Source organism: Colius striatus, chromosome 1 (genome assembly GCF_028858725.1).
Source record: "Colius striatus isolate bColStr4 chromosome 1, bColStr4.1.hap1, whole genome shotgun sequence".
In the NCBI taxonomy this organism is placed as follows: domain Eukaryota; kingdom Metazoa; phylum Chordata; class Aves; order Coliiformes; family Coliidae; genus Colius; species Colius striatus.
Window position 1 is genome coordinate 70,491,380 of NC_084759.1, and position 288,358 is coordinate 70,779,737.

General features: G+C 40.3%; 2 protein-coding genes across 5 annotated transcripts; both read right to left on the reverse strand.

Annotated features, from left to right (window-relative positions):
* Window positions 1-17,118: 17,118 nt before the first annotated feature.
* DHRSX (dehydrogenase/reductase X-linked) lies at window positions 17,119-188,822 on the reverse strand. Of its 2 annotated transcripts, XM_061998544.1 has the most exons (8): window positions 188,519-188,822; window positions 187,880-187,938; window positions 152,083-152,190; window positions 138,933-139,001; window positions 82,833-82,934; window positions 68,646-68,853; window positions 49,901-50,108; window positions 17,119-17,574 (listed from the first exon to the last, which is right to left on the reverse strand). In XM_061998544.1, exons 1-8 carry the CDS (start codon window positions 188,623-188,625, stop codon window positions 17,377-17,379), a joined length of 1,059 nt encoding a protein of 352 aa, XP_061854528.1. In that variant the 5' UTR covers window positions 188,626-188,822; the 3' UTR covers window positions 17,119-17,376. The 2 variants fall into 2 exon arrangements, with proteins under 2 accessions (XP_061854528.1, XP_061854520.1); XM_061998536.1 differs by lacking the exon at window positions 187,880-187,938 and having other exon boundaries at window positions 188,514-188,822.
* Window positions 178,917-237,850, reverse strand: ZBED1 (zinc finger BED-type containing 1). 3 transcript variants are annotated; one of them, XM_061998523.1, is made up of 2 exons: window positions 237,772-237,850; window positions 178,917-181,406 (listed from the first exon to the last, which is right to left on the reverse strand). In XM_061998523.1, exon 2 carries the CDS (start codon window positions 181,353-181,355, stop codon window positions 179,268-179,270), a length of 2,088 nt encoding a protein of 695 aa, XP_061854507.1. In that variant the 5' UTR covers window positions 181,356-181,406; window positions 237,772-237,850; the 3' UTR covers window positions 178,917-179,267. The 3 variants fall into 3 exon arrangements, with proteins under 3 accessions (XP_061854507.1, XP_061854491.1, XP_061854499.1); XM_061998507.1 differs by lacking the exon at window positions 237,772-237,850 and adding an exon at window positions 188,514-188,593; XM_061998515.1 differs by lacking the exon at window positions 237,772-237,850 and adding an exon at window positions 187,880-188,051.
* Window positions 237,851-288,358: the final 50,508 nt, after the last annotated feature.

The following is a 288,358-nucleotide window of genomic DNA, read 5'->3' on the forward strand; positions in this document are numbered from 1 at the left end:
GGTACAATTGACACCGAAGTACTTTCCATGAGGAGTGAATTAACAGAAACCTCTGAGGTAGATCTCTGTTTTGAATGCAGAAAATGAAGTCAAGCTCCCAAGCCCAGGTCTGATCAAAGACTCTGGTGCCTCATGATCAATTTTGAGGCCCTTGGTCCTTCAAAGTTGAATCCAGGACTTAAAGTAAGCCTCTGTCATGGGTAAAATTTGTTGCTTCACAAAGGGAACAAAAAAGAACAGTTTGCTTGACCCAGTAACTGTCTAAAAGTTTGTATGAATGAAATGTTGAGGCTTATCTCATAGATGTCTCTATTCCTGATATGCACCCCATAAGACTGTCCTGAAGATTAAATATTGTTACCTTTTACTTCAAAATGCTGAGGCATGTTGCTACATTTCTTTTATGTGGTGGATGCAGTGCAATGCTAATCTTTTCTTTATAGTGCTGGTGTCCTTAGAGCCTTGATGCTTGAATGTCTCACCTAGACTGAAGGTTAGGCAAAAGAGATCTCCTGTTTTATTATTAACACAGAGTTCAAGAACGTTGTGCCAGGTTTTCACTGTTTTTACAGTACTTCTCCCCTCCTTGCTTCAGACTTAATGACCAATTGAGGACAGGGTACAAAAATAATTGTGGCAAGCTAGACTCTGGCTGGGGTTTCTTTTCTTGAATGAGTGGACACCAAGTCATGCTTTCCTTGACCCACAGAAATTTTATTCCAGTTCTGTGTTTTCAGCTGCAAGCTCCGTTCTCCTCTCCTCTCCTCTCCTCTCCTCTCCTCTCCTCTCCTCTCCTCTCCTCTCCTCTCCTCTCCTCTCCTCTGAAGAAACCCTGTGCTCAAAGCAGGGTGAACTAATCAAGACCAAGCTTGGGCTTTGTCCAGACCAGTTTAAAGTAGCTCCAAGCCTCTCTGGGCAGCCTGGTCCCTCTCAGTCACATACTTCTTGGTCCTGTCAAGATACGCTAGGTGTGCTCCGAGACTGCCTGCCTGTCTTCTCAGCAGGAACACCTAGAGTGAGATACATCTTATCTAAAAGCTGGATGCCAAGCTTGACCTCAGAAGCCTTCAATCTATGACAAAGAAGTAGATGCTCTTAAAAGTGAATTATGTGCCACCTCTCTTCCCTGATTATAGAGGTAGCCACCAACAGTATTGCTATTTAACTCTCAGAGAAAATCTCCTTTCCTAGGTTCAGGAGTTTCAACTCAGGCCAAATGAGTGGAAGACAACAAAGATTTTGTCTTCCTTGAGAGTAGAATGTGGTCAGAGACATAGTTCAAGGTGGCTGAGGATCTTTTAAACTATTTTGGTGGAGTAAGGTGGCAGCAAATTGGAGAAGAGTATCTCAGGATCACAGTTTTGAACTAAAACTGAAACTTGAAAAAAGACCCAATAGATGTGGCGCTGAGCCATACTTTACTTCACTATATTTAATTAAGCAACTCTTAGTCACTGAAGCTTCATATTTTCTCTCAGTCTCAGAGGCACAGATCAACAGAGAGTATGTTTGTTTCAGTTCTCTCTTTCAAAGATTATGCTAAGAAGACCAGAGTAGTCATTTACAAATGCATCAAGCTAAGACAGAATGTGAAGAATTTACTTCCAAGAAAAGCAGGATGTCAGGAATAATCAGAACCTCTCACTCTCTTGCATTCAAATAACGATAAGTGAAAGGTGTTACTCTCCAGGCAGCATTGTCTAAAATAGCCTTTCAAAACAAACAGACATTTTCCACTTGTTTACTCCATTTTCATTAAGCTGCTTAGCTAGGATTATATTCTGTTTTCCTTTTCAGCTGCCTTCTCCACTGTCAACCTTCTCCCTGAAGATTTCCTTCCTCCTTCATAGCTTGCATAATTTATATTTCATTATCCCATTGTATGTTAGAAATTGCTCTTCCCTATCTCTTGTTTTCTTCCTTATCCAGCTACATGCTTTTCTGCTTTTGTTTTCTTCTATGCCTTTTCCTACTTTCCTATTGCAGTTTCCCCTGATGAGCTCCTGCCTACCTAGCTACTGCACCTAGACACAGACAAAAAAATCTCCCTCTGGGAAACTGCAAAGACTCCTCTCACTCTCCACCAATTCTATGGTGTGTGATGGAGTTATGGAAGTTCAGAGGATAGTTCCACAAGCACTCTAAAACAAATGGGGTGAGTGGGACTAATGTTTCTTCTCTTATAGATTTTTTTAACGTTTAATCCTTTCATTCTACTCTTTTCAGCTGTACCCTCGGGCTTTCTTTCTCTGGATCCTTAACAGTTTCTCCATCCCTTTAAAGGCTCTGCCTGCACAGGCAGCAAAGCCTCTCTCAAGCTTGGATTGGGTTGAACAACTTATATCCAAACATAACAGCTTCTTTCTTTGAAGCACTTCTATTGCAGCGCTTCATCTCTGGCCCTGCAGCAATGCTGGGATTCTGCAGTATACCAGAGTCTCTGTGCTCTACTTTCCACGATGGAAAGGTAACTGGGATGCAACAACAGCGTTTCTCAGTCATATTGGGTATGTGTAAAAGCCAGGTACAGAAGTGAAACCTTTATGAAAAAAAAATAAACAGCTCCATCATTTTTCCCTCTCTCAAATGCCATCTATTTTCCCCAGTGTTAGGAATGTCCCAAAATCCTATGTCCTCTCCTGAGGTCATTTTTGAGCTGCTGGTCTCTACGTCTACAGACATATTTTCTTGTCATGCATTCACTCAAAGAAACAGTTAAAAAGGCAAAACTACCACAAAAAAAATCCTCTCTGCTGAAGTCATATGATCTGTGCTGATGAGCAGCAGCTCATCACTCACTATGTACATCCTCGCATCCAAACCTGATGAAGGTGAGCAGGGACGCCAGGAGCTCCCTGACAGCCCGACCTTCCCAGAGTCCCTGCTGGCAGCACAAATTGCTCACTGCTATCAGCACCTCATCAGTCATTTCTGAGAATGCAACATCAAGACAACAATATACCACATATCAGGAAGCATAGGAGGGGGAGAGAGATGTTTATGTAAAATTACCAAAAATATATATAAATAATTAAATCCTCAGAACTGCTTCACTGAAGTCAGTGGGAAAACGGAAGGATTTTAACCAGGGGAGGTTTCCCCAGTCCCTGGAAGAGAGAGAAGCAGGCCTGAACAGCATCACATATGGCTGCAGAGAGCTCTTCGCCCTGACAGAATCACCTGTCATGTGGTCAAGACAAATCTATCAAAACCTATGTTGTGTAGATATGGATTTAAAGCGATCAAAACCAGGATGTGAATTCAAGCATTGCTGAACTCAATTGTTCTTACCAGACTCTACTTCCCATCCTCCCTCCCCTCCCCACCCCCTTTTTTTCTGTACTGAGTTGTGCATACTACTAGGAACACTGCAAGGAAGGTTAATCCAGAAACTTCACTGTTTACAGGATGTTTACGAGGAATAAAAAACCACTACAGAGAAAGACTAGATGATCTGTTCCAGAGTAACCTTTCAGCATGTTAGAGGTTGAGTTGTATTGGAAAGAGAGGGATTTCCAAAGCAGCAGTAGAGAATTCCTCTGTTCCTTGTTACACTTAGACACTGAGCTACAGCACAAGCCTCTACTGTGGTTTAAAGCTAGAGTGTCTTTAATTGCTTTCAGAATTACACTTATTATAGTAAACTTGATTAATTTCTCCTTTCTGTTGCAGTTCTAGTCAGTGCAAGAAGTGACAGGCTAGCCTAGGGCTGTCGTTCCTAAATACCTTCAACAGCTTTCATAAGTAACCAGCATTCACCAGAAGACAAATTGCACTCTCTAGAGATGCATGATGTTAAATGTGTCAAGGAATTTACATTTGCAAGAATTCACTCAGTCATCAAGCCCGGGTCCATTGCTGCAGATATACCTGTCCCTGCTCTAAGAGAACTCCAGTTTTAAAAATACTTCTGTTTCTTTAATCCTCCTAGTCTTGTTAAAACTGTTCATGGGATAAAACCCCAGATGGTAAGAAAATTTCTGTTGCTTCTCATCTTAATTAATTTACCACTGAATCATTCCTCTTTGTGCCACCACCACTGTTTTTTGGCTTAAACAGTCCTTTTTCCCCATGACGTTTACAGATAAGAGCTGGTCTCTCTAGAGAGAAAAAGACACTGAGCTGTTTTTAAGAGAGATTTTTGTACTCACTGAACTTGGGATATATTAAAGACTCCTAACATCTGGGTCTCACCTAACACAGGTGTTGTTTGTAATTATGGCTGTTCCATGTTCTGCTGGAGGAAAGAAATGAGGAAAACAGGCGCACACAAGAGTGAAATGGTCCATCCCTTCCAACAGTTTGGCATTCATATTAGTTTCATGTTCATGCTAGAGATATTTCTGGCACTTTTGATAGCTGTTGGTGTCTTCTGGTGTCCCTTTCCATGTTCTGAGTAAGGAGGAATTCTGATGCCCAGGGCTGGCAGGTGCCCTTCAGCCCTCTACCAGCCACTGGCCTGAGCTGCTTTCCCACAGGGGAGTAAAGTACCTCAGATCTATCTGCTCTAGCACTGAGCTCCATCAGGGCAGTCCCAGGTTTTCTCCCTAATGACTATGAATTAACAAGATTCAGATTTGAAAACAAAAACAAACAAACAAAAAATCTAAAATAAGATAGGGATGTACATTGTCATATCAAAATATCCCACCAAAAATACTTCTCCTCAGGACTTGCCTAACTTTAGGAGTGCTTTCACTCACTGGAAGCCTCCCTGTCTCACCTGCAGTTCCCTCAGTCACACAGAAATCTGCTGCTGTGCACAACTGGGTCCTTCTTCATCTTAACAGTTGATGCTTTGTTCATACATGAATTCTTTTACCCAGGAACTAGACAGAGCCATGCTTAAATCTTCTCACAATCTGAACTATATTCTGTACACTGAGTTCTTGTAAGATTGGGTAGGGCTGGGACTCCCACAACAGGCACTTGGACTGTTTTATTCATAAAATACCAAGCTCACTGCCTCTTCAGTGCTTAGGGGAGTGAGTCAGGTCCTCTCATCTATCCTCCCCCAGTTAATCTCCCTCTTTCCAGCAATGAGTGATTAGCTGCTCTGGGCAGGCCATCTCCTCTTTTGCAGCCAGCACTGAAGCTCTGCCAGGCTACAGAGACATGGATGCTGGAGAAAAGCGAAGCAATGAACCTGAGTGTCCGTAGCCTCATGAAAGCACACTCACTTGCAACAAGGAGGTGCCAGCCCTGCTGCCTCTCTCAGTACAGAGCATAATCTCAAGCCAATGTTTAATTTAAGCTTATGCTTACTTGCACTGTTACTAAGAGCACTTGCATGCTACATTACCCACGTCTTGCCCCATCAGCCTCACTGTGTTTTTAGAACATCTCCAGAGCAGGTTTTTAGGTTTTGTTTCATCTCAAGAAACATCCAGGCCACTTAAATCCCATGAAAACAAATCCCACCCCTCAGCTTCCTCTGCACAGCTATCTCCATCCCCTGGGATTAAAAGCTTTTGTTTTCTTTGGCCAAGAAGACTCTCTCAGGCCCATAACTGCAAGTTTACCTTTCTCTTGAGCTGCTTAATTGATTAACATAATGAAGTTAAACTGGAGAGCAATTAGTCTCAAGATCAGTACTCGTATTTTTTTAGACACATGGAAGAGCTTACGAGCACAAGCCTGCCTGTATCTTCCCACAGCTATGCCAGACAGTTTGGAGAATGATGTGAGCCTGTCTCACTCCTGTCTGTGAGCACTTGACAGCTATAGCACAGGCTGATCTCAAACACATAATTGTCAACTGTGTTTCGTAACTTCATGAGCATTTTGGAGAAGGTAGATGGAAGAAATGGCAACAGGAACCTGTTGTTTTACCTAGCAGAGGGGAGGTGAAAGGCAGGCCAACTGTAGGTAATAAGGGTGAAAAGCTGCTGCTGTGCTGGTTTAGAATTTGCAATTTGCAATTGGGAGAGGCATTTTTTTTTTACTCCCTATCCTACCAGCTGGAGGCTCTTGGCAAAGTGGTTATGTTTTTAGGAGCTAAATAAATTAATCTTTCTTATTTTTCCCCCAAGTTTTGGATTTTACCTCAAGAGGTTTGATCTAAAGCTTTTTATTGCATCTGAGTATAAAGAAAAGTCTTATTAAAAATGAAAGAGGATACAGGAAAAACAGGAAGTACAAGTGTTCATCTGTATTCAGCAAATCATCTGCTTTTGAAACGAATGAAATAAGTGGTTTTGAATGTCTTTATTTTTCACTCACAAAAATAAACAATTTTACACTGACATACACTTACCACTAAAGTTTATATTCCTGCAAAAAGTGCAGAGCTTTGAGTCATCTTGTAGCACTATACATAATCAAGTACTTGCAAATAGTAGTTATCATATTTATAATACTCTAACAAAGAGATTGTTCTCCTACATCTTCTCCCAAAACTCTATGCCTCTTATCCTTAGTGAGCTGTATTATATGGTTTGAACTTGTGGCATACGACCATGCAGCAATAAAGGGTTAGTTTTGGTTTTCTATTTAAAATATCTATTTTAATGTCTCTGTTATTTCCCTCTGGAGATTATGGAGACATAATAGTTTTCAGATTAAAATGTGTTAAACTAAAAGGCTTAAATTTTACACATGTCTTTGTGTTAGTGTTGGTGTCCATAACAAACTTTCAAACATGGAGACCATTTGGCTTGGTCTTTATTATAGATAAAAAATTAGCCCTCAAATTTGTGCTGTGTATTACATCTACTGGAGTGAGATTCCAAAATCCTTTTGTCACCTGTCTCACATCTGTAACACAAAACATTGTAGTCCTGAGTCAGCACATGCTGAAATTTGAGCAGATGCTTAAAAGCAATTTATTTATCAGGATATGCTCAAGCACATGCTTTCATACTAATGTTGCTGAACCAACATGATGAATAGTCTAAATGCAGTGTCCCAAAACATCTGCCCTCAGGAGAATTAGGTCATGTAGATTTAGGGAAGGGAAAAAATCACAAATTCAGTTTAACCAGTTACCTAGACTTTTTCATTTATTTTAGAAGAATGCAAGATAGGAAGGTATTTGCAGGATTAAAACATACATCAAACTACTCTGCAGATATTTGAGTTTGAAGCTTGTTGTTCAGATGACCATGGTGCTCCCTCCTGACCTTGGAGTCTTTGAAATAAAATAAAAAAATATTTTGTATGAATTTGCCAATGAATTAAGAGTATGATATTTCAAAAAGAGCAACACCCAGAATCTGACCTTCTCAGCAATACCAAAAAAAGCAGCCACTATTTGTTTCCAGCTATTGTGAAACTAAGGTTAGACAAGCATGAAAACTAAAAGGAGGTAAGTCACATTCCCTAGCAGATGAGACCAAATTTCCAAAGTCCTGTGACATTCAGTGCTATTCTCCAAGGACCCATTCAAAAATTATACGTAGAATCACAGAAACACAGAATCATGTATGTTGGAAAAGACCTTTAAGTTCATTAAGTCCAACAGTTAAGCCAGCACCACCACTTCACCACTAAACCCTGTCCCTTAGCACCTCATCTCCAACTCTTAGTATCTCCAAGGATGGTGGCTCAACCACTTCCTTGGGCACCCTGTTCCAATGCCTGACAATACTTTCCATGAAGACATTTTTCCTAATATCCAACTTAAAAAATCCCAATGAACATATCAGGGATATGAACTGCTTTGGTTGGATTAAGATTTATACAGCTGTTCTTTCACTTTTGCACTTTTCTAATGGAAGCACTTTTCTGCTAATTTCCTCCTTCTGGTTTGCTTTTCTTTTTTTTTCTTTTTTTTTTTTTTTCTCCTGCAGTCTCATATCTGAAAAGAGAGAAAAGATAAAAATTTAAGCATATGTGCTGTACCTTCCTTTCTGGATATTCTCAGGCCCCAGAAGTGTAACATGGAAAGAAGACTTCTTTGCAATTAATACTCCCTGTACTACAGTTCAAGTCATCAACTCACCCTCATTAAAAGAAAAATCTCTAAACAGAGAATTTTATTTTCAGAACAGAATGACAGATGTGTCTTTTACTAAAGACCTCTTACCTGATCTTATTTTAAAAAAACACCTACTTCACTGTAAAATGCTGTACCATCTAAAGTGAAACAATATGAGGAATATAACCACACTGACTGAGATCACTTCAAACTTTTCCTGTTTACAAGGTACTTAAAAATGACAGTTTGCCACTATTTTTCCTGCTTTGGAAAACTGAGCATTTTAGATTTTTAATATTAATATTTCAGTTGCCTTTTTAACATTATACAAGTAAAATCTTTTGATTAGACTATTTTGATTTTCCAGAACAAATACTTCAGAACCTGTGCTCTGCAGGAAATACCTGCATCTTGGGAAGGTATGACAAAGGATGACAGCTGTACTTTGCAGTATTTCCCAGAGAATAAGCTGGCAGTAAAACGCTTTCTGCTCTACAAGAAGATTGGTGACAAATGCAGTAACAGCAATTGTGTATTATGTAAACGTGGTATGAAATGTGGTTTAGAGTCCCATAAAACAGATGGTAATGATTTTCCTCCTAACAAGCAGAGAAGCTGTGAATCTGCTGCTTGAATTCAGTGTCCAGGAATTAGACCCAACAGAACAAGAGGGAGACATGATATTGAAATCATAACTGTCATCTCAAGCAGATGCATGGAACAAAACTCCACCAGATAAGGAAGAAGGGACCTGCACAGAAGGCTGCACTGAGAAGTTGCATATTAGAGGGAAAGATAAGTCTAAAATGCAGATGAAGAATTAGTATTAGATTTTAAAAGAAAAAAGCTCTGAGAGCTTAATCTGCTTTTCTAAATCACTATTAGAGCCAAGTTTGGAGCCAAGTTGCTAAAGCTTCAGCACTGTGCTGAAGTACTGTGTAATTGCCAGAGACCTTTTCACCTCACAGGTGCAGAGCAATATGCATTTATACAGCTAATCCTAGCTGGGATGAGAGAGAAACATCTTCTGGGAGATTCTGTCAGAGTGATAAATAACAGAATTAATTTCTAAAACAAAGGAAATGACTGATTTAGTGAAAGTAGTTATGTTCCAGACAAGGCAGGTCACTGCATGCTATTTTATCTATGGCTTTAATTGCTGAACTATGGCACATTTTCATGATGTCAGCACTCTGACTCTCAGTCCCTGTTGTGCCTTCCAACTGTACAGATCCAAAATCCTCTCAAGCACTCTTTAGTGCAGATTTAGGGCTTTAACAATGGAAATAAATCACTATAAAATAAGTGTTCAGAGTTCTATTAGATCATACATCTTGAAACAAATAAAGTGGTCTGTATTCATGGGACAAGACCTCATGAGTCTGAAAAAGGCTTATAGAGTCTCTGAACCTGAGCTCCAAAATGATGCTTCCAGGAAGAAGGTCCACGTGGCCTTGGGGTGTGGGAATTGAGAAAAAGTAAGCTGACTAGTGAGACTATATTACCTGTTGTCATGGTTTGGGCTGGGATAGTTAATTTTTCCCTACCAGGTGGTATAGTGCTGTGTTTTGGATTTAGTGTGAGAATAAAGTCGGTAACACACTGATTGTTTGGTTATTGCTAAGCAGCACTTATCCTAAGCCAAGGATTTTTCAGTTTCCCATGCTTTGCTAGCAAGCAGGTACACTAGAAACTGGGGTAGGGATGACCAGGGCAGCTGACCCAAACTAGCCAAAGGGCTATTTTTATACCACAGAACATCATAGTATATAAATTGGAGGGAGTTGATGGGGAGGGACTGATCACTGCACGAGAATGGTCTGGGCATCAGTCAACATGTGGTGAGCAATTGCATTGTGTATCATTTGTCATTCTTGGGGATTATGTCTCTCTCTTTTTTCTTTATTTTCCTTTTCATCATCATCATTAAAATTGATAAATATTACTGTTATATCAATTATTAAAAATGTTCTTATCTCAACCCAGGAGTTCTATTTTTTTTCCCTATTTTCCTCCCCATCCCACTAGGGCAGGGAACGGAGTGAGTGTGCAGCTGGGGTTAAACCATGACACCTGTGTATATTAAAATCAGCTGTTGAGACAAAACAGATGATTTTAATTTAAATCATGGATTCAGTTGCAGGCTGAGGTTAAATAATGACACCTATGTATATGCAAATCAGCTGCTGAGATACCAAAAGCAGAAGGGAAGTTGAAAAATTGGAGAAGATTCACAAAGAGACAAGAAAATGATTACAAGGTGTAAAACATGACTACTAATGAAAGATACAAAGAGCTTAATCAAACTAGGTTATCAAAATTATGCCAAGAGATTACTTCTTCCCTGCCTGGCCATCTCTGCTGGGATCAGAACACTGCTTCTTCAGCCCAGCAGATGAAAGTGTAACTAGATGAAATAGCTGGGATCTGAAAAGCTGCTCTGATTCAGATTTGGAAAAAAAGCTCAGTTTTTTGAGCAGAGAGCAATTTATGGCTGGAAAGCACATATTCAAGGTGTTCTGTGTTTCACTGGAAAATTTTAAACCAGAGCTGATGACATCTAGAAAAAGACAATCCACCTCAGTTCAGAATTGGCTGATCTTTGCTGTGCAGAAGATCAAACTGTAAGATTGCTATGAAGATTTATGAGTTAAAAAACTATGAAAAAAATACAGAAAACAAGCTTTCTTCATAGGAAGTTTGATTGCACATAGAGCTCAGAGCCCACAAGAGTTTGACAATATAGAGGCACTGGACATTAACTTTAGACCACTTCTCTATTTTCCCTCTTTAGCGAGTCATAGAGATGGCATGATGACTTATTTCACACTCAAATAGGTCAGAGGAGTTGTCCTGTAGAAGTACTACACTTGCTGACCACAGACGGAGGATAACTGTCTAAAACTACCTATCCTGCTTTTAGATTATTGATTTTAAGCATGATGAATGCTACTCTCTTTTCTCGATATACCATGCCAGAGGAATTTTTAGACTGTACAATTTTTAGATTAATCTCTTTGAGACAGAGAGGGCTTTAATACATCAATAGAAGGATGAAGGCGCTCTCACTCCAGAGATAATGTTCTGAGGCATTATCAAATTTAAATGATACAAGATTTTTATAGCTTCTTCTGCTATTAAGTTACATGTCTTTCTACAGTGGTTCTGGGATGTCTCATTAACTTCAGCAGAGCTGTACGGTGTAGTTAAGGGAAAAGTTCTGTAAAAATATTTCACATTAACTTTCTTGAGCACAGTTTTACTTTTCTTGTAAAGAACCAACATTGCCTTCAGCAGAAGTTTTCCCTGAGAAAAGAATGCAGGATTTGACCCTTAAATAGGCTGTAATTTCTAAAAAGACTTTCATTATTTTCTTTCAGTATTGTTAAAAAAGCCTTGGATACATCACAGATCTTGAATAGATGTAGATTAATATCCACTTAATAATGAATACCATAAATGTGGGCAAGCTATTACATTTTTTTTTACTAGTTTCAGAAGGGGGAAGATAAATAATAGATTCAATGGATCTTCTTGTTTGCAAACTTTGACAATTACATTACTTGAGCACTATTTGGGAGCAATACAAAGATAAAGGGGAAGGCCATGTTTGTTTCTGTTCTCTGGAAAGGATGTGACCTTGCTTACAATCTTAATGTATCTTGCATCCTATCTGTGAAGAGATGAAAATATTTAGTTTCACTCAGAAGTCCAACAGCTATATTTTTTTGCCTTATAAAAGTTATTTTCCTTTTCATCTTTTTGTTTTCTCAGATTAGGAAGTTTTCTACTTTAAAATGATTGGTTCACTCTAGACAGCATTTGTCTAAATAAAAGATGGTCACTGCTACTTTTTGACTCCTTTTGGTTGCCTGTGTGAAACGAATTCTAGTCTCAGGTTTATTTTGAAAGGGACAGAACCTAGCAAGGGTTGATAGGTAGAGGCTGAAAGCCAATAACTACGTGTATCTGGAAAGAACACTCTTGGACACTGGTCTGTTTTCCTCCTAAGAATGCTCACAACATTCTAAATGTTACCACAGTGGATCGATGAAACGCAGTGGTTTTGTTTTAAAAAGGAATAAAAATACTTCAAAAAATTATTCATAATAATGGCTTATCTGGTCTGATATTGTACAATACACTTCACATGTTGCACTGACTTCTTGATCAGTGTCCTCAGCCTTCGTTGTCTTAAAATTGTGTGGTTTTATCTTATCTGTGACAAATTTCGCATTAACTTCGCTGGAATCTGATTTTGTCTTTCCATGGAGGTAGCTGAGGCATAAACCGTATTATATAATGAGCAAGGACAGTCTAACATCAGGACTATACATGAGCCAAAGCTTGCATGTAAATAGCTTATCTAGGATGAGGATGGAAATATCCATCATGTATTAGTATTTTTAGGGCTAACATTATCATGCATTTGGAAAAGGTAGTAGCAAGCCTGATGTAAAACAAAGAAGACCTTTGTTTCTATGTTATATCGCATCTCACTTTGTACTAAAGTAATTGATAGTTGTGCAAAAATTGAACTATAAAGTTTAGCTATAAAATACCATTGTGGAAGTCAGGCTAGAGGTTTCACATTTAGGGCTTAAAATCCATTTTGAACTGGAAGCAAGGATGTAACAACTTTATTATGTGTAAATAACTGTATCGATGTAAATTACAGCACTTACTTTTTTCAATACATAATTAATTTCCCCACAGTTTACAAATAAACTAGTTATGTAAGGAAAAAGTTAACATTTTTTCTAAGAAACTTAGGGCTCCTTGTCAGCACATTACTTATTTCCTGTGTTAATTAATTTATTTCCTGTGTTAATTTCCTGTGTTTCCTGTGTTACAAGTTAATTGGTTAAATAACATTGTTTTATCAAATTCCTAGATAACTGCATTCATTGCAGTAAAATCTATCGTATTTATTTGAACTGTCCTCCAAAACAGTATTCAACTTTTTTTTTCCCTTTTTAAAGATGTGCTAATTTGTCTGGAGTATAGTTAATTTTCTTCACAGTAGCTAGTATGGGGCTAGATTTTGGATTTGTGCTGAAAACAATGTAGCTATTACAGGAATGTGTTCCTCACTGCTGAGCAGTGGTTACACACTTCTCACTTCCACCCCACCAGTGAGTGGGCTGGAGGTGCACAAGGAGTTGGGATAGGACACAGTCGGGACAGCTGACCCCAACCCACCAGAGGAATATCCCACACTATACGGCACAGTGCTCAGCACATAAAGCTTGGGGAAGAAGGAAGATGCAATGACATTTGTTATCAGAGTGATAGTGTTTGTCTTCCCAAGTCACTGTTAGAGGTGATGGAGCCCTGGTTTCCTGGAGATGGCTAAACACCTGTCTGCCCATGGGAAATAGTGAATGAATTCCTTGTTCTACTTTGCTTGTGTATGTGGCTTTTGCCTTAGCTATTAAACTGCCTTTGTCTCAACACACAAGTTTTGTCCTTTTCACTCTTCCAATTCTCTCTCCCAGCCCACCTGAGGGAAGTGAGCAAGAAGCTGAGTGGTGCTTAATTGCTGTCTGTAGTTAAACTGTTACATTTCACAGGAGTTGAAAAAAAAAAAAAAAAAAGGATTTAATTCTTTTTTAAAAAAATATAACAAAATATTGGCTTGAAATGGTTTCTCTCACCAAGGGTGATGGATCAGACCATGCTGGCCCTGAGAATGATTTTGCTGATCTCACACTGCAACTGGACCATAGATTTTGATTGCCTTATTGAGATTAGGTACAGGTGCCTAGATTTTTTTAATTAAACAGTAGCCTGGGTATTGTACTGGCACATAAATCCCTGTTTTAGAAGTTGTGATCAACAGGTCGCTCTCACACTAATCAAAATAAGTGCTGTCACTTTGGACATATGGGAGGATCTAAGTATCACTTCACTGTGACTGATGTACTTTGTTTAGGAGCCCACCTCCTTGACAGATATCTTTTCAAAGACATTTTTTTCATTACATTCAGATATCAGATCTACATGTTCCAATATCTAATGACACTCACAGAGAGAGGATCTGTTTTGATGTTGGGAAGTTAATTTTTCTAACTTAAACTTACAATTATTGGAGCCTGTTTTTTCTTTGCATGATTTAAAAGCTTTCAGGTATTTTTTCTACAGGTATGTACCTACTGCAAGGACTCAAGCCATCTCTCAGCCATATCTTTGGTGATGCAAAACACAGGGTTTCTCAGATCTCCAGAAATTCCATGTCCTTGAAATATGGAAAGTAAATAATCTCTTACCATTTCTCTACGCAGAAGTAAAACCACGGTCCTCTTTCCTATGTATTTCATATATTTTTTTTTCCTAAATAAATATGCTTAGGATTATTTTGGATTTTTGCCACAGTATCATAAGTGAGTAATCCCAGTGGCACACAGCACCTTATGTTGACACTGGGTTTTTCCTCAAGACAAGTTTACATACTCATGTGACATTGTGGAGCTGATAGAGATTTCTGTGTTTAGTTTCTGAGATAACACTTTTGCAACTGTATCTTGCCCCATTCTAGAAATCCTTGGCTTTAGGATACCTTTTTTTCCCCCTCAGGCAGGCACAATCTGTGCTCTTGGTTCTCACAAACCATGTGTTCAGTGTTGTTTAAAACAGATTTCATTGGACTGAGATCACTATGAAAGTGGTTCAGATTACATGGAAAGTGTGACTCTTTTACTGTTTGCTATTTTACCAATCCCTATATGTCACTTGAAACTAGTTGTGCAAATATTGTGGAGAGCTTTGAGAGAGTTAAAACTGAAGGTAACTTGGTCCCATCTAGTTTGAGTTATTCTGGACATAATGCTAGCAGCAATGATGTTCTGTGGGAATGCTATGGCAACATCACAATGTTGGCTGTCTAGCAGGCTGACTGCATCCTGTGCATGATCCGTGAATAAACAGAGGAATTTAGTTCCCAGAGTGTCAGTCTGGCACATTTCACAAGCGCTACATTCACTTACCAGAAAAACAGTCAGCCAGTCATACAGAGAAAGTGCTACAGTGAGTGAGTGATAAATTTCCTGCTGCTAACCCTTGTATATACTAACTCTAGGAAGCTAGAAATAAATCAGGCATGGCTTAATTCAGAGGGGAAATATGCTCTCCTTTAGATTTTTTGTTATTTTTGTTCTCATCTGCTTTTTCTTTGTTCTTGCTAATTTTTTTTTTGCCTTTGCATCTCTTTGCTAGCCTCGACACGTTGGCATGCTTTGCTTGCTTTCAGTTAGATGTGGCCTCAGTCTGAACCAAAGGCTGGAGATATGGTCAGTAAAGTATCAGGTTTGAGTTAAAATCCCAAAAGGGATATTAGTCTGAGGTTCAATGCATAGGAACATATTCATACTGTTTCTGGTCTGCTGCAAATGAGAGTATAATCCTGTGCTTTCATCTATTTCTGTCATGCAGTGATTTCCAGTGTCTCAAAGTAAATATAACCTTTGCATCCTCTTATTAGTCTCTTTTACTGTGTATATCTTAAAAAAGCAAATGCAAGAACTGTTATAAGGTTATGCTGCTTTTTCAGATGACACCTAAAATGAATGAGAGTAGGGTAGAGTTTACTCCATTAACAGCAAGAGTTCAGGACATGCTTTGAAAGTTTCTCTCACTGAGAAGAGACCATAAAATCACAGAAAGCTTTGGGTTGGAAGAGACCTTAAAGATCATCAAGTTCAATCCTCCTGTCATGGGCAGGGACACCTTCCACTAGATCAGGTTGCTCAAAGCCCCATCCAGTCTGGCCTTTCCAAGGATGGAGCATCCACAACTTTGGACAATCTGTTCCTGTGTCTCTCCACTCTCATAGTAAAGTATTTCTTCCTAGTGTCTAAACCTTCCTGCAGTTTCAAACTCTACCCCTTGTCCAATTACTACACTCCCTGCTAAAGGATCCCTTTCTGTCTTTCCTGTAGGTCCTCTAAGTACTGGAAGGCTGCTCCAGAGCCTTCAAGATGTTTTATGGAGACTTCTAATCTTGACTGAAATTTCCAGGGGAAGTTTCCCTGTAAATTATTCTCATTGTTTATCACCTTCCTCATCTATCTTGCATACAGTTTTTGTTTTAGTTATTTGAGCTTGCAGAACTCCAGACTGTGTTGCCATGTCTGTTTTTTTCTTTACTGCATGCCTGTGAACTCGATTCTTGAAACTTCACTTTGCAGAAGTAAAAACAGTACAGTAAAGTTCCCTAAACATACACATTGAAGAATGTTCAAAACTGATGGCATGTAAACTGATCACTGTCCTGCTAAGAAGAGAAATCTTAGGGTTTACCCAAAATAGTTTCATATAAAATACCAGCTCCACACTTAAACAAAATTAAAAATTAAACAGCTAGTTTGAGAATTTTTAGGAAAGAAATACACAACAAATAGGAAAATATTGTTTTTTCTGCTGTATAAGTTAGATGGTTAGGCAGGAGCTACTCAATATGGCAAAGAGAGAGTTTAAGGGAGATGTATTGGAAGTCTCCAAAACATTTGGTAACTCGAGAAAACTGGACTGGCATTAAATGTTTGCTACATCTTCCACACTAAGAAGTCTGGTTTTGAAAATCACATGAACTAGGTTCAGAATCAACAAAAAGAGGCAATTCTTCATGCAATGGGCAATAGATGAGTGAATCTCCTTGCCAAAGACAATGCCAAGGAGTCATGTACACAAGTTTATGCAGGTTCAGGAGGAAAGGTGACAACTAACCTTAACCCGCTGCTGAGACAACAGGCTGAAATCCTCTGCCTAGTCTGCTGTCGCCACTATTACGTTTGATACCTTCCTCCTTCTTATGGCTCACTTTTAAAGGAGAGCTAACTTGAACAGAAAGCAACTGATTTCAGTATCCTGTCTGAAGATCTTATTTATTTACATTTTTTTTGGTTCTGACCATCAGTTAATACCTCTGGATGAAAGCCAACATACAAAAATAATGTTATGATAGAACATAATAGTCCCAAATGCCAAATGTCTGCATTAGAACAAGCTGACATTCACTATAAAGTATCTTGAAGATTATCAAAGCTCAAGGGAAAAAAAAAGCTGCAACTTTTAAAATGGATTAAAAAAGAATAAGTTATATGTACAAAGGTTGCTTAAATTCAACGTGCCACAGACACAACATGCTCACTAGGGAAAGTCTTTTTGTCAAACAAAAAATGAAAACTCAACTCTGCACAAGGTTAAAGATTGTATTTTAATCACAGACTGAAACATCATGATTTACAAAACTGATGGTTAGATTTAAAACCAACCAATACATCTTTCTCTGGGAATATTCCCCCCACACCCTAGCTGACAAGGGGTTCAAGTGAAGAGCAGAGCTGTTCACGTTTGCCTTTGAGACTGAACAGTGATTTCCAAGATGATGGCTGATGCTGCAAGAATTCACCTAAGACGCTTGTCAATGCATTTCATTTACTCGCTGGAAGTGGCTTCTTCTAGGGAACTCTTCTGGATTCATCAGAAATCCCAACCATCTTGCAGCTTTCTGTCCAGAGCCTTCTCTGCAGCTCCTCATCATACGCTACGTCAGCTGATTTTGTCCTTTCCTCATTGTAAAGGTAGCAGCCGCCAGCTCCTTCCATCTCAGGCGATACTGCTGCATAGATGGATGTAGAGGCTCCTTCCTCTGAAGTCTGCAGAAACAAAATAAAAACCCAAAATTCAGGCGAGGCAGGTACAATGAAAGAACTACATTACACCACAGGACCTTATCAAGAACAATCACCCTCCCTAGTTTTGCATCACACTTGTGATCCTTATGCAAACTTCAGGCTTGTGATGCTAAAAAAGACACCTATTCAATCAGCAGACTACTGTCCATTTCTACGGCAGTGCTATTTTGAGATAGCTTAATGCCACAGAACAGATATATGGAAAACTCTGGTCCATTTCTTGCAAGAGCTTGTTAGATGGAACATAGAATCATAGAATGGTAGGGGTTGGAAGGGACCTTTAAAGATCATCTAGTCCAATCTCCCTGCAGACGCAGGTCACTCTAGATCCGGTCGCATAAGAACATGTCCAGGCGGGTCTTGAAGACCTCCAAGGAAGGAGACTCCACAACAACACACAGAACAATTAATTTTGTTTTCACAGTTAGAGCTAATAAACCCAATAGCAAATGCAAATATTATAATCCTACTTTAATTATTATTCACTTGACAAAGATAAAAGGGTCTGTACTCCGTCTTAAAAAGATGAAGGCTATGCTGTATGTGCAATGTGTTCACTGCAATAACATGACACAAGCAAAGGATCGTGGGAATCGGGACAGCAAATTAAGATTCTGCAGTTCAATCCAAGCGGGTGGGTAAACTAGGGAATCATTTTACATACAAGACAGTTAACAGGGTCCTGCCATGTTGTAAAACAAAATAGTGAAAGATCTATAATATTTGATGTACTGCAAGCATTGAATGAAAATTACTAAGTGAATAACTTAGCATGATAACTCCTTTCATTCTGAGGATATGCAAAACATTTCCCTTTCGCATTCAGAAGGAACACAGAGTTATCACTGAAATTATTTCAATGGCTATTTTATTTGTTTGTTTCATTGAAGGACATATTTAAAACACAACACATGATATGTTTTGTCTTTATCAATGATGTAATTAGGATCAATATCTTCTAGAAAATAACGACTCATTTTACAATCCTTGTGGTCATCCTTTCAATTATTAACAGTACCAACATTGCTCACAGCTTTTTCTGCTGCACCTAACAGGATGTCTTTTCTTGAAGAAATCCATGAATGAGACAACATTGAATAGGTTACTCAATGCCTTATTAAAATATATACATCTCAGCAATTTGAAGCTTTTCATGACAAGGCTCTGATATTTTAAATAGAAGCAACTCTTCTATTTTCTAACTGTTCAATAAATACAACACAACTTGTTAGAAATAATTTATCTGATGCATCTGGCATTTGGTCTCATTTATACAGAACCACAGAATCTTAAGGGTTGGAAAGGACCTCGAAAGATCAATTAGTCCAACCCCCCTGCCAGAGCAGGACCACCTAGAGTAGGTCATACAAGAACTCATACAGGTGGGTTTTGAATGTCCGCAGAGAAGGAGACTCAACAACCCATCTGGGCAGCCTGTTCCAGTGCTCCATCACCCTCACAGTGAAGAAATTCTTCCTTGTATTTCTTTGGAACCTCTTATGTTCCAGCTTATACCCATTGCCCCTTGTCCTATCATTGGACATCACTGAGAAGAGCCTGGTTCCATTCTCCTGACACCCATCCTTTATGTATTTGTAAACATTAATGAGGTCACCCCACAGTCTCCTCTTCTCCCAGCTGAAGAGCCTCAGCTCCTTCAGCTTTTCATCATAAGTTAGAGTCATGTCACACAATCATACAATTAAGACAAGGTTACCCAAACCGTGACTTCTCTAGTTGCTGCCTGGGCAGAGCACTCTCAGTATCTGTGAGGGAAACACACTCACTGCATGACCATGGACACTTTTCCTAAAAAGTGGCCTGAAAGTGGAGAAACGTGCCCTATTGAGGTACTTCCATGTACAGAGCTCTGTTGGTTCCAACGTAAATACTCCACTCCATGTCAAGCCCTTGATCAAAGGTGTTTAAGCTGAAAGAAACACTACTGATGCCAACAGGGTGCAAAGAGTGGTAATACCACCATACGTCTTTCAGTGGCCAGCAAATAGCCAGCTTTTACTGTCAGTTACCACACAAAGAGAGTGTGTCCCATTCCAAATACCACAAGATGATAACTCAGCCATCCAACTGGCTGTTCTCTCAGCAGTCAATGCATTAAAAAACAGTTGGTCCAGATCACTGCTGGAATATTTGTTTATATGATTGTACACTACATAGAAACACAGAGTGATTATTTATCTTAGTTTAGTACTGCATTACTACTTATTGAAAATAGTGTTATTCACATTCACATAAAGCTATGTGGATGCATCATTCTTTGCAAGATCAGGATGACTCCACTAGCTCACACAGTGGCTTACTGTCATGACCAGCTATGATGCAATATAAAGTATCTTAAATACTGTAATGTAGCAGAACAATGATGAATACAAGCATTGATATTTTAGACAACCTATTCTGGATAACAGAGAGCAAACAAATGGGTTTTTTTAACATGCTGCTGTGCTTTACTTAAAAAATCTAGTGACACATATAAACCATTACTTCATGCAATGGTTCACTGGACTTATGTTCCTGAGTTCAACAGCTCTCCAGCAAAAACAAGTATAAATGTCAATAGTGATGTCAAAATCTTAATGACGACAGTTCAGAACTAAAATGCTTTAAAAAAAAATTGTCTGTGGGCAGAATTGGTGTGATTATATTCTCTATGTTCCTATGAGGAGGGCTCTCTGCTTTCAAGAGACTTGTTTGTAAGGAACTACAGTATCAGAAATACCACGTACTTTTGCCTATTCAATGTGAAGGATCTCCCAGGATGGGCCAGATTTATCAAGATTTTAATTTTTTGATGATATATTAGGTAAGTTCCCCACCAAAGGGGATCTATACTGAGAGGGTGGTCAAACACTAGAATAGGTTTTCTAGAGAGTTCATTGAAGCGTCAAGCATGTCAGTGTTTAAGAGGCATTTAGACAATGCCCTTAACAGCATTTAACTTTTGGTCAGGCAGTGGACCTGATGATGATTGTAGGTCTGTTTCAACTAAAATAATTTATTCTGTTCCATTCTACTCTATTCCATTTTATTCAAAATAATATCAAATATTTTGTAAAAATTGCTATGCATGTGTTGAAAATCAGTTGTTGGTTTTATCCATGATGCCCTAGCAGATCTTTACAAAACAATTTCATATAGCAAAATGTTTCCTGTTCTTTAATACAAAGAAAATAAGAAGCAGGCTCAGACAACAGTAAATGTGCTGACATGGCCAGATTGTGACCAGTCTGTAAGCACACTCCATTAAGGTCAGTTTGTTTGACTTTTCTTAAGATTTAATTTGTTTTTCATCCTGACCACCATACTTATTATGGTGTGTAGAAGGTCCTATGCAAAATTCCTATTTAGTTTCTCTCACCTGTTGCTAAAAGTGCTTATCTAAAATCATAAGGAAAAATATACTATAATACATTAAACAATTAGTGTATAACAATTTAAGTTAAAGGAAAACATTTTTTCCAGTGCAAGAGGGAGCAGAGTTGCATATGTATGATTAATTAATTGTTTTATGCCATCTTCTGAGTGCTTAATTAATGCTGAAAGCTTTAATGTCCCCTTACTTGAGGATCTCTTCAATGCTTTGGCATGTTTTCTGTTTTAATTAAAGTAAAAAGGGAATCATACACCAGACGTAACCTGGCCTTGCAGTGGGGTAGATGACCTATCTGTTTTGAGAGGTGGGATGAAAAGCACATGTTGTGATTTCACTTCTGTGTCACTCTCACACCTAACTGTGAATGCACTGTACATTCACCTGCCCACATACAACACTCTTCCAAAGTGTTGGATCTACTACACACCCATAGGTCAATTGCAGCACGTACAGATATGCACATGTGCTGCCTTTGTACCAGCACCTGCGGAGCTCTTGTGAAGGAAGAAGCTGGTAGCAGGTTGCAACCACTAGAGCAACTCATGAGTATCTGGATAGGGAGCAGAATTAATTGTTCCATCAGTGTCAGCTTCACTCCTGATTGTCAACATTCCTTGGAGCCCCTTAGATCTTCCTTTACCACTTGATAGACCACCAAAAGACAAGGATGAACCATAAAGCCCTTGGAAAAGAAAACAGTCACAAGCAGGACACAACTGTCAAACCAGAGTGTCTGATCCATCCTTTGATACCAATGGCCTTCTAGGAAAGGGAATACCTGATAACAGGCTAGAGAAAACATCAGCCAGTGGTTGGATACCTTGATCTATAAACACCAGGATGTTTGTCATACGAACAGGAATAAGTTCCCATCTTTGAGACTCTGAAGTGTTATTTCAAAAGCTGTTGATAGACAAGCAGTAATAAATACCATTCAAATCACTGGGGAGGATACTCTACACATTGCCAGAATTTAAAGAAGGTAACTAACTCAAACAGTAACAGAATAATTTACAGACCTATAGGATCCATAACATCTTGTTCACGAATTGGCTGGACCTGTCTTATGACAAGACGGAACCCTATAAATTGTGTGTTGCTTCTTCTTATATTATTGCTTCTTAAATTATTAGTATCCAAGGAACTGTAATGAACTCCTTTGTCATATCCAAGTAGAAGCGATTTCTGCTTAACTTTTTCCTATTAGATTTTGTATCTGCAATTTCTTTTGCTTGTTACAGCATCGATCATGCCTTTTATTTTCTTTTGCAATTAACTATTTCATTTGCAGCATCCCTTCAACAGTAAATAAAGGTCTGATTGAAATTACATGTCTTTGTATTGCTCATGACATGCATATGTCGTGGAAGAAGGCAAGAAAAGATAGCACATGACCACGTTATTTAAGCAAAATGCCATCTATATAAACAAAACAAAAATTACATTGCCATTATCTATTCCCAAAGAAAAAGATGGTTTTCTACAGAAGCTTCATTGTTTCTTCTTTTGAAATATTCATCATTAGTAAGTGATCAATATGGAATAATTTTCCCTCAATGTAAACCAGAATATTCTGTTCTATGAAAAATGGGTCATATACTACAAGGTTTATGGCTTAGTTTTGGGTTTTTTTAAGACTTTCTAATTAAGGCATTTTGATTAATACATGCTTAAGTGCCACAGAATTTTGTCAATACTAAGCATTAATGCTTGCAAAATGTGTTAGCTGATGACAGTCAGTCCCTACAGCCACGTTGCCATGAAATGTCACATCTTTTTCATTTGTCTACAACAGGCACAACAGCTTAACTCTTTAAAAAAACATTTGTCTGCACAAGTTATACATGACAGCTTTGGGATGCTTTCCTTGTTGATCCATGTTGAGACATGATCCAGTTCCACCTTCATATGAATTCATAGCTCAGAGTCCTGGGCAGATAGTAGGGTATATCTATCAGAAAGCCAAGAAAACTGCAGGGGAAACAAAACAAATAAGCTCCTGTACTTCCTATAATTGATTGGATGACATGTATATACTTTAAATTACATTGTTTGGCAGAGTTGGTCATACAACTGAAAGAGCAATGGTGATACAACTCTTGGTATTAGAGGAGTACTGAATCTAGAATAGCTTCCCAGTCAGTTGGCTGACTGCACTTGGTGTGTATTTTATGACTTCAGGATGCTGCCATCTTGAGAGATGGTAGGAGAGAAGGTTGGGCAAAGAAAATGGAGAGCTGGAAGCAGATGGCGAACTCAAAAGACTGACATCACAGTTGCATTTTGAGGGACATTAATAAGAGGCCAAACAGGCAGATGCACACCCAAGACTTCCTGGTATGCTGGCAAATGACTTAATGCTGAGGAAGAATATGTTAAAATATATTTATCTGTAGAATTTGTGATGCAGAACACATTCAGTATCATTGGGATGCCCCTCAGCAGCAATGTTAAGTAGACTGCTGCAGGAACACTCATTGACACTGGTCTTATAATGCTGGCCCTACTTTATGAACTCACATCCACTGTGTCATGTACTTTTCAGTTCATATGGGAAATCTGCTCATGGACTGATGAGCAAAAGGAGCTTTCAGAGTTGGGGTTTTTTTGCACAGGGGTTAAGGCTGTTTACTCTGTGGATTTGCTTTTTTAAATGGATCAGTTTCCATTGGGTCATTCCTGGCGCAGTTAACAAGAAGCCATATCTCTGGCTGGTAGCACATTTCCCAGGTTCCAGATAAGAAGACACAGCAAGCACAGAACAGGCCTTCTTCTGGGCCCAGGTACTCAGGTGTTTTTGCCAGCATTCCTTTTCTTTTATCAACATTCATCACTGTGGTAATGTTTAGAAAATGTTAATATTTTACTAATTTGCTTATGGACTGAAAAGCTCTGTATAAAGAGATCTTTTTGCCTTTTCTGTGTTTTTTTTTTCAGGAAAGACAAGAATCATTTGGGATCCCTGAACAGCACTACTCGTGGGTAGCTACAGTGGAGTTTAGCAACAAGAATGAGAACATTAAATTACTGTTACTTGGTACAGCAAAGTCTTTCAACTGCTTGCTGGTAGCTAATGGAGGGGTGACACTCAGTCACCCTTAACACACTGCATGAGTCCCAAGAACAAAAGCAAACATGAAGCCATTGCAACAGAGAACACACTGAAAACTGTCAGAAATGGAGTAGCTAGGGTTGTGTTCCCATGAATACTAAGGCAAGCAAACTTGTGATGAAAAAATTACCTGTGTTCCAGGGAGCACTGATTGCTGTGATCTGTGAAACACTGAATCCTTTCAAATCAAGGTTACAGGTGCAAGATTGCGAGGTGAAATAACAACTGTTCTAGTGTCACAGACTGCGAGTGAAGGCATCAGCTCCGTGTGCTCAATACCTGTTGTGCAACTTCTGCAGTGTCTAGACCTCCCAACGTGATCATTGCTTTGAAAATTTCAGCCAAAAAGCAATCAGTTGAAAAACTGAGCATGAAAATAAAGGCTAGAAATGAATCCATGACGCAGGTGTAGGGATGTGTTCGTCAGCTTTTCATCAAAGGCTATAGCAGCTGTCTGTATGTCCTGGTGAGACTGGTGGCCAAAACCAACTGTCAGATCCCTCGGAAGTCAAAGCTGACAGACATCTCTGCCTTCACTCAAATGCCATAGTTTCCATCTGCCTTCTCTCTCTCTCCTCCTATTCTTTCCTATGTAGCTCACTATTATTCTCTTTCCGTCCAATTTCTGCCTTGATTATAGACCAGAAAGAGATAGAGATGTCTTATTGAATATACAGTTCTCCCTAGAGACTCAGTCAGCACTATCAAATTAATTTCCCTTCAATCCCCAACTCACAGCAAAGAGAATTCTTTAACAAATTCGCTCCATAATAAAATTCTTTAGATTTCATCTTGAAAAGAGACAGCAGCTACAAGCAGAAATGGCTGAGTTTAAATGTGGAGCTTTCCTCCTGACAATGTTATGGCTAGAGAGAAATAATTTCTGGATCAAAGATATGAATATATAATAAAAGACGAAACATTGATGAATTAAGAACACAAGGCAATTTTCAAACTAAAAAATTCCCCCAAAATCTTGAAGGAAAGGAGCTTTTATAGTATGAATAATTCATGTCTATTTTAGCAAAAAGAACTTTTCCCTGAGCTTCCTAGACAAGACGCTGTAAGGAACAGAAGCAGAGATAGCTGGTAAACAGACGCAGAGAGTATGAAAACCTGAATCTCTCCTTGCATTTCTATTGAAATCAAGTTTTCTGGAAAGATCTTTCCAAAAATTCCAGGTACACAAAGAGTCTGGAAAAAGCCCTAGAGGCTGGGAAGCCTGTAGCCAAAGTCGACCACAGAAGAAAGGAACCATCCCCAAAACACTGCCAGAGTAGAGCTTGTTGCTGAGGGATCTCAAGAAGCAGGCAGGCAGCAGCCTTGAATGCTTGATTTCCCATGAACCTTTTCAGTGCTGCAAGGTTTCACCTTGTTTCCTGTCAGACCAATGCCTTCTGAAGTTTTTTGCTGGAAAATTGCTAAGCAGCTCTGCTCTGAAACCCTGGGAGGGCTCTCTGTCAGACTCAAAATATGAGCAAAAGTTCACTGAGGAAGACTGTGGTCATGGCTCTGACACCACCTCTTCCACAGCTGCTGCTTCAGACATCATGGGTCATCTCAAATAGCATCAGATACCTACATTATCATGTAGCTGAAGGAAGGTCCTGTTGGTTGGCCAGCTTTCTGTGTCAAACTGAAGGGATCTCCATTGACTTCAAATAGCAGCTTCAACAGTTAACTCACTTGCAGATACCACAAAATAAGTTTATGTGTCTTCATTTCAAACTGAATCATTCTCACTTAGAAGTGCAATACAACTTCAGTGATTTGAGCAGGAGTGTTTGTGGATCCATAATTTGCATTTGCTACGCATTTGCATAAGCTATTGAAGTAGAGGCCTGGAAGAAAGATGTTTAGTTTTCAGCAATTTTCAAAATGGAAAGAGGAACCCAGCTTTACATGACTGACAGTAGCTCGAAACTTTGAGTCAAAGTCATTAATCATAACTGAGTCCTTTGTTCATTTTGTCAAGTGCATTGAGGAAGATTACTTTGCCTGAAGGTTGATCCCTAAGCTTGCTTTAGAGCAGACAGTGATGTTTTTAAAGTCAGAACTGAGATATTGTTGCAGCTACTCAAATTACATTACACTTGTAACCTCACTCAGCTAAGTAACAGTATGCAAAATTTGACAGAGAGAAGCCTGCTGCCCCAGACATTGCATAAACATCCAGCCAGAGTCTGTCACTTGCTGGAAGAACATCCAGTCTCTAGGAAATAAGGCAGGCAATAACAGGAGGAGATAGCTGAGACAGTACACATACTTCACAAAACGCTGCAGTCTCTTCTGTGTAAGTGTGGCACGCTGGTTAACCAGCCTTCTGGAAACAAGGTGATGTCCCACAGAGGATGGGATTGCTGAGGATGCCTGACTACAATCATGCGAAATTGTCTTGGGTATCTTCACATAACCTGGGATTTTTTGCAACACCTCTACTCACAGACAAGCAAAGTGGTTTACTGAAGAAAATGTGCAAATCAGGAGAAGAGATGAGGAACGAATGAGCCTCCTAAATCCTCATCCTGATGCCTTGCACACTAGGCTGATACTTCTTTTCCGTGCATGTAAAAGAAAATATAGAATTTGTTTACTAACAGCTCTATGGCCATAATTACAGTATATTGTGAGCAATTCCATCTAATCTTCTTCATTTCAAGATGTAGGCTGATCTATCATTAAGTAAGAATACTTAATTACAGCTTTGTATTCATGCTAGATATACACTAAGGAATCATCCTGTTATTTTTACTAACTACACAGGTTTTAATTTTACTCGGTTCTGAACTATTACTATCTAAGAAATGCGAATAAGCACATAAGACTACTCCTTCCCCCAAAAAAGGTCCTACAGAAGCAACCTGTTTGATAGCTAGTGGCTGGAACATCTGCATGATTTAATAATATAAGCCAAATTTTTTAGTTGAAAACAAAATTTAAATATGATTCAAGATAATGGATCAAAATTAAAGAGAACTTAAACCAACAAACAACCATGAAAGCTTTAGAAGTTTTGTTCTCTAATACATTATTTTATACCAGTACGTGGTCATCTTTAGTTTGCTGAATTCTTTCAAATGATGCCAGATTTTGGTAATCAAAATGAAACAACACAGAAAAGCACACACACAAGTATTTACATTTGAAATGGTAGCTGCATTTTTACTAGCCACAGAATAGGAGACACGGCGAGACTACAAGTGCTAAAGAGGATTTTCCTGATTATGTATACCTCTGAACAATTTATTTTATTACCTGCCTGCTCATGCACAGTAAAATGTCTTTGTCAGCTTTTGCTGAAAACACACCACTTTGGGCATAAGATATATGGCCGCTTCTGACTTGTAGTACCCTACCATCATCTCTACTCTTTTACTTACTGTTTAACACTTGGCAAGTCACTTTGTCCATTTATCTTGCTTTCCCTTCTCAGAAAATGGAAATCGACACTCATATCTCCAACTTCACAGTTTCCTTATGAGTACTGTTATTATTTTTAATGCTTAAATAACCACAGTATAGAAAACTTAAAGACTGCTACGAGATCAAAAAGCATAAAGACTGTACAGAACACAGACAATATTAAATAACCAAAAATTACACAGGCCATCAACTTTCACAGCCTCTGCTCTTTAAATTGCCACAACACTTGTGTTGCATCCCAAACAGCAGCGCAAATATTTACACCCATAGGCTCAGAGGGGTGGTGGGGTTGGGAGAGGCTGGCTGCCAGCCCAACTTTCACACCTGCCCGCTGAAAGCAACTTGCTGAAATCAGACAGCTCAGTCCTGGTTTCAGCTGGGATAGAGTTAATTTTCTTCCTAGCAGCGAGCACAGGGCTGTGTTTTGGATTTAGTGTGAGAATAATGTTGATAACACATTGATGTTTTAGTTGTTGCTAAGTAGCACTTATCCTAAGTAGAGGACTTTTCAGTTTCCCATGCTCTGAAAGAGAGAAGGTGCACAAGAAGCTGGCAGGTAACTTGGCCAGAAGAGATGACTCAAACTAGCCAAAGAGCTGTTCCATACAATCCAGTGTCATCCCCAGTAGGTAAATGGGGGTGAGCTGGCTGGAAGGGGCAGATCACTGCTCAGGCATCGGTCAGAGGGTGGTAATGCATTGGGCATTACTTCTCTTTTTCTTGGGTTTTGTTTCTCTCTTTCTGTTTTCTTCCTTTCCATTACAATTATTGTTATTTTAATTTTATTTCAATCATTAAACTGTTGTTATTTCAACACATGGGTTTTATTTTTAGCCCTTTCCAGTTCTCCTCCCTGTCCCACTGATGGAGGGAGGGGAGGACTGACCAATAAGCTGCATGATATTTATTTGCCAGTGGGATTATGCCACAACAGGTGAGAAGGTGCAAATCCCTTCCTGGATCACCAGGTAAGGCCAGCAAAAGACTTCTTTTCCAGGACTTAGGCAGGCTATGTGCCTGTGCTAGCAATGACAGGGACCAGAAATAATAAAGGACATAAACTAACGTAAAATGACTACAGGGTGCTACATCTGTACATTAATAGACTGAAAGATTAAAATATAAAAGATGAGAGAGACGAAAGCAAAAATACAGTGTTTGACAAATTTGTCATGTATACATTGCAGCAACATGCTATTTGGGCTGCAACACATCCTGCTGATGAATCTGCTCCAAACCAACTCCTACATGGAAAAAGAGACATCACCTCACAGCGCTTATCCTTGCCCAGGCTCCCAGCCTTCATCTTCTTTTCCCTTTCACTGACTCTGAGCCTTTCTGCAGGATTGAAACATGATAGTCCTGCAGAGGCTGTGCTGGCTGGAAGGAAGAAGTTTCAAGATTGCCAGATATACTCAGCACTATCCATGCCCCAACTGGTCTGGGTTTCCGTTGTTTAGTTGTTGTGTTTAAACTGTAGTTTTGCAGTATTCCTCAAGCTGAGAGAAGAAAGCCCAAACTGGAAAACAGATACAAGTAGTGGGGAGATGAGGAATCTTATTCTGCAAATTTATGTTTTCTGTAACTCCATTTTGTGGAAATTTCAGCATCTAATACTGAACAACAAACCAAAAAGATGTAAACAAGGAGGTTAATTGAAGTCTATCCCTAGTGACGTGCTCCAAAGATGGAAAACAAGAAGAGTAGACTAATTTTCTGTAGTTATTTTAGTGAAACAGTAGAAATAGGTGAGTGGCTCAGATTTTCTCATCCTATCTCCCTGACAGATACAGTAAACAGAATTAGTTTAAGTCAGTAATTACAGATTACATGTCCTTGGTTTTCATGAGAAAAATGTGCCCACTAAGTTCAAGGTATTTCTGTTTAAGTAATAAAACTCTTTAAAAAAAAGTCAGTTTTCTTCATTTTAATTACACTCATATTTCATCTGGAAGCAGTTTGTAAAAAAAAAAAATTAGTCATCTTGTAAACAAAACTGCCGTTTCCCATTTTCTGTCACAACAGAATGCTAAAGTCATGAAATCTCAGATAGATTCTGAAGCCATGCAATTATGAAGCTGTCTACATTGCTTATGCTCTTGTTCACTCAAGAGAAGCACTAAATTTAAAGGCAAAGGCTATATTCAGTTGCAAACTGACAAATCTGAATGCTTACTAACCCACCAGAATCAACCTGTTCTTAACAAAACAGCTAAAAATGCAAATGTAAAGTAGACCTGAATCTGATTATTCAAACCAAGCTTTTTGTTGTGTAGAATGAAAGTGAATTTAAGCTCTGTAATTTAAATCTCTTTGTTTAAATCAATCAACCCCAGGGCTCTTTAGTATCCGCCAAGGAAACTATTGATGGCTTTAATTCAGAAGAGCCCCAAAGAACATGTGTAACTTTAGACAGGCAAATAGTGCCATTGATTTCAATGAGATTAGTAGAGTTTCTAAAAATTATGTCAGACAAGATCTCTAGCGTCATATCTTCTACCATAGAGCTCATTAGAGAGAGAGCAAACATGAAAACTCTGACACAAATGCTTTGCAAGGTCTGAAACGGAAGCAAAAAACTTCCATCTTGAAAACAATTACTCATGAGTTTAAACTCATCATATTTAGTCAGCTTAATGGTCTGAAAGAAGGGCAGGTTGTTACTCATAGTGCAGAGAGGGATGTTAGCCTGGGGAGAGCTGATAACGTCATTAATTTCCAAGGAAGCAAAGAGAGAAGAGCAAAGGTGGCAGTTCTTGCCAGTTGAACAAATAAAGGAAAGCTGAGAAACGGCATATACTGAAAATTGCTAAGTTCCAGTAAGTAGTAAGACCAAGATTTACTACTCACTGATAATTTAAATATTCAGACTTATTTCTAAGGTGTTTTGTACATCTTCCTAAAGCAGCAGATATTGCCAATAATTTGTGAAAAATGTCTCCCCTGAAAAGGCCAAGACTGGAATTGCTGATACAAGTGGTCCTTCCCATGTTCCTGTTTCCTTTGCTTGGTGACAGAAGTCATGGCAGAAATGTCATGTTTCTGTATAGGTGATACAGTACACCACAGTCCTGCGTGAATGACTAAACCGACTGTCCTGGCTCATGTCACAGGAAGAATTGGTTCAACTTCCAAAAATCAGATCCATAATGAAAGGTCAAATTGCATTATCTGAAGGACGGTGAAAGAAGACTGGAAAGGAGAAAAACATTTAATCCATTCCACATCTAAAGTTGTTCCCCAATCTGTTATTTCAAAAATAAAAAGAAAGAAAAGAGAAGCTGTGGTACAAGAATGTTAAAAATCCTAAAAATTCTCCTGAACATGTTCATAGTGGTGAAGGGTCTGGAGAACAAGTCTTAATGAGGAGCGGCTGAAGGAACTGGGATTGTTTAGCCTGGAGAAGAGAAGGATCAGAGACCTTATCACTCAGTACAACTACCTGAAAGGAGGTTGTAGGGAAGTGGAGGTAGGTTTCTTTTCCCCAGTAATGAATGACAGGACAAGAGAAAATGGCCCCAAGTTGCACCAGGGGAGGTTATCATGGGTTTGTGAGGAGCTGCATTTGCTTGGTAACAGGGGTAGGGGGCTGCCGTACAGGCCTGGTACAGAGTTCTCGGACTTTCCCCCAGCTCTGAGGTTTGGACTCACTTCCAGCCCAGATGGGCCAATCTGGTACCTTTGTGATCACTATTTAAGGACGGGAATTTGAAGTGTGTAGGAGGAGATGGAAGGGAAGGGCAAGATGGAGGTGACCACACGGACCCCACCATCAGGAAAAGACAGAAGGAGCAATGCTGGACCAGAGACATCAATGAGAAGTGGAGACCCCTTCACAGAGAGGAGTGAGAGTTGGAGACTCCAGGTCAGAGGGAGCGAGCAGTTATGACCCCAACCCAGAGAGGATGAACTGGGATAGGAGCAGCCCATCAGAGAGGCCTGTGGAGGGCTGCCTGGTATGTGGGAGACTCCAAGCTGGAGAAAGGGAGGATCAGTGAGGAGCACTTCTCTTCAGGAGTGCCATAAGCAGCAAGAGACATCAGGAAAGGACTGACTGCACTCCGCATTCCCTGCTCCTGGCACTGCTTATGGGGTGAGGAGGTAGTGACACTGGGCTCAGGGCTCTGAGCTCAGGAAGAAAGAAAGGGTGTGGGAAAAGTGAGCTTAAAGAGCTGGTTGCACTTCTATTGTTCTCCCTACTCTGTATTGGGTTTTTTCCATTGGATATTTTTGTTTGTTATGTTTTGGTTAGAGGTGGATTAAACTAAGTTTCTTTTTCTTCCAGAAGCTCAGTAGACTTGTCTGTTTTGTCCGGGACCGTAAGTGCCAGTTAAGCCCTCCCAGTCCTTGGGAGTTCCAGAGTCTGTGGTGCTTAAGTCTAATCGTGGTCTTTTGTTCCTAGATGGGCCTAAACAATCTAAACCAGACGTTTAGATTGGAAATTAGGAAGAACTTTTTTACTAAGAGGGTTATTAAGCATTGGAATGGGCTGCCCAGGGAGCTGGTGGAGTCACCATCCCTGGAGATATTTAAAAGACATATAGATGAGGTGCTGAGGGATATGGTTTAGTTTAGTGGTGAGCATGGCAGTGTGAGGTTAGTGGTTGGACCTGATAATCTTAAAGGTCTTTTATAGTAAAAACACTTTTATGATTCTATGATAATATTTTTATTTACTTCTCAAATAGCTTCTGTTACTACAGAGAGCATCTAACTGAGGTTTTTATACTGGACTGATTACAGGCACAGGTAGCTACGACCCAGAGACTTAAACTTGCAAAACTACCAATAGCCAAAATAATACAGTGAGAATTAACCTTTTCCTTTTATTAAGTACCCCAGGAGAGTTTTTGTTGCGCCTGTATTCATAGAGCTCTTTGACTAAAAGGTTAGAGCAGTTGTTTAGAATGGGAAACAAATACTGTGAGGTTTCGTCGTTCAATAAATACACGTTATAGCCTCATCTGGTACTGAAATAATTTGCTTTGTTTAGGGAGCTCATATTGAACTATGCTCTTTAGTAATGCCATTTTGCTACACATGTCCATTTGCCTTGAGAGTCCAATCAATGATCCCACCCCACTTGCTGGCTCATGGTGATACACTGCAAACAGCAATGCTCCAGATCATTAAACTTCTGCTTCCCAGGAAAAATTCCAGTTCAATTAATGCAGAACTGTGCTGCAGTTTAGTAACTGTTTTCAACTTGTAAAAATAGAGACTGAGGTCTGAGCTGGTACAGATTGCCTGCCTCAACCCTCCTCACTGCCTCTCCCGCCTGCCCAGCAGCTTGCTTAAAATTCTACTCTTCACCTGCAAGTCTGCACAGCTCTGCAGATGCCTATTGTTGTTTAATGTATACTTCACAGTGGAATTGAATTGTTCCAATCAAGATTAGGACTCTCCTTCTCTAGGTGGTATGCAAAGCATGTCTGCTGTCTAAACTTTCACCCATTTCTCCACCTGCCCTTTATCAGACTCCATGACAATCTCGAACGTATTCACTGTTCTTCTTAATTGTCTTTTCCTCATGAATTCCCACATGCCTCTTGTCAGTCCCTCACTGCAACCTCACTGAGTGTGGTTCCTACACCAACACCCTGATGGATCAGGTCCTTTTTAGCAGCCCACATGCCATGTGGAGGAGGGTGTCCTCAGGGAATCAGGGTTGGAGGGTTCCCAGTGCAGCCCTGAAGCTCACAATTCACTCCTGAGATCACGCATGCATGTCGAGTTCCTTCAGATATCACAAAAGGGTAGACAACAGCCTTCAAAGCATGAGCTATTGGTGCAGATGGCTCTTACCATCTGTGGACCAAAGGAGCAAGCCCTAGCCTTTTGACAGTAGAGAAAGTAGAAGGAAATACTAGGTGAAACTTCCCTCATCAATACTTGACCCAGACAAATCCGAGAACATAGGAGAAACTGTGGGTCCACAAGTAGTGCCAAGTCCTTAGAGTAGGACAGAAAATAAGGCTCTTCTTGCAGCAAAATTGCAAGGGGCATCGAAACAGTGGTACAAGCAGGGCTGGACTCGGGGCACGTAGGCCACCAGCATCAGCCACAATCCTTGCTGCTGCTCAACTCTTCCTGTGGCATGAGCTGCTGCCAAGGCTGGAGGGACAAGCTGCAGCTCTGCAAACGTTTGCTGAGCTGATGTGGCTGGTTTTCAAGTCCCTGAGCTCTGTAAGGGGGCTACAATTGAGAAGCAAGAGCTTCCCAAGCAGCATAGTTTTTATATCAAAATAATCTAAATATTTAGTTTTTACCAATTACATAAACTCCTTCATGACCAAAACCTAAATGACCTTTACTTTTAAATCTGTGTTCAATAAAAGGGGATTACAATTGTTTGTGAACTTTGCAAAGTCTGTAACACAGCTCAGGGGGAAAAACCCTCTAAATCTGTATTTGTCTAATCCCTAATAGCTGCTGACAGCCTGTGAAACAAATAGTTTTAATTATTTTCTCCTTGCTGAATCTCAGGTCTCATCATTTAATGAAAAGATAGCACATTACTGACAATTGGGATTAAAAGGAGAGTCATAGAATAGGAAAATCAGGAAATTACATTACCACCAAAAAGTGACAAACGTGACCTTATTTCAGCCCTGTCCCGAAACAGCAGAACATTCACAATTCCCCCATAAAAAAAGAAAACCACAAAACCCTAAAAAACACGTAAATGACAAAAAAGCCCTTTTTTCCATTTATCTTGAGGCTTAACAGCTATGGAAAATGTCAACATCATCTTGGCAAAAAATAACTCAAACAAACAAAACACCACCTTAATAATAAATAATAATAACGTTAATTAAAAAAAAATAATAATAAGAGTCCTTTTGGTTATTAATCAACAATGTAAAGATCTTATGGGTGTAAAATCAGTGCTACCTATGCTACTTATTTTGTTATCAAAACTAGTGATGCATGAAAATAACTAATCAATACATAATGAATGTATTTCAGGAGTAATGCTCAGCTCAGAGGAAAACAATGGCTGCAATTCACAAACAATTACTGACACCATGAAGCACATGAATCAATGTGCACAAGAGATCTGCACAGTATTTAAAATTTCTTCAGCGATATTTGCCACTATTCCTTTGTCCCAGTGTAATTTTTTTTCCTCTGTGTAATATTGTGAATATATTAAAGGTTAGTGTAACTATATTAAAGACACTAGAACGGAATGCAAAAGCTAGACTTCTGATGCCTAACAGTCAGCAATGATATAACTATCAGCACAGTATATGTAGTCATGGGACCCTGTGCAAAGCTTTCTCACATAAGAGATTGTCAGTCACAAAATGGTCAAGACCTCATCTCACACGGGTCCAGTATAACCCTGCAGGAGGTTCCTTATTTAAAGTCTTCCCAGTTTCTTTTTTGGTGTGCAATAGTTTACTGCTTTGAAGTATATGAGGTGACTTGAGCTGAAGCTGGTGTGCCTCAAGGGATACAAGATTTATCACTGGCTCCTAAAGTGAGCCAGTAAGTTCTCCTTGGCCTAATTCTCTAAATATAGCCCTTTGCCTTGTTTTTATTGCCATCTCTGTGTAGAGCAAGGGAAAACCATGAACTAGTCCAAGGTATAAACCTGAGTCCTCCTCTGTTAACACAAGGGAAAGAAAAACACATTTGTTCGTCACTTTCATAAACAAATACTCCAGACGTACAGGGCAGTGAAGATGCCCATTACCTCTGGCTCTTAACTTTTTTTTTTTGAGTCACATGCGGCTTGAGACGTGGCTGGTTTATGGCCTGAAATGACATAACTTTACTTTAGGTAAATCAGTCTGCTTACCCCAGAATAAACACCTGGTTCTTGCTTAGAAAACAAATAGACAACTTCATGCCCGCACAGCTACTCCAGCACCTGACAACGGGTATCAGCAGCATCTAATAGAAGGGAGAGGTTTTCAAAAGAATAAATACTCATCATCTGTGATGAGAAAGAACCAGATTTGGGTGTCTTACTACCATTCTGCAGAAGAAAAGAGCAGTATTTTTTAATAACTAACATGATAAAATGGAGAAAAGCAGTTTGGTTTCTCAAAAAAATGGGCACATTCCTCTTCTAGTCCAAATTAATACCATGAAGAATTTACAAATAGCTGTAGATAACCACAGCAGAAAAAGAAGAACATAACCACAAAGGGAAATTTTAAGGGAAAATAGCACTGAGGTACATGTTCTTACAGAAAATGTTTCCCTAAGCAAAAATAGGTGCCTGAGCCAAGTATGCTCCTTAACTCTTTCTCTGAAAATGTAAACTCATTTCAAAAAAAGCTCACTCAAGGCTTTTTCCTTTTATTTAGGCAAGTGTGAGAAATAGCAAAATGAGGCTGAAGATTTTCTGAGCCTACACCTCATTTGCAAGTAGCAGACAGTTGTTCACACTGTAGAGTTTGCTTTGGTGCAGAAAAAGAAATAAAATCTAGACAGTCCTCTGTCCTGCATTAACTGTTGCTGCATTAAAGAAGCACAAATATAACTACTTCGAAAGTATAAACTATGAAGGAGGCTCAACAAAATGGACATGAGAACATAGCCCAGAACATATTGGCATAAGTTAGCAGTGAAGAGAAAAATATTTATGAGAAGCAGGAAAGGAAGCTGCTATCCCAAAGCTCATGTGTCTTAGCGCACTGTTCTGCCAGCTCTTGGTTTTCCAGTTTAATCTAGAGAAAAGGTTACTACCATCTATCATGTTCCATGGGTTGTCAGAAAAGCCAGCCCTCTATATTTTATCATTAAGAAGCCCCATTGAAGAGGTGTTTTAAATGCCTGCAATGGAGGTTAGCTGACTGCTTGCCAGCTGCACTATAGCTCTGTCCTTTCTCACAATTCAAAAGTATATTAATTGGAGGATAATTGCAGATGTTCATCCATAATCTACAGTGACAATAACAAACAGTAGATCAAATAAAAAATGATCTTGCAGTCTTGCAAAATATTCAGTGCTTTACATTTTGTTTACCTATCTTTCTATGTTGGTTTAGCTCTGTCTGGGTGCCAGGTGCCCATCAAGTCGCAATATCACTCCCCCTCCTCAACTCGACAGGGGAGACAGAAATATAAAGAGAGGTTTGCAAGTTGAGATAAGAACAGGGAGATCACTCAGCAATTAGTGTCACGGGCAAAACACATTCAACTTGGGGAGAAATAGTTTGATTTATTAATGACCAATTAGAACAAAGCAGGGAAATGAGAAATAAAATCAAATCTTAAAACACTTCCCTCCCACACCCCTCCTTCCTCCAAGGACTCTCTTTCCTTTCCCCGCAGCAGCGCAGGGGATGGGAGATGAGGGTTGCAGTCAGTTCATTACAGATGGACTTTGCTGCTGCTTCTTCTCAGGGAGAGGCCTCATCACACTTCCCACTGCTACACTGTGGGGTCCCTCCCCACGGGAGACAGTCCCTCACAAACTTCTCCAGTGTGGATCCTTCCCATGGGCTACAGTCATGAACTGCTCCAGCATGGGGCCTCCTATGGGGGCAGCTCCTCACACCCTGCCCCAGCGTGGGTCACCCACCAGGAGAACAGTCCTTCAGATACCGACTGCTCCAGCCTGAGTCCCTCACAGGATCACAAGTCCTGACAGCAAACCTGCTCTGGCATGGGCTCCTCTCTCCCCACGGGTTCCCAGGTCCTGCCAGGAACTTGCTCCAGGATGAGCTTCCTACAGAATCACAGCCTCCTTCAGGCATCCACCTACTCTGGTGTGGGGTCCTCCACTGGCTGCGAGTGGATCTCTGCTCCCTGGTGGCTTCCATGGGCTGCAGGGGGACAGATGTCTCAACATGGTCCTCACCACGGTCCTCACCACAGGTCACAAGGGAGTCTCTTTCAGGGCCTCCTCCTCCCCCTCCTTCTCCACTGACCTTGCTTGGTGTCTGCAGAGATGTTTTCACATTCTCATTCCCTTTTTCTGCTGCTGCTGTTTTGCAAATGCACAGCAACTTCTTCCCCTTCTCAAATATTTTAATCACAGAGGTGTTATCTCAATCACTAATTGGCCTGGCCTTGGTCAGCAGTGGGTCCATCTTAGAAATGACTGGCCCTAGCACTATCAGCTACAGAGGAAGCTTGTGGCAGCTCTTTGTTTAAAGAAGCCACCCCTGTAGCCCCCTGCTACCAAAAACCTGGCCCAGGCATAACCAGTACACTTTCCTAAAATATTCTTAGATATTGCAGGTGATTGATATTAAGAGTGAAAGAACATTACTGAAAATTACTTAAGATATATATATAATTGTAAAGCTACACCAGGCTACATTTTCGTTTAGTATATGATTCAAAAGGAAAATATGTTTTTTATTAATATAACGTGGTATATGAGAAAGTTCTATACTTGAATGTAAGTGATATTTTAACATAAAAATTATCTAGCCTTCACATATTTCAGCAAAGAGACTCCAAAACATGAAAGGTATGCCAGGCTCCTGCATTTGAGATACATCTATTTTCCTATGATAAAGGCACTTTGTAATTGTAACAAGAAAACACTTGCAAAAGCTTGTTAATACATACCTACTGTCAACAAAAATTTTACAGAAATACATGTTGACAGTAAATATATGGAAAAAAAACAAGAAATGAAATGATATTCAGCTGCTTAACACAAATACTTTCCACCTACCACACATCAAAATAAGGAACTTTTTATGCAAGGAAGCTGTTTACATGAAGAAACACCTATTGGTAGAAATGATCCAGCAATGTGTTTTACCAGAGAAACTATGAGCTGTTTACTAATCCCTTGAAGTGTCAAAACCACATGCATCTCAGTGACATGATTCATAGAGAAATATTTCCATCACAAATATAAAAGAAACCATAGAGGCTGCTGACAGCAATGAAAGGCGAATGAGAGATTACTGAAATACAGCTAAATTGAGGGCAGCTTAAGAGACTTGTGTTTCAGTTCAACACATCATTTGTTTCTTGACAGTTCAAATTTTTGGTAAAACCCAAAGGATTTATTTTTAAATCTAGCCACCCATTCACAAGTCTAATGAGGATTGGCTGAGAAAACTGAGGTTGCTTAGCCTGGAGAAGAGAAGGCTGAGGGGAGACATGATCACTCTCTACAACTACCTGAAAGCAGGTTGTAGTGATATGGGAGTTGATCTCTTCTCCCAAGTGACAGGGCCAGACGAGATGGTCTCAAATTGTGCCAGGGCAAATTTAGACTGGACATTAGGAAGAAATTCTTCACAGAAAAGGTTGTTAAGCATCTGAATGGGCTGTCCAGAGAGGTAGTGGAGTCATCACCCCTGGAGGTACTTAAAAGACCTGTAGATGTGGCATTTAGGTACATGGTATAGTGGTGCACTTAGCAGTGCTGGCTTCACAGTTGGACTCAATGATCTTAAAGGTCGTTTCCTATCTAAATGGTTCTATGATTATATATCAGAGGGCAAAGGTTTAACTCAGTAATTTGGAGCAACACATCTTAGCTATCATAATGGATCCAAGACGAATACTTTGCAGCAGATCCACTTCTCTGATTTGAAAGATCCACCTAAGAAAGACCAAGAATCCAGCTTTGCCTCGTCTGAAATACCACATTATGGTTTCCATCAAAAAGTCTCTGAAAACAAAAAAAAATGTGCAGTATATTTTCTCTGTAAGAAAAATATGGTAAGTAGCTGTGAAAACACCAATTCAGGTGAAGCAGACCTGCCATCACAAACCAGGAATTTAAGAATATCTTTCTTCCCTTCAGACAAAATCCTGGACCAAACTTTCTGTTCTGAATGTTTTAGGAATGGAAATTCTCATCGTGCAAACCCCTGCTAGTCTACTGCTCTTCATCTGACTTCCAGATGGCCTACAATCCTCTCTAAAGTTAGTAACCAGAAAGGTACTTTAGATGCAAATCAGACAGTCAGGAAGGTCTATGACAACACCCTTGACCTGCTTGTGGAAACACAGGGGAAGCCATAGTCTCTCTTACAAGCACACTCCAACACAGCTCATCGGCAAATAACTGGAAGAACTATTGTCTAGACAGGCAAGCAATCTCATTCCTGTTGATTTTGATTAAAGGCTATTGCTAGACATCATGATATAACTTGATGATAAAGGGAAAAGAGAAAAAAATCCAAAGTTTTTACCTAGAGCTTCTACAATCAAACTGAAATCAGCACACAAAAGATGTGTTGTCTTTACGGTAACAGTGGCAGTACTGTGATGGGACCTGATCACATCTATAAAGTCTGATGATGCTAATGCTGCAAATACTTTCCTTCCATCAGGGAGAGTGTGGGACAGATTGTGCATCACATATATGAATGCTGCCTCTGATCACTGGAGGTGCTTTATAATCCTCTTGGCTCCTTTGAGTAAACTATTGTGTAGTGACCTGGAGATGACAAATCCAGATACCTAAGCACAAACACGTTTTTTATTTTATCACTTTTTCAAAAGGCTAGAAATAGATGACTCACCAGCAATCTGCCTTTAAGCCAGTGCTGTGCAAGGTGGGTTGAAACCCTCACAGGAGAAGCTATACATCCAAGGTACTGGGTGATATATTTTGCAGTGAAAACAGAGTTTCATATGAAATAGACCTGCCCCAAAAAGAGGGGACAAAACCCACCACAGCATCAAAAACAAAACTGAGCAATGAGTATTAATAGCATTAATAAGGCATTTATAATTAGAAAAAAAAACCCCAACTATGTAAAACCCTGTGCTTCCTGCCTTTCAGATCTGCATGTTGAATGGATTTCAAGCAACAGCAGCTGAACCTAGTATAGTAAACATTTGAAGTACTGGAGATCTGCAGGCCCTCTAAAGTGATTAGGGTTTGGTGTATCTGTGGCAGCCTTAATCCATTTCCCCAGATAATTGGCATATAAAGCAGAACATGTGTGCAACAAACTTGAACTGTTATGAACTATAAAAGGCCAGCCCCAGCTCAAGGAGAATCTTTAAGGAGCACGATCAGACACGTAAAATGCTTTCTATAAGGACAATATTCCATGTAAAGGATGTGAAGACAGATCAGCTAATCCTTGCTACAAGAATACACAACAAGTTTGGGACCTGTATGGTTTTAGGTTTCTGTATCATTTACTTCTTTAGCAGGTTCTGATCACTTTCACTTGCAGAAAGCCACCCACAAAATACCCAAACTTCACGATGATGGAAGTTATCATTTCATATGCAAAGGAAAATGGGGACCAAAGTTGTCATTTTCTGGTCATGATGTTTCAAAGTGGTGATAGCTGCTGTCTGAGAAATGATCAAGCTGCATTCACAGCTTGGGCAGTCATAAAAATAACCTTTGTACCTGGACAATGTACAATCCTGACAGAAAAAAACCCAGCATGCTGCCCCATTGTGCCTTTTCTACATTCATTTTTAGAACAGAGCCACCTGTCAAAACATATCCATAGAGTGTAATTTTATTTTCAACACTCTGAGCTCCAAACACAATGTGACAGCTTTTCTCTCTCTACGTTTTTAATCATCTTAGGATAGCATGCGACAAGTGGCAGACGCTGTGGAAGACTGCATTTTGCACTCAAGAGCTTGGCAGGCAAAAATACTGAGTAAGTCAATCGATACCACTTTTCCTGAGCCACATTCAGGCTCAGCACACTGTTGCCTGCTGCAAGGATATGAGGCAGCTGAGGAGCCACTGAAAGCCACTGCACAATGCCGCTCACAACAAAGCTGTGGGGACACAGGGCTGTCAGACACAGGGCACCAACTCTGGCTCTGGTTCTTCACTAAAAAAGTAACATCTATACTAAATTGGATAACATACTAATAAGACATTAAGTTAAGCTTGCAAGTTGTTGGCGGCTAGTTCCAAGACTTTGATGAGTCACTAAGAGACATTGGGAGCATCTAATTTTCTTTCAGACCATGCCTGAGCCTAGGACGAGCAGCAGCACCTCCTCCCTACACCAGTGACAGAAAAGTAGGCTAGGATGACAAGGTCAAACAAATACCACTATAAATTTCATCCCTGATAGGCTGTCCAAATTCATTCTTGTTTTATTGCACATTGCTCAGGTTTCATCCAAACCCTCTTCTGCATATGTTCTGTATTCCACACAGTGCTCTTAGACTGTGGTAACATAACTCCTGTGGTTACTTACCCTTTCCAGCACTGAGATGGTAACAACCAAATGCAGTCATTTGCCCTGAAGAGACTCAAAAACCTAATTTAAAGAGAATGTTCAAACATGCAATAACTAAGAAAAACCACCAACTCTGGACCGATTGTATTACAGAATTGTGTTTGTGTCACATCTAGGATCAAGTTCCTTCTAGAATGCAAATATGAATGTTTGTGGCAGACAATCGTAATTATTATAGTCATTAGTAAAGCCAGAGTTATTCAAGTGACTTGTGAATTTAACCTTTTCAAAAGTCACAAATTGGGTGGTAAGTGATCCCATTCTTTTAAACAATGTATTTGCTGTTTCCATTTTTTTCCCCAAATAGTAGGTGGTGCTTGTTTTCACTCATTAGGTACATGGCACTACTATAAATACATATGAGGAGTACACACATAACTACCACGCAAATGAATGGCAATACCCATGCGATAAACAGTGGAGACACACAATGGATTACAAACCTGTATGAGAAATACATTTCACAAGTAACTGGGACTTCCTCACCTGTCCTGCCCACGAACACATTTTCTACTTAAATGGGAAATGGTCTGATACTTCAAACACCTTAGAGTTGCCATTTGAAAAAACGGCCTAATTACAGACTACTTGTGCTTCAAATATGTGAACAAACCTTTCTAGTTCCTAACCTCCAAAACCATATTATCTTCAGTTCTTTATTAGCATTGCTGTTTTTTAAAGTAACACAAAAAAATTAATATCCAGTCCCTTGGGATGGGATTTATCTTAACTAACTTTATACCTTTCTACAGAGCAGACGTCTATGGCTGAGCTACTCACCAGGGGACCCCTTCATTGTTCATGGGGATAAACTAGTATTTGAAGGACTTGATTCACCTCACCATCTGCAGACATTTATCTTAGGATAAGACAAATCCAGTACCAGCAGTGACCATGAGGAAGTCATTGGATGAACAGTTCTGATGTGGGCATTCTTATTGCAGACTTTTATGAACTAGGAGACCTGTCAGAGGTGGCTACCAGGCATAGCAGCCTTAGACTGCTGGAAAAGGGGACATTTCCAGGTTCTTGGAAGAACTTGACATTTTCTGTCAACCTTTGAAAGCTCAGGATAACCATTAAAAATCCTGTATACGTTGTTCACAAAAGAGTTTCCTTACTTAGCATTGAAAGGTTTTTCAGTCTCCTCGGTCTACTGGTAAATGAAGGACTGCCACATTCACAGAGGTAAAGAGTGTCTGTAGATCTCCAAAACCTCCTAACATTTTTTTCTGGAGTGAGTAGGGGCTTTACGTGATGGGGCTCTGAAATATAAATGGTATCATCATTGTTTCGTTACAGATGCATTACTCACAAGTAGCAAAACAATAAGGAATTTATGTAGGTCATCCCCAGAGAAATATTAATTGATCTATAATACACACCACACCTGGTAGCAAGCTGTCCATGTACATACGTACAAATACATACTCTCACAACCTTCTCCTCTGCATCTCCTTATTTTACTGATCTATTTACAAACTGCTGCTTGCCTTCACAGCAGGATTTTCCTAGGGAAGCTCATGGTCTTCCTCCTTCACTTAGTGTTATGGCTCTTTTACATGGAAGGAAGATAGTGCCTGTAACAGCTGTCCCTACTCTTGCAGAAAGGGTCATTTCACTGGGGTTTGGGTGGTCTCCTCTGTGTCTTGCTCTTTCTCTCACTCAGCTAAGAGAAAGATTAGTGGCTGCTCTGTATTCTGCTGCCATTGGGTTCAAGTTTCCAACAGCATTGTATTACCTGACTGAAATAAAATGGAATTTTACATATATGGTGACGGATGTAGAGCTTCCCAGGTGTGTGAGGGAGAATTACAGTAGTGTGATGCCATAACCTCCAACTGTAGAGATTATGGATTGAAAGTGAAAAGCTTATGGTCTACTTTAAATTTCAAAATTCCCCAACCTTTCAACCTCCTATTGGAGACCTTTACATTAAAAGCATTGTGGTTACCTCCTTTTAAATTGATAGGAATCACCTGTCCTTGGCAGTGTTTGGACCACAGCAAATTACAGAATCACAGAATCTTAAGGGTTGGAAGGGATCTTGAAAGATCATCTAGTCCAACCCCCTACCAGAGCAGGACCACCTAGAGTAGGTCATGCAAGAACTCATCCAGGTGGGTTTTGAATGTCACCAGAGAAGGAGACTTCACATCCCATCTGGGCAGCCCATTCCAGCGCTCCATCAGCCTCACAGTGAAGAAATTCTTCCTTTTTTTTTTTCTTTGGAACCTCTTATCTGACTGGGAATAGATTTACCATAGAAAGCTGGTAACCAAATACATAGAAAAGTACTGCTGATAAATGTTAGCAAGGAATAAATTGATTGATAGAAATTGCCTTTTCCAGCTAACTCTGTGGGTTTTGAATATGAAAATAGTTACAGATTACAAGACAATAGGTGCTGACATGCTAACACTGGTTAGGCTGATATATTTTCATAATTTCTTAACTATTTACTTACATTCTCCTCATTACAGCGATACAGAGTCTGGTTGGGGTTTTTTTTTTGCTCTTTTGGATACAAATTTAATTCCTTTCAGATAGAATGAAAGAATCTGCCTGAGCTGTCAAGTTAATTCAACAATCCTCTACCACACTGGAATTAGGGATAAACCCTTTCTTACATGGTATAAAATCGTGTTTTCAGTGTGCTTACGAGCTGCCAGCAAAACAATATCGTAACATTTCAGTTGCTTGCCAGTCTGAAACTTTTCTTCCAAAAGAATTTGACACCGACCAAGCATAAGTTATTACATCATATATAGCTTAGGTTTAACCTATTTCTTTAGACCATTTTCCGAGCTAAAAAGGGTCAATACTGCAGGCAAAGTTAGACATGGACACTTTTTCTGTCCTATGAACTCTTTTGAAATATGGAAGATAGTCTTGCCATTTCACACTGTCCAGGAAATTTTTTTAAAAAAGGATGCTTTTCTGGTTTTAACCAAACAACTAAAACTGTGGGACAATGCATGAGATGGATCTCCCAACAGTACACACTGCTTCAGTTTTTGCTTGCTCCATGGTTGTGTTTTAGCCTTTTCCAACCATCACCTTCTAAGCCTGGGTGTAGTTTCGGGATGGATCACACCAGCAGCTGCTCCAAGTAACAGTTATAAGCAAGAGCTTCAACAGCCCTGACTCCCTCTGATGCATTCCAACACAATCTCATCCATTTTTTGTGTTGTCCCGTACAGCATCCTTATCCCTTCCTGTGCCATGCAACACAAACCCTTCCCTTTCCTCCCATCAAAACATTTTCCAGCAGTTTGCAACACATCTTTTAAAAGAAACATTTTGTCTACATAGACCTGAGAAAACATGCACAAAAATATGTTATCTTGGGACACAGGGGAACAAAAGGTTCAGTGGAGACCAGGGTCCTGTGCTATTTAGGTTTGCACTGAGAATCAAACTGATTTAGAGGAGTCTGATCATAACTGGGACAGACACAAAAGACTGAGCTCCAAAGCCTTCTTATTCAGCCGTTAGAATAAATAAAGCAGCCAAGCTTCTTCCACATACCCCACAGCAGGCAGGACCTGGATGCCTACCCCAGTCCAGTGACTCACATGCAAGAAAAGATACCCAGATCACCAGCATTTGAGAGCTCAAAGATGGATTGCTTATTAGCTTTTTCCAGAGGGTCCCTCCATCTTTCCCCCTTAGAATCGTTCTATGGCTGTATGGATAGCAAAATACTTAATAGATGGAAAAACAAAGCCCTGTGGCTCTGAAGCTTAAAACCCTTTACCAATGTGTATAAAAATGGGACTTGTTTCAAGACTAGAGTTACTGGAATAAAGCAGGCCATTTTTTCTCTCTGATTTTGACCAGAATCCTACTTTTGATCTGAAAGGCCTTTTCTAAAAATCAGTCACAAATGACATGTTTCTGCGAGGAGTTTTCATTGTGTGAGAAAATTCCAGACTAGCTTTATGTGCCGACCACACGCTCACATGGATGGAAGATGTTGATGCTGATGAATTGCTGCTTTCAGCTGTAGAATTTAATTATTCCCATTCTCTACAGCTGGCGTTATTGTGTGGCGATGTGTTTGTCTTATGACACCTCGAAGGGGGTAGGAGGAAATGAATTTTCTACATTCACAGAGCCAAAAGGACAGTTTGAATAATAAAAGCTGCAATAAGACCTGCATGACTCTGTCCTCTGGCATGAATGATGAATCCAGGTTCTTTAGGTCTTGTTTTCTAGTGGCAGTTACAGACTGGAGCATTTCTTTAAAAACATTATAGGAAAACTACCCTAAAGTTGAGCCTATTTTGACAGATGAAAGAAATTAACTCGTTTATATTGGCTGATTTCTAGCCAGTGTTCCTGAAGCTGTTCCCTTCACTTCTAGAGGCTGTCAGGGTCACTCATCTTACTCATTGCCAGTTTGTCAGTCAATAATCAGTTAGGTGGCACTATGTCATTGGAAATGACAGCTCAGACAAGATCTGATGTGCAGTCTTCCTTCCACAATGCCTTCCTAAATACCAATCTGAGGTGGCTGAAAGGACTGAACACTCTATATCTGATAACGACACGTTCACTAAGCTTGTCATAGAGAAGGTTTTGGGGAAGTTTACAACACTGCTACGCAGGAAATGTCTGTACTTCAGTGGCAGAATGATGTCATACGAAGCAGAACAGTCCCTGTCATTGGACATTAATAACAGTCAACCTTTTTTTGCTCTAAGGTATTTGACATCTGGCTTAAAAATGAATATTCAGTATCAGTAGTAGAAACAGAAATACCTGAGAGGGAAATGATACCTTTCTGAGCTTCTAGTACCCATCATTAAAACCAAAGTGTTGTACAGTTGGCCAAATGTGATGTCCAATCAATGTCTTTTTAGCTTATTTTTATCTTATTAATTAGTTACTGTTTACTAGTTTGGACTTCATGTCTTCAAGAGGAAGATCACTTTATGATAAGAACTCCTAAGGGATAACATGTTTCACCACACTCTGCAGAGGACTGTGACAGCTCGTCAGCTTTTATTTACAGAGAAATCATAGGAGCAGATATTTTTGAGGAATATACAAAATTTCCCTCTTGTGTGTGACAGGAGCAATCCTTGTTTATTAAACATGTAGAGAAAACATTTGCAAAATGGCAATTTAAAGAACAAATATCGAGGCAGACAATAACTTCCCTGAGACAGATCAAGCTGAGAAAGAATGAAACCACCTCTTCTAAAGGGCAGGCATTCGTTTCACAAATTTTATCACTGTCACTGGCTCCCTTACCTCGGCCTATCTTATTTCTACAGGGGTGCCTCTCACTGCAGCTTGTTGAGGGAAAAAAAAAAACAACCCAAAAACCAAGATTTGGCAGAGATTTTTCTGGGCTACATATGGAGATGTTTCAACAGTTATGAGAAATTCAAGCTGTTAATACTTTGAGTAAATTATATGTATGTATTATGGCCTATTTATGAGACTGGAGGTTTACTTAAGTACCTAAATACCTTGAGGAGGCTCTGAGGCGGATGTTGAGCCGACAGCCTTGTCTGCCACACTGAGCTGCCCCAAATACAAGCAGCTCAGTGAAACTAGGGGCCAGGCTGCAACCCCTGGGAGGTGTTTGACTTGAGTGCAACTGGCAGCAGCACTGGCAGAAATGCATTTAAAGGTAGCGGAGACTCTGCCACAATATTTTGGAATTCAATCAAACAACATGTTGATTCTGTGCTGAGGGAACATGATGTGATAAATCCATGATGCGTTTCCTCACCGGAGCTATCTGGGCTGCGTTGGCTCCCATGTGTGCCAGGTTGCAGTGGGTGAAGCAATTTCCTGGATCGGTTTAGAAACTACTTCAGAATACTTCAGGGTGAGAAAAGTTAGTTGAGCCAATATGATTAGAGAGTTATCACCTCATTTTTACAGCATTACTGCCATAATCCTAGAAGAAAGATTCATATACGCACACTTGTGAACGTAATTCCAGGGGAGAAGAAATCCATAATACCACATAATACCCACTATCAGCTAATATTATCAGAAAACTGCATTTTCTTGTACTTGCTTTCTTTCTTTTCTCAGGGGAAATCCACCCTAGTGCAGAAGACCAACATAAGATCCACTCAGGCTTGACCACTGGATACTATGGCCCTTGACATAGTGTTATTAAAATCACCAGACAAGCTTTCAACGTGAGCTTGCTGCAGACTTAAACATCGCCATGTGATGCAGTTCTGCTGGAGGTGAACAGGGTGTACCTATGCAACAAAGTGCTCCTGAATGTGAGAAAGGAAGGTAAAATCAATCCCAAACACACAGACATATCTTAAGCAATAAGCAAAGAGTAGAGCTGTAACTCAGGACTCTAAGGGAGGACAGGAAGAGTGACAGTAAAAGTTTCCTTCTCCTTTGCTTTACAGGAAAAAAATGCCGAGTGTTACATAACAATGAGAACATCTTAACCTCGATAACTGAAGCATTTGGTTATCCAAAACTGAAGTTATTCTGACTGAATAAGCAACTGATGCATTTTCCTTTCAGGCAGCATATGCATTGTGTGTCCATGCACATCAGGATGTCTGCCTGTCACCCGTTGCAAGGCAGAATTTCTTTAGAGTAGTATCTCATCCAAGGAACAGGAAGTGATTGAGGGTTGGACTAGATGATCTCTAAAGGTCCCTCCCAACCCCTACCACTCTGTGATTCTATGATTCTATGATCAGGAACTATCAACAGCATTACTATTACACCTCTGAGACTTCCTCTTGTGATAAATCCTAACTCATTTGATGTGTATTCAGTGGCATCTCATTCAGTGTCTAAATATGGTCAGTCTAATGCAAAAATGTCTCCCTGGACACACCAATAAAACTGGATGGGACCGAGTGCTGTAAACAAGAAGAGACTCAGTTCTCACTCTCAGACAAGGAAATTTTGTCAGAATTTTGTGGCTCTAAGTGAAATGCTGAGCACAACATACATATCTACATGAAACTGTTCTGTTAGCAAGGTGAAGTAAGTCTAATGAAAGAACATCACCATGTGAGACTGATATTTAAAATGGCAATCACAAGAGGGAAAACAAGTTTAATATAAACAGTCTGGCAAGGCTGTGTTCCGCTTCTTTGAGAAAGTATTACATATTCTGAACATTCCTATTACAATTTTATTGCAATATTCAAGGTGTACTAGTAATTTTTTAAAATATGGGTTTATTTGTTTGCATCTTATTTTACAGCCACTCTTCCAGCCTCCAGTTTCATTTCTAAAATTAAAGTTAGTGATATTTCCATATCAAAGTTTAAAATTAATTTGCTTTGTGGGACTTTGTGCTTTGTAATCTGAAATACTTCATTTTAATTAGGACACTTAATTTTCTCAAATGGAATCAGGTTCCAGTCCCTTAATCCAAAACTACTTTCTGAAACAGTTATAAGCAGTACATTTTCTCAGCACAAGTTATCCTCAAGACTTGTCCGCATGAGAGGATTGCACCTACGCAGCTAAACTGATTTCAGTTGATCTACTTATACCACTACGAAATGTTACTCAAGTTACCATAACTGGGTCTGCCCCACTTCTGATTGGTTTCATGAAAAAGCTTGAAGCTTTCCAATGCAGACCAAATAGAAAATCAAGTGCCATTACAACAAGTATGTGTTAGGATGAGAAAAGCTAGAAGAAAATTGTCCCACCTCCCAGAGCACAAGCGTCTGGCTCTCATACAGCCTGGAATACAGCCACTTCCCACCACCACTTTTGTACAGCTTCCTCCTTCTCTTTGCCCTCTTCTCTGTACTGTGTTGCATACACATAGACTGTGCCAGGTCATGTCAGTTTCTCATTAAGAGGACTTGCAAGACATTTCCAATGAACACTTTGCATATTCTGGCTCTGTGTTAAGATGACGTTCTGCCCCCGTGCATTCACAAAGCCATATGGATAAATCAGGGCAGAGATAATCGGTACATGGGCACAGACAGTGAAAGGCATGCCCTCCCTTTACTGTAAGAGCTCACTCCCTCCATTTAAAATAAGTGTTTGTTCTGGGTAAGGCCTGCCTTTATCAGTTTTCTACATCTCATCAGCACAGAGAAATGCAATAAACACCACACATCACGATAAACTACAAAACACCTTCAGCTCTGTGCTGACTACGCCTCTCACAAGGTAGGCACATGGCAACCAAATGATTTGAAAAAAAATGCATACCTTGAAAAATAGCCAGGCTGTCATCCATTTGGCTGCTTTTATAACCCAAAAGACATGCTTGTAGAGATCAGTATTCACTACTCCGGGGTCTACTACATTAGCAGTCACGTGGCTTCCGTTTTCAGTCAGAAGATGCTGTAGTCGATAGGTAAACAACACAAGGGCAAGTTTGCTTTGGGCATAGGCTCCATGGGGTGAATACGAACATCTGTATACAGGAGAGAAAGAGAGTGGGAAACGCACATGAAAATAATCAGAAAGAAAACAGAATTGCACAAACACCACATGTACTGCGTTTTGCAATATCCACCAAACAAACAGCTATACATTGAGTCAATCGTTAGAAGAAACTGGCGGGCTTGTTGTTGGCTGGAGTTCTGGTGATTCTTCCCTCAGATACACAGTCTGATTTATGGTGCAGAAAAAAAAAAAGAATAAAATTACACAGTATCTGCCAGAATCTCTGGGTCAGGCTATTTAAACTAGAAATGTTGAGGCACCAAGCTCCAGGATCTAATCACCTAGAGGCCCTCAAGCTACTCACCCCTTCCTCCCTACCCTCTTCCCACACGTAGATACCCTGTTCCCACCCAGTAAATCCGTGCCTACTGCTGGTTATTGTTATTTGTATTGCAGCAGGACCTACTAGTTTCTGACAAACGCTCTGGCGTTGGGCACAGTACAGATGAGTAAGACAATCATTGCACCTGCCCTAGAGATACACCAGATTATGCACAACTAAAGAGATGGATAAAAAGATGGGGCAAGGAGAGTGGCTGTAAGTGTAACCACAGTTATGCCATACACATATGCTTTAGAGCAAAGGCGGCTGGATGGGTCTGTGCCAAACAGAAGGTGCAACAAAGGGACAAAAATACTGGGAGTTATGGCAAAACACTGTTGAGAGTCCTGAGACCTTTCTAATCTGGTTGCTGAATCTGACTTTCTTTCAAGTCAAACTGTCTAGGAATTGCTGATTAGTTGGGTTTCACTGTATGCAAGCGGCAGTTTGTTTGTTTGGCTTTTTCTTAAATAAGAAGGTTAGTTCCAGGCAAATTAGCAGGTATGTCACTTAAAATGATCCTCCTGACTGGGGCCTCAGCATCACTTCCACAAATTCCTATGCCATGATAATTCATTCTCGTAATTACTACAGCCTCTCATCTAACCTTTCTTGTGCTTAGCAGAACCAAAGGTAATTCCTGGCATTACAGACAGCTCATAGGCAAAATAGGCGGAAGCCTAAAGCAACGGGCTCCTGGCAGCAGCCAAACAGCTCTGGTCCTCATCCCCTTTGCCTCTGTCAGGGCCTGGGGAAGCGGTGCTGCTTGCTGATGCTGCAGATGTGGAGCCAAGGGTTAGGGTCTGCAAGGCAGCAGCTAATGCTGGTGGAGTGAGATAGAAAGGGCACCCACCAAGAAGCAGATGTCTCTTCTGCAGCTCTCTCCTTCCCCCTAGTTGTTGCCCTGCCTCTGTGACAGATGCAGCTACGGCTCCATTCTCTACACTGTCTCCCTCACACCTTCACCCCTTGCACAGAAACCTTCTGGGCTGTGGATGCTCCTACTCTGCTGAAAATCCTGTCTTTGGTTTCCTGTGGCTACTATTACATACAAGGTTTTTATTTTGAATGCATACCAAATATGACTCAAGAGTTCTTTTTGTTATCTCATTCTCATCAAATACCTTATTTATAATATCCTGCACACTTCACCACAGAAAGCCCTGGATGCTAACAAACAGGCTGACTCTGCAGAGGTATAAGGCTACTGAAGCAATTTAACTGTTCATGTTATCTGAATGGACCCAGAAATGTGGAGACACAGCTGCAGGAAGTAAAAGACAACAACATCAAATCTCCAGTGCATCTTTTTTTTTTTTTTTGTCTTTTTTTTTCCCTTCTTCTTTTCTCTGCTTTATTCTTGTTCAAGCAAATCACAAACAGGCTACAAAAGCCGTATATAAATTGAGAAAGAATAAAAAAGGACAGCTGATCATAAACAGCTCTTGCACCAGCTAACAGCCTGAGCTGTAACATGCTGGATAACGTCGCTCCATCATCATAAAGACATCACCTGCACCTCAGGGTAAAATGGGCTATTTTAAGAATAAAGAACAATCACTGCATGAATATAAAAGTGACTTGGCATTAGTCAGGAAATTGCAGTTACATTTCAAATTCAGCAACGTCCGTGCTCTGATCTGAGACATTCAAAATGTCACCTTCTGCCTCATGCATATTTCAACCCTTTTTAACTTGAAGGACCAGATCCTCAGCCGCTCTGAGCTTCCCTTGCGCAGCCGCCCAGGGCAGAGCTCACGCCACCCGTGGGAAGCCGCACTCCTCCAAAGCCACCACCGCTGCTGCCGGCAGCCAGCTGGCAGCCAACTCTGGCAGTTCTCCACCAGTGCCACCGTTTCCCCACCCATGGAGAACATAAGCTAGGTCACGGGACAAGATCCCCAAGAGGAATGAGAGGGATCTTGTCTGGCTAGTGCCTGGCAGGGAAGCAGGGCCAGGGACTACTCTGACTTGTTTTGCCTGGGCCTAGTCTGGCCTTCAGTAACCTCCAGATGTTAGGCAAGAGGACAGTGAGTGCTCCCCATGACTTCCCATTCCCACATTTTGTGCAAGTGCTGCTTTGACTTGTGGCAATGAAGCATGAACTACTGGGCCCAGATTCTCAAAAAGCCTTCTACTTTGCATAAGCTATCTATGTCAGAGAAACACGAGTGCCGAGAAGATATAAAAAGCTATCCAATCAGTGAAGATGCCTGCTATATCATGGTGCAGAGATGCAAATGATTTGCAAGGCAGCAGGGAACCAGACTTCAATAACATACTATAGATACGGAGGATATAAAGTTGGATACGCAGAGCAGATACTTTTGGCAGAGCTCCTGTAATGATTACCTGCTCTCTTCCCATTTTCCCATTTCGCTTTCTAGGAATCTGACATCAACAGACTACATAAGACAGAAGACTTGCAAGGGTTTTTGTTGAACAACTGCTTTGCCTGTGAGACCCTACCTTATCAGAATTACGCTGTTTAAAGTACACATTGGGAAAAGAAAAATCAATGCTGGTTACTTGATTTCAATTAATTCAGTCTTCACTTTATGTATCAGAAAATTAGGAGCACATAGGCTCCTGTACCACAATTGCATCTTTCATGCACATGTGTGTAGAATCAGAGAACGGTTTGGGTTGAAAGGGACCTTAAAGATCATCTAGTTCCAACCTCCCTGCCATGGACAGAGACACTTTCCACTAGATCAGGTTGCTCAAAAGCCTTATCCAATCTTGCCTTGAATACTTCCAGGGACAGGGGAATCCACAACCTCTTTAGGCACCCTCATCTCAAAAAATTTCTTCCTGATGTCTACTCTAAGTCTACCCTCTTTCAGTTTAAAACTGTTAAATGTATTCCTCTTACACATGGAATTATCTTTAGGCTTTAAAGTCTACTCATATAAATCTAGCCCGTATTGGTGCTCTATGCTGTGTATGTACACTTTCTACATTGAATGCAAGCACAGTTGTATACTAAATAAAGTAATACTGACATTATGCATTTCCCCATTCCTTTCATTTTCTGAAGGTGCATACAAGTGGCCAAACAGCCCAAAGCAGAACACAGCTTACCAGCAAACTGCGCTGGCTCACCAGCAGATGCAAAGTGCCTGTGATGCTTGGCCCCCTTGGACCCCTGAGTGCTTCACAGGAAGGTAGGTAGACTCTTAAGCCGAGAAGCTCTACTTCCTAACTAGGAGGTCAGCTAGGCAAAAGACTGGGAGCTCCCAGCTCCCAGTAGTATATATACACACTGGTGTGGCAGTGCAGATTCGACTGGGCCACGTTGCTGTGTTAGAGCCAGCCAACATCACATTCTTGACTTAGTTACCCATGTGTTGAACCAAGACAATCTGGTGTTCTCTCATTTCAGCTACTGGTGCAGTGAGCTGAAACTATCTGATATTCATTGTCCTAGCTGCAAGTACAGTGAGTTAGGACGATTAGGCCCTCCCTAATTGCATCCGAACTTCTGCTCCCTGGGAAATGTACTATTGACTCCAGCTGCCTGGATAATAGCCCATTCTGGGAGATGCAAGAGTTACCTGACAAGCATTGTGACCAAAATGAAGTATTACTGACCAAAGTCAATCATCTCATGATCCTATAAACAGTGATCCTAAAATGAAACCCTCTGAGCTCTCTGGGATTGCAGCAAACTGTGACCCTGATTCTCTCCCTGAACTGAGATGTCTCTCAGAGCTAGAGTTCACAACAATTTCTAAGATCCTTCACTGGATGAGGCTGACAATGGGACAATTGTCTGCTGATGAATGCTGATGACAGAGAATAATGACTAATTCACTACAATTGGGTTTTGCACAGATTCAGGACTAAAGATTCTGGATTAAGGATTCAGAATTAAAGATTCAGAATTTAATGATCATCTGGTACCAATAATTTATTACAATTGGCAAAAAAGGAGAAAAATCTAGGTTAGTTTCTATATCTGTGTGCGTGTGTGATTTGATTTAGAAGCTTTGCTGTAAGTCTTGTGTAAATGCTATTATTTTTTAATCATTAGTTAAGCCATTGCATTGATTACAACAAGTATTATTCAACAACTCTGGTAACTGACTGATGATTAAATAAGGAGGCCTTCTTTACCCTCTATATTAAGTTCATTAGACATAAAACACTGACCAAGTCTGAGACTAAGTCTGGATTCAGTTGCACCCTCTCTGAAAATGTAGAGAAAGCAAGGGAGTCCGTTCTGAACCTCGTGAGCCAACAGGAGGGTCTCCCTTACCCTTTCTGTCTCCAATTTCTGTACAAATCATCCTAAATCAACCCTGACTCAATTTCCCTTTGTGTATTTCTTCCCAGACACTCGTCCTAATCAATATTGTTTACCAGGTTCAAGCACGTGAGGAAAAGCAAAACATGGACTCGGTGGGAAGAAGTCTGGTGGGAAACAGTGGCGTGCCAGCATCAGTAGCTTGAAGGAATTCATGATCTTCCTACCACAAAAAGAGTCTCTCCTGAGGAATGCCCCTCCATAGTATTTTGCTGAGTCAGGGCTGCTAAAATAGGGCAATGCACAACTCACCAAATGGAAACTGCATGAGGATTTAAGGCCGACAGAATTCAATTAGCTGAAATCCGGACAAGACGGCAGCAATATACAAGACCTCCTCCTTCCTTTTACAATAATATTTTATTGATTCTATACTGATGAAAAAAGGATTAGGATAAGGCAGGCTATGCCTTTTTTTGTGTGGCTTTTTTCAATTAACTTTTAGCAGAACTTCTTATTTTTGGCTTAGGATTTTTTGCAACATAGACTGACAAGTTTGAATTGTCATTACAAAAATTAGAGAGGAGGAGAGAAAGGGATTTTTTTGTGGTTTTGCCAAAATAAAATAAGTATTCAGCTGTGGAGTGAGTGGGTGCCTTGTGGTTTGCTGATTTGGGCTTTTTTTTCCCTTTTTCCACCAGAAGCTGATTTTACCACTCATCTCCATGGTGCTGTCTCCAGCAGCAACCTCCCCAGTATGCTGGGGTAGTGTATTTGTAAAAAGTAATGAGAAGTCAAATTTCAAACGGGAGCCTGCAGTGTCTAATTAGCTGTTTAAATATGGACTCAGCTGCCATCCAAGTTTGAAAACTAGATCCCTGTTTAGCACTTCCCTTGACAGCCAGTCTTCTGGTTTCTTTTCTGTTTGGCTTTAGTCAGTCTGTGATCTGCAGAGGTCTCCTGTTTCCATTCAGTGATACTGTGTTCAGTGAAGTGCATTAAGTCAGCTCAGGGTACCCACCGAGCAACAGGGGAAAGAAACTTGCTGCTCGACACAGACCACTTCCTCTACACCTCCTGTGCACAGGCTCCCGCACTGCTCTCAGCTTTTTCTCATTCATTAACGTTTGCTTTTGCACTGTGAGCACATGTGGAGGAAGCAGATGCAAACCAACTGAAAGAAAGGTGCAGAAGCAGCAGCATCCTTTCTCTTCTCCACTACATCTTGCTTCAACAAAAGGCTCAGAGGACTTGCGACCATACTGACACACACAGAGCCACATTTAACGTGGCTGGTGCTAGCAGTCCAGCTTTCCTGACATGAACCTCTTTCACTCCACGCTTGTCTTGTGCATGTCATCCTCCCCTCACCCATCACCAGGTTTCCCAATTTCCAGCGTGTTAGTTTGCCTGGAGGGCTGAGTGCATCAAGATCAAACTGCAGAACAACCCAATTGCTATGTGCTCTAATAAAAACCAAGTGATGCAAAATGTGGGTGACATGCTGGGTTTTTTAATGAAAGGCCACACAAAATCTCAATATACGCCTTAGGATGAATCAGTGAATTAAAGGAAACAAAACACAGACTGCTGTATTAAAATAACTAAAGTTTCCTAATGATTTATGTATTAATCTTGTAATACATCATCACCATTACTTAGTCAGGGACATAAAAGGCTATTATTAAACACTTATGAAGCTTTCACAGTCTTAAATTTTCTTTCTCCAGGGAATGCAGCACCAGATTTGTTGAGATTTTTGATAGATTTGTCAGTTTATTTTGAAGCAGCTGTAGAAATACGTTGCTGAATACAGATATTTGGCTTTTTGGTTCTCATAGGCAGTTTCTTTCTCTTTTACGGCAATAAAACAAAGCCTGAGTCCTAAATATTGCTTATTAGATTTAAGCAGACTTCCTGATAGCGCTGTGTAGATTTATCCAATGAACACACTTGTGGAGCCTCATCAGTTGTAATTTTCCTTCAATACAAATGAAAAAGGAAATACAGAGATGGAGAAAAGAAATAAAGCTGGAGAAATTAGAATACATGTGCTTCTACAGAAAATTAGCATTTTGCCAACTGAAAGAAACAAGACTATACATTAGTCAAACAAAACTAAAATCGTTAAGGGTGTCTACTCATTAAGATAGTGTTACAGTTATGTTTTGTACGGTACCTATCCTGTTACCAACTACTACTATAGACTACTGTATAGTCACCCACTTCATATGCATGGCCCAGGTATTTTTGATGTTCACTGAACAACTACACTTTCTCATGTACATTTCTTTCATATTCTTGATACACAGCCTGTAAAAAAAAATATATAAATACATATTTATAAACAGTCAAGGTGGCCTTAGCATACCCTCATGTATTTGACCTGGAATACAATGGCAGATGCAATGAGTAACTAAGGACTCAGCCTCAGGATTCCTGAAGCACGCTGTGATGGATACATTGTAAATGAAGGCTACAAGACTGACAAATTAAATCAGTGGTTCTACACAAGTTGAAAATCAAATCCTTCATGTCCTACTTGCTTGCATGGGGGTTACTTGGGGATTGACCTGCTGGAGAGTAGCTCTGTGGAGAGAGACCTGTAAGTCCTCATTAACAATAAACTAAGCATAAGCCAGCAATGTGCCCTTGTGGCCAAGAAGGCCAATGGCATCCTGGGATACATCAAGAAGAGTGTGGCCAGCAGGTCAAGGGAGGTTCTGCTCCTTCTCTCCTCTGCCCTGGTGAGGCCTCATCTGGAGTCCTGTGTCCAGTTCTGGGCTCCCGAGCTCAAAAGGGACGGGGAACTGCTGGAGATAGTCCAGCACAGAGCCACCAAGACGATCAGGGTCTGCAAAATCTTCCTTACAAGGAAAGGCTGCAGGAACTGGGGCTGTTTAGTCTAGAGAAGACTGAGGGGAGATCTCATTAATATTTACACTCATATAAATGGTGGATGTCAGGAGGTTGGGGTATCCCTTTTTTCTGTTGTATCTAGCAACAGGACAAGGGGTAATGGGATGAAGCTGGAACACAAAAAGTTCCATTTAAACATAAGAAAAAACTATTTCCCTGTTCAGGTGAGGGAGCCCAGGCACAGGCTGCCCAGAGAGGGTGTGGAGTCTCCTTCTCTTGGAGGTCTTCAAAGCCTAACTGGACGTGTTCCTGTGTGACCTGATCTAAGTGGACTTGCTTCAGCAGGGGGCTTAGACTAGATAATCTCTAAAGGTCTCTCCCATTCTATGATACTTCAGCAGCCAGAGGTAGGTGGTACAGAGCAGCACACTTTGCCTTTTCATTTTGAACCATAGACAAAGTCTGACCATGCCTGAGAGTTTCCCTCTCTCCCTGTCCCTCGGTGAGCCCCTCGGTGCTACATGCTCAAGCCAAAACTAGGCTTTCTATGAAAACTTTCAACAGTGGTAAAATTGTACTTTATTTCTTAAAATTGGAGGATAAGGGTAGAAGCTCAGAACTGGGAGATGTGCTTTCTGAGAGGCAAAATGTTGGTGATGGTCTCAGTAGCTGCTTTCTCTGTGAGTCTGTGACTCCTGCCTTGTGCCTAAACCACAATTCAGTGAGAGTCACAAACTGGAAGGTGGATTGTGTTAGTTTGTTGTTTGTTTTTTTTAAAGCTAAGCTTCCCAGCTTTCAACACTTCACTGTATAAACACTAAACACATAGCATTCAGTGACTAGCCCCTTGTTACAGCTTGTAGGAAGTGCAGGGGGAACAGAAATTAACTTACTGTCTTTGGGAGGACTACATTTAGTGAAGGAACCTGGTATATCTGGATTACAAAAATATTTAAGAAAGGCAAAAGAAGTAGAGACTTGTCATCCTGGGCATTGCTGTCATCCAGATGCAATCAATGCATAATTTTTCATTTGATTGATCTCTCCTCCTAAATGTTAAGAGCACTCCTGCTTTACTGATTGTCTTGCTGTGTGCAGCTCCATTGCTGTGATGGTGGTCAGCACAGTTCACAAAAGGATGAAACACAGACTCAGAGGCTGGTCTTCTCAAAGCCTCACCAGAATCTGTGTCTTAAAAGTCTAATTTATTTGTCTGTGTACAATTGTTGTTAATTTCAAATGGTTTTAATGACGTTAATCTTGATGGCAAGTTCAAGTTGTAATCACTGTAATTCTACTCACCCAGGAAATATATCTCTGTTTAAAGAATGATATAAATTGCTTCTTCTGAAGCATCATTTTTCTACAGTCTGTTTATATGAGACACTGTGAAGTATTTGGTAATATTTGAAGTTGTATTTGAGCATAACAGTATCCCTTCATTCAATTAAAAATCTCCATTAAATAAATGAAAGATTAAATAAATAGAAGCAAGTAAAGTTTTGCATTGCTGCAGACATGAAACAGATAAATGCTCCAAGACCTACATCCTGTGTCCTTGTGACCCCTTTGAAAGATGGCAAAACATCATGCCCACATATCTTTTCATATTACCTCTTGGATAACCTGAATCTCAGATTTCTGAAGATTCTCACACATCTTTTAGGGTTATCTCTTGGATTACAACAAGAAGAGCTCTGAGGCAGTCTCTGCTAACTTGTGGAAGGCTTTCTAACTCTCTTGCAATAGAACTTTTAAGCTGAGAAGCACTAGGTCTTATGGTTTCTTTCCTTCCATGAGAACACACACAGAGCCATTAAATGGCCTAGTAATAACTTCAAGACTCACAAATCTTATTTTTATTTTGACAAAACCAGCTTAAAACTGAAGTAGACAATTGCAGATAAGTTGCCGATTCTGGGGTTTTCATTCTGGGACCGAACAGGAACTGTAGGGTCTGGTTATGCATAATGAAGTCCTGCTATTTCAAATCCAGAGCAGTGCACCAAATGTGGTTAGCAGATTTCCAACAGACTACATAAAACGTGTTAGTGTACCTGTGAAGACAATGTAAGGTTTCATTTTGTGGTGAGATGAACCCGCTGCACCGTCTTGCAGTTGAAGAGGTGCCAAATGTGTTCTGCAAGTGCAAATGTTCACCAGAGTGAAGGACTGGTCTGTCTTACCAGGGGAAAGATGGCTTGAATGTGCACACAGACTGCAAAATCTTTTTCCTCAAAGATCTCTATAAATACTGTGCAGAAAATCCTATGCCGTCACTCTCTGTGTACAGAAGCAACACAAGATTATCAAGCCTAGCTCAATAAAATAATTTTGAACACCTGTCTCTGTATGTTGAAACAATCTAACAACTTCTGGTTTTTCAAAGTTTTCTTATGAACTGAGAATATGACTATCATAGCTTTCAACTGAGAGGTAAAATTGACTAACTCCTAGTGCATGAACTAAGACAAGGTACAAGCTCATGATGTTAAAAACAGTCATGAGAAGTCTTCCCTTCTGCTGGAAGATCTTTTTAGGTTAAAGAAGAAATAAAGATTAAATTCCAACAGGTATAGAAGATCTCACAATGTGGAAATTTTCTGCATCCACAAAATGACTCATAGTCCAGACATGGCAGGAAAGGCTTTTGTTCATGTGAGACCTTACACCATCAGTGGCCCTCAGCTGCTCTCAGAAAAAATATAGGATTTAAATAAGCCTATGAAAGAGGCCTGTGAAGGAAGGGAGCCTTACATAAGGAATATAAACAAGCCCATTTCAGCAAACAAAAAAAAAAGAGCAAGAAAAGAATAACACACAGAGGGTCAAAGTAGTCCACAGCCAGAATTGCAAAGTGGTTATTTCAAAGTACCACAAGGGAGAGTGACAGTAATTCCTCTCTCAGTCTTGTAGACTTAGAGTTGGGTTTGGGTTTTGTTTTATAAATTTCCCAATACCGTGCTACCCTGAAACACTGTAAACAGAAATCAGTAATGGAAAACCAAGGATATCCTAAGAAGTGTCATGGCATGGCCTGGGGCCAGAGCCCATGAGATCTCTTCCACTAGCAAACACCAGAAGCAAGCAAAGTCAGGCAGGTTTGGCTTTCCAGGAAATAGAGAAGTTTCATGTTTAAACTCTGAAAAACACACAGTCACACAGCTGCTGTGCCCCAGTCCTCACTGAAAGAAGAATTAGAAGATATTGCTGCTTTGGCAGACTGATTCAATTTTTTTTAGCAATTGAGATAGTGAATAGCACACACATCCCCCTTCCCCCTCTCCCTCTCCTTTTATCTGAGAATAAAAAAATTTAATGCAAAATTCGTATTTCAATGTGAAGATTTCTGCAGTGTCATAATGTAAAGGGCAGGTATCAGGAGGATGGAACCAGGCTGTTCTCAGTGATATCCGATGATAGGACAAGGGGCAATGAGTATAAACTGGAATATAAGAGATTCCAAAGAAACATAAGGTAAAATTTGTTCACTGTAAGGGTGATGGAGCACTGGAACAGGCTGCCCAGATGGGTTGTTGAGTCTCCTTCTCTGGAGACATTCAAAACCCACCTGGACAAGTTCCTGTGTGACCTACTGTAGATGGTCTTGCTGTGGCAAGGGGGTTGGACTAGATGATCTTTTGAGGTCCCTTCCGACCCTTAAGATGCTGTGATTCTGTCTTTCAGTGATCACTGTTAAAAGCTCTTGAGCAACTCAGAAAGCTACTGTGAGATGCAGTTCTCCTCAGTCTCTGTCCTTCTTGGGAGGCTGACACAGAGCTGTGTACAGCCAATCTCCATCTCCTATGACAAGAAATGAAGGGCAACCACAGCACCTGACATATAATGAGAACAGAAGAAATGGAGCAAGAAAGCTACTACGGTATAAGACATTCAGGCAGTGTTAAAACTCCTGGGGCCTAAAATATTTTATTTTTATGGTGATTTATATTATTCAGAAAGTATACATTTCACAAACCTCACATTTTTACTAGAAAACTTGATTTAATCTAAACACCATTTTTTTCTTCACAGGTTTTTAAGTATTCAGCTGTTTGGTCTGCTTTTGAACAGACAAAGTTCTTTGCTGAAAGAAGAGGTTTAGGATGGGGAGCAGAGAAAAAGTTATCACTTGTAATCACAGAGACAGAAATCTGCCTTTGCCTGCATCCACTACACCCTTCAGTCCTTGATGTGTGTGGCAAGATCATGGACATGCAGTTGTGAAGAACTGGGAAAAATAGCAGGCCTCAACCCAGAGCGGATTTGTGGAAGGTTAGCTGATCATTTTGACTAGTTCTTCATGCATTATGCCAGGGATTTATAGGCATCTATAAAGGCAGCTGGAAGAACAACTCCATTGAAAAGGTGCTGAGGGGATGGTGTCAGTTAAGTCAATTAAAAAGAATGCTAAAACCATTTGAATAATCACCCGGGTCCTGAACTCCAAAGCTTTTAAGGTTCATTCAGCCTTAATATGTCTTTCTGCTCACAGGGAGATGTTAAACTAACCTTCCCCTCTCAAGGGTGAGAGGCTATCTCCACTTTGCATTCTGCACAATTCCCTTTTGCCTTCTCTGTCACACAAGTGCAGTACATTAACTTTCAAATTACTATTGAACCATCCTGCTGTTTTGGAAGACAGCACATCTACAAGATCCACTGTCCCACATGTCAGAGAGAATTGACTTCTCCCACCCAACCAGGGAGAGGCTGAATAGCAGGAACACCCATATATCATATACCTCCCAACGTGTTGCAATTTTGAACTGGTTCAGAAACACTGTGTCCCATTAAATCGTTAACTATTACTAATAATCCCTTGTTAAGACCATTAATTACTTTTACACAAAAGGAATTTAATATTGTGACACACACAGTAGTGACATTTAAGTTCCCTGAATACAATAAAGCCCGGCATTACCTTGTGGCAGTGGTGTTACACTGTGTCATTGTTCCTCAGAAACTAACGAACCCAAAAAGTCTTTTGATTAGACAGAACAAAAATACACCAATACACGTAAAATTAAAACTATCCAAAGTTGGCATCCTGACTTAAATAATTTTCCATTATTTGTTGCAGGAATGGATAGGGATTACCTGTGGCCTGCAACACAACAATTGCTGCAGATGATATAAAACTCTGTCTCTTGGATAGATTAATTGCTCTGTAGATATAACAGCTTTTTTTTAAAAAAAGAAAAGAAAATAGAAGAAAATAGAAAAGAAAAAATTATAGAATTTGAGATCTGTGCCTTTACCAGTACACTCATTTTTCAGGCCAGAAAGTCAATTTTCGCAACGAATGCTAATTGCTGCAAACGTAAGGGATCATTCTGCAAAGCAGCAAATCCTTTTGCTTGTTGCAAAGAAGGACTGAAATACTCTTATGTATGTGCATTAAACATTTGAATACTTATCATCTAACTATTAGGCAGGAAAGCTTGGTAACCTGCTGCAGGAAGGACATATTTAACTGAATGTAGCAGTGTGCTGCAGTTGGTATTTGGTCCTGTCAAGGGAACTTGATTTATCTTGCAAATTGTACCAGAATATGCGATAAAAGTCATTGTGGGTCAGCTGCTTAAATAACCCCTGTATATTCTTCGAGTGAAAAACAAATCTGTAACAACATGTATCTTTTTTACAGTCTAGCAGAATCTTTTATGCTTACCATTTCTGCAGTCCAGTGACACAGCTATTTATAGCTAACAGTGAAAGACTCCTGTACTGACTAAAATGGATTAACAAATAAAACAAATAGAAGTGCAGTATATAAAATATCTCCAACTTCTTTTTACAAATTTTCCTTTATTATTTGAAAATTTGGAAATAAAACAATAGAACTATGCTACATCAGCTACATGTTTGGTTTTTCTTGGATTGAAGATACTGTACATCTCATAATTTCTGCTAGTCAGAGAGAGTTAAGAAACTGTAAGTTACAGGTCAGTTGTGAAAAGGCACTGGAGGAACCAACTTTTTTTTTTTTAAAAAAAAAGCTTCTCATTTAAAAAAAAAGTTGACTCATTAAGTCATTTTTAGTGAAAGAAATGTGTTTTTGAAAAATTACCAGCTTAAAAAAAAAGTAATTTGAAACTTGTAGAGATACCTTCCTTCAACAGGATGAATTAGAAATTAAAGGTTTGCAATTTCAGTTTGATTAACTCTATACTTCAAAATGTGAATGATGATGTGCTCATAAGGACAATTACAGGCCAATTAAAATATTCAGAAATCACTGAAATAAAATGCTTTTGTCTGAAAAAAACGGATTAATATTTTCCAAATTTAATTGACATTTCAGCATTTCATTGCTATTTATGGAATTTTTTTTTCAAAATCTCAGTGGTGCTGATGGGACAAAATCCCGAATGTTCTGCCCAAACTCAATACAACTTAATTTAACAACACACATTACATACACGCATGAAGTGAAGATGAAGGACACCACTCATCCAAGAACAGAGGGTCTCCAGACACTGCTAGACAGCAAAGTCTCACCAGCACATGATGCATCCTGCTATGTCCCTTATGAGTTGCCTAACAGAAGAGATTAATCAGAGCTGCTTGGTCTCCCCAGTATCCTCCCAGGTCCTGGGCAGAGCTGTTTATGCTATTTTACACCAGCTAGGGTGCACATGTAGCAGCTGGGATTTTTGCAATTCCTTTCATTCAATCTCTCTTGTCTCTGACATGACTCATGCACTAGGGCTACAGGGAAAAAAACCCCAGAAATTATTTAGGGGTTGTACTAGTTTGGAGAGTTACCAAAACCGTCATCTCCTTCTCCAGTTGGAGAACTGAGGAGAGAGAGAAAAAATAAGACTAGGTATTCTTGAGTATGCAGGAGATGTGAACTAGAAAAGGAGCTGTGCTACTGTGGCCCTGGAGTTCATAGATCTATGATTCATAGCATTACAAGGCCCATTTGGCATGCAGAAAGAGGAGATGATGAAAGGAACAGTTAGTGACAAAAAACTAGACAGAACATACAAGGATGCTAAACTCTGGGAAAGGGAAACTATTCAGGTGTGACACACAGTCTGAAAAAGAGAATAAGGCCTTTTTTTTCTTTATTCTCCTAAAAATGTTCATACTTTGGTAGGCAGATTACTTGAAGGAGTACCCTCCATCCCAGCCTTGTAAGAGCCCACCATGAACTTCACTGCATGAACTTTCAAGTCTATCTCAACCCAAGAGGATGGCAAAATGTTCTCCAAGCTTTTGCTAACATCAGCTAGCCGTATTCTCTTATGACCATCGTGTTTTCACCTATCACTTTTGAAAGTATTATTTCAGGCAGACAAAATAGGAGAAAAGGCCATCCCAGTCATGCTGTTAGAGTGCACAGTGTACTACTCTCAGCATGCAATTGCTGAAATCACCAACTGTTGAAACGTTTGCAGATAGATAGCGTTTCTGTTAAACTTTCACCTGCTTGAAAATAGTCATATTCAAAGTAGGGATAAAGGAAAATGATTTGCCTTAGGGATCCCCTTGTCGACTCATGTGATTGCTGTTGAAAATGGTCTGGATCTAAAAGACCACAAAGGTGTTTGATGTTCTTCATATATCCTTCAGCAAAAGAACTGGGAGAAGAGTCATTGCTCTCGTATATTTGCATTTTCAATAACACACATAAAACAAGCTATGCCCTGCCAGTTTGGAACAAGCTCTGTCCTGCCTTGATGTACCCATGCTTTGTCTCTTTTACTGTTGTGTATAAAGGGAATGGACAGGAAGGGGGGAAAATGACATTCACGGGGAAGAAATAGGGAAGAAGGTAGGAGGAGAAGATAAGAGAAAGATACACAGAGAGAAGGAAATAAACTGATGAGCAGAAAGAAGACACACAAACACACATATACACACACCCCCCTCCAAAAAAGGATGAAAAAATGATGACAGGGAGGGAAAAGGCAATGGAGACAAAAAAGTTCAAAAGACATGGATGAAGATGATATTATGAACATAAAAATCAAGTAGACAGGCATGAAGAGAGAGATAAGAAAGGAAGAAAAAAAAAGTAAAACGTAAGGAAAATCAAGAAAAAAAAAATAGCCCTCTGGCCAAAAAGGAGCTGAAAAGAGAAACATGGGATAAATGGCAGAAAACAAAACAAAGAGGAAACATAGAAGACTAACACCAGCTGCACTTAATATCATTTATGGGACAGACCTTCTAACAATTATTTGATATGCTGTTGCTCTGTGGTCACTGTGATATGGATGACATCTGGCTTCAGAGCACATCTCTGAGCAGCAAGTACAGGCAACAGAGTGATGGCCACAACTGTGACAGCCAACCTAGAGTCTCCTAAGTGGGAAATGATCCCTTAGAAAAATCTGGGCTAAAGCAGAACGTTGATTTATTGTCTCCTCTATGTCAAGACAGCCTTCCATCTTTCCTTCTTTGCCATGTTTCATAGATAAATACCTCCATCACTATCACTCACCTCCAGTTTGGACTTCAGCTCAAGCAAAATCTAGGAATAATGAGACAAAATAATTCAGTCTGCTGGCACCGGTAATTTTTCCAGCACAGGATATGGCCTCCTGTCTCCATTGTGACTCCAAACTATTTTATTGTTTTACTGCCTTCTTTGTAGTCCTAACTACTAGATAAGCTGAGAACATATACTCAAGTTGTGAAATGAATTATGCCCAACCAGTGCAACTAGAAACCAGGAAAAAGCCAGTATAACATTTTTAGAGAGATTTCCCACTCACACAAACAGCATAAATGAGAGACAGCATCACTGTGAAACTGTGGCAATTCACGGAACAGGATCACACCACAGTACTTGCCATGGGTGGCTTTACTGCAACTGTTAAAGACTTTAAATGCTGCTCTGAATCAGGAGGTGTCTCCAAGGACCCATGGTGGAGGCAATGCCTGTATCTGGATGGTACCCCACACCAGCTCCCCAGGGCTGGTAAACCATTCTCTCACACTGTGGGCACACATTCAAACACACAAGCGACCTCCTGTAGGAGCACTGTTTATACAATAACTATTTACCTGAGTGGAGGCTTATAGGCAGTTAGGCTGAAAAAAAACCAAACCAGGAGTATCTTCTTCCACCCGACCCAAGAAAAAGTTAGGAACTGAATCCACCCCCTTAGGGTCCCACCAGTATGCCTATGTGCTCAGAAAACAGGCACTGCTGTTGCCCCTGAGTGATTCAGAGCAGCCATGTGGGAAAGAGTAGGCAATAACTGCCAGAGTTTGTCCTTTAGGGACATTCTTACAACAATAAAGTTGAAATGTAAAGGGCAGACTTTGGTGCAAAAGCTGCAGGTAAATCTCACCAGTATATTATTATTTTTTACATCAGATTGGTCATGTTCATGCTTAACTGTAATTTTCCTAACTGAAATATTTCTGGTTTCTTTAAAATATGAGTTAATAATAATGAATCTCAGGTAAGGATTATCCAAAATTAAAGAGGCACAGTGCAAGTCTTTCCTATAATCAAGAAACCTACTGTTATCTAGGGACACAGAACAGCCACATTTAATTTTGCATTCTGCACTTTAACCCAAAGAAATACTAATTACAATCCCCTTAGCCCCCTTGTGTGGTGCCATCCAGCACATGCCCACCAGAGACAACAGATACATACATGCAGTGAAGGGTAAGAGTAATTTCTTCCGGTTGTTTTACAAGCAAGAGATTAAACTGCGACTGCCCTACAGAGTTTAAACAATGTGCCTGCAATAAAACTGATAGCATAGTATGTAATCAGAAGTCAAATTGAAAGTTTGACATGCCTAATGCAGCATTCATATGTAAAATGTCTGCATTGGAAATAGCCCAGCCCTTTGATTTCAGTCTTTGTTCCCACCTCTGGCCAGGTGCCTCTGAACAAATGCTGAAGTCCCTGTCAAAGGACTGAGAATTTCTCCATGGAAGGAATGCTCCGGAGCCTATCAGAAGACAGGCTCTGTTTGAGCCTGTTAGTAAGAGCATTATTGCCACACACGAATCCATGGGGAAATTTTGAAATGTATCAGTTACCCTGCCTAGTCCTCAATTAACTAAACAGCTCTACGTGGTTCCCGTATGACACCAGAGATGTTTATCACATCATTTGATGTCTTCCTAACCTGAGAAATATCCCATAGACACTCACCTACAGTCTTCCTAAGTGAAAGTAGTTGGACAGAATGTGGCCATGCATTTTCACACATCTTACTGGGTTAAAAATCCAGGATGGCCATGCAGTTGGATCTTGGTTAGCTCTTAAAGACGCACAGGGGGTGACACAGAGAAGAGCATTTGCAGGGAATTACTGGGCCTGTGTGCGAGAGGTCAAACACCACGGGGATGGGAGGGATAACAGCCCAGGGCTGGGAGGCTGGTGGGGGAAACTCAAGAAGGCCTTCAAGGGAAGCAGAATCAGGGGAACTGGGATGTTGGGAGTGGGGCGAGGCAAGGCGGAGGTCAGGAACGGAGGGAAGAGAGGATGGTGTGGCAGGAGCTGCAGCCCAGCAGGCACAGCTGCTGAAGAGCGAGGAGCAGCTGGCAGCATGTATGCTAGGTAAAGCTGCAAGGCAGCTGGGCAGGTATGGCTAGCTGCACCCCCTCCCCAAGCCAAGTCAGCAGCCTCATGGCATCTGTTTGCGTCCATTACCAGGCAGGATCCGGGCCTTTATGTATACATTCTTTTGCGGACAAAGTCTATTAGCATTTACCCAAGCTGTTTTAAAATATCCCAGTTACTGAGAGTCTCCCTAATTAAGGCAGTGAGGAGTCCAGGCTCTACACTGCAACCATCACCACAGTCTAAGCATTAGAAAGGAAGCAAGGCTTTCAAGGTTCAGAATAAAAGGCTCATTTTATGAGCTTATGAATTATTTGTATCTTTGACTGAAGGCTGAAAGCTTTGTTCAAACCTGAAAGATATTATGCAACTGATTGAGAATCACCAGTAAAAAGGAAAAAAAGAAACAAAAAGCTCCTCACATTCAGTATTTAGTAACAACTCTTTCTTGGACTTTGATATCAGCACACCCTTTCTTACTTACTTACTTACTGCAGAGGAGCAAATACCAAAAACGGATCAGTACCTGCTTTGTAAGTCGTTCAGGTGCAATTTGCCTACATAATGGGTGGCTGATGAGACAGTGATGATCCTAGCGTTGTGACTGTGCGTTCCTGATTGCTTCAGCGTATCCAAGAGGAGGTTAGTCAACAGGAAGTGTCCCAAGTAGTTCAAGCCGAAGTGCTCCTCAAATCCATCCTCTGTCTTCCTTTCAGGGACCAGCATCACCCCAGCTGGAGGAGAAAGTAGAGGCAAAAACCTGTTGATTTATTTCAAAGCGGCAAGCTAAAAGGAGCACATATCTCCTGCTGCAGAGTGTAAACACGGCATTTAGAGCAATGAGTGACTGGTGATGGCATGTGAAGTGTAAAGCCAACACTGATTGACTCCCGCTGAGAAAAATGTCAAAACCTCCACTTCAGTTCCTTTATCCAGAAAGCAGGCAGATTGACACTCTCCCTGTCTCTCTCCCTGCAGGACTTCGAGGATAAAGGAGTTCACTTGTGAAAAGTGTTTTGAAGACATTAGAAGTTGTGTTAACCCATTGCTAGGGCAACAGAATGCAATGCTGCAGATCCCCAACAACAATTAATCTATCTACAATAGGTGAGAGGTGGGTGATCTCAACAAAGATCTTCATCAAAGAGCTCAGAGCAGTGGAGACAAGACCAGGCTAAGCAGCAGACCTGCTCTCCCAGGTGGCTTTCTGCTGAGTCCTGGCTGGAGTTTAAAGATCTGTTGAGCCTTTGTCTCAAATCTGTAATTTCTGTCTCACTGGTGTGGGTGAGAAACGATGTAGTAAATTTACCCAATATATCTTAATTACTGTGTTTACAAGCAGCTGCATATTGAAATGAGTTTCTGAATGCTTATTTTGGCAATATTTTTGCATATATTTCTACAAACCACAATTTTCAAATTCAGTGCCTAAAATAAGTATCTACATCCCTAACATGCAATGTTGAATTCAGCATCTTTCAGAGAATCCTGAGCTCATGTATAAATTATATAATGTACTGAGGCTGTGTGGGGGATAGCTATCCTGCTTAATTATAATGTGGATTTGACTGTTATAAATTATTCTTATTTTATTAAAATTTTATTACTGTACAAGTGGACTCGACCTTTGTAATTTAAATGTAGATGGACGTGGCTTACGGAGCATAATCTTGTAGGCCATTTGTCTTCTCTCTAAAACACATGAAGATGACACAGCAGAAAGACCACCTCTGCTCACAGACATGAGAGTGTCAGCTGAATCCTTGTGCTACTTCATGTATCCATGAAAAAGCCTTCAACATCCCATTTCTTGATATCAGCCTGATGGTGATATATTAAATGACTATTTTAAATTGCCTATGCTGTGCACCCACACCACTCCTTCTTTGGGGGGTTCCCATCACCTGGCAGTCCTGATTCATTAATGCTGCTCAGGCTGAAGAGGAGGTATTTCCAGGATCTTTTTAGCATGGTCAACAGCCAAAGTGATTCACCTGTGGCTGCCTACTGTTTAACGGAGCAACAGGAAAAGCAGTGTGAGGGGAAGAGATGAGAGCAGATCAAACATCCAGAGAACTTAGGAAAGAGCATGAGTGATGCTGACAGTATGATGAAAGAAACACAACACAAATTACATGATGGGGCTTTACAAAAGCTCCGATTGGCATCTCTCTCTGTCATCACAGCCACTTTCCCAGTTGCCTCTGAGTGATGGGAAAACCCAGCTGCCGGGTGTGGTTTCTCTGCATGTCAAATCCCAGCTTTAACAAGGGGAAGATGCAAATTAGAGGGTGTCTGGTCGCCTAGCCCTCTCTATTCTCCTGCCTCAGCAGCACTTACTTCGATACATGGTGCAACTGCTCACCGAGGTGGAAACAGGTTTCCATTTCCTGCACAATCTGCATATGCAGCATGTAGTGACATCCAGTACAGCAGCCAGGACTAAGCACTGGCATAAGGGTTATGGACAGCCATAAATGTGAGACAAGCCCTGCTGTGACTTCGTCTTGTCTTCCGGGAAGAAGAAAATAGTGCGAAGGACAACTAACCCCAATCCTCTAGACCAAGTCTCAGTTTGTTATAGTGCAAGTTTTAGCAGAGACAGAGCTTAGCATCTGTTGGAAGGCAGATGGGAACATTGCTGCATCTCTGGAGATGGTACAAGTAAATGATTAGCATCTCTCTGAGGCCCATCCTGCCCACCAAACCTCTGACACTTGGAGAGTCTAAAATGCAAGCCCAAGAAAACGCAGCTAACACAAAACACCCCTGGCACAGGAAAGCTGATGTGAACACCAAAACTGCTTCTGTATCTGCCAGGGCTGCTGCAGGGCTTGCTATAGGACCCCCTCCATGCACACACACACTTCTGTTGGCTAACTCAGACGGAGGAATGGAAGAATTTGTCTGGAGAGAATTGTGGTAGGTAGCTGCTACAGACAATCAATTTTGCATCACAACCAGCAGGCAAACCCAGAGAGGCTGCCACCACTCACAGGAGCCTCGAGGATGCCTGTGCTACAGCAATGACCCCTCAACCTCCAGAGAGGTGTGGGATTTCAGGTGCACATAGAGGCTTTGCCCTCCACCCCAATTAGTCTCCACCATCTGTGCTCCACGTCCTGGAAGCAAAAACCAGATGGAGGTCAGGAGATGGAAAAAAAATTCAGTCATGCAATGCACAACTGGTAAGACACATATTCCTAAAAATGATATTTTGATCATTCTTCAGGAACTTCATCTGAGTAGAAATCGCACTCAAGTCCCTGAGCAGGCACAATCACCTCTGCTTCCATTTGTTGCTACTAAAATTCCCTCTTTGTCTTCAAGAGATGGTCAAATAATACTAATCCAAAACACCTTTGAAAGACTAATTTTTTTTTTTTTTTCCTAAAGAGTTCTCATCTTTGAGGTGGTTCATATCAAGGCTATAAAAAAATCTTGCCCTGCAATTTGAGGGCAGTTTCTTTTATTTGAGGAGAAGCTATTTTAATTCACTGAGAGCAACTGTACAAAGGAATATCCAACAGGCAATTGAACCTGTCTGCTTCTCTGACAAAAGGAAAAAGCTTGTAAGCGTAGCAGTGAGCTCTCTTTTTTAAATTATTAACTACCTAACATTCAGTAGATACTAAAAGTGGCATGCTATTGATTTTCTTCTCTCCAGAAACATCATCAGCTTTACTCAAGGGCCTCAAATGGTAACAAAGAATGAAAGCTGCTTCTATTTTTAATTCTTTCAATTAATCCAAGACTACGTGAAACATTAAAAAATGATGTCTTTTTTTTTAACCTCTTCATTGTAAACTAAGAATGATTTTGCATATTCTTCTGGAATGGAATTCATGCAACCCAGTATCTTTCTGATTTTAATTATCAATAGTCAGTCTCCTCAGATTTTTGGAGCACATGTGAAATTTGAAGTAGCACCACTGAGACCATTAATATCAAACACCCGAGTTCTGATACAACTTTCTTATGCATTTTTCTTTCTTTAGCTGGATTGTTTTCAGAAAATGCATTTTATGAAATGTCACTGGTATTGGCATGGTATTAAAAAATGAAGTAACAAGCTGAACATGAGCTTTTACTTTGTAATTGATTAGCTGATATTGAAATATTCGGGCAAAAAGCTGACAGTGTGTATGCAGAAAACTACCTAATGACACATTGCTATGTGATTTTGCAAGAGGAGAAATAAATTAGAATAAAGAAAGTATTTTGCTGCATAACTATGCTGAACTGTGCTTATAGATACAGTCATATAATCCTGTGTGCTGCAGTTAGGCAGTTATTGTAATATGTTACGTTTTAAGTAGTTACAATGACTAAAATACTCTATCCTTTTTTACTTTTATGACTAGGCAATCGTCATATTTTTCCCTCAAAGAATGACTACATCTCAAGAGAAATGTCTTTGTAAACAGTCATTTATCATAATTTTCTATACAATTTTCTAATGGAACTTTTGGTTGGGGATCCATCCGTGAATTAGTCTTATGTGATTTTAAGAGCATAATGGATCTGATACTGAATACAGCATAACCAAAAAGTTTATGATAGTTGTAAATATTATAGATATATGGATTATATAGGAGAATTTGTACCATGCCTGTCTGGACTGTAGACGATGAATTACATAGCTATAATTCCTGTACCTCCCACTGCAAAGACATCCTTCACTTACATTACATAATGTATTTTAAGAGCTTTAAAAATGCAGGTGTTTCACTCATCTAGATTTATTTACAGTGAGCTACTTAGAGGTTTTTAAAGGGAGTTCTCTCAAGCTCACTACAAAAGAAGATTTTAAATCTTTTTCATGTACAGAAAAAAATGTCTTCCTTCTCAGCCAGGCTCACAGGAGAGCTTACTTGCAAGTCCTTTTATCCTCTGCAACCCAAGAGCTGGGCAGACAATGCATGAGGTCAGCTGCACAAACTTATATGTAACACCTTCATAGCAGGAGTTGAAACTATATAACCACATTCACCCAATCCTTCCTATTTGCAAGGAAGATACCTACTGCACCAAAGAAGTTCCCAAGGGGAAAAATTAATAGAAGCAGTAACTCCAAGTAAAAGCACAAAGCCTTTTCTCTGTACAGGCTTTGTACTGGTGTAGTTGATTCATTTAGCAGCAGTTTCTATCCCATAAGTGAAGCCACACCTGGTGACCCACCTCATTTAACAGTGTCAAAACTACTGTGCTCTGCACACTAATATATCCAATAACCTGTGGGTGGATCTATAAAACGTATAACATGTGGGTGGACGTACAAAATTGCATAGCTCACTTCTCTCCTGAATAAGGACAGCTATAGCAGACTGAACATCCCAATCATTGTGGAGTAACATCTCCTGTTTAGGTTGCCTATACTAGATTGCTTGTTCTACCTTGTTGAGTTGCGCTATGCTACCTCACAATACATCTGTCCTGTGGGTCTCTCCTGGCTAGGAAGCAAAAAGAAGGTGCAATGCCTTAGAAGAATTGCCCCTAGAAGTGCCTACTGAAGACACAACTGTACCCACATAACTGCTTTACAAGTATGCCTCTTTTGGACTGCAGAGTGGTGAATTTACAGCACTGCTTTCTAAGCTACATCTGTAACCCAGAGCCCAGTGCTACTGGCATGCTGCACACCTACTAGTATCCCAGAAGAGTGTTCTGAATCTAGACAGCACCACACACAGAAGCCAGATTAACAGTATATGAAAGCTGAAAAGGCAAAAGTTCAAACAGTGAAGAAGTAAAACACAAAAATACAAATTAAGCTCGGTACAGCTCCCCAATATTTCCTATCTCCCTTGAAGGAGTTCAGACTCTTGCATTCCCTGATATCTTCTGGATCTCTGTACACACGCATATGCAGTTTTCTAAGCAAACTGGGAGGAAACTGAAGCAAAGCAAGGAATTCTACTTCACAGCATAACAATGACACCTAGATGACACCTAGTCCACACCAATGCATTTTACCCTTGGGGAGATGAAAGGTTATCTGCTGTCAGCCAGTTTGGCATCAGTGGTGAGACAGTGCCCTGTGCACGGATCACCTCCTGAAGGAGACTGGCCACTGTGAAAACTGGTTTGATAAAGTGAAGCACTCGGACTGGACTCAGCCTCAGGCTGTGGCAGAGAACCATCTCCAAGGGGGTTTGATCTCTCCTGCCTTTTTTTCCAGAAAACTCCTTCACAGTAGTCTGCCTGAGCCTCTGCTCCAGCACTGACCAAGTTCCCACTGGTTCCTGCCTCCTGCTTTCTTGCAAGGGGCTCTGCACTGCCCATTGCCATTTCTGCACACTGCCTTCCTGACAACTTCCCCAAGTCCCTGTGCTGGTAAAAATGCATAGCCCTGTTGAAGCAAGGACAATGTGCTGCTTCCCAGCCAAAGCTCTGGGCTGCATTTGCCTCCATCCACTACCCCCAGAACCCGGTGATCCAACACTGATCTTATCAAGGCGCAGCCTGTGTGCAGTAAGGAGGGGAGAGGCTCAGACCCATACATGCTTATCAGCACCATCTGCCTCTCTACTTCCCTGCAAAGAGTAAGTTCATTCTCCCTAATTTTCTTACCCAGCCACTCTAGCTCCTTTATGTGTGAATCTCATAGATCTCTGCATTCTGCAGGCATCTGCCAGTCACATGCTTAGTTTCCCCTTCCCATGCCCCTGAGTCTGATTTCCTTATGGGGCCACAGTTCATGGCTCTGAGTCTCCTACCAGCTTCCCCATTCATTCTTCAGGGTCAACCAGCTGTGACATGGGGTAGATGAGAATTAATTTCTATGTGTTACATTGAAGTCAGTGGCCAAACAGAAGAAACATCATTCTCATCTACATCCGTAAACTCACAAAAAAGTGCTCATGCAAGAACTCTCCCACTGCAGAAAAAGGTTCAATCAGTTTGTGCACAACACTCTAGTCCTTGAGATAAAGACACAATCCTCAGGAATTACATGGCGTCTAAGTACTTGCAAATTCTGACTGAAACCTCTCCTGCACTTCAGACATACCTAAAGCCTCTCTTTGTTCTTATTATTCCCCCTGGCTCCACTCCCCCACCACAATTGCTTTCTTACGAATTTCCTTTTATGAATTTCCTGATATTGAACAATAATATATAGAGTCGTATCATTGTTTTGGTTGGGAAAGACCTTTAAGACCATCAAGTCCAACCACTAACCTAACACTGTCAAACCCAAAAATACTACATTCATAGTTTAATTCTGTTTAAAAGTCTTTCAAACAGAAAACCCAAACGTATTGCCATCAAGTTTTCCCTGCTCAGTCTCAACTCAGGACATGCTTGGTACAGGCAATATTTATAGCGATTAAAACATAAAAGATGATTTTCAAGCCGCAGTGACTAACAGGCTTCTGACTTGACTCATCTGAGAATATGGGTGGTGAAAGGTGCAACTGCCTCTGACACAAAGACAGCATTCAAGTTCCCATTCCAAATCCATCCCTATACCAGAGCCTTCCTAAAGAAATTTGCCATCGTGAAATTAAAACCCTAAGATATTTTTCTTATCATTGTTGGAAAAAAATAAATTCTTTTACCTGCCATTACAAATGATTAAATAAAAATAAATCAGCCTAAAGCAAATACTTGGCATGGAAATTCTTAGTCCAAATATTAAAAGTCTGGGTAACTAGTAAGGAACTGAAAACTGAGTAATGTCTACTGCTAGTGCTCCCAGACTTACCTATAATGCCCACAAGGGAGAAGTGGACTATAATTAACTCTGCCAAAGAAGATAAAGTAATGGACCTTTCCAGTAAAGACAAGCTCTTACTTTATCAATAGGTTACAGAAAAAGAAAAGAAGAAAAAATAACGACAATCCACATTCAAGGACTGTGAGCACAACTAAATCTTGGTAGGTTCAGCACAAAACTGAGCAAGCTGAAGTATCTCCTTAAGAATAGATTCACTTTCTGATTCAATGTCACACTGCTACACAGTGAACACAGAAAGCACAGGCTAGTTCCCTGGAAAAAGGAACAGTTAAAAACCAGAAAACATGGTCCATAACTGAGGTATTGTTCTTACACTGAAATAAATCAGAGCATTCATAATTGGGTCTGGCTAGAAAAAAAAATACTTAGTTTCCATAAAAATATGTTCACTAACCGATTATCTGAGTTAGCATAATGGTGAGTTATCCCACTCATAATCAGAAAATAGGAAAGTCAATCACAGCTCTCTAATTCAAAAGGAGGTTCTCTTAGAAGTAAAATGCCTTGTTTTGAAATCTGTATAAAAATATTTTTTGCCTAAAAGCTATGAAAGGATTAGGTGAGAATAAAACATGGATCACTCCTGCCTCTCAGAAAAGCCAGTGGCAAATGTTCTACACACTTAAGTAGAACCGGTTGGGTTTCCTAATCCATCAACAGATGAATTTTTGTATCTGTCTTCCACTGATAAAACATTCACACTCAAGGCATAAAAGGAAATGGGTCAAGAACCTGCAGCATGTGGAGTCTGAGATATTTCCCTTTTCACAAAGTGTTTGATATCACAAACACAGAAAAAGCTTTGGAAATAATTAGAAAGACAAAGATAGTATCAAACAGAAGTCAGGATTTTACTGAATGAAATCCTTACTGTTTGAAAGTCAGAAGTAGCCTAAAGTTACTCTTCTAACTTAATAGTTCTTTTAATAAAAAATAAACATTTTATAAGGAATCTGATATCTTTATATAGGCTACGTATCACCCTAGCAGAAAATAACACTATTCAAGTATAATAAAAGCTCTAGCTGATGACTGCTGCTAAAAACCTGAGCACTGGGTAAATGTTGGCATCGCAAAACTTGCAGTTGCTCCGAACAAGCTGGGTTGGATACCATTGACAGTATCATGGTGCTCTGACACATGTATCCAGACAAGCTACTTCCAGTAACCAAGGCATTTAATACCTGTAAAGAACAGTGTGTGATGAGCCAGTCTCCCAATACCTTCTAATCACCTCTCTTACAAAGGTGGCCTCTCCTGAAAAATCTTGGCATGGGTCATGCACTGAGCTTCTTTAAAACATACAGCCCTGAGAGTATCTTCTCATTTGAGAACACATTAATACTGCATGTTACTGTCCTTACAAATCTTCTCATTTTGCCCATATTCCATGGAATATCCATTTTAAGTCAGACCCCCCAACACCTCAAGTTACCTTTTCCTGCTCATTAAACATCTCCCAAAGACCCAGCTCTCCTATAATATCTAGTATCCATTACATACTGGTAAAGGCCCTCTTGCCCTCCTCTCTCTCTGTCCCTCTACACCTTTTCCATCTGAGCTTTGCTTATGTATTACTCAGATTTGTCTTTAAGGAAGGATAAAGTTGAAACATGATGCTGTTGGCAAGACACTGGAACAAGTTTCGTGAGATAACAGATCCTGAACTCAGTATAGCTTTCCCACATGGCTGGAGGAGAAATATTATTTTTTATGAAATCCAAGTTCCACTAGAGTCAATAGCAACCCTCCTCACTACTTTCCATCAAAGCCTTCTCCAGTTAATTTCCACTGCTCTGGGGTTTCTCTTTTTGATTTTATCATGTGTGTATCCTGCAGCTGCTAAAGAGAGGGGAGATGGCTCTTAGCTAATCTGGTGGGACAAGATCTTATTGTACTGTGATAATGTAAATAACTATTGTTAAACCTAACTAATACTTGTGAATGAGTAGGTACCTAAAAAATTGTTTGTGTTTGATATATCCATTTGTTCCCCCCTCCCAAATCTCACACGTTTTCTGAAGATCTGATTCTACATGTACTCAAACACAAGAATAATTTAATATGTGACCAACCATGACATCAACTGTGGGGCTACTCAAATAGCTCCATGCAAAGGATTATGACTGGACTGCATATGGCTGAACTCTGTGTAGGTAACTTAACAAAATAAACATATTTCACATACTTACCCACTGATACGTTTTTCTCTGCCCTAGGAACTAAAGAGGGAAGCTTATAGAGATTTATTCATTCTATCAAGAGACTGAGATTTCTCAGATGATCCTCAAAGGATGAAATACAAATGTCTGAATTAGCCGGCCATTCATAAAAATTGATTCTAAATTGTCTTAGATAGGCTTCACCCTGAAATATATTAACTGTAATCTGTCTACAATAGGCTAGTAATATAATGAAATCTCTAAGTTCTTTGTTGGGGGTTTTTTGTGTGTGTGCATGGCACAAAATGTACTAAATGTTCTAGTTGTTTTCTCCCCTTCCTTTCCCAATCTGTTGCCAAAATCACAAACCATTCAACAAACTGCAACAGAGAAGACAGAGAAGGTAGTTGGTATTCCATTGTTAATGAGTTAGACTGTGCATGTTCAGTATCAGTAGGTATTCTGTTACCACTAAAGATGCTGTGATTTTGGTGTTAGCTGTCTTGATCTTAGATCATTAAGTACTCTAAACAATATATAAGCAAAAACATTAACTACAAGGTGCTGAGAAACAATTTCTAGCACACAGAGAAAAAGATTATTTAGAAAAAAACCTCTCTGGCATGCAACAGTGACTACTGCCTATGGAATTTTATGAAGTGTTTTACCAGCTCTCCCTTTTGCAACCACAGGAAGACAGCAGAATTTCTAATGTTTGTAACAGCAATACTATCTTTGTGAATATATTAAATAATTACACTACTGTGCATGCTGCAATTTCCTACATGCTTTTCAATTGTACAAGGATATAGTTCTTTAAAATAGAAAAACAACAAAAAAATTTGCACCCAATTGCAAATTGGTGGACTACAAGTCAGATTCTCTAACCTTCTGTCAGATTAAGTCTTCTAAACTGCTTGTACTGTATCCATCTTCTGTGGCTCACGATTCAGCTATATAGCCCACTTTTTTTTTTCACAGAAAATGAAGTTGTTTTGTGTGTTATGGCATTTTTCCCTTTTCAGCACTAGCACATTGTATTTTTAAAGAAATGTTTATGTAATACTCTATTTGCATCTTTAATATGTTTTGTTTGTTTCAAAACTCAAGAGCTGAGCATGCACATTACTGATGCAGAAAGCATAACAATGGAACAACAGACCTTTATTTGTCAGCTGAAATAACATGTGCATTCAACCTATTTTTTCCTTTAAAATTAGAAAGTTAAGTGTATACGCTACAATCAGCTGTAACAAAAAGAGAGGAGGTGACTCTAGTGTGCTATTCTCCATTTTGAATGCCCTAAAGGTTCATGTAAGATTTCTTGAAGTACCTGAATTAGTTGGATACATAAACCTTACCAAAATTTTTGTGAGATCTGAGTGTCTAGCCATAGGATCATAGTTTGAAATTCAAGAGTTTAGTATTAATTCAATTTCCAAATAGATCCTTGAGCGAGGCAGGTGACGGAGAACAAATGATGGAGATAGAATTTTTTTTAAAAAAGCACTAATGACCTAGAAAACTGTGAATTTCATAATGGTCTTAGGTCAGACATGTAGCATTGATTATTTACCTAATACAGTAATTCATGCCAAATCACTTGTCTTTAATAAAATTTCATCGTTTGTATGACTTTATACGATTGTCCTGGCTTTGGCTGAGTTAGAGTTAACTTCCTTCCTTGTAGCTACTACAGGGTTGTGTTTTGGGTTTATGCTGAAGAGAATGTTGATAACACAGGAATGTTTTGGTTACTGCTGAGCAGTGCTTGCACAGCATTAAGGCCATTTATGTTTCCTCAACCTGCCCTGCCAGTGAGTGGGCTGGAGGTGCACAAGAAGCTGGGAAGGAACATGACCAGAACAGCTGACCCAAACTAGCCAAAAGGGCTATTCCATACCACAGGACGTCATGCCCAGTGTAGAAACTGCGAGGGAGTTGGCATCGCTGCTCAGGTATTAGTCAGCAGGTGGTGAGTAGTTGCATGGATTATCACTTGGTGTTTATTTTTTCCTTCTTTATCTAATTTTTTTAAAAATAATTTAAATTACTACTATTATCATATGTTTTATTATTATTTTTATTATGATATTTTCATTTATTTCTGTTATTAAACTGTCCTTATTTCATCCCACATGTTTTACTCTTGTTTGGATTCTCCCTCATTCCACTGGAGGTGGAGGGTAGGGAGGGATGAGCAAGTAGCTGTGCTCTGCTTAGTTGCCAACTAAAGAATGGATTAAAGAATGACAATAATGTTAGAACTTCCCTGATCTTATCTTGAAATGTTTGGCTTTTTGATAGATTCACACAAGCCCACAACAAATATCAGGTGCCTTCACATACATACAGAATACACAATAACGGAGACAAAATGTATAGAACTGATTCTATCAACCAATGTAAAATATTTTTATTTATGCAATTAAAGAATAGTAATAACAGTGTCAAAAAAACTGCAATGTAACAGTCTGTGACATTTTTACATGAAATGTAATAAAAGGGTACAATCCTTGATAACAAAATGCTTGGTCCTATGAAGATTGAAAAATTCTTACTAGGTTGCTGATGATCTAATTCAGAAGTCATGTGACCCACATACAGTCTGATTTTAAAAACCTAAGGAGACTTCCTACTAACCGCAAAAGACTGGGTAAGACTCTTTAAAGCATATGATTACAAATGCATTATGCAGATGCCTGGTCCAAAGGCTCTTTCTCACATGCTAAAAAATAAAAATACCTCTTCATATCAAGTACGGTGGAGCTTCAAGATTTGTGATAAATATTAGGTGATATTAAGAAACCTACTGTTCTAGATGCATGCACTGAGACATAAGAAAATCAATCATGTCATTATGAGATGTCCTGCAAGACATCTAACAGCCATTTGAAACATCTTCCTATTGACAACAGTTTTGTGACAGAAAGCATATATACTTACTGACAACATGCCCAACAACTCATTTTTATCATATATTTAAATATTGCAAGCATTGTCCTCTTTCAGATACCTAAGTTTGTGTCCAGGGGATCAGCAGAAGAAAAAACGTTAGGAAGGTGAAGACAGTGGAGCTGGCAACTGTGATGAGGCTTTTGAGTGAGCAGTGCCTCCAGCCCTACAGTCCAAAATGGACTGAATCTTTTTCCTCAGTGCATTGAAATACAGTGAAAAAAAAGATGACAAAAAGAGGAAAGAAAAAGGGAAAAGAAAAGCCTAACAATTAGCACATACATCAGAACTTTCTTTTTGGATGTGCTCAACACTGATGGAAGGCCAAGAGAAGTTGTTCAAAGGTTTTTGCATTAGGACATTTCTTCCCCATTAGATTCACTTTCCTCTTGTGTACTCAGAAATCACTTGGGCTTTCACTGCAAAGCTGGTAACAAAACGAAATGCTACAGATCATTTACAAGAGCAAATAAAAAGGACTGGGAAAAATATCACAAAAACCACTCAAGAAAGAGGTTTCAGAAGTGGAGGCTAGTGACTTGCCAGGTAATAGTCGGAGACTAACCAATTAGTTGATTCCAAAACAGGAGTCAACAGCAGCCTTGGATATGGTTACCTCTGTGATTCTGTTAAAGACCCAGCAAGACCATTCATTTCACTGTAGTTTCTAATAGGATTTTCTCAAACAACAGATTTTTCTTGCCAACTGTGTTTGGTAGCCAAGTGTAAGTGAAATCAAATGTCCTTGCAGGTCATGAAAATATAGATTGATTCAGGCAAATATTAGTCTCAAGCTTCTTTCTTAAAAGCAGCTTTGGGCCTACACTCTTTGGTCTTGTATCATGTTAGGTGCATTAACAGATCTACATTCTTATAACTTGAAGCTGCCCTGAAGCCCTCACTGCACAGTTCTGGCTTTGCTCATGCAGAAAGCCAGTGTAGGGCAGGGATGCCTCCCAGCTGCATAGATCTCAAACCCCTTTTTACATAAAATAATGTTTTTTTCAAATAGTGTTCCCATTGTGCAACAGTTTGTACTCTGCATCTTTAAAAACAGGAATATAAAACTGGAAAGATTTTGTAACCAGGATTAAATATCCACTACCTATAATTATTGCACAATTACAATAATAACAGTAGGCTTTTTTGACTAATCAAATAAAAATGAACATTTAATTGAACATTTCATTAATGTTTCATATCAATCAGGAAATAAAATACTCTTGAATTTTTATTGCAACATTTGCTTGTGTTCCTGAGAGCTCTTCAAGGCATCAACGAATGTAACAAACCCATTTATTTACAGCACATTTGCCCTCACTAGGACTGAGGAGTGTGCAGGAAAACAGAAAATGTCCTTTAGGGCATCTTAATAAAAATATATGCAAATAAATGGGAAAATGAGAACAGCAGCATGTAACACCAGTAAATGCATGTGTTCATATAGAGAAAATATAAAGGGAGAGAAATAAATAAAGGTGCAATGACAGGTTTTCTACAGACATAAAGTACAGCTTTCCTTTCCTTTTTTAAAACAAAAATGAATTAGGGATGCTCAGGTCCTTGCACAGTTACATGATTTTTAGTGCTGGAGAACTAAATAAACAGAGCAAAGGAACAGGACTTGCAATCATATCATGAGAAGGGGTGACACTGAAGTGTTCAGTCTGCTCAGATGACAATCTCTCAAAAAAAAAGCACAATTTAAGTCCTAGAGAGACATCCCTGTTAATGCAGTCATATTGTAACCTGCCGTATGGCTCAGATAACCAAATTGAAATGTGAAGTGCCAGGCAAGAGCCCCATTTGCCACATCTTCCCCTATAGATATGTGAAGAAAAAAACCCAAACTCACCATTATTCACTAGGACATGGAGTGGACAACTCTTTGCTTTAAACTGCTGCACAAATTGCCGTATAGACTTCATGGAAGCCAAATCACAGTATAAAAACTCCACTGGGAGAGAAGAGAAGAACAAAAACAGAGTTAAGTCAGTTACAATGATATAAAACCACACTTACAGACATCAAGAAGGACTCCTATGACAATGTCACCAGGAAACTAAAGATTTTAAAAATAAACCATAATTTTTGAAATTATGAGTGAAGCTGATCTCAGAAGGTTCCTTCTTTCTCATTCCTTCCTTCATTTCTATTTTTAAACTATTGATTCCTCACAAGGCAAATATGAGGAGTGTTGCTGCCAGGAGGTGAAGAATGGTATCAAACAGAGCACATATATTCCAGTCCTACTGTTTTTTCTTCTGCTATCATTTAGAAAGAGGGGTCACAGCTCTTCAGTACTAAGATGATCAAGACATGGCAGCTAGAAATTGAATGGGAAGAGAGGAAGCCACATCAGGCACCACATGTTTCCCTGTGTTTCTGATGCCAAATACGCTACCCTATGATTTTTACCAGATTATCTGTTGAGTGTCCATGGCCCAAACAGTGATGGAGTCTGATAACACATTATTAAACAAGACTTTATTGAGGGGGTAGGAAAGATGAACAACAGTGTGCCCACACGGCAACTCAGATAGCAAATCTGGCATCGTTAACTGATGCCACAGCTCCGGTGGTCATCCAGGGACACTTGGTGTCTGGGTCACCACGTAAATGCCTTTCAACTCTGGGTAAGAGTCATGCTGGCCTTTGGCTCTAGCTCTGGCAGTGTGATTGGAGAAGATTATACTTAACATGGATACTTTGGGCAGTATCCTGCCTATGTTGCCAATATCTGTCAAGTGGCAGAGTGGCAGGGGGTAGGGGGTCAGCAGTTTGCCTACTCCAACAAGGTTGGTCAAGAGGCAGGGTGTCAGAGTCTCAAAATATATTTAACACTGGTATGTTTCTATTTCCACACTTCTCTATTAAAAGCTTCCTTTGTCCAAAGCATTTGTCAGCTATTGAGGTTCACTAGAACGCTACAAAAAATATTGATTAAAATAAAAAGGATTACTTAATTCCCCAATAACTTTTAACACATCAGGTATGAAAATTCTCCTCCTGTTACAGTTGTTGAGCTTTCAACCCCTGACTCTTAGAGCAGTTGCCTTGTCTTGCACGACAGCCACAACCAGAGTTATGAAATGAAAACTGTCCCCACACAAACAATTCAAATTCTTTAGAAACTCTGCAATGAGGAAACAGAAATAAAATTGTGACCTCATCCACCTACTTTGGTCTTTTAGAACTTATACATATAGCATGCCAGGCCTTTGGTTTCTTTCACCATGAGCTATATTTTAAGCAAGAAAAATAGCACACTGTGCCAGAGGGGGTGAGTGTTTTGGACATTGACCCAGAGGAAGTGGAGGGGAGCTGCAGCTCTCAAGATGAATGCACATTGGAGCAGCCCATGCAGGACTGCCCAGCCTGTGAGGGATCTGTGCTGGGGCAGGGAGGGCCGGCAAGGAGTTGGCCTGCCTTGAGAAAAGCGGCAGGAGCCATTGAGAAAGGACTGACTGAAACTCCCATTCCCTACCCTCAGCACCACTCACGGCAGGAGGACCAGATACCTAAGCCCAGGAAGAGGGGAGGAGTTGGGGGAAGGGGATCTTAAAGAGGTTGCTTGTACTTTTCCTCATTTGCCCTACTCTGCATTGTTTTCAGTTGGGTATTTTATCTTTGGTTTGGTTTTTTTTATTGATGGCAGATTAAATTAAGTTTTGTTTTCTTCCCCAAGTTGAGTAGTCTTGTCTGTTTTGCCCAGGCCCATAAGTGGTGAGTGAGCTCTCCCTGTCCTTAGGGGGTTCCAAAGGCCCTCGGTACTTTTCTCTTCCCTGTCATGCCCTTTGTTCCTAGATGGGCCTAAAGCAAGACAACCGAGCAACCTCCAGTGACTACTTCCAGCAGAAAGCAAGGTGATGACTGTACAAACCATGCTCCTCTGTGACCCTGCAGGGTGAATCTTTACTGTCTGGTTTGATTTCAACACTCCCAGATTTCCTAAGCTGTGGCAACCTCTGCACAGATGCCTGATCCTCAGTATGGCTTTGGCTACCACAGCTGAGGACTGGGGCTCCAGATCCTCTCAGTGTTCTCCCCACTCCCTTCCACCCTCCCACCTCATGGCCTGAGGGCTGCTCCCCTGTGCTCCACAGGAAGGAACAGCCACCCTCTTCCTTGCACATGGCTTCTCCCATCTTGTCTTATGAAAGGAAAGAAACTTTAAAAGAAGGATAAATGAAAGATACACAGTTCTTTACACACACTAAAGAAAGCCTTTCTGACAGGAACGTTCAACTATTGGGTAGACAGGCTCCAACCCAAGCTGCAGTAAGAAACCTTTCCTCTTATCATTTTCCCTGGCCCACAAATGATGTTCACCAAACTGTTTCAACCTGTCACAACTGAGGCTGTGAGCAGCAATGCCTCTTTATGGTATGTCTGTACAATAAGAATTTAGGAAGGCTTGCAGGCACAAGAGCAAGTTAAACTAAAAAAAAAAAAAAAAGAGAGACAATCATAGCTGTTATTAAAAGCCTTCACAGAACAGTTCACAGAACAGTTCTTTTTGTTTCTAGTTTTACAATATGAGGCTTTAATAAGCCTTACATATTTTGAAAGGATTAGTCTTCTGAAATGGTCTTAGTGAATTTGTATAAATTAGTCAGTGGCCTCTTCCATTTTTTTTTTAAGTTTTAAGATAGTGTAAATACATTTTTTCAAAAGGGCTGTAAAGTCATACCATTTCAACAGCACTGATCCATTAATAACACCGGACAATTTCTTGAGCTCTCTATAGACCTTTAGGAGGTTTGAAAATTAGTTTAATTTCACTGATATCCTGCATCTGAAGGTGGTAATGAAATGCAAAAGTTATTAACTTTTAGTAAAAGAATAGAGTTTTTCAAGTCATTCCTTTTGTGGCCTGGCAGTTATATAAAACCTCATAAACAGCATTGTAATTGTTCAGAGACACAAAACCTGGACACACAAACATATTAGTAACTACACATGGAGTCAAGATCTAGGCAGTGCTTTATGCTCACTCTGTTGTTGCTCTGCTTCTCCAGGCAGCCCATCAAAGACAGAGATTAGGGAAAGCACGATTTTAGGAAACAGCCACTCAGACTGCCAATGTAGTAGTCTCTTTTAATACCAGATGCTCCTCTTGGTAGAGAAGGCATTGGATTTTCATTAGCTGCAGTATCTTGTGGCACAATGCAAGGTCCAACCACTTCTTCACTACCTGTATGTACTGTGGCAATATTACTGACTCCTGGATTTTGTTAATGTCACTATATGTGCAAGAAAAGCAGTCCCTGAGAAAGTTCACTGAGCTAAATTTTAATCTCTCCCCTCATCTGACCTTGAAATTCTCCTTTTCTGAATTGACAACAACAGTAATGGTTAGATAACCAGTGTGACGAGGTGAGTGCTTTTCAGCCCGACTGGTGTAATCTCATCTTTCCAGGGAATTAACTTTTTGGTACATCTGTCTGATCTCCCCTCCCTGAACTTTTTAGTTTGCTGTCCTTCACTATGACTGTGCCCAGAGTAATGGCATACTAGGCCAAGGCTATCATTACTCGGTTTATTTACTTGCTTACCAGGGAAGTGTGTCATCATACTCAGTACTTGTAAAGCACTTGCCATCAAAAGATCAAAATATGCTTTGGAAAGGAAAACAAACAAAAAAATCAACTCCCAAGCATGTATTTGTCCTCACAGGGCAGAAACATCAATGGACAGAGTGTCTGTTGTGCTTATTTGCACATGGCAGCTCTTTGCCAGGGAAGTGGTTTCACTGACATGCACTGACTGAGCTGCTGTTCCACTCAAGAAAGAGTGCCAAAACATATCTTCAGGTTGTGTGCTGGCTCAGTGGCAGGGCCTTGATCAGACACTGAGTTTCTTCATTATTCAATGGTCTCAGCATTTAGGGATTTTTATCAGTGTACTGAAGAATTACAGTTAGACAACAAGGACAATGGTTAGTTTCTTGAATATTTTGAAGTATGCACAGATGCATGCCAATTTATTAAACGTCTTAATGAAGACCAGTGTTTAATAATGTGAGCAAATGACAAAACCTGATCTTAAACTAGCAATGTGACTTGAATCACTTTTCACAATGATGGCCAAAGGGCAGGTATGAGCAAAAAGATGTGCAATACCAGCAAGCAAACAGAAACATGCCAATGTTGATATGTTACTTTTTATCTTTGCCTGACACTAGACTTCAAATTATTCAAGTAGCCTAATAATTGACAATAGTGGTCATTCTGCCTTTGAGTTTAATAATAATAGGTTTTCAAAACTAACTGGTTCCTGATTTCTGTATGCTATTAACAAAAATGGAGAGTAGAATCTACATACAGAATATCTACAGCTAATGCTAATGCAATACTCTAATTTCTAACTCTATTCCATTTTATCTCTCCTTCTCTTATTCTTCTTCCTTTCACATTCCTCTGAAATGACAGCTATGCTTGTATTTCTTTCTTCTACTGAATGTGTCCCTTGTTCTTATCTAAATAATCTTTCCAATGAAAGCATGAGAATACATAATTATCAGACACTGGCTAAAATATACACCGTTAAAAATATTGTACTATTATTTTTATTCTAATTTGATGACTCAGTTGTCAAAAAGTTATTATCTAATAAAATACAAAAGAAGCATAATTTCTCAAAATACAGCTAAGTTACTTATGCCATCATCCACGTCTGTATAGATACATATACAGTGGTGCTACAACTGCTGCTTTGCCTATTTGCTTTCTTTTAAACATGTATCTGTCTAGTGCAGCACCATTTCAGCAACAGAGAAGTTGGGTATCGTGTTCTTCTGGCCACTCCTCAGGAAGGCCACACGTATCACACAAAGCTACACTGGCTGACTGCATGTGACGCTACAGGGCACCTGTACTGTTTGGTGCCTGTTCCTGCACTGTGCACCCTCTGTTCACTTGGTCACAGTAGCTGAAGTCACATGGACAGGCATCTGGTGGCTCCTGGAGAGCTTTCTGACCCCCTGAGCCCCACAGGAGCCAGGAGAAGGTCCAGAGTTTGGACAGCACTTCTCCAAGTCTCACACACAGGGTTGACTTCCCCATTTCTGTCTGTCTGCTTCTTCACACTATTAGCACAACTTTCCTTTCTGACATTTAGAGTTCCCCTTCTTTGCTTTCTACACCAGCACAGTCAACTCCAGTTGCACATTTCTTCTGTGTACCACAGGGCATAAAACGCACAAAACAGGAATCTTGATTTACTATGGAAGAAAAACTTGGAAGCAAGAAGAATGGACAGGTATTGCAGTGAATGATCAGAGACTGTAACTTCTGAGGTATTCACTGATCAGCTGAACCCAGGAAAATGAAATGTCTGGGCTCCTGCAAAGACTATGTCACTTATGTTTGATTTAGATCAGATCAAGGTGATATGGAGGCCGTCTACTAACTAAAACTTTTTTGCATTCAACTCTAACTCATCATCTTGACATTATTATGGACAGCTTCATCTCTACTTCAGCAAAAGTCATAAGTCAGAGTCAACTTGCTATTATTATGTATGCTAATGCATTTTTCTATCACACTTTCACTGTATTTATGTTAAAAACAGAAGCAGGAGATCGATTCTAAGGAAAGCAAGGAGTTGAGAACTCATAAGTCATGATGGAAAGAGCATTATATCAAGAATTGCTTTGCCTATTCCCATTTGCCACCCATCTATCCAGTGTCTTAAGAAACAGCAAGAAGTTATTTCTCCAACAAGACACAAGGAATAGTTCCTAGACAAGATAATAAAAAATGGTTCTCAGCAGTCATATACTCATACACAAAAGCATGTTGCACAAGCTCCACACAGACACACTGTCTGCTGTATCTCCATAGGAGGCACAGAGGAATTTGGCCTTTTGTCTGCTATTCTGCCTCACAGTTACACTTAGCATCTGCACAGAGGCAAGGACAAATGTCCTGCTTGTGAAAGAACTGAACATGCTTCTGAGCACCTGGACAGTTCAATGGAGATGTTGTTTATCAGTAAGTGCTCTTAATGAGGCAAATATCTACCATCTGAGAGATACTGCATTGCAGAGATAGGGAAGCTCTGTCAAAAAGTTGGCAGGTGGAAATGAAGTGGAGCAAACCCCAGGAGACAAAAAGCATGGACTCCTATTTATGTCATGTTCCCGCTTTGTGTATTTGATGAACTCTCTGGCTTCTACACCACAAGCACTCCAGAATTTCCTCTTTCTGCATTAGTAGCCAAGGTTCATAAGAATTTATTTATTTATTTATTTATTTATAGATTTATTAATGCAGAGCAAGTCATAGAATATGCAATCGTGCCTTAGACCCTGGTTGACCCTTAATTCCAGCTGTGGTTATGGTGATGATTTGGAGAACTTTGGCTTCTAATTCTTCAAACTTCTTCAAGTATGTGACTGTGGACCAAAATGTTGGCTGTTGACTGTTGGCCATCCTACAAGTTCCCTCCAATCTTATCCTCTGTCCTGTATTAGCCTGAATAATTTTGTGGCACTTTTTCAGATCACTGATCTTGCACAGTTTACTAATAGAAATAATAAACCATGGCTAACTCTAGCACAGATTTACTGTTCAAGCTGATGCTTGTGATATGCCATTGAAGAAAAAGACAGATGGAACAAATCCATTTGGCAAAGTGTATAAGTGCAGTGCCACAGATCAAAATAGTGAGCATATTTAAAGACATATGGTTTGGGAACGGTCATTAGAAGACACACTCACAACTATAGTTAGCCTAGTTTGTCTGCAGCTTTCCAGCAGGCAAGCAAGAGCACCTAAATTCAGCTGCTCCTTCTCTGAGTCATCCATTCTAGTGCCACTGACTTTAAAGGCAGTGTAAGGAGTTTGGCTTCCTGTGTCAAATGTTAGCCTTTGTGAACAGCGTCCTTGTGTGTCATCCTCCAGACTATTCAGCGAACAGAGCACTCAGCATCGGTGTTGATGACGTAAATGCAAATCTACATTGCACAAATGTTACAAATACATAGGACTTTTCCTCCTCAGGACAGTTGGAACATTGTCTGCTCAAAGAGATAGTGTATAAATGGCCATTTCATGGTGTAATTTCTTAACAGGGTGGTTTTAACCCATTGTGCTAAGAGAAATGGGGTTAAAAAAAAGTCCCAACCTCCTAACATCCACTATTTAGATATTTGTAAATATTAATGAGATCCCTCCCCTCCATCTTCTCTTGACTAAAATCTTCACAAGACAAAAGCTTTCCAAGAGATGCTTTCTCTCTCAGAAGTGGAAGAGTAAAATCTAAAAGAAATTTGCCCTCAGAAACTGAGCAGTCTCGCTTAGTTACTTTCAGTCTTCTACAAGAGAAGTGTGTGGCCTAGATGTTTTAACAAACACCTCCGTAGCTCTTGTGTACTGGTTAATCAAAATAAGTAAAATTCCAGGGTAAGAACAGTGTTTCAGTTCCATCACTACCAGCAGCTCTCACAATAATGACAAAATATCAGTTAATCACAGGACAGCTCCCTGAACAGCTTCCCAGACCATGTTGTCAGAGCACTGGGATGTGATAGCAGTACAAGAGACAGTCCATGTAAAGCAGCAGAAATGCCCATGCACCATCCTGTTAATTGCACCACCAGGTAGGATGTTATTTAAATGTGTCATGGTTGAATCCCAGTCAGCACTGGAGAACAAAGCAACCTCTTGCTCAGTCCCCCCCTCTCCCAGTGAGACTGGGAAGGAGAATCAAAATGAAAAGGTAAAACTTGTGGATTGACATAATCAAAACTAATTTAAAATAATAACATATAATAATATAAACAAAAAAGAGAGAAATAAAACCCATGACAAGTCATGCTTAATGCAATTGGGGCCACTCTAGTTTAACAGAGATTCATAAAATGGTAAGGGATGGAAGGGACCTTTAGAGATCATCTAGACCAACCCCAAATGCTAAAACAGGTCCACCTAGATCAGGTCACATGGGAACATGTCCAGGTGGGTCTTGAAGACCTCCAAGGAAGGAGACTCCACACCCTCCCTGGGCAGCCTGTGCCAGGGCTCCCTCACCTGAACAGTGACGTAGTTTTTTCTTATATTTAAATGGAACTTTTTGTGTTCCAGCTTCATCCCATTACCCCTTGTCCTGTTGCTGGATACCATTGAAAAAAGGGATGTCCCAACCTCCTAACATCCACTATTTAGATATTTGTAAATATTAATGAGATCCCTCCCCTCCGTCTTCTCTTGACTAAAATCTTCACAAGACAAAAATTATCTCCTACTTTGTGTAGCAAATTTGAAGTGTCCTGGGACTGCCCAGGAAAAACTGGGTAGCAGTAAAATGACATTAAATGGAACATCTTTATTAATGATCTGGATGAGGGGATAGAGTGCAGCCTTAATAAGTTTGCAGATGACACAAAGCTGGGTGGAATTGTTGATCTGCTTGAGGGTAGGGAAGCTTTACAGAGAGATCTAGATAGGATGGATGGCTGTGCCAAGGCCAATGTCATGAGTTTCAATAAGGCCAAGTGCTGGGTCCTGCACTTGGGCCACAACAACCCCCAGCAGTGCTACAGGCCTGGGGAGGAGTAGTTGGAAATCTGTGTTATCAATTTTATTCTCATGCTAAGTCCAACGCACAGCACTGTACCAACTTCTAGGAACAAAATTAACTCTATCCCAACAAAAACCAGGGCAATATGCCACCATTTTAGCAAAACTCCTACAGACATAGCACACTCTGAATTTTCCAAACATGCAAGTAGTGCTTTGCAAAAAATATTTTATATTTTCTGTTCATCAGGGACAAGGTTTGAAAAGAAATACGCTGCCATCAACTTGTCAGAAGAGTAAACTTAGGAGGCAGTGTCAGCAGGACAACAGCAGTGGGATCCATAGCCAGCTCTGAGGGTGAGAAAGGTTATCACAGCTTACCATGGGTAAAATTTCCTCCATCATTGACTGAGGAGCCTTTATTTTCTTAGAATATCAAATACAATAACAGATACATACAAAGTTTCCTCATACGCTTGCTGGAAATCAGATGCCACCTACCTCCTTCTTCTCATCAGTTCAGGTGCTCATCACCCAGGTTTCTGACTGCAGAAAGACAAAGTCCACCAATATCCTCCTTTGTTGCTATGGGAAGACTCTGTTTTTACCCCACCAATCAACTGTTTTGGGAACCTCTTCTATTACAATTTCTAGTATCTATGGGTGTGCCTTCACACAGTTTGAAAGGAAACATTATTTTGGCTCTTCCAGAGACCACTCAGAGCCCTCCTGAGAAATGGTGGGAAAATGACATGGCTACATCAGTTTCACTCTGAGGCTGATATTTGGCAAAAAAGCTCCCACAAAACTGTTGCAGTGGAAATGCTTCTCATATCTCTTTTTGAGGACTGAGGAAGGTAGCCTTCATCCTGTTCATGGTTAAGTATATATTTTTGCCAGCACAGGGACAAGAAACGAGAGGACAAATGCAGGTAAATTCCCTCTGCCTCATGGGGACAGAAGAGCTCATAGTGAGCATCTGAAGATTCATCATTTGTGGACAGAAGGGAAGATGGTTTAAAATAACCTCATCACTTTTATTACCCTCATTACTGGGGGGCAGAACTAGATGACTTTTAAAGGTCCCTTCCAATCCAAGTTATTCTGTGATTCTATATACTTTTAGATGCATTTTTCTCTTGCTCCCTGCTGAACAGATTTTTATATGAAATTTCACTGCTAAATTTTGTGAATTGTAGATATGTTTCCTATATTTCTTAGGTGACATTTACTCCTTACAGTGGCTTAGCTCTACACCACGATTTATATCTCATTTAAAACATCAAAATATATATGTCACATATGTGACATACACATTGAAGTGTGTATTGACACCCATATTGACACTTTCCATCTGGAATAAAACTCAAGAAAAAAGCTTTTTGAAAGTCAAGCTATTAAGCTAAACGTCAGCAAGTGTTTTAGAGATGACAGAATGAAAATGTACTTCAGAGTGAGCATGGTGCATGAGTCTTCCTAGAAATGATGCTGAGTCCTCAATTGATTTAAACTGGTGTATTTCTGCAAAGTATATAGAACTATAATTTGTTTCCAGTTTCTCAGCTCTGAACTTGTACATTTCCAGGGCATCTTGGGTTGAATAGCTTAAAAGTTAAGATATCAAATCACTTGTATAATTTGATGATCAAGGACATGCATATGGAAGAGTACCAGTGAGGACAACAAAAAAAAAGCCCAGTGATCTTTTGCTGGCTGCCTTCTCCTTCAGAATATTTCATTAGACATGTACCCTGACTAAAACATGCAACAGCATTCCTCTAGAGTAGTTCTCCTCCTGACTTGCAGAATTTCTTTTCCATATGAACTGCTTACTGCTCAGAAGCAAATGTAATTTATTTACTCAAAACATTTTTTTCCAAGCTAAGCAAACTCTAACAAATTCAATTTAGTTTCAAATTAAATATCTTGCTTATATCTTTACATTCCCAAATCTTGCTTCCCTCAGCCTCCTTAATGTGTTTATTTTTTAATGGGAAAGTCTTTCTTCACCTTATCAAAAAACAAAACCCTCACATTACCAATGTTTTCATTTTGGAGAGAGAATCATCACGAGCTTCAGTGAGAAGAGGCTGTTCAGAGGGTCAGGGGTTTGCTAAAACACGGCTGCCTTAATTACAAGCGTAATATCTGTAGAACAGACATTTTGTTTGAGTACAGTAATGAACCTCTAAATCCAATTAGCCTCCTTTTGAACTGAAATAGCTCAGCGTTGACAATACTGCAGTTTCCATAATGGTCCAGGATTGAGCTGGGCCACTTGGTCATCATTGGTGTGGGTCTGGCTTCTCCTGTTCTCTTGTGGATGGAATTGGCAAGATACCTGAGCTGGCTTGCAACCTTCAATCTTTTAATTTTTACCTGCTATTACTGATTTTTAAAAATACCTTAAGACTTTCTGTGCTGTTTTATGGCAAGTGTCAAAGTTTTCAGTCAAAACTCAGAATGCAATGTGGATGTCCTAGTCTGCTGTGCAGGAACTTCTTCCCGTAAGTCAATATCAAATATATACTTGATGATCTGAAAAAAATCCCTTCAAGTAGGACTGTTTGTCAGTACACTGGCTAGATATTTCGTATAGAAAATCAATGTTCGATTCATGGCCAGACTTTAATATCAGAGAATCATTATGTGATATCTAAACAACTCTCCCATTGGCTACATTTCCTGAAAAGAGCATGCATTTTCTGAGTATAGCTGCTTAACATTTCAAAACCACCAAAACAAAAGCCTCCAGTGTGAAGAAGTATGTTTGTAATAAGCTTTGGTATTACCATGAAAACACTTGAGCAAATATTCTGCTCCACGCCCTCTGAGGTAACACAGAGAGGCTGATAGTGTCTCTGCTTTGTAGTACTTCAAGGACAAAAATCTTACAGAGTCAAAAGAAATAAAACAAAGAAAAAGGGAATAATATTTGCAAGCTCCAGGCAAGAATAAATTTCAGTTGTCCAGAATATATCATCTTTTACTGTAGACATGAGAACTATCCACAACACATACTTCTGCCGACACCACCTTTCTTTTTCCCAGAAGTTTTCTGCTTTTTTCCCCATGTCAGCCCTAGCATGAGGCAAGCTTGAGCAGCTGCAGGCAGCAGCAGCAGAAGAGGAGATGCAAGAGGCAAGGGTTGCCCCAGTATTTCAGCTTTAGGGTCAGGTTAGTTACAGCTAACCTGGTTTCTGAATACCTAGTGGGATGGCTGGTCTCCCCTCACGTTCCTGTCCCTCTTCACTCTACCCACACATCTGCTGGTGTGTGTCTTCCTCCGGCCTCATGCCAATCTATCTCCAGGATATAGTATGGGTTATGGTAAGGGAACATAAATTTAACCATTGGTAGCAATGCCATTGTCCTTTCTCACTCCTCCAAGAATCAGAATGCACAGGCTAACATTTTCATTTTCTCCAGATCTGACACTAGGCTGTTTCTCTTTCATGCTTAAGCAAGCTTTGGTCTGTGGAGAGCTTTTAAGATATGATTCATGCGACTTGTTTCACAAATCTAGTTTAAGATGAGATGAATCATGTCCTACAAGTGTTTATTCCTCTCTATAGACTGCAAAGGGAGCCTGGAGACACTGACTCAGATTTAAACCTCTGCATTACTTCAAAAATTAGGTGATTTGAATCCCAGAGTTCAGTTTCAACTAATAATGAACAAACAGAATGATCAAAAAATCAGAGAACTGGGCATGTGTGCAGATGACTCCACTTTATTCACCACATTGAAGATTAGGGGAAAAAAAAAAAAAAGTGAGAACTTCCAGGAGGATCTTGCCAAAGGCTCATAGATGTGACACAAAGAAAATTCATGCTGGAAAAAGATAAGGAGTCTTCCAGGGAGTGTTTAAATTACTTTTGTGTTGTGAATGCCTCCGAAATAACTGTGACTTCTCAAGAGAAAAATTGAGATATCATTGCACACTCTAATTGATGAACACATCCTTAGAGTCAAAGAAAGTAAAGATAGATTGTTGTGGTTGGATTTGGTATTGCTATGCACATACATGCACATAATTGAGACTAAGCTTAAACAAACTGCAAACTGCATTTCTAAAATAATGACAGTATAACTATGCATTCCAGGTGAGAGCTGAAGTTTTGCTGGTGCTCCATAAATCACACAGCTCTCACGGCTACTAATCTGGTGCAGAGGTTGAATAAGCTAGCAAAGCAATAGGAAAAAGAAGTGCAGAAGAACAAAATGCCAAGAATAGAAGTACAGCCTCTTGACTGCTGCTTCAAAGGTTACCCTGTATGATGAATTCTACCTCCTTTCTCTTTACTTTTAAACAAACAGGTAGTTCTTATTATTTCTTATTATTTTTAGAGATGTATTCAGATAAGAAAGGTGTTTTTTGTATGTTTTGCTTTGGTGTTTTTTTTTTTTTATATTAGAGATGCATTCACTTTTAGGAAACTTTTTTTTTAGATCTCTCCCTTTAACTCCAATCCAGTTTTGTCACTTTGCTAATCTTCTCATCTTACCCCCCTCTCTGGTCCCCGAGAACTTTTAACATGATCACTCTAATGTAGTGTCCCTATTCAGTGACAGGACATTAAAGTAATCACCATCATAGCAGTTCCCTGCTAATGCTGACCTGGAATTTCAGGCAACGTGAGCCAGAGCTGCTGAGCAAGAAGCCACAGGGTTCTTCTCCATCTTAATATTCAGTGCTTTTGGTATTTTTGTTCTCCTTACAAGCAAACTGACTTTTTGACATCTAAGTAATTCTTACTCTTAGGAATGTGCATCCTGTGTATTGACCAGTATCAACACATTCTGATATGCGTTTTCATTAGACTGTAGGAAAAAATATTACTGTGAAGTCTATGTCTCACTGGAAAGGGTATAGTCTCATTTGGGGACTATTTAGGAAAGAAACATGTAGTTTTAACTGCATAAACCACCCTTTTTTCAAGAAAAACAAAACAAAATCACTATTTTTTCTCCCGTTGAGGTAAAGCTTGGGAAAGGCACCAGGTAAACAATAAAATGGATACTGAAGTCTTTTTCCTGTTCAAAAATCTAGTTTGTGCATGACAGTCTTTGCCACTGCTCCTCATGCCAGCTCTACAGAAAAGATCACCTGTACAGATAAGTCTGCATTCCCATTCAGACTTTCTGAGACTTTTTTCCATGAGCTAAACTATTTTTTTTAAGTGTTAGTGAGATACTCCTTCAGGTCTGAATTTCTCACCTGCAGAACAGGCAAAAGGTAGGGAGAAATGCATCACTTATACTACAGTGATGGTAGTCAAGCTTGCTGGATTGGTGAAAAAGAGATGTACAGCATTGTTCAATGCATAACACGTGTATAAATCTATTTCAGTGTATATCTGCTCTCTCCTTAGCAGGGAAGAAACCAGCAGTACGTAGAAAGGTCTGTCTTTTTCGAAGCAATAGTCACAGCTCTGTTTTTTACTTTGCTGCACATGCTTCAGGGACAAGCCTTTAAGAGGGGAGAAGGAGAAAACAGGTACTTGTTAGTCAGCTTAGACCCAAGTATAACTCAAATATAGGTAAAGTGGATTTTTTTCCCATTCTTTTACCTAAGAAAAATAAACTTGCTAAGACATACCTCTTTAAAATTTTGAATTCTCTGTAGAGAATTAATTATGTATGAAATTATTCTTCCAGCACTTTCTGATGTATTGTTGGGGTTTGGTTCATGAAGAAGCTAGGAATTCTCCTCAACATAGATTACTGTTTCTAATTTGCTAACAGCTGTGATCCTGACACCATGAAGAAGGGGAGTAGAGAGTATCCAGCAACTGGCAGGATACTGGATCTGAGGATCCAGATTTTTTATTTCTGCTTAATGCCAAACTAGTGTTTTCAGGAAAGAAAATCCCCTACATATTGGGAAAGAAATCAGATACAAAGTTTTACACAGACTGCATAAACAGAAGGTCTGGATCTGAATGCTACCTTTTGAATCCATTTTGAATTGCTGCAGAGCTCTCAGATCAGCAGTGCTGCAAGATCAAAAGGCTGCAATGCAAAATTTTGGTGCAGCATGCTGCAACATATAAAAAATACACTGCCTGTTTTTAGCATATTCTTACCCACCATAGTGCCTCCTTCAGTCCACATTTAAGACTCAGCTCATCTGGCACCTGTAGAGCTGAATCTGACCTTGGATGCCATGGTGTGCATTGTACAACCCACACAGGCACTGGGCAGGGTGATGGGTCACCTTCCTGCCTCCCCTCCCTCATCTGAGAAAGGGTAGCACAGATGAGCCAGTGCCTGCAAAATCTGTCAGCCTGCCTGAAAGGAGAGAGCAGGCATGCAGCAAGGCCCAGCAACCACCCAGCACACACATCCCGTGCCAGCACAGGGGCCGTGGGCTTCCTTCTGTAACTTCATAGAAGTGACACAGGTCTCCTCAACCACTGTTTTGGGGGCTGAAGTAAGTTTGGTTAGCTGTGCATAAACCTATGGAACAACATGTTTTTTAATGGGCAGGTAGGATGCTCATTTAAGAGTATATCATATGTTGGGTTAGCAGCTTGGCTGCTTTGTCATTTGTTTTTGGGTTTTTTTTCAGACAACTTGGATGGCAGCCATCAACACTCTGTGACTTATCTCTATTTAATTTTTCCACTTTTTCAGACCCTTGGCTGTTGGTAATTCAATTTCTGGCAACTGCAGACCTTCGCTCCCCATTATGTTATACCCCAAGGCAAACATATTGCCATCTGCACAGTAATGGTGGTGGCAGCTAGTAGATATGAAGAGGCAAATGTCCAGATGCCACTAGGGCTCTGAAACAGCATTAATATACAAACAATGTTTGGATTAGAAATTCTCTCTGAATCTGAATATGAGCCTCTCAGAAACATGAGGGTACTCTCACCAGGGACCTCTTCACCCTGTACTCAACTTCTGTGTATTGCTTATCCCAACACCTGTAATGGATGCAGAAAACTAAGTATTTTCCTTTGTCCAGCCTCCCAAATATTCAAAGGAGGAACTAATCCCCATCCAGTCCTCCTTCATACACACCCGCTTCACTTCCCATATCTTCTTTTATCCTCGTCCCTCCATCTCCATGCTTTCCAAGAGAAATCATCTTTTGGGAGGTCTGTGCTTACAGCAAACCATCGACTTCTGCTTTCCTGAGAAATATAACCCATTCTCAGCTGCCAGCAGCTGCTTTCCACAGGCTTCAGGCACAGCACAGTGGCACAAGGCACTGCTGCATGGAAGAGCTGGGAGGCATCATGCCCTCTCCAGCAAGCCTGGAAACGATACAAGTCTTGATCTGAATTAGAGGGATGATTACATTTTAGGCAGAAATTACCCTAAAATCTTTCTAAAAAGCTCAACAAGGACTTAGCCTACAGACAGGGAGGTGAAAAGAACACATGGGAATGGCTGAAGTATGTCAACATTTATAGTGCAGGTCTCCCAGGAAGAAGAGGGAGCCTCGCCTCACACTGGGTGTTGCCTAGATCCATACCGGTATAGACCATCTTTCTGACCTCCTGTGTAACACAGGGCCTGCCCCTACAGTTACTCATTCTTGAGTCAAGCCTATAATTTCTCAATGTGCTATGGCACAGCTTTATGAACTACTACATGAGGGAAGCTAGCAAGAAAGAAAGATGCTACTTCTCCATGAGGCTAGTTATGTTGAGATGTGGAAAGCCTATGTTTACATATTCCTGTCCTCTGATGAGAAAGAAGAACAGTGGTAGTTTTCTTCTGTGATAGACAAAGGGGTGGGGAGTTTTTCACCATACCACTGGAGAATGTCTTTGTTCCCTTCTATGTCTCCTTGCATAAATACTTATAAACTGCAAGTTTAGTGGTATTTCCTAAGCAGAGATCCACCTGATATTTTCCAGGCAGACTTATATCTATCTCTACCCAAACAGTTCAGTATCTGTCTAATATCACTTCTTCAAAGGTTCTGGATTTCATAGTGAGAAAGTTGTAATTTACTCCTTTTTCATAGGCACAGATATCTATAACATATCCAAACACTGAATGGATGACTACCCACACTATTCAGCCTGCATTTCTGTTTTAAAATTACCTTCTCAAAGAGAATGAGATGAAGCAGAAAGACTTCAGGCTGACTAATGCCCATTCTGTATTAAAAGTCATGAAGAAAAAGTTCTGCAAGTCATGAAGAAAAAGTTCTGCAAGTCATGAAGAAAAAGGTAAATCAGTTACAAATCTTTCCTGTTCCTGTTTTGGAAATGGCTGTATTCTTGTTCTCTGAAGACATCATTGCTGTTGCCTCAGCTAAGCCAATAAGGAAGAAAGGGAAGCTTGAGCCAGAGGGAACAGAGAACAATTTAAGACATTTGGGCAACCTTCAATGTAATTTTGCTGGAGGGTCTTATACACTTTCCCCATCATATTGTTTTTGTGGAATAAAAGACTTGTTATAGCTTGGCAATGCTTTTTAAGAGATTTACATTTCTAACAGAAAACAAACCATTTAAGATGCCTGTCTTGTATTATTCCAAAGTGCTACATTCTTTAGCTCTAATCAACCCAGTTTTGATCATTGCTCTTTTAAGACATATTTTCTTAACATAAGCAAAAGTTGCATTGTCTCCACATGAGCTGTGACTCACAGCTATGATTTTATCCTACATTGTAAGACTTTAAAAAACTATCTCAAAAAACCTGTGTATGCAACTAGCATATCATCAAAGATTTAAATTAATTTTTGTTTTTTCAGGATTACCAATGCTGACTCCTATTTTTTCCCTGGCAACTATGGCTACAATATCAGTTGGAGTAAGCAGCAACGATTAAAAGGCAGAAAGTGTTCAATCAATGTGAGTGACCACTGATGACATTTCAAAAGTTACGGGTTATGCTTCACCCATGAATTTGAGCAAAATACATCTGTACTCAATCTTCAAAGCAGGGATTCCTTTCACCTTCCTCTAGACTGACAGGGTTAGTTTGCGCACAATGACAGGAGTTTGTTATTCCCCTTTCCCCTTCCCTGGTTTCCAGACTACTATGCTTTACAGCTGAAGTGAGTCCATTCTTAGGAAGGGACAGTTTATGCTGCTCCTTTTTTTCTGGGGGTAGGGTCGTGGTGATTTTGTGCAGTAACTGGCAGGATGGCTTAGCCTGAAGCAGAAATCTAGGACAATGTTTTTGCTCCTCTGTGTCATTTCTCTATCTCCCTTTATTGCAGTTGCACCCTTGTATTCATGCAGTCATCCAATGTGGAATATCCCTTTGGCCACTTTGGATCATCTGTGTCCCTTACCAACCTCTTGTGCCCCTAAAGTCTTCTCACTGTCAAAGCACAAGAAGCTGAAAAGCTGAAAAGCTCCTTGGCTTAAAAAATGCACTACTTAGCAACAACAAAAAACATCAGTGTGTTATCAACATTACTCTTAAACTAAATCTAAAACAAAGCACTGTGCCATGTACTAGGAAGAAAATTAACTCGATCCCAGGCAAAACCAGAACTTACAAAACAGGGGGATCAATCCTCTTAGTGTGTGGACACACATCTCATGAAAAGTGAGTGTCAAGCATTAGTTCCTAGCAGAAACATCTAATCTGTCACTTTAAACTGTAAGATTTTGTTTTAACTACAAGAGGGAAAATAAGACCAAGTTATTAGTAGGGAACTGGCAGAACTGATGACTGACACAAGACAGGAACTTAGAGCTGGTACTTAAACGATTTAAAGTACATATCTGTACTCTCTCAGAGGTTATCTGAATACTACTTCTGTTATGCTGTGGTCTATTTGTGATAAAGCCAATTCTTCATAACCATCAGGCTTGCAATCCAAGAATGTTTAGAGATATTCCTTGTAAAAATAGTTTTTCTAAAAAAAGAACTACAAGTGGTATTAATTCTGTAATACACTTTGGGTATAAAATCTTGAAAGTTAAAGTGCTCTGCAAAAAACTTTGGAATGAAAATCCAATGTCTTAATACAGAGTTCTACAACAATAGCTCCAAAACCAAACACAGGTCAAACACCACGCCTGGTTTAGTGGAACCTTAAACGTACATATAGATATACTGACTTGATTTCTTTAGCACACAAATCAATAAGAACAAGATTTTTAAAATGTACTTTACTCAATACCACTCGACTTCGTCTAGAAACATCAGGAAAAGATCTAATATTGTCTAAGTGACCAAAAGGCATCACTTTCAAATTTGAGTACATCTTGCTCTTTTCAAAGCCTCAGAAAGAAAAACACAGACTGCAGAGCCTTACAAAACACAACTGTAGATGAGCCACTAGTCATGCAAAACCCTGACCGAAGTATGCAGGTGAGTCAGGAAACATTATCATGCAACATGGGTTGTATATTTAAAACATCACAAGATTAGAAGAGCTATAGAAAAAGGTGTGATTTTTTTTCTAGAAATTGAGAGATTCCTTAGGTCCCTACTGCAGCTATAGTTTAGTGAGATCCCTTTGAAGCAAAAGGATGAGCAAATCATGTGCAAAAACATCAAAGTAGGCAAACAGCGACAAGTTAGTGTCACAAATGCTACTACTTTCAGTTATCTGTTCGCAGCTCTGAATTTCTGCAAGGCAATGGGGAGACTGTACCAGGACGTGCAGGGATGGCCCAATAGATAGGAATACTTGGTCGATGATGATAACAAATAGCAAGACTATCACAATCATAAAAAAGTGTGGGACTGAAAAATTTCTAATTTGGAGTTCATATCATGTTACTCAATCTATGTGGAAAGAATGCAGTAGGAAAAACTGTTATGAATTTTGAAAAAAAAAACATTAAAAAATCATCAGACCATGTAAAAGACAGCTCTGTAACCTATGAGCTATTTCCTGGCCACTTATCACATTTATTCCAGCAGTCTCTGTACCTGATCAGTACCTGATTCAGTGCTATTTGAGTGCTTGGGAGCTGCCTGAACCCAAAGCTTCAAACAGTTTTGTAAGCAAAATTGCCAGGGTTTATCACGAAGGCTAAAATACAGCAAAATAATTATATGCATTTGTAATTAATTCTTTATTGAAATGCAAAAATTTATCTGTGACAATTATTAAGAACTTTTAAGAGTGAAAATACAATGGCAGTTTTCTAAATTAATTTAATGGTTGACTTACTTTAATTAGTGGTAAATTATTTACTGCAAGTTCTTTAATCACCTTCTATTCACACAAGGGAGCCTCAATCTTGGTTCAGCTATAGAAATCACTGCAATAATAAACAATAAAAGCTGTTATCTAATCCTTATGATTTTCTCTGGGTTTGTGGAAGAAAAAGAAAATGGGCTGGAAGACTCTGATTTTTATTTTAGTGTATAAGATTACATACAAGCAACCTATCTGCAGTTGAAGTTAGGAAGCATGGAGTGAGCAGATTATCACAAATCCTAGATATATCCACATACATTATGTCACACTCCTTCATAAACTTAGTGCTTTCTGCTTCAGAAATAGATGTTTCCTCCTGTGGGAAGCTTGATCCATAATCTCACTTTTCCAGCTGGTGGGAAAACTTTTTCCAACTTCTAGCCTAAATCTATTCTTGGCTAGTTTATATGTCACTGTTTTTTGTAAATCATCCTTTAATATATATGTATTTTTACTGGTTTTATTATTTGCCCCATTGACATACACAGGGCAACAAGGTTATCCTCTCTCACACTCAATTATTTTTAGATAATAATCAGCTTCTCTCAGCTGGTATTCAGCATTGTTGAACACACAGAGCATTTAACTTGCATTTTAGATGGAATTGAACATAAGTTGGTACTGATTTTTCCTAATTTCTTTTGGGTATACACCGTAAAATACATCTTGGGATCATTTATCTCTTCCACAGATATAAGAAAGCCTAAGCCACTACAGCTCTGGCTTATCTTTGTCACCTTTATTCATCTTAATAACACTGAATCCACTGATGTCCTCCTTTTCCCCAGTTATTTTTAACAGACAAGCTCCGAGTTTATAGCTGAAAACTTATGTTATATTACAGCTCTGGGAAGCCTTTTGATACCAGACAGACAAAAAGTATTAACAGTTTGCAGCTTATTAGCACAGCATACTGTCGCTGAATTTCACTGCACCACACAGAGCTTCATTTGAGATGATTAAAATTTAATACCAAAGCATTCAACTAAGCCATGCTGGAAAATATGCCATTAAAATTCTTTTAAGTCTCATCGTACCAATCCAGGGAAAAATCAACTATGACAGGCTTGGAAAAGTTCATATTTAAATAATACTCTTTGTCCTCCATACAGCGCTTATAGAAAAAAAACACCACCAAATATCACAGCAACTTTTTAACAGGCTACTCCTTCTTCTTTGCTAGATCTTTGGGAGAATACAAGAAGCTAAGTGGGAGAGCAGAAGAAAGGGCAATATTTTGGGGCAAAGGTTGCTCATCTTATAAAATTGAAAAAAAAAAGATAAAACATGTCAGGAATTAAAAAGAAAATACATGGCAGGCTGTAGTCATGCAAAGACTATAACAGCAACAATTAATTGGACTTGAATTAGTTGGAAGTAAATTAGACAGGAAAGTTTTGAACAACTTTATCTCAGATTATCAGGTCACACAGGAACACATCCAGTTAGGTTTGAAAACCTCCAGAGAAAGAGACTCCATAAACTCTCTGGGCAGCCTGTGTCAGGGCTCCCTCACCCTCACAGGAAAGAAGTTTTTCACTGTGTTCGAGTGGAATTTCTGTGTGCCAGCCTGTGCCTGTTAACCCTTGTCCTGTCATTGGATACTAGAGAAAAAAGACTCGCCCTATTCTCTTGACATCCGCCCTTTAGATATTTCTAAGTGTTGATAAGGTCTCCCCTCAGTCTTCTCTTGGCTGAACAGCCCCAGGTCTCACAGCCTTTCCTTACAAGAGAGATGTTCCAGTCCCCTAAACACCTTTGTAGCCCTCCACTGGATTCCCTGTAGAAGTTCTCTGTCCCTCTTGAGCTATGGAGCCTAGATCTGGACAAAGGACTCCAGATGAGGCCTCACCAGGGCAGAGTAGAAGGGGAGCAGAACCTCCCTCGACCTGCTGGCCACACTCTGCTTGATGCATCCCAGGATGCCATTGGCCTTCTTGGCCACGAGGGCACATTGCTGGCTCATGCTTAGTTTATTATCAACCAGGACTCCTAGGTCTCTCTCCACAGAGCTGCTCTCCAGCAGGTCAATCCCCAGCCTGTGCTGATGCATGGGGTTGTTCCTTCCCAGGTTCAGGACTTTGTATTTGCCCATGTTGAATCTCATGAGGTTCACATATGTTCTATCACAATTTCCACCAATACACTGTATGTCACTTGAGATTTTTTTTTCTAGTGTTCTGTTGCACCCTCCTCTACCACACTGTCAGTTACAATGGGAGAGTGAATTGATAATTCATATTTTGCACTTACCACTGACAGTAACATTTTTTCCTGGTTTTCCTCCACTGACGCTCTGTGCAAGATTGCTTGACTTCACACACAGTGGTAATTCAAATACACCTGCTCATGACTGATGGCTACATCTGCTTCAACCACTTGCTGGTGTATTTCCTACTTCCTTCAGTTACCCATGGAGTCAGATGATCCTCTTTTGGCCCTTATCTCTGTCTTATTATTTAAACAGACATCTTGCTGTACATTCCATCTCCAGGATCTGCCAGACCTCAGTGATCTCACAGTAATCAGTGGAACAGTACAGAGGTAATTTCCAAACTACTAGACTTGTGAGTGGTGGCCTGGATAGACATGCTTGCTTTGACTCTCCCTACTGAAAGCTTATGAACCCAATTGAGATGTCCTGCAGGATTCACTACATACCAGTGCTGTCACTTGCGAACATGTTCTTAACTCCAGCATAATGCTTAGGCATTTGAAATCAAAAGGCATGTTTAAATAGAGGAACAGCGAGAATGTCGTGTGTGATTTTTGTTTTCTGTTGTTCCCTAAATGAAATTCTGCTATGTTGGAAAGCATTTTAATGAAATGTATACAGGAAACAAGCAGAAGTTGCTTGAAAATTAGAGTTAATTACACATTAACTGCAAGTCTTGTATGCAATGGTCTGAACACAGTACTCAACACGTTCATCATCAGAAATTTAATGATAAAAACAAAATGCCTTTGGTCTTTCATACAGTTGTATAGAAGCATGAATCGATTGGCTTATTAATAGGTCAGTCAGATATCAGCATTTGGGTATTCTTTCTGTCTCCCACTCAAATTCATTTGGAGCGCTTTCCCAGCACACACAGTGTTGGCATAGCTCAGTTCCTACTGAAATGAATAGATATTTTACCCTTGATAGAGACAGGATAAGTAAAATAACAAGGGAATCTGAGAAAAAAAAACCCACTTATTTTGTTCTCTAAAGAGAAGACCATGGTGCAAACCCTACACATCCAACTTCAGTGTTTCAGAGAGGCACTTTGGTTTTGCGGTGGACAGGAGAAGATGGTGGGGCTTTCAAAGGAAGCTCTGCAAGGTGACCTTCCTTCACTGACTATATCAGAAATACAGGAATCTGAATATTTGTCTAGATAATTAGAATAAACAAGTATGGCAAGAAAATAGAAACAATTCTATTCCCACTTTTTTTTTTTTCCATCATAATTTCTAGCAGTTTTATGGAATTTATGAGTACGAAGAAAGCAAACAAGTTACCCGGTTTCACATTTGTCAGGGGTATCTTCAAGAGTACTAGCTAGTGGTGTTATTGTTTCCTGTAAAAGTGGGTGTACGGATATAATGAAAATTATCTACAAGAGAATGCAATCTACTTCTACTATGATGCTGAAAAATGAAACTGATCTACCTGCTTATCTATCCCAGCTTGTCTTCTTTTCCTAAGAACCTACTGACCTATCTAACTATCCTGGTCTATATCTTTTCTTACTCACATGATAACAGTTTTCTCAGAGACTCAGATGAGCTCATTACTTTATGTTTCAGAACTAGAAACCCTTATTTCAGAAAGGTAGGCTATTTTGATCTAAGCCTAGAAAAGACAAAACATCCATGGAATGTGAATTTTTTTATTCTATGTATATTATTTTATATTATATTTTATCACTCTTGTTATTAAAACTGTTTTCTCATTTGTCTGCCTTCAACTAAGGGACATAGGTCAGATAATACCCTTCCCACCCTGAATCTCCCAATCTAGCTCTAGTCTTCACAACAGACCACACATCATTCCATCACCTTTATAACCATTATAAATGTTTTATTAAGACTAGTTAAGGTTTCAGCTCTCCCCAACATGTTCACAATTGCTTTTGTTATGCCTTTTTTTCTTTCCCACTGCTGCTAACAGCTCTTTAGTTTTAGTACCTTCTGCATTTTTTTCCTCTTAACATTTATGACAACTGACTGTGCTATTCCAGGAAAAATCCACAGGGTCAGACAGAAACTGAACACAGATTTTTTGCCTGGGGTGTAAACTGGCAGGATGCAAGCTGGCTCTGGTCTGGAATTTGATGTAGAGCCATGCATAAGCAAATACACTTGGCATGTACTTGGGTAACACCTAAGTTTCCCTCTAAGGCACTTTATCCAGTTGTTCAGTCATTTCCTTGATCCACCCTTACACTTTCCCTAGTTTCTTCAATATCTTATGTGTGTGTGTACATATATGTACGTAGACACATACATATTTTGTTGCGTCAAGTCTGATTTTCTGAGTATCACTAAAGAGGTATGTATATTTGCAGTTAAGGATGCTAATGTGCTGCTCATTCTCTTGATTTTTCCATATCATTGCAAAAAGTATGCATTCTTGATTTCCTTAACCTTAAGGTCATTTTTTTGACCTAATTTTGTTTTAGTGCTACGCTTTTTTTTTTTTAGGGAAAAAAGGATTGATGCATACAATTAATGGAAGAACATAGAGAAAGAGTTAAGGCAAGTCCTTGACTTGTCTGCCTACTTTTGGGCGGCCTATGGGCTATCTCAATTTATTAACAGTGAAATTATTCTAATGCAAAGTAAGCAATTTAACAGGTATGTAATTGGGGGGTAACGTTTTTTTTCTTTCTTTCTTTTCCAGGCCAAACTGTAACTCTGCCAACTGGAGCCACCCTTCTCTCCCCACAGAAGCCAAATACTTCCAATGAAACATCAGAAGAGACCATTTTCTAGCCAGCACTTTGCATCAAGACCATTCATGCAGCTCAGAAGCAGTTGCCCATATTTTTATTGAGCTTTTCCAAGTAACGGACCTTGGCATAGGATCAAGCACGAAGAATCATAGAATGGTAAGGGTTGGAAGGGACCTTTAGAGATCATCTTGTCCAACTCCTCTGCAGAAGCTGGTCAACCTAGATCAGGTCACACAGGAACGTGTCTAGGTGGGTTTTCAAGACCTCTAGAGAAGGAGACTCCATACCCTCCCTGGGCAGCCTTTGCCAGGGCTCTGTCTCCCTCACAGGGAAATAATTTTTCCTTATGTTTAAATGGAACATTTTGTGTTCCAGCTTCATCCCATTACCCCTTGTCCTGTTGCTGGATATCATTGAAAAAAGGGATGTCCCAACCTCCTGACATCCACTATTTAGATATTGGTAAATATTAATGAAATCTCCCCTCAGGTCTCCTCTTCTCTAGACTAAACAACCCCAGTTCCTGCACCCTTTCCTCACAACGAAGACGCTCCAGTCCCCTGATCATCTTGGTGGCCCTGTGCTGCACTCTCCAGAAGTTCCCCGTCCCTCTTGAGCTGGGGAGCCCAGAACTGGACACAGGACCCCAGATGAGGCCTCACCAGGGCAGCGTAGAGGGGCAGCAGAACCTCTCTCAACATGAAGCAACTGAAAAGAAGAGGAGGTGACAAGGATTCGAGTGACAAACAAACCAGCATTAGCTCCTTCAGGGAGGTATCTCTCAGAGCTGCAGCAAATTTCAGTTTGGAGTGCTTGGATGATGCCTCTTTCCACACCTGGCCCAGTGAGGTTACAGATATTATTTATTGTATGTTCTCTCCCTGGGTTGCTTTCTGTGATAGTACTGATAGTACCCACAGATGCTCGAGTGCCAATGGGCACTGCACTGCCCGTTGTCCACCACCTTGCTGAGCGTTGCATGGGCCAAGCACTCTGCTGCTTCTGCAAAGGAGCCTTTGCTCCTTGTGTCAGCAGGTATCAAACACATCAACAACCTCTTTTGCCCTTAAGACACCCAAACTGCAGCAGGCCAATGGAGGCTTGTAGTGCAAGGCAAATCAAAGGTTTTTGCAAACACTGTGCAGAGTGTTGGAAACAAAGCATAGCGAGAAACTCATTTTCTAGGAATACGAATCCTTGTTAGATGAAAATTAACACAGGAAATATCTATGAAAAATGTCAGAGCTGTGCTGCAGAGATTTAGTGGCGTTTTCCTCATCCTCATTACTGAAATTAATTCACAAGACTTGCCACAATATGCTGATAGGATATAGCTGTAATACTTCAAGCTGTTGTTAACAATTCAAAACATGACAATCAAAACAGTTCTCTTTATATGCGATTAGAACATTTATTTGCTTGTTTGACGCAAAGTTAGGTAGTAAAAGCAACAAGGAGCTGGGAAGGCAGCCGAGCAATAAAATTGATTGATTACCCAAATACATAAAAATTGCATGCACAGCTTTCAAACATTCTCTCAAAAGGACAACATAATCTCTTCAAGGTTACCAAAGAACCTGGTTAGACAGGATGGTGAACCTGCTGCTAAGAGAAGGCAAAGTTTGTCTGTGAGGTGTTGCTAATACAATTACTGGTTGCTCAAAATAGCATGCACCTCCATAAATATGTCTCTAATTTAAGCTATTTACCAGAAATTATTGAGTAATGTCATTTGTCCTGATTCTTAATTAAATCAGATAAAAAGTTGTGTGTTGAGGAAAAACATACCAATCATATAACTTGTATGTTTTCCAGAAAAGATGTATTCTCAAACTTTGTTTTGTTTGTCAACTGCTTCTTTCATAAGACTACAGATGACCACAGCATGTCGATTTTCTTTCGTTCATACATTACAATCAACCACAAAAAGATCCAGCTTTCAAATGACATCCATTTCTCCTGCACTGTCATCACTCTCTCAAAGTCAATACTGTCCAAAACAAGTACTAAACACAAATTTATAGTAAGAGCAAAGTATAAAAGGCAGAAATGGAATCAAGTGTGGTACACTCACAGGCAGAATTTCCAGAGAAAGACTGGTGTTTTCCACCTCTAGCTGTCACCAGAGGAATAAGAGCTACTATTTAAAAAGTGGGAAAATAATATCTTACAAACAAAAATACTTAAATTAAGTAAATTAACTACTTTTCCATTGAGAGAAATCACAGCTAAAAAATCTGGACTCAGCCTCAGAGAAGGTGCTGAATACAACATTCTGCTTTCCATCCAGAGATGGGTCAAAAACTGTTTCTTATCCTCACTGACTAAGTCAAGGCCACAGTTGCACATCCCAAATTCACATTTCTCTATGTTATTATTACATGTTACAGCTTTAGTCAATGTGAAGGATCAGAATTCACGGCACATAGCATTTCGGGGATTCAATGTCTCGCTCTGGCAGGAGCTATTGAAAATCCAAGCTATAAATCTGCCTTTGTAGGCTCTGATAAAGAGAAAAGTACTGCTAATAGATCCAAAAAGTTGTTGAAATACTTTTCATGGGAGAAGTTGCTTATCAGACAAAAGGATGTCATCCTCAACCCATATGAATGAAATCTAACAAATATATGGCAATAAATATCTTCAAAGCCTTTTGTAAGTATTAACTAGCCAAAATTAATTTCACTAAAACTCCTGCTTGACTCTTAAGTAGTTGGTTAAACAAAACAGCCAAATAAACCTGATACCTGCATGCTTAAACTAGAGAGTGGCTTCTGAAATAGATTTGATCCACATTAATTACTGTAAAATAATAAAGCATCATGAATTTTTAGCTACATATACTGAATGGACATTACTCAGCAATCTCTGAACTGTAAGAATTGCAATAGTCCTTTTGGTTTTCAAATTGTGGTTCGGTTTTCCATATCATTGTAATTACTGCAGTTACACTACTGCCAACAAAATTCTAGACTCAAAGCTCTTGGCTATGACAGCACATCTAAGTAATCACCATGGGATACTGGGCTAAACTCAAACAGGTTTCTTTTTTATGAGCTATATACATGAGCAAAAGCTAGAGCATGTTTAAACAAAGCAAATCAATTCAAGTCAAGCCTCCCTACTTCATAGATTCACACAGCTTATTAAGATGAACAAACATGCCTCAATGAAGAACACCCATCTTCTAAATGAGAGAAATAAGGTCCTGGTTGGGCTATTTAGGCAGGGCAGGGCATAGCCCCAGTTTCAGGCTGTCTCAAGGCTCAGAGGAGCCACTACAAAATTAGTTCACTGGCCTTTTCAATCCTTTGCTCATTACTTTTAGTCCTATTTTTCTACCTAGTAGAGTTGTTGTGGTTGTCTGACGACTTCCCAATAGGCACATCACCCTTCTCAGGACAGCAGGAGTCATAGTGACTTCATGTTCAGATAGGCTTTTCATATGACAGGAAAACTTCTTGCAGGTCTCCTATGCAATCAACCAGTACTTCATAAACTCCTATGTTGTAAACAAATACTAGCTCTAAAGGAAGACTTAGAGTACAATCATGAGTTGGTGGAAACTACCACAATCATTTCCTATAATGAAAACTTCCCTTCATGTATTGTCTTCCCACTCTAGTACAACTTGGAGAAGTTGTCCATATCAGTTGGTCAACAATTCTGTCATCCTTGGACTGTGCTGTCTCAGACAGCACAGTTTTTTTTCCACTGACTTGCCAGTTTAGGAAACAACTGTGATGGTTCTAATTTGTCTGTGAGGCAACCATTGCTACACTATGGCTTGTGAGTTGTGATTGCCACTTAATGCTATAAAAGTTTAAAACACAAATGTACTCAGATGCACAGATTTGGAGGCAACAGATCCAAACCAAGAAATAATACTTTTCTTAGATTACATCATACTTGTGTATGAGTGTAGTCAGGGTGTTTCACATTACATCTTTGACAAGACACGGTTGGTCTGGTTTTCCTCACATTTTTACCTCAGTAGTTTTGAGTATGGAGAGTACAGGCAACAGAAGCGTAAAAACAATACCATTTTAATTTGGAGCACTTAGCAACCTCTTAACGATGGTAAATTTGTCTAGATGATTGACTACAGCTAACTAGAAGGCTCAAAGGCAGCAGAATAAGAATTGATTTGCCGATAATTTCTTATCATGGGCACTGGGCATGGGTCTGTGGTTCATATACACAGACACACATTCAAAAATGAACTACTTAATTCATTATGTAAATTTTTACAGTTGATTACAAAATATATGCTAAGGAGTGCTTCAAATTCCAAGAGATTTAGGTCTCTATGAAAATTAGTAAATTCAGAATTGGTAACTAAATTGATCACTTACTGAAAAATTAAAAAGGAAAATATAGGAAAATAACACCAATTCCTATACAACAGCACAGCTTCACGCAGAATCTACTCAGAATTTCAAAGTAGAAAAACCAGTTTGTCTAGAGGTTTTCCTGCTTATCAGCTTTTAAAAAATGGCTACCTGACATAACCATATACCGTGCACAGTATATCTTGGTGTCACTCATATTCCTTCTCTGGTTGTGTCACCTCCCTGACCAAACAACCTGAAAATATATAATTAAGTACAAAGAGAATTCAAATGGAGTAAATGCTAATGTAAAGTGGTATTGAATGACATTAGAATGCTCTCCAACATTACCGAACAGATTAAATTAGCATTTTTCCACAACATTAAGACTGTCACAGAATGCAGCTCACAATACTTGCCTTTCTCTATCTTTTATTCAAATTAACTCCAGGCTTTTCCTTGCTTTGCGGCTTTATCCTAATGGAGAATTACAGTGGAACAGTCAGTTGTTGCCCAGGTAATATCACTCACAGGAGTACTGAATCCCACTAGGCAATCAAAATATACATTACATAAATAATATGGTATCTGCCACATGAATGACTGGTTCTGTCATGCACAGAAATATTTTCATTCTTTATTTCCCTTTCCCTTCATCAGCCAAAAGATACTTTCTTGAGCTGCAGATACTTGTGGTTTTGTGGTTACGGCAGTATTTCATCATGATCTCTACACATAATACATCCATAGGCCATGGAAAGAGAACTCTTCAGGTACACACAGGCTGAATTTTGAAAAAAAGCTGCAGAGGTGCTATGTACTATCTAAGGCACAAACCCAGGTTCAATCTATTTTACTGAAACAGAGACATGCCACACCATGGCACTGCAGTATCTTCCAATTCAAGCATTTTAATACAGTGTTTAAACACAGTTGTTGCCACTTGAATAGAAGTGCCATGTTTTCACCTGATATATGTTTTCCTTTAGGCTTCCACCTTCAAGAAGATTTGAAGGGAAAAGTAGCTTTATTCTCAGTGAGAGAAGTGTAGATCAGTAAGCTCAATATCACCATACTAACATGTTTCTTCTTGGCTGGATTTTTTTCATATTGTGAGTTATATTTCCTCTTCAGAAAGGAAATTCTATGCAATTTCCTTTATGATTTTGTGCAATATTACCATCATTAAAAAAATACAGGTTCACAGGCAGAAGAACTGGCTTGTCTGTTTCAAGACATTTCATGCAAAACATCATCTTCCTTCCCATGAAAACACAAAAGCTGGGATACCAGCTTATCTTACACGTTCCCCAGATCAGATATCCACATTTCTATCTGTAGTGATGGAGAAGAATCTTTCAGAAGAATTATTTCAGCATGATTCAGCTAATGTATCATATCCAAACCAGAAATCCTGCATCTGTCAGATTGAAATTTCTTTAATAAAAGAAAATAAAATTCAAGCTCTCATTAATATTTCACAGTGTTATGATTATGCTCTATGGTGGGAAAGAATACCCCATCTAAATTAACAGCTCTACATTATAAATTTTCATTCTTTTACAAATTTTCACTGACATCAGCTGATTTACCCTTTTGGTGCTGAGTTTCCATGAGTAAGCTCAGGAGAGAAGTTGCCTACATAATCAGAAGTACTTACAAAGCAAAGCACACACTAGTTTAGTACCACATATGTCACAGTCCTGCAGTGATGCATATGAGGCTTGATATTCTTTGTGCTGAAGACATGAATTAAAAGTACATTTGCTTCAGTGGGAGGCTTTGGAGAAAAAAAAAATTAAAAGGAAGGATAATTATCAAGACTGTTGAAATCACAGGGGAAGTTGTGCATATTGACCTAGACTAAGGCTAGGTAATGTGATATTAAGAAGCTAGGGCTTAAGGAGAGAGGGAGATGTATAGGAGTAGAAGATCAGCAGGTAGATAGCAGAAGAGATCATAAAAGGGAATTAATTTCTATCATAAAAGCTTAAAGTAGAGGCAAATAAGATTAGAAACTTAGGAAACAGAAAAGGTGATGGTCAGCAATTTAGACAAGCTTAAAGCAAGACAAAACATAAGACTTGGAAATGGAATTATTGATATATGAAGTAGGTAAAAAAAATATGGGAAAAAAACCTCAAAAGAGGTTTCCTGTATCACCCAATTTCTACACAGAATATTTCTGACACTCTCTGAGGTATCACAAAGTATTGAATGAAGTTTCCAAAATATCTATAAAACTTTTAGATGCAACCGCACCTCCTGAATGTTGCCAAATCAGAAAGAAACTGATAAAGAAATACAAAAATAAGAGAAAAAAAGAGATAACTTGGAAGAGCTTTTGGAACAAATCCTCTTGCTGAAAGACAAGAAACAGAGCGTGGAGAAACATTTAGCAGATAATGTTTCTGCAGGTTTCCAATAGACTGCTTCAGAGCAGTCAAGATGTTTTGCCACTCTCTCTCCTCATTCAGCCATGTGAAACTGAGAATGAGGAATCCGACCAACTGGAAACACAACAAAGGACCAGCAGGAACTTTACTGACAGTAACAAAAAATGAGATTAAAGGAGCTGGACAATTACATCATAGTATCATAAAATCATAGAATCGTTTAGGTTGGAAAAGACCTTTAAGATCATGGAGTCCAACCATTAACTCTGCACTGCCAAGTCCACCATGAAACAATGTCCCTAAGCACTACATCTACACGTCTTTTAAATATCTCCAGGGATGGTGACTCAACCACTTCTCTGAGTAGCCTATGCCAGTCCTTGATAACCCTTTCAGTGAAGAAATTTCTCCTAATATCCAATCTAAACCTTCCCTGGTGCAACTCAAGGCCATTTCAACCTCCTTTCAGGTATTGGTAGAGAGCAATAAGGTCTCCCTTCAGCCTCCTCTACTCCAGGCTAAACTTCCCCAGTTTTCCAAACCACTTTGCTGAAGACTTCTTCTCCAGGTCCTTCACCAGCTTCATTGCCTGTCTCTGGGCACACTCTAGCACTTCAATGTAATTCTTGTAGTGAGAAGCCCAAAACTGAACACAGTATTCAAGGCGCAGCCTCACCAGCACCAAGTACGGGGGCATAATCACTGCCCTGCTCCTGCAGGTCACACTGTTCCTGATACAGGCCAGAATGCCATTGGCCTTCTTGGCCACCTAGACACACTGCTGGCTCATTTTCAGATGGCTATTGATCAAAATCTTCGTTTCCTTTTCCTCTGGGCAGCTTTCCAACCACTCTACTCCAAGCCTGTATTGTTGCATGGGGTTGTTGTGACCCAAGCGTAGGACTGGCACTTAGCCTTGAGTGCCTCCTTCAGAATTGTAAAAGGCAAAGAATTGCTGCTGGGAAGACAAGAGAAAAAGAGGTTTCTCTTCTGGAGTACCAAGAAGAGACAAATCAAGAAAGCACTGAGGCTAGTCTCCTATTAGGAAGTACCACAGCAGGACTACTGTGCATTGTTTCATCGAGAGGAAGCATCAACTTTGACCAATACATAGCATTGCCTTTAGGAAGAGATATCTTTATGTTAGGGAGAGAAACATTAGTAATTTCAGTGAGAATGGAAGATATTGACATCAGCCTTGCAATGTCATTTGGAGAGCTGAAAAGATGAAGTGTCTCTAGAAAGCTGAAAGTTTGGAATAGGAAGAAACAAGATTAACTAAGAGTTATGCAGAAGCAGCTAGAGGAAGCCACGCAAGTGAACGCTCTGTGACTGCCCCACTCAGAGATAACGTACAAGACAAAATTCAGTGACCCTAAAGCAGAAACATGTCCTGGTTCCAGCAGGGATAATTTGCTTCCTAGCAGCTGCTACAGGCCTACATTTGGGGTCTATGCGGAAGAGAATGTTAACACAGGGATGTTTTGATTATTGCTGAGCAGTGTTTGCACAGCATCAAGGTCATTTATGCTTCTCACCCTTCCCTGCTAGTGAGTGGGCTGGGGGATGGAACAGTGTGTGCACAAGAAGCTGGGAGGAAGCATAGCCAGGACAGCTAACCCAAGCTATCCAAAGGGCTATGCTATACCACAGAGTGTCATGCCCAGTATAGAAACTGAGAGGAGTTGGTGGACAGGGGACGATCACTGCTCCGGCATCAGTCAGCAGGTGGTGAGCAATAGAATTGAGGATCACTTGTCTTTCTTGGGTTTTGTTTCTCTTAATTGCTATTATTATACTTTATTTTTCTTACTGTTATTACATTTTAGTTTAGTTTAGTTTTATGATTGTTCTTACCTTAAGCCACAAGTTTTGATTTTCTTTTCCAATTCCCCTCCCCATCCTACAGGAGGTATGGGGAGAGTGAGTGAGTGAACAGCTTCATGGGGCTTTGTTGCTGACTCATCTTGAACCATGACACATGTACATGGCTTCAGATTTAAAATAAATGACAGTGTATTTGCCTTTATTGGCACTCAAAATTCTGTAGGCCTGTAGCTACTTTTCATAGTTCTTCTTCAGTTTCCCAGTGCTCTGAGTTGGATTCTGCACTCTGTCTGCAAGCACAATCAATAATTCTTGACAGGTGCAATAGGAATAGGACTCAAATACCTACAACAATCGCCTCCATTTTAGCTGCAGGTAATATTTCAAGAAAATAAAAGTGAGATAGAGCACAAGAATGATTAGATCATTTAGAGAAAGCGTACTTGCTTCACCAAATGTACTTGGAACCTTATTTTCTTGATGTTCCCCAAAAGGGAAAGAAGGAGGTTGAGTCAATGAGCAATTATGTTTCTAGAACAAACTGTTTCAAGTTGGTTTATATGCTTGACAGTACTGGAGAGGTAAATTATTAGTAAATGATATTTTAAAACATTAGCTTGATGCTTTAAGCATGTGCCCTAATAATCTGAAATTAAATCATTCAGCCATCAAGGTCTTATTGATCCTGAGTAAGGACACTGAAGTTTAATTAGAATACCTAAATTATACTTTCTGTTATGAATTCATTAATGTTAGTGGTAATTTTGGCAGTGCTACAACACATTACTAAAAGGATTTGGTTAAATGAAATATACAGCACAACTAGTAAAAAAAATTCACCAGCACAGGTGCTCCTAAAAATATATTCAGAGAAGGAAATAAGAGATGGTAATTTGCTTTTAACTTTCCTTTGTAGGTAATACAGCATCGTGCAAGCATGCTTCCTCTGAAAATTTACTCTTATTTCAGCTTGTCGCTTTTGTTGAAATCTGAAGCTCTTTTCTGTCATTCACATTCAATCAGTCTACTCACATCGACTTTATGAAAAGTATCCATTCAAGCAGTGTGAACACTGAGTACATAATTTTAAAGAAAGAGATCAGACTTTCTGAATTAGTATTTCTTTTTTTGTCTTCATACAAGACTGCTATTGTCATAGATACAGGGTATTCAAGGATAGAGTAATTCCTAATCTAAAAGTGTTTGGGGAATATTTAGTATTATTTATTAATTGAAGCATTGAGTTATATAAAAAGAATAATGCACACATAGGTCATCCTTTTGATCCACAGGCCTTGTACACAATACATGAGAGACTTGTTTAAAGCTGAATTTTCAGGCTCCATGTATTGCCAGAATAAGAGAAATACCAGAAAGAAAGAAGCTAGAGGCATTTGAAGAGCATGACAGCTCAGAGAAATAATCTCCAGACCATCTATGTGACACAGCTAGAATACGTCCAGGAGTGCTCACCCAGCTGCACCCTAAGGGATCTGCCATGCAGCCAGCTGCTGCTGCTATTTGACATCTGGGACCTGTAACTGGCATTGAAAACAACAGCAAAAAAAAAAAAGAAAATAAAAGAGGAGGAAAAGAATTTAAGAGTTATGTGAGGTTAACAACAACAACAAAACTATCTCTGTCCCCCAACACTAGAAGTGTTTCTAAAGAAAGAAATTTTGTTGCAGGGAAAAAATGAAGATGAAGCCTATGTGCACCACACAGACACAGTGCACAAATGAAAGGTGAAATAAGCAAATAACACAATGAAACTACTAGGGAAACACACTAATATTGCCAAAAGTAGCACTGTATGCCCAGATCTGACCATCAGTTTTGTTATTTACTGCTCCACTTGCAAAGATTACTATGGCTAATTCATGCTGTGGGGATGAGAGTGGCTGGTTGTTAAGACTGAGTCTGTGGTCTCAAGCATTATGCCAATGTAATGCAATTTTCTACCTGTGAAAACCTCTGCCTGATTTCTCCTGCCCACTCACCAGTGTTTGCTGGGCATGAAGAGAAGTGCAAGCATATTCTCAAGCCTGAGAATATGCAATGTGCTATCAACAGAGCTTAGGGAAGACGAAACCAGCCTGCCAAGGAAATGCCCCTTGCACAAAAGCCCGGATCCTCCTATCACATCAAGTGTTTGGCATCTATGTAATAACGCACACTTGTGTTTTCTGGGTTTCATTGTTAGGGAAATCTCTATGAAATACAATAAAACTCAGTATTCCTAGATTACTGCACAGAGCTGCTGACTGCCTTGTGCTCTTCAGCAAAGGTTACTCTGTATATCTAGACAGCTTCTCATCCTCATATGACCCCCTCTTTCTCTCATAACTGAGAGCATTTGAGATTTGAGTGATTCAGATATGTCTGACATAAAAAAAGGTTTACTAAGTGTAATTTTTATAGAAGTAAATTGTCTCTTTTTCTAAGCTGGATCAGCAATGTTTCCCCTTGTCAACCCACAATGCTAGTGAAGCTTTGAACTACCACAGTAACTATCTGAGAGAGAGACCTCACTGGGGAAGATCATGAGTGGAAAAACATACTTCTATGCCTGTGCACATGTTTCTGTGGCAGTTTCTATATTTACATTTTTGGGGAACTAACTCTGGGCCAGATTTTGTCACTCCAATTCACAGTGAAGAGTATCTCACTGCACAAATAGTCCTAAGGGTCTACACTGGGGCAATCTGGATCATGTTGAAGAGCCGTTTCCACTGTCAGCAATTTATTTTTCTGTCTGGCTTAAAGATGGCTTCAGATGAACTATTCGCAGATGAAGGCAATGTTCATGTTGGTGACAGATTGTGACCTTTTTACAAGAAGGAACATTTCTGCAAGGGGTCTTTTACTCGTGGAAGGTGCAGATGGTACTGCTGTAAGCCTAGAGCATCTGCATGAAATAGTAGTGAGAAAGGTGAGGCACATCTGCGTTACTCTGGTGCTGTTCATAGCCTCCTCATCAGAAAGTACAGACACATGTAGCACTGTGCAAACCTCTGCAGAAGAGACAAAACTTACATTTCAGGCAATGAAGACTTGGCTTTTGCTCATGGCATCAGATAATTTACAGGGAATTCCAATTCTGCAAGTTACAGAACTGACAGCGGTACCTAACTCATACAGATGTTGATACAGAATGTATGTATTGAAGATGTGTTTCTGCATGCAGCTTTGATGCCTGAGCCATGGCCACCACCCCAGCAATCTTAAACAGAGGCCAGAGTTTCTTCCTGAGGCGGTAAGGAAAATCCTACTGCACAAAGCAACACACAATCATAGAATGGGAGGGGTTGAAAGGGAACTTTAGAGCTCATCCAGTCCAATCCCCTTGCTCAAGCAGGTTCACCTTGATCAGCTCACACAGGAATGTGTCCGGGTGGGTTTGGAAAGACCTCCAGAGAAGGGAGACTCCACACCCTCCCTGGAAAATGGAACTTTTTGTGTTCCAGGTTATGCACAATATATTAATATATGCAAGGATGTATTGAGAGAGAGAGAGAGAGAGAGAGAGTAAAATATATTTTATATATACTAATGGATATATAATATATTGATACATATAAGGTATGACTAGGCATATTTATAGATAACAGTAGACAAACAGAAAAACCACAAAGTTGAAATTTTTGCCTTTCTTCTTCGGTTTACCTATAAGCACTTCTCCAAACTCCTACATAGAAAAGTACCTCATTGATGAATAGCTACTATTTGGCACAATTAGAAGGCAGTTTGAGAACCCCAAGCTTTTACTATGTCCCTAGCTTAAATTACAATACACATGCAGAGGAACTGAAAAGAGGAAAATCATCAGTTGTTAATGCTTGGCCTTGAGACACAACCATCAAATGTAGAATTTCAGAGTTCCAATGCAGGTCTTAACTCCCAGATCATGTGTTATGGCACATTTACACTAACCAACACCACAGAGAAAATAAAAAGTTCTCTACTGTCTCATTTCAGAAATCTCACAGGGAAGTAAAAGTGTCCACCAGAAACACAGAGAAGTTTAAAATGCGTTGCTGTAATTCCAGTACATTCAGGGGGAAAATAAATCCCAGAACTCATTGTTGTGTTCCTGTTAGAAAGATTTAAAATTGGACAAGCTATAGAAAAATTCTTACCTAAACCACTTACTCCATTAATACCATAAGTTATTTCATGCCCTTTACTGTTTCTGATTCAAGTTCCCCTCATTGCTGAAGTAAAACCAAACATCTCAGCATCTGTGCCTGTGATGAATAATGCTCACACTCTGGAGGACCCCACAGTGTTACCACCAGAGAAACTTACTATCTCTTTTCTTGTGAATGAAGACTGTGTTCATTTTGGGCTTGAATCCTGGCTGACGTGTCTGAGTCTCCACAAATTTTTCTCAGGCACAAAAGATAAACTACTGGATGAGGGCTGGAATGTAACACACAGAAACTGTAGAATAGGAAAATTCTTTGGATTTGGGATGGGAAAAAAAGTTTGCCTGGCTGTTCTTGGGTTGAGGGAGAGGGCTGGTAAACATAACCTTGAACCAGATTGTGGTCTTTCCTTTGTGGATTCTCCAATACTCCAGCCCAATGGTCTAAATAGATCAACACAAAAGATTAATGCCTTAAAAACCATAAGGATGAAGAGTAAAGCAGATTTCTTTTTTTCAGAGTTACCCGTGACTAATGGCATTGCTAGACTGAAGCCAGCTACCACAACATACATATCTCTTGAGTTTGTCTAGTAGTGGTAGGTGTATTATTTGTTAAATTACTCTTTTCTCTTATGTCATGTGGGAAAAAAAAAATGAAGACTACAAATTTCCTTTTACTACAAACAGACACAAATTGTTTTAGAGCAGGTTGAAATGCTTCAATACCTGTCTTCCTGGGAGCCTTTAAACTTGTTTTGCTAATTCCAGTAAACACTTGTCTTCCCTGTAAAAGGATGGATTATGCACAGCAGCAGAGAAACAGAAAGAAGGAGGTGATCTCAGTTAACTGCTGTCTAGATGTTGCCTGTCTAGCTTCAGCTAGTCATTTATTCTGCGCTCCTTAAAACAGGTGTCTGAGGTGGAGAGAATTGCCTTTTAGATGTGCCAGTCTCTCTATCCTGTCACTAGTGAAGGTGTTTGGTTGAAGAGCTTGGAGGACCCAACCAACATTCATATGGCTGTGGTGAGTTACATAGTGCAAGGTAACAGCAGACAGGAGCAAAAGACCCCAAGTCTGAGCCCCTAACCTCACCCTCACCAGCAGCACAAATTGCTGGTTTCCTTATTTCCAGGAAATATCGACTTCCCCAGGACCAGGTCTGCAGAAGCTCATCTAACAGTAACCTGTAGTACAAGCATGCAAGACCCAGCCACACAGAGAAGCTGCTTTCGGCATGGTAGATCACTGCCCAAAAGGAGGACTCATGTCGCTCATCAGTTATTGCTGCCTCCCACAGCATTTCCCATCAGTTCCCAGCCACCAGCAGGTTAGAGATGCTAACTGTCAAGCTATGCCTCAGAGCCATTTCAGCAATTAAGAGGACCACAAGTTGCTCAACACAATCCACACAGGCTTTCTCAGTCGCTGAGTTTCAGCAATAGTGTAAATGAGGTTAGATCGACTGAACCACAGCATGCATAGCATTAGCTGTCCCAAAGGACTGTTTCCCATAAAAGAGATACCACACTGAGTAATGAAAGGCCTCGCTTCTTTCAAGGAATAAATATTGCATGAAGTATGCTTGAGTGAGTTCCTCACAAAAGGATCTGTTGCTAAGTGAATGGGGTAGAGTCTGCAGAGATCCATGCTGTCTGTCTCCTGATGTCTTGGGAACAAAAACACCTAAAAGCCATAACTGGAAGATCTTGTTTATAGTCTTTACAGCAGATGAGACTGAGGTTTTGATGCAGAAGGGTGGATGAGATGCCTTGTACAAACCTTTAGAATATATCTGTCTCTCTAGAACCACCACCCTAACTCTAGAAATCTACAACTCTCGTAACACTGAAATTATTTTTCCCCCCTTGAGTACCAACTTAAAAATTCAGAAAATTAAAGATCTCAATGATATTTCATGCAACATATATTAACTAGATTTTATAACAGCCCGTTCCCCGTGGAATAATTAGAAAAATATGTATGTTCCTAAAGGGTTGGATTTGATGACACCTTCCAGAATACTCAAGAGTTCCTCCCTGTCAAAACAAAGGTTATGGTGAGCATTAATGTATATGTCTGTCTCACCTTGTTAAGGGGTGAGAATGCCACCAGTCACGAGCACATTATATTTCTCAGCCTGAAAAGACCATGTGGATATATCAACCAAAGTCATGACACGGACAGGTACTAAGTAACAGGCACCTTAGCTGAGTCTTATACAGTCTAAATATTTCTAAATAGGTCCAAGGCTCTTTGATCTGGGAGCTAAAAAACCAACATGATTCAAAAATGGAAGTACTTGAAAAAACTGAAGCTAGACCTGGCAACAGCAGGCAAATGTTTTAATAGTGCTAACAAATCACCACTTAACAATGCACATGACAGATTCTTCCCAAATTGCATCAGATATAGTTTTGCAGCTTCTTTCTATCTTCCCATAAACATCTGCTGAAAGGTCTGCTGACCACCTTATTTTATATCCCATTGCTTAAATGCCCTTAAAAATCTATTTGCTTGTAATGTATGTGAAAGCTGAAAGAAACAGCTCAAATAATGCATTTATTATGAAACTATTTCACTGACATGACTGCATTATTTTCCTACCCTTTGCTGGTGCCCATTTTTTTCCCTCTCCTACACAACTGTACCCATCAGTCTCTTATGTCACTTGTTCTAACATTGCTCAATGTCCTGTCAGAATTTACCCCTACTCATTAGGTATTGATGAATGGGAAAGCAGCAAAAAACATAGCTAATTCCCCACTTACATATTTTAACGCCTCACAGCTTACATCTAATGTATTAGTACTGCACGGCTGGAAAGACTCTACTGCATTTGAGTTAAAAATCAAATCATTACTTAGGTAAGTATCCATACTTTTTCCCCTCAGTGTATGGCATTGAAGGAAGTATACGTAAGGGCAGAGAAACTCTAAAGCATGCTAAAGCCTCTTATTTTCCATTTCCTCCAGACTCTGTCCTTCAATGTCTTTCTGCAAATCTGAAGGAAACAAGGCAGGGAAGAACATGTTTTCTGGGGCACAGGAACTGCATCGAAACATTGAGGCTTTGTTCTGAAGCTACAGCACGAAAATTGGGCATTGTTCAAGCATGGCAAAGACAATTAATGTGCTGCAACGTCTTGGGCAGGAGAGCTTATCCTACAGGTGGATCAAGGAGTCCAGGTGTTTGGAAAGCTGTCCGCTGCCTGCTCCAAGAATTCCAAACCGCATACTACTTTTGGAGCTTTTCCAAACCACTGTGTTAAAACACCTGGGCTCTGTCAGCTCCTTCTGCTACATATTTACCATGGGGGAGTATTACATATTCCTTATGTGTGTCTTGATATAACTCACAAAAATAAGTGATCAATGACAATGCAAGAGCCAGGCATTCTCAATTAAGATCATATCAGCTCAGAAAGAAGTAATTTTTTTTCTTTTATTCCTGCCAATTCTTAATTAAAACAGGTAAGTAAATATATAAGACTGCTGAAATGGAATTTGGAAAGGCTGAAAATCCCAAGGACAAACTATTGTTGACATGTTACTGAAGAAACAAAATATTATTCACTTTATTAATCTTTACTTTCATCTTACATAAGATTAATGTCTAGCCAAAATAAATCCCGATTTATAGTTCTCCCCGAGTCACTTAGTGAAATGAAGCTTTTAGAGCTTTACTGTAACAAAAAACAGTACATTTAATTAAAAAAAAAAATTTCCAAAGCACAAAGCATAGTCATGAATTCGGAGGCTGAACTGACTGTAATTAAAAAGTCCGGCCTTTGTTCATCTTTGCTCATCCATCCTTCTCCTCTGCTTTCTGAGTCTGAAGTGACCTTTTAGTCAACAATTCAAATCATTCTTGAAACTGAATAGGAAGATTCAATACAAACTATTGTTTATTTATCATTCTAAACAAAAGGTGAAGGATCAATATTTATACAGTTATTGTGTTCAAGACAGCCAGTAGCACTCCACTCACTCTCATGCATTGCTAACTCTTCCACCGTTACTGCTTCTCAAGGCTTGGATCTGTTTCTCAAAACTCTCCCTTGTGAGACAAAAATCACATGTCCCATGAAACAGCAACTTAAAAATCTGGCATTTCTCTAGCATCCCATGTTTATGCTAAGATCTGCATTCCCTTCAGTTCAGTACATCTAGGTTAAAGGCATATGTCACAATATTCACAAGTGCCTTTAAAAAGCCTTTCAGATATTCTTGCTGGCAGCTCATGTTTCCTTCACACCTTCCTTTACTCCAACAACAACAAAATCCTAATTTATCCAATGTTTTGCTATATATTTCCTTACCACATTCACTTAAAATTATAAGTCCAAACACTTGCTCTTCCCTCTTCTCTGTGGACTTCAAACACACACACACATTGAGGTAGGTAACACACAGGTGAGCTCCTGACTAAAATATCCTCTGTCCAAAGATGCTACACAGCAGCAGCTTGCATCCTAGTGTACTGCCTTCTCGGTGCCTTCAGCACCTTGCTTTTGCAATCTATGTATCAGTTCCACCAAGTTCAGTACAACCATTATTGTAAGATGGTGCTGATTTGAGGCAAAGGCACCAGCCTTTTTCAGATCATGCTTCTTCATTTTATTTGAGCATTTGCTGTTCTGCACACGCATCACTGCAAAACAAAAGAACTGGAAATAGCCCAGGTTTTTCAGTGTCCAGGTTGCTTGAACCCCCAAGGAAAACCATTTCCTATGCACCTGAATCTGAGGACTGGCTAATACTCTGTTCTTCTGGCAGTTCTGAGCTCTCTCAAGAAAAATACAGTGGTTCATTTGCTTTGTACCCAAACAAGTGGTAGGTGCCAGGTGTTATGAATTTTCTGTAAAACAGGCTGAATAGCCAGGTGGTGAAAGTTGCTGACAACACAGAAACAATTTAGCTTAACCAAGGCTTGGGAGGATCATTAGGAACTTCCTGAACGACTAAGCAAACATACACAATTAGGCAACACTTAACAGAGGAATGATTGCAGATAAGTGTAAGGTGTTGCACAGCAGCAGAGGAAAAATAAAAGTTCCACGTGAGTTTAACTTCTTTGAAATTAGAAGCTCATTAAAGGAAGGACTACAAAATGCCTGCAACTGGTAGGGGGATATAATATAAAGCAACTCGAATCGTTGAGTTGTTGTCTGTAAGTACCAACCATGAAAGATAACAGCAGTTATAGAGGCTATTTTTGGGTTGAATTCATCCTTAATACAGAAAAGCCTAGTTCATACTCAGTGCACTGGGAATGCAAGAATACAGAGATTCCAGCTCTTTGTCAGAAATCATGTAGATGAAAGGTGATTGAATTCAACTAATGGCCCACCTTTACAGGCAAATTGGAACCCAATGCTCTGCAGTGTTTACTAAGCAGTCAGACTGATTAGTATGTATGCATTCTAGCATAGACAGAAATCACACCACTATTCAGCACTATACAGGCTAAATACTGGTTTAGAAGCCTTAAAAAAATCCTTGCAATTAATGGTAAATTCATTGAAAACAAAAATATTACAAGGCACATATTTACAAAGCATAGCTAAATTACAGTTCTCACTGACTGAAGAAACAGAGAAACTTGGTTTGTGAGGTTTTCAGTACTAAGTGTGTGGAGGGGAACAGCACCTGCATGCATGTGGCTCAGACTTGAAAGGTCATGAAACTCCATGCCTCCTAGCACAAACTGAAGGCCAACTATGACTGAAATTCTGTCCTTGCTGAGCTACCTTAGAGTAATTGCCACTTCGCTGACAAATTTGGAGCAAGCCTCTAGTTAAGGCAGTACACTGAAAAAAACACAAATACACTGTACTGTTGAAAATTATGAGGTAGAATCCCTGACTGCATTCAAGTCAATGGAAAGTTTACCATTGTTTTCAAGGGGAGATAGAATTACAGTCTTAAACCCCATTATTTAGAACTCTATAATATAAATACCAAGTTCTGCTCCAGCCATATTATTGTATTTATCTTCCTTTAATGTTTGCTTTTTAAGTAGGTTGTCATGGTTCAGGCCCAGCTGGCAACAAAGCACTCTTGCTCCGTGCCCCCATCCACCCCCACCCTCGTTAGGATGGTGGAGGCCCCAGTGAGATGGGAGGAGAAACGATAACCAAAGTCTTTGTGGACCGAGACAAGGGCAGGGAGAGCTCACTGCCAATTACGGTTCTGGGCAAAACAGACTCCACTACTTGCCTTAGAGAAGAAAGTAAGAAAGCTACCTGCACTTGATGTCTCCACAGCCTCCACATTAGCAGTGCAGAGGAGCAAGGAATAGGGGATGTGGTCAGTCTCTCACAGATGGTCTCTGCCACTTCCTTCTTCTCAGAGGAGGAGGATTACTCACATTCTTCTCCTGCTCCAACAAGGGGTCCCTCTGACATGATACAGTCCTTAGCAAACCTCTCTAATGAGAGTCTTTCCCAAGTGCTATATCTTCTTCTCATAAACTCTTCCTCGAGTTCCAGTGTGGTTTCATAGATTTTCACCTGCTTGCTGTTCATGTTCAGCATGAACATAATACAACCAAAATTTCCAAGATTTTAATAATGCTTGAGAATTTGGTCAATAAATGCTGATACAAGCACTTCAGATGCATACGCCAGCACCTGACACAGAAGAGCAAGGGGAAGAATGAACAGGGCTTCAAAACTTCAGTAGTGGTGATCTATAAATGCCTTTACCACTTCTGATCTTTCAAAATACATTGAATAGTGTGAGCAGGCAGACACTTTGTATCTCCCTGCCATGGTGTGGAGCCATGACAGCCTGTAGAGGTCCTTCTCTCTTGAGCAAGGCCTACGGTCTTTCCTGCCAATCCTCTGCTCTTTTAAGATGCTTCAGCCTTTCTGAGAGCTGGGAAACCCTCTTCCTAAACCATCATCTATTAACACAGTCACCCTGCTGCACTTGGAGCAGTCAGTGCTGTCCATCAGTGTTTTCCCAGCAGCTGGCAGAGTGCAGGTGCACACTCTCACACAGCAATTTTGGTGTAGTTCTGCTCCTCTGAGCACAGTCAGCACATGCAGGCCTCGGGGGCTTCAAAATGCAAGGCTCTCCAGCCAAGCTGTGTTCTTGTAGCATTACTCAAGGGCTCTCTCCTTGCTAACCTGGAGAAGGAGACAATGCCTGACTGTATTGGCGTCAGTCCAGGTGAACAGCAAAGGACAAGCAAAGCACTCTTGTATCAGAGGCAAAATAGATCCACACTGCCAAGGAACTGGTTGCAGACAGTGATGAAGACACAAATGGGTAATTTGAGGTTATATTCGTACCTTTAAAATGCTGTGCCTGCTCACTGACACCTATTTTCACCTTGACTTTGGCAGTAAAAATCAGAATTTGCAGTTCTGAGCTGTCAAAAAAGGAAGCCAGAAACAGTTAGAAACATGCACAATCGGGATGTGAGAAGAAAGGTTTGGGGAAAGGACAGAGGGATTGTTCAGTGGGAATGAAGAAGCCAGGATGACACGGTGACAAAGAGGGCAGGAAGAGAGAAAAACCCATCAAGAGTTATTTCATTCAATTCAGAGAAAATTAGCTTAATGATTCGGTCATTCTTTTTCTGGTTTTCAGTTAAATAATAATGGAGGTTGTCTTTTAGGCTTTTCCCAAGGCTAGGATGATACCTAGGACACAAACACCCACTGGACATAACATGTCACTTTTACTTTGTGTTCTTTAATTCGACAGCTTTGAAGCTCATTTAACAGAAGAGCTGCTACAGAAAAGTTATCATACAATCCAGATCATCTATGTATGTTTTTCCAATCTTATATAAAATCAATGAAAGAGCGTGTTTTTCCTGGTTGGGCAGTAGGTTTACTTCTCTGTCCCAGAAGACAAATGACGAGAAAATAAATAAAACCTAGCACACTGGATGAAATGTGCAGAATACCAGATCACACTGTTCCTTTAAAAAATGTACAATTTTTCTGACTATGCAAGCACCATTAACCTGGGATTATTTTTAAAACTGAAAATGAAAAGGTACAATAAAAGTACAGGCTGTTCCCATTGATACTTGCTACTTGCCACTTGCCTGCAGTACACAAACCAGACAATGCAAAGCAACTCTTATGAGAACATGAACACCATCTGAAACAGAATATGGAACAGCAAGATGTGTGTTACCAAACTGTACTTCGTATTCCTTAAAAAAATGAAAAAGAGACAGACAGACAGGGATGGAGAAGGAGAGAGAAGGAAGGGAGGGAAAAGCACGGCTCTATCTTGAAATGTTATCTTCAAAAGAGAAGGTAAAATTACATTTAAGAGACTAAGGATAGAGGTGCTAGATTTTCACACAGCCTAAGAATGGTCTTTTCATGCTACACTCCAGAAGTTAGCTTTGGCACAAGGGATTTACATCACTCAATGTGCTTTTCTTCATCTAAACAGAAAAATGTTCAGGTAAAACCTCGATCACAGACATCCACTAAAAGTTGAGTATTGACAAGCACTCAGCTGAGACTCAAGACTCTGCACCAGCCAGCCTACAAGGAGGGGATGAAAGACCTCTCAGTACAGCTCCAGCCATCTCCCCAAAGCTGCTGCAGCTTTGTTGGCCTGCCCATCTCCATAGACATAGCCTGTCAGAATAACCAGACAGAGCCAATGGAGTTACTGAGTCCCTAATGTACCTTGGGCCTTGAATTCCCACCAGTAAATGCAAACGTGGGCCTAAATTCTCTACTTTTGACTGCACTGAGATGAACAAAAAGCTCACACAGCTCTGCCCTGCTGCACAGAGCAAATGCCCTTCCTCTGGTACCATGCAGTATACACTATATGATCTGCTCACCCGTGCCACTTGAGGAGTAGATAGAAGGAATTATACCCTTGATATTGTCATTTTCATTACTTGAAACTCAAGATTTGTTCAGGCTTAATCTCTACATATACCCAGGTTGGTTGACACAAATATACCAACGTGAACTTCAGATTTATAAAAATATCTTACTGTTTGGCAGTTAATTGGATAATATGTGAATACTGCCACAAATTGTTCTTTTTTGCTAGCAAAGGCAAATATACTACTTTACCCTGCTGGGAAGACACACAGAGAAGGATGCTGCTTTCTGAGTAGCATGTTTCCAGAGATACAATTCAAGCAAATAAAAAAGTAAAATCTATATTCTGTCTGTAGGACCAGCTGAAAGGGAATCTGGAGAGGCAAACACAATGTAGTTATATATCACGAGTAGTTGTCAAGGAAACTACAAGATTATGACTCCACACTAAAAAATCATTTCATATATTTTCTAAGGTAGCAGTCTTCAGCCAGCCATCTGAGATCATCTTAGCTGAAGGAAGAGCCTGAGTGAGATTCTAAGGAGAACTGATTACTCCATCATCCTTCTAAGACATGTACCAAATAAGCACATTTTTTTTGACATCTCTCTCTATTTTCTACGGCGTATGGTTTCAAAGCATAGAGACTTCATGGCACTGGAGATGTGCTTTGCCTTCTGCACTCAGAAACAAAGTCTTGAAGGAAATTCTACCTGAAGACTTCACTTAGCCTGTGACTGAACAATTAATTTTTCATCACTTCAAAGCAAAAAAAAAAAACACTCCAGGTTGATGGAAAGTAGGCTCAGACTCACCTGAAAGAAGTCATTTACACAGGACATTCCCATTTTGTGGCAATTTAAAAAAAAAATCTTGTTTTAAACAAAATCTTTGTAAAATTCTCTTTAAACAAAAATTCCTTTATAGCTTCCACATGCAAATCAATAAAAAGCATTGATAATAAGCAGCTCATTAATTCAGGAAGATTTTAAGGTCTATATTCTAGAACAAGGATTCTTAGTACAGTACAGTAGTCTGAAACATAAGACACCAGAATGAGTTGCGATGAAAAGCCTTGATTGACTTGAACACAAACTACCACATTTCGAGTTTATCCCTCCTGCAGTCAGGGGCACTTCCCCTGCTTTATTTTGCAGATACAAGTGCAAAAATCGATCTCTCTTTCACCAGTAAATAGTCCCATCAAAACAGACATATATCTAGAAAATATTCTCTCTTTATGAGAAATTGTTCCAATTAGGGTCATAGGATTTTTTGTATATACTGACTTCCAAGTGTAAAATACAAGCTTGGAGAAAGGAAAGGGAAAAGGAAAGGCTGGAAGATGAACTTTTCACAAACCTTCAGTTCAGCAGCTCCCAACTGCCATGATAAAGTTTTGAACAGGAGAAATTGTGTTTGTCCTTATATTATTTTTTCCTTTCCTTTCCTCCCCTCCAATATATACATTTTATTTTTTTCCCCCCGAATATGCCATCAAATTCCTAGAAGTACAGACACTGTATCATTTAAATGAGACCCACATGCTACGAAGTTTAGTAGCTGTAAATGGTTCAAAAACAGTGCAAGTGTGTGAGCATAAGTGAGACTGGAGTAAAATAAGAGGAAACACTGAACAACAGCAAATCTTGCCCAGAGCCAGGGAGATCTCTCTCCCACCACAGGCCCACAAGTTTTTCATGCTTTGGAAGTAAAACACTGTCAAGGATTATTTTTCAACTAGATCAAACTAAATGCTGGAAAGATGATTTGATTTATTTTGTGTCTTCAAGTCACATCAGTTGTGAAAAGCTATTCCTTCCAAGCAGCATAAAGTCAACAATAATCTTGGTAAGAGAAGACAGTGGCAAACATTCTCTTAAAGACTAAATAAGGACAGAGAAACAGATGACCATTACCTTAGGGAAATTAATCACGTGCTGGCTAACAATTCACATTACATTGTCCAGAAACATTACCTCAATATATAAGGAAAAACTCAAATTCAGACATGATTATTAGACATCTGATGATCCTCACGTCAGACCTGTTGCTTAATTCACGAGTTTATCAGTCTCCTCAGGAGTACTTCTTTTTCCTCTTACAAGCAGGATTTTCTAGCACCAAGTACCAGAAAAGACTGTAAAAAATGTTCTGACATTACATGTTTCCTGTAAGCCTTTAAATAGGCGGAGAGGGTTTCGAAGTGCCCATGAGCATGCTAATTTCCATTCAGGTTGTGGAAAATGCGTCATGCAAACTTGAACACTTTTATTTTTTGAAACTTAGATTTTCAAATTTAAATCTTAAAATAAAAGATATGTGTCTATGTCCTGCATTTAAAAAAAAAAACCCCTAAACAAGAAGGGCAAGCTGTTCCAGAGTCGTGGGCAATATTTTCCAGCCTTTTCACATAGATTATTGCTCTCAGCATCACTGTCCCTACACTCCTTCTCTCTGTTTCCACAGAATGGGTTTTTAATCTGCACAGATGTTGGTTTGTTTTTTTTTTTTTCACACTGCTCCAAAGCTCTTCTCAAATATCCATTTCCTAAGACTGCATAAGGGTCAAATTAATGCTATTCTTACCACTGTCTGCACCCAAGAGTCATATTATGAGCATTGTTACAATTCCTTGAAGAACCTACAGTCCAGGAATCTGTGTATGTTGCTGTATTGGTAGTCAGGGCTGGACAAATAAAGTAGATAGGATTTCATGTGGTTTTTGCTGCTGACCTTTCATAGAGTCACAGAGTTATGGGATGGCTGAGGCTGGAAGGCAGCTCTGGAGACTGTCCAGTTCATGCCTCTGCTCAAGCAGAGCCACCTGGAGCTGACTGCCAAGGACCACATCCAGATGGCTTTTGAATATCTCCCAGGATGGAGACTCCACAAAGTCTCTGAGCAACCTTTGCCAATATCCTCTTATGCTAAAAAAGAAGAGTTTTCCTATTTTTAAATGGTATTTTTAAATGGCATTTCAGTTTCTACCTATTGCCTCTGGTCCTTTCACTAGGCACCACTGGGAAAAGCACAGCTCATAACTCATTAAAGAACTAGGACATCTATTCAGAGGTTTGATTCTTTGCCATTGAAAAATTGCCCTTAAAACACAAGTTAGGCATGGACACACTAGTGTTGGCCCTTTGTAAGGGCAGAGGTTCCTCTCTGGCTGTGTTTCCTCTGGAGTCTCACCGTACTGCCACAAGGATGGAGCTGACAAGGAAAGACTAGCACTGCCCACATGCTCAGATAGTCTGTTCATTTGTAGCTGGCACCTGGAAGGTTACATACACAGATCCTAAGAGCTTCAAATATAGGCTCTGCTTTACCCATGTTTACTTTAGGCTGTAAGTTCTCCACACTCCTGGCAGCTGGATCGCTAGTGCAGAAGCTGATGGCATTTCCACAGAAGATATTGTACTTGTTATAAGCAAATTAACATCCAAAACCCTACATGTAACCACAGAAGCTAGGACTATATAAAGTAGATCTCGGAAGGAAAGATATACCAGCATTCCAGAGAGCAAACAAATTGCCTTCTTTTTTTTTTCATCTTTGTCTTTCAGTATTTGCTGGCAATTTTCTTGAGAACAGACAAGGTCTGGAAATAGCTCGCACAACCTGCCTGCAAAATAATGGCATTCTGCAGGAGGTGTCAAACCCAGGAGCACCTAGATCCGGCTACTGCTTGACACCGTGGCTCTACAGGTACATGAAAGAGGATCAAAATCCTGTAAAAGGGTGAAATGAAAGCTTTTTCAGGCCTTGCAGAGGCAATTTCATTTTGAAATTTGCTTTCTCCAGATTGCCTTCAGTAGGGCAGCACAATCAGCAAAAATCGTAACCTCAGAGCTCTGGTCCCATTAGTCACACAAAGCTTCGGTGATTTACAGTCAGAAAATCATTTCAAGACATCTGAGAGGACTTTGTTATTCTGCCTACAGCTACACCTGTGCACTTCTTTGTCTCTAAGTTTCAATTAGAAATAATTTAAATAAGAGAAAATCATGTTTCTTAGTGGCAGAGCCTGTTAATGAAATGTTTCACATTTCCAATGGAAATGGGAATTTAGGAAGTAGCTGGCAGAGCTTGTGCCTGCATTATGAATACGTTTTATATTTGAAAGACGTTATCTCCATCTTACTATCCAGATCTGCAGCTTATCTTTAGCTCTATGAATCATATTCATATTGCTCTTAATGTCTGAATTGCCACCCTGTTAACATGACAACTCAATCTCCAACGTATCTTTAAAAACACACAAAAAAATAGGGGATTGTCTATTGTTTTAAATGTTTGTAAGCACTGAGGGGGAAAAATTTTGTACCATATTACACTGAAAGCCAAAAGGAAAATAAAAACAACATGAGAAAGTAGGCTTAATGAATTTAACCATGTTTTTTTGCATCAAAGTATTATGTAAAACAAAGAGAAAAACAGGACAATTGATTTGCAAACTATTTACCTAAATGATTTTATCAGAGGGCTCCGGAGCTACTTTTCTGTGCATTAAAATCTACCCTGCTTAATACAAAGCATAAAGTCGCCAACTTTACTGCGTATGTGATGTAAGTGCTATGAGCACAGAGAAACTATGTTAGCTGTTGTATTACTTTCTTGAACTCTGGAAAGGGGTTTTCCTTCCCTCAAGCACATGGAGGATACACTCCTTACAGACTTAAGTTTAACATATCAAGATTCAAATATTGTGATATGGCTTGAATATACTTGATACAACTTCAGATGAGCCTATCAAAAGATATCCTATTAGACAAAGTTCTTATACCTGTCACAGAATCATAAGAGTTGGAAAAGGTCTTTAAGATCAAGTCCAACCACTAAGTGATAAAGCAGAAGAGTTCCACAGTTCCACGCTAATCCAGTGACTAATCAAGACTTTACTCATTGCTCATATCACCATCCCATCTTTCAAGATGTCTTCATGAGCCTGATGTTCATTTGTACATCTCTAACAGAGAGAAGTCCTTGACCTGCCAAAGCCTAGTACTGGAGATAATGCACCAGGCATGAAAAGGGAAACCACACAGATGGAAACAGTAGTGTTATTGCTAGGAAACTATTTAAACCAAGCCTACAAGTTTTTCAGCATCAGCAGTGGTAGAGAAAGGTTATCCCAATGGTAGGATGTGCTAGAAAGGACAAAATAGCCACAATAAATCTTGCCACAAATTCAAGATGTTACACTTTTACACCTCAGAATTACACCAGGAGAAACAAATCTGACACAAGCAAGCATAAACTCACATATGCTTACAGAAATACTTACAGAAAATACATCTCAGCAATACTTTCAACTATTTTTGACTGGCTGGATGATCACTTTCATAATGATATCTTTGACATACCAAGTCAAAGAAAAAGTCCTGGATGACATTTTTGCACATTTTAACAAAGCTTCAGCCTTTGCTCAACCAGCTTTCATATACCTTTGGCCAGTGTGCTGGGAACACTACCATTGACTCTTGGGCAAAGACAAATCAAAAAGTTTGGGAATTTGGGAACTCTCAGCAGCTGACTTCCTCTAGCCTGCAGGGAAAGCCAACAACAAACAGTCTGGTATAGAGCTGAAAAGTGTGAACTGCTTTGTAAGAAACAGTTGGTGCCTGACATACAAGTGTCAGTGGAGTAACCACCCATGAGTTATTCAGCAATTATGGTTGGCACCTATCGGCTAGATTACCCCTTCTTCTTCGTTCTCAGATGTCTAATAGCAAAGAAAATCTCCTTGATCATTAGCAAGTTATACTGTAAAAGAGGGCAAGAAACCTTGCTATCTCCTTATTCCCTGGCTGAGCTGTATGTAGCACAAACATCCCAAGAGAAAGCTCTGACAAAAAGCCAGGCCTGTTGGATGCGCACGAGCTGCAGCATTTTTCAGGTGATATCATTCCTCCTACTGCTTGGCCCGTGCTGTCTTGATGTGGGTTAGTCTGCAAATGTCATGATTTGGTCACCACCATACTAACTTCTACATTCTTCTGACTTCAAGGGAGAAAGTCTCTTCTGCCTTTCTCACCTGGCTTCAAATGGAAGTCTCATGAATGCTGCGGATTTAGTGCGTAGTTTTGTAATTGTGGTTTTATTTAAATTGCCACAAAAATGTTGGGTGAGATTAAACACAGCTTTCTCCTTTTGAAGAGGTCTGTGCTTAATATGACTTTTACACCTTGCTTTCTCACTAACTTTGAATTATTTTCTGCTTTGAGTCTAGTTGCACCTCCAGCTCCTACGCTGCAGTTGTGAGAGCCGTTCCTTGGTACTGTTCTAAGTGATATTTATGCATAAACTTTTGCTAATTGCTGATTCCATTGGCATTCCTGAACTTATGAATGAAGTTTTCATTCATGTTTATATATTACTTTCCAGCATTTGTATGTTTGTAATCATCAGGCTAAAAACAGCTTTGATTTACAGAGATGTAAACTGAAGGTAATTGAGTCAGGAAATATACTCTGTCATGTACGTGGAAAGTTGTTTTGTCTAGTATCATTGAGACTTGAGTTTATCAGAGAAACTTCTCAATTCCATAACTCAAAACAGTTTGTTCAGGATTGGTAACTATGGTTATGGCTACAATAATAAATGGTTTGGATCAACTGAAGTCAATCTCTAGAGCTTGTTTTTCCTGGGGGCTTGACATAGGTACTTCTACAGGTCACTGGGACTCTTAGTTCAGATAAACCCCAAGCTGGCTCCCACTCAGTGATACTCTGTGATTGCTGCAGCTCACCTCCCAGGCTAGTTCTGTCCGTGCAGAACCCAGGTCAGGCCCTGCAGTGCCCTTCCTGATGCCAACCCCCACTCAGTATGCAGGCAGCAGTTCAGCAGTTGCCTGAAAAGCTAGCTCTCTCTCCTGATCCGAGGAACACACGAACACAGACACACCCTCTGCAGAAATTACAGAGACTCACACAATTAGAATATCTCTGCGGCAATCCCTAGCCACCAACGATTTTCCCAGCCATACAATTGCTACTATTAGCAACACAAGTTCCCAATTTAACAAGTGGAAGCAAGATAAATGCCCACATCGTTCTGGCTTCTACCAGCTTTGTGATTCAGAGCACAGCAATCTGTTGCCCTTGGTCTCTTGGAAATAGTGCCCATTTGATAATTTCAATGACAATGCAGCACTTCTGGTCTGGTCTGGATATCTGAGGGCTTTGATTGCTTTGTCAAGGGAGGAGGTTCTGATAGTCAGGTTAATTGGGTCTATCATGCCCCCAGGACCTGCATCTTCTTTTCTTCCACTCAGCTGCCCATGTCCTTCCTCACTCTTTAAACTCAGCAATAGGTAACTCAACATAGAGACCCAAAACCAGGGAAGACAACTGAACAGTCTGGAATCAGCAGGGAGAGGAACTAAGGAAGCACCATGGGAGACGATGAGTGGTAGTAAGAGGTGATGTGATACACTACTTAGATCTTCTGTGTCCTTTTGCATTGCTGCCTTGTAGGTGAACGGCCATAACTGTTTCCTCTCCAATACTCTACTAACTTTTGGAATTGGCTCTGGTTTGGATGCCTTCAGCATGGGAAACTAGGCTTCCTGCCTCTCTATATCAAAAAATTTTGTCAGTCCTTTCCTCATGTATTGCCATGCTGCTGCATGACCTGTGTGCATAGCCCTTCTATTATTATCCTTTAACCTCCTCTGAAACTGTTAACATGTTATTGCTCAACATCTGCATCACTGGAATCACTTGTGTACATGCTTTGAATCTCATTTGTCCCTGAAGTAAGTGTTGATTATGTCAAGTATAACTACCTAGCCTTAGATAGTAGACAGAGCCCCAGACAGACAATGGGCCAACACACAGAAGGATTATATAGTCTTTAAAACACTGTAATTACATGCATTCAACAAGCCTGGCCTTTTCCCAGGGCTATCTCTGGGGATATTAGTGTTATCTATGGCTCAGGCAGGCAACAAGGTGATGACAGGGTCTCTTGCCCCCTTTTCATGTCTAACTTGCTAACAAGCAAGAAGATTTTCTTTGTTTATTAGATATTTGATATCTAGAAAGCAAACTGATGGCACTAGCTCAAATAGTTTGTCCACAGTAAAAGAGTAACAGCTATATTGTCCCAGTCCTTGGTCATGCTGGCTGCCTAGCAGTACTGCTTTGAGCAGTTCTCCTTCAAGAGTCCAATATTCCAGATGGGAACAGTTTCTGCAAGCATTCCTTTCACATAGGCCATGAAAAATGCTCAAACAAGGGTGAAGGGGGAAAAAGGTCAATGCAGTGAATAAACAGATACGGAACTGTAGCTTTTTAAAAGATGTCAAGTTCATGCAGCCTGGTCTTGGTGATAGTATCTGCACATACATCCCATTACAAAGCAAAGTGCCAATTCATCGATAAGCTGTAACACAGGAGTGTTGCTCAGACCTACTCAAGTCCTTCATATGGGATGATGCACTTGTTAGTACAAATATCCCTAAACCGGTGAGAAATTCTCAAAAGGCAGTACTCTTCCAGTTTGTTTTTAAGCCAAACCTATCATGACCAAAGCCTCAGTCATTAGAATGAGGAACAACTTCAGGCAATTTTAAATACACTTGCAGCTTCCTCAAACTGCCAGCTGTATCTTGATGCAGTGTACAACTGAAGGTTAGAACCTACTTCATTCAAAAAAATCAAGAAAGACCGGGCCTAGCAAAGCACGGATCACACATGTATGAGAAAACAAAACAGACCCTGGTTTATTTAGCTTCATGCAGGTCATGTGATGTAACTAATTCCAAATGGTTTTGGTCTCCGTACAGAAACTTCCAGTAGAAGATTTAAAACATGTAATAATTACCTTCTTCCTTTCATGATCCTTCTGACAAGGCCTTAATTTATGATGCTTTTAACTAGCATACATGTATCCTAAGGCTATGATGGGTGCACATTTATTTAAGTCAAAAGATAAATCTTAATGAAAGGGTTTTTTAACACAATAATTAACGTATTTTGATCATCATAACAGTAATTATTAGAGGCACAAAAACAGAATCAGATCTCAGGAGAAGCCATGACAATCCTAAATAGGGTGGAGTAGCAGCAATGCCCTATTATTTTGCTAAGAAATGATACATCAAAGTGGCAGCAGTGAATCATCATACACTACTAGGAACTGCATCTAGTGAATCCGAGAGACAGAAATATTAGATGCACTAACCTCTATCAAAAATTGCAAATTATAATCTCAAAGCAGATAGTGTGCAATATGCTCTCCTCATGCCTCCCCCAATATGATCACTCATCAGATTAAAAGAAAAGAAAATGGAAGAACTGCTAAAACATAGCAATTTTGGCTTGCTATGAAAGGTCTACCTATTTTTAGGAAAACAGTTTAATTCTGTGAAGAATTATAAATTCTCAACACATGTCAAATAACCTGAGCAGGCAGCCTTGTTATTTTAAAAACCTCTTACCTCAAAAAAACTCCACTTTTTCAGTGGGATTATACATATGATGGGAGGCAAAACCAGCAATGAAAAAAAGCACACCCACTCTTACATGCTGTCATCCGCCTCTTAGCAGAAATGACTAGTATTGTGATGTTTTGCCCAGCTGTTAAACCACAGTACCCTTTTGCAATGACACACAGCAAAGAAGTCAAACAAACTTAATACACTTGTTATAAAAAAAATCCTACTTATTTTAGCCCTGCGTCAGATTTACTTTAAAAATTAGTTTCTCCAGACTAGAATAAGTTTAACAATACACAAAGGAATCTCATGTAAAAAAATATACTAGCAAAAAGAGAAGAATAAAGAGTGCCTTAAAAAACCCCGATATAATACGGTACCTTTTCCAGTCAAAGATTCCTCTTGTATTTTCCTCACTGCCTCTTGGCCCTCACTCTCACTGTTTCCAGCTGTTACAATATAGAAAATGGAAAATTATTGATGCAATCAGCTTCAGGATAGTGAATACAAACATGCCACTATGAAGTGCCAACCATAGTGTAAAACCTATATGGTGTTTTAGGTGAAAAGGCATGATTTGTTACTGCCAGGCAGCAGAGGTTTTTGAAGAGGGCCATACAAATGCACTGCTGTTCATGGGAGTTCTGCCTGTTTATCTCATTTATTCGTACAAGATAGGACCATCTGCTGGCTGGACCAGCAGGACTGAGACATTAATCTGTGAGCCAAGTGAATTATATCACATTCAGATTCTACAAAAGCTTCGCTATAGATTAGAGCAGACCTCCGCTTGCTCTTTTTCCAAAATGAACACATCCACAGTTGGAGGAAAAGCCCCACTAGCCTGGCCCAAATTTTCAGGAAAAGTATTACTAGCGCTAGCACAAAATGTGATTGATCATCAAATAAATGCTTTTTGTGCCATTTAGCTTAAGTAGGCAGTTAATAAAGGCCTGACATTTATAAGGTAATTTTTTGATAACTTGTATCAAAAGGAAAAAACAAGCACAAACCAAATAGTGCACATGGAAGTACAAGCTAGAATTTTCAGGTTAAGTTTAACATTCCATTTATCCATCCACAAATTATTTCCACAGCATGACACATCAAAAGACCAATTGTTTATTACTTAATCTGGACATAAATACTGATGTCTCTTAGAAACTTCATGAAGTTGCCTCCTCCTTTTCCTAATTATATAAACCTCTGCCTTGGTTTCTATACAGGCTTTATCTCACAGCACTTTACAAGTGTCCTATCTTCTCATTCCTTTGGTAGGTATAAAGCAAAAGTTTCAGGTTTTCTACCTTTTTTCCACTTTTTTTTTAGTAATAGTGAATCAGCTCTACAAAAGACAAGGAAAGAGTCACAGCGTCACAGAATAACTTGAAGTTGCAAGGGACTGCGGGAGGTCACTTGGTTCAACCTCCTTCTCATGTTAGTACGTATATGCTTGGTTTTACTTTAAGATGTTAGAACATGCTTTATAGTGTTATTACACTGGATTCGTTTCATCTCACAGAGAATGTGTTAAAAAATTGAGTAATATCTTTGAGACAGATCATGTGTCATCCACTGGTTGCAGGAGCTGAAGGCTTAGAGCACCAAACAGAGATTTTGGGGCCAACCTGAACACTTTGAGAAGGTAGACTAATGCATTATTTTGAGGATGGAGTTTTTGCTGTGCCTCTGCAGTAAAAAACAATGATTTGCAACACATCTTTGTTTTCATTACATTCAAGAAGAGTCAATATTTACATAAATGTAGCCAAAATAAAGACATTTAGCATTCCAGATACTGAAAATAACCTTCACATAAAACCTAGGTCTGTAATAGTTCACTAACTATGGAGTTATATTGCTCAGATTGATCAAGAAAAGAAGAAAGCAGAAGAAAAAAGAAGAGTATTTTCTTTTTGCTGTTGTTTTCTTCCCCTCTTAAAACCATCTAGCCTTGTACAGAACAGAAACATTCAGCTTGATGCTAATTTCCAGATATAGATGCAGCATCAACAAACAAACCCTGCAGTGAAACTGCCATTCCTGGGGAAATCTGTGCACAGGGGTAATGGGCAAGAGATCAATTTCCCTCACTGTGTCACCTCAAGTGTTGTACTAGAGTAAGATTTCAAACTCAGCATGTTAGTACACCACAGAGAGGCTAGAAATAAAAATACTTTCTTGCCAATTCTGTGAAGATCTTATTTGATTACTCTTTCATTCAGCACTCCTCACACAGAGAACAATCTTATTAAAGCCTCCAGTGTCTTGATTTAACCCTCTGTATGTTCACTTAATTCTTTTAAAACAGGTTGTGTTCACAACAAATTTTAATTTGCTTTATTTTGCTGCTTTATAAATGGTTATTCATTAAAACTCAGTGCCTTCCAAATGGGCTTGTTTTATTCAAATTTGCATATTTTTCCACTCTAGACCAACATGAAAAAAAAAATTCTTTTCCTGAACAGTCACTTCAGATATCTGTTCCTAGCCTGAATCAACAGAGAGTTTGAAAACCAGGTACTGGAGGATGTAGTATGGCAAAATTGAAATTGCCTCAGTGAGGGCTGCTACTGTAACAGAGGCTTGTGAAATACTTTCAAACAGAATCATGTGAGAAAGAATAAAGACACAAAACAAATGACCAAAATCCTTACTAAAAATTAAAAGGCCCATATACCAGAAGGAAACCATAAGATTGGAAAAGTAATCTATGCTTCTGAGTTAGCTTTAGGAGATCAGAATCCCATTGCTGAGGATGAGGGAGAAAAAAGGGCCGTTGCACTGCTGTATTGCTTCACTTCTAGTACATCCTTCTGGGATCCTCTAAGCAAAGGCATGAAAAAGAACCTCCTCCTTTTAAGTGCTACATTAATAATTTTAAAAATACTTTTAAAGTCATCAAGCTAACACATAAGTTTTAGGTTGGGAAAAAGAAAAAAATTGTATCTTCTTGATGAAGATGAGTCACAGAATCAAAGAATGGTAGGAATTGGAAGTGAATCCTAGAGAATTTATCCACTCTAAGCACCATAGCATCTGTGAGGCATAAGACTGCTCTGGATTTGAGTGGTTTGGAGGGAAGAATAAGAAAGGGAAGCCAGACAATGACTTTTAAAACAGTGAGAGAATCTGAAGAAAAGCTCTGAGAAAAAGGGATTCAATACCATGAGAGCTTAGATCATCAAAGTACCCAAAACCCTAATAATCTTGCCTTTCACACTAATTTAATGTGTTTATTGGGAACTCAAAATAGATACAGTTGTCTCAAGAACTGTTTATGCAACCTGTTGAGTGCCCTGTCTGATGTTTTTCTTCTACTTAGTCCCCACAGTGAAAAATTCAGGTGAGACTGATTCAATAACAATGCTGACTAGACATAATTCTGAAAATAAAACTAATAACATAAAAATGAATTCAAGTCTGAATGGATGGACCTGTTTAAAATGTCATTTTAATGGCATGAAAAATTCTAATTATTTGTAAAATACTGAAACTAATTTTGAAAAAAAAATGATGGGAAATAGATTTAACCACAAGACTAAGTACTATGATCTAAAGTTCAAACAGAAGCACACAGAAAAATTCTTGTCAGCAGCAATAGGCTTTGGATCTTATCCTAAAGCTCAGGCTCTGACACCTGACTCAGCTAAGCAGATCCTAACTTTAAAAGTTCTTTCAGGGATTTCAATAGAATTATCACAGAAGATTGCTCAGTCTGAATAAGGATGACAAAAACAGAGCCCATAGAAACTCAGCATGGTTCAGAAACATTTACACTACTGCTAGTTAAGGGGTCCTGATACACCTATATGTGTTCTTTATACAATATTTTTAATTTCTTTGAATGTAAAAATCTCTCCACAAGAACAGTTTCTACTTACGCTCTTGATTTTTGTACAAAATTGATCCTGATAAAAAAGAAAGATCTTTTCCAATTCGTGTTTCACAAAAGGAGAAATTGCCCATCTTGACATTTCAAGGGCATTATAAAGGAATTTAGTCTAGGAACAACAATACAGCCTGTAAAGCTGAAGGTGATTTGGGGAGAGTGAACTCCCAAATCCAAAGTTAGCAGGGAGAAAATTTCCTGACTTTCAGTAGAATAACTCAAGTAAGAACTTTTTTAGATGAACACCAAGAAGATGCAAACCACTCAGGATGCAGTAGTCCAGAGTAAGACCTGACACTGAAAGCCTGGAGCCCAAAAGCCACCCTGTGCACCACAGCACCCCTCAGCCTACCATAAACCCCAGTGCCCAGGGCAACCATGTTGGCACATTGCCTCTCTGCCCTCCTCACACACCTCAGCCTCTGGCAAGTGTGATCCCCTCATTCATCGGTGTCTGGGGAACCTGTCTGCTAGAAGTGAACACTCATCCCCTGACTCATTTAGATGTAATTAAGTGTGAGTTAATCCCCAAAAGGATATATGACTTTCCAGGGATTGCAGCCTGCCCCATGGCCCTACCCTCTTCCCCCTGATCACTTCAAGTAATCCAAGTTTAGAAGTGGTGCCCATAAACTCTAATGCATATGTGCATTACCAGGAGAAGCTTGTTGTATGGTAATAAATTCTGTATAAAAGTACATCATCTGATTAAGGAGTTGCAGAGGGTGATGGTTAGGTTTCTTTGTGCAACAGAATTTAAAAAAGATTTCAACTGGAAATTTGAATTAAGGTGCCTCCTCATAGTAGCATAATCCTCGTTATGATTGAAGTGGAACTGATTTCATTGCAGTGCCAGCCTGAAAACAGGGCTTGCAAGGGCAATCAAAGCTTCAAGAGGTAAAGAAGTCCAATCAGATGGTGTTATGGGGATTAGGATTTTGTTAGCATACATGGCACTGCACACAAATAGCATATGCCCAAAAGAGAAGAGTGACTGTCCCAAAAAATCTCTGAAGGTGAGAAATTTGAACTCAGTAGGAGTATTTCTTAAAAGAATCTATAATGTCTTTAATTTTAAAATAATCTTGACTAGAAAAAGGAATATAGAACTTTGGTCTCACTCATAAAACTTTCAAGTCATGAATTTGTTATGCAACAATGCTAACTATAGCAATGTGACCTTAAATAAATAGAAAAAAAAACTTTCAGAGAGTGATACAAAGCTTCTTTATGTCTAGAGATAAACAGTTCTTTTGTCTTTCAGTTCATTGAATAACAGTTACAATTAAATATGTGCCTTTTTTATATGAAAGGATAAAATACCATTGTAAGTGTTCCTTTTAAGAAAAGAAGCAAAACTGCATAAGAAGGAGGATGTTAGTTTGCAAAGAGAAAAGCAATAGTCATTCTTGCCCTCGGTTTCAGGAACCCAAGGTGTTCCAAGAAGTTAAGAACAACCCTGTTTATCAAACTAGACAAGTGCCGTGTTTCCAACAACAACCTGTGGCAAGTGCTTAAGGAAAAGGTATAAATGACAACATTAAGCCTAGGAGTGCTATTTTCCAACACACTCTCCCAGTAGCAAGAAGTTTCCCAGATTTCCTGAATCTTATCTAGCCTCTCAATGAACCTATTTTACACTACTTCATCTAATGGCACTTTCAATTCATTCAAGCATTTGGCCATGAAAGGATTCTGCGACAACAGGCTCTGTGATTTAACAACATACTTAATTGCATTTTAAAAGTTGTACTTCAGTAGTTTGTTAAGGTTTTTTTTTCTTCTTCTTTTGTATGTTCTCTACTCTGTGTAGAGTAAGACAGGGAACAGCCACTTCTCATTCACTTTCTCTATACCATTCATAATTGTATGATATCACACCTCAGCCATCTCCAGAAGAACTTTTGTTTATTGGCTCCACCTTGCACAGAGCCATCCTATCCTGCTCACTATCCCTCTCCCATTTTTAGAGCTCAACCAGACTCATTTTCAAGTGTTCACAAAGAATGAACCAATGATTTCTAACCAAGAAGAGAAACACTTCCTGTCCTGCTTTCATCTTCTTTCCTGCTAACTAATAAGATTTTATTTTTATGGCCAGCAGTAAATACTGAAGACATCGTCCAGCTTTCAACAGTAAACACAATTTTAATTTTTTTTCAAGTGGTAGTATTTAATTTAGATCCTATTCCTGTAAATAGATATAACAAGCTCGCCACTAGCCACTTCAAAATCTTTTGGCATGGATCTTGCCAAAGGCTTTTAAATATCAAGTCTAAATTAATTCACACAGTTGTTGAAATCTTCAAAGCATTTAATAAATGCTTAATGAATAAGTTAAATAAATGACTGGGAAAACCACACTAACTTTTCCAAAATTTATAATCACATATTCAACTCTGTATTTTATATAATGTCTGACATTTTTGTCAATATAAAAATCACACTCACTGGGCTATACACAATGTCCCTCCCAAAATTTGCCCTAAAGACATATTTACCCATTTTACACTTCTCCTATATTAAAGATGTTTTAACGTCCTATCCAGAGGATAATAGTCCAGAAATGTTTTATGATAGTGAGGGATTTTAGTTTTAATCACACTGGTTTGTTTTAGACTATTTTAATCTCTTTTCTGATGGGTGGTACTGTATTTATACTGAGTTTGTAATAATCTCCACATTAATCACAAGCACTGTGCATTTTACATGCTTCTTTCAAAAGAGATAGTAAATAGTGGTTGTCTGTACAGAATATATGTTTAGATTGAAGACTTCAAGCTCATTCAGTTGTTCTTCATAAGGATGCTTCTCCATGCCCTTGAAAAGCTTGTTTTCCTCTAAACCCTTTAAATTTTTATGCTATCCATTTTGAAATAGGCAGAAATAGAGCTCAACACAACACAGAAGGTGCTGGCACACAAAGGATTAATGCAGTTGAATCAACTAAAGTTGTCAATTTTGTTTTGCTCCTTTTCTAACAATTTCTAATATTTGTTTGGCATTTTGCAAGCTACTGAGTACAGAATTTTCCTAGAATGATCTATTTTGACCCCAAGATCTTCCTCCAAAGTGATGATGATCAACACAGAACTCATCATTTCCTTTCCTGGAATTCAGATTTTTCCCCATGTCCATCGCTTCACACTGATTTACATTGAATTGCGTGTGCCTTTTAACATTCAGCTTCTTATAGTCTTCCTGCAGCTCTTCACACCAGTCCCTGGTCTTTATTACCCTGAATAATTTAATACAATTTGAAAGACTTGTCACTTCACTATTTGCTTCTTCTCTAAAATAATATGTTGAAAAAGTGTTCCAACACATATCATTGTTGAATTCCAGTGGTAACACCCTTTCTACTGAGAAAATAAACATGTCTCTGGTCTCTCATAACCTGCAAAGGTACTGTATGAATGTAATAGCATATGCACTTGTCCTTTGGGCTATATAGCGTTCTTAATAGCCTTAAGAATTTGGCTTTACAATTTCTAGAAATCCAAACAAACCATACCAACCCAAATCTCTCATATCTACATGACGGTTGTGCTCAGTTATCAAAATATTTCACTATGCAACACACCTGCACAGTTGACTGAGTTACATTTCTACTTGAGATTACTGCCCAAAAGAGAATTCTATTGCTCTTAAATTTCTTTTCAGATGATTGACATTATCTTAATAATAGTTTCAAATGTCCCAAGGAATGCTTTAATGTTCATAAACAAGTCTTAAAACACTACCAATGATAAAAGAAATCTATACATTTTACAGCTGTAATGTTCAAAATGAATAAATATAAACAAATACATTTTTAAAAAAATACGACATCTATTTAAAGCAAGGACAGTGACAGTCTTCAACAGAAATTAAGGACTAAAGTGTTTGACAAAATTCTTATGGATTTTGAAGGTTGTGTGTGTCTGTGTGCACATGCCTAGTATATAAATAACAAAGAGCATTTTAAGTAGAGTTTTTCATAAACCTGATTATAGTGTACTAATATGTTAAAAACTTAATTGAATGACAATTAAAAGGCAACCTGTGTGCATTTTCTGAATATTCATATCAGAAAAAGGGAACCATCACCCTCTTTTAAAAGGCTGGTAACATTTTGACACTTCCTGGCTAACTCTACAACTCATTCAGGCCTAACAAAACCTGGCTAAAATTAGGAAGATAAATACTTTTCTAGAAAAAAAAAAAAACCCAAAAAAAACCACCTCACACATCTAATATATCTATGTGAGAAAAAACTATAAAGTATCTCATATAAACTTTCAGTAATTGAAATAATATCAGACTGTCTTTGAAAATGAACAATTGCACCATCATGATAGAGTTTAATTATCCTTCTAAAGTCACTTCTAAAGAATTTTCTGATTTATAGTGCAGAGAACCCAGCTTTACAATTAGAAACTACCGTGAATGAAAGAGATGACAAAAATACCTCTTTCTTGATCTTTTACAAGGCTTACAGAGGTCACACAGAAGTCCTCAGTCTGGTGACAGAACTACATTTATTTATGCCAAAATTGCATGGCTCAAAAAAGTCACTTGAATATATATACACATATAGAAATATAATGGGACTGTTTCCATCAGAATGTTAGCCCATCTTAGAAAATCTTAACACTGACATACTCAGACACTAAAGATTGTCCTGTCCTGAACCTGGTGTTTTATGCAAAGCAGCATATGTCTTACTTTCTCAACCTGAAAATCTTTTGATTTCCATTCACCATTATCAGGCAAGATTATCAAGGCTTCTTTATTACATGGTAACACACTTTTTTTTCCCCAGCCTTCCCTTCTAGACTCATAGAATCATACTGATTGGGAAAGACCTTTAAGATCATGTAGTCCAACCACTAATCTAACACTGTCCAACACTAAACCATGTCTCTCAGCATCTCATTTACACATTTTTTTTAAATATCTCTAGGGATGGTGACTCCACCACCTCCCTGGGAAGCCTGGTCCCAATGCTTAATAATCCTCTTAGTGAAAAAGTTCTTCCTTATATCCAATCTAAACCTCCTCTGGTGCAACTTGAGTCCATTTCCTCTTGTTCTATCACTTGTTACTTGGGAGATAAAACCAACCCTGACCTCATTTCAACCGTCTTTCAAGACATTCTAGAGAGTGATAAGGTCTCTCCTCAGCCTCCTTTTCTGCAGACTAAACAACCGCAGCTCCCTCAGCTGCTCCTTGTAACACTTGTTCTCCAGACCTTTCACCAGCTTCAATGACCATCTCTGGACACACTCCAGCACCTCAATGTCCTTCTTGAGTGAGAGGCCCAAAACTGAACACAGTATCTCGGCTGCGGCCTCACCAGTGCCCAGTACAGAGGGACAATCACTTCCATGGTCCTGCTGGTCACACTATTTGTCATACAGGCCAGGATGTCATTTGCCTTTCTGACCACCTGGGCACTCTGCTGTCTTATATTCACCTGTCTGTCAATTAATATCCCTAGGTCCTTTACCTGCAGAAGCCTTTCCAGCCATTCTGCCCCAAGCCTGTATCGTTGAACGAAGCTGTTGTGGCCTGTTGCAGGACCTGGCACTTGGCCTCATTAAACCTCATTTATGCACATGCACACAAAACACCATCTTCAATATCAGCCATTGGTCAGTAGGCACCAAAAGTGGTATGTCATTTACTTTTTCTCTCTGAAAATGAAATTGCAAGCTTATTTATCCCAGTGTGCCTTGACTGTGAATAGTCACCACTGGCAGCAGATTTCCCTAGCAAGGGTCTGCTGTCTGTCATGAGATTTTCCTGAAGAAGGGCTTTTGCCATGCTGACTGCGAGTAATACTATTTACAGACTGGCAAAAAGTCTCAATGAAACCAACTCAAAGAAAATTATTTTCATCATTTCAGCATTCACACCAACTTTTTTCCCAGTGAAAATCTGAGGGCAGAGTGAGCAGCAGCCACAGAGAAAGACCATCAGTGAAAGAAAGGAGTCTCATGTACCAGTGCTGAGACTGGGAAGGAAGAATCTGTAAAAGCACTGTGCAGCTGTTTACTGAAAATGCTCTGAGTGAGCCTTTTCATACACTGCCTGTTCATGTTCCATAAGGTAACATGCTTTCTACTTGTTTTCCACATTCCATTGGTAAACTGGATTTAAATTAAGTTACTTCAAACATTTCCTCCTCTAAAATGCCCAATCGAGTCAAAATCACATCCGTCACAAATGGTGAATCATCTTCACATCAGACATTCAGGTTTGACTCATTTGCCTGCTGCAGGGACGTCAGTCTATTGCTAAATATTCCCATTACTGAGTCCCTGTAATGGGAAAGAAGTATTCAGTGAATGAGCAAGACTGACTATGAGCTACACATAAGTCTCTTTTGCAAGCCCAAATTCACCTAAAATCCACACTTTTTTCACATAAGCTCACGCCTACATACAAACATAGGGTGAAAACATTTCTGAAGTAGAAAGCCTGAGCACACATGCTGTCTTATTTGAGGCTTACATCTTTGCTTGCATGGCCTGAAGCTGAATGCCAATGTGCCAGTGGGTATTTTAAGCATTCTCTGGACACTTGGGGCCAACAATTAGCAACAAGGATGGAAGGTCATTGCCTTTAACATGCCTCTGAGGCTGTTTTAATCTTGCAGCTGGAACAAAGCCTGAGACTATCCATTCTACTGACAAGGCTTTTTGTTCTGAAGAGTTTTGAAGGCAAAGAGGGCTGTGACTCACCAGGCTCGGTGTTTAGGTCAGAGTTTGCCTGAAAGAATTGAATCGGTTGAAAGTCTTACTCATGAAATGCTTCCTATAATTAATTTAATTAATTTACAGTTGTAGAGATTTGTAATGCAAATATTAATGTTGGTACAACTGAAGAATGAACGGAAGTATGTGTCTCTAAGCTTCAGAAGAAAAAGCAGAGCAAAGAGTTAAAAGAATGTCCCTTAAAGGACATGTTTCCAGGACACTCAACCTGTGTTGTTTATATCAATGCCACTGCACATGGGAATTGCTGGCAGACCATGCACTCTGCCACCAGAAAGGTAACATCCGGGTTGCAGCATTATCACCTACACCATTACTTTTCCTCTTGTCTCACCCAAAAAATAGGCTTATGCACATAGCCTATATTCCAGACATGGAAAAATGTGCTAAGAATTGATGTCTCCTAAAGGGTATAAAAGCCTCCATAAACTAGCCTGTCATTTCAGATCAAGAAGAACCAAAGAGACAGGAGGAGGACTCAGTAGCTGGTGTATCTTTTCCCCTGCTGCACACAAGTGATACACGCCTGACCACATAAGCACACACATCTTGGTGTGTGTGAGAGTAAGGGTGTGAGTGAACGAGATCTATGAGAGGGTGATTGTGAGTTGAAAAAAATTAGCTTATTTAGAGATCTTGTAATTAAATGTTACTTTTTCTTCCCCAAACATCTCACACCGAATTTTGTTACACAAAATACCCAAAACAATAAATGGTATAAAATAGGTCTTAAAAAAGAACTAATGCTCTGTGTTTCCATGACTGTAAGCAAAGAGAAAGATTTTTTTGTTTTCCCCATGACTACATTTTTGCAGTCTGCCTTAAACATGAAAAACATCTTCATTAGTGAAATATTAATGCTGACATCATTAGCTATCATCTAGCTACATATAGCAGCATCTGCCCAAATGTCACAGATGCTTGGTTTTGAAGCATCTATTAAATCATGTTTGAGAAAGTCATATCCCACAGTACACCTGTACACTTCCAATGTTAAGTCCATCAGTGTTACTGCCTGCACTAGACTAAAAATACATGGCTAATGTATTCTTTTATTGTTTACTGTGGAGTTGTTGGGGGAGGTTTAAGATGCCTACACAAAACCTTAGAGAAAGCATATTCTGTATAAAAGCTAAATAAAACGGCATCACCAACTATTATGAAATACCAGCCTCCAGTGACTTATAGTGTAAGTTATAGTTTAGGTAAAAATCTAGTTAAAGAAAGAAAAAGGAAGCAAAATGTAACATCTTAAACATAGGAGTATTCATGACATTACGCACAGATTTAGTAGATATAGTAGTGCATGTATACGGTATAAAACCTTAACAAAATAGAGAAAAAAAGTCTCACAATATTTTATGTAGCAGAGAGAAGAAATTGTGCCCTTAGGACATTTTTAAAGTTCTACAGAAATTCATCTATCCTAATATCAGATGTCTCAGTCTAACACAGTCACCTTATAAACTCTTTATAATCAATGAAGAGAAATGCGCAGCTCCATAGAGTAAGTTGCCCAGCTCACCTCAGATTGACATGAAAAGTTCAATTTTTACCATGGATGAAGTTAGAACGGCTTCCTCTGCCCTTATAACACAGATCATCCCCCACTACAGACTGAAATATTCATTGAATCATAGAATGGTAGGGCTTGGAAGGGATCTTTAGAGATCATCTAGTCCAACCCCCCTGCAGAAGCAGGGTCACCTAGATCAGGTCATATAGGAACATGTCCAGGCAGGTCTTGAAGTCCTCCAAGAAAAGAGACTCCACAACCCCTCTGGGCAGCCTGTGCCAGGGCTCCCTCACTTGAACAGTGAAATAGTTTTTTCTTATATTTATGTGGGACTTTTTATGTTCCAGCTTCATCCCATTACCCCTTGTCCTGTTGCTAGCTACTATAGAAAAAAGGGATGTCCCAACCTCCTGACATCCATCCTTTAGATATTTATAAATATTAATAAGATCTCCTCTCAGTCTCCTCTTCTCCAGACTAAACAGACCCAGTTCCCACAGTTCTCTGTCCCTCTTCAGCTGAGGAGCCCAAAACTGGACACAGGACTCCAGATGAGGCCTCACCAGGGCAGAGTAGAGGGGGAGAAGAACCTCCCTTAACCTGCTGACCACACTCTTCTTGATGCATCCCAGGATGCCATTGGCCTTCTTGGCCACGAGGGCACATTGCTGGCTGATGTTCAGTTATTATCAATCAGGACTCCTAGGTCTCTCTCTGCAGAGCTGCTCTTCAGCAGTTCATTCCCCAGCCTGTACTGGTGCATGGGGTTGTTCCTTCCCAGATGCAGGACTCTGCACTTGCCCTTGTTGAACCTCATGAGGTTCCTCTCTGCCCAACTCTCAAGCTGGTCGAGATCCCGCTGAGTGGCAGCACAGCCTGCTGGGGAATCAGCCAGTCCTCCCAGTTTGGTGTCATCAGACAACTTGCTGAGGGTACACTCTGTCCCCTCATCCAGGTCGCTGATGAAGATGTTGACTAAACGTTCCTTCAAAGCTTTCACCAGATTTCCTCTTAATGAACATACACACCCTAACTTTGAAGTATAGCCTATCCTTAGTAGCAAGATAATAAAATATTTTTGTAATATCCATAGTTTTGAGGTTTTTATATGACCTTATTCTTTACTTCTTTTTTAAGGTAGCTCAACTCTTTTAAGTTTTGCAGAAAAAAAAGTCTCTTCTCCTTTTCTTTAAGATCTTCCAATGTGAAACATAAATTAAATCTTTATTTGTTCTAAATACTAGTAAAACTTTCTATCTTCCCCTGACATATCTTTACTTATACTGGAAAGAAAATACTCCTCAAAAGAAAAAAATGGCTTTCTGATATAAAAAATATATTAATTTTAGGAAAACAATTACCTATTATAACGTGCATGCCAAGTCTTGCCAAATGCTTCACAGTTTGGTAACCAATTCCTTTAGCACCTCCAGTCACTATAGCAACCTTTCCATTTTGTGTAGGGAAAACTATGAAGGAAAAGAAATAACACAAGTTTAGTTCACAATAGTAACATGATTAAGAACTTAAGTTATATTTTTGAGGTGTACACTTAACAGGCTATTCAAGACAGTACAATAAACAACCTCAAAAGAAAACTATATGGGAAAAAACCACCCCAAACTATTGAGCATCCACCATTATTTACTGCTCTGTAATTTTCCAGTATTAACAGTTCACAAAAGACTGAGATTGACGACACAAAATGCAAACAGCCAGTTCAGAAAGTTTCTCATTTCAATTTGCATACATTTTGTCATCCTGCAGTAATCCGCCCTTTAAAATTTTCACCTCGTTACAGAACAAAGTGGCAACTGTTACAAGTAAGCTCAGGGATGGTTTATTCCTTGTGTACAGGGGGAAAAAAAACCAGTTGGCAGCATGAAAACCTGAAAAGTTTAGGACTGACGAAAGGTAAGTCTCTACCAGTAACATGAGGGAAACAGCAAACAGCTCAATCAAAGATGACATGTCTAGAGGGCGGGACCCAGCTGATCTCATTTACTGGTGTAATTGAGCACTCTCCCTGTTGAAAATCACCCCAGCTCTCGCCTCAGAAGGAGGGGACAATTTATTGCATGAAACCCCTCACCTGCTTCTCCTACTTAGCCCAGCCCTCTCTTGCAGAAGCCATTGTCCCTGATGCCCACAGACAGCTCCACATCACCTCCACCCCAACAGGCACTCTTTAACCCAGGGCAAGTGGCAGCCCAGCAGGCAGGGCACACACACAAAGCAAGCCAAAAAACAGCTGGGATGGCCCTGGCAGGACGGCCACCATCCTGACTATGAGCATTCATGGTGGCCATGGGTTGCCCAATGTATCCCTCCAAGACTGAGGAAGCCCCTCGGCCAAAGGATAGCAAAGGTATGCTAATTTAACTGCTTGAAGAAGTCATGAATTAGGTCAAATATCAAATACAATTGTTTTTTATGAGGTGGCAAATCTTTCACTGTGTGGTCTTCAGACAACCAAGGTGAATTTCTGCTTGCAATTAATAAAAAGCTGATAGGTATTTGTACACAGAAAACGTTGCTGAATATTTCATTTTGCCACAGTACAGTGTCCGTAGGCAATGTTATAGATAGCAAATGTTAAAAAATTCTGACTTCCATCTATCAAAGGACTTTCTGGTTTGATTTCTAGGTTTTTAGTGGATTGCTTTGTTGTGCAACACAAGGTCACATTTTATATGGACTTAAAACATAGAACTAGCACTGATATAAGTCTCTTTCTTCACAGCAACTTCAAAAAAGACCCAGATTTCACCTCTTCTGAAATACATAGTTCTTTCCAACATGATTAAACATGAACTTCTGTTCTCTTCAGGTAACAATATAATTCTTCCCATCCATGCTGAGTGAGAATTGTCTGGAAGTGTTTGAAAGCTAATTCCTATTACAGTGATATCCATGCATATAGGTGCCCCAATATATACAACTTGAGCTAAATAAAACTTTGCCAAGAGCTTTCCTAAAGGGTTTCGGTTATAAGCAGTCCTGCAGCTTCCAACAAAAATATTTTTCATAATACACTCTTAGTAGAATACCCACATTTTTTTTCAACAGTTAAATCTAGAACGTAAAGCTAGGCCTTACATTAAATACTTGGGTAAACTGTCCACTCTGGTTATTTTTGTATTACTTAATACTTTTCCAGACTTGGCCATTTTAGACTACATTTTCCTGATCTGTTCTCTGTCAGTAAAGCAGGGAAAAAAAAAAAGGAATAATGAAGTGTTTTTGCAGGTTTTCAAAATACAGACAGGAAGTAAAGATTTTAAAGAGGAAGAAAAATAAATGCTCTTAGTGTGAAACAAACTGTTGTCACCTTTCTGTGAACAGACCTTGTGCTTCAGAGTGACCGGATATGCTTAAAAATTGCCAAGGAGACCTATTCTCTTTTCACCCATGGAGTGAACAATCCCTGCCTGAATGATCTGTGTTCGTAAAAGGAAGAACCATAAATGCCAGCTGTTCAAGATTGTGGACCACATAAAAGCACAAACACACTGCCTTGTACCAAAGGCATGCTGAGAGGAGACAAGTCTTTTAACCAGAAACGGGGCAATAGTCTTTGGAAGATGGCAGACCAATCTGAAACAAAGTTTTTTTCAGCTTTTGTGAGCTCAAAAAGTTCAAGACTCTGAAAAATAAACTCTTGCAAATGAAATACCTCTTTGTTCACTCAAGTCCATGTGGCAAGATCCATTCTGAGGCCTTTCCTGAGAGGTTGAACAGTTTTAAATCCATACAGGGAGCACTGGTATTGCCTTGGTGTTAAAGCAGGAAAGGCCATTTCTGGCCATAGTAGATCAATACACATTGTATTGATCTGTTGTATTGATGAACTGCATATGTACTTGTACAGAAAATGTTGTCCAGAAGGCAAAAACATGGGCTGAAATTCACTGAATAATTTTCTTTTAAAGTTTTGTTAATTCAATCATAAACTACATTGAAAACTGTGTGGAAATGTGAAAAAGTAAGTTGCACAAATGTGAGGTTTGCTTCCTCCCCAGAGTTCTCCCTTCCCATTTATCTTTCATACCACTTCATCTGTGCATTTGGGTATAGAATCCAGAGAACAAAAGAGAATTAAATCATTCCAAATTTTGTTTAATTTCACTATAGCTAACAAAAACCAATATTGTAGCAACAACAAAAGGAATTTCCTCAAGAGAAATTGCTTTCCTTTGGGCCTGAGTATCTTCTCTTTCTATTCTGTGGCCCGTGCCTCCACCTGCTTCCTCCACTCTTACAACATTGCCAGCCTGACATTTGCATTTTGCATGTTGCGTACAGGTGCTGTCACTCATTTCCATCACTGCATCACTATATCCAACTACTGAAGAGGTGAAATTTTCATGCTAAATTAATTCACTATAGAGGAAAAGAAGTCAGGGCTGGAGAAAGGGCAATAATATCAAAGAAAAATGGTAAGTCAGAAGAGCAAAATAATAACGGGTGTCACTGTGATGAAATGCTCCTCAGGAGAGAAAAATGAAGGAAAATACCTGGTCTTATCCTGACATAAGGACTACAAGGAAAAGGACAACTTTTTAATATACTTGCTAAGCTGCTCTCCATCATTTTTGAACAATCGTGGAGGACAGGCGAGGTGCCTGAGGACTGGAGAAAGGCCAGTGTCACGTCAGTCTTCAAAAAGGGCAGGAAGGACGACCCAGGAAACTACAGGCCGGTCAGCCTCACATCCATCCCTGGAAAGGTGATGGAACAACTCATCCTGAATGTTATCACTGGACATATGAAGGAAAAGATGGTTATCAAGGGGAGTCCATATGGATTTACCAAGGGGAAATCCTGTTTGACCAACCTGATAGCCTTCTATGAGGGCATAATCGGCTGGCTAGATGAGGGGAAAGCAGCAGATGTCATCTACCTTGACTTCAGCAAGGCTTTTGACACTGTCTCCCATAACATCCTCATCAGAAAGCTCAAGCAGTGTGGCTTGGATAAGCGGATGGTGAGGTGGATCAAGAGCTGGCTGAGTGACAGAGCCCAGAGGGTGGTGATCAATGGCACAGAATTGAGTTGGAGGCCTGTGGCCAGTGGAGTTCCACAGGGATCGGTTCTGGGGCCAGTCTTGAGTGTATCCTCAGCAAGTTGGCTGATGACACCAAACTGGGAGGACTGGCTGATTCACCAGAAGGCTGTGCTGCCATTCAGCGGGATCTCGACCAGCTTGAGAGTTGGGCAGAGAAGAACCTCATGAGGTTCAACAAGGACAAGTGCAGAGTCCTGCATCTGGGGAGGAACAACCCCATGCATCAGCACAGGCTGGGGAATGAACTGCTGGAGAGCAGCTCTGCGGAGAGAGACCTGGTAGTGCTGGTTGATAATAAACTGAACATCAGCCAGCAATGTGCCCTCGTGGCCAAGAAGGCCAATGGCATCCCAGGATGCATCAAGAAGAGTGTGGCCAGCAGGTCGAGGGAGGTTCTGCTCCCCCTCTACTCTGCCCTGGTGAGGCCTCATCTGGAGTCCTGTGTCCAGTTCTGGGCTCCTCAGCTCAAGCGGGACAGCGAACTTCTGGAGAGTCCAGCGCAGGGCCACCAAGATGATCAGGGAACTGGAACATCTTTCATATGAGGAAAGGCCGCGGGAACTGGGGCTGTTTAGTCTGGAGGAGACTGAGGGGGGATCTCATTAATATTTACAAATATCTAAATGGTGGGTATCAGGAGATTGGGACATCCCTTTTTTCTGTTGTATCTAGCAATAAGGGGTAAAGGGATGAAGCTGAAACACAAAAAGTTCCATTTAAACAAAAGAAAAAACTATTTCACTGCGAGAGTGATGGAGCCCTGGCACAGACTGCCCAAGGAGCATGTGGAGTCTCCTTCTCTGGAGGTCTTCAAGACCTGCCTGGATGTGTTCCTATGCAACCTGATCTAAGTGGACCTGCTTCTGCAAGTAGTTGGAGTAGATGATCTCTAAAAGTCCCTTCCAACCCCTACCATTCTATGTTTCTATGATACATGAACTTTTGGTCACAACAGCCACTCAAAACAGGTACATTACCAACCTGCAATGAGAGCATGACAGACTCCACTGCACAAAAGCGTCCAGTGAGATCCTACATTACAGAGAGCTTTAAAATAGGCCTGCTTGTAGCAGTAGCTCCAAGGACATAAGGAAGCACCCAGGGAGAAATGAAGGCTGCAGACACATGGAATAATGGCCAGTATCTGTTTATTTACAGCAGGCATAGAATACAACTTCAACACAGAACGATTTTGAACAGACACAACACTGCATGTCACATCTCAGTTTAGTGGCTCACTTCTGCCAAAATGGGAAACAAAGAGAAAAAATGAAACACATTTTTGCAGGTGGGATGCAGGGGGACAACGATGACATAAGAACAACCAAAAAATCCAAACAAATAAAACAATCCACCAACAAAATAATCTCTCAATTCTTAATTTTTATTAATCTTAAATTAATTTGAATCTGTAAAAAAGGTGTACTGTTTCCATTGAGACAGATACTTTAATGTAAATTGAATCTCCATGAAAATGAGACACTGCTAGTTCTTACATCAAAAAAAAGTGCTCAAGATCAAATCCAGGCTGTATGTGTATGCCAGTGGCTGCTACAGTGAAAGGCGGTTTGTTGATGCCCTGTTCCCACTAGGACTCCACTGTTGGGAATTTTGAGAAATATCCACCTTTTCATCACCTCTTCCTAGATGAAACCCATCAGCAAACTTTCAAAGCAGAGCTGGGCTCAGCCTGGTTTTCCAGTAGATCTTGGTTTATCTTGTGAGAGAGGTTGAGCTGAGCATGGCTGGAGGCTAGGAGCCTTCTGTGACAGGAGGCAGTGGAGATCCAACACCTTTGTGACTCTGGGAGAGATTCCCTCGGGTGTTTCTTGCACCTCATTTGAAACAACCCAGCTTGTTCTGCCTCTTCTCCTGGTAAGCAGGTAGATACTGATGTCAATTAGATAGGCGTAATGCTGGGGATCTCACTATGGGATATGAGAACCGTACAGCCCAGGTGCTAATGAAATCTCCTGGCCAAGCACTAGCTGTTACAGTCCCTTTGTGTTTGAAGAAACCAGCCTGCAGTCCTTCAGTGCTGCTTTATCATGACAAAGTCTGAGAAAGGCTCCTTCCAGGCTGAAGGTTCTGCCTGCATCCCAACATATTTGGAAGAAATAAGCCTGTCTTTTTGCAAGTGGACCAAGCTCAAGCAGAAAAATAAGGCAGATTAATTCTGTAATAAATATGTCCAGCCATAAAGCTATTTTAAAATAATTATTGTCTTTTAAAATATACTTCTCCTTAATCTGAAATAACTTTCATGTACAGAGAAATCTTCACACAAAGCTCATAATACAAAGAATTTAAGGCAACTCTGTAATTTTTTAAAAAATACTAATTTTCAAGGAACTCTTAAAGAAGGCTGTCAAGACGTTTCTGCAACTGCCAAGACCACAGAAAGAAAACAGACTGCAGCCCCCTATCAGTGACAACTTCCATATCAATGATCAGCTCCTGTGAGCAAAATTTCAGCTCTGGGGTACCGATGGGGATAGCCGAAGTAGCCAAATCAAAACAAAAGCATTAAATGTTTGTCTTTGCAGAAACATACTGTATGAACACAGACAATGCAAACCTCAGGGAAAAAAAAGGGAGAAAGAAAGAAAGAAGTATTAAAAGTTTATTAAAAGCAAATTGCATCAAATTTATACAAAGTTCCATCTCATCCACTGTGAAATATTATGAATCATGTGGACAGTAAAATATAATATCTTTACATTCATCACATCATTAAACACTCTTTTTAAGATATCGAAGGCCAAAGGCAAAATTTAGATTATCTGAATCAGTCTCCAGTCCTTATCAGGCAAAAAAGACCACTACCCCCAAAGGCATCTGAAAAGCTGGTCAGAGGTACCACCCTGCCTGTACTTCCTGAACTGGGCACTCAACACAGGGACTTCAGTGGCATTTATACTGAAGAGACCCCCCCCTAGACAAATCCTAACAGTTGGATTTTTTTCTTTCTCTTATAACTGAATGATTTACATGCAGATATTTTGCCTGAAGGTAACTAGCAGAACCACAAATGGAAAAATTAAGAAAAAATAAAAAGGAAAAAAAGATAAAAGAAGCCACAATGACTATTTAGTTTGATGGCAGAATAACAAGAGTCAAGTTTGGAGCTGTTTCTGTACAGCAACACCAAGTGAGAAAAAGAAGGCAAACAGTAATTGCCAGTCCTCATCTAATGCCACAGAACAAAGCACAGTCGAGTTCTTCTAGTTGGCTAAAGAATTCATACAGTTCAGTCTACCACCGAATTACTGAGTAGTTTTTCCTAACCCAACATCCGACTCTTTTTCCCTGATCTACACTGCAGTAGTGCTGATATTATGGCCATTAAGATCCCTTTCAGAGAAGATGTAAAAAAACAATTTATTTGCTACTCCAAGAGGCAATCAATAGGCTGCTGGGGAATCCATGCAGCTTTCAGTAATTGACTTTTGTGTAAGCCTTACAGTAACATCTCTGTAAACTTCTGTTCTGGAGAAACCAAGTAAACAGAGTCCAGACTCAAAAAAAAAGTCATTCCTGGACTATTGTAACAGAAGACAACTTCAGGTGCTCAAGTCCTTGAGGAATAAAAAACTGAGAATCTTAGGGTATTTTTCTTGTATGACAACAGCATTCACCAATAGAAATGTTGCATATCCTAAACCTGTGCAGATGATCTTTCAAATGCAAATGGTCTTCCCAAATTTGCACACCAAAACATCTTCTACCTCTCTTGCTCCCTATCACTTTCCTAAGGAACATCAATATGCAATCAAGATTGAAGGCTTTTAATGCTGTAAACCAGGTAGGTGGCAACCAGCCTGACTAGTCCTTCTGTGAAAAGGTATCCTGCTGGTTTCAGCAGTTGAGGCTATCAGTCCTTCTGCTGATGAACAACTGTCATGCGCACATGCGCACTGGTACATGACCAACAGGTCCAATGTACCCTGAAGTGATGGGATGCACTGTGTAAGGGTGACTTACTTGCCCACAAAGAGTATCTGTTCTCAAAACAACTGGAATTTTGCACCAGGTAAGTGACAAGACTCCTAGCTTTTGTCTTACTTTATTTCTGCAGAAGTCAACCCAATCATGAGGAAAAGGAGGTAACAGAGACAGGCTGGCCCGGGAGTTACTCATGGGAAGGGAAAGGTGTTGAAGAACCAGAACAGCAGGAGAAACCAAACCATGGAAATGTGTCCCTTACCCTACAAACGCATAGTATCTCAAGGTGCTATTAATGGAACAGCAGCAGCCAGATGGCTATAAGAACTTCAGCAGCTAGAGGAAGATCTAATTTAAGAAGCCTCCCACACAGCCAATGATAGGGGAAATGGATTGTTAATAACCGCTCGCAAAACCACAGCAAAGCCCCTGGCATCTGTAAGACCAAGTTTCTTGTTTAACCTTTGCACAAGGAGCACACGGGTCCTAAGACACTGTGTGCCAACAAACAGTAGCTCACACTTACCATTGCTGGAAATTCATGGAAGCTCCATTCCCTGTATTTCAGGCTGGGATATCCAACACAGGAGCACACGTGCAGCCCATGTCCTGTGACACGGACATTTCCATAACACAGCCGAGCTCCTGCACACATGCAACGTGGGCAGTGGCAGTAACCCGTCTGGGCTGCCTGGAGTCCTGGGAAACCAATCAGTGCCATAACTCAAGCTAAGGCAACACCATGTCCAGCAAGCCTGGACAAATGGATGAGGTGAAGCACAGCAGCAAATGCCACAAAAGCAGGGGACTCGGCAGCTACGCCAGCTAGAAAAGCAGCCTCCTCACCCAGCTAAGGAGCTAATATGTATTCCCATCTCTTCCCAACCTTGTCAACACAGAAACAAGTTACCAGTAAACATCTGCTGAGCCAGACTAATGATCTTTTTTTAATTGTCAATGAAAACAACTGAAAAAAAGAAGTCAAATTTAATCCTGCTGTAGGTTTATAGCATTTGTTTAGCTTTTTGACAAGCATGAGAGCTTGCTTATAGGGACCAAGTGATAACATTTTCAGGCAAGGTGACAAGCCCTTCACAGAAGCCAGAGGTACAGGTTCCCAAAATCAATTCCAGGACTTGTCCGCAGATATCTTATTTACCACATGAGAAAGTTGGGCTATGAAAAATTAATATGCAGAATAGCTTCTCCTCCTCTTATTTTTCATCTCATGAACATACTGGGGAGTCTTGGGAGATACTGGGTAGCAACAGACATTTATTAGTTCAAGATCACAAGATTGGAGTACCAGTGTCCACAGCAAGACCTAACTATAGTAAAAGAAATCCACATATCAGAAAAGATGCAAGATAAACTGGTGCAGTAGTAAGAAGTTATAAAGCCAGTATTACAGTAATGAAAGAAATATTGTTTTGCTAAAGAAAAATAATACCCTAAATGAGGCATCTTTTCAGAGCAAAAGTTTTTGGCACTTGGAAGTCCAAGTCCTGTGATAAGAGATCTCCCTAGCTAGCAATAATGGGAAAGGGGGTGGAAAGCTGCACTAAAATTTTCATTTGCATGACACACCTATCTGTATTTCTTCTAGTGATTCTTGGAAAGAGGATAAATGCAAAGGGAGAAGTGTGCGTGGAAGGTATGTGAGAATGGAGATGCAGAAGGGAGTGTTAGACCCTCAAAGAGACAGGAAAGAAGTTTTTTTGGTCAAAAGAAGGTTGTTCTCTAGTGCTTCAACCCCTTTTCCCCTCTTTTCACCTCCCCACCTACTTCCAAGTATTTAACTGAAAGAGACACATCTCTAAGAAATTTAATACATGTGAATCATAAATCTCTGCATGACGGTATTCTCAAGGCGAAAAAAGGTCCAGGGAGGAGACCTGCACAGACAGCTTGGCCTTCTGCTCTTACGGAGCAGCAAATCAACTGTGGTTTGGTGGGGGTATGGGAAATGGGAAATAGTCTAAGTTAAGGCACTGTAATCAAAGACTGGTAGAAAAGTCAGCTACTGTCAAAGTCATATGAAAAATATTTCCTCAGCACTTGCACATATATTTTCCGCACCCTCTTTTCTAGAGTGTATTACTGGAGTGTTTGCAAGTGAGGAAAGAAGTCCTGCCTGGTTATGAGAGCCAATGGAAGCTGCATTTTCACACATCTTTCAACTGAAGCCTGAGTAGTTTTGGTTTATTTGTCATATAGGATGCTCAGTAATATTGATCCTGGACTTTGTGATGCTGCTAGACTTGGCAGAAGGGCTGTATAGAGAAAAAAAAAATGCAGTTTTCAAAACCAATGTAAGTGGTAATTTTCCAAACTGATTTATGTTGTCTTCACTCTGGCTGTGAAGAATCTCCTCATGCAATGAACTCTATGCAGACCTTCTGCATCAGGCTTATTGATCACACAAAAAAAACTCCGAATGTTGCCCCCAAAGAAGGAAGAGGCTGAGAAAGGAGAAAACTAAAGAGGATGGTTAATCTGCAAAGTTTTCTTGCCACTTCTGAATTGGCTTTCTCTAAGACAATGGGAAACATGGCTGCATTGAAAAACAGTTTGATGAAGCATACATCTGAGGTTTTTACAATACAAGTTCAGGCTGATTTTGACAGAGAGATGTTAGGAAATTTGATCCCAACAAATATGGAGCTGCCCTAAGGTAAAAGAAAGCAAAAGTATAAGGGAGAGTGCAGTTCCCGAGTCCCAAATCTCACTTCTGGCCATGTTTGCTTTTCTCAGGTACTTTGTTCCTTTAGCCAAAACTCATCTAAAGATAAGAGATTTGAATCTAATTTTTATGAGTGCCAAACAGATAGATTGAACACACCATTATACAAATCAGACAGTTGGGAAATACCACAGCGCACTATTAAAATCTGCCAAAGGTTCATCAGGAATCCAGATTTGCCCACAATCTGCTCTGGGAGTGAAGTTCCCAACCAAATATGTAGGAATAGGAGAACACTTGATCCCTGGGAGGGGACTGAAGTGGAAAAGGGAGAGAGAAAGAGAAAAAAAGAAGAGATAGAAACATTGCCTTAGATCTACAAGTACAAATTATGTTAGTGAAATCACGACTCTGCAAGTTCCAAACAGTCATCGAACAACTTCTACCATCTCACGCTATTCCTTATCTTAAATATCCTTGTTATTCCTGGCTTGAGACAGATTTTTTTGCTGGAGAAACACTAGTCTCAAGGAACAAGGATATTTCAGATAAAAGCTGATACCACATATTGACAAACTTGTGCAAGAACATTTGGCACCAGTCTACCCACTGGCGTTACACCACACATGGCATATTTGGCCCCACTACGCAATCATTTTGTCTTGGGGAGACGCCAGCTAGGGACTCGGATGAGGCCACAAAACACTGTCTGTGCTTCCAAGACAGGGCCTTGCTGCCGTCCAGGCAGATAGGAGATGCGTGTGGGGCACCAGAATGTTCTAACAGGAGCAGCTGCTGAAGGGTACCCCACTAATGGCTTAACTGAGACAATCCATATGTGTGCAGTCCCGGTGTCACTCATAAAAGGCACTTCACAAAAATCTAATGCAGGGTTTCGTGAAATAAGGGAAAGACTGTTGATGCAGTAATATTAAGAAATCCGGTAATTCCTTACAGTAAACTGGACAGCCACAACCTGCATGTGAAGAAAGATTACTAGATTTGTTAAAAATACCAGGAGAAGAAACTAGACACTTCCTCCAAGAAGAAAGAAATCATTCCCTACATATGCATATATTTAAAGGATCCATTTACCCATATCATTTCTTACATGGGAAAATACTATCACAAGAATAGAGAAGGGCATTATTTCCATTTGCTATGTATTCTCTGCCCTGCTTATCTTTCATTCCGTTTATATATTTACCTATTAAATCTTACTCATTGGCTTTCTTCTCTTTCACTCCAGTCACACTAAAGATAGGGAAGTTATATACAGGTTATCTTTAAATCTCGAAAAAGCATCTGGTTATCTTTTGAACAGATTTACTGATACTTACTCCCATACTCTGTCCCTCTGGGCAAATGTAACTGTGCAATACCTTGGGCAATGTCATTTTATGTAAAACTTCTCAACGCTCTTCAAGTCGGGTCATCTTGTAATTATATATTTTTCCTGTTGTGAAGTAAGAGATAAAAAGAGGAGCTCATCCCAGGAGATGTAAATAGGGGTAATGGAAATAGCTCTGCATAGTCTAGTAGATGAAGAAAGAATTTTCCCATCCTACAAAAGTTAGAGACATTAGAAATTTTTTTTTCTCTCTGTGACAGAAACCAAAGATTGCAAAGACGCTGTGAAGAAGCTTTTATGAACAGCTAACAAGTGGATGCAGCTCCATCTCAGATGATTTACATGCCTCAGGATGTAAGAAACCATTTTGAGACCTTGCTCTCAGTCATACCCCAAGCATACAAAAGCCTTCCCAATGTAACTCCCAATCTAACAGTGTAAAGTTTCAGTTTCACCAAAAATTTGTTGTTTAAACCTGTGTTTTCCTCCTGCAAAAGTCCCCACCAAATGTAGTATTTCTCCATCACATGCTTATGGTCAAACTGGAAACACAAAAGCAAAATACTGCTACCTGCTAAAATTTTTAGCACGTCACCAAAGAAATAAAAAAGTCAACAGAAAATTATTTATAGCTTGCACTACAATCTATACTTTTTAAAGGACCAAATATTTCATTTCACATTTTCAAGTCAGTACTGGCAGTATTATCGTATTACTAGACAGTACAGGATATTGTATCACAACCCCCAACAGCATTTTTACAGCTTCTACTTTCACTGCTTGTGAATTACAACACCTTTTATTCTGACCACATGCTATTAAAAGATTGAATTAATCATTCCATCACTTCTTGCTCAGAGCACATATGAAGAAATTCAGCTGGGCAACCACTACATCGGAAAAGTCAATTCTTTAAATATCCTCTTACTATATTAGATTCGGGGGAGGGGGAATTGACAAGATCATTAAGAGTAGTTTAAACTGCATCTCCTCTCTTCCCAGACACAGAGAATGTAATTTGCATATCCCAATCAAGCTTAAGAGCATCCAGCTGAAGGTCACATTCAGATCTGCCTCTTCCAGCCGACAAAATGCTCTGCTGTCACTTAAATGGTCCCTTTTGCTTCCCGTGGTTTCAGCGTGACAGTATTTCCATCAAATGTAAATAAGTAAGCAGAAGTCACGAGTTGGTATACAGAACTTAAAAGGTAATTGAAAGTTTCTGAAGTACTTCAGAAAACTGTGCAATCACTTGTGAACTGAAGTGCCTGTTAACATATACAAAGCTCCAATAATTAGAATCAGGAAGAGAGAGATATAATGTGATGAGAGATTATTGGGAGAAATCTAGTTAACAGGAAGTGTAGCACATAAACTGATTCATACTGAAAGACACCTTGAGGTATCTGCAATTAATGAAAACATAAAAAGAAGATTTCCACATTACTAAAATCTTCAGAAGCAACTCATGATCAGAAGCCATTACAGTATCAATGTGAGATAACTCTCAGCTGCTACTGGCTTAATAAAACAGATGGAAAATAGCCTCAGCATCCCTTCCTCTCCCTTTCTGCCCTACTTCCACACCCTCTAAATCAGCCCCTGGCTAATATATTTATTTTTTTGCCTAGCTGTTGTCTAGCAACGAGCATGGAGAGCAGCTCTCCAGATATCATCAGTCATATGGGTGCCCAATTTGCCCCCCAGTGTATGTGTCCAAAGCAGCTGCTCCAAGAAAAAAACAAGCCTCACCTTGCTTCTGTGGGACAAGAGCAAGTCAACAGCAGCTAACGCTTATGGGGCTGCATGGTCCCCAGAGGGAGCTGCCCTGTGCGAGGTGGTGCCTGAGTTTGATGCCCTGGCTGCCCAGGGCTCTGGGATGCTTAACCCTCAGCTACTACATGGCACTTCCCAGGGCCACCACTTTGCCTCCAGAAGCACAAATTCATGATGAAACACAGCTTTGTGGGGATTTTCAATTTATTGTTTTTAAAGATGAGCCCCCTGAATCTCTGTATAGAGCTGTTTTCTGTATGTAAAATTGCTTAAAAATAATTTCTAATTTGGAGTTCTGAGAAAGTACAAAGAGTATGCACATGTTTTCTCTTCAAGACAGCTACAAAATTTGTTTTCCAAAGATGGAATTTTGTTAATCTTTCTTTTCTTTGGTAAAATGAGCAGATCAGGGAGTTCAAATGAAAAGTACGAGAACAAAAAGGTTTCAATTGTATTATATATAATTTCCTAATTCTCTCTTGACACTCCTTTTCTAGGAAAGGATTAATTTTTTTTTTTTTTTTTGCCTGACCCTTCTTTCTTAACACATGTTGAGGTGATCTCATACTCAAATATTGTCTTTCAATGTTCACTTTTCTTGTTCCTTATAAAGTCTGCACCGAAGTTTTCACAAGTCTTTACAACAGAGACACTGAATTGTTTAGAAATTTTTTTTTAGAAAAAAATTAGACAGTTTTATTCCTCAGTGAAAAGGTTATTTTTGGAAATTTTATCTAATGCAGATTCACAGGACTCAGGGAATTAGTTAACTTAAAAGAGCAGCTACCATGCATGATCCTTAATTGGTCTTCATCAAAATTGTCAAAGATTTTTAATATGCAGAGTTACCATACAGATTAAAAGCTCTCAAAGTATGTCTCCATATAAGAGGCCATTATTCCTCAGTGTCATTATCTGCTATTAATACTTCAATTAGAGAGTATCACACGCTCCTCTGAAGAAACGCAACCTCTCAGAAAACAAGTCCCATTATTGATAATGCTTCAGGAGTATGACACAAACTGCTTATTTTTGTTCCTTTACTTAATTAGATCCTATAAACAGCTTTGTAAATTTTTAAGGAAAAAGCTCATTTCATAGAGAAACATGCATTTTTGTTGACTGACACCTCCTAGGCATCACTTTTATACGAAGGGAGATGAAGGCCGCAAGGACCACATCAACCCTCCCGCATGGCCAGGCTGTTGCTCCGCTGCTATCAGATCTCACCAGCAGTTCCAACAGGCCAGTACATAGCAGTGCACTCTCACATTCCTTCTAAGGACAGCACAGAGAAATACCAGCACTTTTCAGGCCTGTTTTTTCTTCATCTAGCTCAAATTGCATGCAACAGCCCATTTGGACTGAAATATTCTTTCAGGGCACAATTCCTTTTTCTTTTTTTGAGAAAAAGACACTTTATTATGACAGGTCTTATAGTTCAATTTTCATCATCATAAGCCAATAATCAACTTCCAGTGCAGGTGATATACCTGGAGCCACCTCTCAAAGAAGAAACCTTGCCGAACTGATGGCCTGCAGTTACCTTTCTACAGCACTCATATTAAACAGCAAAAAGTTACACCTATGTCTTTTTGCTGCTAATTAATTAAAATAATTTGAATAAAGCTTTTTTATTTTTTTTCAAGAAGCATGAAGGAATTTAGCAACTTAAGCATATCAAGGGAAAGAAAAAAGAGCTTGAGGAACAAAACACAAGAGCTTGCACTGGCTTGTTCAGCACCTCTCTACCGTTTCAAATATGCAAGGTCTGCATTTCAAATACACACCTTATGCTGTGCGCTGGCTTTTTGGGGATCTGAAAGATTTACCCCTAAAATGCAGTTGCTACTCCAGATTCTAGATATTGCCATCAGCCTCTCATGACACGTGAACGGCCAGTGGGCCTTTGCCACTAGTTAGGACCTCTCTCAGAAAAAACTGTGGTGACATAGGAGGCAAAAGGTGTGTAGCTCCTTGCAGGGAGAGCAAAGCAAGCCCCTCCCATCTCTACAAGCTGTACCAGCAGCTACTAGCATCCTTACATAAGCATTTATTTTATTGTATTGCATGTGAAGCTTTGCAAATTTCCATACAGAAAAATCCAGCGGTGCTGAGGGTTACACCACCTTCATTTTGACCACAATACCACCTCCCTCCCAGGGTACACTACGACATCTGCCTGACATGTCTGTGTCCTAGTGCAGTCTGTCACCAGCACTGCTGTACCAGCAAAAGCCCACGGTCTGCTCCAGACACAGTTACTAGCATTCCCTAATTTTGCCTGGGGAAGCAGAAAAATATTGTTTTACTGAACAAGCTGTTCTTCTGCAAGTGCTGCCCTGCTGGAGTGCTTCGCCCAGCATTATGCAGCAGTACACTGGCAAAGCCAGACCTGAGCAGGTTTCACCTGGATAAGACAAGTGTTCAGGTAGAAAAGCAGTAGTTACAGTCAAGGCAGAAAGGAGTGGTGTCAGTACAAAGAGGGATACCCAGAACGACTCGCCAGAATCACACCACCTACACTCCCACGACAGCAGTGATGTTTCTCCAGGAAATGTGGGTGTTCTGACAGCTCAGCGTTTCCCCTGTCCTTTTGCTGTTGCACACACCAGAGACCAGCAGCAGGAAGAACAGGTCATAACATCTCTCCCTCCAAACTGCCCCAGCCAAGCCAGAGGAGCATGCTGAAAACCTATTTTGACACAGTACCTAATGCACTTGGAAGCAATAGTCCATGGCCATGCCAGCCACACACTGCCCACTAAGCCCCCATAGTGGCTCCCACAGCTCCAGGCCTCAGCCCACACCACTGCAGCCCTCAGCAAAAACACATGCCAGCTGTCAGATGGACCACACTTGTAAAGATTACTTTATTCTTTACAACCAAGGGTAGCAGCCTGGAAGAATCTGAACCAAACATCTGAACTAAAATCTGAACGTCTGGCTTCTCAGCTCAAGAGGGACTGGGAACTTCTAGAGAAAGTCCAGCAGACGGCTAACAAGACGATCAGGGGACTGAAACATCTTAATTATGAGGAAAGCCTGCGGGATCTGGGGCTGTTTAGCCTAGTAAAAAACAACACTGAAGGGGGACCTCATCAGCACTTATAAGTACCTAAAGAGAAGATGTCAGGAGGAAGGGACGACACTTTTTTCAGTAGTGTCCAGCAACAGGAGCAGTGCTAACGGACAAAAGCTAGAACACAAAAAAGGTTCCCCTTAAACACGAAGAAAAATTTCTTTCCTGTGAGAGTGATGGAGCCCTGGCATAGGCTTCCCACGCAGGTTGTGGAGTCTCCTCTGGAAGTTTGCAATACCTTTCTGGACACCTTCTTTCGTGACCCAATCAAGATGAACTTGCTTTAGCAGGGAGGCTGGACTAGATGATCTCTAGAGGACCCTTCCAACCTCTATCATTCTATGATAAATAAACTGGATCTCATTGCTGAATTACAATCATTTTCTGTATATGTATGTGGGTATGTATATGCTTTTGTTTTAAGGAAGGAAAAGAATACTTTGAAAATTGGATTAGAAGATTAGGGAAAAAAATCACATTTTTCACTTGTGCCACACCAGAATATTTTATAACTGGTTTTAATAAGTAAATATTGAGAACAAAAAAAAAAAAAGGTTTTTAAAATGGAGGTGGAAGAGACAAAAAAAGATACACCAAACTTAACAGCAAAAATCCCAATGAAGGTCACTAAATTGGTGCATTAATAAGTAAGACCATATGCCACTGTAGTATAACTCTAATAGCCATGCTCGTGCTGAAATGCAGGCTATTGCCTGTCTGTTTTGTTGTTTTACACTCTCTTCCCTGTATCTTCAAATATCCCTTTTATCCCTGCAGTGCTGTATGATTACACATAACAACTTTTAAAGATCAAGTGCAAAAATGAACCCATGAGAAACTACAGGAGGAATAAAGTTACATGCATACCAGCAAGCACAAAGAACTATGGTATCACCTAACAGGCACTACTGATGGCAGCATCTGAAACTCTTGAAACTTGCTTTTGACTTGAGTTAACTGCTCTTTAAATAGCTGTACCATACAATTAGGAAGTACAGAATCATCAAGAGAACATGGATTTTGCATTTCTTGACCTTTTTCCTCCTAATTTTCAGCAGACTATCTAATGTTAAAACTGTAAACCGTGCAATGCAGCAACTCCAGTTATGAATGCACAAGTAAGACTGGCATATAGGTGGTGGCATTAATTAGCATAAAAGCAATCCAACAGGCAGATTAGATGAGATCTGTATTCATACTGGATGGTTTTACTCATTAACAAGACATTATTTTGGACAAATACGTCCAAGAAGCCCTTGTATATCTGCTGTAAGAATCATTTCATAGCACAAATGTTTACTTTCCAATTATTCAGGTTATAGTCAATTGCCAAAAAGACGACACTTAATGCTCTGCAGGCACTCCGTTCACTGAGATACATTCAGTAAAAAATTACAAGCTCATCTCTTCACTGTGTCTGCCCTGGTGTGCCAGAAGCGTAGCACCAGTAATGTTCTATTTATAAAGTCACTTTAATTCTATGTAATATGGACTGCTGCGTGCTTTTTAAGCCATTTGCAACAGTACTACTAAACTTTTTTAAAAGAACAAGGTCTGACACCAACTCATCTGCAACTTCCTTAGCCAGGTCAGGTTGACATGTTTGTTAAAATACTGTTACATAGGACTACCTACCCATCTCTGTTTTAAAAATAACCTACCTAGGGCAGGGAGCATCTTGGCTTTGTAAAGCACTCAGCATACAGGCCCTAGTATCAACCAAATAGTCTCTTACTATGGCACACCGTGCCCGGGCAGCTGCAGGTGGCAATCAAACCCTTGCCTGCAGAATGGCAGATTAAGAACTTAATCCTAAATTCACTGAACATTCATAAGGCTCATTAGTTTCAATCCCTGCTTCATGTGTGGCGTGAGATACAAGGTCAGGAGATGATAGAGCTTTGCTTTCATTTGGCGTGACTTCTTTTTCTCGGGCCAGGGAAGCTCACTTCACACAGCATAACTCAGTGTAGAGCTTATAGGAGATGAATATTTCCTCATAAAGTTGGAAAGTAGTTATATCACCCTGTTACCAACGTGTCAACAAGAAAAAAAGGAGGAAAAAGCTTTTAGCTTTTCCCTCAAGGTCCTCCTTCAGAAACAAGTTCAGTGCATTTCTTAGATCCAACTTTCCCTTTTTTTTTTTCTTCAGGCTAATTTAAAATATTGAGCAATATTAGAAATCAGGGTTAGACATTCCCTCAGACAGCGAAATGTCCGTGTCTCGGAAAGCATACTCTGGTAGCAAACAGTCATGCTACAAAAATCAGCAGCATATCAGAGCCAAGAGGTCTTACTCAGCCTTACACAACTCAGAGGGTGTTTTGGGTAGCATGGGGGATGTAGTTTTCCTGCTCAATGGATTTTCTGTGAAATGGCAAATCTCTCCTAGCAGAGCACAAAAACAGTGAAAGGAAAGCAAACTTCATAATCTTATTACGGAACTATGGCATCTTCTTTTTTTCTTAAAAGCAATCTTGACAAGATGTGAAATACCACTGCCTTTTTGGTCATTTCCTTTAGGAATAGTAGCTGTCAAATATTTTATTTCCTTGCTAGTGACAAACCCATTTAAACCTTGCTATATTCCACCATATTTGCAGCTTTCATGCAGTAACTCATACTCGATGATAAAGCCATGAACCCCAAATCACTGTGTCTGTAATGACATCTGTACTTCAGAAACTGCGAGGAAGCTCAGAACTAGCATGCAACAGTTTCTGAAAGCACCAAGAGAGGGCTGCATGTGTACATATAATTACGAGATTTTTACTCCATAATTGCCCAAATCTTGAACCTTGACCTGTCTACAAGGCAAGGCATGTAATCTTAGTGACACAGATATCAAAATATTTTGCAAGACTTTAGTTATTCAATGCACTAAAAGCTTTATCGTAACTGAGTTGAATCAAGAATTACACGTCAGTGCTCATGCAACTTCAACACTCCTCCAGCACTGAGCAAGAGAGACCCAGGGTAAAGTGTTTGTGGTGGGACAGTATCTGCATGGCCTAAGCAAACTGACATATTCCGAATCTAATACAAAAATATCTCTAAAAATAACTTCACGGGGTGCATGGCTACTTCCTCCTGCCTTCCGGCCTTGCAAAACTTTACAAGGCTGCTTCAGCACTTACATCTAAGCCAAATAAGATTTTTTGTTGTGCAACTTGTCCCACGCAGGCAGCCTTATTTATGGCAGAGTCCACATGAAAGCTTGTGTGACTGAAGCCTTCCACCCACCCAACATAAAGCAATACTGTCCCAGCAGTATAGCTTTATGTTCCTCTGCTGTATTTCTACAACCTCTGATGCCTTCAACTGAAGCGTGACTGAGTGGAATTTGGTTTAAGAACTCTTGCTATGATGTAAAAGAACAATTACATTTTATAGCTCATTTTCTTGAGTTGCAGCATCTCTAATGTTAACAGTTCGCTCTATCATCTAAACGAGCAGATCCTACTCCAAACAGACCCAAAAAAAGCAGAGACAAGGAACGACAGCAGGAGTTACTACAATCAGCTAATGCTTGGGGTGAAGTATCACTGGCACAGGGCTGACTTGATAGCAAAGGCTATATATTCTTTATAAGATACTATCTGCCCATCTTTAGACCCAAATGTCATACTGGCACACACACAGTCCCATCATCCAACTCTGAAATCCACATCAGTGCTTCAGCTACGTTAACACTAAGAAAACACCCATCCTTCTACCTACAATACTGAACTCATATTTACCTTCACTTCCTCTGCCCCACATTAACAAGGAGCAAAAGTTCCTGTTTATCAAGGAAGGAAGGACCAAGCAATGGAAATGCCTGTTCACATCTGCTGAAACTGTTGATTTTATGTTTGTTAAGAGTAATTCCTCTAAACTGAAATCTTCTCACAAACAGAACAGTGACTAATTAAAAGAAGGTTGGAACTTGTACACTCCAGTTCCATATTGCTACGATGCAGACAGCAGGGCAGAAAACGAGGTGCTCACACTTAAGCCTTTTACTTTCAGAATTTTACCTTAAAAATTTTTATTATTTACATTCTCCCATATTTTGGTAAAACACATTTGCAGTTGCCTCTCTCAGCAAGAGAATAATTGACTTGCAGCTTATGAGCTGTGGGGGGAAATATTTGTTACTTCTGAAGCCCATCTACATTTGGGACCTGGAGTGTTGGACTAGCTCACTTCAGACAGAACAACCCTTTGGATACTAACCTTTGACGCACAACAGAAGACAACATGGATACATGGTAAATGAAAACTTTTCCAGTGATTCTGAAGGCAGAGCATGTCAGGTTACAGGAAGTCATTTAGTATTTTTAAATGCTGTCAAGAATTCAGACACAAATTGCAAGCTCCTGTTGGAATTTCAGTATTTTTCCTAGATAGATCTACTTCCTATTTGTTCTCATCAATGAAGCAGAGTTTTGCAGATTTCATTCTTGTTGAATTCCCTCTGTTCAAATAAGTTCTGTTGTGTGCTCAAGAAACTTACATCTGTTGCCAAACCACTGAGTGCATCCCAGAGCACAATATCACAGCAAACTGGACTATCACCCATAAAACAAGTGTGGTTTGCAAAAGCATTTTTTTTTTCCTCACACACAAGCCAGAAAGGCATGTTTGAGAAGATGAAGGTTGCCCTTGGAGCACAGCATTCATGACACAGGATGGGATATTTCTGGCATGAGTTTTCCTAATGCTGACTTGACATTGTTCTTGTTATGACTCTGAATTCCCATCACTGTAAACCTCACTGAAGACACAAGAGGAAAAAAAGCACAAAAGAGGAGAGAATGAAACTCTTTCAACTGTAGTGTCTATAGAGACAGTGATGCACAGAAACACAGTATGTCTCTGCTTTAAAAGCAAAGCAGCATCTATCAGAGAAAGAAAGGATTAATTTCTCATTCCTGACTAATGACATATTCAGAAAATTGTACGTAATCAAAGAAAATGCCTTTTTAAAAATAACATTCTGCGTTGTTTGGGGAATCGTTGCCCAACGTTAATTATTATACTATCACAAACATTTATGGGTGTATGTTAGTCTTCTACCTAAGAGCATTAAAATAAAGACAACATTTCTTACTTGATCTCATTTTGAATGGAAGTATTCCCTTTGTGTCTCTTCCATACTTATAAACAAGACTACCCGACCGCTTTTGACAGCTGAATGTGTGTGCACCTCTGGCCATGGTATTTATACCAGTTAAACCACTGTGAACGTTATCCTCAAAATATCTATCAAATAAGAACTGTAGCTTTACCCTCTGTTATTTGAATGACACAAAACACTGTCTTCTGTGTTGGCATTAAATGCACAACTATTTGAGTAATCACCAAATTTCCAAGGCACAGCTTCCAGGTAGAGCAACTAGTGTCATGCCAAGATGTTTACCTTAAAAATCCAAACCAGAGCAACAGAGATTCTGTTTCTACCCCAACATGCAATGAGGACTACTATTACGCCTTTGATTGTGTGCATATTTTCCTAGCTGTGTTGAGCCCAATTCTGCTGCCTCACATAGGCAATTTGGGTACAACCAAGAAATGTGTTCAAGCATACATCGCTCCAGGGGAAGAATCTCCGGCTCTGCCTTTTCACAGCATGGCACAGGCAATGAAGCCTCGACAGACAGGAATAAAGATCTCATTTAAACTCATTTTAAACCAAGTTTACCTGCTCTCAAAGAACAGTCTCTTTGTAAGAGATGAAAAACACAACGGGGAGCAGTTCTCCTCCCTGCTGCTCTGACCCAGGCAGGGCCAGGGAGAGGAGACAGGATAGAGGAGGAGGATTTTTCAAATTCAGGTCTCTGGAAATAAGCATGGATTGTAATGCATGGAAACCAGCACATGCGTGCAGGCAGGTTAACAGTCTTTTCACCGTCTCTGAAAAATTATATATCTGATCCCCACTTCAAAGCACTGCAGACGGCAGCATCACTTTTGTGAACACAAACTTTTTCTTCCGGCAGCAATGGAAATCAATATCACGCTGCGTGGAAATGTCAATATAAATGCTCGAAAATCGTAGTGTTTACATTTTAGAGTCTGAGGGGCTCTCATTTGAAAATAGTTTCTGCAACAGTCTTTGCATTTTTAAAAAGATATAAATCAAATTTTATCACTACAAAAGATTTTTTTAAACACAAACTAAGATGAAAGATAGTGTTTCAGGGGGGGTTTTTTTGATAGCAAACTCAATTCCCTTGTGGCATTTTAACCCAACAGCACGGGCACTGAAAATGACTATAGAAGCAGTGAAAATCTATTTCATTGATTTTTATTGTTCAACCTAAAGAAAATGCTTTTGTATGTAAAAATGAAAGCACTATACAGCAACTGCAGGGATCATCTGAAATTCCAGTTTAAATAATATCATCTCATTAGACATGCTTTACTGATGTTTTTTAAGGCAGATGTAAAATTCAGCCATACCTTTCTCTCTCTACAGCACCAAACAATGTTATTAATAAAAACAAAAGCACTTTCTGTAATTTCCCTAAATTCTCTACAAATGAAACACATCTTGGTTTTAGTGAAAGACTAGTCATTTGGAGGAAATGTGGTGAGCCAGACCATATCGTCTCGGCCTGGAGAAAAAAAAACATAATAGACCAGAAGCCAAAGCAAAAGTCTTCTCAGCATAGCCAGAAAGCCAGCCTAGACTAGATAGCACTGCATCACCAAAACCAGGGCCACCAGATCTTCACACTCAGAAATGGAGATCACTGAAAGGAGTATAGTGTGCAGAGACAAAAATGCAGGTTTTCCAGCAAACAAGTTTTCTTTACCCAGTTGTCAAACAATATGCAAAATACACTACTTCTGTGTTCAAATCCATATGCTTCCTCTCTCATAAAAATGACGTCCTCAGGCAGCCCCTTCTTCTTAAGGTATCACAGGAAGAGGACAAGATCATGACCACATGTCACTCTCAAGTTTTCAGGAGTCCTACAGAATATTACAAATAACCAATTAGTGCTTCTTTTGCTTTTAATATTCCTCCCTGCATAGAAATGCTGCTCTAAAGCCAACTAGACCACTGTGACGTTAATTAAAGAAACCCCCACAAATTAATCTAATACAGTGTTGTGATAGAAACTAAATTTGTCCTTTTCACAAGTGAGATAGAAATTTATTTCTGTCATTTAAAACGAGGTATCTCTGATATGTTTTGCTGGGGAAAAAAAAAAAAAAAAATCACATTTTTAACTTCAGTCTTGTTCAGGGGTTTTCCTTGTGTCTTCACAGTAATCCCCCACAGCAGAGAGGTAAAATGAGCGCAAAGGTTGGTCAGTCAGACAAAACTCCCTTTAGTTACTAAGAAGCCTTGCCCAGCCCACCAAATTTTACTCATGAATTGGAAACACTTGGCTAGTGGCAAAAGGCAATTCTTCTTCTTTTGACATAACGTATGTACTTCGGGAGCCCGTTTAAAAAGTCAGTTTTCAGCACGAGAGCACTCAAAAGCTGAAGTTTCACTATTGCCTCTCCAAAAAGATATCTCAGCTGTACCAAAGAGAAAAGGAAACATTAGGCTGTGGATTCAAATTAGCTGTCAAGAAACACAGACATAAATCTGACTTATTAGAGTAATTTGGAAATGTGTTGCGGGCCCACCCTTGGCAGTAACATCAGGGTTTAACTCATGTTGTAGCAATATTTAAAACAGCTCTGCAACTTCAGTTCTCCACCCAACTAAACAACAGAAAATTATGTTGGTAAATGAAAAACACCACACATATTTAAGTGAGAGAAACCATCTAAACTTCTGACATTTTTCATCTTAATTTTTTTTTTAATCCAAAAGATTTGTACAGCAATTTTTGTTTCAAATAATTTACAGGATTAAAAGGAAAATAAATGCATAGCTTCAAAACCTTAAGAATATAACTTCCCCTTGTTGTGGAAGAGTTCAAAGTCATAAAGTGCTGCAGATATGAACACACATCAGACAAATAATCTAGTAACTAACTTAATTTTTTTCTGGTTTATTTAACAATATTCCAGGCTGAGAACATTAAATAAAAATCTCACAGACAATGAGTAGGACTAACAATGGCTTCGTTTGGTTGGGTTTTTTTTTTCTTCTCCTTTTTTTATAAAGAATGCTGAGACACATCAATTGAACCGACTACAGTTTTGGATACCAAAAAATAAAAAAGCAGCTGGAAAGGAGGGAGTAGTGCACTGCACTGCACCGACCTCAGCAATTAAGTGTCACTGCGTACGTTTGGCCCTAAGAGGAGGAGGATGGAAATAGGAGCTGGATGGATAGTTCCAAGTGCTCTGGGCTCTGCCTTAGTTGGGAGGCCACGGCTCTGAGTTACGGTTGCTCAGGTAAGAGAGGATCCGCCTGGCGCTGGCATTGGCATAGCTATTGCAGGGCGACTGGCGGCCGGGACTCAGTGGGTGTGAAAACCAAGTGGTCTTCCTGGCAGGCTGCAGGGGTGTCATGGGAGCTCGGGCAGCAGTAAAAAGGGATGTGCTGCACCTCGCTCCCTTCCATCATTTGATTTCGCTACCCTTACAGACAGCCTAAATACCTGCGGGAGTTTAGGCCAAGCCTATGTTTTGTACCTTGGGCAATCACATACACCTCTTCAGTGGATGTGGAAAGCAGCAACAATCAATGGGATGCACTGTGCACATACTTCTTACAAGTGTAAATTCATTTTCAGGGTGATGGAGGGTGAAAACCTTGGCTTACTTACAGCCAAACACAGGCCACACCACCTGTTACAGGCATTTTCCTTGGGCTTAAACACACCAGGTAGTTCACTACTATTTACTTTACTGTTACCCCTCTCCAGACACCAGCTCCTTCCCATCACCTACCAAGAAAACAGAGGCCTCAAACTTCCAAAAACTATTAAACCAAAACATAAATAAGCAGTCTGGTAATAGGTTCAATTCCATCCCAGTTCTCATTTTTCTGTGTTGCTTCTGGCTGGGCCCTTTCTACAACCAAACACCCACAGGTACCACCGTGATGAAAGAGTCCCTACTTTCTTCCTCCAGAACAGTAATGACCAGTGTTCAACTACTTCTTTTCAGAAAGATTGTGCTTGACAGTCACAGACTAAAGCCAAGGTGAGGGGTGAGATAACAGGAACAAAAATGAAATCCCAAGGAAACCTTGACCTTAACCAGACAGTGCCAAAAGTCCTCCTCTGCATGTCAGGGAAAAATGCCAGCTGCCATCCCCACTGTGCCAAGCATGAACTCGCATCTTGTTTATGACATTCAGTATTTCATAAGAGATGGGGGCGTTGGGGTTGGTTTTCTTTCTTTTCTCTTGTTTGCCAAGTTTAAAACACTCTAGGCATCGAGACACGAAGGGAACAATTACAATACACAACAACTAATCAAAAACAGTACTCAAACATTAGACTGGAGGGCACTGAAGTCCACTCCACAAACTGAATCAAAAAAAAAGACAAGAGAAAAAAAAAAGTTTTTAAGTGCTAACATAATAAGAAACAATCTTAAAGACTCACTAAACACATGTGGGGAAATGGAAGGGTCCCCTTTAAATATATTTACATAATATTAAAGCTTTTTGCTTTTCTTGCCAACAAAATGTCTTAGCTACCCTGGGCAAAGTCCCCATTTAAATTAAGAGGTTAAGGACATTATAACATAGACTGTTAGACTCATGGCACCTACACATCTCCTTCCCTCCCTCCCTCTTTTTGCTGCCGAGGGGCCTGATGCCTTCCCTGCTTCCCACTGCATGGCATCAGCTGTAACATCAGCACAAAGCGCAGGTCACACAACTCCACCTTGACCCTGCATACTTAATTATCGCTTTGTAAAAGCACAAGAGGCTACAGTCAGGGCTTGCCTAGACACAAAACAAAACCAAAAAAAAAAACCGCCAACAAAAAAGTTTTTGCCATTTAGCTGCTGCAGTTAAATGGCAAAACCAGACTAATGTTGACACAGCAATACCAGTTTAGAAGTGTTTATACTGTTTACACTGCACTGGAAAGCAAAATAACTTATCCCAGTAGAAGTGCATCCACACTACAGCCTATGCCAGCACAGTATCAGATAAAATAATAACACATCAGTCCCATAATTGATAGATTTACACCAGCTGAACTTTTCTAGCATAGACCAGGCCTAAGACATGAGGTAGTGAAAAAGAAAATCAGGCTCAAGATCTTTTTTTCATTCCATAGCATCGATATACTCTAAAAATATTCACTGCTCAGATTTCTGGACTTTAGAAAAAATGTTTTAAAATCCAAAATTTAAAGCTAACACCCTGACTCACACAGGAATTACCATTTTTTTACTCATAGAAAGCACATTAAGCACATGCTTGTCTCCCACTGAAGCCTGTGGAAAGGAAGCACATGGATAAGGGCTTTCTGAAGCCTGGGCCACAGTCAGAAATCACGGGCTTTGTAGAATTTATTTCCTCATTCGTTTCAGTGCTGTTTAATTGCAATTCATTCATGTTTTAAGACAGTGGGGAAAAAACATAGACAATGAAAGCTAAATCAAGTTTGTTACAACTGTTCATTATTTACAGCATTCATAGCATAAAACAGAAGTATTTTTGGTAAGTTAAGACAAATACCTTTTTTGTTTGTTATTAAATGTACCCCAGCAGTCCTGTTAAACAAACCCACTGTCTCGGATATTAAAGAAATTGTTGTTTACGTTCACCGAGTCATTTAAATTAAAAATCTGCTCCTGTTCCAAACCCCACTCTCCTTCGTCTTCATCCTCCGGCTCTGCCTCAGACCCGTTCCGACTGTTTTCGTACAAAAAGATCTGCTCATCCACGTGAGCTGGGGCTAACCGGTTTCTCTTTGCACTTACAACATTAGCAGAAGAACCGAAAAGGCGTTCGGGGAAGACCCGTGTGGCCAGAATACACCAGTATTTTTGAAGAACCTTTGGTAAAACTGGAAACAGCGCTAGTCTGTCGGACCACCACTTCAGTGGGTCTTCGTTCAAACCGAGGACCTTTTGCGACTTAAAGTTGCTCAGTTCCTCAACAATTTGAGCGTGCCATTCCTCCTGGTCTTCCACACCTCCTGCCTGGCAAAAGATCTCTGCGAGCATGTTGTTGATGACGCTGGTAGGAGGAGGAGTGGAGGAGATAATGATTTTTTTCACAGGGGGCTCTTCAGAAACGGTGAAGAATTTCTCTTCAGTCCTAAAGGTGTTTTCTTTCACTTTCTCCAGCAGGCTTTTTGCTTCTTCCACCACTCTGTTTTCAACCTGCTGTCGCTCAAAGGCTGAAAGAAAAGGCAGTTTTTTGTAGCGAGGATCCAAGAAAGTTGCAACGTTGAGAAACATGTCTATCTCAGGCGTGTGCTGGTATGTGGTTGACAGTTCTTTAGCAATCACCTCCTTTGCCATGCTGATTTCTTTCAAATCGTTCTCTTTGATGTTCAGGGTAGTATTCAGAAGCATGTGGAGAAGTGGCTTCACCATACTTATCGTCGGGTACTTTGAAGCAGACATCATCTCCGCAACCTGCTTGAAAGGCTGCAGCAGCTCCACCAGCCCTTCGATTGTATTCCACTCGCTGGCTTCCAGCATGAGGTGGTGGTTGTTGCTGTCCTCCACGAGAACAGCCGCAATGACAAACTGCTGCTCCTTGAGGCGCTGCAGCATCGCGAGTGTGCTTCCCCACCAGGAAACACGGTCGCTTACCAGCATGCAGTGGAGGATGTTTTGCTGCTTCTGCTTCTCGCTCAGCATGTACATCGCGACCGTAGACTGCTGAAAGTACTCCACCAGTTTTCGGCACCTGGCAAGAAGGCTGCAGAGTTTCGGGAGCTGAAAAGCCTGTTGTATTCCTGCGTTAAAAGTGTGCCCCAAGCAAGGCATCTGTACGGGGATATCGAGGAGAGAGCAAGCTTTCACAATGTCTTTACTGTAGTCTGTTGTAGCACCGAAGACTTTTGTGTTGATCCCCCACTCAATGAACGTTTCATAAAGGACTCGTGTAATAGTCTCTGCAGTGTTGTCCTCCGGTACTTCAAATGTTTTCAAGCACCGCGAGTTCACGGTCAGGCAGTTGGCAGCACTGCTGCTGAGAAAGTGAACCGCCACGGTGACGTACGACCTGTTCTGGTTCTCGCTCCTCCACATGTCCGTGGATATGCCACACCACAGAACCTCTGTGAGCTCTTTCAGCACGATTTCTCTAATGGCGTTGTACTTTTCGGGGATAGCTTTTGTGCAGAAGTACTTCCGGCTCGGAAGTTCATACCTAGGGTCCGCTGTTCTCAAGAGAGCCTTGAAGGTGGGCTCATCCACGATAGAAGCTGGATACATGCCCTCACAAATTAAGCTGATGACCGCAGACGTCAACTCCTGATGCTTTTTGTTTTCGTAGTTCTGGTAGGTCTTCATGATGAGGCTATCCTGAACAACCTGCTGCGACGACTCCGGCTTGATTTTGGAAAAGGCAGTGGCAAAGGCTTCCCTCATTTGCTCTGTGTTGCTTTTCACAAACTCGCAGAATTCGTCTGGGTGATTCTTCTCAAGGTGGTAGGAAAGGTTGGACGTGTTTCCTGAATAGGCGATCTGTGCCATGCAAATACGGCAGTAGATCTTCTTCCACTGCAATATGCATCCTTCTGCATTGGTATCAAACCCAAAGTACTTCCACACTTTACTCTTTGCTCTCGGGTGAGCCACTAACTTTAGGTCTGATGGGGAACCTTCTAAACTTTTATTCTCCATTGCTTCTTGGCCACCGTCCCACCTTTTGATCCTTCACTCATTAATGAGTACCTGATAAAGGCAGTAAGATAAAGATACAATGAGAAAGCACAAGTTTGACCACACTTAACTATGTGAAATCAGTGTTTTTGCAAACGTTATCAAGAAACCTACCTTACTAATTACATTTGCAAATTTAAAGATGAAATTTGCAGGAAGTGAGACCTGCAAGAAGCCCATCGGAATGGCAAAAAAACTGGAAAGAGTTTTTATCACATTCTGAGGTGAAACTGAGCTAGAAGACCTGAGTAAATCTTATTTCTAGAATTCTGTAATCCCAGGTAAAAAAAGTATAACCACCACCACCACCGAGCTGACACATTACTGTGACACGAACTGGTCATCTGCTACAGCACTTTCCTGACTATTAAGTTATAGTTAGTTAGGGCTAGACCAACATCCTCTTGCCTAAGAGCTACTGAGCTTCACTGCTAACATCTACTTCAGTTGAAACCTGATACTGAGGGAGCAAAGGTTTTGTTGTTTGTTTATTATGAAAGAAGTTTTGTTAGCTCCATTCTAACTGTTCCAGTGTTTTCTTTGAAGAAAAAAATAAAACTAAAAATCTGCGATGTAAATTCTGGCATTGATCTGCTCCTCTGAAATGTAAAGCTGTTTTCTGACTGAAATAAAAGGAAAATGAGTTTGAGCCTACATACAGATCAACAATACACGTCTGACACCTTTCCTGTCCTTCTCTTTCTGAAATCAAAGCCATCTCCTGAACTACCACTTCACAGTCATGGTTCCTGGAATAACAGTGAGCAATAATTACAGGAAAAGCAGACAGGGAAGCACTAATAAATGTTATTATGCACATCAGCTGGAAAATAATTTTGCTGTATTTTCTTCAAAAGGCTACAGAAGTCAGAAGGGGGGTGACTCTCTAGAGATGAGCATGGTGATAAGGCAAGAGCTGGCAATCCGTACCTCAGTATCTGCACAGGAAAATGCTGCTTGTGCAAAGAGTAACATGCAAGTACTACTTGAGGCCTATAGCGTCTCTGTGCACAGTGCTGGCAGCTAGTACCTGCCAGAGCTGATTTCACTACACCGAAAAGCCAAGCCACAGCATGACTGCACACTGACGCTTCTCCGTTTCTTTGACACCCACCAGCCGAGCTGCTGTAACAGCAATGAGTCCTCTGTCAGGAGCCTGGCCAGGACTGGGAAGGAGAAAGGAGCCATCAGTTAAACACATATGCAACCTTCTCCACAAAAATCGAGGGAAAAGAGCAGGAGAAAAACACCAGGAGCATTCCTGCAGCCAGCCAGAAGGCAACGGCATTGCTCCTACTCAGCTTGTCAACAGCTGCACCTGCACCCAAGCCCAGAAATCCCCAGGTGGTAAGACTGGCTAGTTGAAGGAGGAAGAACCCATCTGACTTTTTCATATTGCTGCAAGGGAATATAAAAGAAAAATGTATGTGTGCAAGCTTCTCTGGTCTGCTTTCTGCTTGTTGATGAACATTCCCAAGAAAAGCCATTTTCTCACTAAACTATAGCTGATATTTTGCAGCACTTTCTGAATTACTTGAATGAAAGAACAAAGACAGGTTCACCAAGGCTACACAGGTTTATTTAAGCACAGCTGTTGGTTTAGAAGCAGAGATTCAAGACCAGCATTTTACTGGACTTTCTCAGAAGACTTACTTTTGAGTGAGTCATTCCAAAGATGGGCATATCAACAGCAGCAAGGTATGAAATCCCACCAAAAAAAAAGTTAAGTTTGAAAGACAAAGTGGTGTAATGTATAACGATGTAATCCTGCCAGAGCATCAGATCATGCATTGACAAGACACATCATATCAGTATATGTTATTATTGCTCTTAGATACCTCCACTTCAATCCATGACATGGTGCCTTGAGAAAGTATAGAGGCTCTCAGTATTTCATTAACTGTTACAGTTTCCTTTGCAGCTATGTGGCTGTTCCTGAAAGCAAGGAGGAAGGCAATGTAATAAATGAGTTGATGCATCTTTGGTATTTAAAATTAGTGTGGCACACCTTAGATCATAAAAAGTTCATCTCAGACTGATAAAATACAGGTTATTTTAGAGCAAGGGAGTGTGACAGACTCACTCCACCCTTCATTCTTATGTATGTTACAGCTTTGCCATCGTTTTCAGACAGACCTGGCACTTGGCAGCGGTGGCACGGAACAGCAGTGCCACAGTTAAGGACATGCCAGCATAATACAGCCTTTATTATAATGTTGTAAACCACATTTCAGCTGTCATTATAGCTTGAATGTAAACTGTTAATCATCCCTTCCTCTCTTCAAGTGTTATACAATGTAACTGGTACTATGAAGAAAACAAAAACCTGCAAAAATCCAAATCAACTTACACCGCCCATTTTTATAAAAGAAGAGGTAAATTTTTCCCCTTCAGTGAAACAAGTGTTCATAGCCTAGGCTTGGCAAAAACTAGAGTAGCTTCAACTTCAAGCCAAACTGAAGACACCAGCACCTTGCAGAATGAAGTATCCATTGGGAATGAAGCACCTCACTGCTTTTGAGACGTGCTGCAGTTTCTCAGAAGGGGAGCTGATGGAAATGTTTTCTTTTAGCTTGCTAAACTTTCCCTGATAAAAAAGCTAGAGCCACTTTGGTTTGCTGAAAACTCTTCAGCACACAGAAACCTTCAGGATACAAACATGCCTCTTCCTTTCTCCCTTGAATTCACACCCACACTGAAACACAGCACACCTTGGGAGAAGCTGCTGTCTCCCTCGTCTTCTCCATGCAGAGGGCAGAGGTTTCTAAGAGCACGTAGACAGGGTTATTGCCTGGCCTTGCAGCGGGCTCAGCTGCCACAGGTGGAGGAAGAGGAGGAAGGGTCCAGATTTCCTGGTCCATGCACCTCATTCCCGCTCTCCCTGTAATAGGCTGTGCTGCCTCCTCATGCCTCTCAGACCCCTAACACACTTTCCTAACACAAATCCACAACTCTTCTCTCCATGGCAGGGCTTGGGACAAAATATTGAAATGCCAGCAACAACGCATGTTGCGGAGGGCAGCAGTACTACTCTTGCACCAGGCAAAGGGTAGTACCAGGCAGTACTACTCCTTTTCCCGGTGGCAAAGCAAATAGGTTCAAAATCTATAGAAGAGCCCCTCAGACTGTGAAATCAAGTACAGAGATGTGAGGAAATGTGGAGTGTGCAGCCACTCTGCGACCTTACCTCTGCCCCCTTGCACACACACAGCGATGGTATCCTCTCCAGTTACACAGCAGGTATCATTGTCACACAGCCCCAGGCCCACTCAACACAAGGGCAACCATAAAAAAAGTGCTCCCTCAGTTCTGAAACTACCTAAATAACTCTCTCAGGTGCGTGCATGGGGGAGAGGGATTACTAGATGCAATTTAATTTTGCCTGCCATCAGTCCTTCCTACCTGGTCGCTTCTCTGCCCACCTCTGGATGTTTTACAACCTGGAGCTCGTACAGCTTTGAGCAGGAAGCACTCAGTCTATCATTATGCCTTACTCACGTAAGGTAAAAGCCCTCACTGCATGAATCAAAATTAAGCAATGTTTGTTCCCAAATTAGTATTTCACGATTCATTGTCAAGAAGCTTAGTACAAATGATGATCCTGAACAAAAAGTGGGGCAGATTAAAAATATATATGAAATTTCAATCACTTTTATGAACAGGAGTTGTCTTTAAGATCTTCTGAACTTCAGCCATGTCAGCACCTTCTGAGCAAGTCTTCAACATATCACAGGTACCAAATTTAAATAGAGAATTTAAAACTACAAAACATTCAGTGTTTACTTTTCCCCTACCAAGTTTCAGTGAAACGGGTACAGTAGAAGAGAAAATGCATGAGGAAGATGCCAAATAAATTTCTTGAGAAGCTTTTAAAATACTGAAAGACTTGTTATATGAACCATTTTTGTAAGCAGTGGGATGACTTTCAGTGACCACAACTTTCAGTGTTAATATCCTGGTGTCACAATTAATTTGTCTTTTATCAATCCACTGATTAGATTTCTGTTTTTAAAAAGCTATTTATTTCAAGATCTTTAGTCAAGCAGCACTTTTTTGGAGTTTCTTTTTTTTTTTTTTATTTAAGACTAAACACTGCAAAAAAACAAACCAAGCAGAAACTATTAATTGTTTAGACCACTGAAGACTAACACAGTTTACATTACGTATGTTTAGTTATACCGTTTATGTTATTAGTACTTGCAAAAATGTTTTAGCGTAAGTTAAACGTAAGTTTCCTTTTACTTCTGCACTCTTAGTCAGCAAAGCAATCACTGACTGCACCCCACTTATTTTCCCACCTCTGTATCTCCCTTCCCTAAGCTTCAAGATCAAAATTTCAGACCAACTTCTCTACTCTGCATTGGAGTAATGGGGGAGAGGCTCACTTCAATAGCAAGCATTAATGTCTTTTCAGTTTGCAACTCAAAACAATTACCAAGTTTTTGCACTGAATCTAGACTTCAGAGCTCAAACTGCCCTCTTTCCCAAAAAAAACTGTCTCAAATCCCATCTATAAAATATCAGACAAACTCCAGCAGGATGTGATTGAAGACCACTTTTAAAGGGCATGTCAAAGCACGTTGACTAGAGCATGCAACTCTAAGTTAAAGAAAAAGACAAGAAAAAAAAATGAAACTAATTTGCTTTACTTGAGTTGAAATCCTGAACACTTCTTCCCAGTAAGTGCAAGAAAACAAGCTTTTCTCAGAAAATTCAGAGACAGAAGGGTTGCACTGACACCAGACCCTTTCACTCACCCACTGAACTCAAAGATAAGTCACAGGGCATACCTCTCTTTAACCTTCCATGGGAGACCTGCGCTGCTTGCTGCACGAGGAGTGGAAACTCCAATGGGGGAACTGGGGTCAAGGAGAGGGGTGGGAGTTACATCTGACTCTGTTGCCCTGCCCTGTCCTTCCAGCCCCGCTTCTCCTTTCCAGGCTCTCCCACAGAAGCCCCCCGACAATAACATTACTTTACTTATGAGTTACGCACATCCCCTGGAAAAAGACACAGGAACCTTTAAATATACGCACCTGTCTGGACTATAGACTGGAAAAGTCACTTGTCATTTTCTTACAGCAGGTGTAGATTACTAATTGAAGCTTAATTAAGCATGAACCAATACTTTTGATTTTTGTTGCATTGCTGTTGCTATTTTGAAGGTATTATGGAAACATAGTTAATCTGGGTAAAAAGTTCCGATGAGCTGATTCACTTTTTAAAGGCAGTGGCTGGACACAGCAAGTCCAAGCAGGGCAGCAGGTAACTGCCAAGAGACAACTGCATGCAAAAAGACTAATCTGAGGAGAAAACTCCTTGTCCTTGGAAGAAACCACCCCGAGTCGAGGCTGAAAGAAAACTTTCCACATTTGTCAAATCTGCCCTGGTCCTACTCAGGCAGCTGACGTTTCCCAGGTTGGATCTTCACTGTCTTTTTCAAAAATTTCCAAATTAAACACTTTTTTTTTTTTTTAAATAGCAGCTAAGAACAGACTGCAACAAAACACTCGGGTTACATTTTTGTCATGCTGTTTCTCTTCGGTTCAAAAAAAGATTTGGAAAGTGTTACACACCCTAGGCACAATACCCAGCTGCGCTATGCCAAGAAAAACTAATGCTACAAAAATGCTCAGATGACTTCAAACTGTATCCACATCTGCCCTTATGGTCACCAAGGTTCTCTCATTTGTTTGCTAGTTTTATCTCTGTGTTTTGAGAATAAGAAAGGAGAATCCCAGTCCATCAAAGAAGTATCAGGAATGAATAAAAAGTGGATAAAATGCTACCCAAGGAAGCCATGGGTGATGAAACGCACAAGTACGCTCTTACTGTGTGGTATACTTGTCCCATCTCCTCCCCAATGCTTCAGATATTCTTTAAAACTATTTCCTCATCTGCCTCATCTCCTAACTGAAACTATGCTCAAAACTTTTTTTTTTTGTTTTACTGTTCCTCTGGTTAAAACTCTGCTAAGCAGTGCAAAGTTAAAGGTACTGACTTGCATGCAGTCATACACTCAGCTGTAATGATACCCTACGTGTCTGTCTAGGCTCGTAGTTTGCTCTAAGTTTAAAAACTCCAAACCATTTTAAATTCCTCACGAGTAGTGTGAAGAAAGAGGAAATTCAGATCTTTGCCTTCTGTCAAAATTTCCTCAAGTCACTACTAAACACGCTGTTGACCCCAATAGGAAAAGCTCAAAAATGTAATTTCTCCAACAAATAACTCCTCTGTAGTCCCTTGGAGAAAACTCCAAGCGTCGCTCACTTGTCAGCTTCAAGTCTGCCAAGAACTGACAGCCGGTATCAAAGTTGAAGCTTTCAGAGAGTGGGCTCCCGTCCCGGGGTGGCCGAGGCGGTCGGGCAGGCAAGCTGAAGCCGGCGGACCCGGTGGCGGGGCGGGGGCGCGGCGGGAGGATCGCCCGGCGCCGCGGCCCGGCCGGCGGGTGGCTGCCCGCCTCTACCCGCCTTCCAAGCACCTACCTGGGCTGAGGGAGGCTGAGCCTGCGCGGCTCTGGGCCGAAGTCTGAGGCGAAACCGTCAGAAAGCAACAAATAAGAAGAGGAGGAGTGGGGACCCCCGGCCCGCCGAGCCCCCACGCCGTCTCCCGAGGCCGCAGTCAGGCCGGCATGCAGCCAGCCGCCCGTTCCGGGCCCGGCCCCCCGCCCCGCCTCTCCCCGCGTCCGGGGCGGCCGCGGACCGGGGGCTGGATGGAGCGGTAGGGGCCGGGGCCCGCCGGCGGCAGCGAGGGCGGAGCTCGGTGGGGCGGGGGCAGGGAGGGCGCCCCGCCAGCCGCAGCACACATCCCCCTTCCCCCCACCGCCACCGGGCCGCTGTTCTCGGGCGGCGCGGCGGGCCCGGCCCGGCCGTTGGGGAAGTGGCGTGGCTCGGACTCCCCACCGCTGCTGCCAAGGTTGCGGCTGCCCTGTCCTGCCCTTCCCTGTCCGGGTTGGCCCCGGGCTTGGGCCCCCAGGTCTTGGCCCCGCGCTTCCCGGGCCAACATTGCTGCCGCCCGGGAAGGGGGAGGCGCGGCAAACTTTCCCCCCTCTATGCGGCGGGGACTGCCGCCCCCGGGCCCGCTGCTGCCCCGCCCCGCGGCGCCGGCTTCGGTGCTCACCTGGGGCCGGGGGGCAGCGCAAGCGGAGGCGGCGGCGCAGCTGATGCAGGATGACGAGGAGGCCGATGCGGTACACCCGGAGCAAGGGCACCAGCGCAGACAATAGCGACATGGCCGCCTCCCGCCCCGCAACGGCGGGCTCGAGGCTCGGCGGGCAGGGAGCTGGAAGAGTGGCCGGCCTGCGCCTGGCACAGTATCTCGCCGCCGGGCCGGGCTGGGCCGGGAGGGGCGCAGCGCGGCGTGGTCCCCACCAGGCGGAAGGGAAAGCGCCGCCGCTGTCACAGCAGCGCCCGGACGCGCTGCGGCTCCCGTCCTTCTGGGCATGTGCGGCGGGGGAAGGGCCGCGCCGTGGCCGACGCGGGAAGGGAGGGAGGTGGGGGCGGTGGCGGCGGACGGACAGGCTGCCGACAGCGACAGAGTGGCGGCTTGGCCCCCGCCGAGGCGCCCAGGGAGCTGGGGAGGGGGCGAGGGGAGCGGCGCTGCGGTGCGCTTGGCGGCGGCGTGACTCAGCAGCAGCGGGGGAGGCGGTGCGGTGAGCCGCCCGTTGAGGCCGCCGGGGTTTGGGTGCAAGTGACTCTCGCTGTTAGGACTGTTACAGCTACGCTCGCTCAGAAGCGTCAAGGCGGGGATGAGACAGACGGCTGTGTCTCAGAATCCCGTGGCCGAAAGCGTTCAGTGAGTGGCCTCAGGATTTCCATTCTCTTTGGCACAGATGTGGGGCGGCTCCTGCTGCTGAATCCTGCGTGGGTATCGCTGGGTCTGGGCACGACCTCTGTCACCTCGGACATCCTTCATGCTTATTCCTCTCGCAGCCGTGGTTCCGGCCAGCTGCAGGTACCAATGCAACGACCAAATGCAGCTTTATGCACAAAGCCTTCCTACATCAGCTGCCTAAATTTTATACCAGCCTGACAAATGCATTCTGTACAGCCATACCTTAGCATATCACATGGCTTATCTCCAAAGTTTTGTGTTGTCAGTTTTAAACCCTCAGCCTTATTTTAAAGATGCCAAGTGCTTAGAACAGAAGAGCATGTTCTACTTATCAGTCTGCTGGTAGAAGGCTTGTTTCGGCTACCGGAAATACAGTGCCTGGCCTTGGCATCGTGGTTTTCATAACTGGCGGTGTTTCATAAATACAGATAAGCCTCAATATCAATACAAAACAAATACCAACAGTGGTTTCACAAGTGGAAGCGTTGACCTTTATATTCAGTTTTAAATCCTTTGGTAACATTTTGTCTTTGAGGATGATGGGGAGCCATCCAGAGTTCTGGAGGTACATTTGAAATGTAATCTCCTCCCACTTAATAAACATATCTTCTAGAAAAAATACAATTAACAGTATCGTTTTTTCTAAGTCAAATCAAATTGCTTAGCAGAACTGACTTTTTGTTATTTCATTAGAAATATTCATAAAGGGAAAGCACAGTATGTAGTTGCTCCAGGACAAAACCAACCATTTAATTTTATGTTATCTCTGGTGAATTATTTCTTTTTATTATCACATGGAATTACGCAGACATAAATAAGAAACAGAACATCACGAAGTCATGTCAAGGAGAGAGTCGTTCTTAATGTATATTGTTCTCAACTATGTATCAAGTAATAGAGCACCACATAAAAAGACATGAAAGAAGAAACACTGACATTTACTAAAGGTGAATTATTCTTTCAACTTATCTCAGTAAAAATCAAAACTCTACTCCTTTATGTTGCATTTATTTTGCTTAGAACTACAGCATTCATGAAAGCCTTTTGCATCATTTACCTGTGAAACTTGCCTACAGTATATTTAACCAATCCCTATACAAATATACCACGGTTTCTCAGGTTTTCTAGTACAATAAGATCAGTCAATGCATATTCAAGCTACAGAGATAAATACTTCTCTTTTTTTCAGTCCAAAGAATTAAACTAAGCAGAGAGCAACTTGATGGGTTAACATTATGGTCTTATTGGTTCCACTACTTTTTCTCAAGGGTTACTTATTTTGGTTTTAAATACTTACATATTTTTAAAAAATAAAATTCTTTTTAACTCTCCATGGTTCACAAGTATTGCTTCACAGGAAGGAGATGAAGGCAGGAAGGGAGGATTTTTTTTTTCAGCACTGTTATTACATTATTTTTTTGTCATGGCTGAGGGGTATGGGGGAGAAATGAAAATATTAGCAAAAGGCTGTAGGTCTTTAATTATTTTCAAATAGTGTGTTATTATACATTGTAATTTTAACTGATACTTCCTTTTCCTTCCTTTCAATACTTGTTACTGATACTTTGTTTTGTTCCTTGCAATCATTAACTGCAAAGCCAGCAGTTGGAATCTCTTCCATCTACTTCTAAATACCTCACTGAGACATTATTAACTCAATGAAATGTTAACGTGTCTGAGCCCTGGAAGGGACGAAAGGAGCAATCTAGTTTTCTCAGCTTTGCTGTACAGGCAGGAGACAGAGTGGCACTTCTGAAGACGTGCAGAAGATGATTGCTTCCCTCTTTGCACTGATGACTGCAAGTGAGCTCACAGTGCCCGGGGTTAGAGCACAAATATCCCCTTGGAAAGATATTGGAAACATTAGTAACGCCCCATCCACACACACTGCAGCCTATCTGTTCCTCCTGCAGGACTGGCACTAATGAAGCCGTATGTGATCACAGTGCTTCCACCCACATTTTGCATAAAGATGCGTAAAGCTGTAAGAAAGGAAGTGGGTGATGTTTCTAGACTGTAATTAAGCCCTGAGCTCAAACTTCTCAGCAGAATGGCATAATCAGCAACCATCGGGTAGTGCGAATGGTAGGTATCCAAGCCGAGAGCCTGTGCAGCCAGGAACAGGCAAAGCATCACAGCAGACAGATGCAAACCCAAGGTTAGCCTGGCAGTACAGACGCTCTCTGACACTGGGTGGAGGATTAGAAGGTTGTGCCCTATTTTTCTCGTTTCTTCCATGACAATCTCCTGTACAACACCTCTTTTCCAGGCAGGTGAATTCGCTCCCCTTGAGATTAGAACTGGAGTCAACAGCTCCTTGTAACCACCATGTGATGGTTCAAATTTGGTAGGAGATGCTGATGTTGATACTTTTTGCCCAAGCATGGTGTAATAGTTGGGGCAGTCTCGTAAGATTTTGACAGTTGTCACATCAATCCCTCTCAAACAGTAAAATGTGCACTCCCATGCTTAGCTCGAGACATGCTCTCTGTGTTTTGCACGTATGTCAAAGCTGATGGCCCATGCCGGAAGAAGCCAGACATAATTCTGGCTGCTGCTAATTTTTCAGGCTTCAAAAAGGGATTTAAATGCCTGTCTTCCTAAGCTGGATTGCAGTGGGACTACAGGCTAGAGATAAGTGCCTATCTTCCCAAAACAGGATCTCCTTAACATGTGTGGGTGAATAAAGTTAAATGCCTGAGGAGCTTTTAGGTTCAGTAGGGAGGTGCTCACAAGATTAGGCAGTGCTGGGAAACAGTCAATTGGAATTGCATCTGAAATTCATCTGGGGCTTTGAGCACCTGCAGACAATTTTGATAGGCTGTATTTGGTCTTTGTTCTCTCTCTAGGGAAAAAAAAAAAAAGAAGAATCATTTTAGGTACCTCCAAACTATGCATCATCTTTCCTAATATTGGACACTTGAGCTGTAAGCTCTTAGACACCCTCTGTAGTAGTTTGAGGAGAGTCAGTTACCTGGAAGGGGAAAGAAACTGCCAAGGGGAGATATGTCTGCAAGCTATAAAGCAGGAAGTCCTGGGGACTGTAAGCAGGCTTCCTCTGCTGCAGGCAATCATCTGATGAGACATATTTGAGGTTTTTTTGAGTAATGCTAGAGGTGATAGTAGATGGATGTATGACTGACCTTCTGTGTAGCAGAACCAGTGCTACAGTATTTGCCCATGAAGTAGGACAGTTTTTGATCACTCTCAGTCTTTTTCAGATATTTCACTTTTCAAGAGAACAGACTCACTGGCAAAAACTAACCAGTGTGGCTACAGTCATAAGGATGTGAAACCCAGAAACACAGCAAAGAAAAGAAATCTAGGGTTTATTTTTTTTTTTTATCTCAGCATTTAAATTCATGGGAATGAAGGGACAGAGTACCAGCCCATATTCCCTGAAGAGATACAGTTTTATTCTAGAGAACAGGTCAAAATATGGACTAGTCCAAACAGAGTCCCAGAACAGACACAACTTCCCCTCTTCAATCCAGTGCTCAAACCGCTCAGCTATTATGCAAGGAGCATGGTGTGCTTATTGCTGCCTCTGACCATCCCTGCAGCAACTATTGTATCTGTGCATCTAAGGATTCAGTGTATGTCACACTTTTAGGATGTACTTGGCTGGAGCACTAGGTGCTGGGTTTGCATCCCTCCCTGGTATACTCCCGCTCCTTATCAAGTAAGATCTGAGCATTCTCCCTGCATTTAGTCGAGACTCAGAGACCAAAGAGTCAGAAGGCAGTTTGCAGAAAAAGGCAATAACAAAAATAATACAATAAAGAATTAAAACACAATCCCCAAACACATGGGTCTACATACAAAACTTATGCGGGAACATAAGTACAAAGCAGGTGAGATGCTTGCAAAAATACACAAGCTTTTGTTAAAACCAACTTCTCTCATAAACCACTTAAAAATAGTAAATCTATTGCAAATAAAGTAGGGATGTTAGCAGCCTAGAAAGTGTACTCAGCAGCTTGACTTTTTAAATTGACAGAAGGATAATAAAATATCTGGAAATTCTAGATGTAGCAAGGACTAACCATTTTTTTGGGAAATATTGGGAAATGAGTTCTCACATAGTTCCAGGACTTTATTTGAAAATGTCTTTAGAGACAAAATGATTAACATACATGAAGTTTCAAAAGTCCTTTGGCAAGATCCTTCACCTGCAAGACCCAGCATATTTACAAAACATAAGAAACAAAACCCCACACTAAAAGGACAGCAAAACAAAGTGATTGACTTTCATCGGGAAATTAGAGCAAAATAAGAGCAGGGTGTCAAACTTCTGTATCACATCCAACCCTGGCTAATATGTTCCTTACTGTCTTGGATGGAGTAAGGGAAAAGCTGTTGCACTAAAAAAGCATGATGTTATTTCTATTAGTCAAGCTGAGGGATGAGGGAAATTTCAGATTTAAACAAGCGAGGTGAACTGGCAATATTCCAACACCAATAAAATAATGCTATTGAAAAAAAAAGATTAATTATGCCCACTGTAGAACTGGATTTGTTGACAGATCATTTGTGCTAAAAAATATCTACTGTCAATAATTGCCCTGTGGTTATTTCCATGTTTGTACAGCGATGTCTGCAACCACATGTGGCATACCCTGTGCAACACTGCCTAACTCATTGTTAAGAAGATTTTGTTAAGGTTCAGCAAACAGCGAAGAAGATGATTATGGTCTAAAGTAAGAATTTTCCATGACACCACGTCCTCCATGTGTCTTTGGTGTCTTTGATCTCTTCCTTAGCAATACTGTAAGATTAACATGTCTTTCATCAACAACTTGGTTAGCACCATTCTAATGCAAAGGAAACAAGAAAGCAAAATCACCCTTCAATAACTGAATATCACAAGTTGATCTGCACCTGATTTTTGTTGCATCTGCTTGCAGTAATTCTTGAGTATGACGTACGCCAATATTAAGCATGGCAAGGTTTGTGTGGAGAACACAGAAGACAAGTTTTCAGGCACATGTAACTGCTTGTCCGCTTAGCCAAATGGGGCTATGCCAACATGGCTACTCTTAGTATTCAAGGTTCAGTAGCAGAGTTCACTGGTCTCATCTAAGCCGTCTGTGGGCGCTTTCCTGAAGACTGCACTCACCTATGTTGCAGCCAGCTGGCTGGCCTTGGGAAGCAGCAGGGTTGAATCTTGCGAAGACGTGGGAGTCTTGGTTTTGGACATGCTGGCTGCTTTAGGTATAGTGAAGCAGGTGACTCCACACTGTAAACAGTGTCCTCACACTGGTGATAGATGGGATGGCCAGGTCAAGAAAGCAGGGAGATGGAGTTTGGATGTCAAGACAAAATGGCAAGGACTTTGCAACACAGCATGTTTTAGACAATCAGGGCAGGTGGCTTCTTCTGCCTGAAGAGGGCAATTCTTACCTATTGTGAACTTTTCATACAGCTTGAAGTGACCTGGCTTCATGCCCTGGTCTGTGTGCCTCATACTGACGTGAAGATACTTTTCCTCATGTTTTCCTCTTTTGCCAATTGACTTCTTAGATTGAAGCTCTATGCTGCTTTTGTACTGAACTACACAGATTTCCCAGGCTTCTTGTGCACAGGTCCTGCCTGTGCACTGCAATTACGACATGGAAGAGCATACCTGTTGTTTGTATGAGGTTTGTGTGATGGGATTTTGGTAGCCAGGGACAGCTACCGAGGGAGCTCCTATGAGCTAGAAGCTTCCCTCACTCCAACTCTGACCCAGCTCTGGCCAAGGCTGAGCCCATCAGTGATGGTGGCAGCGTCTCTGTGATAATATATTTAAGAAGAGAAAACCTGCACCAGGGAAAAGAGTGGGCTGTGAAACAACTATGCAAACACCAAGGTCAGCAAGGAAGGAGGAGAGGAGGTGCTCCAGGCACTTTAGCAGAGATTCCCTTGCAGCCTGTGGCGCAGCCCATGGTGAGGCAGACCCTGTTCCTGCAGCCATGAGGCCACTGCGGAACAGAGATCCACCTTGTCATAGAAGACGATCAGGTCGGTCAAATAGCATCTGCTTCTCATAAAGCCATGCTTTCTGAGCCTGAATCCTTGGTTGTCCTATATGTGGCTTACAATGGCACTCAGGATGACCTTTCCTGGCACCAAGGTCAGGCTGACAGGCCTGTCATTCCCAGGATCCTCCTTCTGACCTTTCTTGTAGATGAGTGTCACAATTTCCATCCTCCAGTCCACTACGACCTCCGCAGTGAGCCAGGACAGCTGGTAGATGATGGAGAGTGGCTCAGTGAGCACTTCCAACAGCTCCCTCAGCACCTTCGGGAAGATCTCACTTGGCCCCATCAACTTGTGTGAGTCAAGGTGGAGCAGCAGGTCACACACCATTTCCCCTTGGACTAAGGGACTCTATTCCCTGCCCCTGCCTTCCAGCACAAGGGGCTGGGTACCTAGAGAAAAGCTGGTTTTACTATTGAAGACTGAGTCAAAGAAGACATTAAGTACCTCAGCCTTTTCCTCGTCCTTGGTCACTAAGCTTCCCCCTGTGTCCATTAAAGAATGAAGATTCCCTTTAGTCTCTTTTTGTTGCTGATATATTTATAGAAATTTTTCTTATTGTCTTTTGTAGCAGTGGCCAGCTTAAGTTTTAGTTATGCCTTGGCCCTTCAATTTTCTCCCTACATGACCTCACAACATCCTTGTAGTACTGTTTTTTTCACTTTCAGCTGCATCTTGAGGGACTCTAGTCATACGTACCTTTGTTATAAGGGGTGTGAAATTTCCTTGTTTTGCTTTTAAAGGTGCAGACTAGAAGGAATTCCGAGTGCATGCTCAGGGATGGGTGGTCATACTGAGAAGGCAGGTAGCTTTTGGAATGGAGGTGTGTTTGCAATAGTAATGACATTAAAATGAGAAAAGTTCAATCAAAGGACATGATTTCAACAAAAAAATAAGAAATTGTTGGCTCAGGGTAGCAATTAGGCCGCTTATCAGTTCCATGGTACCATCAAGTTCCCATCTCTGCAGCGACATCACAGAGCCTGGCTGCATTGCCTCTGCTCTGCTCCACTCTCTGTGCTGTTTCTCTTAGGGTCAGCATACCAAACTCCCCTGGTGTTGCTAACATCTAAGGTTGCAGATTATGTTGCCTAGAGAACTATTGTGGAATAGAACAGTCTCTTTGCATATTGTCCATGTTCCACGCTTAAAGCTTCCTTAAGGCTATACCTTCTCTTAACATGTGCATATAACTTTAGTTTCACTAAGTCTCAGTAAGTCACCTCCAGTAACTATTCCACACATCTCTGTTCTTGTCTCAACCCATGATCCCTTTGCTATATTTTTCTCCTCTTCATCCCACAGGGTGGTAGGAGTGAGCAAGTGGGTGTGTGATGCTTTGTTGCCAGCTGAGCTTAAACCACAACATTGCTGAAGCCTGGCTGGGATGCTTCCAACTGCTTGTGTCTAGGCTGTGGGATATGAGAGAGCAAATGCAGCCATGGGTAAAGAGATGCAAAGAGAAAGATGGAGGGAAAACTATCAGGCCAAAACAAAATGCAAATGCTAAACAAAAGCAAGCCATGAAGATTGCAGAAAATAGTGGTTCTGAGAAAGGCTAGGGGTGGGTTGGCTTTGGTTCTGATCACAGCATGCAGTGGGAAGGATGAGGAATTTTCTGGTCCATAGGGCCAGAAAGTTTGAAATCAAGTGGGGCTGAACAGTCTACTAAAGTAAAACCATCCGTCCTGACACGGGACTAGGACTGGGGCCAGCAGCCCTACCCTGATCCCAGGCAGAAGTGTGCTTGGGGGGTGTGCAAGGAGGTGTACCATGAACAGGAGGGATGCATACAGTAATTTGAGCTGGGAGGTGCCTGAAGCCTGCTGTTACCTTTCTCAATCAAATATACTAGGAGATTACTGAGAATTAGAGAGGGACTGGCACTTTATTCTATCACTTTTCTGGCACAGATGTTTTGCGGTCCACTTTGTCAACAGGTCCTGGCTTCTGAATCTTCCTAGGCACTTACTACTGCTTCAGCTGGTTCCTCTAAATCTCTTAGCAGTCTCTGCACTGTTACTTCTCCTTTTACTGGGACAGATGACTGTCTCTCGTTTCTCCCAATTTCATCTCACTTTACTTTCTCATCACCCAGACAAACCTGTCTCTCTATCTCACTACAATCACTGTATTCCCCATTCTCTTGATCACACCTGCCTGTCAGTTGTCCAAAAAGATTACGTACACTTTGAATTTTCCACTTACTTTAACAAATGAATGATTGCGGCATTATATAACTTGTTTATGTTTGGCTTGTGCACTACGATGGTTTGGATTTTGGCTATTCTATAGCATTACATTCATTTACTAAGCACAAAGTAATTGTGTCAAAATCTAACAAGGCCAAGAAGTGAAAAGACTCCACATTTTAAATTTAAAAGGAAAAGTTAAACAAAAGAATAAAAAGTCCTGCTATTCTTGAAGGCAAATTCACACATGACATAAACGAGATAAGAGGAGATATCTGAAAAAACATTTCTCATTTGTTGTCCTTTGGGTGATCTAAGTACCTGTAAAAATTGAGCTCTATTTTTTTATTCTTCATCTCATTTTTGTTAGTATAAAAGCAAATCATAGTACGATCAGTGCTAAATTGCCTTAGAAACAACTGCAGAGAAGATTCAGCCAGGCTCAGACCTTACACTTTCTCCTCTAACACTCATCTGTGAGGAACCATAAAATTTTCCGTAATTGTGGTTTAACCCCACAGAATATATGCACTAGAAATTATCAAAGACAATTCATTCTGCTGATAAAAAGAATTTAAATGCTGGAGAAAGCCAAGGGCTCATCCTGACAGCTGTTAAGAATACACTTTCAGAATTATCTAAAGATGTCCGATTCCGATTACACATATGATATTAGCCTTCATATTTTTCTGAGGTAATAAACTACTTCAATTATACACACTATGTTACTTACGATAGTTTAATTTCCGGGTCTATTAAGACAGCAGTTTCATTTAACATCATCATCACAATGCAGTCTGCTGAGACAGTGCAGAATGAAGGATCAGCCGTTTTTTTAAATCTTTCACTAGAGACCCAAATATGTAACAAAGTGGTTATTTCTCAGTCCTCCTGCTACCCTGAAAGCTGAGATTGCTCAAACCCGATAGATAACATTCAGATTCCCAGTGGTTAGAAAGAGCAGTGGTTAGAAATGATACTTTTCAGATTCCAGATTAGTCTTGATTTTGTATTGTTTTCCTATCTGCTGCTGCTGTTTCAGTAACATCAGTCATTTGCACTCAGTATTTAATGACGACAAGCCTAACATAAAGCAGCCATCACTACCTGTATGTAAGTTAGATATCTTTCTAGTTTCTAGGCTTGAGGCTGGGGTTTCTTTTGGTGTTAAGAATATGCTTTGAAGTATCAGCATGACATTATAAAATGACATAGGTAGTCAATTTGCTTAAGAAGCTTTTAAAAATTCATATTTAAGTCTGTTTTATAACAAATATTTTTTTAATCTAGTAAAAGGCCTTATTGAAAACCAACCTATAACTCAAGTGAAGACTAATGATCTTTAAAGTTACTTCTTAAAATTAGATTGTTTATTTTTTTTTCCTAGAAACTTGCAAAAGCCCACCACCCAATGATCCACTATATGTCAGCCTGACTGTTACTTGGTAAGCTTAGAATAAACTGCTTTAACACTGAAGAACATTTCACTCAGCAGTCCTAGCTAGACGATGTTTTCCTACTCATTGACTTCACTTCCAAGCAGATTTATCTAAGGTCCAGATTACTAAAGTGAGTTAGACGACTTCTTGTAAGAAAAACAGAATATACAAGTATATTGTAAACATATACACAAGTTTATGTAGAGAGACAGATAAAATAACATTCTAAAATTTCATTAAGCCTGTGAAGGGAGAATGGCATTTCCTGCATCCAGGACTTAATAGGGAAGCATTTAAAGGGGTTGGTTTATGTTATTACTTCTTTCCTCAGAGCAGGGATCTTTTTCTATATAAATCATGTTACAGCATCATCACCACTTTGAATAAAAAAGTTATATTGGCTATAACATTCACTTGTTACACAAAGAAAATACAGGTGAAAGCAAATTCTCCTAGTAACTACATGTTCAAGTTGCAAGCCTTAGCAAACAATTTTTTATCTATCAAAAGGGTAAAGCCAGGAGCCTTTACTACTGTTCCAGATTAAAGAAAAGAAAGCAACCCAAACCATACATTACACACAGGATGAGTAGCTTAATGCTCGTGATTTCACTGGCTGGGTTTGTAATTGCAAAACAAGGGGGTTTCCTGCATCTTGCATGTTTGGTCTCACACCCATCTCACCCATGGCCAGCCTTTCCTTTATTGGGGTTTTGCTTCCTAATAATGAGAAGATTAACAGCCAATTCACCGTGTTTAATTTCCTTTTTTCCAAGGACTATTCAAGGTAAAAGACACATTTTGTATCTGGCCTTCCTTGTTTTTTATCTGTCACAGTATCAGTTATGCCTGTGTATTGTATCGTCTTGCAACCAACTGTTTACAATAAGTCAGCAATAACAATCAAGGATCTGATTCTGTCTCTCTTGCTGTTGTTGATTCAATAGAGAACTTAACTGCTTAATCCAAATATAGTTTATTTACAGAAAAGGGCATAGATCTGCCCACCCTCAAGCCAAAAGCTTTTTTTTTACCTACAGGTTTCGTTTTCCTTTTTATTTAACTACTAACTGTCCCTGCTCTAATCAAAAGTTAAATTTAAATCATGATGATGTGAAAGAAAATGTGCGACCTGTGGTTTCAGGATTAAGCACTAAACAGCCATACTGGATGAGACTGGAGATCAGCACAGATTTGTATGTATCTGTTAGAACGACAAGGACCAGATATTTCAAAAGGGAAGTTTAAAATCTTCTTAGCAGACAACCTCTTCCATGGTAATCTTCACTTTCTTTCTCATCTCTACCTATTAAACTGATATTTAGTAATGGCTGTTAGGCTAAAATTCTGAAGATTTCATATCCATTTTTTTGTCTCGCTGATGTTGTCTCTTTAGGTATGTTTGATAGGTAGATGATTCTCCAAATTATTTTTTAATTTGATGAAGTCTCTTCTAGTTGTGCTGCATTTCATGTATATGATTATACTCACTATGTCACAAAATATGTTAATGTTTTATAATTTACCACCTTCTAATTTCACTGCATAGCTCTTTATTTTTGCACTATGAGGCAGGAAAGAAAGATTCCCAGTCTATCTTTAAACTTCTTTTTATTTTATACACTGCTTTTTTGTCTTACTCATTTCCTGTTTACTGAGCGAGATCTTTTATGTCTCTTCAGAGGGAGTTCACAATACAACACAATCTGTTAACTTTTACTTAGACACCTCCTGTTCAAAGTGTACTATGGATTGTCTATTAATGTAACTGAGAGTGAGATACTGGAAGAGGTGTCGGTGTAAAGAAGATTTAATGTATTTACAGTGCAAAACTGCATATATGAACTAGGCAGAAATTAAAATACGAGCATGAAGTGAACCACAGACAAGAGATGTTCTTGTTAAGGCCTGTACAGAATTGGCTAGTCATACTGTGCCATTCTCTTCCCTATTTTTATCTGCAAGATCATATTAAAATACAGATGACAACTGCTCTGGATGTTTTCCTAAAATTCTGCTCCCAGACTCTCCTGGCTGTCTCCAGCACTGGCACACCTCACTACAGCCATCCAGCCATGGCTTTAGAGGGTTGAAATCTCTTCACATGCTGAAAGTAAGATTGGTACTGCCGATGGGGACAAGCTTTATCTAATGCCACAAAATGCATTCAATAGCATCTGGTCTCTCATCAGCAAACAACAGTTCTCCATCTGTGCCATTCTCCAGCCATACTCCAAGACCACATCGTCCCTCCACCAGTTAGGCCACTACACTGCCAAGAACAATTTGTAAGTAATATGTTTTCTAGACTTGAGAGAGGGAGTGAGACAGGAAGGAAAAAAAAGGAAAGGAAATAAAGGTATTTGTAATGAGTTCTTTAAACATTTTAAATACATGGCACAGTCTCAACTTTTCCTCTTTAATTATCTGCTGCTGCTACTTGGAATTTTCAGGGCTGTTTTGATCGCTGTAATAACTTGCTTGATTTATAGTGATAATGATTTATTCCTGCTGGGGAGGTGGGGGGAAACCATGCAGATTACTACTCTCTTGATTTTTCTGTGTAATTTTCTGCACTCATAGTATGTATTGCAACATTTTTTTTTAAAAAAAGATAAAAAACAGATCAATACAATTTTATAAAAGCAAACACTTGTTGTACACATTGATACACAATCTGCAAACTATATCATATGTGAAAATAAACACACCTGTTCAGTGTACAGATGCTGCAGATTTTTTCCCAGAAAAATACATTTTTTCATAAACCAAGAATCAGATGTACTCTCTAATAGAGTACATCTTGCTTACATATACAGCAATATATTGTCTTGTTTGGGTTTTTTGCTATGCACCAGGCTGATAGTTCCAATGATTTTCCCTTAATGGCCTCAAGCCATTTCTCTGATCATTGTAACGCATTATGGTCCTACTTAGCATATACACTTTAGCTTGTTTGTCTTTTTTTTTGCTCCCAGTTTCAATTGATACATACTACAATGATTCCTGTAGAAAAGTCAACTAACTGGATGTTTTTTTGTGTACTTGATTTGTGTCCTTTGATTGAAATTCCTTCACTCTGTTAAGAGAGAGCCAAGAAGAACATCATTTTGAGTGCTCGGGAGGTTATTTTATTTTTTCTGCATCCAGGCTTCCTGCACAAAGGGGAACTTTGCTCTTCTTTCAGTATTAGCATTGTGCCTGCAAATAGAAATCATTTTACCTTCAATTAAGCTTGCTACACATCAGTGGCACACTACTGACTTCAAGTTTACTGAATATTTACAAAAGAGAGGAGAATAGATTTCACTACCCTGAAGATAACTTAGTAACTTGTATCCACTAATGAAAACCTAATCCAGATTATTAGTGGTTACAAACCACATGTATCTGAAGTCTGGAGTGATTTAATCACCACCTCCGTCTAGCATCTCCAGAAATTATCATTAACGATGACAGGAAATAATTGTGTTGGGGTAAAACAAGTGAGCAGGTATTGATGGCACGCACAGCCTCCTTCCATCAACTCCACTCTGCTGCACAGTAACTCATTTGCTGGTCTAGGAATCACTCCATGGACTGTCTTGTTTTATTTAATGGCCTTCCTAGGCAGAGCTTGGAAATGAGAAAAAAACATGCACCTCATCAGCCTAGTAATTTATTTATTTCATTGCTTCCTTGCTTCAGTTCACTCTCTGCAAAGCTTTTGTTTCTCTTTCTTTTTTTTTGCCTTATACCCGCACTTCAAGTGTAAGGCTGCTGGCTCTGACATCTAAACCTAAACCCATGGCCCCATGTCTCCATGCAAGGACTCTTCCATGGAGCTCGCTGAGGAGGCTAACAGAATACCAGGCACTCTAAATTACCAGCCAGCTCTGGAAACAGTGCTAGCAATCTGGAAAGCAGAAGAAATCCTCCCATAGTAATTTTGTGATATTTGGTGGATTTGCAAAATTTTAGGCTTTGCCTATTTTCCAGTGTCCTTTTTTATTTGCTTATAGAATACACTTATTGGAAAATACTCAAATCTAAGAAATAAGCCCGTGTATGAATCTAGAAAGAAATTTACCTGTTACTATAAGTGACAATTAAATGACAAAACCCCTATGGGCTAGTAGAGTCAGCAAACAAATGTTGATTTCCTAACAGATTTATTTCCTGATTTTTTTTCCTCTGATAATGTGCCAGTTCCTCAAGCATATTTCTTCACCTAATATTCCAGAAGGCACCTTGCATCTTTAGCACCCACCGATTCCAATCAAAACAGCAGCAATGAAGACGAATAGCCTTGCCTCCTAGCAGAGCAAGAAGGGCAAAGCCAGCATGATAAACACTTTCTTTAGAGGGCATAGTCAAGCGACACAAGAATGTAAAGGATTAGAATGAAGTTTCAACTTCACCTGCCATTTTCTTTGTCACATCAGTGGACACAGTCCAGCTCAAGGGAGGTGAGAATGGCTCCACAGCCTAACGGCTCCTGCTGGCAATTACTTCCACAGAAGTCCTTGTGCTATGGCCAGACTGCAAACCTTCTGTCAAAAGCTAATTTGCTGTTAGTATCTTTACAAGAAGTACATAAAATGCTCAATCTGAGATTTTTCTCTGGTAACCCATACAGCCCAGCAAGTTTGTGAAACATATCTCAGTAGGCTTTGGTTCTCTCTGGACACAACATCCAACTGCAAAATGAAAAGAAAGGGCAGAGCTCAGCAGAATATTTCAGAATAATGGAGAAGGGAAGCTGCGAAGGAAGAGCTGCTTGGAAACACCCTGCACCCCTTCAGGTCTGTAGTAACAGATGGCAAACAAAACAAAACAGCTGCCAAAATCACCTTCCAACATAAGAAACTTTCTCTTCATTGATCATAATTCTATCATTCTCTCCAGCAGTGTCTTTCAGCAACCTGGAGCCAATCCTCCATCTTCTAAAATACTTGGATTTTTCAGTCCTGAGAGTGCCCAACCTGCTTTTGGGGCAGGTTTCCCAGGAAGAATTTTTAAAAAGTGATAACTAAAATGTAAATGCTGTAGAGGATCTCTCCTCCAAACTGGGATTCTTCTGCTTTACCACTAATCTCCATGACCCCACCTTTTCAGTCTTAGATTTATTTACTGACCATAGCATTCCTGTAATTAAGCCATAGTTTTGCTCTAGAAAGTGACCCCATGGGAAAACCAAAAAAGAAATAAAAACATCATGTGATTCCACATAACTGAAGGCCAAATGATATCCTCAATTACCCTTGTGCAACGCCATTAATTGTCGGAGGGCTTGCAGAGCTATAACTGGAAGGTAGATTTGGCCTGCAGAACCATAAACCTCATGGAACAGCAACTAGAAAAATGCCAGTCCTCTTGCACAGCCCAAGCCAAGCTGTGGAGCTGGCAGGTATGGCTAAATCACATTGTAAAAGCATGAACTGAAATAAATGTTCCAGATGGTGTGTTCTTCCTCTTAAATTCTCTCAGTTGTCACCTGGGGATGTGAATATCTCTAGACATGGTCATATAAAGAGATACAATACTGAAGAACAAGAAGTCAAAAAAGGAGGGGGGGAAACCTCACACTTGAACAGTTTACTGGAAAAATCTTAAGCTTTCCATGCATATTTTCCTTTAATAATAGTCTGTTTTTCTCTACTCTCATAACGTAAACAAGAAGGCAACAGGTTGAACAAATGTAAGCTTATAAAATTATCTGATGCCAGACAAAGGAGCAAAAGACTTAAATGACTGAAAGCTACTTTAGGATAAATGTATCTTGATTAAGTCATATACACAAGAAGAAAATAAGAATTAAGGGAATTCACTCTAATGGAAAGCATAAGCCATGAATATCAATAGACTACAATATATAGGCTTGCATATTCTAGCTGCCATTGCTCTATTTTGAGTCAGAAACAAAATTATTTAGGATAACTATAATTACAGCTGGTAAGAATTTCCATGTTCAGGGAAACACTAACATTTCAACAGTCATTTTCATGCTGAAACTGAGCAAAAGTATCCAAATTCCTCTCAGAGAAAAATGCTGGAAAAACAGCATCCTATATGTATAAATACCTGCAGCATCTAGTAGGGACATATTGTCGTATTTATTTTGGTATTCCAATATGATTACAAAGCCAACATAAAAGAAATAAGAAAATTAAACACTTCCAATTCAGAATGAAGAATATTTTGCTGTTTTGAGATGAGATTTTCAGCACCATGGAAATGTTTGCATTTTGAAAAATGAAAATTATTTGCCAACAGTAAACTTTCTAATCCACTATTGTTTTACTAGCAACGTTTCTAAACCTTTCAGCACTTCTATCCTGATCATTCAATTTGTCTTTTCTTCTCTCTTCCTTCCTTTCTTTACATTTATATGATGGCAAAGCAGCTTATTACTGTATTTGGGTTATTTTTTTTTATAGTGTTATACAGTGTTATATAGAGGTTCCTTGTTACATGGAAACATTCGCACTCTGGACTAATGTGCAAAATTGAATCCTCATAAAATCCAAGTGAAGCAAGTAAGCAGATAAAATGATGAACAAAGAGAGATATGCATTTAAGAGGAGAGCTAGAATTAGAAGTAGCATAGCACTGGGTCTTACACTGTGCTTCAGACTGTTGTGCCTCTTGAAAAAAATGGCCCAGTGCATCAGCTCACACAAGAGACGGGCCAGCTGAAGCGCCACATGTAAAACCAGATTTTCAGTGTATTTCTGACCACACAAAATCCATGCATGCAGGAGTACAGGATGCACCTTCACGAGTCTTTCAGTTCAGACCAAGGAGCACTTTCTTGAGGCAGAGCTCTTGCCTGTCCTAGCAACCTGCCTGCCTTGCACCCGAAGACACCTGGGCTACAGCAGAAGAGGTCCTTCACAAGAGATTTGTAGAGTGTGCAGGTATTCAGGCCATGCCACCAAACTGGACCTGGTCTAAGGTAAAACCTTCCTAGAGTACCAGTTCTTTTTTTCCACAGTCTGCTTCTACCGAGCTAGTGAGCCATAAAAATCCACATGCCACCCACTGTATTTGGACTATTCCTGCAACTATTAGTTAAGACTGGACCTTTTCGAAAGTCTCTGTGAAGCATAATCCTTAAGAAATATGGTTAAGATGCTATGGAAACATACAAGCCCTATGGCACAGCACAGAGTAGGGTAACTAAGGTGCACTCATGTTATCTACCCATAAAGGAAATGCTTATGATGGGGGATAGAGAAGTGCTCTTACGCTCCCTGACCCATCTCTGCAACCCCTTCATCTGCCTGTCCACGGCTGGAACCTGGGTACTCGGGCAGCATGTCTCTGTGATACACTCACAGGAGATGCCTCAGCTGGACAAGGAGATGACCAGCTGTCTTACATGCACTCACAAATGCACTGAAAGCTCATCCCGTTGTTCTCCTTCTGACAGGGAAGTGCATCAAAAGGTTTGACAGAAGGAGGAAAAAATAGTGTTCGGTAATTACATGTCTCTTGCCAAACAGTGAACTCTGCAGTTCCCCAGGCCAGTGCTTGCCCCGTTCCTCACGTGAGCAGACTGAACTTCCCAGCCTTGACCCACACAGACCCTGGAGTGACCTGCGCTTCGTGCCGAAAGACAGGCACTGCAGGAATTTGCTCTTCACTTTTCCTTTCAATAAACTGTCTCCAATAATTGGAGTCGAAGGCCTCTGGAGTAATGAACAACTGTTATTTCTAGTACAATGTGATCGTTGTCTATAATGGTATTCCTTAATTGCTACTGCAGTGCAAATTATGAAAAGCAAGAATATCCGAATACAGAGACACTTGGCCCTTGTGACAGGAAATTAAGGTCTGTTCTCTAACACTGCTTCACTCCCCGAACTCCAGCTCACATCAAAATTAATTACGTACATTCAATACTTTGGAAAGCAAGTTCTTAACCTTTACAAACAAAAGCCTGTAGAGTGCACACTGTCCGTGTCCTGGCTATCCCTATAAATGTCCAGTGCTTTTTCAGATCCTACTAATCTCCTGGGCATCCTGGCCACATCAGAGTTAATAGAAAAACTTGCCTAAAAAGGTTGAAGTACATTAAAAAAAAGAATAAATCTGTGGGTGTATTATCTTTTGAAGTTTTAGTGGGTTTGATTGCTTAATTGGCTGTTATTTTTTTACTGTAAGAAAAAGCAAGTGAACATTTCTATGTTATCCACAATATAAAATCTTTCATCTTCCTTCCTGTTTTTCATGCCTTGAAAGTCTATTGTTTTCAGCCTTTTGGACAAAATCTTTTTCATACCTGTTCATGCCTTGCTCCTTGGAACCAACAACGTCCAGAACAAACTCAGGTTTCCAAGACAGAGCGTGTTATCTCTACAGTGCCATTTTAATAGTCCAAGAATTAAGAGTCTGTGAACTGTCTGAAAAGCGTCGTGCTGTCAAACAATAGTGGTTAACAGCTGAGGAAAGGTCTAATCCTTCTCTTACTGATGTCAGTAGGAATTTTGCCAGGAAGCTCAGCATGAGCAGGGTATAGCCCAAAGTAATCAGTTCTACAGATGATTACATGAAAAGCCCTTAATTATAGCATGATGATTGAGTATTATTACAGTCATGAGACAGAGGCATCTTCTGGTACCAAAACCAAGGAAAAGAAGATATTGAAGCTATTCCTCCTCTGAGTTGTACCTTTGACGGCAGCCTTTTATCAGATGACTTTTCACATGTCAGCACAGCTACTCTGGTTTTGGCCACAGCCTGACATGCACAGTGAAATGAGATTTCCTGTTCCACAGTTCCTCTCTGCTAAAGGTCTCTCAGCCTGCCAAGGCTGTGCCATTCAGTAAGTAAAATGTTTTCAGCAAAGCCAGGAATGCTGCACTTTGTTGTCTGTCTTCTCACTTCAGTTCAAAGGCAAATCTTGCTCCATAGGTGTCTTTTCCGGACTGGGATAGAGCAGGTAGTTAATGACCTTGTACCATGGCCGATGTCTCGATGAATGCAGGGAAGAGTGAGTGCAGACCCCCCAGAGCCAGACACCTGCGTCTGCAGCCTCAACCAACCTGCGTGATGCTTGAGCTGAGAGCAGGAGGAGGCAGGTTATGACCGTTAACTGGGCACTGAGGGCACAGATGAAATGTGCAAGTGAACAGGGGACGCTCATGCACACACAGTCGAGGTCTTCACGGTTCTTCAGGGAGCATTTGCTGTTAGGCAGATACACTGATGCGGTTTGGCACAGTTCATCTGAGAATGTGAAGATTGCACAGTACCCTGCAAAAGCAAAGTCTGTATGAAGATGGGAATATGATTACACTTTGTATGAACTTTGGATTAAAATGTTTTATTGTTACTTGTAGGTAAGGAAGTTCATGTTCTCCCTGTTACTTAGGGGTCAAAAGGAAGCCTGCTCTCCCCATTGAAATAAATTATTTTGGCAGCTTAGCAAAATCTGTCTTAATAAAGACAAAAGGCAAATATTTATAAGACATGCACAGTCACTTCACTCAGCATTACCAAATGATTAACAGCATTTGGTTCTGGTTTTGTTTTCAGAGTCACAGGAAGCTGCAGTGATGACAGCAGGAAAACACACATCCACAGTAAGTTTTAGGTACATTTTGTGGGGGATTTTCTTCACTATCTCACTTAGGAGAGAAGTATTTATAATGCATCTTAATTTATTTTCCACATTTGTATGTTGCTTACATTCCTTATCTGAAAAGAACTGTGAAACTCTCCCAGTGCTTCCTGACTGAAATTGCTCTCTCTGGATGCAGCTCTGATTCCCCTGTCATGATATGTGTTGTCAGGCTTTGTCTCCTCTCAAAATTATCATTTAAATAGTACACTGGCAAGCAGTCACAATTGTAACGGTGGGGGACTCTGAAATATTTTCAGTCATTTTCGTAAGAGCAGTTGGTAATTTCCTGAAGCTACCTGTTCTCTTTTTTTTTCCTGCAATCCTCTCAAGCAGTGGTAAAAAAATCACTGCCATTTCTTTTTAACCTCTCAAGAGATGAGCAAAAATCAGTTGCCTAGCAAGCAGAAGTACTGTCACCTGTGTTAAAAGATCAAGACAAAATCGTGCTGAAAACTTTTTGGATACTTATATAAAGAGATGATTCATGACTTGGGAGCTAGCTGTTCATTGCACAAAGGGGTCTGTATTTGACCCTGTGTGTCCTGCTCTCACATACTTAATGCCACTTAAAGAAGAGGAGTATCTGTATTCCTCAGACAGGCATTCTGACATTTCAGCAAGATAACAGCTACCTCTCAGTTTAAATAAACTCAGATATGTGCCTGGAAAATCATTTGTCATCGACTATAGAAATGTCAGAGTTCCAGATTAAGTGATAAAGGTATTAAATGCTTTTCACTGTTTGACCATGTCCTAAAATAACCAGCAAAGACTGTTATACTTACTAAACTATTATTTTCTAAGGGCAATTACTACATTTGGCAATACCTTCCATGGAAATCCATCACACAACATACCTATTACAGTCCTGAATATTCCACCTGCTCTAACCTGGGCTACCCTTCAGTTCTCAAAATTGTATGCAGCATCTCATGTGTCACACGTAGCAGACATGCAGCACCCCTCTGTTGGGTGGATGTATTTCTGGGGTATTACAAGCTCAACTTCTTACACTACAACATCAATTCCATAAAGAAACCTTTGGATGCAAGAGCTCAGCTGGGCTTTGGTCTTTGTGCAGACTGAAGTGGGAGGGAGTACAGGGAATGTGTGTGTTTTACACAAAGAGGCTTGGCACACGTATAACCCCTGCACTCTGAAAGCACAGTAACTGCATGGCTACCAGTGTTTTTAATGGGTGGGGAGGAGATGGAACTACAGTTACCCTTCTTACGATTTGAAGGAGACAGGAACAACCTCCAGGAAAAGCAAAAGAGAACACCTCTATCACATACAGTAGAAAGATTCCTGTCAGCCACACAGTACACCAGAAGGCATCACCACATCCTGTGTTTTCTACAGCATAACCAGAAAAGTTTGACAAAGCTTTCACATTACTGCTCGTATTCAGTAAGAGATCTGCCAGGACTAAGCAACCAGTGTCATGTAAACTGCCTTCCCAAACCTCATCTGCTGCTACAGATCAGGAAAAGCAGATCATACATCAAAATTCAAGGAGGGAGAAAGAAGCTTCTTATCTCCATCAAACCCTCAACCTCTGCCACTAATTTTCCAAACTCAAAACCCTCCCTTTTCATCATCATGTGCTGGTGCAACAGCTCTCCAATGATCTGAACCAGGGACTGTGTGAGCAGGGACTGACTCATCTTAACCCAGACCAATGGGTCCTGTAGTGAGCTCACCGTGTGCTGGCACGGCCTCTGACAGGAGGCAGGTTTAGCATCCCACCTGCAGGGACACTGTGGCAGGATCACAACACTGGCAACCAAAGTTGTCACAAAATAACATTCACTTTATCTTACTATTTTTTCCCTTTAAACATAATGGTTATTATCAACCGTTTGTTAAATTAGTGTTCTGGAAGCAAATGCACTTGTGTTCCCACAGAATTTTCCCTGAACTGATGATCTGTTTCAAAATGCTTGTCACTTGTTAAAAAAGAAAAAGAAAAAAAGGAAGATGAGGGGGTTATGAGCTAATATCCTTACTAATAACCACAGAAACCAGAATCTTCTGTAGAAAATTAGCATTTCTCTATTCCCTGGCGTAAATCACTCTAACCCACTTTCCCAATTTGCCTGATGGTGAGGGATTGCTAGGCAACACCACACTTGCAGGTCAGCTGTCACTTCATAACTATGCCAATGTCAATTTTTTTGAGGCCCACACTAAATTTTTTTCAAAGATTCTGTCACCATTTAAGATTAAGAGCATTTAAAAAAACTCAGCTGATCTTCGTAATGTAATACCAGCTCTCGCTTAGTCTAAAGCTGTGTTGCTACAGCTGAACACTGCTTGGAGTTTCTAAATATTTGGAAGTAAAAACTGTCATTTTATTCACTGGTATAATGAAGTAAGGTATGAGAACAAGCCTGATTTTAATTACTAGGCAACCTTTCTCTTATTCTGCCAGCCTTCCGTGTTTTACGTGTCAAGAGCAACTGTTTGATTTGACTTGAAGGAGAACTGAATGGCTAGCCTGAAGGAGTAGATGAATCACTCTGATATCTGATAACTTTCACAAATAAGGGCTGCTTTCTCCAGGAGCAAATGTCAGTCTCCATCGCTTAACAAGCTTATCTAAGCCAGTGTGGTCAGCAGGGACACGCTCACTGAGAAGCCGATTGCCAGTGGTAGGATGTTCAGTGTGTTGCCAGACTGCCTAGTTAGATAGCGATGTTCCTGTTTCCAGCTAAACTTCAGCACACAGCCTGTGCCTGAGCAAATACTGAAGGGTAACAGATACATGCCCTATTGCAAAAGTTCCCAACCATATAATCTCAAAAAGTGAAAGGTCCTCCTCAGTGGGCCACCACTGGTACTGGGGCATCTCCTGCTGTCGTTCTGCTCAGGTGCTGCAGAGCTGCCCTTCCTTCCCTTCCCAGCCCAGGCATTAACCTGAGAGTATCATCCAGACACTCAGCTACTTCAAAGAAGTGCCAACTAAAGACAGGTTTTTATAAAAATAAGCACTTGAAGACAGTGCAGAAACCTTTTTAATGAGGAGTATCTCATTAATTTGTCAACATCCTTGCAAACAGCACTCAGAGGAGTGAGAAAGCAAGCAGAGGATGAACTTTACCAGCGATGTATGCTGGTAAACTGGGACTGCCAAAGCCAAGTGCTCAGGGCCACAAGTGAAAGCAGCACTTGGCTTGCACCCAAACCCCAGAAGCCAGGTGAAGCCATTTTCCTAAGGCCAACAATAAGTGCAAGGAGGGGCAAGTGGGGACTGTAGGGCATCCAGAGCACCCTTCCCTCTGCCAAGGCAGTGAGTTGGCTGGGAAGCATCTCACTCTGGAGCCTCTCCCCACATCCTGCCTCTCGCTTCCAGCCCTGCCTGGGCAGGACAGTCCACCACAAAACATCACCTGAACTGAGTCAGCCTTGGGTGAGCTAAATTTACTTCAGCATATTTTAGCAAGCATCTGTCTCAAAGTAGCATATGTTTGGCCTAAAAAACACAATAGCATTCTTAAAATTTAGCATTCAAGGGGATTTTTTAGAAAAACTGCCACTTCACCTGTGAAACTTTCAGTGCAGTAAGATGCCACTTTTTTTTTCCCCTACAATCCTGACTACTAGACACATGCTCTTCCTAAAAGTCTGTGGAGGCTAATGTAATCAGATGTAATTAGAAAGTCAAAGTTGAGGATCTTAACAACAACAGAATCTAATCAAATGCAATCACGACAGCTGTCATCATTGTCACACTATTTACAGTAAGTTCCCTTTCAAATTTTCCACGTCTTTTCACCAACATGAGGGCTGGTCATTTAAGCCATTTTAATAATTTTTTTAACTTGTTGGGGTTTCTTCTTTTTACCAGATCTTGTTGTTTGATAGGATCCACACAGGCCAAGGTTTCTCACGCTGCTCTGAAGCTACAATTGGATTATCACGGCTTTTAGAAACTTGCAGACAATCCAAACAAAACAGAAAAGATAGAACCAGAGTATTCATAGAGTTCCAGTAACTTCAGGAACACCCTACAGAGCCCCAGGGTCTTCCTCATCACAGGGGAAGAAACACACCACCTCCATTTTTTTTTTATGAAAACCATGGGGTGCTCGCATGCATTCAACATGACAGAAGATCCAGAGTGAAAAATTTCTAGACAGTCTCTAAAATGTCAGGTGAAATGTCAGCCAGCACTGTAATAAAAATGAAAACCTAACATAAACCAAGAGTACTCTGATTAGCATGTTGCTTTTTGATGACTGTTACACATTCATCTAAACCACTGGGCTTTACAAATGACAAAGTACTGACAGGGTGAAAACAAATCACTGCAGTTCACTAGGAACTCTTGTAAAAACTCCTTTATGAACAGAATCTTTCTTTGGAAAGGACTTTTGGAATAGGGCTTTTACACATCTCAGAAGAAAACTTGGCATTCATTGGTGTTCCTCTAGGGAGAAGTGAGAGTAAGGAAAAAATGAAGGATTTTTAATTAATGTTGTAAAAAAAAAATTGATAATACAATTTGTGAAATAAACAGATAAAACCATATGATTATAAAAATGGATTGCTTGACAACATATGTCTCTTAGCACTACGGTCTTTTACCAGACTTATTTTATTTTAGTTTATCCTCCATTATGTTCATATTGCAAGCTTTTACAGAAGTTGATCTCTAATTTATTTACTAAAACACCTTTTATTTACTATTTCTCTTTGCAGAAAAATAAGTTTGAAAATTCTTTTCCCTGAAGACTATTAAAGAAAACAGTACTTCTAGAATTACTGAATCTTTAGTTGTTAGAATCAGAAATCACAAGTCATACTAGTCATATAAATCCAGTAACAAGTAAATCTTTATTTCAATGGGTAAAAAAAAAAAAAAGGTCAGAAAGACCAGCTACACTATAAGTCAAAGAACAATATGAAAAACAAAAACAATTCAGCTACTGACTTGCTTAGTCTATCCCAAGTGAAAGCATAATTATCTTCTGTATCCTTATTTCAAATATAATTAGATTCAGGGCCAAAAGAAGAATTTGTCATAGACTCACAGCCAGCTCCTGACAGCCTTCTACTCACTCTGCTCAGACTATATGCCATGCAACTCAGTGCTTGTTCCACTGCCCTTTATGGACGCTCACCATGGTTTTTCAGTTGCTAAATGTAGACCTTTGAAGAGGAAACAGTCTGGAAAACCTTGTCTCCCTCACTGTTCCTTGTGCCTTTCAAGGCAGACAACTTGTTCAACATTTTTTTACTTTCTTGTCAATTATTTTGACTACAGAATTAATATGTAAATTTATGTGGTTGAACCTTCTATAGGTTTTTATTATTACACACACAAATCTGATGGAACGTACTTGGCATAGACACTCAGATGACACTCAGACCCTCAGGTATGCAGACATCATCATGGTGTCCGCATCATTAAGAAACAGCCTTCTGCAGACTCTGGAGATGAGGTAGGATGCCCAGGCCATGGAGATATTGGCCTTTGGTTTTTTAATGTGCCAGATGACGACCTTATCAGCAAGTAGCATTTATGATTGTGACTTTTGTGGGGCTGATATTAAAGCCTTTTGAACCAAAGAGCTCTTTGACAATCATTTTAGTTTGCCAAATCACATGGTGATGTTAGGTCATTATCATTTTCTGCCCCAAGCCAGTTTTGTGATTTTCTCACAATCCATTGGGAGATGCTGCCGTTGACACATCCCAGGTGGAAGGCAGCAGCCACTTGGTTCAGCTGGCGTTTGGAGTTCATTTAGCCACCAAGGAACCACTGACAACGCACCACTGCCCTGCAGTCACAGCTCAAGCATGGTATCTTTCACCCTAGGATTTTTCCTTGGAGCCAAAGGATGGAAACTGAACTAGACAGTGGGAACAGCCTGGCTTTCTAACTGCTGTACTAAGTGCTTTTCAGAGGAGAGTTTTCACTTCTCCTGGCGTTCAGTCTGCTCTATCAGCTTGAGATATTGATTGCCTCGAAACACTTACTTCCATTCTGGTTCAGTTTCAGGAGTTGATAAACTTCACATTTTAAGGAAGCTTAAATTTTCCCGTCAGTGTTGCTAACAGAGGTAGCTGGTGACAAATAATAACGGCAAACTCCCTCCTCTGACGTTAAATTCAGACAACTCAGTCCCTGTTAGTTACCTCAACAGTGCAGTACTGTGACATACTTGCCCAAACTTCTTCCAGATATAATTTGAGAAGGTTTGAACTGATTTCGTCATGACTCATGTATTTGTCTTTGATTAGCTTAAAGAAAAAGGCCTCCAAGCTTCCTATTCAGCTGATAGTGACAGACCTTTCTAGATGGTGACCCAAAGTAATTAAATTAGATACTGGAGGCCTCTCCTGTTGCCATTCAAAAGAGAAAACTCAAGAAAGAGTAGTCATCCTAAACATCAGACTTTATGAATCCCACATAATAGATCCAGTGGAACAATCCCAGGAACACTATCAAGAGATGAAACGAAACTAAACCCTGCAGAGCAAAATTTGTTTTGCAAATGGAGAAAATTAAATTAGCAAAATATATACTTATTCAATTTTTTGATCAATTATTATTACTGCTCTGTACCAAACGGAAGCCTACTAGGGACCAGGGAAACACAAAACCAAGGATGTTCCTGACCAAAGGAATCTGTAGTCAAAGCAGACCACTCACAAGATGTTAAATAAAGGGTGCCCTGTAATTTCTTTTCAGATATCTCACTGAAACGTTCTTGTCTAATTCCTAACACCTGCCAACTTTCATTCAGTCCTTCAGTAAGCTATTTGTCAATGTTGGTACAAGTGTTCACTGTACCGAAACCAATCTTCTTTTTCAACACAGTGCTTTGTGAGACACAATATCAAATGTTTTATTACACTCTAGACATAGTACAATCTCCAGTAATTCTTATTTTCTTTATTTCCTCAGAAAAATGTGACACTATGTGATATGATTTTATCTTTGGAAATTCCAATGCGGGCTGTTCACCATTCTCTTATATTTTAGAAATTCAAAGGTATCCTATACTGATTTTTTAAAGAATTACATCTTTTCTCTTCTACACGTCTCATCTATTTGAAGATTTACTTTTTCTTAGCTAGCTACACTGATGTTTGTCTACAGCTATTCCCCAGCTGATCACAACTTTTCAAAATTCATTGTATAGGATCAGACCATTACTCTGACATGCAGACTATTTGGGCCTAAAGATCATGTCTTTTTTACTTTTTTTAAAAAAATAATTAGATGACTCCACTTCTTTATTCTCTTTGACAGACCCTATAAACATCCTATTTGAATTCTCAATAATTTGGTGCTTATTGCTGTTCTTTTACTGTCTAGTATACTGGAATGCCTGCAGTATTTTGATGGGTATTTTTTGGTATCAGTTTCGTTTGAAGTTCAATGAGACATGCATGACTACTGTCCTTTGCATTTTTTCACAGCTGCACCCACAAAATACTGTGCATTTGCAATATAAAAATAATCCTTTGGTGGAATAATGGCAATCCTGAGTATTACTTCTCTTTAATTCTTGGCTACATTGTGTGAAAATTTTGATCGCTGAAATATTGCATTAGATCACTGAAACAGAAAAATAGTGCACAATATAATGGAAAATATGCAAAGTGAAATCTCAGACTAATCTGAATTGATGCAGATAGCCAACTGCTTCATAGATTCGAGTTCATACATTCTTCATAAAGAAGAGAATGGCAGAATTATGTAGATCTATAATGACACAGATTTCCAAATTATAAGAACAAAAATATGAAATTTTAGTATTTTCCAGATACTAAACTTAATTAAATTAGATTTTTACAGCTACTGCTATACACTTTTAGAGATAAAAATGTTATCAAGTACAAGATGTTGCTAGATAAGAACAGTCATTAACGATATCATAAAACACCCATGATGGGGAGCTTCAGTTGCTGGTACACAGGCTGCCCAAATGAGAGAGTTTGTAGGTGAGGTTTCTGGAGACTGACAATGATTGCTTCATACAGCTAAAAATTGTACAGAACACGGGGAAAAAAAATCACTTCTGTGCATTCAATCCTATGCAGCATCTTGGAGTCAGTTCAGAGCTATGTAGAGCCTGAAGCACTTACAGTTTAAGCTTTTGGAAAATTCTGCTAACTTCTGAAAGATAGCCACATTTTTCTGACATCTGTGTGTGACAGGTATCACTGGTACATGATAGCTGAAGCACATCAGGAGGGCTTCTCGACTGTATCCTGGGCTACCCAAATAGAAGCACTCTCACACTCGCTGGTAGAGCTCTCTGATATGAATCAAAGTTCTGAGAAGTGGCAACAACCAGTAGTAGTCTCATTTCAAAAGCACATTCTCAAACCATACCAAAACACAAATATAGATGCTTTCCATTAATCCCGTGGGGCGGTAGTTAAGTCCTACTGTTAAGAGGTTTCTGATGCTGGTGCGTCGTGGTGCTCCAGTTCCTGACACATTTTATCTTCAGCAAGCAAATTAAGACTTAAAAAAAATGTTGCTTGAAAGTAGGAAACAGATTTTTGAGCACCCTGAAAGTGTGATTTAGCTTTCTGTGCTTTTGGTTTGAAAGAATTTTTGGTTTGTTTTGTGGGGGTTTTTTTCCTAAAATTAACAAGAAAAAAACAAACCACACCTTTGCAACTGAAAAGTATTTCACAGACCTTGAGAAGGACTGCACCAGTTAGGATTTGCCAACTGTAGATAAGTAGAGATGGGGAGCGGAGGGGAAAGGGAAAGAAGGGAAAGTATATTATAGATTATTTTCTGTGAATTCCATGATGGCTGTTACCTCAACACCTATGGTATCACAAAGCTGTCAAGTGTGTCAGTATTTTATATATTCATTGGAAATGGGCCAAATGTGTATCTAAACAAAGCGGCTGAATAGTATTGATTCCCTTATGTCCTAACAGTCTTGCACACTCTTACGGTCCACCCTGAATTTCCATGGCCTCAATGCCTCCTCAAAATAAGCTCTCCCAAGCTGTGCAGTATATTTTTGCCTCCCCAACAGTCATCTCCATGTCTTCTATCCAATTCCCCTGCTCCCAAACTTTAATGTAGCAATGGATACACTACTGTATCAACTCCTCAATGTCTAGTATTAGCTAGCTTGTGGAAATATCCACTGAAAATGTTTCGGTGGATATTTTCAACAGCAATAAGTAAGCTGTCGTTAACAAGAGCAGAAATAAAAGTTAAATATCCTTTGATTATTACCTCTTCATGTTAAAAGCAAACCTTGGCCAGATGTTATAAACCTGGATAAATCTGCTTAAATTGGCATTCTAATACATTTCCAACAAAATGGTGCAGTAGGATATATGTAACACATAAGCATAACAAATTTAGAATATCAATATAAATATAATTAATATAAAATGTATATGCTATATGTTTCTACCTATATTTTTGTACAAATAATTAATACATAAAATGTTCAATCCCCCATAAAATACGGAAACAAAACCCCCAAGTGCTAGCTGTAAAAATGCAGGCAGATAAGTTTACCCAGGAGGTAACTCTGCTTCGGATGGATTAATTTGTTCATGATGCAGTATTATTTTTTATTAACTGTGCAGGAACCCTAACAAATAAAAAAACTGTTCCAAGAGCTGTATTTTCACCGCACAAGCATCATGCTTGTGCAAAAGCAAAAAAAAAAATATCTTGGCAAGCCAGTAAGACACTGACATAAGCCCAAGGCTATTCTTTTCCTACATAAATTCCAGTGTCAAAATGATAGGAAAACCAAAATAATTTTCAAGCTGTTACAGGGTACTGACAACTGTGAAAAATAGAAAGATAACTATGAATATAATTATTCAAGTGTGCCCTGTTAGCTAACAGGGAGATTTTGAAGGGCTAGCACAGAATTTTCTAAGCATATTTTTTCCCGATAAGCAAGGCAGACAGATAATAAACAATTAAGGTGATTTTCTCCTTTGCAAAATAGCTCACAGAGTCAATATTAACCAGGCTGAATCGGTTCCCAGCAGAACGCATGTGGAGGGCAAGCCCTGATGTAGTTTTTAATTCCATTTCTTCAGAACCTCTATTAGATTTTTTTTTGTAGCAATACCTTCTGAACAAATCCACTTGGGATCAAATTGTAATTATCACTTAAGAATTCAGTGGAAAATCTGCAGGACTGAAGGAAGAACATTTGGTCCTTAAATATGTAAAAGAAGACATCATATTTGCAGTATTTTTCCTTTTGTAGCAAGAACGAAAAGATTCCCAAAAGATCACTCGTATGCTGTCACTGGTCTGCAAGCCACTTCAAAAGGTATATGCCTTGGAAGAGAAAGGTGCCCATTGCTGTGATGGCACCTGTTACTGTGACTGCTGCTCTTCCAGGTACATGGCAAAAGAGGGCAGTGGAGCACTGTACATTTCAATAGATTAAACTAATGAGCCCTGCAAATCTTTTATCTGCATTTCTTTGCTGCAAAAATTATTACAATACCTAAAAAAAGCAATCACGTTGTATTAATAATATCCAGTTTAAACAGAACATCTCTTAAGCTTTCTCTGGAAATGGCATTCCTATCCTGGTAAACCTTGTAATTGACTGATTGAAACCTCCTCAAATTGCTTATTACCTTCCAAATCTCCTGTCACAGGAGCTATTGTTATTTTCACTCGCTAATAGAATTCTCCATATTGGTTTCGTTTGCATTACCTCCTTCACATGCACACCAGGGACACTGGCATTCCTGCCTGTGACGCAAGTCTCCAAGTTCAAAAAGGCCAACAGTATTTTAAGTGTCCTCACACAGAACTAGTTTTGTTTCCTTTCCCATGTCACTAATAACAAACTGTGTTGGTTTTTGCCACTGTGCTACAGCCAGCCATTGCTTATGTTGCACGCTTTCTTAATTTTATTGGGCAGTCCTGCCTTCTGAATCCTTCCCAAGTGTTTCTAAACTCATCTGCACCATGTCCATCTCTGTGTTTGTTCATGCAACTTTAAACAGTCAGCAACACCATCTGTTGTTCCCATAGTTAAGAAAAGAGCTTGAAGGTCAAAGATATCTTCAAACATGTCTAGTTCTGCATTTTAATAAAATGAAATCTGAAGTTTGGGTTTGCTTTGCTTTTCAGTTGGAGTCTGGGATGATGTTTCTTTTTGCTGAAAGCAATGGTTACCAATTCTGCATAAGTTGACATGGATAATACGTTATTAAAAATAATGACATGTTATTTAAGAGGAACGGTCACAGCGAAGGACCCTGGCCTCTCTCCCCAACAACCTTCTTTCATCTTGTCAACAACAGCCTCTAGTCTTTCTTTAGTGACAAAGGTTTCCAGTGTCAATAGACTCCTCTGACTGCCCTCGAGATGGCAGCACTCTAACCAGATTTATTAGCAAAGCTCTTACTTTCCCATTATAAGCCAAAGTCTGGTGCTCAAATGTCATTCACTTCAAAATTCTGCATTTTATTTAATGGCTATTACATGTCAGCTCTGTCTCCAGTGCTCTTTTGATGTAAAAAGACAAGGGGATGTGACACAATACCTTTGATATGCCACATCCAACCGAAAGTTTGAATTATTTATAAATGTTTGGCAAATTACATAAAATGATAGTGTAGCTATATGTAACCTGTAACCACTACATTCTCAGATCAAAATGCACTAATCACCAACATCATTATCTTATTCCAGAGCAGTTTCAAGTGTACCACACTGGGTGCTTAGAGTCAGTTTATCAGGCTGGTTCTTCCACAGTCCTGGAAGTACATTCAGGGGAGTGACCTCAGCCTCCTTGACTTCAGTTTCCTCTCCTTTAAAGCAGTGGGGCTAATACCCATCTTTTCTGTTAAAGTGTCTGGACATCATAGTGCTACATAGTTTTTATATTTACAGTGTAGAGGCTAGATATGACTCCTGTTATTACAGGTTTTGTTCTATTTTTACAGTGATATTATACATACTGCTACTATGGTATTCTGCCTCCAGGGTGCTGGGTCCTGAGCAAACACAAACACAGGCTGGTTACAGCCCACCAAATGTTTACATTTGAAAAATAGAAGTGTGAGACCATCCTTTCCACAGCAGTGCACTTAAACTTATGGTAAAATCAATAATTTTCTGTACAAATTGACTAGGCCTTTTCCAGTAGATCTTGCTCTGGGTAAAAAGGCACAAACTGTCTTCAAATATAAATAGAAAAACCTTGCAATAGTGTTAAACGTACGGATGCTACTAGTATTTCCAGAAACATCACAAAAACTCTGAGTGGTTAACTCTCTGAGACAGTGAAGAGCAGCTTTCTTAATGAAATAAATATTTCCTCTGTACTTTTACTTACTCATATAGCAATGTAGTATTTCAACGATGTACTGAATAAGCTGTCTGAAATGAATTAACTATTCCCTTCTCCTTAATTAGTTTCTCATTTCCTGATTTATGTTCCTGTACAGAAACACCATTGTCCACAACGGGTGTCAGGGGGACAGCTGCCCTTTCACTATGGGGTGCAAGGGAGTATCTGCTCCAGCACACCTCCTCTCTTTTCCCTCACTTTCCCTCACTTTCCCTCATCCCACTACCACCTCCAAACTCCCTTCTTCTGGCTTCTCCTTAAGAAGTGATCACAGAGGTGCCCAACTGGCTTAGCCCAAGAGGCTGGTCTGACTTAGAGCTGGAGAAGTTTTGATCAATTTCTTACAGGGGCCACTACTGCAAACCCTCCTCCCTTACCAGAAATAACTCCACGCAAACTCAAACCAGTATGTATGTACATATGCATGGCATCTCTCACTCACAATAACAACTCTTCTTGGTGCAAACATTAATGTAATAGATATCACACAATGTTTCTAAAACCAGAAATATTACGATTAGTAAAAACAAAAACCAAACAACAAAATGTAGGTAAAGAGTAAGACTTGCTTGTTCTTTTAAATTTAAAAAATTGACTTTTTACACATCTAAAAAGCAAAATCAAGCTTTCCTCAGCAAGGTCCATTATTCAAAGGACAAAGTATTCTGGGCCACCAGTGCCATCTGCTACTATTACAGCAAGAGATGGAAAAATGTAGTCACTTTCTGCATTGAAAGCATTTCTTTTCCTATCTCATGATGCTCAAAGGCAATGATAACTTGGCATTTTTCAGACTGTCCTCTATCAGGGCACAAAACCCACTACCTATGTGTTGACAGTGAAACCCAGCAGAGGTTTCCAGCAGAACAGCTCTAGTGGGAGGAGGATGAAGCTGGTAGGTGGCTGTAGGGCTGAATGTTATAATAAAGAAGCATGAAGATACTGTGTCAGAACTGAAATGAAGCAGCAGACACTAGCCAGCTGAGTACAGAAGCAACATCTACACTCTTACAACACTGAAATATTAAGAGAAAAATAAATGGATTTTACAGTTCAAGAATCTATTCTACTCAAAAAATTGTGGTTTAAAGAGAAATGAAGTTCCAGGACTAGGCCAGGTATCACAGGAATATAAGAGAAAGGTTATTCACAGGCTTAAGTCCACCAACCTTAAAAATTATATATAAATTATACCTTAAAAATTGCAAATTAAGAAATGCATCTTAGTACCCAGATTAAAATGATATTTAATAAAATATTAATTAAACACATTGATGGACGCCCACATATCAGGATGTTAAGGCACATCCGTATAAATACAGTATCATGCATTTGAGCTTGTTTTCAAGCCTGCACCAAAGGGTGACTGCCAAATGCCGTAGTCTAGCTCTACACTTCCTCCCCTCGCCAGACACTGGATAGTCCATCAGGGTACACTCTTCCCTCTGTCTTCTTCAAAGTGTCTCTATCTGAGAAATATATTGCAAGGCCTGGCATTCCAAGACTTACCAGGGGTTCTCAAGCTTCCAAAGGATTTCACTGCATCCATCCATCCATCCACTCATGCTATACTACAATTTTTCATTCCAGCTATTAGGAAAGTGTCCTGCAAAACATTTCTCACCCCTCAAAGCACAGCTACCACCAGTACACCCCATCCGGGATGCTGTCTTTCAGTTAGCCCTCTCCTTGCTGAATCTCAAGAAGCTTTTAGCTATTTTTATACAAGAACAACTTGATTTCTCTAATCATCTAAAGGGCCAAACTATACATAATATGTTTAGTTTGCCTAGCTGATATTTACAAAAAAAGCAGCAGCATACCCACAAGCTTTTGCAGGAATGACTCCTTTTTGTTTGTACAGAGGTGCTGCATCTTTCACAGTCTTTCAGGAAATCTGCTGAACCAAAGGCATGCATTACATAGCCATATTTTTCAACCATATACCATGAACATTTTTATCTCGTGAGGTAACAGTTTGCCTTTTAATTTAGCAACATTTTATATAGAACACTCATTATATATTATTAACAAATATTTTTAAGATCTGTATGTCACATCAATCATTGCCAAATCAGCTTAAAAAAACAAAGGGTGCATGGGCTGAAAAGTGACAAAGGTGGCTGGATGTCATCGTAGCTACATCATCTACTTGTCTGCTACTGTCCACAGCCTAAAGAAGGACTTCAACTATTTATTAATGCATATATGTATCCACCAAACCAAAGCCTTTGCTAACAGAAATTGGCACCATTCCACTGAAGTCAGCTGAATGTTTACAACAAATGAACAGCTCCTCCACAGCAAGCAAAATTTTGCCTTCCTTTATGTATCATCCCACATGCCCATAGGATTTTGCCTACATGACTAAAAGAGAATGACTCACAATAGCAACTGCAGCAGTGTCTTCCAAGACTGCCCCAACCTCCTCTGTTGTGCTCTACCTTCCATCCGACGTTATTTGTGAAGCCAAAAGTCAGAAAATAAACCCTTGGCTGATAATAAAGGTAATAATATTTCTTAATACTGTCACACAATTGTCCATGGAATCCACAACACCTCCAATATACAGAGGCAAATGAATTTTATATCCATGCCCTGTTCCCGGACAGAAACAGTCAAATACTTAACTCCTAAAGACAGTAGGTTCCTAAAGCTCTGGAATAAATACATTAGATGTACCTTCTATATCCAGTTAATTCACCCGAGTGCTCTCTAAAATTGTAAAAAGGAAAACATATGAATTTAATACACAATACTGGATCTTGCTGCTTCATAAATAATTTAGTTTTAGAACTAAGAGAGCTTTCATAAACGCTCCTAAAAATTCAAGTTTTCTCTTCTACCTTTAATTTAAAATCTCTCCAGGCTTACAAACCCACATGAGAGAAAAAAATTAAAGTCATCTCAGAAATCTCAAAAATGGCATTTTATGCACTCAAACAGCCTGGGTTTTGGTTTTTTCTAGGCTGAAAATGTTTTTCATCGTGATTTGACACATTTTCAAATAAAAAAAATCAACTGAGGTATACAAATGTGGCTTTCCATGAGTTTAATAAGGGAGGTGACAGTGAGTCTGTGTACTAATATGAGAGAACTGAAGTTTGAAACCCTGACAACAGATGCACTGCAGCTCTCGCTTCTTTTGGATTTGCACTGAAAATAATTACTCTTGCTAGCTTAGTCTTGTAATTTAGGAATGAATTGGGGTGTATAACAAAATGTCTGAATAAAGTGGTATCACTATCACCTGTGAAACTTCCCTGCCCTCACCAGCACCTGCCCACTGTCCCACACATCTGGGAGGTGTCACAGCACAACTCCCACTTCTGAAAAGCCTTTTGCTACCTGGGGAAAAAAAATACCTACAGTGGCCTTTTGCATTAAGTGCCTTTTTCTCCAATTAGTATCCTGTTCTCCACCTAAATATAAACTGTGAGATGGCAGGCTTGATGCTGAAGCATGCAATTCCCATGCAGTTATTTTTCTCTTCAAAGCAGTTCATCTTCAAGCCAGGCAGTACCTGAAAATCCTACTGGACCAACTACCTGTATGGACATTATAGTTAACATAACAGGCTTTGTAGAGTTGAAGACAAAGATAAAAATTGGACAACATTATGGAAAATATTACACTGCACAAGAGCACATCAAGCATGATTATACTATAGTCAGAGGAAGGTAACTGAATTAATTTTCATTTCCTAGAAACATGCCAGAGTCCCCACAGAGGTGTAAGAATTAAACGGGCTGTAAGTACATTGTGATTTTTGTCTTCAACCTTCAAGCTACTATTATCTGTGATGGATTCATTCTTCATGCACATATAAGAATCTCAAGAGTAGATAGTTCATAAGATCATAGAATTCTAGGATTGGCAGTTGGAAGGGACCTCAAGAGGTCTATATAGTCCACTCTACTGCTGAAGGCATGGCCAGCTTTGAGGTCTGCCCAGGTTGCTTGACAGGTCTTGAAAACATTCAAGGATGGAGACTACATAACTTCTCTGGGCAACCTGCCTAACTGTACACATAGGGAAAAAGGTTTTCCTTACATCCAGTCCAAACCTTTCCTCCTTTAGTTTATGACCACTGTCTCTCATCCTTTCCCACTGCACCATTGTACTTGCTTCCTGAAGTCACATGTTTGTTCTCTAGCAGGGGTTAACAGCACTCACAGGAATTTACAGGGATACTGAGATATGTAGAGTGAAGATGTTAAGGAAGGATGTAAAGATGGTTAGGAAGGTCTTTCTTTGTCTCATTTCACATATTGGAGTGCTTAGACTCCTGCAAATGTTACAGTCTTTTGTGCCAGAATCTTCAAATTGAGGTGAACACACAGGCAGCAGTGGCCTGCAGGCAGAGTTTGATAGGTGCAGTAATGTGCCATCTCTTTGCTTCATTGCATCAATGAATAAATGTATATTCCTTAGCTCAACTCACATCACAGTTCAATTATGCTATTCTCTTGGTCTAGGCTTAGCCCTAAGCATCACCACCAGTGAGGCAGCTCCCTCATTCATTTCCCCCCACTCCCATCCTCCCACCTGAAGGATGAGAAGGAAAACCAGAAGAAAAAAGGTGAGATCTTCTGGGCTGAGATAAGGAGAGTTTAACAGAACATAAAGAGAGAAAAAAATAATAATATCACCACCCACAACCCAATGCCCAGCTGAACTCAGGACATTATACACCCCTTACTCTATATCATCTGTCATGCTGAGATCCTACACTTTCCAATTAATCACCACTTTAACTGTCTTTTATATATGTATGCATATATACATATATATATATATACATATACACACCCCCACAAAAATATCATTTGCTTTGTCTATAGGCCATCCCTCTAACATGTCTGTTGAGTTCATTTAATCCATGACTTTGGGGCTCCATCTATCACAACAGCCTTTCTGGGCAGAAGAGATAATGTACCGTTTTTGATTGTTGCATGCTGCATCCAGAGCTCACAGTTAGTGCATTTGATGCAGCCCTTGCTCATAGTCTGAGGGTTGAAAACGTCCATCTTGGGGAAGTTGCAGGACATCAGCTGCTGAAGCCAGTTCAAGTTTCACCACCACTGCACTTAGCTCAGTTTCATCAAAGTCCACCCTTCAATGACTTGGGTGATTCTTATTCTAATAACACTGATATGGCACACAGCAACTGTAGCAGTGATGGCATACAACTGCAGGGTTATTTGGCAATTAAAATCATACCATTTAACTCACTGGCTATTCTCACCCAAAATCAAATCCCTTTGAGAAACAGATTGTCCGCATTATCCACTAAATGCACCCAGGTCTTTGAAAAAAAGCAATTGTGTGGATGGCTTTGCCTTTGCCCAAAGCAGAACTAATCCAGACCATCTTCACTAGCAAGTTCTTAATGTACACTATGGGAACTTTTATCTCCTTCTACAGTACATGGAAGTTTGGATTGGGCAGGGCCAGCTCAATTGCTAGATCCTCTGGTGTTAACTAACAAGGTGGTTTTTGCTAAATATGTATACCAGTGTTTGAAGGTCTCACCCCTCATTGCTCTCAGTGTAGTTTTTAGCAGTCCCTTGCACGGTTTGACGTTCCCAGAGGCTGATGTCTGATAGGGGATGAGATTCACCTACTCAACACCATGCTCTTTGGCCCAGGAGTCTATAAGGTTGTTTTGGAAATGAGTCCTGTTGTCTGACTCAATCCTTTCTGGGATGTTATGTTGACATAAGATTTCTTTTCTGAGGATCAGAATAGTGTCCTGGGTGGTTGCATGGGGCAGAGAATATCTCCAGCCATCCAGTGGTTGCTTTCACCATTGTAAGCACATGGCACTTGTCTTGGTGCATTTATGGCAGAGTGATATAGTCAATCTGACAGGCTTCCCCATATTTATAATTCAGCCATTGTCTTTCACACTACAGAGGCTTCAACCACTTGGCTAGTTTGATTGCAGCACACCTCACATTCATGGATAACCTGTGTGATAGCATTCAAGGCCAAGTCCACACTTCGATCACAAGCCCATCTGTATGTTCTGTCTCTTCCTTGGTGGCTTGAGGTGTCATGGGACCACTGAGCATCTTTACATTGCCAGTCCAGGTCCACCTGAGGTACTTAAATCTTGGCAGCGTGGTACACCTCCTCGTTGTGCTGATGTTCTTCAGTGGCCTGACTCCTGGGTACATAAACATCTACATTACATACTTTTACAAACAGCTTCTCTACCTGGGCAGCAATATCTTGCTATAATGTGGCAGCCCAGATGAGTTTATCTCAGCAACGTCCATTGCTCTGCTTCCACTGCTGCAACCAACTCCACAGGGCATTTGCCCCCATCCATGAGTCAATATTGAGATAGAGCAATGTCTAAAGCCAGTTGGATAGCTTCCATTTCCACCGGCTGAGTTGACTTAGCTTTTCCTTCAGTAGTTTCAGTGACTTGTATAGGACTCCATACAGCAACCTTCTGCCTCCAATGCTTTCCCAACAACAGACCCATCAGTAAACAGGTCACATTGCCTCTCCTTTACTGCTGGTTTATTATACAGTGGACCCTCTTCAGCACACATTACCTCCTCTGATGATGATATTCCCAAACCTCCAAAATCCCTGTCTGACTGGGAACTTGAGCCCACTGTGTGATCAATGTGACCCACTTAATCCATGTAGCATCAGTTGCATCATGTGTGGAGGAGACTCTTCTCTTGAAAATCCCAGCACTGGCAGCTCAGGCGCTAAGAGCTGCATTTCAGTACCAACCATTTCTGAGACATCTCAAACCCATTCATATGCTGCCAGTATCTCCTTCTCAGTTGGAGTATAGCAGGCCTTTGATCCTCTGTATCCCCAAATCTAAAACCCTAAGGGATTGCCTTGTGTCTCCCCAGCTGCTTTTTGCCAGAGGCTCCAGGTAGGGCCACTCTCCCTGTCTGTGCTGTAGTGAACATTTTTGCCCTTGTCCTTCCTGTACTGTCCCGAAGGCTACTGTCTGAAGGATCTCTTGTTTAGTTTGTTCAAAGGCTTGTCATTGCTCAGAGTCCCATTTGAAACCATTCTTCTTCTAGGTTATTTGATAGAGAGGGTTTAAAATTAGACTGTAGTATGGGATATGCATCCTCTAAAAACCCACAGTGCCTAAGAAAGCTTGTGTTTGCCAGTCAGTGGAGCAATAGCTGAAATGTTGTTGATCACATCCATTGGGATCTGATGATACCTGTCTTGCTATTTTATTCCTAAAAAATGGATCTCCTGTGCAGGCCCTCTGACTTTACTTTGTTTCAGAGCCTCACTTTGTTCCAGTGCAGCTGGATCAGTCTATGACAAATGGTGGGGCTGTGTTTCCACTCCTGGGGCAGGCAATTCTAAATGTACTTCACTCCCCTCCAAGTGAAAGCAAACTGAGGCTTGCACTCTGCTGCCAAAGGGATCGAGAAGAATGTGTTGGAGATGTTGATGGTAGCATACGATTTAGCTGCGTTGGACTCCAGTTCATATTGGATTTCCAGCATGTCCGGCACGGCAGTGCTCAGTGGCAGCTTGACTTCATTCAGGCCACGATAGTCCATTGTCAGTATCCACTCTCCACTAGACTTTTGCACTGGCCATATGGGACTGTTAAAGGGTGAGCAAGTCCTGCTGATCACCCCTTAGCTCTTCAGTCAATGAATCAGCTCATGGATAAGAATCAGGGAGTCTTGGTTTGTGCAATATCACCACTGGTGCATCATTGCAATAGCAGCTGTTATTATTGAATCCTCATCAACCTCACAGCATAAGGGTCTTCTGAAAGACCTGGCACGGTAGACAGCTGTTCAGTTTCCTTTGTCTCCAAGACAGCTACACCAAAGGCCCATCAATATCTTTTTGAGTCCTTGAAATACTCTTTCCTGAGGAAGACTGTGCTAAGGACGCACAGGGCCTCCAGGCAAGTCACAATGGGGTTTTTATGCCACTCATTCCTCATTAGAGTCATCTGAGCTTTCCACACAGCTGTTGTGATTCTCCTGTCACTTCAGAAATACAGATTAATCCTGTCCCTTTACAGCTTGATGGCATCAGGGTACATTGTGTACCAGTATCCTCTAGAGCCTTGTACTCCTGTGGGTCTGATGCGCCAGGCCATCGGATCCACACAATCCAATAAACCCAGTTGTCCCTTTCCTCCATCTGGCTGGAGGCAGGGCCACTCTAGTACCAGTCACAGCATTCATCAGTCACTTTTTGTAAACACGAACCAGAAGTCCCTGTAAGAGGATCAGCCTACCTACACTCTCTGGGGAATTGCCTGCTGGAAACTAGAATGGTACTTTTTCCAGGAAAAAAAATCCCCTTTTGTGCTTGTTTTTCCTTGCAACTCATATATCCCATGCCTCTAGGGTTTAGGAAGGTTTTCCATCCCACTCCCTCACATCCTCTACATAGTCATGAAAGTAAAACTACAGGGCACCCTGTGGCATATACCTTACACACCCTCTTTCTTGATCAGAGGAATTCTTACTTCTAATAGGTGAGATATGGGCCTGTACAGGTGGGAGGCAGGAATTATCCTTGAATCGCTGCACCTCTCATGACAGTTTCTTGGCTAGAATGTCAAGCACTTTCTCCACTGATGAGACACAGGCCCACAGGGAAGAAGAAGATTTCCTTCATATTTCCAGAGTTTGCCAGCCAATTCATCCATTATTTGTCCCTCTCCTTTCCAGTATACTATTGCCAATGAGCTGGCATACGACAGTGGTCCACTTTTGTAGGTCACACACCACGTGAGGGGTGTGCATTGGACTTGACCTGGATCTGTGGGTAATTGCACATTATCTGGATCATTATAAATCGCCTCAAGCATGGCTAATTCCCTCAGGTACTGGATACCTCTCTCCATGGTGATCCATTTGCCTGAATGGTATGTAACATCTTCCTTAAAGAGGTACCTTTCCCTCACTGGTACCTCCAGCAACTGAGTGCTTATGTCTTTTTTTTTTCTAATCACCTTACCAATGGCTCTGTCCCTGGACAGAGAGCCCAGCAGCTTGGCTTCCTGATCCTCTAATTCCAAATTGCTGGCCCCATGATCCCAGCAACAGAGCAGCCAAGTGACAGTGTGCTTCTCTGGATGACAGAAATCCTTTCACATACCTCACAGCTCCCTCAGGGAGAGTGATTGGGTGGTTATCTCTGGTTCTGGTTCTGCCTCTTCCTCCTCTTCTCATGATGATTCTGGTTCACCTTCATCCCTCACTAAGCAATCTGATTTTTTTGTGTATTTCTTCTTCTGATACTGGGCCAACTGACACTGGCACAGGTTGGTTCTCTGAGCTGCAATGCCAGTTGCTGGGGTCTGAGTAGCCATGTGGAATGTTGTTGGGGTTTAGCATAGCTGCAGTGTTCATCACAAGGGCTGGAGTGCCCACAGTACCTGTCAGTCTGTTTTCCTTCCCTCCTCCCTGACAATACTGTTCAATATCAAGCAGTGTTTGGTAGATATTGGCCAGGGCCCAGCATAGTGCAGCAAGTTGTGCCTCCTTGAAACAGCCACAGCATTTTTCTTTCAAATATTCTGTCACTTCATCAGGATTGTGTGGCTGTTCAGCAATAAAGTTCCAAACTGCTGGAGGCGAGAAGTTCTCTAGATACTTGCCCATGTTCTCCCACGTGCCATACCACCATGACTACCCAGCCCTGGGGCAGATCTCTGACTGGCACTCTTAAAAAAATTTTTGGTAACCCTAAACAAGACCTGAAATACACTCAGGAGACAAAGCCATAAGAGCATGCTGGTTTGACCACCCCAAGGATATTAAAAATTCTCAACAGCCACTGTAGTTAGCCTGAAGGAGAAAGGGGAATTAAAACTGCATAAGAAAGCATCTCCCCACTATTCCCCATAGATCATCTGTGATGACTAACAAACTCCGAGAGAAGGCACTCAGTGTATGGGCATGGCAACAGTGCCACATACAAATATCAGCTTAAACTCATGACAAGTCATGTATCCTAAGTTGACATTACCCAATCCAGCAAAATTATAGTCCCGATTCTTCTCCCAGAGGTGATAAACGTCATAGGGAATATATAGCGCATGTAAGAATTCATATAACACCACCATGTGAACAAATAAATCAACATTGTAAACAGTAACTTTTTAACTAATATAACAAATGGATATAACAAATTTATTTTAACATGCTCTGGTCAGATCTGTCATTATCTTGAAGTCTTCAAGCCCCATGTGCCAAAAAGGTTTAGCTGACAACTAAGCATCATGCAGCCACTCGCTCACTCCTGCTCGCTCCAGGTGGGATTGGAAGGAGAACCAGAAGTAAAAGGTAAAAGATGAGATAAAGATAGTTCAGTAGGACAACACAAGCAGAGAAGAAATAATAACAATAATACTCATAAAAGAATACATGAAGTGAATGATGCACAATGCAATTGTCCACCACTCTGATGCCCAACCCACAACCTCTCTTGCTCCCACCGTCATTGACAGCTCCTCCAGTTATATACTGAACATAACATCATATGATATGGAATATTCCCTTGGCTAGGTCAGGTCAGATATCTTGGCTGTGTGTCCTCCTAGCTTCTTGTGAAAATTAACCCAATCCCAACTGAACCCAGAAGAGCTATGCCAGTCACTAGAAACATATAGTTACAATTGTCTCTCTATGAGCTCACGTCTTCCTTCTGTCTTCACCGATACAACACTTCATTAAAGTCCCACTTAGTTGTAGTCCCTATTAAGCCTGTCAGAATAGTACCACAGTAGAAAAAAAACCCCAATATATTAGAACGGAGTTTGACTGTAAACTTAAGTCCATTTATATATACATATCTCTGAAGGGTGGTGATAAGAGTATGTTCGTAAGCATATTAATTGAAAGATTTATATAAGAAACACGTCCTGCAAATTAGCTATCTATATCACATTCTATTTTGCACGAAAACCACAATTTAATGAAGACTTTGTTTAATTTTTGCTGTTTGCAGTTTTTTGGGTATTCATTTAATAGCGTTTACAGCACGTGCAACTCACCACTGAAATGGATACTGAAGAGCGAAGAAAACTGTCTTCATGTGTCTAGGTTTAACCCCATATGCAATAAATATGTAAGAGGCTTTTCACACAAAAGGGTTTTTTTTACATACATTCCCCTGTACACACAAACCTGAGTGTTCTTTCAGGCAGACTTTATACACAACACCATAATACCCAAAATGCATTGTTAACATGTAACCGGTTTCACTGTACCTAAGTTTTAGCACTCATAACTTCAAGGGTTCTTTTGCTTTCTTTGCACTTAAAGACGCAAGTACAAAAGATGTATTACATGAAAGATTTGTAGTTTTGTAAGAAAGTGTTGGTTTTATCCAAAATATTACAATTTTGCTGTCTTCTGAGATGCTCTTCTCTCACGTATGTTTCTTGGTCATAATAGGTGAATTATCTAACAGGCTTTCTTCCCTAGTATGAGGGTTTTGCCTTTTTGAGATCAGTAGAAAAAACAAGACACAAACCTATTTGTTGTTGATTTTTTTCTTCTAGCCCATAAAGTCCAAACTACTTTTTTCCTTCAAAGCGAATAGAGTGTTACCATTTCCTTTATCATTTATAATTTCGGTGTACAATGTCACTCGTGTTTGATCACAAAGTCCTCATGTTTTCATCTGCAACACTATCTGGTTTTAAACCAAATGCATTTTAAAATAAAAGCAATAACAGAGATGGGTTTCAGGGGTAAAGGAGTAAAATCACCCATGTAAAGATTCTCAGCTCAGTCTAGAGATGCCTTCTCATTCATCACATAGACTGTACATGTGTATGTGCACATAGATACATGTGTATACATGTGTGAGTATATATATGTACATACTTTCTGTATTTATGTACTTTCTGTAAAGAGAAGTGACAATTTTTGTCCTGTGAGCTTTGCATTTTACTACATACTAGCTGCACTTTTAAAAATTCAAATGCTCTCGAGTCCTTTTTTCCATCTTGATGTAACATTCTTCCTTCTTTCTCTTCCCGTTACTTTCTCTTTTTGAATCAAGCACAATATTTTTTTTCTCAAATCCTTTTTCTCAAACACAATCTACATTCATAATATGTTCTGTGAAGAAACTCTGAATGTCACCTTATTAGTATCCTTCACATATGATGTAATTTAATGGTGACTCGTGAAAACACCAGCCTTTTGTATTCCAAAGTAGTATATCATAAGGATGTGATTCTCAACAGCAACCTGCATCATGAGCCCCTCCAAGCTGAAGCTCAAATTTCCTCATTAGGGTAAAATTTTGAGAGCTATCAGTGTGCCTCTAACAAGAGCAGGTGCTGCAGCGCAACTCTATGAACCACATTAGCTATGCATATTAAAAGCAGCACGCTAAAACAAAAAACACAAAAAAAGGCTATCTTAAAGGATATTTACTTGAAAAAACTTAGCTTAATATGGAACAACAAATAAGCAAGTGTGTGCTGTTTTCCAATAAACTCATCATTTTGTCAGCTCTCTTCAGGAAAATCAATTCATGCAGTTTGAGTACAGACCGCGTTATGCACTAGTCACAGTTCGGAGGACGGCCGCTTAGAAGGAAAAGGAGAAAACACTCATACATCAAAGAAAAACTCAGGGAAGAAAAGTCATCTGTGGAGGAATGGCAGTGGAACTTTTCCCTACATTTAATGTCCAATTCCAGCCCTGAATTGGACATTAGTGCCATGCAGAAGAGAGGCAGGGAAGGAACATGCCAGGCTAGCGTCTGATGGCACTTACCTACCCAACGTGTGTGCAGAGCCTGCTCTTGAGGTGAAGGGCAAATACTCTTGTTCTTTATAACTTCATTACAATGCCACCAGAGTTTGTATTAACATGATCAATCCAAGATTGTTATTCCAGCACGGACAGAAGAAAAGTTATGGCCTGGTCATGCTGCAGTTTTAATACACTCCTTATGGTGACACTGTATTCGCTAACACTGCCCCAAAATTTGTCATTTCAAGGGCCCTGTCGGTTTCATGCATTATAATCATACAATTAATGCCCTCAACTCCATCTCCAAGCTATTTATAAACATATATGTTATACCGAGGGGTTGTCATATTGCCAGTAATCAAAGGGTCACAGATTTTAAGGCCACACGGAATGACTACAAAATTGTCATTGTCTGACCTCTTCCACAAAACAGACAATAGAAAACCACTCCTACATTGAGCCCTCCACTAAATGGGGCCCGAGCTGCACAGGGCAGATCTACACATCCAGCCTGATGGCAACCTGAAGGTCTCTCTACTTTGCACTCACCTGGACGGAAGAAAGTACAGCTGAGCCCTCATATGACACAAGGAAATGTCAAGGATGCAGTACTGGCCATCTTTTGACCTTGGCTAACCTTCTATCTCTGCAGAGACTCTCCTACACTGGAATGATCTTCAATGCTCATTTTAAGCCTGTTTTAGGGAAATGGTATAAGATGCACAGACGACATACCATGAAGATGGTGACTATTACTAACCCATTTTGTGATGAAGAAACTAGAAAATAAGCACACTTGTGACATTTGTTGTCCAGTTACGTTTATGTGCCACTTCCAGAAAATATTTAACAAATCTTCAGTGAATTTGCCTGAATAGGGATTGAGCAAAGAATGACTTATTCAGAAACATATTCCATGTTCAAGTCAGATGCGACAGGGTTCCTGGGACCATGCCATAGCATGCTGCCTTGCAGTAGGAATTAATCCATAAAATTCATTACACCTCTCCTGATGAAACAGTGGTAACTTTTCCACAGTCTTTTTCCACACAAAAAGGCAAAGCTTTAAAATATCCTTTAACACAATGTTTGAATAGCCTATTAAATTGCTTTTGAACTAATAACACACTTTCAGACTATGACATTACCAGTTTTTGCAAGACAGTAAAGACTTTCTTGGTTTAAATAGGAACATGGTAACAAGTTGTCTTTGCCTCGAAAAAGGTACTACTTAAGATGTTACAACACATTTTATGGCAAAAAGTACTGACAGGTCATCTGTATGTACCTGATGCTTTTATACTCTGTATCTAAGTCACGGATGATATTTCGGATATCACCTTTGAAACACTACCATTGAGAGAGAGCAAGATGGTAAGAATTGTTGAGTTGGGGCAGGAGCAACTAGTAACATGAACTAAAAATAAAATCATCACCAAACATCCAAATAAGCAGGTAAATAAATATAAAAATAAGGTTTGTAAGCACTCCACTGTAACTAATTTGCCCTTGTTTACTGTTTTAGTAGCTCTTTCAGGATCAGGTGTTTCCAATACACATGTAAGTCTGTCACTATTTTTCTGACTCCACCAAAATCAACTGCAAAATTCTACACCGACCTCATCAAGGCCAGAACTTCTTCAGGCATTGCAGCAATAGGAATGGTGGTTTTCACATCTTTAGGGTTTTGCCTTTGATAAAACATACAATAATGAACATACATAGTATCGATCCAAAGCCAATGAATCTGTGACTTAACTGTAAATTAAACACAATATTGCTAATCATTGCTCCAAGTATTTTTCAGTTACACTAGGCTGGAAATTACCCATCAGTGTTGATACAAGAGCGTATATGCATATTTACATATAAACTCATGTGTATTTACCTTACATAGAACAAAAGCTGTAGAAAAAAACCTGTTTTCTACATCTTGTCTCCTAGAAACTATATGCTTAAAATAATAATGAGACAGCTGGAAACAGTAATGATCAGACAACGACTGATTGGACTGGTTCACAGTTTCTGCAAATATTAAGCTGATTAACATTAGTTTTGATGAGTACTATAAAATACTCTTGGTCATATCAACACTTCAGGCATTTAATCTCACACAAACACACACATATGTATCTGTCGATACTTAAAGTTTCATTAAAACCATTTTGATTTGTCACATTCCATCCAGTTCTGTAACTTACAGTTTGAAATACTGGTTTACTGTGCAATAATAAGCACTAAATGGCAAAGCCTCTGTAACCGTATTGCCTGCTAGCTCCTGCCAGCAAGGAGAGGGGCAGAAGGTGCACACTGCTGCTAATTCCGAAGGGAACATGTGACACAACCTGACATATCAAAGCGTGAAGAGGTTTTTGACACTTGAGGAAGTGTACTGACTGGTGAGACTGGAAAAAAAAAAGGAAATGAAGAAGAGGACTTGGGGGTTATTTTATTTCTACATAAGCACACGCAAAAGGAAAACAGAGCTATGGCCATTTTAACTGCCTTTAAGAGCTTTACCCCTCCTCCTCCCTTCTTCCTTTGCTGTTCAGAGCTGTTGAGTAACAGACATTTCACAGTGTGCATAGGGGAAGTAAACAAATGCATTGCTACTGTAGTTGCAGGGCAAGGAAACATTGATGTCACTGCTGTTATAATCACATTAGTAGGGTGCGTTAACAGTAATGTCATGTTTGATCAACGAGTCGGGTCAAAAGCCCTTTGAAATACAATCTGAACAGAAGCACAAACCAAAATGGCACAAGAATCGACTTCGTAACAGTTTCCTTCCAAACACAGACCCCTGTTGCAATGGTGAGCTTTTGGTCACCAAGACTCAATGTCAAATCATTCTGAATCACATGATTTACACTTCAGACATGGCCAGGTCCCCATTCTTCCCTTTAAACCCGACTGTTATTTTTCCTCGTGTTCCCCATTGTGTACACGCACCCGCACCCTGCGGCATCTGAATCCATTCCCGCCAGATATAAGGCACACAAGCTAGAGTTTGATCCACTTCATGAAAGCTTGTCTGTCAAGGACAGAAACACTTCCAGACCAAGTATTTAGGGCCAGGTTTTTTTTTTTTCTCCCAGTAGGTTTTTTTTTTCACTTTTAAACACAATGTATGTTGCTGTCTCTCCACTTTGTCACACAGCATTCAATACAACCAAAAGATAAGAGCAGAAATAGCCAATGACAAATACTTTCAGGTGGGAAATCGTTTGGGCAGGATATGTCGTCCCCTGTAGTGTCCCAGTGCGCTCAGCATGTAGATGTTCTTCAGCTTCGTACTTTTTAATCAACATTTTCTGACATTGCCTGCCTCAAGCATGTGTGTAACCCTTCAGCATTAACCATTTCGCAGAGATTAACACATAGCAAATGCAGTGTGGGTGAGAGCAGACAAGGACCGCTGCCATCCAGAACTTCCCATGCATATTTTTTTATCATCTCCTCCCAGCTCCTTCAACCAACCTGCCCCTGGGAAGGAGAAACTCATCCCACTCTGCATCCCTTTCCCGAAGTCTGCCCGCCGGATACTCGACATCTTCCCCCTTCATTTTCTGTTACTTCTCCGATTTCCCCCCCCCGCCAACTGATAAAGCATTGGCTTCCCTCGCCTCGCCTCACATCCCCTGGGCTCACCTTTTCGGTCTGCCTGGCGGCGCAGCCACCGCCTGCATACCAATGTGGGGCCGCAAAGGCAGAGCGGCGGAGCCCGCCGCTCCGGCCCCGGCCCCGGCTCCGGCCCCGGCCCCGGCTCTGGTCCTGGCCCCTGCCTCGGCCCCGGCCCGGCGGTTCCCGCGGGCGCGCTGCGCTACCTTTCGCGCGTTGTCACCCCGATAAATGCGAAGCTGAGGGGGAAAGGGGGCCGGGCAGGATTGACCCGGGCGGCAGGACGGGTCCTGGTGGCCCCTGGGGACACACGTGCACGTGCGCAGCTGGCACTCGGGCACGCACATCCACCGGGGTCTGTGTATGTGGTGAGCGTGTGTGTATGTGCGCGGAGCGGAGCGCCTTGTGCCACATCCGTGTTTGCGTGTATGAAAGTGTGTGTGTGAGAGTGTGCGTGTGTGTGAGAGGTGTGTGTGCGTGCGAAGGGAGCGGAGGGGAAAGCGGCCGGAGAGAGGGAGGGAGGCAGCCCCACCGCACCCGCGCATTCCCCGCGCCACGGAAAGCGGAGACTCACCGGGTCACCCTGGTCTCTGAAGGTCAAGCTCAGATTGGTTTCTTGATTGCAGTTCTCCTGCGGGCTCTTTCGGCTCGGCTCTTCCCTCCTTTTTTTTTTTCTCTTTTTTTTTCTTTCCTTTTTTTTTTCCTTTTTTCTTTTTTTTCCCCCCTTCCCTTCCCCCTTCACCGCTCCGGCCGCGGTGGAGGCTGCCGCTGCCGCTCCCGGCCCCGCGGGGTGAATCCCGGCTCCTAAGCCCTGGCCCCGCGGCGCCGCTCAGATCCCATGGTCGCAATCCACATCGCGGCAGATGTACCACAGAATCACGTAGAGGATCAGCAGGATGGCGAAGATGAACAAAGCCACCAGGATAGCCTTGGTCACCGGAGAGATGAGGGACTGCATGTCACCCGCGGGCCACCGCCGAGGACAGACAGACGACTCGGCAACTACACGGGGGCAGCGAAGGCGGACGGATCCCACGGCCCCGCCGCCGCCCCAGCCGCCAGCGACCCGGCGGGCAAGGGCGGCTGGCGCCGAGCCGGAGCCGGTGGCGGTGCCGGAGCGCCGGGGGCCGCCTCACTCAGCGCCCCCGCTGCGGCGCTCGGGCGGGAGCGGCGGCTGCCCGGCAGGCGGGACGGGGCGGCGCGCACGGAGCCCTCGGCGCCGCGGGGCTCCCGGCCATGGGCTCCGCGGCCCCAGCCGCGGCTTCACGCCCGCCCTGCGGCGGCGGAGGCGGGCCGGGCGCCGGCAAACTTAGGCGCGGGGGCGGCCCATGCGAGGGGACAGGTGTCAAGCGCCCGGCTGCCCTGCAGGTCTCCGACGAAAGCCATCCACGGCGAGGGTGAAAGTTGCGGGTGGGACGCGGTGGGCGCCGCCACCCCCAGCCCCGGCGGGGAGCGGGCAGGGGGAGCCGCCGGCAGCGCGGGCAGCCCGGCCGCCGCAGACTGGGACCGCGCCGGCCGCCGTGTTCCGCCCAGACGAGGTTTTCCCTCCCCTCTTCGCCGCTCGCCCCCACCTCCCTCCTCCTCCCCCGCCGCCGCCTCCTGCGCTCCCGCCCGCCGCCGCGCCGCGGGGAAGCCCCGCCGCCCGGTGCGTGCAGCGCCTGCAGCTGTATAGTGGTGCGAGGCACCGGGACTGGCTCTCCCCGTCCACAATTGGCACCTCCGCCATCCTCACTGCCCACTGGAGACTCGGTGCTGAGGAGAACGGGTGAGCCTCGGCCCTGTTTCTGAAGCGGAAAGGTCACCCCTTCCCAAACCCGATAAGGCTCTGTGGCCTTTGACGTGCACCAAAGGCACTGCAGAACTGCGCAAAAACAGGACAGGATGATGGAATCCAGATGAAAGACCATCACCCACCCCCAACAGCAGATGCAGTGCAGCTTTCAATTCACCCCAGAGCTCTGTAGCACCAGAGATGCCCATAAGCATCACATCACTGCACGTCAGCTTTGGCACTTGCCACTTGAAGTGTCTCCCAATACTTGCATACCAGCCTGGGACAGCAGGCCAGGGCCAGACTCCTTGGCCAAGAAACAAGGTGCCCCCAGGCCATCCCTATGCTGAGAGGCAACCAGAGATGCAGACACTCATGCCTCCGGTCATCCATGCCGGTGCCTGGCAAGAGCACACTCTGTGGCACATAGGCTGCTGTAGCAGCTTCTGGTGCAATTCGAGGAGCTGTCACCTTAGATCTCAAGTGGGCACAGAACTGGATGCCTCTTCACAGAAGGTGCTTACTGGATTTTGATTCCCAGTGCAACCATATTGAAAACACAGAAACCCTGAAGAAAGTCATGGAATCATGTCAGAGCTGAAAAAAACCTTGAGGCATCATCCTCTCAAGAAGGATAAGAGCAACTTTATCAAGAGGGAGAAAGAAAGATTAAAACTCCAATACATATAATCTGGATAAATGAAGTTTGAGAGAAAGAAGGTAAGATAATGATATATAGGTATTCCATCCTAGAGGAAATTTTTGATAGTGGGGGTTTGACAAAGGGCAATGGAAAGAAAATATGAAAGAGAAATTACAGGATGTTAAATAAGTAGACCAGACACAGCAAAAAATTCTAAAGGGTATGGGATAACATCCAAGAGCATGTGTTGCAGGACACAGATTTGACTTTTTGAAAATATGATCAGCTCTTTGGGGATACCCACCGTCCTGCCTCTCTCTGCAGAGTTTTAGTTCCTTGTCTGCAATATGCAGATGGACATATTCCTTTTCCTTTTGATGTGACCGCCTTACACGGGAAGATTTTTGCTGAAGGATTTTTGTCTTTTGAAATAATTACTTCTTATCTGGAGCAGTAATGCTACCAGAGTGCAAGTACCAAGTTTATAAAGTGCAGCTTGGAGTCTAAAGAGCAGCTTTGCTTGTTTATCCTCCCTATTTCAAAGGACTGCTAGATTCTGGTGGCAGGCAGTTAGGTGCTTATGTTAGATTATTTGAGACATCAAAAATGTCATATTTTTTCTAATCCTCTAGCTGGATATTAGTATTTCCTTTGTAGGAAGGCATCATGTAGACTAGTTTTTCAGCTGACTCTCACACTCGAACATTCGTGCATTGCCATCAGCTTTCCTTGGCTCATCAGCTATCAAGGAAGTGGTAGCAAGCCCAGCAGTGTCAGACACAGCAGTAGCAATGGCATGATTCTGTACCGAGCGATGGCTGGTTCCTCCGTACTTGTCAGCATGAGAAGCAAAACAGTGCACCACCGTTTCTGAGCCCAAAATGTGACTGATTGTGTAACGTGGGCAATCTGTTTCGAACAAGTTTTGAATTCTGCTTGTTTAATTTGCATGTGCTTATGCACAAGGGCATCCCTGAGTAATTAAAAATATATAGCCTCTCCGTGTTTGATGTTCTGTCACTGGTAGAGTCTGAGCCAACACAGAAATCACAAGTTAAAAAGCAAATGTATTGCCAAAGCTGTCCTTAGTTGAGAAAGCTGATTTAAACAAGGAAGTAAACATTAAAAAAAATCTGAGTTTTCAGATGTCTTATTAGTAAGCAGAGAGGAAGAAGGAAATCAATCTTTGCCAAGTGAAGAGAGATAACAGTGACAGAAAAAATAATTTTAATTTCCCCCTTGTAAGCTGATATTAAATTAAACAAGAATACTAATATGTGTAGCTTTTGGTTGTCTCTTTCCTGATTCCCTTTGAAAATGGGAATCAGTGCTGCAGCAAATACACATTTGCAATAAAGAACACATACAAAAGACGGGGGAAAAGACACACAGTCACAAGCTAATGTAGGCAGCTTTAAATGCCCAAATTAAATCTTTTGCTAAGGTACCAAATGCTTATGTGACATAGAGGGCACAAGGAGACCAGGCTGTCGCTTATTAAATTCACAGACAGCCTCAGCCAGTGTGAAGTTACCAGTGCTCCCCATCAGTCTTGTTGTCAGGGTGTTTATTTAGAACACCTAGAACTTATTGGAAAGGCAGGGTCAGTTTTATATTCCCAGGCTTTGCCAGTTTATGTCACCAGACATTCCACTAATGGGGACAAACTCTACTGACTCACAGCCTGTCTCTGGTCTGGGAGGGGATCCAGAACCATTGAAATTCCAGGAGTGGGCTGTGGTGTTTGAGGAGGGAACAAGCAGTAGTGAGTGGTCATGGATATGGCTTGTGCTGACAATTGGCTGCTAAGAGAGGTCATACGCATCCTCTTTCACTATAAACCTGACACCAGCAGCAATATTTCCTTCTTGCAGAGAAGACAGGGGCAGATCCAGCAAAAGACTGATGACTTCTCGTTGAAATATATAACATTTTTTTAAATTCCTTTACCAATGAAAACATCCAGACAGCCTAATCCCTTTCTTTTTTAGGGCAGCTGCTTTTGCTCTTGCTGTGAAAGGCTTGTGATTTAGACTGGTGGTAGCCAGAGGCAATTCTGGTCCCAGAGAGTCAAACATAGACTGATCATTTCTAAATATGATCTTTCATTGCATGTTCAATGATTCCACAGGAATTTTAGATGTAACAAAAATTATAAGTAGATATATTCTGGTTTACTAGAACGATTTTGAGTCTCACAATTCAATTCCTTGGAGAACAAGTGTCGGAACCATGTCTAAGATGTCCAGTGAATGTACATGGCCAATTGTTCCTGGAATGTGTGCGTGCTAATGAATGCCACACAGCAGAAATACTGAAGGCAATTGTCAACAAGTGAGCTCAGGTATGGCAATTTGTCTGGCATTGCTGCATGGTGCTGAGTGCATATCAATTTAGCCCAACTCTCAATCTAGTGTCTTAAAAATATATATATGCAGTGGTTTTTGCTGTGGAAGTTTTATCCCCAACTTCAACAAAACCAGAATTTTACTTTAATTGCAAGAAAGTACAATGAATTGAGAGAAAATTGGAGTCTAATAAAAGAGTACTTGGCTATGAATGGAGTCAGGAAAATATATTGTTAAGGAACTGGTGGTGTGTTTCAGAGTCTTCCACCTCTATAGCATCTTTCAAATAATTTCCAAGCCAGAAGTGACCATGAATTGATGGAATGACTACCTGGCAGCTGACTCTGTAGCTTTAGTGATTTTCTGAGTGGATATATATGTCTATGTCATAAAAACACTGATGCAAGTGGCACTAATTAGACTGGACAAATCCATAGATTACATGTCAGGCCTCAAATACTGGATTTTTGGGCCAAAATGTGCTGCTGCTGAGACAGTATTTGTTCTGTGAATTAGAAGAGAGTTATCAGTCATCTCACGTTTCACTAATGGGCACGGCATAAAAGCCTGGTCAGACTTGAACATGCAGCATGAAGAGCAATCAAACAAACGAACAAACAAACAAACCTCCTTCTCAAAAGAAGGAGCCAGAAAACAAGCTCTGGTCTCCCTCTGGTAAGCTGTTTGGATGAACCAAAGTCATGAGAAAACTCAAAATATTAGAGTTTGTAATCCATCTGCATTATTCAGAAGATGTAGCTTAATGTAAAAAGGTGTAAAACTTCACAGTTTGGAAAGACTCACAGCAAGGAGAGGTATCCAGTAATAGTCACTTATGGGGGAAAAAAAAAAAGGCAGTATTGGCCACAGTAAAGAACAGATTAAATGAGTCCTCAGCACAAAACAGCTTTGAAAAAAAGATGTTCTTTATAGAATACTTGAGAGTAGAAATGCAGGAAGGAGACGGGAGTTAACATATTGTCATCCTGCATCACATCAGTAATACCCTCCTGGGCTACTGGAGTTCCACTTTCTAGATTAGAGCATTTGGGAAAGAAAAAGCAACTAAGACAACTTAAGGCTGCAAGAACGGACAGAAAATCAGGTAACTCTACTTTCTCATGTTCTTGAAGCTACAGACATAAGCTGTCCTGCCTCTCCATGGGAGATGACAAAGACAGTGGCCAGTTCTGTTTGTGTTTGGGTTTACTCAAGCCCCCCTCCCCAGGCCTTTTGCAAAGCATCTGGCTTATGGCACAGGCTATGTTCAGGACTCAGTTCATGCTGTTTCCTCACACATTTACTGCTGGGGCTGCCCATGTGTTGTTCCTGATCCAAACCTGATACTCCATCCCAGAGGAAAAGAGGGAAGACGGTTTGTATGGTGATGCAGGAACTGGTGTGGCCTGGCCAAAGGGATCACATTCACTCTTTTCTCCAGGTTGAATTTTATCCTGTATCTAGACAAAGCTGTGGCTGATGCCAGCTGGATTTATTCTAGATGTCATTGTCCACCAGAGTAGCTTATGCCATTACAAACAGGCTATGAGAGCAAGTTATATAGCCTTGGGATTACATAGTGTGCTTGTGACAGGAAAGATCAGTTCTGCTCCTGACTGTAGCACTGATTTGCATGATTTACGTGATTTACTTAATTCTTCTGTCCCAGAGGAGCAGAAAGTGGATACAATTGTATTGCTGAATTGTTGTGAATGTAACTTTGCTGAATATACTGCCTGTTCTTGAATATCATCCCTTTTCAGATTTCTGCCACCTGTTATTGGAGCTCAGGGAGGAGGAACATGTGGTTTGACAGATATGCTTCCCTGATGAGAAAAGTCAAGCTGTTTATTGAATGAAGGTACTCTTCAAATTGCCACTTGCGCAAACCCCAGCTGCACTTTTGTTCTTCAATTGTATCTACAGGAATTTGAAAACATGGAATAAACTCGGCAAGCGAGTTAAGGAAACAGAGGGGCATAGGCGATATCTCTGACCTAATTGTCCATCAACACTTTTGATACTTGTCTTTCAGACCAGGGGACAGAGGACAGTTTATTTTAGACACGTCTCCATTCAAAGAAGTAGTTAATATGGCTCAGCCGTGTCTCCATTAGTTTTCAAAAAAGAATTCTTTTCACACCTTCTCCTTCCTACCTGCTACAATGGTGCAGATGTTTATTTATAAAGACTTTTCTGTTTGACTCTTTTTAGATATGCTAAACCAGTCTTTCATCCTTTAGTGCAGGAAGAGAGGACTAAGTCAACTAATTAGACCTCACCTTTCTTTTCCCAACATCAGTCATTCAACACTCTCCTACATGAGCTTTCTACCAAGACCCTGCGTTATGGATTTTTTATTTGCACTAAAGTATAAACTGTCCTTTCATACCACACATTTGGAATCAAAAATCTCTACTGGGAAGCAAAAGCAGAAGCAGGCTATTTGCAAAACATCTAGGAATTGCCCAACATTATACTGAGGAGGTCAGTGGAAGAGCTCTGGGGGCAAAACTTCTGTCCTTGTCTGCACCTTTAAAGAACCACTTCTGAGGTGAATATTTGAATACTGGACATCAAAACAGAATCTCTTCAACTTGGAACTATTTTCTCATCCTGCAGCCACACAGCAGGACTTCAGAACTGATAGCTCCACTCACCCATATCACTAGATAAACAGCTTTGCTGTGATGGAGATTGACTCCAACAATCAAGCTGTCATTTAAAAAGCAGAAAGATGTCCTGAAAAAAAATGATAGCTCGCATGCAATGTGAAAGGGATCGATATGACCAACAAAGGGTTCTATTGTGGGTCTATTTAAAAGATGAAGAAAGACACATTCTGCAGGAAATTAACTAGATTTATCTTCCATCTCTGGCTTGCTAATAATAAAGAGCAGTTAGAATTGGTAAGAGTTAGACACAGTTACCCTCTAATTGCACTCAGTTTCTTCTACGGCATTCTTCATTTTGCAAGTGTCACCTGTTTATGTTTGACTTGCTCTTCTATTTCTTTGCAATAAAGAATCAAACTGGCCAGCTAAGGGAAATTAATCTCAAGCTCACTCAAGGATCAGGTAAGTACCTCTGGTTTTGCCAGGTACTGGCAATACATTGTACTTCCTGCTCTGTGTTACAGAGTGGTGGTAGTGTTCCCTCATCAAGGCCTTCCTTGTTGTGAGCGTGTTGTTAAAAGAAAGCAAGAGGCAATCTCTGAAGTATAGTCAGAGAAAAGCTGAAACACGTGTGTAGCAAATAAGGCATTGGGGAAAGTAGGTCAGGGCTGTTCATGACAGAACCACTTGTTTAAACAAATGTTCGCGATTACCAGGTTTTGAATAGACCAGTTCTGAGCGAAGCATCTAACTCAGCTGGGAAGCTTTGTTTTTCACAGCATCTCAGAACCCTCACAAAGCACCTATGTTTAAATAGGAGACATGCAGCTATTGTAAAAGTGAGGTCTTAGTGAAGCTTAACAGGAGGAGACTACTGCTAAACAGGGGACTACATTTATTCAGAGCAAATAAAAGTTTGGATTTAGGAAGTATACTGAACCCAGCTAACTGAATTTCTTCCCACATAATTACTAGCAGAAATTTCTAACATCCTGTAACCTATTATGGGAGTAGAATTTTTTATATGTATATTTTTTATTGATACGTAGAAGCCCTTCAGATTGACATTTGACCTAAGTATAGCATTTTAAATGCCTGACCTGTCTTGAAGGATTTTGTTATTATTCCTCTTCATTGCTATAGGCTGCACTGTGCTGCAGTAGGGGTGTGTTTTCTGAAACAGATATTCAAAAAGAAACCATTTTGGGATGCACAGTACAAGCACTGAGCACTTTTCCAAAGGGTAGACATAGAAGTCAGGAGAAATGTATTTATGTTCTCTTCAAAGCACCATGCCCAAATCAGGTGAATGAAAAAAAAAAAAAAGGTGGTGCAGAAGGATCAGTAAGAGATTGGGATTTTGGCTATGTGAATGTTATTATTTTTCTTGTCAGGATCACAGTTTTTTCCTTCTGAGCTGTGAGCACCAACACTAGCTGTCTTCTCAGGCTCGCCCTTTCCCAGAGGCAACCCTGCTCTGGGCATGTGGGTCAGATGCAAGCTGAGGAGATAGATCCAGAAGGTTTGCATGCCTGCAGCAGCCTGAGAAACAGCATCCAGAGGTTCCTAACCAGTGCTTTGTGAAACAAGCACATTTTGCTGCACAGCAGAGCTTGTCACCCACATTTTGACAAATCTAGTCACAATAGCTTGACACTTTTAATTGAACTTTATGGAAATCTCAGTAGTTAAGATTGATTTTCTGTCTTTTAGCCACACTGTACTTCAGCAAATCGCTGAATCATATATAAGAGAACATTTTCATGCATTCAGGGGCAGGGATACTGGGAAGCTGGTGAGGAATTAGGAGGGCACAGTGGACAGTTGAGAATTTTCTGCTGGAAAAAATTTCCAGTGAAAAACATTCATCTCAAAAACAAGTTGTTGATGGAGAAAATTCAGAGTTGGAGAGAGCTTTTTGTTTTACACTGGGAAAATTGGCATGATGCTTTTATGATACGTAACTAGATGAACTTTGCCAGCTGTGTTCTCTGCCTACAAGACTTTTATCAGAGGCTCACCCTGTGGCACCAAATGCTTGAGTGCTCTGCCGTCTTGACCCTTGTCCTGCTTGCTTCTCTCATGTACCTTGGCAAACAGGGTAAGGTTGTCATAACCTTTGTTATGCCTCTTGAAGCTTAGATCAGACCTACGCTCATCTCTATGTGTTATGTCACCTTGCAGTATAATCACTAGGCAGAGCTAGGATGCCCCAGAATCAAGTTCAGTCCCTACTCTGCTACAAGGTCTGTGGATAGAGCTAAAGAAGCCACTTAGCCTGCAGACATAAAATAGGGATAATAATAACTCCTTCCATTAGAGCCAGGGGTCTTAGAATGACAACAATAGAGGCAATGAGTAGACATATGTGACAGAGAATGGAGCGTATCCATACCATAGATATATATTATCATCTGAAAGAGAGTCACAGAGCAGAACTCAGAACACTGCATATGCATGTTGGAGTCATCAAGGTCACCCTGAAGGCAGGTGAGGGGAAGTTAAAAATTAGATGTGCTCATAAATCTCCGGCTTTTTATGCCCTTTGCATCTGAAATAGGTAATGGAAGCTACAGCTTGCAACCTCTACAAGCTACAGCAACCAATACATATTGCCCAGTATGACCAGAACAATCCTGGTGTCAGTGTTAAGAAAGAAAGGTCAGATTCTGACATGACACCTTTTTTATGTCAGCAGCAGATTTGAAACATTTTCCTTGTGAAAGAAAAAGCTCATCCTGATCACGAAACATTTTGCTGGAAAAATATGCAGAACAGAAGGATATGGAAGCGAAGGAGAGACTTTCAATGCTGAGGAGAGAATCTTCTTACATTGCCGCATTGCCTACTAGTAGAAGTTTTCTTTTTATGTTGGTGAAGCAGTTCTAGAGTACTCTATAAAATTAAAGCCCATGAAGTGGTGAAGCTAATTTCAAACACAGAAACAAAGATGATTGTTCTGGTGTCTCACAGGCGTTGCACATTATTTATTTTAGCACAAGTGCTAAATGGTCTTTACTTCCGGCACAAAAGAATATGGGTTTTTAAAAGCCTGAAAATTGAATTGACTTTCAGATTGCTTAAGTTTTTTTTGCAGAACTTTTAACTAGATGAACGATATTTCTAAATCACTAAACACTAAACACACACTAAATCCGGCATCATACCTTCATGGTCATGTTTTGTATCAAGGATGAACCTAGGAGATAGGCTAAGCTTTACCAAAATGGTCAGTTATGAAATTGTCATGTTTACCTTTGTAGAAGGTAGAACTAGCAAGTTTTAATCAGAGTTGAATTGATTAAATTAAATCAATTGTATATTTTAAATAAGATGTAGAGTATAAAAGTATATGTTAAATAAAGTGCAGAGTCCTGCACCTCTGGAGAAACAACCCTACTAGAGAGCACCTCTGTGGAGAGAGACCTGGGAGACCTGGTTGATAATAAACTAACCATGAGCCCATGAGCCAGCAATGTGCCCATGTGGCCAAGAAGGCCAGTGGCATCCTGGAATGCATCAAGAAGAGCATGTCCAACAGGTCAAGGGATCTGGGACTGTTCAGCTTAGAGAGGAGGACACTGAGGAGGGAACCTTGTGACCACTTAGAAATATTTAAAAGGTGTATGTCAAGGGGATGAGGCAACTGATTTTTTCTGTAGTGTGCAATGATAGGGGTAATGGACAAAAGCTGGAACACAAGAAGTTCCACTTAAGGAAAAACTTTTTTACTGTGAGGGTGAGTGAGCCCTGGCACAGGCTGCCCAGGGAGGGTGTGGGGTCTCCTTCTCTGGAGATATTCAAAACCCACCTGGAAACATTCCTGTGTGACCTGATCTAGGTGAACCTGCTTGAACAAGGAGGTTGGATTAGATGATCTTTAGAGGTCTCTTCCAAATCCTACCATTCTATGATTCTGTGATTCTATATCAGGAACCAGTTCAGACTCTCCTTCAATATATATCTGGACAATCTCTGTGAATTTCTGTTACTTCAGATAATTGACTAGGTAGTGTTCTTCTCTTTCCCATTTTGCCAACCACAGACATTTGTTTGGCAAATATTGATGTTGCTGAGTTTACTGTGCATAGTGAACAATTGAAATAACAGCCAATAGCCTTGAAGATAGGTACTCACCTCTCTGTCCTTTGCTTGCACAGTACCTTACATACAGTTGTCTTCATCCTTCCCCATGTGTAGGAATCAGGAGTGTTACCCCAAAAGGTTGTAAGAATATATATGTTAAGTATAAAATCAAAACAAGTAAGAACTAGAAGTGGAAAACAGCAGAAAATCAGATTACAAACATTCAAGATCTGCCTGGATGCCTTCCTGTGTGACTTGATTTAGATGGACCTGCTTCTGCAGGGAGGTCCCTTCCAACTCTACCATTCTATGATTTCTGTTATGCCTTTGTGCTTCATGGCCAGTTTTTCAGGTGAATCCTGTGCCATTAACGTTAATGGGCTTTTATCATGAATGGAAGCAATGTCATGCACTTAACTGAATTTTTCTGATCCTTAGGTACTACTCCTAAATTCTTTGTCCGCTTTGCTTCTCTATTTCCATAGCTGTCAATATTGCTGTCACTCGGTTATTTAGCCATCAGTAGGTCAGTTAGCTGTCAGTTAGCTAGCTGTTCGTTAGTTAGCCGTTGGTTAGTCAGTTGTCAGTTGGATATTTATACTGACCGAGTGATGTAGCATTCAGTGATCTCCAAGGTTTGCAGCTTGATCTCATTAATGTGTTAAGCTAATGAAGACCTAGCTGTGCAGGCAGGTTGCTGAGTAGTAGTAGTTTTGAATGAAGGTAATAAGCTTTCTAGTTGGGTATAAATGAACTCTTATGAAAAAAAGAGAGAGAGAGCTCTCGGCATGGAAAAATACCTGCATAATACAGTACTAACAATTCCACAGAGTGCCTGCTGGGTTGTTTTTTTCATTCATTTCTTCTTGTCTGAGAGCTCCACCTACTGGGACTGAAAGGAAGGTATCGACCTTTCAGATTTTCCCTTAAAATCGCTCTTCATTTCTATGCTGGTGTTTGTGTGTCTTCTTTTTGCACTCAATTTGCTTAGCTGAAAGATACATTACTTTACACAGATAGGAATTCTTACCTGTGCATACCACTACCTGCATATCACTGCAGTGCTTTTTATGGTACAAAATACAGCTTGCAAGATCAGGATCCAAACCAGCAGAGAATAAATTAGACTGTAGAAGTACTCTTATTCATGCAAACTAATGAGAGAGTGGTGTTATTACCACTCTGAGAATACTGGTGACAAAGCATTCCCAAAGATGAAATTTTCACAGTCAGTATTGCCACCTGCAAACATCCAGGAATAATGAATGGAGGTCCTTTCCTCCCTACCACCACCAAAGTAATGTAAAAACATAAAAGTAATGAGCCTGGTTTTTTATATTAAATTGATTCTGGAATTTCAGTCTTTCATTTTTGCCAAAATAATATTTTCAAGCTTTTCTTTGCAACAGCAGAAGGGGGTGAAATTCCTCCTTTTTGCAGTGAAGGCTGAGATACTTGAAGATGTAGAACACATTAGACTAACAACCTAAAACAAACAAGGCAATTGTGTATTATTTTGCCTCCATACAGTTAAATCAAATGGAAGATGTAATAGAGCCAACAAGAAGAGCAAAGCAACATGAATCCTTGAAAATTCAGTAAGGGGGATATACCCTTTCTCGTACATGTCAGACTATGAACAATTTAGTCTTCAAAGTCTAAATATAAGGCAAAGGAGGATGTTAAGCTGGAAAGAGGGCTGTGGGCACTGACAGGTAACTGAGGAAACAGAGAAAAAATGCTATCAGCAGGCAGTTTCTCCCAGTGCAGAGAGCGAGCAGCTGATTCAGATGCTCTGTATTCAAGGTTATAATGAATGTCTGGAGGTCAGGTAAAGGGAAATGTATCTAGATACTCTGTTATTTTAAACATGATATATATTCCAAGACTCATACAGTAGTAGTATTGTTGTATTGATAGCTACAAATACCGTATTAGAAGCCCTGATAAACTGCCTCAATTCAACAAGAAAACAAAACAAGGACTCCAGTAAAATCCTTACATGTCTTGGTAGAAAAGGTAACGAGTCCACGCTAAGGAAAATTCCAGCTTTTGGGTGAATTTATTCAGTTCTAGGGATGTCTGAGGCTGCAGAAAATGGTACTTGCCCTAAATAATATATCCTGCTGTCACTGATGGAGTCAGAATGCTGATTGGAGGGGCCACTGGAGTGATCCAGTAGAGTATTTGTTACATTCCTGTTAAATCTTGTGGGTTTTACCCAAGGATAAGTGGATAAATAAGGCTTTAATCTGAAGGTGTTCCTTATGTGTCTCTGCAAATTGGTACTGTTTTGGGAAACTCAAAAATGACACATACAGTGATGCCTGTAGTGAAGAAAAAGAGGGTGTGAGTCTCCCAGAATACCACTGCCCATGACTGCTTCTCCTCTCAGGCTGGGGCTAGGAGCGTTTCCTTGGTTCAGCCTTCCCAGGCAGAAAACCTGTGAAGATACAAAAGGCTACAAGGACTATGAGCTTTCTGCTTGGCATGGGGGCATAACTGATTGCTAGAAATGAGTAAGATGACACTTACTTCTAGCAATAGGCAAATTTTGAACAATTCTGTACCTTCTGTCCAGCAGAACCAAACAAGCTAGATGGGGCGTTTGTCTGGAAGGAGTCTTAGTGACTCTTATCCCACAAATGCTACTCTTCTTTCAGATCTGTAACTTCCATCACCCAGGTATCTTGCTATTAAGTCTGTAAGTACTAAGATAGTAGTCTGAGTGATATATATCACAAACAAATATAAAGCTGATTATAAATCATGGAATCATAGAATAGTAGAGTTTGGAAGAGACTTCTAAAGATCATCTCGTCTGACACCCCTGCTCACGCAGGTCCACCTAGATCTGGTCACACAGGAAGACATCCAGGTGGGTTTTGAAAACCTCCAGAGAAGGAGACTCCATAACCTGTCTGGGCAGCCTGTGCTAGGGCACCCTCACCCTCACAGTAAAGAAGTTTTTTCTTAAGTTTAAGTGGAACTTTTTCTGTTCCAGCTTTTTTCCATTACCCCTAGTCTTATCACTGGACACTACAGAAAAAATGTATTGCCCAATCCCCTTGACATACACCATTTAAATACTTGTAAGTATTAATGAGGTTCCCCCTCTGTCTCCTCCAGGCTGAACAGTCCCAGTTCCTGCAGCATTTCCTCATAAGAAAGATGCTCCAATCCTCTGATCATCTTGGTGGCCCTGCGCTGGACTCTCTCCAGAAATTCTCTGTCCTTCTTGAGCTGGTTAGCCCAGAACTGGACACAGGACTCCAGATGAGGCCTCACCAGGGCAGAGTAGAGGGGGAGTAGAACCTCCCTTGACCTGCTGGCCACATTCTTCTTGATGCATCCCAGGATGCCATTGGCCTTCTTGGCCATGAAGGCACATTGCTGGCTCATGGTTAGTTTATTATCAATCAGGACTCCTAGGTCTCTCTCCAGGTCCCATTAGGTTAAATTGCAAAGTAATTACAGAAAGTCTATGTAACATTTCATGCTCTGGTTGTATATGTCCACTCCTGGTCTGGTGAATCATACTCCTGATGCATGCACTAGGCTGCCACTTAGAGGAACAGCATGACCATTTCAGGTGGCCAACTTCCAGTGGCTATAACTGAAGAACCAAGGGATAAAGCAATCTCTGCTTCGGACTGAAAAGGCCATGAAATGTCTGGAGAGAAAGGATGGTGAATAAAATTTGCTGAAATTTACTTCTCAGATGGTCCACCTCCCATCCCCATGAATCCTACTTTCAGTGACAGCTAGTCCATGAGGGACCTGTGGTCAGGCTGATCCCCAAGTTCCCCAACACCCAGTAGAGCTCTCATCCTGACTCTTCTGTGGGGTTTCTCCTCAAGTGGAAGGTGGAGAAAAGTTTTTGTGGGAAACAGTGTGGTTGACTACAGTGAGATCCTGATTCAGTGCTCCAGCTGGAGTCCCATGGGGCATACGATAGAAGTGGCAGATGATGCAGAACTTTTGTGTGATTCCTGTCACTCCTCATACTTCAGTGTAGCTGATTTGCACTGTATTGTACACCTTGCTTTTCATGCATTTTCCTGCTGCCCTCCTCTTTCTTGGCTCAGCTTCTCCTTGGCTCGGTATTTGTTTTTCTCCATGTAATGTATTGCTGCCTGGTCCATGTATTATTTATGTGGTAGCAGTCTTTTGGAGTTGTGCTGAGAGAGATAGCAACTGAAAAATGGGAATCAGCAGCAAGTCAATGGGTACACTTATCTTTTTACCTGATTTTGTGCTACCAAGTAGCTAAAAATCAGTAAATGCTGTAATTGTTACTTAAGAAAGAGGAAAATTATACCAGTGTGAAAACAACTGAGTTGTAAAGATTAGACTCATTCTTTCATCTCCATATAAATCATTCATCCACTGTTGTCTGACATAAAAGTTAGTTGAGCTGTACTGCTGTCCATAAAGCTTTCGTCTGTGCTAATAAATTGAATATGCAGAGGATTATTCCCTGGCAGAGGCCCTCTGGCACTGAATACCTGCACCCATTTTGCTTGCAGGCACTGATAGTAGGGTGGTTACATGCACCTGGCCTGTGTGAACCAATCTGTGACCAGTTCTGATCCCTGAACCATTCCTTGAGATTCTTTGGGCACCTGGAAGGGCTAAAACCATTCCTTGAAACATTTTAAAAACTGAACAACCCAAATAATGCCTCAAAACATTCTGAAGGCGTGTTTAACGTGAACAGCCCAGACGTGGCCTCAGTGTCCAGCCCAGTATGATAATTACCCAAGCACCCTACCACAGGGTCAGACAGTAAAGGGCTGCTTGGCAGTAAACAATCATGGGGAAAATAAAACTGTGTGGAAACTGCTGAATCCTGATATCAATTGCTATTGTTACTTTCTTAACCTTGGTGTTCAGCGCATAAATTATTATGAATTCAAAATTGCTGAAGGTTGAATGTTTATAAACAAGCAACACTTTAAACTGAGGAATAAATTTTGAACATTTATTTTATACTAATCAATTTTATAAAATCACCCAATTGTTTAATAAAATTTATAAGCATTGAGGAATGTCTGCAAACACTCCATGAACAACTGGTAGATTCTACCAATTACTTATGGAACGGGTGGATGTTTGGAATTGTGTATCTGCTCAGAAGAATATTATATATTTTTTACATAAACCTAGGATTGGAAGAATTTTGTGATTAAGTTGATTAAAAGTAACATTACAGCAATACACTTCCATTTATTTATTTCCTATTTCTTTTAAGCCAATAGGTTTTCAGGCTGATCTTTTTAATTATTTAGGGAAGATCAACCATGCCGAAGACAAAAATTGTCTGCTCTGAAAAGTTATTTCATCATTTCATAGTTATTTCAAGATAATTTCTCTATCTTAAGTCCAGAGACAGTATTGTAAGTTTTAAATATGCAGAAGAGTTGATGAGATCTATGCACCATCCCTGTTTAATTTCACTTTGTGAATGTCTCTAGAGAGAACTCCAAGGGCTTTTGTATGTCATAGCAAGGGGAAGATAGTCTTACATACTATCCCATGAGGAACAAAAACAGGATTTCGGAGCTATATGCTGTGTCTAGCTGCCAAAATGGACATATTTCAGAAGGGTACCTAGGAGCTTTGCTTAGCATGAAATAGTTCAAAGTAGGAAAATGCAAAGAAATCACAGGGGAAAATGAAATAGTTCTGGATAAAAGTGAGGATTCTCCTGATTCCTGACAAATTAAGAGTTAAAAGGAATATTGCTACCTGGTCAAACGCGGCGTCTTTCACTTAGATCAAAGGGTTTCATTAGCTTTGAGGACATTTCTGGGGAAGACAAAGGGAGTTTTATTAAAAAGTATAATTAAAGTATAAGTAAAATTCAACATCAGTAATTTAAGGTGCTACATTGCATATGTATTGATATTAACTGGAAAACTGAAGTCATTGAATGAACCAGGTGATTTTTCTTCATTGGGATTATTAAAATGCATAAGGTCTAACATTCTTCGCATGCTGTAGTGTGGGTTACTTTGAAGTTTCTTAAATTTCATGCCCAGTTCCATATATTTCTCTAACAGAATCAAATCTACTCTTTAATGCAAACCTTAATTCCCGACAATCAACCTGTCAGTGTAGCACATAACTGAAGCGCTACCAAAGATCTCATTTTACTACCATTACCTTCAGAAGCAAGTCTCCCACTGACTTTACTAATAGCAAGATGAGATGTTGCTACAGCATAGAAAATTTTCATATGAAAGCAAGATCTGTGCTGACTTCAACGGAAAGTTTCCCTGCTAACAGAGCATAGATTGAGCCCAATAAGATGATTGCAAGAATGTGGTTTTCACCTTGATGAAAACAGAAATGGTGGACTAGCCTTCCTTAGCTCTTCTTTCGTAATTTCCCATACTGCAATTATATTTACTTTGGGAATATATTTCAGCAAGCTAGAAATTGTGAAATGGACGTTTTAGAAGCTAACAGTCTGATGTACTTTGAAAGTATGAGAGCAATCACCTAAGCTCATCCAACCTCCTAGACACATTGGGAGTGCTCTTAGACTTAGTCCTTAAATAAACAAGTCTGTCTAGTTTTATAGAGATATCATTTCAGTAGCTAAGATAATTCTTATCTTAGGGATAAAGTCTTAGGTTCATAATCTGTAGTTACGCTTGATAGCTACTTGCTAATGCCACTGTTAACAATTACCAGTAAGAGATGCTGCACTGGGCAATAATTGTATGGTATTCTTAGAAGAGGATTCTGAATAGAGACATATTGTCTTGTTCCTGCCTGAACATTAACAAAAACAGCAGAATTTGGAGAAAAAGAAAGACTGAGAATGGATAGATCCTGGATGGTGTACATTTCTCTGCTTTAGGAGCCTGCAAGGGGAGAATTTCCTAAGGAAACTAATGGCATTTTACTCATGGCTTTAACAGATTTAGAGAAAAAACAACAGTGAATATGACAGGAAGAGACAGACAGGGAAGCCGAGGCCGTTTTGGCTGATCCTGCTGTCATGTCTCTCCCTCAACAGAGCACTCACCTAGTTGATTTCTGAGTTATCTTCCCCAAACCCATTCGACGCAGCTCTCAGCAGTTTTCTTTCCTGCTCCATGGCTTGATGCATTTGCTGGAGGTGGATCTTCTTCTGATCTGTTTGCAGAGTGAAGGTAGCACTCCAGAGCCAAGCTTCCTGCTTCTGGACCTGCCCCAGGTGTCCCATTCCCCAGCCCCAGCAGAGCACCCTTCTCCCTTGCAGGAGCACATGATGCAACAGGAGCAGCTCCTGCAGCAGTGCCACCCTTCTTGGAGAGGAGAGTTCCTCAGACTGCAGCAGCTTCAGTTCATGGAGCACCTACTTTATATATTGGTGGTAATTCAGTTCTGTAGAAGGCTTTGGTCTTTACTGAACTATTTTTACAATCTAGGCCCTACATTGAAACAGAAGATGGCTGTGGCTTTAGTGCAATAGATGACAATTGTCAACACAGAAGAGGGCTCTTGTCTCTGGGACTGTGTTTCATGGTCACAAGTTTTCAGATTCAGCCCAGCTGGGCACTCTAGTTTTAATGCAACAGCACTTAGATTCAATTAGGCCAAACTATAGGAAATCATTAAGATTTCTAAATTAGATCTAGCTGAAGGGTGAAATGTACATTTTCACATAACAGGCACAGCAGCTGCCAGGGGAGATCTGGTGGGGCTGTTTCAGCTCCCTAATACTAACTCACTTCTGACAGGGAGTTTAGAAAAGTTTAGCTGGCTTGAGGCATAATATAAGATCAAAAATAAGGTTAGAATGAAATTAAAATTATAAAATATTAATTGAAGCACAGGCACAGTGAGTACTAGAACTAATTAGAAAGGGACAGGATGCCTGTGTACCAGTCTCTCACACAGGATGGGATTTGCCCCAGTTCAGGTTCTTCACATCATTTGATTTCCACTCAGAGCAGCTGCTTGTAGGTGCAGAGGGGTTTGGCTAGTATAATTTGCTGTCTTGGCATTTGAACTTAGAATACTTAAGGGAGAAGTGGGCTTACCAATATGCAGTATTCTTCCATGATAGATTATTCAGATTAAAACACTGATTTTTTGGAATACAGTGTCAGGTGAGTGAGAAATGCACATGGGTGCATCTGAGCTTTACTGCTACACAGACAAACAAAACCTAAAGAAAAAGGTTGTTGGCCAGGCAACAATTAAAGAACAAATAAAGAACAGTGTAATTAAATAATTATTTCAGCTGTATCCAGTATGGACAATTAAGCTTCTCTTCTTTTTTATATACTTCTTGTAGACATTAGTTTTGTTCTATATAGTGTAATATACTTTGAACAACAAAGTAAAAAGCACTGCAAAAGTCATTGTTACCTTTCTAAAGCTCTTTATGCTTTTATTTCTCTTATAACATGGATACTATAAGAGATAATCTTATGCTGTTATGTACAATTTATTCATATTTGTACAGTTCCTTAAAAAGACAGGGAATAGCTGTGCTTTCATTGCAATTTTTGGACATTTTTACTCTTCTACATTTGTCTGTTAAGCACAAAGTAGAACAGACAATGCCACTTTAAATAGCAACATTCCCCTCTACTAAAAATGGGAAATGGGAGGAAGGAAAGCTTGCATTAGGGGGCTAGCTACTGAGTTGAAAATAAACCCCAGCAAGCACAACTTAATCCACTATTTATCAAGTCTGAAGGAAAATGAAAATCCTTTACCGTTTCTGAGCTCCAGTAACATGTACACTTCTGGAAGTACTCGGTACACTTTGGTATGCACAAAACTGGAGCATGCTGCTGCCTAAGAATGAGACCTATAAAAAACAATACATATTGACACTGACTTGGAAGGAGGTGAAAGTGGGAGGAATCTCACCTTCTGGTGTCATTAAGTCTTTGAGTTTTCTAGTTCAGCAACATGAAAACTGCTACACAGAACAGGATCACGCTAAATGCTTTTGAACTATTTACACAATTTCTACCAGATTGTTTTCTTCTGGTTATCACAGGTCTGTCATTGTTTTTAGCAGGTGACCCACAATCATAGTTGATTACCAGGCCCTCTTTTATAGGTCATGCTTACAGAATTACAGAATGGTAGGGGACGGACCTCTAGACATCATCAAGTCCAAACCCCTGCTAAAGTGGGTTCACCTAGATCAGGTCGAGTAGGAATATGTTCAGGTGGGTTTGGAAACTTCCAGGTAAAAAGACTCTACATTCTCCCTGGGCAGCCTGTGCCAGGGCTCCCTCACCCTCACAGGAAAGAAGTTTTTATGTTTAAGTGGAACTTTTTGTGTTCCAGCTTTTGTCCATTACCCCCTGTCCTATCACTTGAGACAACGGAGAAATAATACAATAATAAGAAACTGACTGTTACTCTCTTGTTAAAAATATGTGATTTAGAGTGTGGAGATTGCTTGTAAAAGAGTATGAGGAATATGTGAAAGAAACGACTGGATGACAAAATGACATTGATACGTTTGCCAATGTAGTTTTTATTTCCATTGGTACTTGCAAATGTCAAATATATATATAAAGTATTAATATGGTAAAGGAAAAACACCATGCAGTTCAAGGAAAAAGGAGAACAGATTCTTTTGTCAGAGGCTGATTTAACATAGCACCAGTCTATTGCAGCTCTCCCCAGGAAAGGAGTTGAACATAATGATGTAACAATAACAATAACAACAGAGAAATGAGCAGAATGAAATTTTCTAGATATGTCTCTAACAGCACCTAGGAGCCCAAGCCATAGACCAAACTGTGAATAGATTAGGAGCTGTATAGTTTGAATTGTTCCTCATAAAAAAAAAATAGGAAATTTATATGCTAGAGAGGATACATGAAAGCTATTAGACTTGAATAGACCTTATTGTGGAATGCCTTGTAAGACAAACATGTGTAAGACACAAGTTTTTGACTGTGTTAGGCCAAAAGGAGGTAATCAAGGTACAGGCAAGAGAGGAATGGTGGAAGGAACCAGTGTTGCTTCTTCAGAGGAAAGAGACCTTGCCTACCTGTGGCTTCAAGCCTGAGAACAGGCATTGGTCCTAAGGGCACAGTCCTTCTGAGCATTTCTTCAAACTTCAAAGAGCTTTAGGAGTCTGTCTGAAACAATGAAAGGAAAGAAAGAAACTTTTTCTTTAGTGAGTTTCTTTAAGGAAATTAAATAATGGTAGAAATTCAAGAAACATCAGATTATCTCAGCATAATCAGATGCCTTGAGACCTTCAGAATTTATTTTGTTGCCTATCATAATTTCCAGAAAGATAAGAGAAAAAACAGACTTCCTTAAGCCAACTCAAGCGATGCCAGGCAAAGGAAATGTTAGGCAAAAGTGTAATTATGAGCATGATCTAAGTATACCATGAGTAAAAATATATAAAGTTAGAACAGGGGATCAAACCAGGCCAACACAATAAAACAAAAATAAAGATAAAGATGGTTGCTAATGTTCTCACATGTTTGTGAGAATTACAGATTTCTTTTTTGTCCTATCAGAGAAATAAACAAAGAAAACTAATTGCCTTTATAAATTTAATCACCACATTTACAAGTTAGGATTTTAAAGCTAATAGTTTTCCTCACAAGTTGAACAATAAGTAGAATTATGAATGCTAGCCACTTGGATGGCACAGGAGGATTTGTCTGTAAACACCACGCAGTTTGTAGAGGTGAGGGAGTGATGATTTTCTGAATCTAGTTCCTTTGCATCCGGTAGTAAGCTCTTACCACTCTCTTTTCCTGTAGTTTTAATGCTACTTTTTGTACTCCAAATACTGTGCTCAGTATCTGTAGCAAGATCTTGGAACGTCATACAGGTGAAACATTTTCTGGTTTGATTTTTAATGAGTGTCAGTCTTTGATGAGGTTCCAATGAGTTACCCCTAGATGGCACTCTGTACGGCTGCAACTAAAAACATCGACCTGCATCTTCCTCCAACTCGGCTTTATGCCTTTTGATAACCCATTACTCCAAACCTGTGATAAAATTGTGACAAAGCTACAATTTTCCTCTTTGGCAGCAATAAGAGATTAAGACAGGGGAGAAAAAATAAAATGGTTTTCCCAGTGCTTTGCACACCAAACTGAGTTGGAATGTGCTGCTTCCAAGGTCAGTTGGAAGTAACCTTTGCTCATCATCACATGCTCACTGATCACTCCTTTGTTTTTTTAATCTGTGTTTATTTACAGATGACCTCTTCCAATAACATCTTGCTGCTCACATAACTGCTACATGTATTGTTGAGCAATGTTTTTGCTACTGAAATCACATCACCTGGAAGGAAAGGAATTCACTAACAAAAGCTTCCTGCCACTGTTACATGTCTTCTTCTCTTTGGAAAAACAGTATTAATAGAGAAGGGTGCTTGATTTCTTGTTTCTGACACTTCACTAGCCCCAGGAGGTTTCTTTTTCCCAGTGGTGAATATGTTGTGTTTCTACAAATCCCCTCTCCTTCATTTTTCTACAATCTTCTGAGTGCCTAGCTCTTGAGCAGCACGCCGAGCCAATGTATGCTTCCAGCGTGGAAGATTAAAAGAGGATGTGTATTTTTTTCTGTTCAGGCTGAATTTCAAGCATAACCTCAAGGACTATGTGTGGGACTGCAAGTGTATGCTCATGCATGCTTGGCTTGTGCCCAAACACATGCCCTGAGAGCACTGACTGTGGGGGACAGGAGGGCTGCAGTGCTGCGACAGCTCACTCACCACTGCTCCCAAACTCCTCCCTCAGAAAAGCATAATCTACAAGATCCCTTCATAGCTCATCAAGTGCAGTTCACTCATCATTAAAGGTCTGTAGCCAGATGCGGCATGAAGATAGGAAGATCTCCAGAAATCAAGACTTTCTAGGCTTATTTTCATCAGAAGGTTCTGTAAAAACAGAAATGAATGGTTATTTCTAGTAGCTGCTCTATATTCTAGGCAATACAGGACACAGCAACTAAGATGAAAATAAAGGAAAAACAGCCTACTATTTCTAGGAAAACTCTAAACAAATCCTTATTTGCAAATAGCTTCATCTAAGGTATTCAGGGGGCTAGAAAGGAACATGACAGAACAGAAAGCAACAATTGTGACTTTTTTTTTGCCATAATCTTGCAATAAAAGGTGTTAGAAGGAGAATCCCATTATAAAAGGGTAAAAGGTGGACATGAGATTGAGGTTTTTTTGAGTTCAGCTCACTGTCGACACAGCATGGTATTTCCCCTTCCCACCCCTAAAAAAAAAACAAACAAGGAAAAAAATTCTGTCTCAAGGCCTGGGCAGCATCTCTAGGACTTCAGAAAGCTGACCCATGTGTCTGCAATCGAGTTCATGAGAGTGAACTGCCTCACTCCTGGCCCTCTGACCAGAAATCAACATTGTGCAGAGGACTGAAGGCTGTTGTGAGCTACTCTGGGATGGATTTTTCAAAGCTGTTTGCACCTGATAAAGACAAGTCTTTCTAATTTCTAAAGGAATTGCTAAATATATCTTAAAAACTTTTCTATTAGCAGCTCCTGACCCTGGGAACCACTGGGAATCATCAAAGGTTTTTGTCAAAATATAGAAGGTGCAGGACAACATAAGAAAATGGAGTTAAAGGTATACACAGTTATACAAGTAAGGCCTTTGAAATCAAACAAATAGGAAAAAAACCCCACATAAACAATACTGTTATTCTATATTGAGCATGAGGTTCAAAAAGGTTCAGTTCATGAGTCCTGCATCTGGGAAGGAACAACCCCACGCACCAGTACAAGCTGAGGGTTGAACTGCAGAAGAACAGCTCTGCAGAGAGAGACCTGGGAGTCCTGATTGATAATAAGCTAAATATGAGCCAGCAATGTGTCCCCGTGGCCAAGAAGGCCAATGGCATCCTGGGATGCATCAAGAAGAGTGTGGCCAGCAGGTCGAGGGAGGTTCTTCTCCCTCTCTGCTCTGCCCTGGTGAGGCCTCATCTGGAGTCCTGTGTCCAGTTCTGGGCTCCTCAGCTCAAGAGGGACAGGGAAGTGCTGGAGAGAGTCCAGGGCAGGGCCACCAAGATGATCAGGGGACTGGAACATCTTTCATAGGAGGAAAGGCTGCGGGAACTGGGGCTGTTTAGTCTAGAGAAGAGGATACTGAGGCAAGATCTTATTAACATTTACAAATATCTAAAGGGTGAGTGTCAGGAGGTTGGGACATCCCTTTTTTAGATAGTAGATAGCAGCAGGACAAGGGGTAATGGGATGAAGCTTCAACACAAAAAGTTCCACTTAAATATAAGAAAAAACAATTTACTGTTCAGGTGAGGGAGCCCTGGCACAGGCTGCCCAGAGGGGTTGTGGAGGCTCCTTCCTTGGAGGTCTTCAAGACCCGCCTGGACATGTTCCTATGTGACCTGATCTAGGTGACCCTGATTCTGCAGGGGGGTTGGACTAGATGATCTCTAAAGGTTCCTTCCAACCCCTACCATTCTATGATTCTATGATACTATGATTCTATGATTCTATGATTCTATGATTCTATGATTCTAATCCCTCTCAGAAGCAAAGGTTTTCCCTCAGCTATTAAGTCAGTAAAGAGCCTCTCAAGATCAAGCCACTGAAAGCAAAGACTAGTGTGCAGTGATGTGTTTAAAAGAATTGAAATACGCTTAAATAATGGATGTTCCAGATCATGTATTGCACTTAATCAGCATATTTTTCCTCTTTATCACTTGCAGAAGGCCTGACTGCTGTCTCTTGAGAGGCAAATAATTTAGACTGTGTCTAGGAGAGCTGAGATCTAAGATAAATAGCTATCATCAGTGTGATGGAGCTTGAAGACAGCATGGCACATAAGAGTTGGTGAGCTTCATAATCTCAGTCTGATTATTAGTTTTCAGACATATTCTATCTGTGCTAGCATAAGAACAAATCGCTATAAATATGTGGTTAGAAAGGATATAATTTGTTCTTCAGATAATACCTGTTTTATGCTCTAGTGGAGCCAACTGAGTCACTAAAGTATCAGTGCACTGTTACAGTGCCGTTTTCAAAAGCATTTCCAAGGAATCTGAAATTGTGTATGCATGTAATTATTTTATCATCAACATTTGTAAGTGAATATTAATACTCTGCTTCTTGCAAACTGCATCTGAAAACCATGAGCTATTCTTTGAATTGCTAATGTAAGGTGCTAAAAAAAATCAGGCTGCAGAGGTTTCAGGCTGGACTTCCCAAAACTGGATTTTCCCAGAGTTCCTCTTCATCTCGGTGGCTTCTCAGTCAAATGGGAAAGACACAATCTCTTGCTCCAAAAGGAACGAAGTGATAGTGAATTGATTCAATCTCCTCAAGCATCTATATCAAGGAACGTAGGAGTCATGAAGAACGTGTACATCATGTGAGCTAAGCTGGGATAAGGACCAGTAAACAAGGCAACAGAACAGCGCAACAACAAAGAAGGAAATAGCGGTTCAGGAAGTAAGTCAGCCTTCCCTGGGCACAGAGTGGTACACCCAGACCAGCTGGAAAAAAATCAGTCTTTTTAAGACTTTCATCATGCTGCAGATTCACAAAGGGCACAAGCCAATGCTTAATAAATGCAAAAATATGCTCCCTTAATATATCTTTACTTGTGAGACAGTAATTTTGTAACCTTACTAAACTACCATTAACAGTTAATATTACTGAAATTCTTTGTCTTATTGACACAGATGAGAAAAAAAACCCCAAACCCTGCAGTCATCTTAAATTACAATTAGCCTGATTAAAACAAACTTTTACCTTTTCATCTATGTTTATCCTGCAAGTCCAAAAATTAGCTCATCTTAGAAAGATGCTCACAGCTTTGCAGTGAAAAAGTTGTGCACCATCTTACACTGCTCTGTCAGAATTCATGTAGTTGTATTGAAGGCTTTGGGTACTTCTAAAGGAAAATGCAATAAACACATTGAAAAATTATTTAGTCCTTATCTATATGCTTTCCCATGGTGAGTGCCTAAGGATCCCTTTTCTGTCTTGCATCAAAGGCCAATGGAAATCACATTTTCAAAGAAGAAGAGAAGGAAAACAGCAACTCTGAGCAGCACCACAACAAGAGAAATCTATTATATATAGCTCTGCCCCATTATTTGTGACATTAGAGAATCTGACTGCCATTAGGGAACACCTCGTTTTCATTGCCAAGTGCCTCAGTACTAAAAACACACAAAACACACCATTTCCTTTAATGGTTTTGCTGATTAATGGCATGCAAAGGAGTATCCCTATTAGATGATCTTACAAATGGCTGTATTGAACTGTAGGGAGGGAAGTGCTCATGCAGAGAACTTAGCTAAATGCTCTGTGCTGCCTCTACTCTTCCAATGAGCTTCAGAGAGAATAAGGAACTTTGGTGCCACAGATGTTAATATTCAAAGGATAAACATAAAATCAGTTTTGTCTACAGGGAGATGCAAGTTGCAAATTCTACATGGAATCTGCAGATTTATTTTTTGTTTTACTTTTTTCTTTACCTAGAAAGGCTTTTACTGCATATTCAAAGGAGAAAAGCAAGTGTAAGGTAGCACCCTATCTTCTCGGAGTTACTTACTTGATTAACTCAAGTTCAAGTGTCCTCCTTATAACACTCATATCCCAGGAATGCATCCTGGCTAGTAAAATATGTTCATGTGAGGTTCTCAAACTCTTTTGCTAAAGCTCATTTAAAAATTCACTGGATAAGACAGAGAAACAGAGCTAGAGTGACACAGAAGCTTGTACCCTGCATCTGCAGTAGGTATGTGGGCTCTCTTTTCTGAAGACAAGAAACTTTAAGTGTTCCATATGAAGTAAAGAAACACCAAACTTCAAAAGTTGGCAATCAGAGTGGTATCACGAAAGTATAGCCTTATGCATACTGGTGAGAGTTTTGCAATATGGGTTTCTTTCATAGAATCATAGAATCATTTTGGTTGGAAAAGACCTTTAAGATCAGTAAGTCCAACCACTCACCTCACACTGCCAAGCCTACCACTAAACCACGTCCCTCAGCACCTCACATGTCTTTTGAATATCTCCAGGGATGATGACTCCACCACCTCCCTGGACAGCCTCATAAAGGAAGTCAGAGAAGAGATCAATCAGCAGAGCTTTTTCTTCTCATGTTTCCAGCATATGAAAAAGCCAGTATGACAAACGTATAAAGCATTTTTTCTTTTCCTTTTGTTGGCCCACATTTCCTTTGCTTTCCTGGCATATATTGAAAGGTCAGGACTGCCCTTCCACTTCAATTCCTGTATCTCTCCCTGATTTAATCTAACATCTTCAAAAATTCCATGCCTCAGTTTCTCCATGTAAAATGCTGTCTTGAGCTATCAGTAGTTGCAAAATGCGAAGAAAAGAAGGAAGATACAGGAAGGTCTGAGAGTTAGCAGGGCTTTATTTATGGAAAATTTATTTCAAAACATTATTAAAAAACTTGGCAGTCTGTCCAATTCATTGGTAGACCAAAGGAATACTCTGAATAAGAGAGGTATTTTATACACAGAATATAAATTATGAGGTGAGTTAAGAGGAGCTATTATTGCGTATTCTTAGCTAAAGACAAAGAAGAGAGAGAGAAAGAAAACACTCTGGGTAGACTTAGCAAACAATTAGCTATAATGACACAGAGTATTAAGTTATATTATTTGTAGTGACCTAAATACACATTTTTTCACTGTAACTAGAACTATGGTTTCTTTCAAATTCCCTGTTACTGAAGTCAGAAGAAGGTAGGGTTTCTAAGACTTGGTAAGCTAATTTTGGAAGAAAGGACTATGAGTCTTTGGCATGAAGCCAATTAAAGTTTGGAAAGCAGAGGTTGAATTATGGAGGAAGTGAGTTTTTCTGCTGTTATTGTTTTTTTTTTCATTTAATCTCCAGTGCATAGAGGTGGATGAGGGCAGCTACCACCCAAAAATATCCCTGAAAAGATGAACAGGATTGCTTGTAAATGCCAGCTTCCCCTGCTAAGTTTCTGCTCTGCAGTTTCATCATAAAATTTCACGCTGGGTTAAATTTTGACGTGATTCAGAAGATGAGCCAGCAACTGATGAAGAGGAAAGTTCAGCAACATGATAATGGGAAGCTAATGCTGCTGCTCTTTGAAAACTGGGGTAGGGGAAAGAAGAGGAAAGGAAATGCTATCAGCAAAAGACATTTGCTGTTCTTAATTTTTTCATAGACCTATTCCTTGGAACTGCAGTTCCCCAAAGAGATTAGTTAATCCCTCCTTATTGTTGACAGCAACATCAGTTGCTTCAGTCATTTCCTTACAGTCTAGATACCAAAAAACTTGTGAAGTTGCTGAATACCAATTGCTGTCTGGAACCAAATTTTGCTTATAAAGTGAATTAAATAATAATGCCAGTGATAATGCCAGATTCAGAAGCTGAATATAAAAAAATGTGTAAGCTTGGCCTATCCATAACAAATGTTAGTAGAGCAGATCTCATTTTCCCAACCAACAGATGCTTTCACCTCTGTTAAACTCAGCCTAGCTACACCTCTGCTACAGCTGGACAGTGTGGAAAAAAAGCTCTAATAAAAAAACCCCAACAATGCTTCACTTGGCAATATACATTCATTCCGGTGCTTGCATAGGACTCAGGCTGTGTGTCCTTTTGCTCTGTACTTGTTCTCCAAGGAGTTAGGATTAGCGTTAACATGATATCTCAGCTAGCTCAGCTGCTAGTCCCTTTATTACAAGATCTATGCTGCAGCTTAGATGGAACTGCATGTCTTACTAAGCACTGGCCTTGTGATGCATGCTAGGAAAGTCATACCTTTTGTTTTTATGAAACAGAGAACAATATCATTATCTTGTCCTGGAGTTCTCTCATGCTGTACAAAATTTTGTTGTTTCCTCCCTCCATCACTCTTCCAAAGTTTTACCTGTCAAGCTATTAAAGGGATTTGCATAAAGACTTGTAAATAGCTGACCCCTTGCATGATTCTCCCTTCAGGTCTGTGGAGCATGATGACTTTCTGTACAAGAAAAGCAAATTAATCATGATTATTTTTCAATGTATCCTCATTCCTCAAACAAGCCATCATTAATTATTTCTCATGTAGGCCTTACGATTGCCAATGGTAACAAATGCAAAGACCTAGTATTGCGGCCTGTTTACCTCCTTCCGCTCAAGGAAAAATTACCTGGCTAAATAGAAGTTTTTTCATTTTATGCGTAGGACAGGCATATGTAGCTGAATTACAATGAAGCCTCAGGAAGCATACTAGGTTAGACACAAGAATGGGCCATTTGTTCCCCTAATGATGTTCTAACACCTAATGTATACAGTACTTTAAGTTAACAAGTGAACATTTGAGCATACCAAGTGCTGAAGCAAGAGTGTATACACAGCTAGTGGTTTTCATGGCAGTCTTAAATGCTCAGGTTCTGCTTGTTCAGGTTCTTACAAACTACTCTGTACATCATCACAATATGTGACCTCTGTACAATGACTGTTCATTTGGGGTTTTTTCCCCAGCAGACAATCTGTTTTATCTTCAGTATTCTTAGAGGTGTGTACTGATTAGGAATTTAATATCACCAGCTGTGGCTTCTTGATAACCTCAGTGTACTCCAGGGTCACTGAACAGGTCACACATATTTTTACATAGTCACAGTTCACTATCAAAAGTCATTATTTTAATGCTTTCTGCAGCAGCTTTTATTATTATAGATTTAATTACAGCAATGCTAATGGCAATCTCTCCAAGTTACAGAGTGCAGAGGCAGCCGTAAGTACATGATGTGAGTAAAAATGTAGAGGCCCTCTGTCCCGTAAAGAGATGTAGGAGAGAGAAGGAAGGAGTTAGTCTGGAGAGGAAACTGGAGAGACACTTCTTGTGTCATGGACTTGCCATGTCTCACCGCTACATCACAAGTCACCATCTGCAGCTCCACCTCTAGCTCTGCCACATCACGTGTCTCCACAAATGCCTGCCTCTATCATGTGACCAGAGGCTTCTTCCTTCTTCAGCAGAGACCCAGTACGGTGTTGAATTCACCTAAGAGAGATCTACAATTGGTTTGTACACAGATGGCTCTCATGTGAGTGTGGCTCATCATGGGGCAAGGTGTTGTGCCATAGCTAACTGTCTTTCCTCTCTACAACAGAGATCTGAAATGCTTGTGAGTCAGCTCCCAGACAGCTGCAATTTGCAGCACAGATTTCTGTGTTTGATAACTAAGATCTGTCACAGTTTTTAGGTCTTTAAAGGGCAAAACAGGTTCAACGTACCCACTGCATCCAACTGCAAGGAATCAAATGAGAGATAGATACACTAATCCTCTTTCTCTCAGGCTCCTGCTTCCAGTTTGATCATTTCTTCCAGTCAGGTAGAAGCAAGGTGAAACTTTGGAAGACTCCAGTGGTGTTAAACAGAGAAGTGGGGCAGGAGCACTGCCCAGAGGAGACACCGGGGGAGATGCCCTGGAATGGGAAGATGAAGAAAAAGAGCTTTGCACATCTTCCTTTCTCCTTTCCGTAAGGCTTCATGAATCTTGCTCAAGATTTACCTCTAGTTAACAGGAAAAGTGAAGGACTCACTCCAGGAATTAGGTCACATACACCAGTTTCCTGTCAACAAATAAGGATCTGAATGAAAGTATCCATAGACAATTGGATGTATTTTATTCCTTCAGGAAGTCCAAAGCTGCTTTTTTTTTTCCTCTTGATCATTCAACTCTGATACAGCTCTGTCTTTTGATCAATGTCCCCTTTCTAGTAGTTAATCAACTTTTAAAGTTCAGATTTTATCAAGACTGGCTTTACAATGGCTATTTTCAGGGGGAAAAAATGGTGTAAACTTTTCAACAAATATTTATACACTAAAACCAAACACTCTAAAATAAAATCCAAATTAATCTCAGCCATCCTGGGCACAATGAATAATAATTACTTGGTGTCCATTAGTCTCATTTTCTTCTGGACTGTGCACCTCTGCCCTATGGATATTTTACTCAGCCTAGAAGGCTGCTTGAAGCTATATAGCTTTACAGTACAGTCATGGATGGCAAGGCTGAAAGTACCAATGCAAACACAACACTCAGTGGTTCACTGGTCCTGTAATAGAGCTACAGAGAAAACAAGAGTACTTGTAGACCTTTCACTTACACCTCTCCTCTCAGTATTGTGGAGTTTTGAGTTAGAGAATCTGGATGGGTTCTGTTTGAAGAAACTTAACTGAAGTCAGAAGAAAACACACAAAATCATATTTTAAAAGAGGAAACTTCTGGAAGAAGAGATAGTCCTCTAAACAAAGGCCAAGATAAGATGTATATCTGCAAATAAATAAGAGTAGAAAATAATCAAACAGAAGTAAACTTGTTCTTAATTAAAAACCATCCCTAGGTAAACTTATAAAGTCAAATCAGGCTTAGTTTAATTGGGCATAAAAAGTCTTTTTCAAAGTCAATATCATCTGTTGAATAGGATCTAAATATGAGCTATATGAGGATCTAAATATGCATATATAGGGATCTAAATATGCTATATAGGATCTAAATATAAGCATCCTAAATAGGATGCTAAATATGAGCCAGCAATGTGCCCTCGTGACCAAGAAGGTCAATGGCATCCTGCGACGCATCAGGAAGAGTGTGGCCAGCACGTCGAGGGAGGTTCTTCTCCTCCTCTACTCTGCCCTGGTGAGGCATCATCTGGAATACTGTGACCAATTCTGGGCTCCTCAGCTCAAGAGGGACAGAGAAGTGCTGGAGAGAGTCCAGCACAGGGCCACCAAGATGATCAGGGGAATGGAACATCTTTCATCCGAGGAAAGGCTGTGGGAACTGGGGCTGTTTAGTCTGGAGGAGACTCAGGGGAGATCTTATTAACATATAAATATCTAAAGGGTGGGTGTCAGGAGTTTGGGACATCCCTTTTTTCTATTGTAGCTAGCAACAGGACAAGGGGTAATGTGATGAAGCTGGAACACAGAAAGTTCCATTTAAACATAAGAAAAAACTATTTCACTGTGAGTGTGAGGGAGCCCTGGCACAGGCTGCCCAGAGGGGTTGTGGAGTCTCCTTCCTCGGAGGTCTTCAAGACCCACCTAGACATGTTCCTATGCGACCTGATCTAGGTGAACCTGCTTCTGCAGGGGGGTTGGACTAGATGATCTCTAAAAGTTCCTTCCAACCCCTACCATTCTATGATTCTATGAGTCTATGATCTGCTAGGAGCCTTCATTGATGCATACCAGCAGCTGGCAATATGGTGTGAGATGAAGGAATTCATAGTAACCATGGGACCATGTTGGCTTTTTCAGAAATGACAAGGTATGCTTGTAGAAAAATTAGAGGAATAACCCTCTAATTGAATCATCCTTTCTGATCCCTGCAGTCCCAAAAAAACAGTCAGTCTTGGGGCCTTATCTGTTCATGTAAGATTTTGATCCTTTGGAAAACCTAGATGCATTAGGATTACAACATCATTCACATGGGGAGGAAAATGTTTCCTATCTTTAGGGTTTATGGAATACTTAAATGAGTAAGAACAAACGTTATTTCAAAAGACAGACAAGCAATTTCAGAGTGTGGCACATGGAAACAAGGGGGGGGGGAAATGACAATTATGACAAACAGGACATGGATATCCTGTCTTTGAGATTCTGTGATTCTATGTGATTCTGTGACATGAATCACTGACAGTTAAGGGATGGAAATGCATATGGCATATGAAAGAATTCGAAGCTTCTGGAAGAGGGATATTAAGAATAATTATCAACATTGTAAGATTTCAAAGTAATTCATAAACATTTATCTCTCCTTTACTGTTTTTGAGGCAATCAAACCATATAAAGAACAAGTGGAGCGACCTTCTCCTTTGAAAGTCATGATGGTAGCTGAGATAGGCTGCAGCTTCTTCCTGAAATAGTTGCTAAGCAAAGCCTGAGGAAATCCTTGATTCTGAGATTCATTATCTTCACAGTCCAAGTAGCTAATTTGTAACCACTGCTCTGCTCAAGGGCAGACTGTTAGCTCTACTCCACAAGACTTTTTGTGGAGTCTAGAGTAGATGTGACACAGTGTTTGCATAATTCAAAAATCTCTGTATATTATGTTTTACTTAGACTTCAGGTCTTGGAATCATCTGATTAAAGGAGAATTTATAGTGTATTTTTTTTCATAATTACAATTCTTCAATGCCATAGTAGAAACATAATTGGACCATGAATGCTAAGTACAGATCCCCATAAGACAAACCTTGGAGTTCGGAATCCATACGTATCACACTCAATGACAAGTGCCAAAGCAATGTTTTGAGACCATATAATACATTAATCAAAGTCGTTTGCACTTTCTTTTTATAGAAATTCTAGGCTACTTGTCTGGTATGGAGGCACTTTGTATTCATAAAACAGCTGAGTGCTAATGAACAATTGCTCTGCCAGAACCACAAGCCTCAGGAATGAATGGCTTGCAGGCAGGAGTTAGCAGTAGTTTTGAAGCTGTGAGGAATATTTTGCATTTACTGATCATCTTTAATGAATGTATTTTACCACTTCTCCCATTCAAAGCCAAGGACACAATTTCAAATTCTCAAATCCAACTAAATAATACACAGAAGGAAAGGTCACAACCTGAGACTAAATGTCAGCATCTTTCAGCAATTTCACTAGTAATTGTCTCTATCTGAAAAGCTACTCAAGCTGTTTAACACAGCTGCTTGCATTAACATTACTTATTTCTTTGCTCTGTAAACTTAAATGCTCATGGAATTTGAGCCATAAAGAAAAAATGTTCATGGCTAAGGGAAACAGTCATGGGTTTATGGACTGAATATTGGCAAATGAATGTGTATCTGAGACACCAAGTTTAACATTTCCCTGATGGATTATGCTGTGCATTGCAGTGCTTCAACAATGAAGCTACACAAAACCCACTTAGCTGGTACTTCAGCAGCAAGTCTGTGTCTGTAAATGCTACATTTGTTGAGCCTTCCAATAAACTTTTCATATTTAGCATCTGGAACTGCATCAACTTCATCTGGCTCTTCCAATAACAACCAAGCAATGTGAATGCAGTAATCTTTTTGTAAACAATCATCTGTCAAATGGTAGGTTGTTTTACTTGACACATTCAATATATCCATATAGAAAGTCTTAATGACATCTTCTTAATCTGCCACTCATCTAGTGACAGTGTTCGTATGTTAGCATTAAACATATGCTAACATAACAAAACAGAACAATTCTTCTAGCTGCAAGAATAGCTTTGCTGCTCTAAACTGCTTAAACCTTCTTTGTGTGTCCTTTTTCCTTGGGAAACCAAAGTAGCATAAATGAACCAGGACCACAACATTAACCAGAATAACCAATAGTTGTCTCTTGTTCATTCATATTAATCATATGTTAACAATGCATTTGCCGTAAATACTTACGGAATTCTTTCTCCTGAATCCTTAGAATACACTGTAATTCTTAACACACAGATAAAAGCCAAGTGTTTCTCTCAGACAAATTACCATACTGTTAAATAGTTCTTCGGTGGTTATATCTATGTATAAAGTGACATTTTCCTTCTGTTAACCAAGAATAATTAATAGTAATTATTGATTATTAATAATCACTGCCAGTTCCTTTTACAAACATTTGTTTTTCCATGCAAATGCATCTGTATAATCATGATAAGGTAGCTGTTCCCTCCACTTTTACAAGAGATTTGTTTACATTTCTGGTCTATTGACCATCTGAATACACAGACTTCTATTGTAGTACAGACCAGCTCCATTAAGAAACATAAGCACTATTCCCAAGAGTCATCCTGCATTCTACTTAGCGATTGCTTCGCACAAAACACAAGAACAGGCCTAAGAGGAACACCTCCCCTGACCTCCCCTCCAGGCAAAAAGCTCCAAATGTACTGACACACTTCTTCTACTTTTTGCTTCCATGGCTGTTTTCTGCGGAGTTTCATTATAAAGCCTCGAAATATGCTTTTCATCCATTCTACATCCAGGTGATGAAGATGCAGACTATGAGAAACAGCACTCATGCCATGCTAGCTTGGTACTGCTGAATGATTTTGGAAGCAGCATTGAAGCAACATGTAGAAAAAGACAAAAGGTAAGAGAGCAAGTATGCTTTACTACTCAGCTTTCTTCCTTAACTGATTAGCAATGGGCCTCCATGTTATTTACTCTAGAATGAATTTCCTGCACAAAAATTAAAATCAAGTCTAAACTAAGGTGGCTACATTTGAATTGTGAAAACCTCTTTTTCAGAGCAGGAAGGAAAGGGAATGATCTCCGGACATGTGTGAGTCATAGCATGCTAACGAAGGACAGATGGGCATGCTTATTCAGCATGACTTTTTTAACTTCTCATTTGGTGTAACTATTCTCTTAGCTTTTACCTTAATTACAATGACATGAGGTGAAAAAAGCAACAGGTCCCAGGATGCCTTGATTTGCATAACTGTAACAGACAAACATTTCACCATTTCATCAGTTAGGACCAGGTAAAGACAGAGATTCATATAAATCCATGTTTAGGACTCCATTTCCTTGAATCATATTTTAAGAATATTATCTTGAGGGGATTAGAAAAGCTTGAAGCCAGTGTTGTTAGGACCAAAAATCTGCTAAAAGCTTGTCTATCATTGTAGATTCAAGAGATATTTTTAGTACTGTGTTTCACTAGCCTCAACAATATCAACCTACCAGAAAGCTATGTATGCATGGAGGAACTGGAGGCCTAGCAATAGGTTTTAAATATTATGATTTTCCATGAACTGAAGGAGGATCTGACCAATTCCACTGCAGTGGAAGTGGGCTGATATTGCCAAATCCTGTCTCAAGCATCAAATTTTTGGCTTGCTAATGCTACCATGAAGCTAGGCTGTTGCTTAATATCCTATTATCTAAGAGCAGCATTTCTTTTTTAGACTTAGTGTGCTGTATGCTCCTCTCAGAAACACAAAACTAGCTCAGCTCTGGTTTGAGAGAGGCTGTATTATACAACCAAAAGTTCATTGAGCCGTGGATCCTTGTCCTTCAGTGGGGAGTTTGTATCTGCACACAGATGTTTATGAATTTGTTCTAAACCGGGAAAGGAAAGGAAAGGAAAGGAAAGGAAAGGAAAGGAAAGGAAAGGAAAGGAAAGGAAAGGAAAGGAAAGGAAAGGAAAGGAAAGGAAAGGAAAGGAAAGGAAAGGAAAGGAAAGGAAAGGAAAGGAAAGGAAAGGAAAGGAAAGGAAAGGAAAGGAAAGGAAAGGTGTGATTTGCCCACACTATCAGGTGGTGATAAATTATTTTTGTTCTCTGGGTGATATCTGACAAAATGACAACAGAAAGCCTCTGCATTGCAAATATGTTGGTCTTCAGCCCTCCTCAGAGAGGGGATACTTGCAGCAGGGCTAGAGGCTCAAATGGTTTACAAACCATAGATACTGTTGGAGCTAGAGCTTTGCCATACATAAATACCACAGCAGAGAGAAAATGAGTATGTTCAACCTGGCAAGACCTTCTGGGACAGGCTTATTTAATTGGACTTTGTTGAGTGTACAGTGTTAAATGGATGGTGTGTGAACGCCAGTTATCTGATCTTTTTAAGCCTCTATGAATAAATAAACCATAACTGAGGAAAAGACTAGCTGCTGGGCTCACTGCTGATAAGTCAGAATCTAGTCAACCAGTGTAGTATTCCAGTTTCTGCTAGTTAAAATTCTCTCAAAGACATTGATACAAAATAAAGTGTTACAGTTGCATTAAGGAGCAACCCTCCTTCCAAGGGAATAGTAACATAAACTGTAGTGTTTGACACTGTGCCTTTCAACAGCCAGGGCTTTGGGAATGAGCTGGTAAAAAGCTCTTGTCTGAGTTTTTGAGGTTTTGCTCTGAAATCTCCAGAGCATGCAGAAATCCAGTGACAATTTAAGTACTCCATGCTGTTGGCAGAACATATACTCCAAAGATGCTCTTTTGCTGAGCAAGACTCTCTGGAGGAAAGGAAGAAACTTCCATCTTTATTCTTCCAGAAAGTTCAGACCTCTCCCCAGACACAGCTAGGAGCTGTGCACTGTCCAGTGCCCTGCCTCACACAGCTGCATTTAACCTCAGCAAGAAGCTGGGTTCTGCCAGGGCCTGTAGCAGGAGCACAGAAAACACTGATGACTAACACTCGCCACTCACACCCTTGCATTACTTCCACTTTAGCTTGGTCAAGACTGCCTTTTTCTGTTAGATTATCTTACCATACCCTCACTCATTTCCAGTGGGTAATTTTTCCGACACGTTGATTTTTCTCATTTAGCATTTTCTCTTTTGACAAAAGATGGCATTTGGTCCCCAGCAAGTAGTTTTAGGACAGCTGAAGTGCTGTCTCAGTAATCACAGATGATCTGCACAAGCAGATATAAAGCAGATATTTTGTGTGATATAAATCACACAAAAGCCGCTTTGTGTCATGACAAATTTCAGATCCTCCCTGTTTCTGATGAAGAGTCCAGTCTTGTTCCCTTATATTCAGAGATTTAAACTCTGTACTTGTGCTTCCTTCTGGCTTATCTGCTGGGCTACAAACTTAATCAGAAGAAGCAGCCAAGCTCAGGAGGCCACAGACAGACATCACCAATAGTACTTGCTACCTACCCTTCAAGGCCCCTTTGCATTTCACTATATGCTTGTCCCTGGTCCTGAGAGCCAATCTGTTTCCTGTAGCTGCACCCTCAGTCAAGGACTCTCTTTTTTCTCCTTTTCCCAAGAAGAGTCTACCACCAGAATAAACTCTGGACTTCACTCTCCGTGTTTTTCTGCATGTTCTGGCTTTGATAGGAGTAGTACCACCTCTGTCAGATGTGTGAGTATCTCTACAAGTCTGTGTTATCTACAATGGTCTTGACTAATTGCTGAAGGACATCCCTCTTCACAAGTGCAGCAGGTGATTGTAGAGACTTTTATGTGGCCTTTGCACCACTGTAGCCACATACATGTAATTGCCTGATAATCATAAACCAAACCTCAGAGGACATTAAGGGAAAGTATGATTCCCTACCCTATTTATAGGCACGTTATTCTCTAAGAGAAATTAATATACACACAGGTGGCTTGTTCCCAGGAAACCATATCTATTATGAAACACAAATCAAGCAAGAATAATTAGCCTATTTTATTGTATCCAATTTGGGGGGAAAAAAAACAGGCTACAAAGCGGAAAAAAATCCCCCCAAAATACATAGATCTTACTGAAAGAAGACTTCTAGTTTTATTCTGATGAGACAGATGTCTTGCTGCTTCTGCTACTATGAGTAAATCTGGCATGCATCTTCCTTCCCCAACAGAAATAAAACCTCTTGCTTTGGTTACAGCTCACCATTCTTTAAATATTTTATGAAAGCAACATCAGATGTGTCAAAAGGCAATCTTTATGATTGTCTCTGCAATTACAAAGCAAGTCTCCTGGATACTATTTTCTCCTTACTGGTGTAGATAGGCTCCTTACAAAATAACCATGCCTTTGAATTCTGAGCATCTGTGACTATATTAGCTTCAAAGGGTGGACATACTCCACAGCAGGACCATAACATGTTTTGATTCCCATTCACTCTGATGATGGGACCTCCTGAAACATCCTGTACCTATGGGACCTCCTGAAACATCCTGTACCTATCTCCATGCCTAACTTACCAGGAGACATATGCATCTGGATCTTCACCTGACTTAGTAGCAAGGTTGTGCTAAGTGGTACATCTAAAGTCAAGGGGTGGGAATCACTCCCAGGCTCCCCTGGCAGAAATGTAGCTTGTGACACTGTTGATGGAATTTTTTTCATGTTTTTGAGAAAAAAACAAGTCAAGTTGCTCCCATTGCTCATCAAGAAGTGCATGTTTTTATAGCAATTCGGCTATATTTTGTTGCGCACATCTCTGAATATCTCTGCTTTCCCAAAAAAATCCAGACTAACAAGATGTACATTTGAGTGATGAGAATGTAACTTGCACTTTAGAAATTAATACTGCTTCTTCCAGGAATAGTAGACGAAAAGCCCTTGCACTCTCTAATATATTAAATGGAAAAGGAGAAAAGCACTGAAGAACCTTAAGGGTGGTCCCTTCTGCCAGTGCTTTCTCTGGACTGGTTTTAGTTTCAGTCCTGTTGTCATTGCTCTAAGTTTCCTCAGATACAGCTCCACAACCTAGCTCCACTGACAGTGATCACTTCTGGCTCCCCAGTTCTAAAGAAAACAAAAGCTTGCCTTGGCTTTGCAGGTGAGCTGTCAGTGTGCCTCTTCAATCCAACACAACAGCTAATTTCCTTCCCTAGTCACTCAAGGACAAGGTGCCATGCTCAAATCTGTTACAGAACTTTCCTTCAGCATACTCTTTAATTCCAATAAAAACTGATGCTGAGTTTTTCTTCCTGATCTTGCTCCTGATAGCAGAGGCCAGCTCCACTCAGCCTATAGCAGGAACCCTCCCTCAGCCCTGTCCTCCTCTGAGATGTATTTAAGCACCCAGACAGCTGCTTTAAACAACTGCACAATGTTAAAATGAAAGCAAATGTTTTACATTCTATGCTAATCCTATAGAAGTAATTAGAGAAGTATAATCAACCAAAAAAAGTCATGCCGAAGATGACTATCAGAGAAAGTAGAACCAAAATTATAGATATTCTAGTACAGAATTTATATAAGAGATACAGAAACAAACCAACAAAGCACTGTGGGTCTAGTACACTAGTGTTGCAAATTGGAACCTTTTTTTGTCTTTAAACCACACATTTTGTAACCAACTGTTATTTGGGACTAGTTTTGTTAGTAAGTTTCACAACAATTTAAGAACAAAGGTGCAATGGCCTGAGGCTGAAGTTGCCTCATTTTTTAATACAGTTTCTTTTTCACTCTGCATTTAGTCAAAAGATTACAAGCCCAGTAAAAAAACAACAACAAAAATCTAAATTTTCAGCCTCAATTGTTCACAGCAAAAACTATGCTGACCTTTTCCAGACAATTACATAAAACAGCAATGATAAGCAGTAGGAATCCCTATTAAAATACAACCCACGGCTTTTGTATGTGTGCACGCCTTCTTTTTTTGGCCCATAGTTACTGGCTACACCGGAAAAGACTATATGAAGAAAAACAACAGATAAAATAAATTCCAAAAGAAATCTGCTTCCAAATATAAATGGCAAGCATGACCACAGCTGAATCCAGCCTTTGCTTAATTGATCAGGGATAGTCTGAGACATCTTTTATCCTTTATGCTCTACACAAACTAGGCATGCTAGTAAAACCCCATTAATCTGTTTCATGAGTCATAGGCATCTTTGTTCTGTGCACTTTGCTGACCGTTTCCTTTATCTGAGGGCGGAGAATGTGCTTTGTATAAAGTTTCAGCTTGTGTGTAAGTTTTTTCTGACACAGCGCATGTGCCCTACTCAAGAGACTGTGTTTTCCTTTACAGCATACTGCTACAGCTGAAATCAGTTGAAAACCTCAAGCAGAAAGTCCTTTAATGTGAACTACAGAGTTGTGCTTGGTTAGTCTCTGTAGATAGTCTAGGTTACAGCTTCCCAGAGATCCTATTGCTCTCGTACTGTGCCCACTGCAGATCCTGTTCCTCTTAATCTTTGAAATGAGTAATTGAGCTTGCCTTTGGTTGCTTGGTTTTTAACATACAGGCTAGATAACTGTATTTTAACAAAGGAAGTAACTAAATATAGCATGTAAAGTTTGCTTGTTGGGTCATCAATACAGTGATAGCAGTTGGGAAATAAGACTGGGTTTCTGTTAGCAGAAAGCACCTTTCTATGGCAAAGCAACAGCAATCTGTCTTACATAGTTTGGAAGGGATCAGATTTCAGTTCACAGGTACTCCTCTCAACTTCTCGAACAAGAACACGCATTTCTAAGATATTCCCCAAATAGCATATGAGGATGGCACACACATCTTTAAAAAAAGACTCAGAGACACAATCAATAACGCATGCCTAGCCACACAAAAAATGCATCTGCCTCTCCCTGCAAAAAGAAGTCCTACTTCAGCTTTGAAAGAACACACTTGTGAGATTGTATAGTCTACTCTTCCATTCTCTACTAAGGAATGTTTTTGAGCTCTTAAATAGTTCCACTCAAAATGAATGCTGCTGAATAAACCAAAGGTCCACGAGCCAGATGCCTGAGAATTTGGTCAAGTGATCAGGTGTTGATTTTTAGCTTCCCATATTATAAAATAGAATACTTGAACAATGATATAAACTTTTAGTCTTCTGGTAATTGTATTAACTGAATAACTGACTTTATATACATCAAATCAGTTTGAGATACATATATCCATCAATTTCACCTTTTATACTTGTAAAATCTTTTATATCATTATATAAATGCCTCATTAAAGAAATCTTGAGAGAAGAAAATTTTTGGTATGTTGTGAATTACACTAGTAATCAAACCTACCTAGAAACACAGAGGAACTAGGAATATGCTAAATGAAAAGGCAAAAGGTTACAATGCTATTATTTTTTTAACCACATAAATGCTTTAAGTCATACAACTACCTTCAAGAGTTGAATAAAAAGGTTAGAGGAAGCTGTATAGATTATTACTGATAAATAAAGATGAAACAACATGTGCAAAAACAGCACAAACATGACCTTCAGCTGTTTCCAAGTGGGGACAATAAAACAGTAGAATTGGTGTGTTAAGCTGATGTTTTCTGTAAGTCCCATTGTGTCGAGTTTAAAAAGGTCATTGCACAAGCATTGGGCCAGAATAGAACTTGTCAGGTCTGATACATGTTTGTCCAGTGCTTCACCCTCCTCATGCATCCTCTCCTACCCAGAATTATTTTTGAAGCTGAAAATCCATTACCATAAGAGAAACAGAAAAGCAAAGCTCAATTTTAATTCTCATTAGCTAGCTTTAGAATATGAACACTAAGGCTGGCATATAGATTTAATGAAACTAAGAAAAATACAGTGGATCTGAAGGTATTTCAAAACATTTTCAGCTATTCTTAAGACAGTAAGGAAGATGGGTTTTTTCTGCCTACTTCCGCCTACTAGCAGCACAGAAGAAGAAGAGAAAGTGAGCTAGGAAGCTATTGTAGAGAGTGGCTGGTAGAGGGTGGAGGAGATAATGTCTCTTTTGTACTAAGTTAAACCTCTGGAAATCAAAGGGTTGTTGTTGCTATGTCAACACGTTGTAAACACTTCTTTTTTTTTTTTTTTTTTTTTCCTAGTGGTGTCAGTTTTGTGCCTCCCAAAGCCTCCAGACCAGAATGTCAGAAGACACAGCTGAGGTTCCATGTGCTGCATGCTACCACTAAATGCACAACCTTTGCAAAGGTGTTGCAATAGCGTTTTGGTCAGTTTTTCAGTTGTGCTAACGTCAGTTGCCAAGGCTGAAATGTAGCCTTCCTGTTTCTGGATTCAGGAAGACAGCATTATTTTATACCACCTGTGATCTGCTCAAGTTATCCACTGCATAAAAAGATTGCACTGAGAACATTTTGGCTTGTTAGGGTAAAAAAAAAAAAAAAAACAAACAACAAACCAAAACCAAAAAACTGCAACGTTAGAGCTAAATTTTGAAAGTAGCAAGGATGTCAATCTACTTGTAGAGCTATGAAAAGAAACAAGGGGAAGAGCCCCATGTTTTCAACATCAGAAACCAGGAACAGAAAAAGAAATCTCAACTACTAAGCTCCCTGTTTGCATCACTAAACAATCATTGTCTCTGTTCAAACTGTGAAATGTCCTCTTTGGAACCTCTACACAAACCAAAATCTATCTTGTGTATTCTGTACTCTAACACAAAGGCAGTGGCTTTCTGTAGGACTCAGTTACTTTAATTAGAAAAGGATGGAGTCATAGAATCATAGAATGGTAGGGTTGGAAGGAACCTTTAGAGATCATCTAGTCCAACCCCCCTGCAGAAGCAGGTCCACCTAGATCAGGTAACACAGGAACGTGTCCAGGTGGGTCTTGAAGACCTCCGAGGCAGGAGACTCCACATCCTCCACACTCAGGCTGCACAGCCTGTGCCAGTGCTCGGTCACCCTCAGAGTAAAATAGTTTTATATTTAAATGGAACTTTTTTGCGCTGAGGTCTGTCACTGCACTCAACACACTGCAGACTGAAGCATAATAAACCAACTTAATTTTTAGAGTTTGGTCTGATTTTGTGCAAGAAATGAGACACAGCTCAATCAGTAGCAATGCAAGACCTCATCAATACATATATTTGTGATTTTCATCCCTTCTCCACATCTGATATCACTATGTAGTTTTAGCTTCTTTTAAATTTTAGCAAGCATAAAGCTTTAGATTTTAAATTACAAGATGTGAGTGAATGGTCTCCACATGAATCTTAACAAAATGTGATCTCCTCTCTGACTCCACAGCACTAGTCGTAGCTGGAGGTGCTTGAAACTAAAGCCATAGTGAATTTTCTGGCTCCTGTCTAGACCTCTCAGCAGACAGCAAGGGCAAGCTTAAATGTCTTCCAGTTATCCAGATACAGAAAAATGAGACAAGGCAACAGATAGAACATATATGGGGAAAAGAAAGTGAAACAATTATATGAAAGGCAACCAGTAACAGCTTTGAACTTGTTAATAATAACCCCCATATTTGAAAATATGGCCCTATCAGGACCAGTGAGACCTCACTCCAATTTCCCACTCCATCTCCACCAAAAAAAGGCAGGAGGATTTGCTGTCATTTGTTTGAGCTTCCTGATAGGACTCTGAGCACTTAGGCAGCATAAAAATAAATGAGTCAGAACAATAGACGTGGGGACGACAAATGTGTGCGCTATTTTTCTCAAGTGACACTTTCCACATTTCTTAAACTCTATGGAGCAGTTATTCACAGCTAGTGTTCCCAAGGCAGGTACAGTTATGCTAGTTTGTTTTATGAACTCAGATTTTATGTGCTCAAATGGAAAATGCTGTATTGTTTGACTTAACGACTTTTCCTAAACCACACAGACAGGAAAAGAGAGTGTTCCAGCTGTGTGGTTTGTATTTCACATACATGCCATTTTGCCTCGTCTTTTTTTGTTTTTTCTTAATTTTGCAATGCAGTTAAAAAATCAGAAAATCGAGAACATTTTAAGTTCACTTTAGTAAACTGAATATCTCAATTTTTTCCTTTTGATAATAAGAGAAAAATATTAGAAGAATGCAATATTGTGAATGTTCTTGCTCAGAATTATAATGCAGATCTATCTCCCCACCAAATCCCAGTGTTAGCAACAAAATCACATATAAATAAGTAGATTTTTATTCCCTTTAAGGAAGTAACAAAGAAGAATATGAAATATTTAGGCAGAAAGGCAGAAGCAAAAGGAAGCATATTAGAGAATTGGAGGAAAAACTGTTTCTTTTTTTCATATGGAACAAACTCCTACAATGTTACTCCTGCCCTTCAACTGACTTTAAACCACCTATTTCAAGAAAAAAGAAAGTTCAAGTATGAATCAACTAATTGTGACATATGTTATCTCTCACTGTAAGTTGAACTATGGATTAATTTAAACTGCTTTTGTCTTCTTGTCAGCTGGACCATGGCATCAATATAAGCAACTTCTCAACATTTTACTTTTTTCCCCATAGATGGAAATCTAGGTTCCCCTGCTGTTACACTCTTCTCTCCGCTACTGCTGTACAAAGAATTCCAAGGGAAAGGATACAGTCATCTTTTGAGATCCAAACTTGGGAAAACAACTTTGTTCATTGCAAAGTGCATGAGAACAGCCACACATTTCTGTGTCATCATCCAGAAAAAGCTCTATGGGCTGAGGAGGGAGGCTTGTGAGCTGTCTGGTTGGCATCATTGAACACAAAGACAGAGACTGTCATCTGCTCCTAAACAGATGACGAGATAAACCAAGAAAGATCCTAAAGAAGGAAATACATTATAATGCTGAGAATTATTCTTTAAAGAAGATTTTTTAAATTTTCAAAGATAAATAAGAATGGTACTTTTCCTAGCTGCCTTTTTAAGCACTCACTGATAAGCGAGGCATTTGGCTTTTTCGATTAATTTGTTCCTAAGATGATGCATGACTAGCAAGGTGGTTGGTTCACCTGTATGTGAAAGGAGATTCATTATAAGTATGCTCATATTTAAAGCATTGCCAGTGCTCCTCTGACAAGAATTTACATTAATTTATATAGCTCTGTCTTTACAAGAATGGATGGAAACTACCTGTGATGGTACAACAAATTGAGTGTCTCTTCATATACATGCATGACTTACTGACTTGAGCTTCTTTGGGTCACTGAGTCCATATCCAGGGGCCACTGTCTTTCAAACTCTGCCTGAGCCTGAAGGATAACTTAAAAGCTATAGTCATAGAATCACAGAAAGGTTTGGGTTGGAAAGGACCTTTAAGATCATCTAGTTCCAATGCCCTGTCATGGGCAGGGTCACCTTCCACTAGATCAGGTTCCACTAAACTTCCCTTCATCCTATCGCTACACTCCCCTACAAAGACTCCCTCTCTAACTTTCCTGTAGGCTCCCTTTAATGGCAAGTACAACAACAATACACCTCATAACACACTGAAGCAGCTGCTTCTCTTATTCTGCAACACATGGCTAAAATAGCTTATACTTGTCCTAGACTGTAGACAGTTGAAGTTGTCAACAGCATTTGCTGTAGCTTCTTAATGAAAGATTCTTATATGAAAATCTAAGTGAGAAATACAAAGATGGTTTTGTTTTATCAATGCAGCTCAAAAGATTTTGCCCTGATGTAATGCATCTAGCATGCATACACAAAAACCATTATGAGCAAAATGTCTTCACAAATGGCTGCTAAATTCTTGCTGTGCTTGTCAGACCTACTGGCCTCTGTCAAGAATTCAGCTACACCCTCATCATGTTTATGAAACTGAGCAATCACATAATCCGTGCTATGTAATAGAGGTGGGGATATAAAAGACAGAAATTCATGGAAGAATAATAAGCTCTCGTTAAACTTCAGCTTTCTTCCGTGCTTTAAAGCAGTTGTTTCTAACCCAATCCCTTAGCACAGTACTTAACCTGGGGTTATCTCATTGAGTAACCACTGAAATTCCTAAATCCTGGTTATCTGAAAGTTCAAGCAGTTCAGAGTCAAACTGCCCCTCGAGGCAACTGGCCCAACTCATGTCTCTAGTGCAGGAGGCCTCACGGCCCACACTGCGGGAGACTTCAGATGAATAGATCAGAGGGCACGGAGGAAAGCAAGCCCTGGTTACCTGAGGCTGCACTCAAAGCAAGGAGAGGATGGAGAACACATGTAGTGACATGTACAACTGCATCCCCCAATCTTCACAGGAAAGATGTTTTTGGAAAACTCAGTAGTGAAACAGAGACATGCAGTCTTAAGCTTGAAAGGAAGATTTTCAAGAACAGAGGAGCCTACTGGCTTTTTTTTACTGTCTAGACAATGTCAGTACTGGGACTATCACACACATCATGCAATGGCTGGAAATGAAGGCATTTCAACTTTGTTTTACTCCTGAATAAAACAGTTTATGAAAGTGAGCTTTTTTTCTTTCAAGGAGAAAATACATAGAGCAACAGAAGTACTAAGTAGGATATTGTTGTGGTTTAACCTGCCAGGCAGCTAAACACCAGCTGAATAGCCGCTTGCTCACTCCCCCAAAGTGGGAAGAGAACTAGAAAAAAGGTAAAACTCGTGGGAAAGGCAGTTTAACAAGACAGAAAAGGAAGGCAAAAGAATAACAATAATGATGATAAAAGAACACACAAAACAAGCAATGTACAAACTAATTTCTCACCTGCTGATCGATGTCCAGCTAGTGCTACTCCCCGGCCAAGTTCCCCCCAGATTATTTTATACATAAATATATATCTATCTATTTCTTTATATATCCATATCACAGACATTTTGTGGTATGGAATAGCCCTTTGGCTAGTTGGGGTCAGTTGTTCTGGCCATATTAATCTCTCCCGGTTTCTTGTGCACTCCCAGCCCACTCACTGGCAGGGCAGGGTGACAAGAATATAAGCCCTTAATGCTGTGCAAACACTGCTCAGCAACAACTGAAACATCAGTGAGTTATCAACATCATACTCATCCTAAATCCCAAACACTTCACAGTACCAGCTACTTGAATGGAAATTAACTCTATCCCAGACAAATTCAGGACAGATGTCTTCAGATTATATGGCAAATGGCATCAGTACCTCCAAAACTAAAACATATACTAACATGTTCCTGTTTTATAAAATAAAACACCTCTAATACACGTCAGGAATGCCAAAATTTCATTAATTTAGATACATTCATGCAGATGAATCAACTAGTACACACTGAATGGGTCACTTACCTGATTACAAATTGCTTCAGTCAGTTTGCTCCTTCCTTCCTCTCTGAAAAGCAGAGACAAACAGAATTTAACACCAGGGAAAATAATAATTATTTGTTTCTTAGAAGGAATGGATATCACAGACTTTTCAAAAGGAACAAACATTTCATTACTGAAAATGTCACTTTGCCATTTTTATTTTATTTACAGGTTTTCTTTTCAGTAAGTCAAATATTTACATTAAAATAGAAGTTACTTAAAAATATTAAAAATAAAGTTTCATGTTGAAATGTGGATATAGGAGGAACAGGTTTCAAAAGATATGTAGTAAACCATGAAACCTGAACCTCAGCAGTTAATTTACACAGAGAGATTTATACAGTTAACATAAAATTGAAATATTACTAGAGGAATCAAAAGCTTCTGCCAGCAGGAGACCTACTTTACTTTCACTGGATACAGCTACAAGATAGCATACCTTACAAAGCTTTATCTTTAAAAAAACCCTTTTCCCTGTAATTGGTAAGCCTCTGTAGAGCATACTTATCTGTATGCTTATCTTTACAATATACTGCTACAACCAGACGGCTTTCAGTATTTATACTAGAGTCAGTATTTCTGATCCATACTATTATGAAGACAAACTGTTATAAGCGTCTCTCTACATAGCAAAAAACTCAACTTACTAGAATTTAGTGAAAATAGTATAGTCTACTAGAATGGGATTTAAAGAAAATCAATCCTTAATTGAAGAAGGTGAATACAAATAATAAGAAATAATAGAAATTTTAACACACTGCAGTAGCTATAAAAAAATTCTGTTCCGACAGAAGACAAACTCATAAAAATACAAAATAATGATTAAACCCCCCTAGATTTGGTATGCTTAGCCTAGAAATATCACACAAATAATTTTAACAAAGAAAATCTTTTAATATTCAGCTTGCTCTTATATCAGTAGATCTTTCAGATAAACTAATAAAAAACCTAATGAAAAGAAAGAAATAACTGCTTATGTCCAAGTAGTTCAATACTCTAGGTTATAGGCAAGTAGCTATTTAACAACTCACCCTAATAAAGGGATACTTGTCCCAATTCTGATGGTGTGAATTCTACTTATTACAGAAGAAAATTTGGTTTTAACGGAAAGGCATTGCAGTAGTATGTATTAGATAAGAAAACTCCTAAGAGAAGCCAAAAAAAAAAAAAGAAGAGGTTGCTCAGAAAACTGTAGGAAAGTTAATTACTCAAGATCTATGTATTGGTTACAAAAAGACAACCAGAAAATTAGCAGTGAGTATCTACACTTATAGATTAGTAGATTAATGCACTTAAATAGCCTATGTATCACTATCACAAAGCTAGTTGACAGCCTTCCTGTACTCTATTGATGTATGCATAAAAACACAGCTGAGACTCCATATAACCAAGGAAGAAGAAATTAAGGTTTGTTGCTGCAGGATGTATTTGCTTGAAAGGGATTATGTGGGAAATAAGACATTCCTCTGTTTCTGATAAAATACAATAATGCTAAAATAAACCCCCTTCTTATGAGAGAAATAAGTTATTTCATTGATCAATAAGCTGCTTATTCTATTACAGAACTGAACTTTGAGTGGCATCCATGCCATATAATATACAGCTACTTTTAAAAAACTCTAATGTCTCTTTAAAAGTAGTTTAGTAAGCAGAAAAATTATCTATAAAATTATTTTTCTCTTTATGAACTGTTATGAAAAAATACAATAGACTTTGGATGTAGAAAGGTCTTAGAACAGTCTACAGGAAGTGTACTCAAAGTATGTTCAGATGTTACTGGAAGATAAAGAACAAGAAACCAAAGAATAAAGCTATGTGGGGGAAATCTGAAAAGGAAACAATACCTGACTGACAGTTATAGTAGGAGAGTTCTCTGCAGTAGTAGAAAAGGCATGAGCTTCAAAAGAGATGGGCTCTCAGTGGCCACAGATCTTGGTGCTTTACTATCCAAGCCAGTGCTTTAAGTCGTTTAGGTATATTGAAATAATTGCTGCTACTGAAAGGGAACAATGGTTCCAACAGAGAAAAGGCATTTACTGCTGGGAAAGCCTAGGGTCACTAAGACCAAGTAATTTGCCTTTGCATAGGTTGTTCAAGATCTACAAATCTCCCGCAGAAACTCCTTTGTGAAATGATCTTTGTTATTGATCAGGCTAGTTGTAGAGGAATCTAATTCATTTCCTTAGAAAGAACCCTTAGGCTGCAGTGTTTTAATTCCTCTTCTGTCTAGCAAAGCAGAGAACATCAGAAAATAACACACAACAGAGAAGCCAACAGAGGTTACACAGCAGATTCTCGAGCCTCTTTGGATTCTGGCCCATTCTGAACATACCACTAGAACTGGAGCTGCTGCTTCTTTGAAAAAACAAATCAGAAAAAGTCCCAAAACCACGCACAAAAACCCCCCACCAAACCTCACCTAGGTTTTGTGTAGTCTTTAACCAAAGATCAAATAGGGTTTTGCTGTGTTTGTAATACCTATTTTATATGTCTTAATCTTTTAAAAAAAACCAAAACTCACAGTTATATTGACTGACTATACTTTATCAGTTTGTTTACGGCCTTAAAACTTCAACTTGCTGCAAAAATATCATGCTTCGTTACTGGAATATTTGCTGGTAGAACTAGTCTCTTCTAACACCTGAAGCAGGAAAACATTGGGAGAGAAGGTGAGTTCAATTTTTGGACTTTTATTGAAAAAGAAAATGTGACTATATCCTCACAGTAAGAAGAAGTTTAAAGACCAGAAGCCACGATCCGGTCAATGCTATGTCAGAAACAACCACCAAAACCCTGCTCTTCACTTCAGTTTGTTTTCAAATTGATTAAAAAAAAAAATAAGAGATGATTCTGGCAAATAGCCTTCCAATATGTGTTGTTAGGTGAGGCCACAACCACGATATACCCAAATATACTTGTTAGATATGAGTGTTCTTGGTATTGGAAACATTGCATCTGAAGTAAAAAGAGTCATCACAAAGTATTGTCAAATTGTGGTGAAAACTGAAAAGGGCAATGTAATTTCCAGGCTTAATTTTGTACTCATACCAACTTTGTAACAGTAACCAAATGCATGGTTGGATCAGAGCAGCTTTTTACCAGTGCCAATAAAGCCCAACTCCTTCCTTTTTTTTTCCCCCATCTGCTTCACTATCCATGGCCAGTGGCTGTGGCCTTCTTCTTTCAAAATGCATCCTTGGGGGACAGAGCAGTAAGATTTTAACTCCTCCATGAAGACTTTGCTTTTTTGAATATCTTGAGAGCTATGGTGTTTCTGTCAAGGTTGAGAACTCATAGGCAAAAGGGGCAAAAAAGTTATACTGAGACAGGAAAAGAGTTTTACTTCTGAAGATAAATTGGAGGAAATTGAGATAAAAAGGAACCTTTATCTTCACAGCC

Bases quoted from the DNA above. Each gene is read 5' to 3' on its own strand.
- ZBED1 (XM_061998523.1), bottom strand. From the start codon at position 181,355: ATGGAGAATAAAAGTTTAGAAGGTTCCCCATCAGACCTAAAGTTAGTG.
- DHRSX (XM_061998544.1), bottom strand. From the start codon at position 188,625: ATGTCGCTATTGTCTGCGCTGGTGCCCTTGCTCCGGGTGTACCGCATC. The intron at 139,002-152,082 runs GTAATTGTTTTC...ATATTGTAACAG, and splicing joins TGGCATGCACGTTATAATAG to CTGGAAACAGTGAGAGTGAG. The intron at 50,109-68,645 runs GTACTGATCCGT...TCCTGTATACAG, and splicing joins CTGAACGACTTACAAAGCAG to ATGTTCGTATTCACCCCATG.